The sequence below is a fragment of the Mobula hypostoma genome, chromosome 29 (genome assembly GCF_963921235.1).
Source record: "Mobula hypostoma chromosome 29, sMobHyp1.1, whole genome shotgun sequence".
In the NCBI taxonomy this organism is placed as follows: Eukaryota; Metazoa; Chordata; class Chondrichthyes; order Myliobatiformes; family Myliobatidae; genus Mobula; species Mobula hypostoma.
In genome coordinates, this window is record NC_086125.1 from 6,869,268 (window position 1) to 7,085,426 (window position 216,159).

General features: G+C 41.7%; 2 protein-coding genes across 2 annotated transcripts; both read left to right on the top strand.

Moving 5' to 3' along the window:
- Window positions 1-26,431: 26,431 nt before the first annotated feature.
- cdc37 (cell division cycle 37 homolog (S. cerevisiae)) lies at window positions 26,432-48,615 on the top strand. The gene is made up of 8 exons (XM_063035690.1): window positions 26,432-26,554; window positions 33,411-33,692; window positions 35,508-35,616; window positions 38,531-38,646; window positions 40,371-40,493; window positions 40,705-40,887; window positions 45,819-45,890; window positions 47,384-48,615. Exons 1-8 carry the CDS (start codon window positions 26,453-26,455, stop codon window positions 47,528-47,530), a joined length of 1,134 nt encoding a protein of 377 aa, XP_062891760.1. The 5' UTR covers window positions 26,432-26,452; the 3' UTR covers window positions 47,531-48,615.
- An 11,013-nt stretch (window positions 48,616-59,628) lies between these two features.
- On the top strand, window positions 59,629-206,963 carry tyk2 (tyrosine kinase 2). Its single transcript, XM_063035857.1, has 24 exons — window positions 59,629-59,886; window positions 134,864-135,067; window positions 135,984-136,107; window positions 138,685-138,826; window positions 140,125-140,288; window positions 141,476-141,857; window positions 144,012-144,194; window positions 151,152-151,309; window positions 153,083-153,206; window positions 158,397-158,601; window positions 159,393-159,511; window positions 164,515-164,694; window positions 167,930-168,017; window positions 169,394-169,521; window positions 172,310-172,445; window positions 175,689-175,840; window positions 184,038-184,188; window positions 185,472-185,566; window positions 186,445-186,637; window positions 189,892-190,010; window positions 190,897-191,069; window positions 196,768-196,885; window positions 198,736-198,846; window positions 200,913-206,963. The coding sequence occupies exons 2-24, from the start codon at window positions 134,887-134,889 to the stop codon at window positions 201,045-201,047; spliced, it is 3,561 nt and encodes a 1,186-aa protein (XP_062891927.1). The 5' UTR covers window positions 59,629-59,886; window positions 134,864-134,886; the 3' UTR covers window positions 201,048-206,963.
- Window positions 206,964-216,159: the final 9,196 nt, after the last annotated feature.

Sequence of the window (216,159 nt, forward strand, 5' to 3'; positions counted from 1 at the left end):
AGATAAATAAAACAACAGATTTCATGATTTTAAATCCCTCTTAATTTTCAGTCCTTGCATGGTCATGCCTCTGCCTCTCTTTATAACCCTCGGAGATCTGTATTCCTTTAATTATGGTCTCCTGATCGCTCCACCATAAATGTCGATAAATGCTGCAGGCCCAACACGGCTCAGCGCAAAAGTATTGAGTGTTTAGATTACAGAGTGACTGTGGGGCAAGGGAACACCAGCCACTAAAAGTTGCAGTGAAATAAAAATGAAGCACGCAAACTTATTTCTACAGGAACAGAAATGAAAAATGGGGAAGTTCTGCTCAACCTGTTCTGAACTTAGGTTACACTGCAGCCTTCCTATTTTCTCTTCTCATCACCAGAGTACACAAAGGGTGCAAAGAAGATTAATAAGGATAATTCCGTAAATGCTTGGGTATAAATGTCAGGTAAGATTGAACAGACAGCATGTCTTTTCTCATGGGAAAGATAGTTGACGGGTGAGCTAATAGAAGTCTTTAAAATGATGAAGCGCTTTGCAGAGACACTGTTTCCACTCATAAGGAAGAGCATAACCAGAGGCTAGCAAATACAGTCACCAAGAACCAGCACAGGGAATCCGGAACAGACTCCCTCACCCGAAGACTGGTGAAAAAATGTGGATCATGTTCATACACAGACTGTATATATTAAGGGACGTCTGGATAAGCCTGTGAAGGAGAAGGGAATAGCTAATTGACCCATCTTAGATTAGAAAAGGTGGTTCAAAGGTTCATTTATTGTCAAAGTTTACATGTACAACTCTGATATTTGTCTACTCCAGACAACCATTAAATACAGAAAGACCATGGGTGTTGATGAAAGACATCAACTCCCCCCCCCACCCCAGCACGAAAAAGAAACAAAACTCACAGACCCTAAAATCCCCCCTCCGCACAGCAAAAAAACAGTGACAATAACAATCCCCAACCCCCTCACTCGCAGAATAAAACAGTGACAATAACAATCCCTGATCCCCTCACTCAGGGTGGGATGGTTACAGTGGAGTATAGAGTGGTTGGGCCAATTAGCCTTTGCTATATGTGACGGGGTCCCGAATTACCCTTATGAACTGTGCTTTTGAAAAGAGAGAGAGAGAGGTGCCCAACACAAACACCTTGTTAAAAAGAGAGAGAGAGAAAAAGAGAGAGAGGCAAAGACTGCTCACAGCATGTTTAGACTTTCTACAAGGACGCCGCCTGCTTGGAAATTCTTACAGAGAGAGAAGGGAGGAGCTCTTTGAGAGACAGTTGGTATTCAGCACGGGGAGATAAACAGAAGTTCAGATGATAGACCTGGAGGCACATGGTTTTGGACACTGAATAAGCTTTGTTGTGCCCACAGAAAAAGTGGGTTTTGGAGGATCGATCAGTGGCTCTTGCAGTGTGAGAAGGGATTGACCAGTGGGGAGTTATTGGTGTGTTCAACCCTCACCTGAGTTGATAAATCCACCAAAGAAGAAAGGTCCCCTTTGTTGTGGTCACAGTCGGTGACTTCTAAAGGATTTCGGAGGACAACGGGAAGATTGACGGCGTCAGCACACCTGAAGACTCAAATCTCTCCCTCTCTCTCTCTCTCCATCACTACTTAACTCAATACCACCAACGGAACTGAACTTTACTCATCATTGTAAGACTACCTATTTACCCCTAGACTTGAAGAAGCTTGAATTTCATATATTTCCACACTTACTTATATATAATCCTTGCTAACCTGTTTTATATATCTGCATTTGTATTACTGTATTGCGTAGTTACTAATAAATTCCATTAGTTAATAGCAATACTGGGCTCCAAAGTGTTTTCCATCTCTGCTGGTTCTTTAACCAGACACGGGGTACGTGACATATATATCAGAATTACTGGCCAGTGATGTAGTGGCATCCACACTGAACTTTGAAGTGAATGGTCTCAGGTTCGAATCCGGCCGGCTCCTTGCATGCTTTCCATCCGAGCTGGGTTGAGCGTCAAGCTAGCAATTCAGTCTTGCAAAAAAAAACCAGACAAATGCTAAAGAAATGGCAAAGGTTGCTGCCTGATGCGCCACGTGGCGCAGAGAGGAACAACACTGTATTAGGACCAGAATAAGAATCGGGTTTAATATCATCTGCATATGTCATGAAATTTGTTGACTTTGCAGCTGCAGTACAATACAATAAATGACAACAGAGAGAGAAAAATTTGAATTACAGTAAATATATATATGTCTATTAAACAGTTAAATTAAATAAGTAGAGCAAAAATAGAAATAAAAAAGCAGTGAGGTAGCGTTCAAGGGTTCAATGTCCATTCAGAAATCGGATGGCAGAGGGGAAGAAGCTGTTTCTGAATAGCTGAGTGTGTGCCTTCAGGCTTCTGCACCTCCTTCCTGATATTAGCAATGAGACAAGGGCATGTCCTGGGTGATGTGGGTCCTTAATGATGGACGCTGCCTCCTTGAGGCATCGCTCCTTGAAGATGTTCTGGATACTCCAGAGGCTAGTGCTCATGCTCATTCCCTGTCATCTTATATAATGAATGCAGCCCCAATGCCAAGAGTGGACATGGGAACACCAGGGGTACAAGTTCTTGGTTCCACAGTCCTGACTTTAAAATATTTAGTCATTCCTTTGTTGAATACACCCAAATCAGAAATTCGGCCTTTGGGCTGGCCCTCCCAGGAATGCCGTGGGAGGAACATTTTTACTCCAAGCACTGGAACCGGCCATTCAGGTCACAATGCTGTGCCAAACCAGCTAAAAAGCAAATCAAAAACGTCCAAACACTAATCCCTCCATCTTCCTTACATCCATGTGCCTGTCCACCTACTCCTTCTTGAGACACAGGCAATCTCCAGGTTACATAAGGATGTGACTCCTGAAAACTGTCTGTAACCCGATTACTCTGTAAGTCAGCGACGTCCTTTTTCTGTAGCTACCCATATTGTACCACTCTATAATAACACTTGCTGTAAGTCTTTCATTCCATTAAATAATTAACCCAACACAACCCAAATTTAAACTTATGGAATAAATACCAATAAAGGGCCTTGGCTTGAAACATCAACTGTTTATTCCTCTCCACATATTCTGCCTGACCTGCTGAGTTCCTCCATCACTTGAATGGATAACTTGGGATTTACATAATCTGCAGAATATCTGGTGTTCTAAGAAAAAATACTGTGTCCATCATGAGTGAATACCATGAAAGCTTTTAATATTTTTGTTAAGAATGTATGGAAGAATTTGCATAAGTCATGTCATTTGTAACCAGGGAATCCCTGTATTCCACAAATTTTCACTGGGATACAGGCCATTTGGCCAACTTATCCATGTCAACCATGGTGCTAGCAAAGCTAGTCCTATTTACTTTGAACTTTATACATGGATAGGAAAAGGTAAGGTCATGGGTCAAAAGCTTAGGATCCATGTGTCTTTCTGTTTTCCTATCCATGTTTAAAGTTGAAAGTAAATTTCTTATTAAAGTATATATATCTTACCTCGGATTCATTTTCTTGCAGGCATTTATAGGGAAAAAATACAACAGAACTTTAAGAAAAACTCTACATAAACAAAGACTGACAAATAACCAATGTGCTAAAGAAGACGAACTGTGCAAATAAATAATAATATTGAGAAGATGACTTGTAAAGCATCCTTGAAAGTGTGTCCATCAGTTCAGAGCTGTGGTGAGTGAAATCATCCATTTCCGTTCAGGAGCCTGATGGTTGTAAGGTAATAAGTATTCCTGAACCTGGTGGTGTGGGACACAAGGTTCCCACGCCTCCTGCCTGATGGCAACAGTGTGAAAAGGACAAGTCTGATGTTCTAAAGGACAGAGTTGGTCTCAGGATCAGATCAGATATTTGGATTGATTGAATGGAAGGCAGGACAAGAAAGGAGACGGAAGTTGTTCTTGCTGGAGGAAGTTTGAGTGGAGCATAATTGCCAGCATGGATTAGTTGGATATATGGCCTGCCTCTGGGCTGCCTTTCCTATGCAACATTACTTAAGGAAACCCAATGGTAAATTCTACATCTTCTGCACCAAGGAAGTAAGAACATGTGACACAGAAGTCAAAGTGGCTTTGGTTACTGATCAACACACACAAAATGCTGGAGGAATGCCAGGCAGCATCTAAGGAAAAGAATACAGTCGACTTTTCGGGCCGAGACCCTTCATCGGACAGGAAAAAAAAGATGAGGAGTGACAGTAAGAAAGTGGAGGGAAGGGAGGAAGAACCACAAGGTGGTAGGTGAAATCAGGAGGAGGGGAGGGGTGAAGTAAAGAGCTGGGAAGTTGATTTTGGTGAAAGCGACACAGGGTTGGAGAAGGGAGAATCCGATAGGAGAGGACAGAAGGCCATGGAAGAAAAAAAAAAGGGGAGGTGCACCAGAGGAAGGTGATAAGGTGAGAGAGGGAAATGGGAATAGGGAATGATGAAGGAGGGGGGCATTCCTGGAAGTTCGAGAAATCAAAGTTCATGCCATCAGGCTGGAGGCTACCCAGATGGTATGTAAAGTGTTCATCCTCCAACCTGAGTGTGGCCTCATCGCAACAGTAAAGGAGGCCATGGACTGACATGTTGGAATGGGAATGGATAGTGGAATTAAAATGGGTGGCCATGGGAGATCCCGCTTTTTCTGAAGGACAGAGCGAAGTGGTCTCCCAATCTGCTTCAGGTCTCACCGATATACAGGCCACACTGGGAGCACCAGATACAGTAGATAAAACCAACAGACTCACAGGTGAAGTGTCACTTCACGAGGAAGGACTTTTTTGGGGTCCTGAATGATAGTGAGGGAGGAGGTACAGGGGCAGGTGTAGCACTTGTTCCACTTGCAAGGGTAAGTGTCAGGAGGGAGATCAGTGTGGAGGGATGAACAGACAAGTGAGTCACGTAGGGAGCAATCACCGCATAAAGCAGAAAGCTGGGGAGAGGGAAAGATGTACTTGGTGGTGGGATCCCGTTGGAGAAGGCAGAGGTTATGGAGAATTATGTGTTGGACATGGAGACCAGTGGGGTGGTAGGTGAAGACAAGAGGAACCCGATCCCTGGTGGGGTGGTGGGAGGATGGGGTGAGGGCAGACGTGAACAAAATGGAAGAGGTGTGGTTGAGGGCAGCATTGACAGTGGAGGAAGGGAAGCCCCTTTCTCTGAAGAAGGAGAACCTCTCCTTAGTTCTCTTATGAAACATCTCATCCTGAAAGCAGATGCAGCAGAGACTGAGGAATTGAGAGAAGGGGATGGCATTTTTACAAGTAACAGGGTGGGAAGAGGTATAGTCCAGGTAGCTGTGAGAGTCAGTGGGTTTGTAATAGACACCAGTAGATAAGCTGTCTCCAAAGATAGAGACAGTGATATTGAGAAAGAAAAGGGAGGTGTCAGTAATGGACCAAGTAAATTTTGAGAGCAGGGTGGAAGTTGGAGGCAAAGGATGAAGTCAACAAGCTCCTCATGGGTGCAGGAAGCAGCCCCAATGCAATTGTCGATATAGTGTAGGAGAAGTTAGGGAGTGATACCAGTGTAGGTTTGGAATACAGACTGTTCTACATAGTGGACAAACAAGCAGGCATAGCTGGGACCGATGTGAGTGCACATTGAAGGAAATGGGAGGAGCCGAAGGAGAAATTATTAAGAGTGAGGACAAGTTCTGCCAGACGGAGGAGAATGGTGGTGGAGGGGAACTGGTTAGGTCTGGTGTCCAGAAAGAAACGGAGAACTTCGAGGCCTTCCTGGTGGAGAATGGAGGTGAATACGGACTGGACTTCCATCGTGAAAGTAAGATGATCGGGGCCAGGGAACTTGAAATCATTGAAAAGATCAAGTGTCCTGGCCTGCTGAGTTCCTCCAGCATTTTGTGTGTGTTGCTTGGATTTCCAGCATCTGCAGATTTCCTCTTGTTTGTGATTGGTTACTGATCAGTTTCCTTGCACGCGTGTTTGTTGTGTAACAGGTGAAGATGGGATTAAGTTTCCTCATGTGCTGACAGATTTACCAGATGACTATCAGGAACGAGCTGGCAGAAGGTGTGATAGAGGCAGGCACAATAACAACACTTAAAAGGGACATAGATGAATATCTGGAGAGGGAAGGAGAACAGAAATTCAGATCTAATGTAGGCAAATAAACCAACAGTTGGCACGGACAAGTTTAGTCAAGGGGTCCACTTGTATTTTTATTTATGTAGAGATATAGCAGGGTAACAGGCCCTTCTGGCCCTTTGAGCCCATGCTGCCCAATGACTAATTAACCTACTGGCCCATAGGTTTCTGGACTGTGGGAGGAAAGTGGAACACCTAGAGGAAACCCACGTGGTCACGGGGAGAATGTACAATCTACAGTGGCAGCAAGTGAACCCAGGTGGCTAGTACTTTAATAGTATTACGCTAGCCACTACACTACCTTGTCGCCCCATTACTGGACTGTTTTGCTGTAAATAACCTGTGATGTACAAACAGCATCTGTCATCTGGGAACCCCACCACCCAGGTCATGTTCCCTTCTCACTCCTGCCATCAGGAAGGTGGTACGGAAGCCTCAGGGCTCACACCACCAGCTTCAGAAACAGTTATTACTCCTTAAGCATCGGGCTCTTGAACCAAAGGCTCTCTTCACTCAACTTCACTTGCCTTATTACTGAACTGTTCCCCCAACCTGTGGACTCACTTTCAAGGACTCTTCATCTCATGTTCTCAATATTTTTTGCTTATTATTTATTATTTTTTTCTCTTTTGTATTTGCACAATTTGTTGTCTTTTGCACATTTTTTTTGTCCACCCTGTTGAGTGCAGTCTTTCATTGATTCTATAATGGTTCTTGGATTTACTGAGAATACCTGCAAGAAAACGGATCTCAGGAATATACATGGTGACAGATATGTACTTAGGTAATGAACTTACTTTGAACTTAAGAACCATTAGCTATCCTTCAGTACCTTTGTAAGTGTGTGAGAGAATGTTTAGAAATGGCCTCTTAAGTTTTGGTTAATGAAACTATGACATTTGTAGTCCATGACTTAATCTGAATACCAAAAGTGTATTTTGCTCCCTCCCAATCCAGATAATTCGTGGATTGCTTCAAGTGATCTAGCAAGCCATATGATTGTGTACGATGAAGCAAATAGATCTGCCCTAGTATTAGATTTCTAGGCAACAAGAATGTAAACAGCAGAAAAAAATGTATTTTACAATATATTGAAATGACTGAGAGTAATAAACCAGAAAAGATGAGAGTTAACATTTCAGGTATCAGAAGGGAAAGAGTGATACTACATCATAAAGCACCGAGTAATACCTTGGGGAACAAATTAGATATAGTAGCGCACATTGCATTCTAACGCATAATAGAATTTGAAACCTTGCGTCGGGAGACTCTGTTAATACATTCTTGACAGAAAGATTTACAGATAACTGCAGTTTTGAACTTATCATTCCGCACAGCGTGATATATTTGCAAATATTTTTTGTGTTCAGCCTGAAGGAAACTGCTGCTATGTGAGAGAATAGTTGGCCTGAGAGAAGTTTACACAGACACACAAAGCCGCTGAGCTCTCCAAAGCCAGGTCAGAACTGTTGAATGGGTAATCCTTTGCTGCACAGTCTCCATGCTTGCCCTTCTGTTTTTTGCTTCACCATTAATGCTTATGTGTGGCAAACAAGGGAAGTGCAGCCAAGTTAGCCCAAGTGTTAGAAGTACTGTGGACATGAGGATACAAGGACGTTTCAGTGAATTCAATCACAAACAAGAAAAAAATCTGCAAATGCTTGAAATCCAAGCAACACACACAAAATGCTGGGGGATCTCGGAAAAGAGTATTGTCAACGTTTCAGGCCGAAACCTTTCAGCTGTACTTAGTGTATTTTCAGCATGGTTCAAGAGCAACATCACATTTACCATTAATCCTGATGTGCTGAATTTAAACCAGTGAGTCACTAACTTCACTAGGCAGAAAGACAAGATCAAAGTTGGCTAGGAGATGTTCTCTAAATCAACTGACCCATGAAGTCAAGTACGCTAGAATTTTATCACAGTTGACCAGAAAAACGTCCCACATCGGTATGGAAGTGATGCAGATGAAACTGATAAAAGTATACATGGCAGGATTAAAGCATTCAAATTACATTTATTATCGATGTATGCAGTATACCACACTGATATTCATCTTCTCCACAGTCAGCCATGAAACAAAGAAATTTTTTTTTAGATTATGAAGAAACATAGTCCTCTTTTATTGTCATTTAGTAATGCATGCATTAAGAAATGATACAAACATTTCCTCCAGTGTGATATCACAAAACACAGGACAGACCAAGACTGAAAAAACTGACAAAACCACATAATTATAACATATAGTTACAACAGTGCAACAACTTGATGAAGAAGTCCATGAGCACAGTAAAGTTCAAAGTCTCTCAAATGTCCCACATCTCACGCAGACGGGAGAAGGAAGAAAAACTCTCCCTGCTACGCTGACCACAATCCGACTCTGAGTCATCCGAAAACTTCGAGCTCTGATCAGCTCTCCGACACCGAGTACTAAGCGCCATCTCCGTCCAAACGATTCTACCTCCTTCTCGGTCACCGAAAGCAGGCAAGGCCGGGGATTTTGAGGCCTACTCTCTGAAAGATTCCCGACCACACAGTAACGACAGCAGCGAACGAGCGTTTCAGAAATTTCTCCAGATGTTCCTCTATGCTTTCACATCCATTCTCCATCAAATCAGAATTGTCCACGGCTCCTATTTAACAGATATGATATCATTTTTCACCGGAGGGCTGCAGACGTGCAGGCACGCCCCCATCTTCTCCCCCCCCCCCGCCTGTTCAAAGATAAACAACAAAATCCTCCTGGAGCAAATAATAAATTGCGCAAATGGCAACAAGAACATCACCCCCCCCATGCGCAAAAATCATGAATTGTGCTAACAGCAACAAGAATGAACAAGTGAAAACACAGAAAATTATACACAAAATCGAAAGAGTCCATATTCAGTTCAGTTCAGTGTTCATTATCTGCAGGCTGCCCAAAATAGCAAAGGAAAAGGAGCCACCACAAACTGCAAACCCAGAACTTTGGTACCATCCTCCAACAGTACTGCATCGAGGACGAGAGAGACCATTTAAATGCAGCGACCTTCCTTCAGGAGCAGTGAGTGAGAGGGGGAGAGAGAGAGAGAGACCATCACATGCATACACTTTCCTCTGGCAGTAACGAGCGAGAGGCTGTTAGACGGCACTGAACACTCACTTGACTCGATGTTTCATCTTCCTTGAAGCCTTAACCAGCAAGATCGGCGTGAAATGGAGTCAATCATCCTCTCTAAGCTTATTGGCCTTGAGGCCACTAGCCTCCTGGAACTACCTCAGAGGCAGCAAAGCACTAGATCATTCAATTGGCCCAAAAACACAATATTAAGCTGTAGATCACAGGCTCCAGCAGTGCCAGAACCACATTTAAAAGAAAAATAAGACATAAAAGAAGTTAAGGAAGTTCCGTGGGCCATCTGGGGAATGTCATCCGGGGTAGTGTTGTCTGCTGGCACCACTTTGATGCCAGCTTATGCAACTCATAAATGCACAGGATGTTCTTGACAGAATAGGAGGCAAACACCATCAAGTTCTAAACAAGGGATTACAGTTTGCTGAGTAGCCACAGTGGTGCATCTAGTAAAGCTACTATTTCATCAGGCCCGAGACCGAACCTCGATCCGGACCCCAGTGCAGTTTGTGTGGAGTTTTGCATATTCTCCTGAAGGCCATGTGGGCTCCCTCCAGGGGCTCCTTCCAAAGTGCTGCAAAATGGTAGATTACTGCCCTCTGTGTGTAGGTCAGTGGTAAAAAGTGAGGAGGGGTTAACATGGAACATGGAGAGAATAAGAAAAGAGAGGATGTTAGATTAAATGAGTTTTAATGGTTGGTATGAACTTGGGCTGAGAGCTCATTTTCATGCTTGTTGGATCTCCATTTAATCTTAGGGTTCTTCTGAGTGTTAAAAAGGGTGAGCAGTCCTAATTCTAAGATTTCAGTTTAATTTAGAGTACCAACAAACATACAACTACTATGCAAGCTAAATAAAGAGCTGAAAAATGATGTTGAGAAGGGAATTCATACTAAGGGGTGCAAAACAAAAGAATAAAAGATGGTGCTGTTGAAAAATCTATCACTCTTTTGGATGAATCTTTGGACACTACCTTACTTTTTTATAAATATACAGTATTTCTGTTTTTGCACTTTTTAAAATCTATTCAATATACATAATTGATTTACTTGTTTATTTATTATTTTTTAAAATTTTATTATTTTTTCTCTCTCTCTGGTAGATTATTTATTGCATTGAACTGCTGAATGAATCAGTTAAAAGGCTACATAATTGAAACAATTACATCATGTGAGTAATGTGCTAATACTTAGCCAATGAAAAACGAGTAAAGGAGATAAACCGTTTGTTTAGCTGCTACAGTAAACTGCTTTTGCCAGTGAGAAAAAAACATGTTTGTTTAAAAGTACATATCTTTTAAAAAGGCATTATTGAAAAAACTGTGGTTTCCAACACACTTTATCTCTGTGACTCCATGAAAGGAAACAGTCTTCAGTCTGTCGTATACTGTAATTGATTTGCTTATCTATATTAATTAATTAATTTTCTTTTTCTTCTATATTATGTATTGCATTGAACTGCTGCTGCCAAGTTAACAAATTTCATAACACATGCCAGTGCTAAAAAACCTGATTCTGATTCTGACAAAGGCCTATTCCAGTGTCTCTGATGGAGAAACATAAAGCCAAGTTGGAGGTAGAGACTAAAACAGGAAAAATAATCCAGTAAAGTATGTTAAACGTGATGAGGAGACCTGATACTCAGCCTGAATGCTGCAAAGAGAAATTTCAACAAAAGCCTAGATACTACACTTGAAGACCATAGCCAAATGACGTTGTTGTCTGTGTGTGGGGTGGAGGGATTTGAAGAGCCACAGGTGGAGCCTAATGCACAAAATGAGGGCAAGGCAACTGAAGGCGAATGAACAAAAGTTGAAACTCAATCAGAAGGAAGTCTCCTTTGTGGGTCACATGATCTCCAGAGATAACGCAGAGCCAGATCCAGCAAAAGTCAAGGCTGATTCGGAACAGGTGCCCTCTGTGCTCAAAAATGTTTCAGGAGCACTCTGCTTTCTGAGATTCATTAACAATCTGAACTCCTGCGAGATAGGAGAATGTACTTTGTTACCGTAGATCATTTTTCAGTCTATTAGGAGACAGGTGCCTCAGAAGACACTTACTCTTGGATGACTATCCACTGATTCAAAGCATTGTTGACATCCCTGCGCTGCAGGACACGGGGCATGGGCCCCCGTGCACTGCAAATGGTTCAAATTGTTCAACTTAATATCAGAAAATGTAGACAGTATAAAACCTGGAATTCTTACTTTTCACAGAGACATCCACAAAAGAAGAAACCCCAAAGGATGGATGATAGTGACTTCAGAACCCCAAAGCCCCCCGACGGGCACAACCAGCAGCAGACGCATCCGTCCGTCCCCCAACTTGCACCAGCAGAAGCACCTCCCACCACGTAAACAATAGCAAAAGCCCCCAAAGAGACCTTGATCTACAGTCCATAATCCAGCACCTCAGTATCTCAGACAGGCCCTCTCTCACCAGCACGGGAAAGAGAGATTGCTCCTGTAACAACAAGAGCAGGAGGCCAACAGCTCGCTGTTCTGATGTTACAACCTTCCGCGTTGCTTCTCCAAGCCTCATCCAAACAGGATCTCATCCTCCATTAAAAGAGAGATAGAGAGAGAGAACGAGAGAGAGAGAGAGAGAGAGAGAGAGAAAGAGTAGATCCCAGTCAGTTCAGATTGGCAGAAACGTCTCCTCCACAATCTCCATCAGCACAGGAGCACTGCAGGGATGTGTGTACTTAACCCCCTGCTCTACTCCCTTACTACCTGTGACTGTGTGGCTAAGTACAGCTCCAACACCATATATAAGTTTGCTGATGACACTACTGTTGTGGGCTGTATCAAAGGGGGTGATGAACCAACATACAGGAGGGAGATTGAAAACTTGTCTGAGTGGTGTAATAACAACAACCTCTCACTTAATGTCAATCAGACCAAGGAACTGATTGTAGACTTTATGACAGGGAAACCAGAGGTCCATGCACCAGTAATCGTCGGAGGATGGGAGGTGGAGAGTGTCAGTACATTTAAGTTCCTGTGTGTCACTATCTCAGCGGACCTGTCCAGGATCCATCATATAAATATTATTGCGAAGAAAGCACGGCCTCTACTTCCTCAGGAGATTGTGGAGGCTCGGCCTGTTATCAAAAACCTTGGCAAAGTGTGTGGTGGAAAGTGTGCCGACTGGCTACATTAGGCCTGGTACGGGAACACCAGTGCCTTTGAGCAGAAAATCCCACAAAAGGCAGTGGATTCGGCCCAGTACATCACGGGTAAAACCCTCCTAACCATTGAGCACATCTGCATGAAACATTGCCATAGAAAAGCAGTATCCATCATCAAACTCCTCACCACCCTGACCATGCTCTTTTCTCACTGCTGCCGTACGTAGAAAGTACAAGTGCCTCAGAACTCACACCAACAGGTTCAAGAGTAGTTAATATCCCTCAACCATCAGACTCTTGAACAAAAGGGAGATCTACACTCATTTAAGGATTCTGTTATATTGTTATTTCATTCTCATTATTTATTGCTATTTATTTATATCTGCACTTCCATAGTTTGTTTACAGTTTACGGTTACTGTTCTATAGATTTGCTAAGTACGCCCGCAGACAAAGAATCTCAGGGTTGTTTATGGTGACGTGTAGGTCTCTGATAATACTCTGATACTCTGATAATAAATAAGTGTACTCTGATAATAAATTTTACTTTGAACTTTAATATATGTAGTTGTCAAAAATCTATTCATCACAGATTAAAATGAATGATTGAATTGGTGTCCTATCGTTTAAACCTATTGGTGACCTAAAGTTTAAACTTTCAGATATTGTCCTCTCTTTCTAGACTTCCCAATTAGTACCAATAATTCCTCATTTTTAGCTCTATCTGTTTCCAGACTTCTTGTAGACTACTATCAGATCATCGCTTAGCTTTAAAAATTGCAGGGAATATTAATTTATTCTATCTCTGCATTTAACTCAAGTATTTTGTGAACTGTATCCCAATCACCACCCAATGAGCTGTCACAGGATGCCAATGGTATGAATGTTCAGTACACTTAAAAAGAATGAATATAAAGATTCTCTGAAATTTTGAGCTAAAGCACGGAAATAAACCCTTTTACTGAAGCAAATCTCTCCGTACCTGGGCAGAGGGATAAATAGCTTAATCGGAGTGTTGTTAATTTGGTGAGTCTATTCAGCATGATATTTCCTTCTCTCCTGCATTCTAACTAGAATGCGCACCTCGATGTATATCTCCAAAAGCAATGACTCGGTCATTCATCTCCTTGCAATTGTGGAATTTGCTGAAACATTCAGCAAACAATTGGCTTCAGTACCTATTTTTAGAGCACTGCAATTACCTTAGATTTACAAAATGGTGCTTGCGTTTGTGGATCAAGTTCAAGTGAGCATTAATAATGTTACAATATCCTTGGGCATCATCAAAACAAGCAGGCCGTGTTGATAATCACAGTGCAATCTAGATCTGAGGGCACTCATGTTGGTCCCACCCCCATTCACACCAGCTAAACTAAAGCAACTTTTAGATTACCAGCTGATTGATTTATACTAGCTGTTGTTACATATCTCTAAGTCCTTGGTGCTTTCTGAAGTCCCTTCAAGTTACTAAACTCTATAAAGAATAGCGTTGAAGGTGTTAAAGAAGCTTGTCCAGACTAAAAGGCTTCCACATAAACAATATACAGAAAACGTTGGAGGAACTCAGTAGATCAGGCGGCATCTATGGAGAGGAATAAATGGTCAACGTTGCGGGCCTGAACCCTTTTTCAGGACTGGCAGGACTGAGGGGTCCAGGCCTGCAACGTTGACTGTTTATTCCTCTCCACTGAACGCACAGCTGCACCTCTGCTTCCTTAGGAGTCTGCAGAGACTCCACATGACACCAAAACTTCGACAAATTTCTATAGATGTGTCGTGGAGAGTGTATTGACTGGCTGTATCATGCCCTGGTATGGAAACACCAATGCCTTTGAACAGAAAATCCTACAAAAGGCAGTGGATTCAGCCCAGTACATCGGGGTAAAGCCCTCCCAACCATTGAGCACATTCACATGGAATGCTGTCGTAGGAAAGCAGCATCCATCATCAGGGATCCTCAACACCCAGGTTATGCTCCTTTCTCGCTGCTGCCATCATGTAGAAGGTACAAGAGCCTCAGGACTTGCACCACCAGGTTCAAGAACAGTTACTACCCTGCAACCCCTCAACCATCAGGCTCTTAAACAAAGAGGTTAACTACATTCATTTGCCCATCGCTTGAGATGCTTCTACAACCAATGATCTCACTTTGAGGACTCTTTATCTCATGTTCTCATTATTGCCATTTATTTATATTCTATTTGTACAGTTTGTTGTTTTCTGCACTCTGGTTGATCTTCCATTGATCCTGATACTGTGGTTACTATTCTATAGATTTGCTGAGAATGCCTAGGAAAAAGGAATCTTAGGGTTATACGTGATGACATATATGTACTGTGATAATAAATTTGCTTTGTACTTTGAGTTCCTCCACCATTTTTGCACATTACTGTGGATTTCCAGCATCTGCAGAATCTCATGTGGTGTTTGTTTCCACGTGAACATTTGCTTTGTGGCATCCCCCTTGAACTTTAGTGTGAATTTAGATTATGAAGACACGTAGTCCTCTTTTATTGTCATTTAGTAATGCATGCATTAAGAAATGATACAATATTTCCTCTGGTGTGATATCACAAAACACAGGACAGACCAAGACTGAAAAAACTAACAAAACTAACAAAACTACATAATTATAACATATAGTTACAACAGTGCAACAATACCATAACTTGATGAAGTCCATGAGCACAGTAAAAAGCTCAAAGTCTCTCAAATGTTCCACATCTCACGCAGACGGGAGAAGGAAGAAAAACTCTCCCTGCCATGCCCGACCACAATCCGTCTCTGAGTCATCCGAAAACTTTGAGCCTCCGATCAGCTCTCCGACACCGAGTACTGAGCACCATCTCTATCCAAACGATTCGACCTCAATCTCAGTCGCCAACAGCAGGCAAAGACGGGGATTTTGAGGCCTTCCCTCTGGAAGATTCCCGATTGCACAGTAACAACAGCAGTGAACTGGCGTTTCAGAAATTTCTCCAAATGTTCCTCTGTGCTTTCACGTCTGTCTCCATCAAATCAGAATTGTCCATGGCCCCTATTTAATGGATACGATATCATTTTTCACCGGAGGGCTGCGCACACGCGGTGCACTGCTCTCTCTCCTCCCGGGAAGGAAGCAAGGAACAGGTCAGTACTGAGCAGGTAGGAAGAAGGAAATGTCAGTATTCACCCTGGATGTTCATGGACTAATTCTCAGACATGAATTTCAGTGAGGCTCTTGCATCTGACGACAGCATCTCAATCAAGACAATTCTTATGAAATCTGCCAAAGCTACAATTTCAGAGCAGGGTTAGTGGTACGTTAAGAAACCAGAGCAATGGACTTTACATCTGTCTGCTTCCAGATTGGAGCTGCAGATATTTTCAGCATCTTGCAGCTTGCTGCCCTCTGTTGCATGAAGAGGGTTACTCCATTCAAAAAGAGCTGACTGCTTTTCATTCCAGATACCATCAGACTGTCTGAAATGAAGCTTTGCAGGGAATGCTGGTTCCCCTGGAATCTGAAGCCAACACCTCCATGTATGTGACTTCATGATAGCCATATCTCATCCACACCCTATGAGCTTTGGGTAGGACACTTGCAGGCCATGCCTAGGTCCCTGAGAAGTCTTTGGGATGAAAGGGGAAGGGAAAAATGGTCAATTGACTTCTCAGTTTGAGGATGTTTGTCTGGACTGGAAAGAAAGAGGGGAGATTGCTGTATAAAATGGTGGAGGGAAGAGGTGGAGCAGGAGCTGACAGGTGATCCAGGTGTGGGAGCTAATAGGCAGAAGAGAGAGGGAGGAAGAGTGGAGATGATGTTGGGAAAGAAGCTAGGAAGTGACATGAGGAACGGACAAACAGCTGAAGATATAGATGGATCTTTTCCCCCATTTTTCTTTTCTCTCTCTTCTTGATCCAACTCCCTACCAACAACCTATGTCTTTTTCCTCACACTTACCCTATGTTTCCCCTTCTGACCTCCCTCCCCTTAATCTATTCTCCACCATTTTCAGCCCTTTGTCACTTCTATCTGTCATCTCCCACCTTCTTACACGATTCACAATCTCCACCTCCCTCATTTGCCTATCACTTGCCTGCTCTGGCTCCCCTCCTTCCCTCCACCTTTTTATTTTAGCAATTGCCCCTCTTTCCATCCAGCCCAGATGAAGAGTCTCAACCTGAAATGTCAACTCGTCATTTCCTCCCACAGATGTTGCCGCTGAGTTCCTCCAACACTTTGCATGTTGCTCCAGATTCCAGTATCTCAGGTTTCCTGAGAAGTCACAATATTTTCCTTCTGACTCAGTCAATGTGACATTTGATTTAACTTGTCAAACCAATGGGTAGCTTATGGTTGACAAAGGGTGCCTGCCAAGGCACGGGCTCTTGAAAAGCAGGACCTCCAGAGCAGTAATCTTTGAATTGCTGCCTGTGCCACTCACCACTGAGAGTAAGGGTAGGATGACTCGGCAGATGAGCACAAGGCTGAGGAATTGGTACAGGGATTAGGGTTTCAGATTTCTGGATCATAGGCATCTCCTCATTGAAGGTATGATCCGTACAAAAAGCACAGATTAAACCTGAACTCGAGGTGGACCAATGTCCTTGCAGGCAAGTTTGCTTGAACTGTTGGGGAGGGTTTAAACTAATTTGGCAATTGATGGTAACCAGATTGACAGTGCTTTGGAATGAGCAGTTGGTATACAAGTAGATGCAGTGTGTAGTCAAACTGTGAGGAAGAACAGGGCAAAATTGCAGTTAGTGGGATGAGTTGAAGTCTAACATTAGAGCAAAATTGTAAAGGGTGATGACTGTTAGGTGACCTTGTAGCACAGTTAGAGATGGGCCGATATGGCGTTGTGAAAGAACATAGTCGGGGGTTTAACATCCAAAAGGATATCAAAAGGACAGGCAGGGAGGCAGAGAGGGTGGGGTAGCTCTGTTGGTAAAAAATGAAATCAAATCCTTGGAAGAGGTGACATAAGATCGGAAGATGTAGAAACCTTGCGAGTAGAAATAAGAAACTGTAAGGGTAAAAAGACCCTGGCTACATCCGAACAGTAGCCAGGATGAGGGGTACATATGACAATGGAAGTTAGGAAGGGTATATAACAAAGGCAATGTTATGACAGTCTTAGCAGATTTCAATATGCAGGTAGATTGGGAAAATCAGGTTGGTGCTGGATCCCATGAGATAAAATTTACCTACGAAATGCTTTTTAAGACAGCTTGTGGTTGAACCCATGATGGGAAAGGCAATTGGTCGGTATTGCATTATGTACCAGATTTAATAAGGGAGCTTAAGATAAAGGAGCCCTGAGGAGCCAGTGATAGTATAGTCATACTTTATTGATCCCGGGGGAAATTGGTTTTCATTATATGATAAAATTTACCCTGCATTTTGTGAGGGAGAAGATCAAGTCAGATGTATCAGTATTACAGTGGAATAAAGGGAATTGCAAAGGTATGAGAATGGAGCTGGACAAGGTTGATCAGAAGGGGACATGGCAGGGCAGTTTCTGGAAGAAATTCAGAAGGTGCGGGATAGATACACCCCAAAGATGAAGAAGTATTCTAAAGGGAGGGTGATGTAACCATGACTGACAAAGACACCATAAAAGCAAAAGAGAGAGCAAATTATACAGCAAAAATTAGTGGGAAGGTAGAGGATTGGGAAGCTTTTAAAAAACAGAAGGCAACTAAGAAGCCATAGGGATGAAATCTTTAGGTAAGCTAGGATACCAAAAGTTTTTTCAGATATATAAAAAGTAAAAGAGAGGGGAGAGAGGATATTGGAGCACTGGAGAGGTAGTTACGGGGGTCAAAGAAATGGTATACAATAGGTATTTTGTGTCAGTCTCCACTGTGGAAGACACCAGCAGTATACCAGAAATTCGAGAATATCGGGGGGCAGAAATGAGTGCAGTTGCTATCAGTAAGGAGATGATGCTTGGGAAGGTGAAAGGTGTGAAGGGTAAATGAGACACTTGGAGCAGATGGACTACACCACAGGGTTCTGGAAGAGGTAGCTGAAGAGATTGTGGAAGGATTAATAATGATCTTTCAAGAATAACTAGAATCTGGAATGGTCTGGAGGACTGGAAAATTGTAAATGTTACTCTACTCCTAAAGAAAGGACAGAGACAGAGAAAGGAAATTTATAGGCCAGTTAATCTGATTTCAGTGGCTGGGAAGATGAAGTCCATTATTAAGAATGAGGTTTTAGGGTACTTGGAGGCACAGGATAAAATAGGACATAGTCAGCATGGTTTTCTAAAGGAAAAGTCTTATATGACTAATCTATTGGAATTCTTTGAGGAGATAACAAGCAGGATTGACAAAAGAGAGTCAGTGGATATTGTTAACTTGGATTTTCAGGCCTTTGACAAGATGCCACACATGAGGCTTATTAACAGGATTAGGAATCCATAGCATTACAGGAAAGATACTAGCATTGATAGAAGATGGGCTGAAGGGATAGCTGCTGTTGACTAGTGGTGTTCCACAGGGGTTGGTGCTGAGACTACTTCTTTTCACATTATGTGTCAATGATTTGGATGATGGCATTGATGGCTTTGTGGCCATGTTTGTGGACGATACAAAGATAGGTGGAGAGGTCGGTAGTGTTGAAGAAGCAGGGCGTCTGCAGAAGGACTGAGATAGATTGGGAGAATGGGCAAAGAAATGGCAGATGGAATATAGTGTAGGGAAGTTTTTGCTCATGCACTTCTGTAAATGGAATAATTGTGTAGATTATTTTCAAATTGTGGAGAAAATTCAATAATCAGAGATGCAAAGGGACTTGGAAGTCCTCACGTAGGATTCTGTAATGGCTAACTTGCAGGTTGGGTTGGTGGTTAGGAAGGCAAATGCAATGTTAGCATTCATTTCAAGAGGAAATTTAAAAGCAAGGATGTAATGCTGAGGCTTTATAAGGCATTGGTCAGACCACACTTGGTGTATTGGGACCAGTTTTGGGCCCCTTATCTAAAAGAAGTTCTAGCATTGGCAAGAATCCAGAAGAGTTTCTTGAGAAGAATTCCAGGAATGAAAGCGTTAATGTATGACGACTCTGGGCCTGTACTTCCGGAGTGTAGAAGAACGAAGGGGGATCTCATTGAAACCTATTAAATCTTGGAAGCCTTGATAGAGTGGATCTGGAGAGGATGTTTCACCACCCTCTGACTAAAAAAATCCCCCCCATCTCTTTCTAAAAGGATATCCTTCTACTCTGAAGCTATCCTACACTCTCCCACTATTGGAAATACCCTCTCCTACTTGTAGGGGTATGGAGGGCTATGGTCCCAGTGCAGGTTGATGGGAGGAGACAGTTTAAATGGTTTGGCACTGACTCAATGGGCTGAAGGGCCTGTTTCTGTGATGTACTTTTCTATGATTCTGTGACTCTGATAAAGAAACAGCATGTTCCTTGGAAAATGGGAATAAATCACTTCTAGATTATATAAGTGTGAAGTGGTGAGATAATGTTAGTTATATAGAATTTCAGTTGAACATCATCCAGTAAAATGTGAAATGCAAAAGATTAGCTTTATTTGTCACATGTATATTAAAATATAGTGAAATGCATTGTTGTATCAACTCAGTGAGGATTCCTCTGAGCAGTTTGCAGCTGTCGTGCTTCCAGTGCTAACGTTGCATGCCCACAACTCACTAACACTGACCGTACGTCTATGGAACGTGGTAGGAAACCGGACTACATGGTGGAAACCCACGCAGTCAGGTGAAGAATATAGACTCCTTACAGACAGCAGCGGTGGAATCGAATCCCAATCTTACAGCTCGCACTGGAAGGTGCTGTGCTAACCGCTATGCCATCACGTATTTATAGTGTATTACAGGTGTATTAGGAACTAGAGAAAATGCAAAGAAAAAGCAATTTTACTGGAACCGAGAGGTTATAACAATCAAGAGATATTTAGACTTGGGCTCTTACATCTATAAAAGGAAAAGATGATCAGTGACCCCTTTGAGGGCAGTAAGATTATACTAGTAGATGAAAAAGGGTGAGGAAGCTTAAAAAATGGAGCACAAATTTTCTCTTTGGCTATTGGAACCAAGCGGGCTTTTTCCCTGCTGTGATCATACTACCGTGCTCTTTGATCCTTGTTTCCGTTTTCTACGATGCACTAAATTAGCCCCAGCTATCTGGTAGATGTGAACATTACACCATGAGACCTTAAGACATAGGAGCAGAATTAAGCAATCTGGCCCATCAAGTCTGCTCTGCCATTCAATCACGGCTGATCCTTTTTTTTTAATCTCCTCAACCCCAGTTCCGGCCTTCTCCACGTAACCTTTGATGTCATGTCTAATCAAGAACCTATCAATCTCTTGCCTTAAATTCACCCAACGACCTGGCCTCCACAGCTGCATGTGGCAACAAATTCCACAAATTCACCACCCTTTGGCTAAAGAAATTTCTCTGCATCTCTGTTTTGAAAGGGCACCCCTCTATCTTGAGGCTGTGCCCTCTTGTCCTAGACACCCCTACCATGGGAAACATCCTTTCCACATCTACTCCGTCTAGGCCTTTCAACATATGAAAGGTTTCAATGAGATCACCCCTCATCCTTCTGAATTCCAGCGAGTACAGACCCAGAGCCATCAAACGTTCCTCATATGATAAATCTTTCATTCCTGGAATCATCCTTGTGAACCTCCTCTGGACTCTCTCCAATGCCAGCACGTTTTCTAAGATGAGGGGCCCAAAACTGTTCACAATACTCAAGGTGAGGCCTCACCAGTGCCTTATAAAGCCTCAGCATCACATCTTGTATTCTGGACTTCTTGAAATGAATGCTAACATAGCATTTGCCCTCCTCACCACCGACTCAACCTGCAAGTTAACCTTCAGGGTGTTCTGCACAAGGACTCCCAAATCCCTCTGCATCTCAGATTCCTGGATTTTCTCCCCTTTAGAAAACAGTCCGCACATTTATTCCTACTACCAAAGTGCATGACCATGCATTTTCCAATATTATATTTAATTTGCCACTTTCTGGGTCGGCTGGTGGCGCAGTGAGATCAGCGCCAGGCTTGAGAACGGAGGTTCCCGAGTTCAATCCAGTGACAGACCGCCCCCGTGCACGCTCTCCATCCGCGTCGGGTTGATGTCGAGCTCGCAACTCGGCCTCGTAAAATAATACAGTGAAATGTCTGTGGGAGGAGTGGTGCCCCACACAGCCTTTCGAACTGCGCCTTGTAAGGCATGAGAATGCCCGACGCTGGCCTCTCAGGTCTGAGTCGACATCATCATCATCATCCCACCTTCTTGCCCATTCTCCTAATCTGTCTAAGTCCTTCCGCATCCTACCTGTTTCCTCAACACTACCGGTCCCTCCACTAATCTTCGTATCATCTCCAAACTTGGCAACAAAGCCATCTATTCCATCATCTAAATCATTTATATAAAGCATAAAAAGAAGCAGTCCCAACACCGACCCTTGTGGAACACAACTAGTCACTGGCAGCCAACCAGAAAAGGATGCTTTTATTCCCACTCGCTGCCTCCTACTAATCAGCCAATGCTCTAACCATGTTAGTAACTTTCCTGTAATACCATCGGCTCTTAACTTGGTAAGCAGCCGCATGTGTGGCACCTTGTCAAAGGCCTTCTGAAAGTCCAAATATACAACATCCACTGCATCCCTTTTATCTATCCTACTTGTAATCTCCTCAAAGAATTCCAACAGGTTCATCAGGCAGGATTTTCCTGTAAGGAAACCAAGCTGACTTTATACTATCTTGTCCTGTGTCACCAAGTACTCCATCACCTCATCCTTAACAATTGACTCTAACAACTTCCCAACCACTGAGGTCAAACTAACTGGTTTATAATTTCCATCCTGTTGTTTTCCTCCTTTCTTAAACAGTGCAGTAACGTTTGCAATTTTCCAGTCCTCTAGCAACATGCCAGAGTCCAATGATTTTTGAAAGATCATTTTTAATGCCACCACAATCTCTAACGCTACCTCTTTCAGAACCCTAGGGTGCAGTTCCTCTGGTCCAGGTGACTTATGTACCCTTAGTTCTTTCAGCTTTTTGAGCACCTTCCCTCTTGTAAAAGTAACTGCACCCATTTCTCTTCCTTCACACACTACAACATCAGGCATATGGCTAGTGTCTTCCACAGTGAAGACTTACGCAAAATACTCATTTAGTTCATCAGCCATCTCCTTGTCCCCCGTTATTACTTCTCCTGCCTCATTTTTTAGCGGTCCTATATCTACTCTCATTTCTCTTTTATTTTTAACATATCCGAAAAAACTTTTACTATCCACTTTGATATTATTTGCTAGCTTGCTTTCATATTTCATCTTTTCCCTTCTAATAATTTTTTTAGTTGCTCTCTAGGTTTTTAAAAACTTCCCAAACCTCTATCTTCCCACTAATTTTTGCTTTGTTGTATGCCCTTTCTTTTGCTTTTACAATTGCTTTGACTTCGTTTGCCAGCCACAGTTGTACTATTTTACCATTTCCTCATTTTTCCCAGAAACGCACACCATTGCTGCTCTGCTGACATCCCTGCCAGCCCCTCCTTCCAATTTACTTTGGCCAACTCCTCTCTCATACCACTGGAATTTCCTTTACTCCACTGAAATAATGCTACATCAGACTTTACTTTCTCCCTATCAAATTTCAAGTTGAACTCAATCATATTGTGATCACTGGTTCCTGAGGGTCCTTTTACCTTAAGCTCCCTAATCGCCTCTGGTTCACTACATAACACCCAATCCAGTATAGCTGATCCCCTAGTAGGCTCAATGACAAACTGCTCTAAAAAGCTCTCTTAGGCATTCAACAAACTCACTCTCTTGAGATCCATTACCAACCTGATTTTCCCAATAGACCTGCATGTTAAAATCTCCCATGAACTACCATAACATTGCTCTTTTGACTCACCTTTTCTATTTCCTGCTGTAACCTGTGGTCCACCTCCCAGTCACTGCTCAGAGGCCCATAGATAACTGCCATCAATGTCCTTTTACCCTTGTAGTTTCTTAATTCAATCCACAAGGATTCAATATCTTCTGATCCTATGTCACTTCTTTCTATTGATTTGATGCCATTCTTTACGAGTAGAGCCACACCACCCCCTCTCCCTACCTTCCTATCCCTCCGATATAACGTGTAACCTTGGACATCCAGCTTCCAACTACAACCATCCTTCAGCCACGATTCAGTGATGGCCACAACATCATATACCTGCCAATCTGTCATATTGCAATGAGATCATCCACCTTATTTCTTACACTACGTGCATTTAGATACAACACTTTGAATATCGCATTTGCTATCCTTTCCGATTCTGCATCCCTAATGATTTGATACTCAGCCTGCTGGTTGCAAATAAGTCCCATCACCTGACTGCCCTTCCTGACAATCGAACTGCATGCTGTCTTTACGTTTTTACCATCCGTCCTTTCCTGAGTCCCTTCACTCCAGTTTCCTCCGGATTAGTGTCCTATCTCAGTGTTATAACTTTCCTGGTCTGCTGAAAAGTTTACCTTCATACTTATGAGTTGAGCCCTCAATTTAAACAGGACCATGCGTCAGTTGTTTTTCTTTCTGGCATCCAAGCAACTCATTCTTGCGGAGCATTCAAAGAAATAAATCATTTGCAGCTCTCATACCTTTCCCAACCTTAATATATGCAACAGGGTGTTGGAAACCACTTTTTAAAAATAATATTTTTTATAAGATTTGAATTTTTTTGACAAACTCAAGTATTTTTCACACTCACTGGCAGAAAGCAGTATAGCAGCTAAACAAAAAGTTTATCTTCAAAGTTGCTGGTGAATGCAGCCGAGACCCTTCGTCAGGACTGACTGAAAGAAGAGCTAGTAAGAGGGTTGAAAGTGGGAGGGGGAGGGGGAGATCTGAAATGATAGAAGACAGGAGGGGGAGGGATGGAGCCAAGAGCTGGACAGGTGATTGGCAAAAGGGATATGAGAGGATCATGGGACAGGAGGCCCAGGGAGAAAGGGGGCGGAGGGGGGGAACCCAGAGGATGGGCAAGGGGTATAGTGAGAGGAACAAAGGGAGAGAAAGGAGAGAGAGAGAAAGAATGAATGTGTGTATATAAATAAATAAATGTCCAGCTCTTGGCTCCATCCCTCCCCCTCCTGTCTTCTTCTATCATTTTGCATCTCCCCCTCCCCCTCCCACTTTCAAATCTCTTACTAGCTCTTCTTTCAGTTAGTCCTGACGAAGGGTCTCAGCCTGAAACGTCGACTGTACCTCTTCCTAGAGATGCTACCTGGCCTGCTGCGTTCACCAGCAACTTTTATGTGTGTTGCATGAATTTCCAGCATCTGCAGAATTCCTCCTGTTTACATTTTTTAAAAGTTTATCTTTCTCACTTTTCACTGGTTAAGTATTAGCACATTATCCACGTGATGTAATTGTTTTAATTATGTTGGCTGTAACTAATTTATCACTCCCGAAGGAATGTTCTTTATCTTATCTATAAAATGTGATCGATTCTTCAGAAGCACCATCTTTATTCTTTTTTCTACTCACTGCTTAGCATCCATTACCCCCTTAGCACCATTTCTCAGCTGTTTATTTAGTTTACTTCATATTTGTTTGCACTCTAAAATAAACTGAAATCCTAGAAGTAAATCCACTCACGATTTTTGAATCCCGGAAGAACCCTAAGGATTAGAAATTAGCCAAGAGATCCAACAAGGGTATCACAGCAACAAAGAACTTTTGAAGTGCAGTAATTGTTTTAATGCGAGAACTACAGTAATCAGCATAGTAAAATTTCTCTCAGAAAGAATATAATGATCAGACCTCTTATTGACATAGATTGAGGGGTAACTGTAAACTCAACAAGTTATGCTGATCTGCAGTCTTCTTGCTGCTGTCTGGCCCACAGACCCTCTCACGCACAACTCTGTAACCCAACCCGTGGCTCAAAATTGCACACTGGAAGGCATCATCAAACTTCATTAGTGTATTATTTAATGTTTATATATTTTGATGCTTTGTCATTCATGCTATTCCAAAACTTCACTTTTATTTTCTGGATGCATGGATTGAACAACGTTTTCTCACAGTTGGCTTCAAGAAGTTGATGCTGTAGCTTTGTGTGTGCTGCAAAGGGGGAATGTGGGGCCCACTCAATGCATTTGAAACTTCATTGAATAACAGGAAGTACAGGACTTAGTTGAGGGTGTGTGGGGTGGCAGTGGTCAAGTCCAGTGTCATGATGCTTAATTCTGGTGACTTTTAGGTTAGTGGTTCCATGTCACCATAATGGTAGCTTTAAACAGGGAGGAATATTGTTACATTTGTTTGTGAATGTCTTTCTGACATGGCTGTTCTGTAAAATAACTATTTCCATGGAAATATTTTCTGGAGACAAGGTGGTGTTTATAGCTCATTCAACCTTTTTTCCACCTCATTCCTGCTTAAGGGATAAAGTCTTACAGGACTACTGTTGGTAAGTAGAAATGAGATGATAAAATATTGGGTCTATTAAAAGTGTAACTTGATAGGTTTTTGATCAGTAAGGATGTCAAAAGTTAAGGAGAGAAGGCAGGCGATTTGGGTTGAAAGGTCAAATAAATCAGTCATGAAGAAATGGTGGAGCAGACACGATGGGCCGAACCCACCGGATTCTGCTCCTGTAAACATTGCATAGAAACAGGCCTCCGGCCCACCACTAAAACAAAACAAAAAAATTTTTGAAACAAGTTGTGAAAGCGACCGTGAAATTGCTGTAGGATTTCTTAACCAACATTATCAAACTCACAGCATTAGCATTTGGCCTTTCAGCAAATGAAATGTGAAGTTTACATTAAAGGAACTCGAAAATAATGCCAACCAGAAACAAAGCGGTATCTCTTTAAAACATTTGATAAAGAAAAAGAGAAGTTGGGTAGAAATAAGAAATCCCACACATTCCCTGCAAAAGGCTTTGACATTAACCGGCGCCTTTACCTCACCGACATCGAGCGGCCGCGCCACCGGATGTGGAAGTGACGCGTGGTGGGCGGGAGGCTGGTGGCCCAGGGAGTTTTCTAGAAGCGGCCGGAGGGATTGAGTGGCCTGAGAAGTTAGGTTTCAGCCTCTGGTCGTGACGATGGTGGATTATAGCGTGTGGGACCACATCGAGGTGTCCGATGATGAGGACGATACTCACCCCAACATCGATACGGCGAGTCTTTTCCGATGGAGGCACCAGGTACAGGTCCCCGGCCCGGCTCACCACAGGCCACAGTCTCCCTGGGAAAGGTCCGGATTCCGGACCTACCTCGGGGTCCTCCCTTGCACCATGTGTGGCTGGGTGGACAGGGGGTTGGGGTGTGACCAAGCCTTTCCCGCTGTGTACCTCCCCACCATTCCCAAAATACATATAGTGCATGAGTCTGCCAAAGGTATGAAAGAGTTTTGATCTCTCCACTTCTCGGGCTGATTTAGCTCCTGTTACAATGGAAATGTGCTATGTAAACATGTCATGGTGTTATTATAGCCTGGCACCGGCGATGGCCCCACGGATTCTTAACGCATAGGAGTTCATAAGGCACATCAGGTCAAGGTCAACGTCAAGTTTATAATCATATACACAAGTACATGTGTGCACAGATGCAATGAAAAATTTGCAGCAGCATCATGTGTCTGTGTGGAGGCACTAAGCCACCATTCTCCTCCCCCCCCCCCCCACCTTTCCTGGAACCATACTAGATACTTGGCAAATGTTTTTCAAGCCCCTGATTAACTACATCCTTTCAGGCAGTGTGCTCTGGATGGCAGTCTGTGTTGTGAAGCCTTTTATATCTAGCAGTGTTAATTAAAAAAGGATTCCACTTGTAATTTGATTATACAAAATTGTAGTTGGTTTAAATCTGGAACGCCACCAGCATACTCTGGTCTTAGGTATCATACCAGAAATATTTAACAGGGGATCTGTGGACCCTGAGATTCCAATTAGAAAATTAGGTTTATATTCCCTAAGACTTGCAAAAATTAAGTGATGAAATAATTTTGATTTTTCTAGCCTTTAGGATTGCCAGAGGAACAACATCTTGGCATATTGGGTATAAGAAACTAGGAGAAGGGGTTGGCCATCTAGCATATTGAGCCTGCCCCACCATTCAATAAGATACTGGGTGATCTGGCCGTGGACTCAGCTAAACCTGGTTGCCTTTCCCTCATGATACATAATTCTTCGGCTGTGCAATAATCTGTCTAATCTCTACTGCTTCCCTAGGCAGAGAATTCCATGAATTCACTACTCTCTAGGAAAAGCAGTTTCTCATCATCTCTCTCTTAAATCTATTTCCCGGAGCCTTGAGGCTCTGTCTCCTAGTTCTAGTGTCACCTACCAGTGGAAACAGCATTCCTCCCTCTATCTGAACTATTCTTATCTTGGAATATTTGCTGTAATCCGAAACATCTTTTGAGAATGAAATTGGGAATACATTGGGAGCAGAGTGGTTGGAATTTATTTTTCCAAAGGGGAGTTTAAAAGGCACAGGAAGAGCTGACCATGATGCTAAATTAAACTAAACCTAAAGCCTGCACATAATCTGTATCACTCTGTTCCCTGCATGTTCCTTGTAAACACCACAGTTGTGTCTGCGTCCACCACAGTTCCAGGCACCCAGTACTGTTGCGGTTTTAATTTTTAAAAATACTAACTCCTCTCACCTTAAAGCTATGTCTTCTATTGTTTGACGTTTTTATACATTGCGTAATTTTTTACATTTCTATCTGCTCCGGAGGAAAGAACCCAGGTTTGTCCAGTCGATCCTCGTAACTTATACTTTCTAATCGAGGCAGCATCCTGGTGAAGCTTGTTGTCAAGTTGGAAAACAGCTCAGTGCCCTGACCAAATAGACAAGCATGTCAAAAGCCTTCTGTATTATTAAGACCACAAGATATGGGAGCAGAGTTAGGCCATTTGGCCCATCAAGTCTTCTGTGCCATTTCGATCTGATTTTCCTTTTGGCCCCCATCTCCTGTCTTCTCCCTGTATCCCTTCATGCCCCGACAAATCAAGGATCTATCAACCTCTGTCTTAAGTATATATAATGACTTGGCCTCTACAGCTGTTTGTGGCAGAGAATTCTACAAATTCACCACTCTCTGGCCCTCTTTGCCCCTCATCTCCATCCTAAAGAGATGCCCTTCTATTCTGTTTTATATTCTAGTCCTCTTGAAGTGAATGACAACATTGCATTTGCCTTCCTCACCACAGATTCAACCTGCAAATGAAGGAATCCGGCACAGGGACTCTCAAGTCCCTTTGTGCCTCAGTTTTTGTTTTGTATTTTCTATCCATTTAGAAAATAGTCAATCCTTTCATTTCTTCCACCAAAGTGCATGACCAGACACCCTATTCCATCTGTCACTTCTTTGCCCATTCTCCGTGGCCCCTCCACCTATCTTCATATCATCTGCAAACTTTGCGACAAAGCCATCAATTCCATCATCCAATCATTGACATATAAACATAAAAAGAATTGGTCCCAACACCAACCTCTGTGGAACACCACTAGTTAATGGCAGCCAACTGGAAAAAGCTCCCTTTATTCCCATTCTTTGTCTCCTGCTTTTTTTTAAAGCTATGCTAGAAGCTTTCCTGTAATAGCATGGGCTCATAGCTTGTTAAGCAGCCTCATGTAGGGCACCTTGTCAAAGGCCTTCTGAAAATCTTAGAATGTCAACAAATACTCCTTTGCTTATCCTGCTTGTTATTTCTTCAAAGAATTCCAACAGATTTGTCAGGCAAGATTTTCCCTTGAAACCATGCTGATTATGGCCTATTTTGTCATGTCCTTCCAAGTACCCTGAGACCTCATCCTTAATTATCGACTCCCAACATCTTCCCAACCACTGAGGTCAGACTGACTGGCCTATAGTTTCCTTTCTTCTGCCTCTCTCCCTTCTTGAAGAGTAGAGTGACATTTGTACAAACTAACGTAACTTTTCAGTCTTCCGGATTCATTCCAGAATCTAGTAATTCTTGAAAGATCAATACTAATGCCTCCACGGTCTCTTCAGCCACCCCTTTCAGGACCCTGCTATCCGAAGGTAGAGCGCTCCTATGAAACGGTTTGTAAGCCATGTTTATTATTATGGGAAAAACCTTTGAGCGTTCCCAGACCCAAAAAATAACCTACAGAATCATGCCAAATAACACACAAAACCTAAGATAACAGTAACATATAGTAAAAGTAGGAATGATATGATAAATACACAGCCTATATAAAGTAGAAATACTTTTCTGCAGCACTGTCTAGCGCAGTGAAAATCTCATGGAAGCGCTCTTGGCAGAAACACTCTCTCCAGTAACCTTTAAGCTATGAAGCTGCCAAATCATACCAAATAACACATAGAAATACACAGCCTATATAAAGTAGAAATAACGTATGTACAGTGTAGTTTCACTTACCGGAATCAGGAAGACTCCAATAAATTGCAGTTTCATCACAGTTAAACACTTGCTTATACGAATAACCACCGGATGCAATTGGCAATTGCCTCTGACCTGGGCCGACATTTACGTGCCGGGCGGCACCTAATTAATTAGCTTATTTATTCCAGCTTTTTTCTTAAAGATGTGCTGGGTGCATTCCAACTACCGCTGCACCGCTACATTCTTCGTGGCAATGTATTGGTCTGTGGCCTGGAGGTTGGGGACCACTGCTTAAACTATCAAGCTGCCCTCGCCTCAGAAACCGATCAAACCACCCATGACTACATTTAAATTCCACTTTCACAACACTTTCATCATCATCATCCAGTGCTTTCTGTTTCAGCTTATTAAAAAGACTGACTGATTTCTCCTTAAGTATAAGAAAACTTGACGGAACACCACGCTTTGTACACCCATCAATCCACTCAAGCAATAGATTTTCCATTTTATCCATTACTGGATGTCGACTAAGAGAGAGCACTTTGCTACGAGCAGAGCCAACAGTAACAGCAGCTTTCAAAATTCTTTCTCTCTGCGTATAAATAGTGCAAATGGTAGATGCAGGCAAGTTCATCGTGTAGACAATGTCCTTACTTCGTTCACCACGATCAAAACGCTTAATTATGTCTAGTTTTATGCTAAGTGTAACACCTTTCCGCTACCTTAGAACTCATCTTGCTAACGGATGCACAAAATAAATTGAGATAAAGCACGTGTTTAAGCAATGGCGGCTAGAATGCAGTTCTGGGCGCGGAGCTTGGCTGTTTGGGCAGGCGCTGCCTTTTTTTGTAACAGTGAAAGCACCTTCTGTTAGCGAGAACAGGTAATTAATGTAGGTCTTTCGTAACAGCGAGGTGTCGTAAGGCAAACGTTCGGAAAACGGGGGCCACCTGTACCATCTGGTCCGGGTGGCTTAGCTACCTTCAGACCTTTCAATTTTTCAAGAACCTTCTCTCTAGTTAAGGTAATTTTACACACTTCATGAACCCTGACACTTGGAACTTCCATCATACTGCTGGTGTCTTCCACAGTGAAGGCTGATGCAAAATACTTATTCAGTTCGTCCGCCATTCATTGTCTCCAGCATTGTTTTCCAACGGTCCATTATCCACTCTCACCTCTTACGTATTTTATGTATCTCTCATTTTATGTATCTGAAGGAACTTTTGGTATCCTCTTTAATATTATTGGCTAGCTTAATTTAATGTTCCATCTTTAACTAAATGATTCTTTTTGTTGCCTTCTGTTGGTTTTTAAAAGCTTCCCAATCCTCTAACTTCCCACTAATTCTTGATCTATTATATGCCCTCACTTCAGCTTTTATGTTGGCTCTGACTTCTCTTGTTAGCCATGGTTGTGTCATCTTGCCTTTAGAATACTTCTTCCTCTTTACAGTGTATATGTCCTGCGCCTTCCGAATTACTTCCAGAAATTCCAGCATTACTGCTCTGCTATCATCCCTGCCATTGTTCTTTTCCAACCAATTCTGTCCAACTCCTCTCTCATGCCTCTGTAATTTCCTTTACTCTGCTGTAAATACATCTGACTTTAGCTTCTTCTTCTCAAATTTCTGGATGAATTCAATCATATTATGATCACTTTCTCATAAGGGTTCTTTTACCTTAAGCTCTTCAATCAATTCTGGTTCATTGCACAACACCCAATCCAGAATAGCTGATCAATGAGCCACTCTGAAAAGCCATCTCATAGGCACTCTAGAAATTCCCCCTCTTGGGGCCCAGCGCCAACTTGGTTTTCCCAATCTAGCTACATATCGAAATCCCCCATGACTATTGTAACATAGCCCTTTTGGCATGCATTTTCTATATCACATTGTAATTCATAGGCCACATCCTTACTACTGTTTGAGGGTCTGTATACAATTCTCATTGGCGTCTTTTTACCCTTGAAGTTCCTTAGCTCTATCCAAAATGATTCAACACCTTCTTACCCCATGTCACCTCTTTCTAATGACTTGATCTGATTTTTTTTTTTACGAACAGAGGAATGCCACCCACTCTGCCTTCCTGCCTGTCTTTTCATTACAATGTGTATCCTTGGATATTAAGCTCCCAGCTGTAATCTTCTCTCACCCTATCTACTTAGGTTGCCATGAACTGTGTACTTTCTCCTAATATTTAACTTCATGCTTGCAGTACCTCATACTTGCCTGGATAAAATTCCATCTGCCATGTTCAATGTCCATTTCTTATAATAAAGTTTCACAATTTTTTTTGCTATCCACGCGCTCTAATTTTATCATCCATAAACTTACTAATCAGTCTACATTTTCTCCCATCACTTATCACAGGCAAGGATTGATCTAGCACTAAGGAACACCACTGGTCACAGACCTCCAGTCAGAATAGCACCACAACATCACTGCCCTCAGTCTTCACTTGCCAGAACATATGTCACTGATCCTCTGCATCTTAGCTTCTGGTTAAGCCTGTCATAGAGCACCTTGTCAAATGCTTTACTGAAGTCCATGTAGGCATCATCCACATTCCTACCCTCATCACTCACAAAAAAAGACTCTTTCAAGTTTACAAGTCATGACTTTCAGCACATAGAGACATTTTGATTGTAAGCACAAGCAATTCTGCAGATACTGGAAATCTTGAGCAACGCACACAAGATACTGGAGGAAATTGCCAAGTTAGGCAACATCTGTGGAGGAGTTCCTTCATCTGGACGTCTCAGGCCAAAACCACTCCATAGGCACTGCCTGACTTCGTGTTCCACTAGCATTTTATGTGTGTTGCTCAAGGCATGTTGACTATCTCTAATAAGCCTGTGCTTTATTAAATGCTCTCCAAGTACTGTGGAGTACTTGTTCAGTAGCTAGTAAAAGTATCTTATTTCCTGGAAGTGCATACAAGTGTGATGAATATTAGTCTTCAGATGACATGCATGGATTGGAAATGGAACTAGGAATATTTTGCACTCTTTGCCCAAGTTCTCCATCTTGGGCATGAAGATTGTGAAGGAGAATGGTTGCTTTATACAGATTTTTGGAGAAAAACGTTAGGCATTATTTAGGTAGTTAGAATGCACTCTACGTGGTGCACAAACAAGTGAATGAATTGCATAATGGCCTCTTGGCATTGGTTTGTTAAGATAGCTAACTATCTTGAAATATTATATTGAACTTTATCCATCCGAACAAATAGAGGTACCCTTCATTTTCTACCTGATAATACATTACTGCACTGAAGTATTACCTCAGTTCTGGACTTCCAATCCTTCAGTTCCAATTCATGGTAAATATAAATGTCATTCTTCCCCCATGCAGATTCAGAATCAATTTCTGAAAGCTGTCTTAATGCTGAGAAGCCTTTGAGGACCTTGACACTGGAAATACATGACCAGCAATAATTTTCTCACTTACCTTCCAGTAGGTGTACAATTAGCTGGTGATGCCCTGTGGTCAACGTGTAGCAATTGTACCCAAACACCCTGTGCTTCCCTGAGAAAAATAACTGACATACTGTGCCAAAATTGGATGATTTAGTTTCTAAATCAACTAGTTTGTTTCTTGGTTTTTTTTCGACACCTTCACAGCAATGTTCACGGTTATCAGCTCAAAGAGCAGGTGTTTGCCACCTTTGTGTTTCAGGCTCGGATCGAGCGGATGGAAGAGGCACAGAAAGAGCGTGAGGAGTATGAGAAGGGGAGCGGTGATGTTAAGCGTAAGCTCAGTGAATGTCAAAAGAAGCTCAAAGAATTGGCATTGGCAGAAACGGACGATGCAAAGATAGAGATTGAAAAATTACAGGATGAGCTAAAACAGCTGAAAAAAGAGGAGAAGGAATGGGATAAGAAAGGAGCATTGCTGAAGAAGAAGGAAAAGTCTATGCCATGGAATGTGGACACACTAAGCAAAGAAGGATTCAGTAAGGTTAGTGTGGTGTTACTGAAGTAGTATTCTATATTTTCCACTGTTAGGCTGCTGAATGCCTGACTGCAAACAAGAACTTTGTGGAGAAATACAAACAAATCAAGCACTTTAAGTGCAACTTTTACCATAATCAACATCAAGATGCCCATTATGCTGCTGCCATTTAGGGCAGAAATGAATTTTCTCCATCTCTAGCCAAGCTCTCTGTTATACCCCAGGTGTGGTTCATGGCCCGCAGTTGCACACAGGTACAGGAGGATTCTTCATTGCTATTTCCTTAATACTTTTTTTTGCCAGTCAGGGTTGTTAGCCCTGAGCTGAACCCCCAAACCTGCAGGACCAGTGGACCACTCTTAGTCTGGCCTTTTGCCCTTTGGCCTGTTTGGCATATGTGACCCTATCAAGAGCTAAAGCACGATGGCAAGGTTGTGGTCCTCCTGGTCCACTGTTAAGGTAAGTGAGTGCCAGAGACCTTTGCATAAATACAAAACAGATCAAGCACTTTAAATGGTAAGTGCAGTTTTTTCAGTAAGCTGTTTTTTTTATTAGCTTCCGAAATGCTAATTGTTTAATTGTTTCATTGGCAGTGGAAAGTTTGTGCTATATCAGACACTGCCCTTCCTGGTTGTTGCCAATCCCAAAATAGCCAGGGAAATACAAGACTTGGATTTATATTTCAAACAATTAAAAACTTTTTGCACACATAGAAGTGGAATTCTGTGTGTGCTGATAATCTTAAGCTGGAAAAATAAAATAGTATTCAGACCATGCAACATCTTTGGAGATGGAAACGCTCTATCCTGATTTGTTTTCATTACTTACGAATATTAGTTACAATTATAATGGAGTAGATACAGAAGCTCCTTAAAGTCTAACCCTGAACATCAGCAATGCAGCGAGAGGACTTGTTTTAATGATTGCGGGTGAGTATTAGTCAGGAGAGATTGTAATTCTACTTTATGTTCACTCACTCATTTGGTCCAGCAACAACTGTATTTTAAAATTAACATTTCCTGGTGTGAATTCATTCATGTTGTCCTCACTCCTATTCTGTGCAGTGTTCTCCAGACTTCCTATCTCTATTTCTCCACTCTGGGCTTTTGTTCATCCATTTTCCTTGCTCCACCTTGACCATATTAGACCTTAAATCCAATCTCATTTTATGTTTTGTCTTTTAAAATACTCTGTAATATTTTCTCTCACCAAGTGTTTATCTTAATGGCCCCTGGTCAACAGTGTTTTTATTGTCAGGTATGTTTAGACGTTTTTTTACTGATTATTGTAAGTCACTCTATTAGGGACAATATAAACTCCAGTGGCTACTCTCATTATCTAGTTCAGTTTTGACATTTTTGGACAAGTGAGTCATTTGGTATTTAAACCAATTTTTTAATTTTATTTTGGTATTGAAATAAATAAGGCCCTCCATTATAACATTAGCAAACAAGTTATTGGTGATAAACTTGATGTAGTATATAAAGCCTGTCTAAAATAAAATTTTGAAAGAGTCAAGCACAGTTATTTTTCACGCAAACACAAGGAAATCTGCAGATGCTGGAAATTCAAGCAACACACATCAAAGTTGCTGGTGAACGAAGCAGGCCAGGCAGCATCTCTAGGAAGAGGTACAGTAGACGTTTCGGGCTGGGACCCTTCATCAGGACAGTTATTTTTCAGTTGCTTTTGTTAAGTCTTGGAAATATTTCAGGGACAGTTTTTTTTTTCTCCTCCCCTCCCCCGACCTTGAACTGCCAATTAACATCCACAGCTGACTTGATCATTTTGTAAATGCTGGAATATTCTGCTTTTGCTCAGAGTGTTTTTAATGTGAAACCGGAATCGACCCAGGTTGAAACAGAGGAAGATAAAGAAAAGAAACACAAGACCTTTGTGGAAAAGTACGAGAAACAGATCAAACACTTTGGTAAGCGGCAAAACTTAAGTTTTCTGGTTATGCTACAAGCTTTCAAAATGCTAATTTCATGATTATTACACGAGTATTTCATAGGATTGGATTTATTTATTTATTGAGATACAGTGCGGAGTAGGCCCTTCTGGCCCTTCGAAACACTCTGCCCAGCAAGCCCCCAATTTAATCATAGGAAAATATTATGATGACCAATTAACCCACCAACTGGTAGGTCTTTGGACAGTGGAAGGAAATCAGAGCACCTGGAGGAAACCCACCAGTCACAGGGAGAACGTACAAACTCCTTACAGGCAGCGGTGGGTATTGAACCCGGGTCACCTGTACTGTGAAGCGTTGTGCTAACCATTACACCACCGTGCCACCCACAGATGTCACCTGTCCTGGAAAGCAAATGTGTTTGTGCATCTGAGGTTCTACCCCAAAATCTTTTCTTGCTGGAGAAGTTGACTATTCTCTCAGAGTTTGCTTCTATAAAAGTTGACACTGACCTTGTACAAACCAGATCAAGCTAGAAATAAGAGGATGTTTCATTTTATCTTCTATTTTCTGTGCTGACTGTTTACCAGTTTTAAGTTCAGACAGATTTATGTTACTGCTTTATTTTTGTACTTGACTCAGTTCACCAGTTTTGAAATTCAATGCAGTCACAATTACTGGACAGCATGACTAATACTTCACACTGCAGTTTCCAAAAGGAAAGTCAGCCATTTCGTTTTTTGTTTCTCTTTATTTACTTCTGACCTTTGAGTTCAAATCCATTTTTTGCCTTGCATTCACTGGTGTATATTTTGCCATTCAGTTTTATTATGTATGCATAGAATCTGTTGCAAAATTATAACACTGAATACCGGAAGTCTTGATGACAACACTGCAACAATTTTAACTTGTGTCTGTTCGGTGTGCGTGAAAATTTGAGATTTAAATAAAATGGTAAAAATAGTCTACAAGTCATGCAACATCTGTGGAAGTAGAAACAATCTTGCAAACTTTGTTTCCTTTACTTAAAAATATGAGTTACAATACTGTCTAAAAGTGTTGGGCACTAAAAATTTTTTATATAGAGTTTGTTTCAGATATTTACTTTTTGTCTTCTACATTAGTGTGTCTGTAGAAAAGAGCAAATTTTAGAGTTCTAAACATTCATTTTCCAAAAAATTAAATGTCAAAGAATTTTTTGCACTTCATTAAAGAAAGTAACACATTAAGTAATAGACCACTTTCAAATAAAGACTTGATTAGCTTGTAGGTGCTATATTTAACTCAGTGCAGGATTAATGAAAACTAACAAACACGTATTAATGATCAATGACGTAATGAGCTGAATGAACTAAACTAATTAACTGAAGCAGAAGTGGGTGTAGAAGTAATCAAACCGGCTGAAAGACAACCAAACTAAAAAGTGAGAGTGTGGCAGCTTAACCTTCAAAACATTAATTCTCACGCCCTGGCAAGAGTGAGCACAGCAACGAGACACCGAACGGTCATCGTACGTCAGCATGGTCTTCCAAGCCATTCTGAAGAAGCACAAAGGACGCAGTGGTCGGCCGTAGAAACTAAGTGCAACAGATGAGAGAGACATCAAACTGATGCCTCTTCTAAGTTGGAAGAAATCCAGCGCGGATATCAGCTCTGAACTCACAGAAACCACTGGAATCCAAGCACATCCCTCTACAGTCGGGAGAAGTCTTGTCAGAAGTGGTCTTCTTGGAAGAAATGTTACCAAAAAGCCATTCCTCTGAACTGGAAACAAAGCCAAGATTCACACCTTCAGACAAAAACACAAGGACTGGGGTGCTGAACAATAGCAGCAAGTGCTCTGGACTGAATAGTCAAAATTTGAAATTTTTGGCTTGTTTGTCCTTGGAAGACCTGGAGAGCACTACGTAGATGAGTACCTGCAGCCAACAGTGAAGTACGATGAAGGTTCCCTGCAGGTTTGGGGCTGCATTAATTCTTGTCGGAATTAATAGAACCCTCAATACTGAAAAGTACAAGCAGATTCTCATCCATCGCACAATACCATCAGGGAGGTGTCTGATCGGTCCCAACTTAACTCTGCAGCAGGATAATGACCCCAAACACATGGCCAAGGTCAGAACTATCTTCAATGAAAAGAAGAACAAAGAATTCTGCATCAGATGTTATGGCCTCCACAGAGCCCTGATCTCAACATCATCTAGGCTGAATGGAATTACCAAGAGAGAGAGAAGCAAGCAAGATAACTAACGTCTGCAGAAGAACTGGGGCAAGTTCTCCCAGATGCTTAAAACAACCTAGCAGCTGATTTTCTTATAAAACTGCACAATAGTGTACCTAAGAAAATTGCAGTTTTAAAGGCAAAGGGTAGTCACACCAAATATTGATTTGATTTAGTTTTTTTACTGTTTATTGCTCTTTATGGTAAATTTTTGATATTTAGAAACTTTTCATTATTTTTGAAAGCATCTCTGCTTTACATACGCAAACACGAGGAAATCTGCAGATGCTGGAATTTCAAGCAACACACATCAAAGTTGCTGGTGAACGCAGCAGGCCAGGCAGCATCTCTAGGAAGAGGTACAGTCGATGTTTCGGGCCGAGACCCTTCGTCAGGACTAACCGAAAGAAGAGATAGGGATCTCTTCTTTCAGTTAGTCCTGACGAAGGTTCTCGGCCCAAAACGTCGAGTGTACCTCTTCCTAGAGATGCTGCCTGCTCCGCTTAACATACATGTTTTACATGTGCCTAAGACATCTGCAACGTACTATGGATCTATCTAAAATGGAATGTCTTTTAACTAATTGGCACACAACCTGTTGTAACAAGTTATTGATTGAATGCATGCAAGTTCGTCAAATTAATGCAGGGGATAAAGGTTGTTCAGTTTCGGAGAGAGAGACAAATAACCTTGTTGCCTATCTGTACACAGGCATGCTTAACCGCTGGGACGACAGTCAGAAATACCTGTCCGACAATCCCCACCTCGTATGTGAAGAGACAGCCAATTATCTGGTCATCTGGTGCATAGATTTAGAAGTCGAAGAGGTAAAGTGGGTCATTAGAACACGAGTATTTTGAGTAGGAGTAGGCTCTTAAATCCTGTTCTACAATTCATCAAGATCATAGCTGGTCTTTACTTTGGCCACCTTTTCCTGCACTTTTCCTTATTCCTTTGTTGTCCAGACTGTTTCCAAGACATGATGCATTTGCCAAATAATTGCCATCAAAGCAAGTCAATACCTTTTGAGTATTCACTAAAGACCAGACAGGGAAAGGCCATGGGGCTTACTTTGACTGCAGGTCTGTGACTAGTGGTGTTCTGCATAGATCCATTTTGGTACTTCTGATGTTTATGAGATATATAAATGACCTGAATGAAAAACGTATATGGGTAAACCCTCACCCTAACCCTAACCCTAACCCTAACCCTCACCCTCACCCTAACCCTCACCCTCACCCTAACCCTCACCCTCACCCTCACCCTCACCCTCACCCTCACCCTCACCCTCACCCTCACCCTCACCCTCACCCTCACCCTCACCCTCACCCTCACCCTCACCCTCACCCTCACCCTCACCCTCACCCTAACCCTAACCCTATTCCAATTCCAATTCCAATTTAAGAGTCAGGAAGCTATATTGCAGCTTTATAGCTTTATAAAATGCTAGTTGTGCAGCACCTTGAGTATTGCATTCGGTTCTGGTCGCTCCATTATAGGAAGGAAGTGTAGGTTTTGCTTTACTAGGATGCTGCCTAGATTAAAGGGCATGTGCTACAGTGAGAGATTGGACGTCTCGAATTGTTTTCTCTGTAGTGGCAAGGGCTGAAGGAGGGTCTGATAGAGGTTTATAAGATTATGAGTGGCAATATCTTTTTCTCACGGTTGAAATGCCTTAATACCAAAGGGCATGCATTTAAGGTGGCGGGGGGTTTAAATTCAGAGGGGATGTGTGAGGCAAATTTTATATGCAGAGTGATGGCTGTCTGGATTGTGTAGAAGCATATATGATAGAGGTGTTTAAGTAGCTCTTTGATATGTGCATAAATGTACAGGAATTGGAAGGATATAGGTATTGTCCAGGCAGAAGGGATTAGTTTAGTTGGGCAATTAATTGCTCAGGTAATTAGTTTGGCTTAACATTGTGAACTGAAGGGCCTGCTGTTCCTCTGCTGTACTGTTCTGTGTTCTAAATTAAATAATCTGACATTCATCTTGGGTCTCCTAAGCTTCAATGAGGATCTTCCTGCTGCATTTAGGGGTGCAGAGAGGTGCAGAGATTTGATTACGTTCTTATTATCCAGACTGATGAATTGTTGTGACCCATTATAGACTGAGACAGCTTTGTACAGTTATTGATAACTTGCTGCCTAAAAATCTTGCAGTCAGTTATGCCTACTGTGTGTGGTTTAGGGATATATAATTGTGAAAGAGCCACTTTATATTATCAATCACTGTACAGTTTACCAGAGAAGATTTTTATCCTGTTTGCATCTGTGGTTTATGAATTTTAGTTTCGGCATTGTTGTTCCATACATTTGTGTGGGTTTCACATCATATGGGATTACTATTCATGAAGTGCTCTGACATTGAATCGAGATTGGGTGATGTTTGGGAGAACTGAAAAATTGAGAATGAAGTGAGTGTCCTAATGAAGTGGAAGTAAATTTATGGAATAGAATTTTGTTGTGTCAGTACAGTTAATCTTCAGAGCATCTGTTAAAAGTAAATAATGTATTAAAGTTATTTTTTTGATGGATTCCCTCTCCAGAAACATGCACTAATGGGACAGGTAGCCCACCAAACCATAGTAATGCAGTTTATCCTGGAGCTTGCCAAGAGCCTTAAGGTGGATCCAAGAGCCTGTTTTCGACAGTTCTTCACCAAAATCAAGGTATGGGAAAAGTTGGTAGTCATTTGAGTTTTAATCAGTTTGTTTTAGACCACCTCCCTGTGAAATCATACTCTCCCTTGTGACCTAACATTCTTTTAACTGTACCAGATATCATTTTTCTTGTGACCATGGATAAGTTTTGTGTATTTCATGAGAACTAAGACTAAGTATTGAATCTGGGACTTCGGGGTGTTTACAACTCTCTTTCCAGACAGCAGATAAACAGTACGTGGAGGCATTTAACGATGAACTTGAAGCCTTTAAGGAGCGGGTCAAAGGTCGTGCCCAAGCAAGGATAGAAAAGGCAATGAAGGAATATGAAGAGGAAGAACGCCAGAAGCGTATGGGACCTGGTGGGCTTGACCCTGTGGATGTGTATGAAAGTCTTCCACTGGTGAGTATATCATTATTAAATGGTACCATTGGTCTGGGGAAGAGTATTTAATGTATTCCCTCATAGTCCATTCAGCTGGAGAGTTCTACTCTTACCTTTCACCAGTAGAGGTGCTCCCATTCTGCACTGTATCTCAATAAAACAAAATAAAGACTTATCATTGGTTTTCAGTACAACACATACACAAAATGCTGGAGGAACTCGGCAGGTCTGGCTTCATCTGTAAAGAGAAATAAACAGACGGCATTCCGGGCTGACACCATCAGGATGTGACTTATCTCAGGCTCTCGCTGATTCTCCTCATTTTCTTAAACTTGAGGGAAATCAGGAGGAAAAAGTCAGGGTCTGAGATGAATTTAGCAGTGTCCAGCAGGGTTTTGTATGTGGAAAGTTGCTTTTAACAAACTTTTTAGAATTCTTTGAAGAGGCAAATAAAGGTATGACTTTAGCAAGACCTTCAACAAGGTCTTAAAAGTAGTTCATAGTAAATTTATCTTCAAGGTACACATCTCGCAGTTGTACATGGTGACGTTTATTTTCTTACAGGCATTCACAGTAAATACAAAAAAACCCACAATGGAATCAGTGTAAAATTGCACACAAAGACAGACAAACAACCGAAAGACAAGATACTGCAAATACTAAAAATTAAAAATGTAATAGTAAAATAATATATAAAATATAATAATATTAATAAATAACTAAGTAATAAATATTGTGATCATGAGATGAAGAGACTTTGAAATTGAGTCCATAGGTTGGGAATCAGTTCAGTTTTGGGGTGAGTAAAGTTATCCCCTCTGGTTCAAGCCCCTTATGGTTGAGAGGTAATAACTGTTCTTGAACCAGTTGGTGTGGAACCCTAAGGTTCCTGGACTTCCTTCCTTATAGCAGCCGTGAGAAGAGATTATACCTGGATGGTGGGGGACTTTGATGGATAAAGCTTTCCTGAGTTTGTAGGTGTGCTCAATTGTGAGTACGGCTTTACCTGTAGTGAACTGGGCTGTATCTACTACTTTTTGTAAGCTTTTCCAGCCAAGGGTATTAGTGTGCTTCAATCAGTCAGGATACTCTCCTTTGTGTATCTATATAAATTTGTTCGAGTTTAGACGACGCCAAATCTTCGCAAATTTCAAATAAAGTGGAAATGCTGCTTGACAGAACAGATGATGGAGAGGGTGAATTGAAATGAATTGATTTTATTATTTATATCCTTCATATACATGAGTAAAAATCTTCATGTTACATCTCCATCTAAATGTGCACTGTGCTGTGCCTTCTTTGCGTGCTGGACCCAGGACAGCTCCTCTGATAACGCCAAGGAATTTGAAGTTTCTAACTCTCTTCACCTCTGGTTCCCTGATAACCTCCCGTTTCCTGCTTCTGTAGTGAATAATCAGCTCTTTAGTCTTGCCGATATTGAGTAAGAGGTGGTTGTTGTGGCACCGTTCAGCCAGATTTTCTATCTCCCTCCTATTTGCTGATTTATCATCACCTTTGATTCTGCGAGCAGAGGTCAAATTTAAATATGTCATTGAATGGAGCTGTTCTTAGCCTTACAGTCATAAATATAAAATGAGTAGAGCGGGGTGGGGGGGGGGCGGTGGTGCTAAGCACGCAGTCTTGTGTTGTACCTATGTTACAGGTAATTGGGAAGGAGATGTTGCCAATCTGAACTGACAAGTCTGCAAGTGAGGAAATTGAGGATCCAGTCACACAATGGGATATTGAGGCCTAGGTCTTGGAACTTATTGATCATTTTTGAGGGGATGATAGCATTGAATGCTGAGCTGTAGTCAATGAAGAGCATCTTGTATGCTAGTTGAGTAACAATGCTGGCTGGTATGGAGCTGGTTAAGTGCATTCATAATTGGTTCTGAGGTAGGAAACAGAGTAGTGGTTGAAAGTTGTTTCTTGGAATGGAGGCAGGTAACTGATGGTGTGCCACAGGGATTGGGGCCCTTGTTATACATTATTTATGTAACTGATTTGAATGCGAATACACAAGGCTTGATTAGTAAATTCTGTGGATGACATGAAAGTAGTGTTGATAGTAGAGAAGGTTATTGCAGATTAACAAGGAATTTTAATCAGTTAGGGAAGTGTGCTGAGGAATGGCAAATGGATTTCAATGGAAATAAGTATGAGGTGATGTATTTGGAAAGTCGGAACAGCATAGGACTTGTACTTTGAATGGTAGGCCATTAGCTAATGTGATGGGACGTAGGGACGTAAGGACCTAGGAGCAGAAGTGCGTAATTTGTTGAGAGTGGTGTCACAAATATGGTTTTAAAAAAAAAAGCTGGCCTTCATTAGTCAGAGCACTGACTATAGCAGTTGGGGGATTATGATGCAGTTGTCTAAGTTGTTTATTGGGTTGTATTTGGAGTTCTATGTACAGTTTCCATTACCCTGGTATAGGAAAGACATGGTTAAACTGGAAAAAAATGCAGAAAAGATTTGCGAGGACATTGCCGGGATAAAAGGGTCTAAGTTGTAGGGAGAGGTTGTCCAGGCTAGGTCTTTATTCCCTGAAACGCAAGAGAGTGAGGGGTGGCCTTAGAGAAGTGTTGAAAATTATGAAAGGCACAGATAAGGTGGATGTTATCAGTCTTCTCCCAGAGTAGGGAAGTACAAAACTAGCAGGGATAGGTTTAGGGTGAGAGAAGAAAGATTTAATTAGGATCTCAGAGGGAAAAATATAGCATGCAGAGGATAGTGAGTATATGAAATGAGCTACCAGAGGACGTGATTTAGGCCAATACAGTAGCATAATTTAAGAAACGTTTGGATAAGTACGTGAACGGGCAGGGCTTAGAAGGATATGTGCTGAATGCAGGAAATTAGTACCAGCTGTATGAACACAATGATGAACACATGGACGTGTTGGGCCAAAGGGCCTGTATACATGTTGTATTTTTCTCCGACTATAATGCAAGGAGTCACTAAGTAGTTTCAATTTACTTTTCACAACTTCCAAAGACAATATTCAGATAGTGTCTGCTGTTGATGAACCTGGCTGAGATTTGATCTCTGAGTCCCTGACTCAGGGACCTTGACTTCTATAGTTGGTCTCTGGTGTCACTGCTATTGACTATCTTGTAGGGTGTCCTTTTAAACATTCTGTGCATACCTTGTAGTTACAGCCCAGTTGTTTTTTGCTGTTTGTATAGCTATGATTCCAATCTTTATGTTTTTTTTTACAAATGTTTATTTAACCCCCTTCAAATTTCTGCAAATCTACAGTTATCACATTATCAGTTTGTGATTTTTGAAATTTATCATACTGCCCCTTTTACAAGATGTCATTTCTTTAAAAGTCCACATTTGCTTGTTGTTCACTGTATAGTCCAGAGGAATAGTTCACAGTGGATGGAGAGCTTTCACAGCTACGTTCCCACATTTGTTGCTAACCACCTGTGTATGTAACTTTCACTGTGCAGCTTTGTTCTCGGTTCCAGCATCTCTTGCTCGCCGGCAGGGTCCTCCCAGAGCCTGGTGGGATACTTAATATCTCTCTCTGGCTGCTACATCAGAGTCATTTATTATCAGTGACTTATTGATGTGAAATTTATTTTGTGGCAGTATAGAGACATTAAAAATTACCATAAGTTGCTAAATAAATGGTACAAAAAAGGAATAATGAGGTAGTGATCATGGGCCATTCAGAGGTCTGGTGGAGGTGAAGAAGCTGTTCCTAAACCGTTGTGTGGATCGTGAGGCTCCTGTACCTCCTCCCTGACCGTGGTAATATGAAGACGGTATGTCTCGATGGTAAGGATCATTGGATATGGATGATGCCTTCTTGAGCTACTGCCTCTTGAAGATGGCCTCGATGGTGGAGACATAGTACCTGTGATTTGAGCTGGCTGAATCTACAACCTCTTGCCATCCTGTATGTTGGAGGCTGCAATCAGGCTGTGATGCAACCTGTCAGAACATTCTCCTCCATACATTTGTAGAAATTTGCTAGGGTTTATATATATATATATATATATACACACACACACACAATTTGTTCATTTTTCACATATTAAATGTTTGACTGTCTTTGTGGTGTTGGGGGAGGTTATGAATTCTACTGTGTTTCTTTGTTTTCTGATTGCTTGCAAGAAGGTGAATCTCAAGGTTGCATATGGTGTATGTACTTCGATAATAAATTCGCTTTGAACTGTTTTTGACATACCAAAGTTCCTTAAACTCCTCAGAGTCGAACTGTTGGCATGCTGTTTTCATGATCATATCCATGTATTGGTCCCAGGATAGATCCTGAAGATGTTGATGCCTAGGAGCCTGAAGCTGCTCACCTTTTTCACCACTGACCCCATTCTCCAATTTTCAAACTTGTCTTAGGACCAAATTGATTTTGGACTTTTGGAAAACATATCAAAATAGACTCTGTTGAAACCCCAGATGGCAGGGATACTTGGGCAGCATCCGTTAGGAGAAATGTTACTTCATCATCAATGCTGCTGAGTATTTCTATAATTTCTATTAAATATTCTGTAGATGATAGACTTTTAACAAATTTGGTTAAACTAAATGAGACTAGAATTAGAGATCATAGGTTAAGAGTGAAATGTTTAAGGAGACTGAGGGGTATGTTTTTACTTGGTGGTGAGAGTGTGGAGGAACTGCTAGCAGAAGTGATGGATGCAGTTTTGATTTCAATATTTAAGAGAAATTTGGATAAGCACATGGGTGGGAGGGCTATGGTCCAGGTGCAAGTCGAAGGGGACTAGGCAGAGTAACAGTTCAGCACAGACTCTGCTGCAGTACTCAATGACTGTATGACTCTGTAATCCTTGGAACAGGCAACATTTGCTCGTCCAAGTTTATGCCATCCACAATGAATTTGAGATATTTGTTTCTTCTTGTAAAGCTTTTAAAAGTTTGCAACATGCTTAAATCTTTGCTGCCTGTTTTTGCAGGAGATGAAGAATTGTTTCGATGCAAAAGATATTCAACTGTTACAGGATGTTATCAGCAAAATGGATCCAACAGTGAGTAATTCTATGGCTAAAAATATTGAGCACTTCTGCATCAACATCATGCTTAATCGTGTCCTGATGGTATCACTTCTGTATTCCTACACTTCCTGATCTTGACCCTAGAAGGCATTATAGATTAGATTATGAGGACACGCAGTCCTCTTTTATTGTCAGTTAGTAATGCATGCATTAAGAAATGATACAATTTGTTCCTCCAGAATGATATCACAGAAACACAAGACAAAGAAAGACTAAAAAAAACTGACAAAAACCACATAATTATAACATATAATTACAACAGTGCAAAGCAATGTTGTAATTTGATGAAGAACAGACCATGGGCACGGTAAAAAAAAAGTCTCAAAGTCTCTCGAAAGTCCTGTCATCTCACACAGACGGTTGAAGGGAGAAACTCTTCCTGCCATGAGTTTTCAGCGCCGCAAACTTGCCGATGCAGCATCCTGGAAGCACCCAACCATAGTCCGACTCTGGGTCCGTCTAAAACTTCGAGCCTCTGACCAGTCCTCCGACACCGAGCGCCATCTCTGCCAAATGCTTCTACCCTGGCCCCGGCCCCGGCAACAGGCAATAGGCAAAGCCGAGGATTTGGGGCCTTCCCCTCCGGAGATTCTCAATCACACAGTAGCAGCGGCAACGAAGCGGGCATTTCAGAAGTTTCTCCAGGTGTTCCTCCGTGCTTCTCACTTCCATCTCCATCAAATCAGGATTGTGCATGGCCCCCATTTAACAAATACAATATCAATACGGAGCGGCCGCACGCGCTGCGTTGCGCCGCCATCTTCTCCTCCCCTCCCCTCCTCATGTATGTGATTTTATACATGAAAGGATTTGAGGGAGTGGACACCAATATTATGTGGAAGTTCTGTCAGTTTGTTAACTCTTGTCTGGGTAATCCTGAAAGCAGTGTTGAGCAATTTAGTGGTGTGCTGTTCTGAAGAGGGAGTGTGAGGGAAGATTCCTAATGATTGGGGGTGGGGGAGTAGAATAGAATTATCAAGCTAAATGAAGACAACTGAGCAGTTTAAAAAGTAATGAAAATTTAACTTTGGTTTGAAATGCCTGAATTCCAATTGGTAATCCAAAAGAATAACAACACCGCACTCTCAGTAGATTATCTGTTTCAGTGATATGGATGCACTGGAGCAGGGTTTAGACCACAGTCTTGTGGACTTGTGGCAGGAGTGCTATGAGATGACTTAAAAGATCGCTTAAGACTGGTGCTGCCATGCATCTGTAATCCCAGCGTCTACTTGGTTTCCGGTGATCCCAGCTAGGCATTGGGTATATCTGTGTGTTGCATTTTGGTTATGTTTAGTTGATTAAATTTGATTACCTTCTGGCCCACTGTATGTTCTGAAAAAACAGGAAAAATCTGGCCAACTCTGAGATGCTGAAGGGTTTCCTGAAACCATGTAGCAGTGTTTGTCTTCTGGAGATGGTTGTTTAATTGTATTAAAGATGAATTCACCCTGTGCATCCTCTAGGAAGCTAAGTACCACATGCAGCGCTGCATTGACTCGGGACTCTGGATTCCAAATGCAAAGGCTGCTGAGGAGGAAGGAGAGAAGAAAACAGGGGAAGATGATCCTGTACATGAAGAAGTTAAAAAGGAATCCACTGAAGAAAAATAAAGCTATTTTTGTTTGTGTAATTGCTAGCTTTAAATGCTGTGCCTAGAAACAGACTGCATCCTGGTTAGGGTTGACATAAACTTGAATATATTGGTCTATTCAATGAAAACTGAAAGTCTGACACAAACCAAATGCTTTTCTGTATTTTAATAAATACACAAGTTTTTGACAGCTTACAGACTGCTTCACTATTTGCAGTAACTCACTGGATCCACTGGTAACTACAAAAGAAACAGGTGTCTGAGTGAGAGACTGCTTTCCAATTACTTCATGACCATTGCATATGGCATTGAAACACACAGACAAGGGAAGTACCTGTTTCTGCTCCTAAACTGTGCTGAGTTATCAAATGAGGGTTTGCGTGGTTGCCGTGAAGGTTCGGCTCACTGGAGAGAGAACAGTTACTGCCTATGAAACTATACCTCACATAAGTATAATGTTGAGGGGGAAATAATAGAATTTAAATTCTGCAAGTGGGCTTTCTAGCTAATGTCTCTTAATTGAGGTAATACTTGGAAAGAAATAGAAAATCCTGAAGGTTATTGATACAAAATTTGATGGGAATGAAATAACAAAATTTTTGTGGTCCAAAAAACAATGTGGAATCCATGCTCACAAACTTAAATATAGTTTGTCTCGTGATCTGGGTACATTGTCAGGAGTTGGGACAGAGAAACAGAATTATCAATACTTCATAGGCTCTAGGATTTTGAGTGCTAGTACACCAACATTTCATTTTTCTGGTTAGATGAGGGATTTACATGACACGGTTTTGATAAGTGCTTTTATCTTGGTATTAAAACATCATAGTATTGTCTGTACTAGATTTGACTACTTTTATGTTCTGTACATATATTTTAATGAAACTGCACACTGATCGCATTCTGGCTCAGAATAACTGTTCATTGAGGGCCAATGTTGCTGTTGATACTGCTTGTTACTGTGGCCTGTTTGATCTGAAGCAGTTGCTGTTTTCAGTAAGGTAGTTATTGTGTCCATTTATTTCCTGTTACTGGCCATCATGTATGCAAATAAAGATGCAGTATATTGCCTCTTGAGTGGCCTGCTCACTAAACTTTTGTAGTTTATTTCTCCTAAATGTTATTAATGTAAATGAAACAGGAATGCTTTTAAGGCAGCGGTCCCCAACTTCCAGGCCACGAAGCATGCAGCGGGGCAGCGGTAGCTGGAATGCACCCAGCACATCTTTAAGAAGAAAGCCGAAATAAACAAGCTAATTGGCACATAATTAATTAGCTTGTTCATTTCGGCTTTTTTCTTAAAGATGTGCTGGGTGCGTTCCAGCTACCGCTGCACCCCTGCATGCTTCGCGGCCCGGAGGTTGAGGACCGCTACTTTAAGGAATTCTGCAGATGCTGGAAATTCAAGCAATACACATCGAAGTTGCTGGTGAACGCAGCAGGCCAGGCAGCATCTCTAGAAAGAGGTACAGTCGACGTTTTGGGCCAAAACCCTTCGTCAGGACTAAGTGAAGGAAGAGCTAGTAAGAGATTTGAAAGGGGGAGGGGGAGATGAGATGACAGGAGGAGGAGGGATGGAGCCAAGAGCTGGACAGGTGATTGGCAAAAGGGATATGAGAGGATCATGGGACAGGAGGCCCAGGGAGAAAGAAAGGGGGCGGAGGGGGGGAACCCAGAGGATGGGCAAGGGGTATAGTCAGAGGGAGAAAAAGGAGAGAGAGAAAGAATGTGTGTATATAAATAAATAACGGATGGGGTACGAAGGGGGCGGGGTGCGGCATTAACGGAAGTTAGAGAAGTCAATGTTCATGCCATCAGGTTGGAGGCTACCCAGACAGAATATAAGGTGTTGTTCCTCCAACCTGAGTGTGGCTTCATCTTTGGGGTGATATACTGCATCTGGTGCTCCTGATGTGGCCTTCTATATATTGGCGAGACCCGATGCAGACTGGGAGATTGTTTTGCTGAATACCTACGTTCTGTCCACCAGAGAAAGCAGGATCTCCCGGTGACCACACATTTTAATTCCCATCCCATTCCCATTCTGATATGTCTATCCACGGCCTCCTCTACTGTAAAGATGAAGCCACACTCAGGTTCGAAGAACAACACCTTATATTCCGTCTGGGTAGCCTCCAACCTGATGGCATGAACATTGACTTCTCTAACTTCCGCTAATGCCCCACCTCCCCCTTGTACCCCATCCGTTATTTATTTTTATACACACATTCTTTCTCTCACTCTCCTTTTTCTCCCTCTGTCCCTCTGACTATACCCCTTGCCCATCCTCTGGGCTTTCCCCCCCCCTTTTCCTTCTCCCTGGGCCTCCTGTCCCATTATCCTCTCATATCCCTTTTGCCAATCACCTGTCCAGCTCTTGGCTCCATCCCTCCCCCTCCTGTCTTCTATCATTTTGGATCTCCCCCTCTCCCTCCCACTTTCAAATCTCTTACTAGCTCTTCCTTCAGTTAGTCCTGACGGAGGGTCTCGGCCCGAAACGTCGACTGTACCTCTTCCTAGAGATGCTGCCTGGCCTGCTGTGTTCACCAGCAACTTTGATGTGTGTTGCTTTAAGGAATTCTTTGTTTTTAAGAATCGCTGGTTTCATCAGTAAGCCTGGCACAAGGTGTATTTAGCATTCCAAAGTGTATAGTCTCCACATTTCCAAACAAACTTCTAGAGAGCTTAGTTTATTTCTGACTTTGATCAGTTAATTTTTGATGCCTTCTATGAAATGCAATGGTAGGTCTTGCTGGAGGGAATGTGTTAATATTGAATGTTTTGTATTGATTCAAACTGGAGAAACCTCATTGTCTATATACTCACTTTTGCTTCCTCTTTTCCATCCCACTATAATCTATTGTACCAAGCATTATCATCTATTTTGGTCTCTCTCTTAATTCAGTCATTTCCATTTCAGCATTCTATTTTGCTGAATCATTGTGCACATGTCATTAATTAAATGACTAGTCTTTGAATTGCACTTTCCATTCACAACAGTGATTTTTGAAACTAACAGTTTCAGTATTGTGTTGTCCTACACACTTATTTTTCCCTATTCTGGAGTCTAGAATATTATCAATGCTATCATAGCCTTTTCCCATCGATAACATTGATCTCTTGTCTCTGAACATACTGCTAACTATAACGTCATACTATATAATACAAAATAAAGAAAGGGCCCGCCTTGTATATAAATAATAATCTACATCGTGCACTTAATTGTTGGAGCTCATTGCCGTCTAATCAATCCAGTTTACTCACAATACTGAAATGGTTTTGTACTGAAGAACCTGTCCCAAGGAACATCTAAGGGGGAAAAAAACAGAATTTACTTCAATGTTGTGTTGTAAATAACAAACTAAAAGTTATCTGCACTTCCTTCATGAGATCTTACATGAGGATTTTACAACATCAGTATCTATCCTTCCATATGGGTTCTGTGTATGTTTCACTGTGTTCTTCGATGTTCGTTGATAGTTTCCATTCCCCTTCTTCGATCCCATGCGCTCTAGGGAAAAAATTGCCCCCTGCCCCCAATCTTCTTGCACTCTCGAAGGAAAAAATGATAGCAAGACAAATCCGATTAGCTAATTTAACAGGCCTAACTTAATCAAATGTATTATTGTTTTAAACAGCAAAACATATGAAAATACCCAATTGTATAATGTAATTGAAGGAACATTGCATTTTGAGAAAATTGGCAGAAAATAAAATACCCACAGCATAACCCTATTAATAAAACAAAGCATGATCTTAAACCAGGATATTACATTCTCTCCTTCCCCACAAAAAATAAGTATGTCCTCGTGACTTTGTAAACCTTTGACACTTACCAAACTCATTATCAATAACAACATTTATACTCTGTTCACACTTGTGTTTTGACAGTATTCAATCATGCGGCTTTCACCATTCAAATTAATTAAGTAATTACAAGACCTTCCAATCCGATTGTAAATGGGTGTAACATATCTCACCATTGGGATTGACACAACACTCTGATATCCGGATGCATTGTATGCCGGCGTATCTGGAGGTTTCTTTGTGATCTTATCTCAGTTTCAGTTTCTTCTTCACTTCGTTGATTTTCAGCCACTATTTCATCAGTTCAAGTCATGTGACTTTTCATGTTTTCTTTGAGATGTCTCATCCCATCCATCATTCATTCCTCCTGCCTTCCAACTAAACTTGGCATAAATTTCAATTATATTGAAGTCTGGTTCCCTTTCACTATCTAATATCATATCTGGTTGTCCAGTGGTTGTGCTCCTCACTATACCCAGGTCTGGACTGGAAGATTGGGACATCCCTTCATGAACTCCTTTTGGGAAGTTTGCATAAGGTAAGTCATATCACATTCCAGTTTCCTCATCTTCTGAGTCCGCACAGTATTCAATGGATTTGTCTGGTCTTCCCAACGAAACCATACTATTGTCTGATTTATCTTCAGCGTATTTCCTTTCTCTGTTGCAGAGTTATTTTACTAGGTGTAGGTTCTCTGTCAGACTCTGGGTCAATATGTACTTCCTGCCCTGAGGTAAAAGCTGGATCCAATGGAAAATTTTTACAGGACCATTTCCATCTTTTGGTTTCAACCAAAAAACTGGCAAGTCTGGTATTTGACTCCACTCCATTAGGTGTAGAAATCCAGTAATCAGCCAACTAATGCTTCTCCTAAATTTGTTAGTTCTTAGTGGAGCTCTATCTCCAGGCATCAGTTAAGAAAATTTAATCTTTTGAACATTGCTTTTTTTTCCTGATTTTGTTTTCTTAATGAAACTGCTGCTAGTTCATAGTCATACTTTATTGATCCCGAGGGAAATTGATTTTCGTTACAATTACGAAGCTTTTTGCAGTTCTTTCTCCATATTGGACACAAACCCAAGGTAAGTTTTCTGTGGCAAATCCTCACAAGATGTTCCTAAACAAAGATCCACATGTAATCCGATCACAAACAAGAGAAAATTTGCAGATGCTGGAAATCCAAGCAACACACACAAAATACTGGAGGGACCCGGCAGGCCAGGCAGCATCTGTGGAAAAGAGTACAGCGGACACTTCAGGCTGAGACCCTTCAGCAGGACTGGAAAAAAAAAGATGAGTAGATTTAAAAGGTCACGGGGGAGAGAGGGAGAAACACAAGGTGATAGGTGCAACTGGGAGGGGAGGAACAAAGTAAAGAGTTGGGAAGTTGTACAGTCGACATCTCAAGTGTGAAATCTTGCACTGAACGGCCACTGCTGCTAAGTTAACAACTTTCACAACACATGCCGGTGATAATAAACCCGATTCTGATTCTGATCACCCATGCCTGATCCTCCTGTGTCAACAAAGAAAGTTAGTATCAAACTTATAACCAGGGGCACCATAGTAGCATAGTGCGACACTACAACTGCTTGTTCTCTTGTTAATGGCGTGTCACCCCTTAATGATCTCACTTAGTGTTCCTGTAGTCCATTTTTTTGCTGTCAGGGATGATGATATGATCCAATGCCCAGTGGTTCACAATGTTTATTAATCAGTGCTTTGGATGAGAGCATCAGGTGTAATATATTTGAGTGTGCTGCTGATGCAAAGCTAGGTGGCAGTGTGGATTGTCCGGAGGACACAGACAAGCTTCTGAGGATATAGATAGACTAAATTAATGTGAGAGGAAATGGGAGACAGAATATATTGTGGAAAATTCTGAAGGGGTCCACTTTGTAGCCAATGTGGAAAAGGTGAATATTTTGGTAAATGGTGAGAGATTGAAAGCTGTGTATGTGTTCAGAGGGACCTTGTATACTTGTGCATAAATTGCTGAAAATAAACATGTACGTACAACAATTAGAAAAGCAATTGTTATGTTGCAGGAAAATTTGAATACCAGAATTGAAGACTGGAACATAGGAAGGTGTCATTGTGGGCAAAATGAGTCATTGCAGGCTCTCAGACCAAGACTTTTCAGCTCCTTGTTCCCTCAAAATGGCCTTCACTGAGGGGTAATTTGCAGTAGACGGCTATAAGAATTTGACAGCCAGTGGCCGTTAAGTGATGGGTGAAAATGAGAATACCTGGAGAGAGCCACATCGTCATAGACTGGATGTGCAAAGTCCATGCACATAGTACTGGATATCAGCACTGAACTGGATTTGCTGGAGCTGTGTGATATCTGCAGCACTAGCTTGCCGCCAAGATGTCTAAAGGAAGGATTATCTTGTACGAAAGGGAATGTGATGAAGGTTCACCAGTTTAAAGTAAAATTTATTATCAGAGTACAAACAGATCACCACATACAACCCTGAGGTTTTTTTTTCCTCTCTGCGGGTATACTTAGGAAATCTACAGAACAGTAACTGTGAACAGAATCAATGGGCAACTAACTGTGCAAATGCAAATATAAAATAATAAGGAGTGTGAAATAACATGAAATGAAAGAGCATGAAATAGCAAGGTAAAGAGTCCTTAAAGTGAGCCGATCTGTTGTGGGAACACCAGCAGTAGAATGAGTGTAGTTATCCCCTTTTGTTCAAGAGCCTGATGGTTGCGGGGTAGTAACTGTTCTTGAGCCTGATGGTGCGAGTCCTGAGGCTCTTGTACCTTCTACCTGATGGTGGTTGAAAGGAAAAGGCATAGCCTGGGTGGTGAGGACGTATGATCCCTCTGCTGAGGATTTGCCCTCTAAGGACAGGTCAGGTGGACTGAGTCTTTACTTCAGAGTTTAGGAGAATGAAGGGCAATCTTTTGGAATATATAAAATTGTTACGAGACATGATACAGTAAAGCTTTCCTCAATGTTTTCCCTCGTTTGGGTCTCTAGAACCAGAAGTTTGTCACAAATGAAGAAATTTCTTTGCACAGAGCAGAATGAATATTTGGTATTCTTTACGAGAGAGGGCCATGAATATTTACTTGCTGAAATCAGTATATTCAGAGTTCAGTCAATGAATATTGTGGAATATTGCAAATGAGACTAAATAAATTCTCTTTCCTTTGTTCTCTATTCTTATTAGGATTCTAGAATGCACAGAAGGAATCACAGAGGATTTTGTGCATGCATTTACAAGAGATGGACACAAGTGGCAAGGTCAGAATGTATATCCATTCCAAATAGCTCTTGGAAAAGTGTTCCAGAACCACTGTAGTCCATGTAATGGAAGGGCTTCCACAAGGTGGTTGCATAGGAAGTTCCAGGCATCTATAAGATCGTATGATTTAGGAGAATTAGGCCATTTGGCCCATCGAGTCTGCTCCTCCGTTTCATCATGGCTGATCCATTTTTCCTTTCAGTCCCAACCTCCTGCCTTATCCCTGTATCCATTCATGCCCCAACTAATCCAGAATCTATCAACTTCTGCCTTAAATAGACCCAATGACTTGGCCTACACAGGCACCTGAGGCAATGAATTCCATAGATACACCACTCTCTGGGTAAAGAAAGTTCTCCTTATCTCCATTCTAAAAGGATGTCCCTCTATTCTGAGGCTGTGTCCTCTGGTTTTAGACTCCCCCACCAGAGGAAACATCCTCTCCACATCCACTCCATCGAGACCTTTCAACACATGATAATGAGGTCACCCCTCATTTTTCAAATTGAATTGACTTTCTTTCTTATATCCTTCACATACAAGAGGAGTAAAAATCTTTATGTTACGTCTCCATCTAAATGTGAAGAGCAACAATGTTATATTTCTCTAACTGGGGTGGTGTTTGACTTATTGTGGGGATTGTGGTGATATTCCTCTGTGCTGGCTGGTCTTTTCCTTCTAGATGATAGAAGTTGATAGTTTTAAGAAGTTTTATTCTGGAGCCTTAGGGAGTTGCTGCAATATACACTGTACTCACTACTACACTCCTCATGTGGAGAATGAATAAAATGGTGCTTTGCCCTAGAGATTGTTGAGTTACGTGAAATTTGTAGTCCTCCTGTCAAGTGGAGAGTATTCTACCACGTTCCCTGATCATGCCGTTACTAAAAGGAGTCAGCAAGTTCGTAATTCTGCAGTTTTTCACTTTTTTTTAGCTGCATGCTGAAATTCTTGTCAGTGATCATAAGAAACTCCTCAGGTTCAAAGTTGAAAGTACATTTATTAAAGTATGTATACATTATACAACTTGAGATTCATCAGGCAGCCACGAAACAAAGAAGCCCAAAAGAACCTATTTTAAAAAAAGACCTTCGAACTTTATACTTTAATTGTCGCCAAACAATTGATACTAGTGCGTACAATTATCACAGCGATATTTAATTCTGCTCTTCGTGCTCCCTGGAGTACAAATCGATAGTAAATATTAAAAATTTAAATTTAATTGAACACTCAATGTGCAGAGAAAAAAAAAGCAAACAAATCATGCAAACAATATCCATGAGCAGATAGCTTCCTGAACTGAAGTTCACAAAGAGAGTCCCATAGTGCAGCACAGCTTAGCACGGAGCTGAGTGGTGGAGCAGTGAGCTGGGCCAGCCGGTCCCTCGCCTCGGGCTCTCGATCTGCAGATCGTAACGTTATGTTTACTTATTTGAAAGAGAAGTTTATAACATTAGGGTGGTCATCACTATGCACTCAATTGTTTCAGGCTAATCAAAATAATTATTTTTATTATATCTTTCAAATGTAGCAATATTTTTTTTCACAAAAACAGTCTGCTCTGGTTTGGTCAAATATAATGCTGTCTTTTGTTCCAGATTCCACAAGGTTACTGTGTAATTGACCATAAATTTAAAAGTTTTATGCAGTAATGTGGGTATCAAATTCCCTCATCTGATCATTAATTCCCATGAATCCATTTGAATATTATCTACCTTGCGTCTCTTTGCTTGCAATATCTTTGCACACAATATAATCAGATCAAGGGCATCATTGAAAGTCACAACGCATTGGCTCTGAGGCTGGTTGCAGTGGAACTTCCCAGTATAAGGAATCTCTGTTATTGGTCTGTCTAGTTCTCAGTTGTATAACCCTGAATGCTGCAGTTGTATACTTTTGCTTGACCAATGCAAAGTGACATGCTTTGGGGAAATAAAAAACACATCATTTTTCTTCAACACTTGTGGCTATGTTGTTGCCCATAGCTATTCAGGAAAACATGATCCTACAGAATCCAGACAGCTAATTATTTTATTGTGTCCATTTTACCAGGGACATCAAATATGCCATCCAGAGATTGTGTTCCAGTAAAAGTCACTGTTTCCTCCAAATCTGAATTGTGAGTCCTTGATTTCTGTTGGACTATTAGTGGGTGTGCTTTCACCTGCCTTGGCCCTAATTCCATTCTAAACCTTCCTATCACTTTTATTTTTAAAGCATTTCTCTGTGATTCAGCTTTTGGTGATATGTCTTGGATATCTCTATCAAATTTTAATTGACAAGTGTTCCTATGAAACATCTTGGGGATGTGTTAGCAGACTCAAAGATTGTTTATCTATCTATCTATCTAATTAATTAATTAATTAATTATTGAGATACAGCGCAGAATAGGCCCTTCCGGCCCTTTGAGCCACGCCACCTAGTAATTCCCAAATTTTTTTTTTAGGCATCCGTTAGTCTCTTGAGACCATGGATTTGCGCCTTGGAAGGTTTCCAGGGTGCAGGCCTGGGCAAGGTTGTATGGAAGACTGGCAGTTGCCCATGCTGTAAGTCTCCCCTCTCCATGCCACTGATGTTGTCTAAGGGAAGGGCACTAGGACCCATACAGCTTGGCACTGGTGTCGTTGCAGAGCAATGTGTGGTTAAGTGCATTGCTCAAGGACACAAACACACTGCCTCAGCCAAGGCTCGAACTAGTGACCTTCAGATCACTAGACAAACACCTTAACCATTTGGCCACGCACCAACACAATTCCCAAATTTAATGCTAGCTTAATCATGAGGTAATTTACAATGATCAATTAACCTACCAACTGGTAGGTCTTTGGACCATGGGAGGAAACTGGAGCACCCAGAGGAAACCCACAGAAGAACGTAAAAACTCTTTACAGGCTGCGGGTGGAATAGAGCCCGGGTCACCTGTACTGCAGAGCATTGTGCTGCCCCTTATTGTTGGATTGTAATTGATGTTGAAGTCTTTCCTGATTATTTTAAAAACCTTCCAGTTAAGATTATCTCAGGTAAATGGCACCCGAAGAGGAGCTGAGAGAAAGACGTAACTTAATGTTCAACTTGGCACACCAATCAATGGGATCAGAAGTTTCTTGATGTAAAGTTGGTACTTGTATCAGTATTAAGTGGAGATTGGTTTGTCGCATGATGAACAGTGTGGAAATCTATCTGTAACTCTGAAGTCCCTTTGAATTTGTAACTTTTGTAAAATGTAATGTGACAGAAAAGTCGACTGTATTCTTTTCCACAGATGCTTCCTGACCTGCTGAGTTCCTCCAGCATTTTGTGTGCGTTGCTTGGATTTCCAGCATCTGCAGATTTTCTCTTGTCTATGAAATCCCAAGCCGCTTTACTGGTTTGCATGGGAAAGCTTGCACGCCTGTGTGTTTTATGGGAGGATGTTGTTTTTCATGATCAGCGATTTGTTTTATGGCCAGAGTCGACAACAGAGAGAAACAGGATTGGGCTTCTCAAGATCAAATGTCAGAATGAGATAATGGAGGGATGTAATGGAGTATCCTAATTGCTGTTCTCTTGTGAAAGAAGTATAAAAGTGCTTTGGTTGAAACATAAGATCGGAGCTATTCTTCCAGACGTAACTAGGCTGGAAGTATACCTCCCCTTGCAAGTAAAATAATAGATGCATTAATAGTGTGATCCGCTCTGAATTTGCTGTAGTTTGTTTCTGTATGTTAGAAGACCTAGCTGAATGGCACACAGCAACAGATTGTGTGATTCAATCATTCAGCACTTGCAAGAGAGAAGTTGAAGGCCAGTAATTTCTGTCTGGGGTCTTGGGTGTTTGGGAACAAGCTATGGCATGGATCCCTGGCAGAATTTTGAGTCAAAGGGGCTGTGTCCTTATGATTCCAGCACATGGTTTGGGTCTTCACCCTTGTTCTGATATGCACAACTAAGGCACAAGAAGATGACAATCTTCTCATGTTATATGTGAAAATGCAACAGACGTCATCAACACCTTGCACAGTAAGTCAAGCTCAAGATTTCGAGGTTTTTTGAGTATCCTGGGAAAATGGACAATAATGGAATGAGCTGGCTTGACCTCAAGCTTGAACCAACCTGAAAAACCCGAAATTATCTCGGACTATGTTTCTTTTTCTCTTGTTGATTATTTTGCTGTGTAAGTTATGTGTAATTTATGTCAATTTAAGTTTATATTTGCTTACGTTAGAGTGAAGGAGAATAAGAGGAGGCTTGATAGAGGTGTACAAGATGATAAGAGGCATAGATAGATTGGATAGCCAGAGATTTTTTCCCAGGGTAGAGATGGGTAAAACAAGGGGCATAATTTTAAGGTGATTATAAAGAATTGGGGGGGGAGGGGAGGAAGGATAACAGGGATGGTGGCACAGGCAGATATATTAGGAATATTTAAGAGATTCTAAGGCATATGCATGATTGAAAAAAATGTTGGGCTATGTAGGAGGGAAGGGTTAAATTGATCTTCAAATAGGTTTTAAAAAAAAAAGTTGGCACAACGTTGTGGGTTGAAAGACCTGCACTGTACTGTACTATTCTATAAACATGAGAAAGTCTGCAGATGCTAGAAATCCAAAGCAACACACACAAAATGCTGGAGGAGCTTGGCAGGCCAGGCAGCATCTATGGAAAAGAGCAAACAGTCGAGTTCCTCCAGCATTTTGTATGTACTAGTCTATGTCTGTAAAATACTGTGGTGATGCGAAAAGTAAATGTTTATGGCGTTTATACCCTGTGTGATATGCCTATGGTAATCATTTGAACATGGTAGAACGCTATACAACTTTTACCACTTTCTAATCGTGCTCATTCTTGTAAAAATGCATATAATTCATGCTTGTCTTGTGAATGTTGTGTTTCTAATTCCATGTGCCTGTGGTACTGTCGTAGGTAAGTTCTTCCATTTGCATCTGTACAAATGACAATAAACTCGATTTGGATCCGGGAGTGTCTTGACGACTACAACTCCCGGCATGCCATGGGCGCGAGGTTTCGCCCTGGATATGTCTGTCGTCAGTTCCGGGAGGCGGGCGGTGCGAAATGCCAGTGAAGGGAGTTTTGTGAGAGGAACAGCGGTGCTGGAGGCAGAGGAAGAGGCGCGACACGGCTGAGCTAGACATTCGTGCTTGGCTCCAGCGATGGTATAGGATGGTCGTTGAGGTTGTCGGAGGGAGTTGTCGACGTTAGGTCCGTCAAGAATCAGGATTACCAGGGCCCGGTCGCGGAAAGGCCCCGGGCACCTCGCCACCGGCTCCAGCACCAGCGGCCGAAGTTGTGGAACCCGGGAGTGAAGGTACAGCTGTGGCGGTCCTTCGTCCTGACAGCTTGCCCCGGCACTAGTGCTGAGCAGCAAAGCCCAGAATATGTAAAGGGAGCGCAGAAATCGGTCAGACGCTGTTGTGAGGAATCGTGAGTTTACAGAAATCAGGCGGATAGTAGAAAGTGATGATGTCACGATGAGGCTATGGGCAGATAATGGGCTGGAGCAGTGAGTCATATTTAGATAATAAATGCACGTGAATGTTGTAAATGTCTGAAGACAAATGTGTAGAGAAATTGAAATTAAAACGATCTTTCTGTCGAAAGGGAGATAAGAGGGTCTCGCTAATCAGAGGAAACAAAATGTAAACAAATACGTGAGATAGAGATTAGAAAATGCATCAGATAGCGCGGATGGAGTACGGGGGGGTGGGGAAGAAGGGGACGGATAGTGCAATACTGTTGTAACTGTTTGACAGCATGAATCATATAGAAACACGGCTAATCCTCACCAATTACCGTCTTATTTAGTGATTACGTTTGTAGAATAGGTAATAGTATGTTGGAAAATTCAGAATCAGGTTTAATATTACCAGCATATGTTGCGAAATTAGTTAACTTTGCAGAAGCAGTACAATGCATTATATGATAGAGAGAAAAAAGAAAATGTGTAAAAATGAAAGAAAAATGCAGTGGGTAAAATTCAAGGTACAAAATGATATGTCAGTTGTGGAGTACATACCTATGTTAAGACTGTATAGCTTATATTGAGCAAATTGCCATCAATTTATATACTTATGTAGGGGGTAACAGAAAACGATATTTTGAATTTAGTCAGCTAAGAGTGAATTAATCTCTGGAAGCAAGTAAAAAATTTTGCTGCAGAATGTGTTCAGTTTTTATGTTGAAGATCTTTTCTCTTAAGTATTAACAAAACTTCCATTTACATAGCACCATTGATTTCTCAAGATTCCCTTGGAAGCATTGGGAATATTGTCAAATGACGTTTGATCCTGAGTCACAACTTTGGAGATTAAAACTAGGGAGAGCGTGGAAGAAATTGCAAAATAAAGTCAATAAAATTAAAATCAAGATGTTGCTTAACTGAGTATTAGTATGCATCTTTAATTACTAGGGAAGAGGTAAATGGGACTTGGTGCTTCTTAGGAATTGGGCAGCAGAGTTTTGGATGACGTCAGGTTTATTGAGTATAGGTTGAGGGATACCAGTGACCAGTGCGTTGGAATAGTCTAAAGGTAACAAAGGCATAGATAACACTATGAAGAAGCAAGTGAGCTGAGATAGTTGGATGGTTGAGCATTTGTGGAGATGGAATGCATGCGACTGACATGAGGTTCTGGTGGGAGACCAGGTTTATGAATAATTTGATTCACTCTCGGATAGCTGCCAGGAGTGAGGTTAAATTGAGAGCTTTTGAACAGAGTTATTTCAGGAAGGTGGAATTGAGCAGAAGGTCCTACCATTGCTTTGTTGGCAAAAATTTAGCTCCTCTGGTACTGGATGTTGCATTTGTAGTTCCAAGATGGTAAAGGGACCAAAATAGATTGTGGTGAGCCAGATCTGAGTAAAAAGTTGTAATTCTGTCTTTGTTGATTGATTACATTGCAACTACAAAAATCCAACTTGCTACTTCACTGATAGTTATGTGTTGTCTAATCATGTGGTGGCGGGGGGGGGGGAAGTAGGAGTGAACTGCAATTTATATGATTTACAAAATTTCTCTTGTTTTTCCTATTTTTTTAATATGTATAGATTAGAGAGTAGAAGTTACTGAATTTGTTTAGAGCTGTTGACAATGTGATTGTCAACATATTGAGCATTAGATAGCTGAACATTGGGTTAAATATCTGTTCAGTTCCAAACAGCATGTCTTAATGCCGATCCTCGAATAATTGCTTTTGTCACTTTTGTAATATGTACAGACGGTAAGATGGCATCAGGGACATGTTATGGTTTAGGATTTATTTGAGTCAACTATATTTGTAATGTGTCTTTTGTCTGTAATTGTACAGCTGTTAGAAAAATGCATATCAACTTGTACTGTCTAATACTTGTTGAGGAAAAGCAATTTTGTAGAAAAGCACTTAAAAGTTTCAATAATTTCTCTTTAGAAATGGAGAAAATTATTGTAATATATTGTTATGTAAGCAGCAGAAGAGGTAGATGTGGGCACCAGTTACAAAATAATTGCATGTCATCCTTTCTTTGCCTGGTGAAGAACCCAAGGCTGTTAGTTTATAACAGCTTTCTTTATTGATGTAGATTAGAACGTAGTCCAAAAGCACCAATCAATTTGAATTGACAATATTTTGCCATTGTGATGTCTGGGTTAATTCTGAAACCCAAATGCCTCACTTCTATTGTACTTGTCCTGCACCGTTTGATACCATCTTTCTTAACCCCACACTATGCCTTCACCTGCAGTAATATCACCAGAGGAGACACAGTTCCTGAAACTGGTACACGTTGATCATCCTGAATCTTGAGGCTTGCCGCATTAATTGATTTGAGTACAGACCAGAGCTAATGCAAGCTGCTGAACTGAGTTCAAGCAACAATTAGGAAGGGACAATATATGTTGTCTTTGCTTGTAGTATTTGCATCTTTTTAATAAAAATGAAATTTACCCTGCTTCCCATTTTGGAGCAGAGCCGTTATTCCAAACAAAACTGGTAAGATGGTGATGATGCAAATTTTCTATCGAATTCTACAGCATGGAAACAGGACCTGTGGGTCATTAAGTCCATGACAGCTATCAAACAAACAGATGCACCAATCCAATTTTTTTATTTTCACATTCTAGTTATTAAAACTGATAACTTTCAAATATATTTTTTTAACTTTTCTGATCGGAGTTATACAATAAGGAAAAAAGCTCTTTGGTCCAGCTCTTCCATGCTGATCAAAATGTCTGAGTTACTCCATTCAGCTGTGTTTGGCCCATAATGCCTTTAAATCCATGTACCTGTTTAGTTGGATAGACAGATTGTAATTGTAACCACCTCTAAAGCTTCAGCTGGCAGTTTGTTCCATATGTCCACCACCCTCTGTGAAAAAATTTACACCTCGTGTCCCTTTCAAACTTTTCGCCTTTTACCTTAATTTGTGTCTTCGTGTGTCAGATTCCCTTGCGCTAGGGGAAAAAAAGACTGATCATCCACCTGTCTACTCTTCATGAGTTTTCTTTTCTCTGCAAGGTCACCCTTCAGCTTCTGATGTTCTGGGGAAGAATGCCCCAGCCTTTATTTATAATTCAAGCCTTCCAGTTCTGGTAGCATTTTCATGATCCTTTCTAGCTTAATGACGTCTTCCTAAACTGGTCAGACTGTATGCTAGACTGCAAGTGTGGTCATCAGTGACTTGTACAGTTGCAGTGTGATGTCGCAACTCCTGTACTCATGCCTGACCAATAAAAGCAAGGATGCCGGATGCCAAATGCCACTTTCACTACCCTGTCAACCAGTGTTGCTACTTTCAGAGAAATATATACCTGTCTCTATTCTGCAACACTCTCCACAGCCGCATCTTACTTGGCGTCCTTCTCTGGTTTAACTTGCCAAAATGCAACGTGTGCCACTTTCGATCTGAGTTGTGTTATCCTAGTTACATAACAGATGAGCGGGTTAATTATGCATGAAGTTTTAGATTCTTTTTCATAGCAGAAAGTTGACATGCAGCATGAGGAAGGTTTGTGGCCGAATGTTTTTTTTTGTAATATAATTTTTATTGAATTTTCAAAAAGAATACATGAAAAAATAGAATCTACCCTCCCCCCTCCCCTTAACCCTCCCCCCCCTATATATAGTCCTGCCTAAAAAGAAAGAAAAAGGAAAAAAAAAGAACCGCCTGGGTATTGGAAGGTTTCCACATGCTCCATGGGATTCAAAATAAATTTGGTATAATTATTCGTTACTTTCCCCAAGTGACCAAAGTCTTTATTGGAGCACTTAAATATGCCATCCTATCTTTTGTAAATAAGGGCGCCAAATATTCAAAAATGTTACCTATTTATCTCTTAAATTATAAGTAATTTTTTCGAGTGGAATAGAACTAGCCATTTCATTATTCCAACGATCCATACTTAAATACGAATCAGATTTCCAAGTAACTGCTATAGTCTTCTTAGCTACTGCCAATGCAATTTTTATAAATTCTTTCTGATATTTATTCAATTTAAGTTTCGGTTTTATCCCTTCAATATCACCTAATAAAAATAATATAGGGTTATGTGGAAGTTGAGTTGCAGTAATTTGTTCCAATAAGATTCTTAAATTTATCCAAAAGGGTTGAATTTTAAAACAAGACCAAGTAGAATGTAAAAAAGTACCAATTTCTTGATTACACCGAAAACATTTATCAGATAAATTTGAATTTAATCTATTTATTTTTTGCGGTGTAATATATAATTGGTGTAAAAATTATATTGTACTAATCTAAGTCAAACATTTATTGTATTTGTCATACTGTCAAAACAAAGTCTTGACCAATTTGTTTCATCAATAATAATATTCAGATCTGTTTCCCATTTTTGCTTTGACTTATGGGTTCCTTGTTTAATTGTCTGTTCTTGAATCAAATTATACATACAAGAAATAAATTTTTTAATTTTCCCTTTTTGAATTAAAATTTCAATTTCATTAGGTTTTGGCAAAAACATTGTTTGACCCAGCTTACCTTTTAAGTAAGCCCTTAATTGAAAGTAAGAAAAGAAAGTATTATTAGATATTTTATATTTATCCTTTAATTGTTCAAATGACATCAATATACCTCGTTCAAAACAATCTCCTATAAATTTAATCCCTTTTTGGTACCAATTATATAAAAGTTGATTATCCATTGTAAAAGGAATAAGTCTGTTTTGGAACAAAGGTCTCCTTGCTAATAAAGATTTCTGTGTTTCATTATCAACATTTATCTTATTCCATAGATCAATCAAATGTGTTAATATAGGAGATTCTTTCTTTTCCCGTATCGATTTAGATTCCCATTTATATATAAAATCTTCAGGTCTATTTTCTCCTATCTTGTGGCCAAATGTTGATTTATTTAGTTTCGTCAAGCTCGAAACCATTTGCTCGACTCCTCCGCTAATTTTTCCAGATTTGTCTCAACGATATAATTCATTTGAGCCAAGAGGTTGTGGATTTAATTAATACGACATTCAACTATTACTTAACTGCAATCCTGAGGAACTGCAGTGCTTTAGAGGTGCTATATGTCAGATGTTTAAGCAAGATACTATTTTGCTGTTTGGATAGGTGTAAAGAAGCAGGAGAGTTTACTTGGTGTCCACCAGGTACTTGGGCGTCTTGCTCATTATTTCTTGGACACATATTGATTGATTATTGTGTTTTCATGCAAACATTGCCTGCACTTCAAAGTTGGTTAGTTTTTCATGAGCTTTGGAAATTTCTAACTTTGTTTTTCTGCATCTTGCAGCATCTGTGGTTGGCAGAGAATTTGGGTTATCCTCTATTGCTACCCTGAAGGGAATATGTGATGTTGGAGGCTCTACAAGGTCCTCTCTGCCTCGGGATAGACACAATTATAGACCTTGCACAGATAAGCTCGAAAACAAAGGCTGAGAGGAATATCAAGCCATGTCCCGTATGCTGAGTCTTCTGTGTCACCCCCAAAATGCATCTAATCTTGTTACCAAAGTTGTGCCAGTAAGATTTTTCTTAGTTAAATCTTTTGATTTATATAAGAAGACAGTAAGGAGACAGCATTTGGTAACTAAATCAATGTGGCAGCAAGTGAATTACAGTGGTGCCAGAAAGTTTGTGAACCCTGTAGAATTTTCTCTACTCTTGCACAAGTATAACCTAAAATGTGATCAGATTTTCACACAAGTCCTGTAAGTAGATAAAGAGAACCCAATTAAATAAATAACACAAAAAGCATTATACTTGTTAATTTATTTATTGAGAAAAATATATGTATTTATTGGAAAAGTATGTGAACCTCTGGGGGTAATGCCTTCTACAAAAGCTATTTAGAGTCAGGTGTTCCAATCAATGAGATGAGATTGGAGGTGCAGGTTGTAGAGATGCCCTGCCCTAAAAAAAAAGAGGCACACAAAGTCAGGTTACTGACAGAGCCTGCTCTTCTCAAAAAAGATCTGTTTATGTGCACCATGCCTCGATCAAAACAACTTTCAGAGGACTTTAGAAGAAGAATTGTTGAGATGCATGAAGCTAGAAAAGGCTACAAAATCATTTTTAAAGACCTGAGTGTCCAACAGTCCACTGTAAGAGAAATTGTCTACAAATAGAGGAAACTTAGTACTGTTGCTACTCTCCCTGGGAGTGGGCATCCTGCAGAGATCACACCCAGAGCACAAAGTGCAATGCTGAAGGAGATGAAAAAGAACCCAAGGGTAACAGCAAAAGGCCTGCAGAAATCTCTAGAATTTGCTAAAGTCTCTGTTCATGTGTCCACTGTCAGAAGAAATGCTGCTGATCAAGAAAGGTGTTCATGGAAGGACACCATGGAGGAAACTACTGTTTCCAAAAAAGCATTGCTGCACATCTCAAGTTTGCAGAAGACCACTTGGATGTTCTGCAATGCTTCTGGGACAATGTTCTGTGGACAGATGAGATAAAAGTTGAACTTTTTGGCAGAAATGCACATTGCTATGTTTGGAGGGAAAAGTGCACTGCACAGCAACACCAAAACTTCATCCCAACTGTGAAGCATGGTGGAAGGAGTATCATGGTTTGGGCAACACACATCAAAGTTGTTGGTGAACGCAGCAGGCCAGGCAGCATCTCTAGGAAGAGGTACAGTCGACGTTTCGGACCGAGACCCTTCGTCAGGACTAACTGAAGGAAGAGTTAGTAAGAGATTTGAAAGTGGGAGGGGGAGGGGGAGATCCAAAATGATAGGAAAGACAGGAGGGGGAGGGATGGAGCCAAGAGCTGGACAGGTGATTGGCAAAGGGAATATGAGAGGATCATGGGACAGGAGGCCCGGGGAGAAAGACGGGGTGGGGGGACCCAGAGGATGGGTAAGGGGTATAGTCAGAGGGACAGAGGGAGAAAAAGGAGAGAGAGAGAAAGAATGTGTGTATAAAAATAAATAACGGATGGGGTACGAGGGGGGGTGGGGCATTAGCGGAAGTTAGAGAAGTCAATGTTCATGCCATCAGGTTGGAGGCTACCCAGACGGAATATAAGGTGTTGTTCCTCCAACCTGAGTGTGGCTTCATCTTTACAGTAGAGGAGGCCGTGGATAGACATGTCAGAATGGGATGTGGAATTAAAATGTGTGGCCACTGGGAGATCCTGCTTTCTCTGGTGGACAGAGCGTAGGTGTTTAGCAAAGCGGTCTCCCAGTCTGCGTCGGGTCTCACCAATATATAGAAACATCATGGTTTGGGGCTGCTTTTCTGTCTCAGGGCATCAACAGCTTGCAATCATTGAGGGAACAATGAATTTGAAATTGTATCAAGACGTTTTACAGGAGAATGCCAGGGTAACAGTACATTACCTGAAGATTAATAGAAGTTGGATAATGCAACAAGGCAATGATCTGAAAGACAAGAGTAAGTCAGCAACATCATGGTTTAAAAAGAAGAAAATACCTGTTTTGGAATGGCTGAGTCAAAGTCCTGACCTTAATCCCATAGAAATGTTGTGGAAGGACCTGAAGCAAGCAGTTCATGCAAGGAAGCCCACCACCATCCCAGACTTGAATCAGTTTCCTAAAGAGGAATGACCTAAAATTCCTCCAGGCCGATGTGTAGGACTGATCAACAGTTTCCGGAAACATTTGATTGAAGTTATTGTAATATTGGATCATTTTTCTCAATAAATAAATAAGTATAATGCTTTTTGGGTCAGTTATTTATTTGGATTCTCTTTATTTGGTTTTCAGATGCATGAAGATCTGATCACATTTTAGGTCATATTCATGCAGAAATAGAGAAAATTCTACAGGGTTCACAAGCTTTCTAGCATCACTGTATGTTTAAATTCCACTAGTCTAAGGTGACCCAGATTTTGTTTGAATCAGTTATCTTTGATCTTCTTTAGCTAAACTCTCCGTAGCTCATTTGCTTTCTCATTTATTTCAGAGTTGTACAGATGGTTTATTGTCTGTGCAGCTTGATGACTTGCAAAGCAATAACAAGTGCGTCGATTGTGACTCACTCTCCACTGTACCTAGCAATTAAATTATTCCCCTCTTGCAGTTGTTCTGTTCATTGCTAACCTGATTCATGCCTTTGTCTTTTCCTCTGGCTGTCAATAAGTCTGCACAGTTCTGGTAAATATACATTTCTACTTTTTCCTTATTCAGATGGTATATGACTACTGCCAGCTACTGCTTGAGAGATTAACTTTGTAAGTCCCATCTCCATTCTATCTGCCAAAAGCAGAACTTCCCGGTGGCCAAACATTTTAATTCCAATTCCCATTCCTGTTCCGATATGTCAGTCTATGGCTGCTTTTTGTGCCACGATGAGGTCACCCTCAGGGTGGAGGAACAGCAACTTGTATTCTGTTTGGTTAACCTCCATCCTAATGGCATGTACATCAATTTCCCCTTTTGGTGAAAAAAAAATTACCTGTCCCTCCCTCTTTGGTATTTCCCACTCTGGCGTCGTGCCTCTTTCCACCTACCTGTCACCTCCCCCTGGTGCTGTGCCTGTCCTCCTTTCCTTTCTCCCATGGTCCACTCTCCTCTCCTATCAGATTCATTCTTCTCCAGCCCTTTACCTTTCCTACTCACTTGGTTTCACCTATCACCTTATGGCTAATTTCCTCCCCCTTCCCCACCCCCACCACCTTTTTATTCTGCCTTCTTCCCCCTTTCTTTCCAGGCTTGAAGAAGGATCTTGGTTCAAGGACATTTATTATCAAAGAACGTATAAATTATACAACCTTGAGATTTGCTTGCCACAAAGCAAGAGACCCAAAATAACCCAATTAAATAAAAAAAAAGAATAAAAATAAAAGACCAACACTTGATGTGCAAGAGGAAGAAAAAAATACAGATCATACAAATAATTAAAGTGAACAACAACATTCTGAACCAAAATTGAGTCTTCAGATCCACAGCCCGGAGTAGGACCAGAGCCTCACTTATCAGTTGATTATATTAGTGGACATGGAGCACACAGCCAGGGCAGTATTCATAGACTCAGCATCATAGAGAGAGGAGTGACCATCATGGAGAAGGAGAGAAATTGGTTCTTGCCTTCAATCTGGTCTGGTGTTTAAATTGTCTAAACAGCGAATCATACCTCACACTAGGAACCTGGGCCTAGACCATGCCGTCCAGCGACTCGCTCCGGGTCCAGATTTCGCCACCCAGCCCGAAGCTGCTCTCAAGCTCTTCAAGTCACCTTGGCTCCCAGAGTAATCTAACCTTGCACTTGGGCTATTTGTATGGGTACTGAAGCACTCTGCCCAGGCCCTGACTTCTCTCAGCACCCAGAGCAATCTAACTTCACACCAGGACCAGTTGTGTGGGTATCAGAACTCCATCTGCAACAAGCAATCTCAGCTCATCCCTCAAACTTGCTTGCCCCTTCACTGTTTGTGGCGATAATTTAGCACAAATTGCTCCAGAAAAGATATTTTTTAGTGATGTTTTTAGTCAGATTTCTTATCTTGTTAACTACCAGAAAGCTTGCAAGTGTTCAGTAGCACCTTCGTAACCACAAGTTGGCCTGAAACATCAATTTGTTAATTTCAGTGGATGTTGCCTGACCTGTTGAGTTCCTCCAGCATTTTGTGTGTATTGCTTTGTAAGTCCCATGTTGCCAATGAAAAGTTGGCATGATGTTGGAGTATTCTTTGCTGCTGTCTTTGGCTCAATATTAGTTTTCCCTCTGTAGTACTTCTCCCCTTAGCAGTGAAGTAACTGATCTTTTGGGTGCTTGGAAATTTCATGGAGACATTCAAAACACAGCTTGATTTTAGCTGCAAATCAAAAACACAGGAGATTCTCCAGATGAGGAAAATCCAGAGCAACATGCATAAAACTGCTAGAGGAACTCAGATCAGGCAGCATCTGTGGAAATGAATAAACATTTGATGTTTTGGGCTGAGACCCTTCACCAGGATTGGAAAGTAAGGGGAAGACGTCAGAATAAAATGGTGGGGGGAGGGGAAGGAGGGGGCAGTAGGTGGATTTAATAGGCAGGTGAGAAAAAGTAAGAGGTTGGAGCGGGGAATATAAGAAGAGGAAAGGAGGAGGGAAAAAATTACTAGAAGCAGACATCGATGTTCACACCATCAGGTTGGGGTACCCAGGAGGAATATGAGGTGTTTCTCCTCCAGCTTGAGGGCGGACTCATCGTGATAAAAGAGGAGGCCATGGACTGATGTGTCAGAATGGGAATGGGGATAGGAATTAGAATGGTTGGCCACTGGAAAATTCTGCTTTGGGTGGATGGAACGGATGTGCTTGACAAAACGGTCCCCTAATTTACGTCGGGTCTCACCAGTGTAGAGGAGGCCACTTTGGGAGCACTGGATACAATAGATGATCCCCAACTGCTGGTCAGCTGTGAAGATGAGATTGAGATAGAGAGTTGGCAGTATTATGTTTAAATTAAATTTATTATCAAAGTACATTTATGTCACCATGTGCAATCTTGAAATTTTGAGATTTGTTTTCTTGCAGGCATTCAGTATTTAAGCTGGTTAACCTGTTCCCATTCTCTAATTTCTAAATGTTTTGTAATTTGTTGTCAAATGGGCAGCCAGTCTCTTTGTACTCCATTTTGTCACAGCTGTTCTTGCTTCCTTTATTTTCTCAAGTGTTCTGAGCTTTCTTCCAAATTACAAATGTGGAATTCACCCCATCTGCTGTGATAAACTAACACAATTTTCAACCCTCTGATAAATACTCCTTGAACCTCTAAAACTCTGGCCAGCTTTCACCCAACCACTTTCTTCTACCACCATAACCCACTCCATGATTCTATCTTCAACAGGCAGAAATCCCCAAGCTTGTTATGGTTTAATCACAGGTTTCTCTTTCATTTTGATCGAGTTGTGCTTGACCTTCAAATCTTAACCTTTCAGTAAAAATCCCCCACTCATGTACTGGACTCTACTCTTGCTATGCTTGTCTTTTCTGCTTCCAGCAATTCCTGTGGAGTACCTGGAAGGAAGTGGCTTGGCAGGCTGTCAGGAATCTCTGGAGGCTGTCATCCCTTCACTGATGTCTGCAATTGGAGATGTTAGTTGTGCTACAGGAGAATTTGCTTGCTGACGGGAAGAGGTGAACGGCATCTGCGCACTGAAATCCATTTTGTATGGAAAAGCTATTAAGATGAGGAGGAATAAATAAAGAAACTGTGTTGATGAGCTGGCTGAGGGTAGAACTGGAAGAGATTAAGGATATTGGACTTGAAACAACCCCTGCTACGTCATACCAGTGAATAACTGGAAAACAAAAATAATGGAAAGATAGTGCAAGGAAGACCTCGGGCAATTTAAGTGATTGTTTTCCAGCTGAACTTACTATCTATTTGCATTGGTGTTTTTTTTTCTCTCTGTTGACACTGCAGTGCTCTTTATTTCACCGTGTTCTTGTTTGTGGTTATGTCATGCATACTCAGAGATCACTGAATCCCTCTGTAATTAACCAGCTATGGGTGCGTGTAAATGATCTGTGTGGCTTCCTGTTGAGAAACTGGGCCACTGGTCATAGCTCAGTTCCTAATCATAGAGCTATACAGCAGAGATACAAGCCCTTCAGCCCAACGAATCCAGTGCCCACCCAGCTAGCTCCAATCTTCTGCATTCCGCCCAGATCCCATTAAACCCTGTTCTTGCATGTACCCATTCAAAGGTTTCAAAGTACATTACGACATTTAATATCAGAGTATGTTTAAAGGTTCTTTTTACAATCAAAGTATGTATGCTGAATACAAATCTGAAACTTCTTGTCTCCAGATAGCTATAGACTACAGAAAACCATATAAGTAATTGAAAGAAAAACATCAATCACCCCCCCCACATGTAAAGAAAAAGAAACAAAAACAGCAAACTCCAACCACCCCTAACCCTTCCCTCACACAAAAACTTACAGATCGCCCAAACCCCCAGCCCACCAATCCACAACAAAAAAGAATGGGCAAGGACACAAAAAGAACATAGAACTGAAAGAGTCCAATATGAACTGCAGTTTGTTTGAACTACAGTCCAAGCCATAAACTTCAGAATTTCGGTAATATCTTCAAGAGCATCGACACCCAGCAGCCCCCCGGCAGCGACTTGAACCAGCGACCCCTCAGTCCCTCCGAGTGCAGTGACTTGTACCAGCTGCTCGAAGTATACAGTACAAAACCTAAAATTCATCCTTTCCACAGACATCCACTAAACAAAGAGACTGTATAGAATGAAAGGAACAACAAAGTCTCCCCCCTCCCTTTGCACAAACAGCAGTAAAAGCATCGACCCCCCCCCTTCATTTGCTGCTGAATGATACTATTGTACCTGCCTCAATTCACTTGGGGTATCGTGAGCAGTTTTGGGCACTTCATCTAAGAAGGGATGTGCTGACATTGGAGAGAGGCCAGAGTGGGTTCATGAGAATGACCCTGAGAATAAAAGGGTTAACATATGAAGAACATTTAATGGCTCTGGCCATTATCCTTCTAAACTCATTGTAGTGAGGAGTAAAAATCTTTGTTACGTCTCCATCTAAATATGCCATGTGCAATCATAGTAATTTATAATAAATAGACAGTCAATGTAATATAGAGTACACTCAAATCAGCGTGAGTTCATCAGTCTGATGGCCTGGTGGAAGAAGCTGACCTGGAACCTGTTGGTCCTGGCTTTTATGCTGCGGTACCACTTGTCAGGTCACTGGTCTGAGTGCTACTGGTACCATGTAACCCAATACTACCTGTCGCATGGTCGGGTGGTCGGCAGCTAAACCGGCTCCCCCACCAGGCTTGCCTGGTGAGCAGGGTGGCTAGACACCCTGCAGGACGAAAAAGAAGACCTGTCAAAGGGCGGATGAACCCCCTTATAGGGTCAACAGCCATCTAGCAAACACGAGCTGTGAAGCGAGGAAAGGGCATCCCTTGCATCGAAGCTTGGTCTGGCCATTCACTGCAACAGAACTTCCCCCAGCCATCTTGGACCCCACCATATGGGGGGGGGGGGAGAGGGAGAGGGAGATAATAATTATTATTCCCGGATGGTAGCAACTGGAATAGATTGTGCTTGGGATTACTTGGGTCCCCAATGACCCTATGGGCCCTTTTTATATACCTGTCCTTGTAAATGTCCTGAATCATGGGAAGTTCACAACTACAGATGTGCTGGGCTGTCCGCACCACTCTCTGCAGAGTCCTGCAATTAAGGGAGGTACAGTTCTCATACCAGTTAGGATGCTCTCAATTGTGCCCAGTAGCAAGTCCTTAGGATTTGGGGGCCCATACCAAACTTCCTGAACCGTCTGAGGTGAAAGAGGCTCTTATGCCTTTTTCACAATACAGCTGGTGTGTACAGACCACGTGAGGTCCTCGGTGATTTGGATGCCGAGGAACTTGAAGCTGTTTACCCTCTCAACCCCACATCCATTGATGTCAATAGGGGTTAGCCCGTCTCCATTCCTCCTGTAATCCACAACTAGCTCCTTTGTTATTGCGACATTGAGGGAGAGATTGTTTTCTTGACACCATTGTGTCAGAGAGATGACTTCTCCCCTGTAGGCCACCTCATTATTGTTTGAGATAAGGCCAATGTAGTGTTGGCAAATTTAATTAGCAGTTTGGAGCTGTGTGTTGCGATACAGTCATGGGTATACAGGGAGTAAAGGAGGGGACTCAGTACGTAGCCCTGAGGAGCTCCTGTATTGAGAGTCAGAGGGTTGGAGATGAGGGAACCCACTCTTACAACCTGCTGGCAATCTGACAGGAAGCCCAGGATCCAGCTGCACAAGTCAGAGTCAAGGCCGAGGTCTCTGAGCTTCTTGTTGAGTCTGGATGGAACTATGGTGTTGAATGCTGAACTGTAGTCCAAGAACAGCATTCTCACATAAGACCATAAGATATAGGAGCAGAAGCAGGCCATTCGGCCCATCGAGTCTGCTCCGCCATTCAATCATGGGCTGATCCAATTCTTCCAGTCATCCCTACTCCCCTGCCTTCACCCCATACCCTTTGATGCCCTGGCTAATTAAGAACCTATCTATCTCTGCCTTAAATACACCCAGTGACTAGGCCTCCACAGTCGCTTGTGGCAACAAATTCCACAGATTTACCAACCTCTGACTAAAGTAATTTCTCTGCATCTCCGTTCTAAATGGACGTCCTTCAATCCTGAAGTCGTGCCCTCTTGTCCTAGAATCCCCTACCATGGGAAATAACTTTGCCGTATCTAATTTGTTCAAGCCTTTTAACATTCGGAATGTTTCTATGAGATCCCCCCCCATTCTCCTGAACTCCAAGGAATACAGCCCAAGAGCTGCCAGACGTTCCTCATATGGTAACCCTTTCATTCCTACGTAAGCTCCTTCTTCTCCAGATGCGTAAGGATACGGTATGTAGAGTAGTGGCTATTGCGTCATCTGTCAATCGGTTGTGTCAGTAGGCAAATTGTAGGGGGTCCAGTTTGGGTGGTAGCAAGCTTCAGATGTAATCTTTGGCTAGCCTCTCAACCCATTTGCTTATTATTGAGGTGAGTGCAACAGGACACCAGTCGTTCAGGCATGTTACCTATCCAACTTTGAAAGGCCTAGATAGAGTGGATGTGGAGAGGATGTTCCCTATTCTGGGAGGGTCTGGGATCAGAGGGCACAGCCTTAGAATACATGGATGTCCCTTTAAAACAGATGAGGAATTTCTTTTGCGAGAGGGTGGTGAATCTATGGAGTTTATTGCCATGGATGGTTGTGGAGGTCAGTCGTTGGGTATATTTAAAATGGAGAATCTTAGGTTCCTGATTAATCAGGAAGAAGGCCCATGGAATAGGATTGAGAATAGTAAATCAGCTGTGATAGAATGGCAGAGCAGACCCAATGTCCCGAATAGTCTAATTCTGCTCCTATGTCTAATGGTCTGTTTCTAAAACAATATTATCAGAAAATTAATATGCAGTGGTCACAACTGTGAGCCCTCTTGAGATTTTGCTCAGCATTTTACATTACACAGTGTAGCCACCCTCTTTCAGCATGCTGTCAATTTTTTAATATTACCCTGACTGCCTGGCCAAGTGCATTTTCTGCAAAACGCCAAAGCCCTTGATTTATTATGACATCCTCAGGAGTAACTTTGAATTCTTCTGCTTTGAAAGCAAATACAGTAGCAATTTTACATTTAGCAGTCAGCGGTTTAGTCAGCCACATATTGCTGGGTAGAGATTGATGATGATATGATGGCCCAAATATTGTAAGAACTCCCTGTAGTTGGAGCAGTGTTGCTTAATCTGAATAGTTTGATGGGGCCTGCTTTTAATAATGTACCTAATGGTGATGTTCTGCAGGTAAAATGAATGCACTACCTTGCAAATTGAAAATGTTGCTTAAACTTTGGCAGAACTTCAGCATATTGTCAGAATCAAGATTGGGTTTAATATTACCGGCATATGTCATGAAACCTGTTGTCTTTGTGGCAGCAGTACAATGCAATAGATAATAGAAAAAATGTGGATTACAGTAAGTATATATAAATGGTTAAATGAGTAAAAAAGTAGTGAGATACTGTTCGTGGGTTCAATGTCCATTCAGAAATCAGATGGCAGAGGGGGGAAAAAATAACTGTTCCTGAATCGTTGAGTGTGTGCCTTCAGGCTTCTGTACCTCCTTCCTGATGGTGGCATGACCTGGGTGACGGGCGTCCTCAATGTTGGACGCCGCATTTTGTTTTTTGAGGCATCACTCCGAAGGTGTCGTGAATACTACAGAGGCTAGTGCCCACCATGGAGCTGACTAAGTTTACAATTCTCTGCAACTTGCTGTGATCCTGTGCAGGGGCTGCCACCCCCTCCCCTGCTCTATACCAGTTGATGATGCAGCCATTTAGAATGCTCTCCATGGTAAGACTGTAGATATTTAAGTGTGTTTTAGGTGATACCAAATCTTCTCAAACTCAATCAATGTTTCAATTTAATATCAGAGAATGTATACAGTATACAATCTGAAATTCTTACTCTTCACAGACATCCATGAAACAAAAAAAAAACCCAAGGAGTAAATGATAAAAAAAACATTAGAACCCCAAAGTTCTCCCACTCCACCTCCCATGCACAAGCAGCAGCAAAAGCATCAACTCTCCCCCTTCTCTCCCCTCCCCATTTGCTCCAGCAAAAGTATCAACACCTCCACAGTCACCATGCAGCAATAGCAAAGACCTTGGAGACCTTGATCTAGAGCCCTTCAGAAACTACTGTACATCCCAACACTTCACTATCTGAGACCGGCTCCCTTTCTCACTAGTAAGGCGGAGAGGGGGAGAGAGAGAGAAAGAGAGAAAAAAAACTGAGACCGGCTCCCTTTCTCACTAGTGGGGGGGGGGAGGGGGGGGAGAGAGAGAGAGAGAGAGAGATCACTCCTGCAACAGCAAAAGGGGCGAGCAACCGCTTGCTGTTTTGATGTTACAACCTGCCGGCGTCAGAGTTCCCCGACACAAGGATCAGACAGACTTTCACTCACCATTGAGAGTGAGAGAGAGAGAGGGAGGGAGAGAGAGAGAGAGATAGATAGATAGATATCACTCAAGTGCAGGGGCCTTCTTTCAACAGCCTAATGAAATGTAGCTGCGTCAATACGTTGGGTCCAGGTTAGATCCTCCCAGATCTAACTTGCAGAAGGCTAACATACCCAAGCAAGTTTCCAAGCTTCTTAATGCATCTCAACAGACATGGACGAGTTCCAGGACAGAAATAAGCCATGAAGCCCTGTATATTGTCCTTGAAAATGTGTTCTTTAACATGGTTTGTTGGCTTTTTCATGTTTGAAAAGCATCTGCCATGGGTGCCTTTAGGACAACACAATTCTGGTTTCCTGTGAAGACGATATAGAAACATTCCAAAGTAAATGTTGATGGCACTTTTATGAAAGTAGAATTGAGGTTATGACGATCAAGAAAAGGCATGCGCACCATTACCATTAATTTCCATTTGTATATTGTATTTAATGTAGGAAAAATATCATGAATTGTTTCATTGATTAAATTACAGAACCGGTCATCGAAAGGTCTGGTCTAAAAATTAAGAGAAGTGAGTTTAAGTACTACCAAAGCAGCTGAGCAATTAAATCCAGATAAATAATTATACTATTACACACAGTAAACTAAAAACTTAGTTGTAACAAGAACAACGAACAAGAACAGTAAAACTAGCAGATTGTCCTTAAAACCTCTCTGATTCTTACACATGCTCTGTGGGTGAGAAAATGTTCCCTTTTCTCTGCTCCAGATTCCTGGTGCAGTTGAAATGACCCTGCCAGCTGCACAGTTGCCTCTAAATCACCGCGTTGAAGTATATTCCATATTGTAGTAATTCAGGAAGTTGGCTCAGTGCCTTAGCCACAGCATTTATTGATGGGAATGTGAAAATTCCCGTAAATGAGTTTTTTAAAAGAAGTGTAATTAAAAGCACTAAAAGTACATACAAATTACACTGGGATAGATGACCAAAATCTTAGTGTAGCGAGTTTGAGGGAAGCGTTACCGAAGAAAGGTAAGGCAGTGGAGAGATTATGGAACAATTAAACAGATGGTAATCTTTTGCTAGAGTGAAGAAGGTTAAGAACTTGTGGAGCTCTTGGAAAACTATGAAGGGAATAGGTAATGCTGACATGGGAAATGTGTGAGTGAATCCAACACATGAGACTATAAATTATAAGAAATTTGCTAATACATTTGCAGAGAATTCAGGAACAACTTATTTACACAGAGGGCTGAAAGAGTGGAATCTGCTGCTGAGAAATGTTAAACCAAATCGTCCTTGCAAAACCCATTGGGCATCATTGAGAGGCCCACTGATCTGTGCTGTCTACACTCATGGTGATGTGGGTAATCACAGCTCTAAATGGCATATATAAATTTGCCAGTGACACGCCTGTTGTTGGCAGAATCTCAGTTAGCGATGAGTAGGTGTACTGGAGCAAAATAAATATGCTGGTCGAGTAGTGCCACAATAGCAACCTTGCACTCAATGTCAGTAAGGCCAAGCCATTGATAGTGGACTTTCAGGAAGAGGAAGTTAGGAGGCCTCATTAAAGGGTGAACGTTTTCAAGTTCCTGGCTGTCAACGTCTCAAAGGATCTATCCTGGGCCCACCATATTGATTCATGCCAGTGGCTGTACTTCATTGGGAGTTTGAAAAGGTTCATACGTCACCGAAGACTCTAGTAATTTCTACAGATGTACCATGGAGAGCATTTTGTCTGCTGAACTCCCTACCATCACTCAGGTCTCAACACATGAATCGCTTGTGGCATTGAACTGTTTACTTTTTAGTTTGTATTGTATATGCACCTTATTGTTCATTTATTTGTGGTAATATTACTTTGTATTATGTGCATGAGTTTTATGTACTGTGCACCTTCGTCCGGAGGAATATTGTCTCATTTAGCAGTACGCATGTGTATGGATGAATGATAATAAACTTGAACTGGTTGCATCCCTGGCTGGTCTGGACTCATCAATATATGAGATTATAAGAGGCTTCATTGTAGATTCAGATTGTTGACTCAGCCTGCTCCGTCATGGGCATACCCCCCCACCCCCCCAAGGGTATCTTTGAAAGGCAGTGCCCCAAGAAGGTGGTGTCTATCACTAAGGGCCCTCAACATTTGTGACATGTCCTCTTCTCGTTACTACCATCAGGGAGGAGGTACAGGATCCTGAACATCTACACTGAACATTTTAGGAGCATTATCTCTGCCATCCAGTTTTTGAACAATCCATGAACACTACTTCACTATTCCTCTTTTGCACTATTTATTGATTTATTGATTGATAGTAACTTGTAGTAAGTACTTTGCTATACTTGCGCGATATGGCTGCTACAAACAACATATTTCATGATCAATGTCAGTGACAATAAATTTGATTCTTATTTGGATTATTGGGCCTTGATAATCTATATACAGTGATAAGGATGCCTGCTCCAGGACACTCTTATCAAAGTTGCTTCAGGTCAACCATAGCACAAGTTAAAAGTGGAAAATTACCCAGGTTAAACTGTCTGCAAAAAAAAATCAAAATGAAGTTAATCAGGCTGAAAACTGCTGCATCAGCTATTCTCAATAACAAAATGATGTAAGGTGTTGACAGTTATCAAGTCGTACTTGCCTGCCAGTGACTGATCATTGATTTCAGTTTGGATTTCAACAGGACTACTTGGCCTCAGCTCTTATAAATCTTGGTCCAACATAGATAGACAAGTGAGGTGAGGGGTGACTATAGTTGGCATTGAAAAGTAAATGGGAATTAAGGCAAATTTTCTCTACTGCCAGCATTTGTGCGTGGACTATGAAGTGATAAGAACGGGTCAGAATGCTGGTGCATGACAGAATGATCTTGCCATGTTGTTGCCATTCCACACCATGAACCTCTGTATTTTCTGGCCAAGAAAGATCTCCAACCACACCTTACTTCTTCAGTGTCACCAAGAGGATATGGTCACAATCATCATAAAGGAACATTGGAGATGGATTGGGCACGTAATGAAAAGAGAACCCAGCTCCATCATCAGGACAGCACCTCGTTGGAGCCCTGAAGTGCAGGGGAAATGTAGACCAAAGACAACTTGGTGCCGTACCACAGAGGCAGAAATGAGGACCCTGAACCACACCTAGGGTACGATAGAGAAGATGGAAGACCTTCATTGCTGCCCTAAATGCCAGTGGCATAACAGGCAGTAACTAGTGAAGTGATAAGTAAAATTTTTATTAGACTTGCCAGGAAGTGGCCATCTTCAGCAATTCTAAGATGACATTTAAGTGCACGACTATTGTTTGATGTTGGAGGATGCATCACCATAGACTAGAAATTAAACAAAATCAGAAATTCTATGGCTATAAGCATGACTTAGGAATTTGCTATTCTGTACCTAGTTTTTAAAAATCTGATTCCAAAGTTGTTCCATTATCTTGAAGGCATGAGTCAGGAGTATGATGCTCTGTTTGTCTAGCTGAGAGCAGTTTTAACATCAGCCAAGAAATTCTACATCTTCTAGTACATTGCTTTCCAATCACTGTGCAGAATAAATGCAGCAACTCACAAAGTATCTTGAACAACTCTTCCGGCTTTTGCTTTCTCCCATCTAGAAGAGTAAAGGACAGCAGATGCGTGGAAATGCAATTCCCCCCTACAATTAATGACTTTTCTCTCTTGGAAATACTTTGTTGTTCCTTTATCATGACTGTATCAAAGTGAAAAGTTATATTTTCATCAACATAGAAAATAGAGCAGTATAGCACAGGAACAGGACCTTTGGCCTGCAGTGTTGTGCCAAACCAATTAAATCAGTAATTAAATGGCCAACTAAACTAATCCCTTTTGCTTACGTAATGTCCATATCCTTCCATTTCCTTACACTTATGTACCTCTCTATAAATGTCTCTTAAAGGTTTGTAATGTCGCTTCAAGGTTTGTAAGGTCTATACCACCACCCCAGGCAGCACATTCCAGGCACCCACCACTCTCTGTTTTAAAAAAAATTGCCCTTCACATCTTTAAATTTAACACCCTCACCTTAAATGCATGCCCTGTGGTATTAGGTATCTCAACCCTGGGAAAAAGATACTCCCTATCTACTCTTTCTATGCCCCTCATTTACTTGTAAACTTCTATCAGATCTCCCATCAGCCTCTGCTGCTCCAGAGATACCCCAAGTTGGTCCAACCTTTCATTATAGCACATGCACTCTAATCCAGGTTTTCAGTGCTTCTAGAAGGCAGCTCATCACCTTCTCAAGTCGTGCAGAAGATGTAAGGCTTGCCAGAAGCACCACGTACATTGCATAACTGTATAAAATGATGTAACAATAGAAAGATAGAAATCTATAGCACATTACAGGCCCTTCGTCCCACAATGTTGTGCCGACCATGTAACCTACTCTAGAAACTGCCTAGAGTTTCCCTACTGCATAGCCCTCTATTTTTCTAACCTCCATGTACCTATCTAAGAGTCTCTTAAAACAACCTATTGTATCTGCCTCTACCACCATTGCTGGCAGTGCATTCCATGCACCCAGTATTCTCTGTGTGAAAAACTTACCTCTGACATCCCCTCTGTACCTACTTCCAAGCACCTTAAAGTTATGCTGTCTTGTGTTAGCCATTTCAGCCCTGGGAAAAAGCCTCTGACTATCCACATGATCAATGCCTGTCATCATCTTATACACCTTTAACAGATCACCTTTCATCCTCTATCATTCCAAGGAGAAAAAGCCAAGTTCACTCAACATATTCTCATAATGCATGCTCTCCAATCCAGGCAACACCCTTGTAAATTTCCTCTGCACTCTCTGTATAGTATCCACATCCTCCCTGTAATGTGACCAGATTTGAACACAGTATTCTAAGTGGGGTCTTGTATAGCTGTAATATTACCTCACAGCTCTTAAACTCAATCCCATGATTGATGAAGGCCAATACACGTATGCCTTCTTAACAACACTGTCAACCTGCATGGCAGCTTTGAGTGTCCTGTGGACATGGACGCCAAGATCTCGCTGATCCTCCACACTGCCAAGAGTCTTACCATTAATATTGTGCTCTGTCTTCAAATTTGACCTACCAAAATGAACCACTTCACACTTATCTAGCTTGAACTCCATCTGCCACTTCTCAGCCCAGTTCTGCATCCTATCAATGTCACACTGTAACATCTGACAACCCTCCAGACTATCCACAACCCCCTCAACTTCTGTGTCATCAGCAAACTTACTAACCCACCCTTCTACTTCCTCTTCCAGGTCATTTATAAAAATCACAAAGAGGAGGGGTCCCAGAGCTGATCCCCGCGGAACTCCACTGATTACTGTCCTCCATGCAGAATACTAATCATCTACAACCACCCTTTGCCTTCTGTGGGTAAGCCAATTCTGGAGCTACAAAGCAAGGTGCCATTGGATCCCATGCCTCCTTACTTTCTGATTGATACTTGTATGGGGAACCTTATCAAGTGCCTTACTGAAATCCATATACACTACATCCACTGCTCTACCGTCATCAATGTGTTTAGTTACATCTTCAAATAATTCATCAGGTTCGTAAGGCATGACCTGCCCTTGACAAAGCCATGCTGACCATCCTTAATCAGATTATGTCTCTCCAAATGCTCATAAATCCTGCCTCTCAGGATCTTCTCCAACAACTTGCCCACCACTGAAGTCAGACTCACTGTTCTACAATTTCCTGGGTTATCTCTACTCCCTTTCTAGAACAAGGGAACAATGTTTGCGACCTTCCAATCCTCTGGAACCTCTCCTGTCCTTATTGATGATGCAAAGAGGCTTAGCAGTCTCCTCGCTTGCTTCCCACAGTAGCCTGGGGTATATCTCATCCAGTCCTGGTGACTTACTGTTCGCCAAGGCCTTCTCCTGGCACCTTCTAGCTCTCCTAATTTCATTCTTGAACTCCTTCTTAGCGCCCTTGTAATTTAGGTTATGAAGACAGCAGTCCTCTTTTATTGTCATTTAGTAATGCATGCATTAAGAAATGATACAATATTTCCTCCGGTGTGATATCACAAAACACAGGACAGACCAAGACTGAAAAAACTAACAAAACCACATAATTATAACATATAGTTACAACAGTGCAACAATACCATAACTTGATGAAGAAGTCCATGAGCACAGTAAAAAAGTTCAAAGTCTCTCAAGTGTCCCACATCTCACACTGACGGGAGAAGGAAGAAAAACTCTCCCTGCCATGCCCGACCACAATCCATCTCTGAGTCATCCGAAAACTTCGAGCCTCCGAATCAGCTCTCCGACACCGAGTACTGAGCGCCATCTCTATCCGAACGATTCGACCTCAATCTCAGTCGCCAACAGCAGGCAAAGCCGGGGATTTTGAGGCCTTCCCTCCGGAAGATTCCGGACCGCGCAGTAACGACAGCAGCGAATGAGCGTTTCAGAAATTTTTCCAGGTGTTCCTCTGTGCTTTCACGTCTGTCTCCATCAATTCAGAATTGTCCACGGCCCCCATTTAACGGATACAATATCATTTTTCACCGGAGGGCTGCGCACGTGCGGTGCGCTGCTCTCTCTCCTCCCGCCAATTTTCTAGAAGTCTAACAGTACCTAGTTTCTTGAACTTTCCATAAGTTTTTCTTTTCTTCTTAACTAGATTTTCTACATCCTTTGTACACCATGATTCTTTTACCCTCCCATCCTCTCTGTGCCTCAGTGGAACATACCTATGCAGAACGCCATGCAAATGCTCCCTGAACATTTGCCGCATTTCTGCCGTGCATTTCCCGAGAACATCTGCTCCCAGTTTATGTTCCCAAGTTCCTGCCTAATAGCATTATATTTCCCCCATTCCAATTAAATATTTTCCCAAATTGTCTGCTCCTATCCCTCTCCAGCACCATGGTAAAGGAGATAAAGATACAGTTGTGATCACTATCAATCACAGTGAGAAGAGTATAATAAAAATGCTCAAGTGGTTAGTTGGCATTGTACTACTTAAAAGCCTGCAGGTTGTGGCTAAGGGGTCAATAATTTTGATATTCTTGCCAGAAATTGAGTAGAAAACAATAATGATTGTATTGAAAGGAGGATGGTTTGTGCTTGGACATTAGACAAGTGAAAAGAGTGTAAACTGGATAAACTGTCAGGAACTTGGAATCTAGCAGTTAGAGGATGTCCTAAATTCTTTGAAAATGTCTTGTTTACCAATAGACAGGAAGCCTCAGCAATATGCTTTAGGTTTTATGACGTGTTTCCATTTTGCACAACACTTGTGTTGTGGCTTTCAGAACTGATAATTCGACGATATATTTTGGATTAGTCATATGATTTTGTTGGTTGGAGTCTATTTGAATGCAGTAAATAAAATAATTCCCCAGTAGATCAGTTTCAAGAGGAGGTATGCAGATGAATAGGAGCCTCTTCCGATACCAGACCATAGTATTCCATCGAGACACATTGCAGTCCTAAGACCTTGATGTTGAAGTCAACAATTTTCAGATAATCAGCCTTTCGTATTTGTTTCAGAACTGACCAGATCTGATGCTGGTATATCCACCTGAAATATTAACTTCAGATTTTTTTTTCTCTACATAAATGACCTTGCTGTGTTCTATGTCTCTTATTCTCTCTGCAACCCTCCCCGTCTCAGCAACTAATCCTGATGAATGCCTACAGCCTTTTGTCCTTTTATTTTAGTAATTCTGGGGTTAGAGACATGCTTATGGTTGGTAGTGACCCAAATATATGGGTGTTGGGTAATACGTACTAATTCTGAATGTATAATAAGTTTGAATGGCTGGTTAGCAGTCACTTTGAAGGTTCCATTATCATTCATATTCTAGTCTCATCTGATTTTTGTTATTTGGGTTCTAAATTTAACTATTTAATGAAGGATGCGATAATGACCTAATTCAAAAGCTCAATTGAAGGATTTTTTTTATAGGTCTGTTTTGAGGGAACTGTAATGGTAAGAGAAATGTTAGACCACAAAGAGCACAAGGTATAAGAGCAGAATTAGGCCAATTGGCCCATTGAGTCTACTCTGCCATTTAATTATGGCTGATGTGTTTCCCCCTCAGCCACAGACTTCTGCCTTCTCCCTTTATCCCTTCATGCCCTGACTAATCAAGAATCTGTCAACCTCTGCCTTAAATATATGTAAGGGCTTGGCCTCCACAGCTGCCTGTGACAACATATTCCACAGCTTGACCACTCTCTGGCTAAAGAAATTCCTCTTCATCTCTGTTCTAAAAGGACGCCCCCTCCCATTCTGAGGTTGTGTCCTCTGGTCTTAGACTCCCCCACCAAAGGAAGCATCCTCTCCACATCTACTCTATTGAGGCCCTCAACATTTGATAAGTTTCAATGAAGCCATTCTTCTGAATTCCAGTGAGTAAAGGTCCAGAGCCATCACTATTCATCATATTGGCAAGCTTTTCAATCCCAGGATCATTTTTGTGAACCTTGCACTGTTTCTCTCTGTAACTCACTGGGGACAATTTACATGAATCATAGATTCAGTCTGGAGCACAGAAATTCTTCAGATGACTAAATCCATCCTAACTCTTAAGCACCCATTTACACTATTTTATACTAATCCCACTTTATTTCTCTCTCAATCTCAAATGCCATCAGAGCAATAGAAGATCAGTGTTGCTAGGCTTCCAGAGAAACATCGTGGACAGGCTGCACTGTGGAACGTCTCTAGCATTAAGCATATCTTTTAGCTTATAGGTTTAAACTTCCTAATTAGTATGAGACCAGTGGTGATAGCTGAGGTTAATGTGGATTCCTAACAGAATTAGAAAGGAGGATTGATGTTTGGGAGTAAGAAAATGGGAGAGGTATTAAAGAAATGTTTTGTATGTCTTCACGAAATAAGATATTAAAAAAAACCTCTTAGAAATGGAGATTGACAGATCAAGAGTGTTGTGAAAGAAAGTAATAATGCGGGGGGGGGGAAGGATTGGAGAAATTTAATTGACTGAAACCTGATAAATCATCAGGACCTAATAATCTGCATTCCAGTGTTATGAAAGAAGTGTTTGTGGAGACTGCAGATTCATTAGTTGCTGCTTTTCAAAATTCATCAAATTTTGGAATGATTGCGAAAGGTTGGAAAGTGATAAATGAAATGTGCTATTTTAGGTGAGGAAAGAAAAGATTTTTAGTGTAGGCTGGTTATGAAAGGAGTGGTCATGGGGAACCTGACTTTAATAATATAATTGAGCAGAGTTAGTTTGGATTTATTTTAGGAAAATCATGTTTGATTAAGTTTATTTTTTGAAATTTTATGTCAGCAGTATTGATGGCTGTGAACCAGTTGATGTGATGGTGGGGAGAACGAATTTGCCTCATTGTTTAAATACGAAGGGTTGAGTGGCCTTGTTCTTAATTCACATATTCATATGTGGATTTGTCAGATCACTTTTGTCGTACCACAGAATTAAAACACTTTCAACTTGGGAGCCTTACTGGTATGGATTATTGGTTCATGGACAGAACACAACAGGTTCAAATGGGTCATTTTTTGGTGTGGGAGCCTGTGGGATGCCAGGGGTTGGTGCTGGGCACCTGCTTTACACCATCTGTATCAGTGAATTGGATAAGGGAACCAGTGTAATGCATTCAGGACTTTGGGGGTGGGGGTATGAACTAGCTACGGGATATGGGTGAGGACATTGTGGTTGGAATAAGATATTCCATTTTGGTCAGAAAAAAAAATGGAAGAGCTGGATCTTTAGCTAAATGATGGAACATTGGAAAGTATTACTGTTTCGAGGGGCCTAGTTGTCTGTTAAAAGTAATTGAAAATGCAAGCATTGATCTTTACAAACGATTTGTAAGGTGTAAAATATGTTGCAAGATGATATGAGTGCAAGAGTAAAGCTGGCTTAGTGCGAGTATGTAATTGTTCTGACTAGACTGCACCTGGAATATTGTGAAATACTCTTGTGATAGAGGGAGTGCCTCAAAGGTTTACCAACAGGGCGAAAAACATCAGAGTGTCATTGTAAGAGGAAATATTAAGGAAATGGGGCTTTTTACAAACTAGCATTTGGAAGAATGAAAGATGACCTTATTGAGGCATAAAGTTTTTACTGTGCTTGACAAAGAAGGCTTGATCCTTAGAATGAGTGCCTAGAATCACAAGGTTAAGGTCTCCTAATAAAGGATAGGCCATATAGAAATGGGATGAAGAAGAGAACTTTTTGCTTATCCAGATGAATGTGAAAGAATTGAAATTTTCTACCTGAGGGGCTTGTGGAGGCTCAGTCACTCAGCCAAGAGAAAGATTGATAGAACTTTGTAATAAGAGAGTCAACAGATGCAGGGTGAGTACGTGAAAGTGATCCTGAGTGAAAAGGTCACTCATGATCAGTCAAAGGTGGATATGCACATGGTGCTTATGATTAAGTCTTTCTCCTTGTGTATTGGTTTGGGTTCTGTTGTTTTGCTTTACAGCTGTCATGGTATTCTGACCACCTGCAGTCTCCTTAGAACAAATTCCTTCAAAAAATATTCCTTCTCCATTGATTCCATTGGAAAAGTTGGCACTTTTCAATTCCATCAGACAATTTACTCAATTTCCTAGCATTTATTATCCCACTACTGGTGGTCAGATGGTGGAGGAATAATTGGCCTTGCTGTGGATGTGCTGGCTCTCTGGGAAAAATTACCACTTTAATTCTGTTTTCCACTCCACTTGCTCCATAACTCACTACATTTTTCCTTTAAGTTTAATTTTAGTTGCAATTATATCTGCTTTGTCATATTTCAGATGATGCATTTCAGATCAATAGTTCTGTAAAAACGCTCCCTTCCCTTTGTCTTTCTTGTCAACTGTCAGGTCTTAGTTGTGATTAATCTCACTAGTCTGCAAGAATCCCGCAATTTTTTTCTTAGAAGCATTAACTTGTGATAACATTGTTAAGTTGTTCATCTGCAGAGAAATTAATCAATTGGAGCAAACTACTTTAGAGGTTTTGCTCTGCATTGTTAGACATGAAGGTTAGCCTGGTGAAAACGCTGAAAAATCTGGGAAATATTCTTGCACCCTGGGCACACTTTTCTTGTAACAGCCACAATGAAACAAAATCAGCCTTGTTTGACTCTTGAGTGTGAAGAGCTGAATATGACCAGGCAGTCTTTTGGCATTATTATTGTGTGTGGAAGCTGGGTAATGGATTAATGGAGCTAGTGTCCATTATTTACCCTGCAGTGAGTTTCTGGGTGGAATGTACTTTCACTTTGCAGTAGATGTGTTGGTGAAGTTTTGACTAAGCAAATGTGGTATATCATCCATCCTCACAAAGCATGCTGTGTAGAAAGAGAGTAAAAAGAGGAAAAGCAAAATATACAGATCTATGAATATACAGATCTTAAAAAGAATGCTTGGGTTGTAGACACTCTGTCAGTACATAAGTCGGTGATTGGAAACATTTATCATTCACCTGGTCCTTTTTGGTGAAACGTGTATGTTACTTCTATTTCTAATTTCAGGTTTATAGAAATGGTTAAAATCAACAAATGAAGTAAGGGATATCTTTAGAGTTTTCTTCAGAGGTTAGATTAAAACAAAATTACTGTACCCATCTCATACCTTTCAATACTCCTGACCCAGCTTTGTGACAGGTTCAAACATGGGCCTGTAACATCTTTGCAAACCATAATCGTCTGACATTGTGCTGTGTTGTAAGATTTGATCTGGAGAGCTTGGTGCCTACCCTGAGCCTGAAGCTACCCAAGTGTGTGTGTTGGATTTGGGGTCAGATGGTAACATGTAGAACAGGAATAAGACACTTCGCCCGTTGAGCCTGCTCTATTATTCAGTAATGTGAATTTATCTCAAAGTAATCTGAACTCAATATTCTGTCATACTCCCAGACTAACTCATGGACATCTAAGAATTAGGTGACCTCTTATTTTAAACTGTGATTCTTAGTATCTCAAGGATGTATGCCTAGCCCTCTGCTCTACTCTGTCTACACTCATGACTGTGTAGCTAGGCACAACTCGTACTCCGTCCATAAATTTACTGATGAGACAATTGCTGGCAGAATCTCAGATGGTGATGAGGAAGCACACAGGATTGAGATAGTTGAGTGGTGTTGCAACAACAACTTGGCACTCACTGTCAGTAAGACCAAGGAACTGATTGTGGATTCACGAAGGGGAACCCATACCAGTCGTCATTGAAGGGTCAGCAGTAGAAAATATGAGCAGCTTCAAGTACATGGGTCTCAAAGTCTCTGAAGATCTATCCTGTATGCCATCCAGACAGATCACTGCATGCATAAATACACCCAAGTTGTAGTAAAGAACAACAGAATACAGTTTTGCAGCTACAAGAACATTGCAGTGCAGGTGGGCAAATAAAATGGAAGGGCCATGATGCGGTAGTTTGAGAGATGAAGAGTATGAGAAGCCAAAGATTCAAAGTACATTTATTATCAATGTATGTAATATACAAGCCTGAAATTCATCTTTCCCACAGACAGCACAAAACAACGAAGAACCACGGAACTGACCCGTTCAAAGGAAAACATCAAATCCCTCCCATACACAAAAAAAATCGCACAAACAGCAACAGAAAAACAAGTGAAAAACACAGAATATATAAACACAAAATTAAAATACATATTTCAGTACGGTTCAGCTTGGTACTCATTATCTGCAGGAGTTCACTATCTATTTAGCAGTCTTGCAACAGTGGAATAGCTCTCCTTAAGCCTGGGGGTATGTGTTCTCAAGCTTTTTTTAAATCTTGAAGTGGGGTGAAGAGGGAGTTATTTGGTTAGGAGTGTGTCTTGAATATGTTGCCTATTTTCCTAAGGCAAGTAATAACGTGGACACCCACAACTTCTACGGTAGATGATTCCAAAGATTCACAGCCCTTTGTATGGTGATTTCTCATCTCATTGTGGGCACGTGGCCAAGTGGTTGAGGCATTCGACTAGCGAAATGAAGGTCGTGAGTTCGAACACCAGCCAAGGCAGTGTGTCTGTCCTTGAGCAAGGCACTTAATCACACAGTGCTCTGCGGCGACACTGGTGCCAAGCTGTATGGGTACAAATGCCCTTCCCTTGGACAACATCGGTGTCATGGAGAGGGGAGACTTGCAGCATGGGCAACTGCCGGTCTTCCATACAACCTTACCCAGGCCTGCGCCCTGGAGAGTGAAGACTTTCGAGGCGCAGATCCATGGTCTCGCAAGACTAACGGATGCCTTTACTTTACTTACTTACTACATCTCATTGCTGACACCTGATTTGTACCAATAAAAATGGACCTGATTGAGAAGTCTTGTTTATCCTATTCTTCATCTAAAAGTCAGTTGTTTGTATTTGTTTTCAAGATTGAAAAATTGCTTCACGATTTGAGATTGTAGTGTAGTCAGGAACTACACCTGCCTTTTTCCCCAATGCTAAAAAAATGGTTGAAGTTTTTACCTAAGTATAGTTTGACACTTGCAGGATGAGCCTAACAATAGTCGCATTAGTTAGTCTTGCGAGACCATGGATCTGCGCCTGGAAAGTTCCAGGGCGCAGGCCTGGGCAAGGTTGTATGGAAGACTGGCAGATGCCCATGCAACAAGTCTCCCCTCTCCACAACACCATTGTTGTCCAAGGGAGGGGCAAGGGCCAATGCAGCTTAGCACCAGTGTCGTCGCAGGAGTTACCAGAACGAGGTTGAAGGCAACATCGGACTGCCTTAGGACTCCAGCTCTGGATTTGTCCTCAGGATTTACAAACTTTGTACTCCCGAAGCCTTTCCCATGAGTGGGTGTGGCCGCAAGGCAGCAGAGGCTTGAAATCAGAGTTTTCCCTCTCTTAGATAGACTGCCTTCCCAGGCTGACGAACTCCTTCTACCTGAAGCACTGGTCTTAAGGCACCAGGACCCGCCTTCGCCCCTTCTCCTGTCAGTAGAAACAGTTCCGCCGGGCTTAAAGGCTAAGCCACACGAGAAGGCCAGGAGTTGGACTTGGTTGTCAGAGGCTATTTGAGGGGCATGCCGTGAGGAGCACTTTTAGGCAGTGGGAGGCCTGTGACTAGTGGTGTGCCATTAGGGATCAGTGCTGGGTCCATTGTTATTTGTCATCTATATCAATGATCTGGATGATAATGTGGTAAATTGGATCAGCAAATTTGCTGATGATACAAAGATTGGAGGTGTAGTAGACAGTGAGGAAGGTTTTCAGAGCCTGCTGAGGGACTTGGACCAGCTGGAAAAATGGGCTGAGAAATGGCAGATGGAGTTTAATACTGACAAGTGTGAGGTATTGCATGTTGGAAGGACAAACCAACGTAGAACATACAGGGTTAATGGTAAGGCACTGAGGAGTGCAGTGGAACAGAGGGATCTGGGAATACAGATACAAAATTCCCTAAAAGTGTCGTCACAGGTAGATAGGGTCGTAAAGAGAGCTTTTGGTAAATTGGCCTTTATTAATCGAAGTATTGAGTATAAGAGTTGGAATGTTATGATGAGGTTGTATAAGGCATTGGTGAGGCCGAATCTGGAGTATTGTGTTCAGTTTTGGTCACCAAATTACAGGAAGGATATAAATAAGGTTGAAAGAGTGCAGAGAAGGTTTACAAGGATGTTGCCGGGACTTGAGAAACTCAGTTACAGAGAAGGGTTGAATAGGTTAGGAGTTTATTCCCTGGAGCGTAGAAGAATGAGGGGAGATTTGATAGAGGTATATAAAATTATGATGGGTATAGATAGAGTGAATGCAAGCAGGCTTTTTCCACTGAGGCAAGGGGAGAAAAAAACCAGAGGACATGGGTTAAGGGTGAGGGGGGAAAAGTTTAAAGGGAACATTAGGGGGGGCTTCTTCACACAGAGAGTGGTGGGAGTATGGAATGAGCTGCCAGACGAGGTGGTAAATGCGGGTTCTTTTTTAACATTTAAGAATAAATTGGACAGATACATGGATGGGAGGTGTATGGAGGGATATGGTCTGTGTGCAGGTCAGTGGGACTAGGCAGAAAATGGTTCGGCACAGCCAAGAAGGGCCAAAGGGCCTGTTTCTGTGCTGTAGTTTCTATGGTTCTATGGGAGCTTGACCCCACTACCACTCCTCGGCTTGACAGCCTTGGAACCGAACAAGGTAAGTTTTTATTGCCTCTCTCCCCCCACCACCACAGTGTTACGTGGAAGTGAGTTGGCATTGAACTTGGAGACTGTCTATTTGGGGCATGTATTGTTTTTGGAACAGAAGAAAGATATAAAGCTGCTGCGGGCCCTTTTCGCGGCAAGTAAGAAATCAGTCACTAGAAAGTGGCTAAATCCAACATCACCTATATTAGAAGACTGGCATGAAATTATTTTGGAAAGATGACTGGGAATTCAAAAAGAAAACTTTTATCAAATTTGGAATAAATAGATTGAATTTATAACCCAATGCGAGCAGACTGACTCTCCTAATGGTTCATACTGCTTTCCTCATCAACGTAGTAATAGTGTTAACGTAAGCTCCCTTGGTTCAAATGTTTAATGTTCTATTTCTGGAAAACATGGAATTAACACAAGTAAAGAAAAAGATTTGGGAAAAAATGATAAAATGAAGTAAATAAATACACAGGGATTGGAGAAGTGTGTCTGTGGGTAGGAGCAAATATGAACATGTTAGGATGCAAGCACCTACGATGGAAGTTACATAAGGTTACACGCAATATTTTGGACGAGAAAGAAATGGACCACAAGAGATACATGGAAATTATTATTCAACCACTATTATTACTATTTTTTTAACAACTATTATTTTAATAGTGTGGAATTACAATTGCACATAAATATCTATTTAAGTGCCTAATTATATATTTTTTATTCCCACTGTTACCTACTTTGTTATGCCCCTTTTTGTTATTATTATTTTTTCTTATTTTAATTATTTTTCTTTTAATATCATCTCAGTGTGTACTTGTGAATATATAAATATATATATAGATCTATACATATAAAACCTTTTCCCTTTTTTATATATGTAAAAAAGTTTGCGTAATACTTGCGAATACCTTATCCAAATAAAAATTTTAAAAAAGGATAGTAACTGTAAACAGGATCAAGGAAAGAGCAAGAGCATAGAAGACAACAAATTGTGCAAATGCAAATATAAAAAAATAACAACAAGAGCATGAGATACAAGGTAAAGTGAGATTGTTGGTTGTGGACAAATCTCAATAGGTAAGTGTAGTTACCCTTTTGTTGAAGAGTTTGGTGGTTGAGTGGTAGTAACTGTTCTTGAACCTGGTGGTGCAAGTTCTGTGGCTCTTGTACCTTCTACCTGATGGCAGCAGTGAGAAAAGAGCACGGCCTGGGTGGTAAGAATCTCTGATGATGGGTGATGAAACTACACAGAGGTAAGTATCCATATCTCAGGATCTGGATGTGTCTCAGATTTCTTGTCCTACACTTTGGCCTCAATAACAACTACATTGTCTGCTTGTAAACACCTCAAAGAATTCAAAAACAAACACCGGAATCTACAGCTTTTTAAAATGAAGATTGTGGCTTTGTTTAGGGATGGGAAACACTGACCATCTTTTCAACATAAAGGTATCAGTTACATGCTCTTTATTTAATAGCTGTCACCCATATTGTATTTCAACTTTCCACTTTCGAAAGACAAGTTTCATTTTGGTGTCAAAGTATGCATGTACAATACAACTTTGATATTTGTCTTCCCCTTTGAGGGTGAGTTAACATCATTTATGGGTGTGTTGAATCACTGCAATGTTTTAGCTCTAGTTAAATTGAACTTCCCACCCCTAATCATGAATTGAAAGGAGTCATCTTTTTGAAACTTTTTAGGTTGCTGTGCATCTTCTTAAGCCGTTGGATATAAAGTACTCCGTTTTGTGTTTCTTTCAGCATATACCAAAGCCTTTGCAACCATTATGATACTTTGAAGTATAGCTCCTGTTGTATCTTAAGGAACATAGCAGCTGGTTTGTCTCCGTTCCTGCCAGCAAGTGATGTGCTGTGGTTCTCATCACATGTTTTAATAATGTTGACAGTTGCATATGTATTGGCTAAGGCACTGTCGGTAACTCCCTTGCTCTGCCATGAAATCTTGTAGTCAATGTTCAAAGTGCATTTATTAATCAACGTACAGTGGCATGCAAAAGTTTGGGCACCCCGGTCAAAATTTCTGTTACTGTGAATAGCTAAGTGAGTAAAAGATGACCTGATTTCCAAAAGGCATAAAGTTAAAGATGACACGTTTCTTTAATATTTTAAGCAAGATTACTTTTTTTATTTCCATCTTTTATAGTTTCAAAATAACAAGAAAGGAAAAGGGCCTGAAGCAAAAGTTTGGGCACCCTGCATGTCAGTACTTAGTAAGATCTTTGCTCATTGCGACCAAAATTCAGCGTCAGAAGTTTGCAATGGGACATCTAAACAAGCCTGATGCATTTTGGAAACAAGTCCTGTGGACTGATGAAGTTAAAATAGAACTTTTTATCCGCAATGAGCAAAGGTATGTTTAGAGAAAAAAAGGGTGCAGGATTTCATGAAAAGAACACCTCTCCAACTGTTAAGCATGGGGGTGGATCGATCATGTTTTGGGCTTGTGTTGCAGCCAGTGGCACGGGGAATATTTCACTGGTAGAGGGAAGAATGAATTCAATTAAATACCAGCACATTCTGGAAGCAAACATCACACCGTCTGTAAAAAAGCTGAAGATGAAAAGAAGATGGTTGCTACAACAGGATAATGATCCAAAACACACCTCAAAATCCACAATGGACTACCTCAAGAGGCGCAAGCTGAAGGTTTTGCCATGGCCCTCACAGTCCCCTGACCTAAACATCATCGAAAATCTGTGGATAGACCTCAAAAGAGCAGTGCATGCAAGACAGCCCAAGAATCTCACAGAACCAGAAGCCTTTTGCAAGGAAGTATGGGCGAAAATCCCCCAAACAATAGTTGAAAGAAATAGTTGAATAGCTGGCTACAAAAAGCGTTTACAAGCTGTGATACTTGCCAAAGGGGGTGTTACTAGGTACTGACCATGCAGGGTGCCCAAACTTTTGCTTCGGGCCCCTTTTCTTTTTTTGTTATTTTTAAACTGTAAAAGATGGAAATAAAGAAGTTTTCTTGCTTAAAATATTAAAGAAATGTGTCATCTTTAACTTTATGCCTTTTGGAAATCAGGTCATCTTTTACTCGCTTAGCTATCCACAGTAACAGAAATTTTGACCAGGGGTGTCCAAACTTTTGCATGCCACTGTATGTATATATTATACAACCCTGAGATTTGTCTCCTTACAAGCAACCACAAAGCAAAGAAAACCAAAAGAATCCATTTTTAAAAAAAACCATCAAACACCCAATTTGCAGAGGAAACAACCTGACCGTTTCAACCTGGCCTGGTGCTTAAATCATCGTCCAAACATCGGGTTCAGTTACTTCGATACACTCTGGAGCCTGTCCCAGCCCTTTCAATTTGGCCAGGCACTTAAATTGATCGAACCTCTGGTCTTCCTTGCTCTTGGCGACAGGCCTGCTGCCTTGCCTCACCTCATTTCTACTGCATCAATTTGCCTACAGGTCCAACAGGAAGTTACAGGCTGCTGTTTGCGATGATCGTTTACCAGAAAAAGAGTGATTAAAGTATAAAGCTGTCTGTTTCATTGACTACCAGCCAGAAGTTGCTGAGATTCACCAGCACCACCTTAAACCACAAGCTGACTGGCAGACCTCCTCTTAGTCTGCAAAGAAGAAAGTTATTAAAATACAGTGCCTTGAAAAAGTATTCAGCCTCCAACCTTTTGCTCATTAAATGAGGGATATTGGTCAATTTAACTGATTTTTAAAAATTTATATATATATATGTATATATGTGTGTGTGTGTGTATAGTGTAAAATTAAATAAATAGTGTGAAGGATAGGAAATTTAAAAAAAAGTAGTGTGGTAGTGTTCATAGGTTCAATGTCCATTCAGAAATTGGATAGCAGAGGGGAAGAAGCTGTTCCTGAATCGCTGAGTGTGTGCTTTCAGGCTTCTGTATCTCCTTAATGATGGACTCTGCCTTTCTGAGGCACTGCTGCTTGAAGATGTCCAGCAGGCTATCCACGATGGAGCTGACTTAATTTGACAACTCTCTGTAGTTTACTTTGATCCTGTACAGTAGCCTCTTCTCCCCCCACCTCGACTATACCAGATGGTGAAATTGCTCACTCTTTCCACTCCTGATCCCTCTGAGGACCGTTGTGTGTTCCCTCATCTTACTCTTTCTGAAGTCCACTATCAATTTTTGGGTCTTATTGACATTTACTGCAAGGTTGTTGCTGTGACACCAGTCAACGAGCTGGTCTATCTCGCTCCTGTATACTCCCTCGTCACCATCTGAAATTCTGCCATCAATGGATGTATTGTCAGCAAATTTATAGATGCTATTTGAACTGTACCTTGCCATACAGTCATGTTGTAGAGAGAGCAGCACAGTGGGCTAAGCACACATCCCTGAGATGTGCCAGTGCTGATTGTCAGTGAGGTGAAGGTATTACTTCCAATCTGCACCAATTGTGGTCTTCCAGTTAGGAAATCGAAGGTCCAATTGCGAGAGAGGTACAGAGGCCCAGATTCTGAAGCTTTTTATTCAGAAATGTAGGAATGATGGTGTTAAATGCTGAGCTGTAGTCAATGAATAGCATCCTGACATGGATATTTGTGTTGTCCAGGTGATCCAAGGCAGTATGGAGAGCCAGTGTGATCGTGTAGACCTATTGTGGTGATAGGCAAATTGCAGTGGGTCCAGGTCCTTGCTGAAGCAGGAGTTGATTCTAGCCGTAACCAACCTCTCAAAGCATTTCATCACTGTAGGTGTGAGTGCTATTGGATGATAGTTGTTAAGGCAGCTCGCACTGCTCTGATATAATTGTTGCCCTTTTGAAGCAGGTGGGAATTTCCGACTATCGCAATGAGAGATTGAATCACGTGCTGCTTTCTTTCCCCCACAATGGAGCCCAAAAAACAAAAAATTGTAAAGCGTCATAAACTAAAAATTCAGAAACTGAAATGTCAGTAGTTCAAAAGTATTCATCCTCCTCTGCTAAGTACTTAGTTGAACCACCTCTCACAGCTATTACATCCAGAAGTCTTTATTGATAAGTCTCTATTTGTACAATGTGATGGAGCAAGATTTGCCCATTTCTCCATGCAAAATTGCTCAAGTTGTGCTAGATTAAGTTGGGGATGGGCGATGGACAGCAAACTTGAGGTCTTACCAGAGATGTTTGATCAGGTTCTGATCAGGACTCTGGGCCACTCAAGGGCATCAATTTTCTTCATTTGAAGTCACTCTATGGTTACACTGGCAGTGGGCTTTGGGTCGTGGTCCTGCTGAAAGACAAACTTCCTCCCCAGTTTAAGCTTTCTAGCAGAGGCTAGCAGATTTTTATTCAGGATTTCTCTGTATTTAACAGCATTTATCTTCCCAACAATCCTGACCAGAATTTGAGTCTCTGCTGCTGAAAAGCACCCCCGTAGTATGATGCTATCTCCACCGTACCTTGCCCTAGGGTTGGTGTTGCCTGGCAGATGCATAGTATCAGATTAAGTATTAATTTTCCTCAAGTTTCAAGAGGCAGCTTGACCTAGACGGAGTGGCTATGGGTTCATATTTTTCAAGATGGACTGCACTGAGCTCTGAGGTATGTTCAGAGCTTTTGAGATAGTCTTGTATCCTTCCCCAGATTTGTACTCCTCTTATCATTTGCCTGCCTTGCCTTGAATGCTGTTTTGTCCTCCTTGGTCTGTTGAAAATCTACTGTCCTGCTGGACCTTACAAAGAGAGGGGTTATTTATTCAGGTGATCCTTCAATTTTCTACATCAACAAATTGGAAGAGTTGGTAGGGTTATATACAGTATTGCACCTGAGGAAAGTTAGCATAGTAATTAGAAAGGGAATGGATACTACTTCAGACTCATAATTTTGGCTTTTAATTTTTAGTAAATTGACAGGTTCCGGAATTGTTCATAAGTATGAGAAGGTCTGTAGGTGCTGGAAATCCAGTGGTGGGTAACACACACACTCTCGCTGTCTCTCACACTCTGCTGGAGGAACTCAGCAAGTCAAGCAGCATCTATGGAAATGAATAAAAGTCGACGTTTCGGGCCGAGACCCTTCTGATTTTGATTTGTCGTGATGCACAATGTAGATTAGCTCAAAATTCCTACTTCAATATATTCAATTTAGAATGAGACAGTAAAATTCAGTAAAATGTGAAAATACTTGTAAGGCTGAATACTTTTCAAGGTGCTGTATATATTAGAATTCATTTGTTCTGTGATGTTGGCCAAGAGAGGATTCTTGGTCAGGAACAGAGGAGCATGTTCCCTCTTATTATTGCCCTTCACATCATGAATTTATGCCTTTCTCATACAGCCAACTTCTTACGATACAGGTTTTCTTCTGTACCAATTTCTTAGTTATTTATCTGTCTGTCTATCTTATTGTGATACAGCACAGAATAGGCTCTTCGAGCCATGCCACCCTGCAATTTAATCTGATCCTAATTATAATGACCAATTAACCTACCAACTACTACATCTTTGGACTGTGGGAGGAAAGCAGAGCACCTGGAGTAAACCCGTGTGGTCATGGGGAGAACTTACAAACTTTACAGGCAGTGTGGGTCTGAACCCATGTCGTTTGTACTGTAATGAGTTGTACTAACCGCTATGCTACCATGCAGCATGTTATACAGCCCGTAGTTGAAAGAGAACAGTATTCTGCAATTGAATTGGAAAGTTGTCAGCTGGAACTGTGCAATTTCACCAATGTCCTTGGCTTCATATACCATGTTAAAGAAATCCTGATGCTATCACTTGTGTAATTTTTGTTGACAACACAAATAATTGGAGAGAGGTGAGCAGTTTGTGAGCCTGCTCTCTAGCTTAGCCATTGGATCTATCTTTTGCATAGCAGACCTGAGATTGAGAAGCTGGTTGAGTAACTAGTGATGGTGGTGTTGCACAAGACAGCTCTATAGTGTGTTGATGCCAGTATTTGTTACGCCACCATGGTTCATATTTCATTTGTTACCAGTTCCTAGCTGTCATGTATTTCAATTGTTTGAGTTTAAAAATATCTGTCAGACTTTTTACATTGTATGTAGAGATTTCTTCCATCATTATCTGATTCCCGATGCTCTGGCTCAGAATGATCCCGAGTAAAGTCCCACAACTTGAGCAAGTTATGCTCTTGCATGGTTGTCAGTGTATTTGACTTGCCAGCATTCTGCCTTTTCAAGCCAATATTAGAGGAGCTTGAGGTTTTACAACAGGAAGAGCCTGGTCACTTGACCTTTTAATTCTTTCCATTAAGTTTTGTGAAGTATTTTGTAATCTTGAAACACTCGAAGCCAGTTGCCTTGCACTAAAATAGGGAGCATTTTTGGGGAGGTACTTACCCTGCATTGATGGGAGTAAATTGGGTCAGTCTACCCCATGAAGTGTCCTGTCGACAAACTTAGTGGTTAATACTTAGAACTGAAGCCAAGCAAGTTATCAACCTCCTTGGGTAAGCAGAAATTGAGAAGGACAAAAATTAGAAAGAAGGAAAAGAGAAAAGAGTGCTTATTACATTGGGGTTGTTGCTTGAATTGTGAAAATGATAAATACCTCTGACTTATAAACTGCTTCTTCAGGTCAGATGAAACATGCACTTGTCATCCAACAAATTTCCATGGTGATTCCCGCTGCTGCCTGCAAGGTGTTTGTAAGTTCTCCCTGTGACCACGTGGGTTTCCTCTGGGTGCTCTGGTTTCCTTCCACAGTTCAAAGACGTACCATTATGTAAGTTAATTAGTCATTGAAAATTGTCCTATGATTAGGCTGTGGTTAAAGCAAGGGTTGCTGGGTAGCACGGCTCAAAGGGCTGGAAGGCCGGATTCCATGCTGTATCTCAATAAATAATAAATAACCAGTGTCAAGTGGATATCTCAGTTCGCATTTAACACTGGAGAAGGGATCAGTGGTTGCTGTTGAGGTAGTCATGTTGTTTCGTTTCTTTGTCCAGGGACATTATTCTGCTGCCGGTTCTGTGGAAGCATTGGTGTACCTGGCCCAAATTTTGCAAACACCCTCAATACTGCTTTGCATTTAAATTATATTGAGGTGTAGTAGGGATGTTCCTGAATTGTTGGGTAGTGAGTAAGTGGGTACCTAAGTCAATTTGCTTTCATACTCTGTCTCATACCTTCGTAGTTCTCGACTTGCAGTGAGCCACTGTGACTTTGTGACACATCAAAGTGAGCACAAGTCGCAAGTACGAGCCAAGAATTTCCCAGCATGTGTGCGTTAGTACCGTTTGGTCGCTGCTGGAGAGCATTTGTATGTGAGAGAACAAAACTGTTTCAAAAGGTTTGTCATACCATATTATGTGTATGAAAATGGGTCTGGGACACTGTAATTTCATTTTTATGTTTTTCTCTGAGTTGCAATCCATTTTTTTGCTGACTGTAAATTCACAATTAACAACATCAAACCAATGTTGCAGATGAACTTGTACTAAAAGACAATCTTCAGAGAGCTATGACAGCAATGTAAATAAAATTGATCACAAATAGGCCCCAACCCAGACTAAAGTTTGTGGTGGTGCTGTTTTGTGTTCCTGTTTTGACTTCCATAATATTGTTTGAAAACCTTTTTTTGTGTTATGTAATGAAGTTATGTAATAGTTGTGCAATATTGGTGTTTACTTTTGAGTGTTTCTTCTGTGAAGAAAGATAAACCCAGAGACCTCTCCAACTTTGCTCAGTAAGTTCTCCGTTGTAAACATGCATATTTATTTTGGCTGAGAAGATGACCATCAGTTGAAGAGCAATCCCATTGGTCCTATTCTCTTTACTCAACAAGTTGCATTAAAAATGAAAGTGACAAATAAACAGGAAAATGGAATGTTTGAGTGTTGGGGCTATGCAGATGAGAAATTGAGATGGTTGTCAGTTGAGTGATTTTTCCGATGGCACAAGACATAAGATGACCCAGTTTCAACTCTGTCTTGCTTGACCATCTATTATAAAATGGAGGGGCTCCAGTCTTGATCCCTGAGGAAACCCCACCAGCTAGCTACATCTCATCCACCACTCTCTGTTACTTTCTCTCACCAAGACAACCTTCCTTGACTTTCTGCTTTCTGGATCAATCTGCTGTTGATGATGTACTGATCACAAATCAAATTATGTTAATTTTGTGGCCTACTTCAAGTCTTGAACTGCTAAGGAGTGAAGCATGAAGATCAACACCCTCTGACTTTCAGTACTGTTACCATCACTGAAACCCCCACTATCAATATTCTGGAGGTTACCATTGACCAGCTGGATTAACCATATGCGCAATGTGGCTACAAGATCTGATCAAAGACTAAGAAACCTGCGGCGAGTAACTCACCTCATAGCCCATCCACCATCTAGAAGTCACAGGTCAGGAATGAGGTAGAATATTTTCCACATTGCATCTTCAACATCAGTCAAGCAGGTGACACCATACAGGACATAACAGGCTGCTTGATAAGCACCATTCACTCAATCCACCACCATAACTCCTCACTGAAGCTCCAGTCCTGAAAAGAATAGGAGGTAGTCACAAAAATATATCTGAAAGTAAAACCTATCAGAAGTTAATTTTATTGGCCGTTAGGGAGAAATGCAAGGAGGTAATTCACTACATCAAATATGCCACCATGTTGATATGTGTTAGCTCCTCAAAATATCATTGGACAAATTGTTACTTTCATAAATCCATGCTGGCTGTAACTAAGCTGTGCCTCTCTAAATGCTGAATTGTGCTAGCTCTAGAACATTTTCTAACAATTTTCCCACTGATTGCATCAGGTTGACTGAACTGTAGGTACATGATGTATCTCTTCATCCATATTTATGATGCAAAGCATGTGTTTGTGCTTCAAGAATGAATCTTTTAAAATATACATATTGTGCATAATCTTTTGTCCTGTTGCTGTTACGAGTATATAGTGGAGTATGCTGATTAGGAATGTGACGAGGTAACTTAAGGAAACAAAACACTACAGAGTTAGAACGTATTGCCAGTAGATGATTTAGGTGTTAATTACTGTCATTACCAATTCAGTTCGAGCTGAAAATTGATGCCTTACCAAAAATTGCTAATAACTGACCACTTCTGTCCTCCCACATTGAACCAAAAGTAATTCAGGTCCTTTCTAATAATAAGCTTTAAATTACCTTGCATAAATCAGTCATATTTGTACATTATAATTGCACTCTGGATTGTTAATGTACTTTATCCAAGATGAGATGTGGAGTTTTTGTTTCCCTGATTGTAAATGTGATATTAGAAAAAGCATGTAGGTGTCAGGGGAAGCAAATTTGAGAGAAGATAACTCTCAGTGCCATGGTAAGCTATGAGGAATACAGGCAAATTTGGGAGCACTGACTCATTGAAGCAAGGCACTAGGGAAAGGAAGAGATGTTATTTAATGTAGTGCTTTTGACACTGTGACTTCATGCCTGCATGGGGTCATGGATGCATGTATGAGAGGATGAAAGATCTTTCTATCTACAGTTAGAGGTATCCTCTGTGAAGGATTCTGAGTAGACCCAAACTTAGTGCGCATAGGTCCAGAATGTGGACATACCACAAGTCAGCACGGTTACAGTGGCTGTGGGAAACAGAAGGATGTTATATGATCTGGAAAGGGATGTTGGTCCCAGGTTGGAAGTGAAAGATGTATGAAATGATGTGGTAGAGAGGAAGGAACTTGATTCTGGATTTAACATGTTACACCTACCCTTGGTTGTGACTTGATGGTGCCCTTAAATGGGAAAAGTTTTATTGTATTGTAGGTTCACTCCTTGATCCAGTAATGTGATAAACTGCTTGATATGGCAAGCTAACAGGCTATTTTTAAAAAAGACTGTATCGCTAATGCAAGAAAAAGGGGGCAGGTTTTAAGGTTGCTGTGCTTTACAGTGTCTCTAGGAGCAGTTACTTAAGGTCTTCAGGATGTTTGTGGTTTCAGCTTAAAGTCCTCACAAATGGGGGAAGGTATCTGCAAGCTATGAAAAGTATGTGTATGTTTCAACTTCCTCTTGTTAAGTACTTCTAAACACAAAGAGAATTAACTCCTTGTGTTTCTCCCTAACTGCCAATAATTAGTGTGGTTAGCACAATGCTTTACAGTATTGGCGACTCTGTTCAATTTCCACCACTGCTTGTAAGGAGTTTGTATGTTCTCCCTGTGACCACGTGGGTTTCCTCCAGGTGCTTCAGTTTCCTTCCACAGTCCAAAGACTGGTAGGTTAATTACTCATTGTAAGTTGTCCCGTGATTAGGCTTGGATTAAATCGGGTGATTGCTGGGTGGTGCAGCTCAAAGGGCCAGAAGGGCCTATTCTGCGCTGTATCACAATAAATAAATAAAAAGTAAATGCAAGTTATTTATGATAAAATTTTATCTGAAAGAAATACCCGCGTATTACTTCCCTTTTTTAGGACTGGAGCTTCCGTGAGGAGTTGTGGTGGATTGAGTGATTGGCTCTGGTTGGAGTGCTTATCAAGCAGGCTGTTGTGTCCTGTATGGTGTTGACTTGCTTAACTGCTGAAGCTGCACTTATCCAGGCCTATGGAAAGTAGTCCATCTCACTCCTGACCTGTGACTTGTGGGTAGGGGACAGACTTTGGGAGCTGAGTTACTCACCACAGGGTCATTGGGCTTTGACCTGCTCATGTGTGTGTGCGTGCGTGTGTGGTTAGTCCAGTTCACTTGCTGTGTCAATGGTAACCCCCAGGATATTGATAGTGGGGGATTCTGTGATGGTAATAACATTGAATGTCTATGGGGGGGTGTTGCCGGCTAGATTTCTTCATGCTGGATGTCAACATTTTCTTTACTTGTCCAGATCTGGATATTGTTTAAGGTCTTGCTTCAGATTCATTTATTTAGCATGTACATTGAAACATACAGTGAAATGCCTTGTTTGTGTTAACAATGAATACAACCCAAGAATGTGCTGGAGAAGCCCATGAGTTGTCACCACACATTCTTGTGCCAAATTAGCATGTCCACAGTATTGAGCAGAACAACACAAGCAACAATAGCAAAACAAGCCCCTTTCCTCACTCCCACACACCCACTCGCTCACACATACAGGCAGGCTTCCAACCCTAGGAGAGGCTTCCTCCAGGCCTCCAACCTCGACTGGACTCTTGGACTTGCAGACTTTAGGTCTATGACTTCGCCAATCAATTTGTGGACTTGTAGGTCCAGGGCTTCTGTCATCGGGTTTCAACTTCTGAAATTTCAAACTTCTGTACTTGACATTTGGGCTTTTATCTTCATCATTGACCCCAGGACTCATTGATGACGGAATCCTGAACTCCAGATTTCAAACTCATGACTTGACAGTCTAGGAAATCACGGGCCCTTGTGCCTCCTGTTTGCATGGACCTCCGATTCCAAGGACCCACTGAACTGCTGAAGTGGCAGGGTGGTTCACCAACCCTTGTCCTTGCTGGTCTTCTTCCACAACGCATGTTGACCCAACATCCGTCCATAGGGACCATGGCTTATGACCGTGGAATGCACTTTAACATGGACTCCAGCCTGACTTCTCACGCTTCCATATCTTTGCCCCTAAACCCTGACCTGACTCCTTGATCCTGCTCTGTCCCTAAAGCCATCCCAATGAACTTAAAAGAGGATATCATTGAAGCCATGCCCTCAGTGGACATCACAACTCTGCATTTGGATTTGCTTCATTTAGATGTGGACTACACCATTACCTGAGAAATTGTGAATGGTGCTGAACATTGTGCAACCATCAATGACCATTCCTTTCTTCTGAAGAAAGGCACCAATGAAGCAACTGAAGGTGACTGGGCATAGGACACTCTGAAGCACCTACTGCAGAGATGTCACCTGGCTAAGACGATTGTCTTCCAACCACCACACCAATCTTGCTTTGTGATTCCAATCAGAGAGGTTTTCCCATTGGCACCAGTTTAACCAGGGCTCGATGCCATGTTTGATGTCGAGAACAATTACTCACTCTTCACTTTTGGAGTTCAGCTCTTTTGTTCATGTTTGGATTAATGCTATAATGAGGTCAGAAGCTGGGTGATGGAACCCACTCTAAGCTTCCATCAGCAAGTGTTCACTCAGAAATCTGATGGCTCAGGGAAGGAAGCTGTACCTGAATTGTTAAGTGTGTGCCTTCAGCCTCCTGTACCATCTCCCTGATGGTCGCACTGAGAACAGGGCATGTCCTGAGTGATGGGGGTCTTTAATAATGGACATCGCTCCTTGAAGATGTCCTGGAGGGCTAGTGCCCATGATGGAGCTGGCCTAGTTCACTACTTTCAGTCGTTTCTTTCATTTCTGTGCAGTAGCCCCTCCCATCATACCAGACAGTGATGCAACCAGTCAGAATCAGTCCACGCTACAACTGTAGAAATTTACGAGTGTCTTTGCTAACGTACCCTTTCTGAAGTCCACACATAATTATTTGGTTTTGCTGACATTGAGTGCAAGGTGGTTGTTGTGACACCACTCACCCAGCTGATCCATCTTGCCCCTCTACGTCTTCTCACCATCATCTGAAATTCTGCCAAGAATAGTTATATCATCAGCAAATTTATAGATGGTGTTTGAGCTGTGCCTAGCTACACAGTCATGGGTGTAGAGAGAGTAGAGCAGTGGGAAAAGCACACATCCCTGAGTGTGACAGTGTAGATTATCAGTGAAGTGGAAGTGATATTTTCAAACCATACAGACTGTGGTCTTCCAGTTAGGAAGGTGAAGATCCAGTTGCAGAAGGAAGCACAGAAGCCAGAGTCCTCGAGTTTTTTCAATCGGACTTGCGGGAATAATTGTGTTAAACACTGAGCTATAGTCAATAAACAGTAGCCTGACATAAGTATTAGTATGTCCAGGTGATCAAAGGTACACTGGGGAGATGGGTTGTATGAAGGGAATATCTGTGGTTAGGTGAAGCCAGGGTTACTGTGGGACAAATGATGTTTGATGGGTGAATGGCTGCAGTTGAAGAGAAATAATAGTCTCAGGACATATGCAGCAGGTCAGGCTGTAGTAATAAAAAGAGAAATATCTGAACCAATGTCACAGATGAATGATTTATGGCTGCTAGTTTGGATAAATTCAGAGAAAGGGAATTACTGGAAGTCTTAGAATTCAATATCAATTGAATTGGATGTGCCCAGACAGAACAAGATGCTGTTCCTTGAGCTTTGTTTAAGCCTCGTTGTATCAGTGGAGAGGGCCACAGGATAGGTTATTGTGTGAGTGAGATGGAGAACTTGTATCAGATAAACTAACTTATGCTTGCCCCCAAGGACTGAATGCAGTATTCCTCAAAGCAGTCAACCAATCTCCATGTTTGCGACATGGTTTCTTGTGCATTTTCTTCATTGTAGAGGGGACCTTGTTATGAGCACAATGCAGTACACTAGATGGGAAGATGTACAAATTACTGCTTCAATTGGAAGAACTGTTTGGGCCTCTGGATGGTGTGAAAGGGCTGGTGTTACACATCATCTTCTCTGTAATGCATACTGCCAGGGTAGTGTAGTGATTAGTGCAACGCCATTGCAGCTTGGGGCATCGGAGTTCAGATTTTAATTCCCATGTCATCTGTAAGGAGTCTATACATCTGCTGTGTGGAATGTGTGGTTTTTCTTCCTCAAACTGAGAAGACATTGAGTTTGAAGCAAGGAAAGTGTTTGGTGAAGATACTTTAGCAGCTTTAATTGACCATTTGTTTTGGGTTTTAATAGGTGTAAAGAATAATATTCCATATCATGTTGTATTTATTCTAGAGAACAATATGCCCTTGTGTTTGCTAAGTTTTATTCCTTGTTTCAATGTCAATGGAAGGATAAATAGAAACTTGTGTTTTTGATATTTTTCACATTTTCATTTGATATTGAGATGCTTAGCAGTAAATAATATTTACACACAGTTACTATGGTGATTTAAGAAGAGGTAGCTAATCTGTGTTCATGAGATTCTGCAGATGCTGGAAATCCAGAGCAACACACAACATGATGGAGGAACTTAGCAGGTCAGGCAGCATCTTTGGGGGTGGGGGTTGGGAACAGAATAAGCAGTCGGCGTTTCGTGCCAAGACCCTTCATCAGGACTCGTCTGTGCTCAGTAAGCAGGAGTTAACAGGCTTATATATTTGACTGTCAATGTCATGGGAGACCTCAGCTACTCTCATTAAAATTGTCATTGAATCTTTTAACAGTTCAGTATCCCTCAGCACTCCAGTGGAATATCTGCTTATCGACTTTGTATTTGGTTTACTGATGGAGACTTGACCAGTAAACCTTCCCAGATTTCCACTGCTTTCTGGTTATGTTAGGACACTTTTCTTCATCTGAGTGTACCTAAAGTTAGAAAAGAAAATTGAGCAGTGTTTCTGTTGCTGAAATGGGATCAGAAAATGCTCGAACCACTCAGCAGGTCAGGAGTAGAGAGTTAATATTTTGTATTGCAGCCCTTTTGTGAGACTGGTAATTGGTTTGTTAATATCATGTGCTAAGGTTCAGTGGAAAATCTTGGTTTTGTATTGCATCCATAGAGGTCATTTGACCACATCAGTACATTGAGGTAGTACAAGGGAAAGACAATAGAGCGCAGAATGTAGTATTACTGTTATAGGGGAAGTGCAGTGCAGTCAGGCAAGGCGACCATTTTATCATTGTTGGTTCAAGGAGTGATCCTAGAATACAATGAAACATTCTCCATTTAGGGGGACCATCAAGCCATGACCAAGGTTAGGTGTAACATATTAAATCTTACATTTCCAACCTGGGACCAACATCCCTCTCCAGATCTTATAACACCCTTCTGTTTCATAAGCATACTGATTTCTGATTTATCTACATTCTGGACGAGGTTGATTATAAGGTTGAAGATTTGATCCTATTGTACAAGAGGCCCTTTCAGTAGTCTTGTAACTGCAGTGCAGAAGCTATACTTGAGCCTGATGTATGTGTTTTCAGGCGTTTGTCTCTTCTGCCCAATGGGAGAGAGAAAAAAGAAAATATCTTTAGTGAGAGTACTCTTTGATAATGCTGGCTGCTTTTCTGAGACAGAGTCCATGGAAGGAATCTGGATTTCGTGATGTGCTGAGCTGTGTCCACAACTCTATGTAGTTTCTGTGGTCTTGGGCAGATTAGTTGCCATACCAAGCTGTGTTGCATCTGGGTAGGATGTTCTCAATAGTGCATTTATGGGGTCAATGGGGACATGATGAATTTCCTTAGCCTCCTGAAGAAGAAGAGAGGTTAGTTGCTTTCTTGGCCATGTGTCTACGTAGTTGGACCAGGAGAAGCAATTGGGGATGTTTACAACTGGGAACATGACACTTCTAATCCACTCAACCTTAGCATTGTTGATGTAAGCAGTGTGCAGCACCCTGCCTCTTGAAGTCAATGACCAGCTCTTGTGTTTTGCTGACATTTAAGAAAAGTTTGTCATGACACTAAGCAAACAGGTTCTGTTTTCGTCCCTCTGCAAATTAATTTCCTGTTGCTGATTGTGAGCAGAAATTTTGCCCGAATTCACACTGATAAATTATCCATCAATATTCATTATACTTTATATTCATTAAAGAAGTTAGAAAGGTATAAATACTTCATGCCTTTAGAATTTAAGATCATCAAGACATCAGGTCCATACACCGTTTATCTGTTAGATGTAAGACAGATGAAATGTTATCAAAACCCTACATTAAGTCATGCATGGTTTTGAATCAAAGTGTCAATGTTTCCCTACCCCCTTGCACTGCCCCTGCCCCAGATGCTGCCCAACCCATTGACTTCCTCCAGTAGGTTGTTTGTGGCTCTGGATTCTAGCATCTGCAATCTCTTATTTCTTCATTTACAGATCTATGCTGTTTGCAAATTTTCATTGCTCAAAATTGTTGAACCCTGAGTTTGAGTAAAGCACTACACTAACAGAAGCAAAAGTGCAGAACTAAGACTTTGAGAAAATATTTTTTCTTTGTGTTGGCCATCACAAACTAGATGGCGCTGCTTGGTGACGCTGCAAGGAATGTTTGAAGCAGGTCTTTCACTCTGTGATTTTATACCAAAGGCTGTGAGGTTAATTACTGCTGTCGTGTTTTTAATCGAGGCCTTAATGGGAAGTCAAAAGCAACACATGCAAAATGCTGGAGGAACTCAGCGAGTCAGCTGGCACCTATGGAAAAGAGTAAACTGTCAATGTTTTGGGCCGAGACCTTCATCAGGACTGGGAGTCTGTTGCTCTGAATTTCCAGCATCCACAGATTTCCTTTTGTCCATCGATCATTTACCTGCCACAGTCTTTAAACGCCATCCCCACTCACCTCCCCTACTGGGCGCTACCCGCATGGCCTCTTACACCCTTCCTCAGTCCCGCATCACCTTTATTTTTTTTTTATTTTAAGATGCAGTACAGAAACAAGCTTTTCTTGCCCATCGAGCCTGTGCTGTCTAATTATACTCATGATTAATTAACCCACTAACCCATACAACTTCGGAATTTGGGAGGAAACCGGAGCACACAGGGAAAACCACACGGTCACTGGGAGAACACACAAACTCCTTACAGACTTTGCTCCCCTTCTCCTGTTTCTGCTAGCCATATTGTCTTTTCACTTTCCCATCTGATGCACAGTTTCAACCCAAAACATCAACTATTCCTTTCTTCTCACAGTTGCTTTTTGACCTGCTGAGTTCCTCCAATGCATTGTTTGCTACTGCAGATTCCAGCCTTCTGTCTCTTGTGTCTGTAATCAAAGATATTCCCATTATTTTACACATACCTCTAACTTTCAGTCTTATTGAAAACTAACTTGTATTTTTCTCTTCCCTGTTTCTATCAGAGTCTTAGAGCTGAAACGTGATCTCTTCCTCATTCCTCAAATGCTGCGTGATCTAAGTATATCTAGCATTTCTTGGTTTTTTTAGGTTCTTGCATGAAAAATGCTGCTCAGAAACGCTCTTGCATTCTGTATCCTTTTAGCTGCAGAACTGCAGTTAATTTTGATTAAAACTCTTGACTGTATCAGAACTTGAAGAAACTCTGGAATAGTCTTCTGTAATCCATCTTCCATTATCAATGAACGATTTTGGAATGTGACCCTTGCACCTCGTAAATACAGGAAAATCTTAAGGTTCCTCTTGGTCTGTAGTACCAGTGACCGACAAGTAACACCTCAGTGTACGTAACCAATGGCCTGGCCTTTACGCAATGCGCAATGTAAAATTATACAGCGCAGCATCCTTGCTTCAGCAATGTGTGGTACCCATCTGCTTCAAGCATGCTTCAATTGTACCTGTGCCCAAGAAGAGCTTGGTGACCTGCCTCAATGACTTATTGCCCAGTTGCACTTACATCCACAGCGATGAAGAGTTTTGACAAGCTGGTGATGAAACATATCTGATAGATCGTGAGCGATGACTTTGGATCCACTCCAATTTGCTACCAGAGCAACAGATCCACAGCAGATTGTATCTCATTGGTTTTTCACTCAACCCAAGAACATCTGGACAGCAAAGATGCATGCACCTGGATTCTCTTTATTGATTACAGTTCAGCATTTAATACCATCATCCCCTCAAAACTAATAATTAGGCTCTAAGACCTTGGCCTCAATACTTACTTGTGCAGCTGGATCTTGGATTTCCTCACTTGCAGACCCCAGTCAGTTCAGATTGGCAACAAAATCTCTTCCATGATCTCCATCAGCACAGGTGCTCCACAGGGTTGTGTGCTTAGCTCCCTGCTTTATTCACTTTACACCAATGACTGTGTGGCTAAGCACAGCTCCAATGCCTTATTCAAGTTTGCTGATGACACCTTTGTTGTGGGCCGAATCAAAGGTGGTGATAAATCAGCATTTGGGAGGGAGATTGGCTGAGTGGTGTTATAACAACAACTTCTCACTCAATGTCAGCAATATCTCACTCAATGTCAGAAAGACCAAGGAACTGATTATAGACTCCAGGAGAGGGAAACCAGAGGTCCACGAACCAGTCACCAACAGAGGTAGAGAGGGTAAGCAACTTTAAATTCCTGGATGTTACTATTTCAGAGGACCTGTCTTAGACCCAGCACTTCAATTGCAAAGAAAGCACAGCAATGCCTTTACTTCATTAGGAGTCTGCAGAGATTTGGCATGACATCTAAAACTTAGACGAACTTCTGTAAATGTGTGGTGTAGAGTGTATTGACTGGCTGAATCACAGCCTGGTATGGAAATACCATTGCCTTTGAATGGAAGATCCTACAAGAGGTAGTGGATTCAGCCCAGTACATCATGGGTAAAGCCCTCCCAACCATTGAGCACATCTACATGAAACGCTGTTGTAGGAAAGCAGCATTCATCGTCAGAGATCCTTACCAGCCAGGCCATGCTCTTTTCTCACTTCATCAGGTAAAAGGTACAAGAGCCTCAGGACTCTCATCACCAGATTCAGGAACAATTACTACACCTCAACCGTCGGGCTCTTGAACAAAGGGGTTAACTATTCTCATTTGCCCATCCATTGAGATGTTCCCACAACCAATGATCTCACTTTAAGGACTCTTTACCTTGTTATTTCATACTTCTTATTTATTGCAATTTACTTATATTTGCATTTGCACAGTTTGTTGTCTTCTGCACTCTAGTTGATCTTTCATTGATCCTGTTATAGCTACTAATCTATAGATTTGCCAACCTTTTTTATGCCATGGACCAATACCATTAAGTAAGGGACCCCAGGTTGGGAACCTCTGTTTTAAGAGCTCTTTGTGTTAATAGTTTGCTGTTCTACACCCCACTAAATTGGTATTTGCACAGATTCTGTTCACTGTGGGTGGTTTCTTTGAAGGTTAGATCAGCGTAAAGAATTCAAAGACCAAACCCAGATAGCTCTGTATTCGTCATCTCACCCACAGAGGTTGCCTACAAACGGCTCTGACAGTTCTGCATGCGCTGATGACGTTGCTGATCTTTCCATTTCAAAGGTTTTGTGGGTATCCCCACTCCTCTAGTTTGAGTTCTGACTTCAGTATTGCAATAAATGCTATGAAGTAGTCGAATATGTGTCAGATGAACAGGGTGCCGGCATAAAAAAAGGAGAAAAGGCATTTATAATTGACAGTTTGAGACACAGAAGTGTTAGTAATGTTCCAAGCATTGCCCCAGTGGATGTTGTGCCGAGGATCAGTGGAGCAGGTTGATCAGTATTGAATCTTTGGCTGACTGATGCAATACTCAGTAACTGTTTTTTCTGGTGAGAAGATCCTGAAGGTAGGTAAGCTTATTTTCTTGAATTGAAATGGAGAGTAATGTTGCAACCTGACGGCTGCATTGACCTATTAGATCGAGAGAGGAAAAAAACTTACAGAGTCACACAGCATTCCAGAATTTTTGAGGCAGGAAGATATGCAGAATCATGGCATAGGGGTTAGTGTAAAACTTTGCAACTCCAGTTGCTCAGGTTCAATTCCTGCCACTGTTTGTACGTTCCTTCTGTGACCACATAGGTTTCCTCCAGGTACTCTGGTTTCCTCCCATCTTCCAAAGACGCAAGAGATAGTAAATTAATTGGTCATATGGGTATAATCGGGCGGTGTGTGCTCATTGGGCTAGAAGGGCCTGATAATATGCAGTGCCTCTGAATAAAAACATACATTGGCTCAACTAATAGGGGAACTAAGGGTGACAGAAATTTAATTTTAAGAAAGTCTTAAAAGTTCACATCTTCAGTGACGCATTTTGATTCTGGTGTTGTCTGTGTGGAGTTGGTGTGATTTCCCTGTGATGGCATAGCATCCTCAAGGTGCTCCAGTTTCCTCCCAAATACCAAAGAAGTGCTTGAAGATCAGTTAATTGACATCTTTTAAATTGCCCCAAGTGTGGAGGTGAGTGTTAAAATCCGAGGGGAGTTTTGGGAATGTGGACAGAATACGTGCAAATAGTTGGGATGAGCGGCCTTTGTTCTGTGCTTGTTATGGGTTTCTCTGAAACTTGCAAGTGTTGAGGGAGAGAATCCAAAGAGAAGCACTGAGTTAGTGGGAGCTGTGGACACCAGTGGTGGGGCTGATGGGAAGGAGATTTAGGACAACATATAAAATAGAAGCAGCAGCAGGTCTTTGGGCCCCTTACATCTGCTGTACCATTCACTACAATCGCAGATCAACTTTTTCATCAGTAGCATTTTCTTGTACTAATTTAATATGCCTTGATTCACTTTACATCTGAAATCTTGCGATCCCTCTTTTGAATATGTTGGCAGTTGAGGCTTTGTAACCTTGGGCAGAGAATAATGGAGATTGATTGCCTTCTGGATGAAGACATTTCTTCTCCCAGTCCTGTATGACTAGCCCCTAATTTTGAGACTCTGACTGTTCAGGCTTTCATTTTGACTTTTATTCTGATTGCACTGCAGACTTTAATTCTGGTGGTGCTGCTGTCATTAAATTTGAAATTCATTTGGTCCACATGAGGGGAGCAGCCATTTGATTTTGGTGGAGTGTTTCAGACAGACTGAAGCATACTTACACAATCCTGTGTTGTCTTTCAAAATCATTGTGTATTTACTGTCACTCACCTGTATGTGTGTGTACTGCCCAAATAAAGCACCAGGGAGTTTGGATGCTATATCGTGACTCCCATGTTCATTTGAGTGGAGTTTGGCTTATAGCTGAATTGTGTGCTTCAGGTCAGGCAGCATTTATGGAAAGGAATAAAGAGTCAACATTTCGGCTGAGACCCTTCATCAGAATTCTTATCTTGCTCCTTTTTAACCAATTTTAAACAGTAATGGTGGATTCTCACAAAGTGTCAATATCAACAGACTGTCCCAGAATAACCTGCCTTCAGAGGTAGATATGGCAAGTGTTATATTTCTTCTATTTAAACGTACCGTGGGTTAACAGTAAAGAATCATATTTTGGAAGAATTAGAGAACTTTTATTTACAGTAATAAACAAATATGTCTTAACCCCGCCACGTGCTGAAACATTCTGGCAAACCCCGTGCATGCTCAGTGCTCTCCAATCGGGTACTGGCTCATCATTGCACATGATATCACCACATCTTCCTTAAAAAGAAAAAATAAATAACAACATTAACCAATAAGCAAATCAACTAACGGAAACTCTGAAGTTGACACTTCGCTATCTCAGCCATGCCTCTTCTTGTGCTTCTTCTTTTTCTTCTTCTTTTCTGCTTTAAGCTTTACCTTTATGTATCTCAACTAAACCTTTTGGTATACTCTCACATGCCTCCTGGTTAGAATCTGGAATTTCAGGTAAGCAGTTCACGCTATCCTCCTTAGCAATCTGCTTCCCTGCTTCTGTTTGGACTGTATCTTTCCTAATTCCTTCCACTTCCATTTGTAATGAAATACGAATCTTCTTTTCTTTTCTTCATCTAATTCATTCATTAACTCTGTAGTCTCTTCTTTTATGCTGAGACTTCATTACAGTTTCCCCCGCCATCCGAAGGTAGAGCGTTCCTGTGAAATGGTTCGTAAGCCGGAATGTCGTAAAGCGAAGAAGCAATTACCATTAACTTATATGGGAAAAATTTGTGAGCGTTCGCAGACCCAAAAATAACCTACCAAATCATGCCAAATAACACATAAAACCTAAAATAACAGTAACATATAGTAAAAGCAGGAATGATATGATAAATACACAGCCTACATAAAGTAGAAATATTTCTCTACAATCATTGCCACACTGTTCTCCGTGGCGAAAATCTCACGCAAGCGCTCTCGGCAGAAACACTCTCTCCAGTAACCTCTAAGCTATGAAGCTGCCAAATCATACCAAATAACACATAAAAATACACAGCCTATATAAAGTAGAAATAATGTATGTACAGTGTAGTATCACTTACCGGAATTGGGACAGCGCTGAGCACACTGATGATGGTGTGTTAGGCTGAGTTGTCGGAGGTTGGGGTGGTGCAGTGGCCCCCACCCTCCAGGCTGCCAACCGATACCGATCTGTGAAGCATGCAGGGGTACAGCGGCAGCCGGGACGCACCCAGCACATCTTTAAGAAAAAAGCCAAAATAAACAAGCTAATTAATTAGGTGCCGCCTGGCATGTAATTAATTAGCTTGTTTATCTCAGCTTTTTTCTTAAAGATGTGCTAGGTGCGTCCCGGCTAACTGCTGCATTCTTCGCGGATCAGTGTCTGTCCGCGGCCTGGTGGTTGGGGTGGTGGGACACTGGGGTGTCATCTCGTCATCTGTTTCCATCAGGGCAGGCAGGTCATCTTCTTCTATGTCTGCCTGCCTCGATATTGAAGGTCGAGGTTTGTCGTCTGCTGTGGCTGATGTGGAAGGCTTGAAAAATGACAGTATGCTTGACTGCTTAGCCTCGTGCATTTTTCTATCATACAGTTCTTTGTAAGCACTCAAACCATCCTGCAAATATGCTCTAAACCGACGTACCCTTTCAAAATTAAAGTCGTACTCTTCTGCAATAATTGCAGCGAAAATCTCACGCAGTTGCTTCACGTTCAGTTCCTAGATGACTTCGCTTTCAGTCCGTTCGCTACTGCAATTAGTTTGGATTGTTATCCTTTCCTCCTCCAATTGCATCAGCTCTTCATCTATCAGTTCTTGGTCATGGGATGCCAAAACCTCTTCAACATCATCTTCGTCAGCTTCTACAAGCCAAACTCACTTTGTCCTTACTTCGTTCACCACGATCGAAATGCTTAATTATGTCTAGTTTTACGCTAAGTGTAACACCCTGAGGAGCTCTTTTAGGCTTTTCCAATACCTGAGAACTCATCTTGCAAACGGATGTTCACAGGCACCTGGTTAAGCAATGCCGGCGAGAATGCAGTTCCGAATCTGGGGGAGAGCGTCTGCTTGGGGCGCGCGCTGCTTTTTTTTCGTGCACTGCCTTTTTTCGTAACAATGAAAACACCTTCTGTTAGCGAAAACAGGTAACTAATGTAGGTCTTTCATAACAGCGAGGTGTCGTAAAGCGAACGTTCGAAAAGCGGGGGATTTCTGTATTTCAATAAAACTTCTCAATTCCATTACTTGTGCTTTCACTTCTTCCTTATACTGTGCCCACTGAGTGTTCTTGCTCAAGACAGTGATAAGACTGACTCTCATATTCTGTGTGTCTCTTTCATTATCGCTTGCATTGAAGCAAACTCTTCCTGCCACTGCTTTTTCATATCATCAATTGCCTCCTGTTTGGTTGTCCCAGACACTGTTGCTACTGCTTTTATATTCTCCATGCCAGCATTTTCATAAAGCGCATCTATTTAAAATTCCTCACGTTCATATTCAATCACTGCACTTACTTGTTTCATTTTAGTTTCCTTCTTTCTACTTCTACAACAGCGTGAAAAATGATTAATCTTACCGCAGCTGTAGCAAATTTTGCCATATGCGAAACACAGATTTGGACAGTGTTCCCGTGCACAGCGATCACATGACTTTTTTTTCCAAATGCCGTCTTGCTCTCCATCGGTTTTGTCGATGTATTATTATATTTCTTGATAGATCCGCGCTTTTTTACAGTGTTTACATTACAGTTTTCAACAAAAGCTCTTCAGCCTGCAACATTACAATCTCAGAAGCTTTGCAGAGTGTGAAAGCTTTTTCAAAATTTAAATCTTGCCCGCGCAAAAGCCTTTCTCTCAGTGCATTATCTTGAATGCCACAAACTCCTCTATCTTTAATAAGAGAGTCTGTGAGCAATCCAAACTTCCGTGTTCTACTACGCTTTCTTAACTCAGTCACATACTGATCAATTGTTTCAGCAGCTCCCTGCGCACATGTGAAGAATTTTATTGTTCATACGTTAAATTACACTTCGGTATACAAAATATTTCAAATCTGTCCGTTATCGACTTTAAATGGAAATTATCTCCATCTTCAAAGACAAAATTATTGTATACCCCTACTGCGTCAGTCCTGATTCTATGGAGCAGAAGCACAGCTTTGGTTTGTTCCGATTTGTCTTCATAATCGATTGCCGATATGTACAGATCAAACTGTTGCTTGAAGATCCTCCAATTCTCCGCTACATTCCCAGTCAGCTGAAGTTTTGGGGGGTAGTAAACCTTCCATAATACCGTTTGCAGTTTGAACTTTTTTCCTCTTCTTTTTTCGATTATCTTTGATTCTTGATTCTCCTGTATTATTCTTCCAGAAGCACTTCTGACACCATGTTATATTTCTTCTATTTAAACATACTGTGGGTTAATAGTAAAGAATCATATTCTGGAAGAATTAGAGAACTTTTATTTACAGTAATAAACAAATATGTCTTAACCCCGCCACGTGCTGAAACATTCTGGCAAACCCTGCGCATGCTCAGTGCTCTCCAATTGGGTACTGGCACATCATTGCACGTGGTATCACCACAGCAAGCACTGGACTTGGACAGAGAAAAGAATTAGCTAAATATAGTTTCCCTAGCCAGCACCTAATTTCTAGGCAAAACTACAGGGCACATCCAGGGTGTGGTGGAAAATCTCTGAAGACTCACGGAAGTGAAAGATATCTGGGCAGCCATCAAGAAGTATGTGGAAAAAATAACTGTGAGATCAGATAACAGTGAATGGAGGGAGTGTTAGCACAGTGTTGTGTAGAGCATGTGGTTCCCAATGACCCAGCGCTGTGTGAAATGCAGTGAAGGACCCTAAGGTGCAGATGTATATCAGCAGCGAAGGCTGCACTTGGGACTTGATTCCACCACATTCCTCATATATGGTTGGCAGGTGAGTGGAGTGTCAAGGAGAATCGTGGACTTTATGCTGATGTGCACAGCGTCTTCCAACTCAAATCCTGAGGTTCTGTGCATTCTCACGCCAGAAGTAATGGCAATCATCAACATGAGGCTATTGGTTCCAATCTCTACAGATGAAGACTCACCTTTGATTTCTTACTCCTGCTATGCTTCTCACATAGAAACACAGTGCACCTACCCCAACTGGAAACTTCACAGAAAGGGACCTCCATAAACAGCAATGGCGTCAAGTGCAGAATTTAGTTGATTAATTCTGGAGGTGAAGGAAGCAAAAATATCTGCAGACACTGCAATAGATGGATATACTTTATTAATCCCGAGGGAAATTTCGTTTCGTTACAGCCGCACCAACCAAGAATAGAGCGTAAATATAGCAATACAAAAACCACAAACAATCAAACAACAGAATGCAAACTATGCCAGGTGGAAAATAAGTCCAGGACCAGTCTATTGGCTCAGGGTGTCTGACCCTCCACAGGAGGAGCTGCACGTTCGATGGCCACAGGCAGGAACGACCTCCCGTGCCACCCAGTGTTGTATCACGGTGGAATGTGGCCGAAGTCCAACAGTAAAAAGTTCAATATCCGGTCTTTTTTTTTGCCACAAATGGCAAGAGTCATGCTCTTAACATTTGAAGAAAGTGATGTTGTGTTTCTGAAGCAGCAGAGTAGCCCAAAATGACTGGTCCATGGTGTTAGTAACATGCTCCTTTCTAAGAAAGGATGGGAGAGTTTGCGAAGTGGAGCTCAAGGTGAAAAGGAAGGGTCCAAGCAAGATGATCTTCAGGCCTGTGTATGAGATTTTGCTGCTCAACCAACAGGCTCTTGAACCAGAGGGGATAACTTCACTTGTCCCATCACTGCAGTGTTCCCACTCAACTGGACTCACTTTCAAGGACTCATCTCATGCTTTCTTTATTTATTGCTTATTTATTTATTAATTACTGTTATTACTTGCACAGTTTGGCTTTTTTTTTGCACATTAGTTGTTGTCTGTCCTTTTGGGTGTGGTCTTTGATTCTGCTGTGTGTTTTGTAATTACTGTTGCCCGCAAAGAAAATGAATCTCAGGATTGTATATAGTAACATGTATGTAGTGTGATAATAAATTTACTTTAAACTTTGAACTGCTTACACAAGGAGAGCAGTCACTGAGCCCTGGTCTGGATGACCCTGCCAGGAGCAGAAATATTCCGCTGTTTACCCTGAAAATATTTAATTTGTTTTTTGAGATTACTCTTTCTTCTGACCTTAAGAATATAGGCCCAGTCTGTTTCATCTCTCCTCAGGACAATTTCAGGAACATATCTGTGAACCTTTGTTGTTCACCCACCATTGGAACTGCATGCATCCTTGTATAAGGAGACCAGATCTGTGTACTATTGAAGATGCACCTTAAGATCTTTTTATTTTTGTACTCAAATCCTCTAGCAATGAAGATCAACATATAAGTTGTTTTACCAATTGCTTGCTGTATCTACACAGTAAGTTTGGAACCTGCATTTAAGGGGATCAACGCATTTCAGTTACACTCAAGTAAAACTCTTCGGTTGTTTTTCAGCAAGAATAGATGACTGAGTATTTTTCCGCATGATATTTCAGCTGCTTGTTACAACCTTGATAGCACTAACATATTTTCATTTCCATAGTTTATGATGATTCTCAATTTATTATTTTCTTCATGCCCTGTTGCCACTTCCTTAATAATAAACTTGAGCAATTTCCCTCCCACTGATGTCAGGTTGAATAATCTGTATTTTCCTGTTTTTTTTCTTTTCTGACTTAAATACAGTAAACCCTCAGTTGTGTGACATTTTGTTCTATGCTCTATGCTCTCCAATACTTGGGCCAAAATCAAGGCAATGCCTTATGAGCCCTCTAGATGCTATCAGTTCACCTAGGCATCCCCTGCTGCTACGCATCTGTTTTTACTGCTGCTGAGTAAAGCCTATTGCCAACACATTGGTGAGTACTGGAGTCTGGCATCTGTTTTTTTTGCAACTTTTGGTATGCTGTGCAAGTGTACTTAAGTCTTCACTAAGCAGTTCTCTACTTGCCCCATAGGTATTGAATGACTTAAGTTTTTACTGCAGTGGGGCTGCATAGGCTACCGTCTGTCTGAAGCTGTTTTAGAATCAGTTCAAAGATATCTATTCACAACTTACCAATTTTCAGTCTTTATTACCTCATCTTTCAAAATGTTGCAATGCAGTTCACCAAGTCCTGTGGGTTTATCAGTATTATTAATTTCATTTCATACATTTATTTATCTATTTATTTATTTATTTTTATTTGCATAGTTGGTCTTTTGTACATTGGCAATTTGTTAGTCTTTGTAGTTTTTCATTGATTCTACTGTTTTTTTTCTTCTACTGTGAATGACTGCAAGAAAATGAATCTCAAGGTAGTGTATGGTGACATGTATATACTCAAATAATAAATTTATTTTGAATTTTATTAGTTTCTCCAAAGTGTACCCTAGATGTGCTGATTTTTACTGTGTGCAAGAGATTTTTTAAAATATCTCTTTCTGTGGAGATGGGTAAGAAAAGCAGGAAATAAGACCATTTGGAAGATTTGATGTGTTTTCAGGAATGTGGAGCAAAACTAGAACTCTGCTGTCAGTGGTTCTTGGTTTGAGTAACATGATACTGAATAGTGAAAAGCCTAGAATCAGTCTGCTAAATAAATGTACTACCTACCCACTTTTGCGTACCTGATTTTATGAAGAGATTCAATAAAGGTGTGTTTAGTATCTGTTATAAATGTCCTATTCCCCCCCTTTTTACAATTAATCTTGTGTGTGTTATATTTTATCAATAGGATTTTGTTACCTTTTGTCGCTACTGCACTATTTTTTATGCTCGTACTTTGCTTATCATTGATGTGCGCACCAGGTATTGTTTATCCACAGTGAAGTGGAGTGATTTCCTTATCTCCTTCAGTCTTCCTTTTTCTCTGTGGAATTCTTGTGGATGTCACAGAACTATTTAGCTTCCCCAACATATGTCTCTAAGGTCAGAAAAGTATTCAGAATTACTAAGTGACACTGGAATTGGCACACAGTGACAATTAGTTAATTATATAAGGAAAAGAGAAAGTTAAGTTTATTAGAGGTCTAAAGATTTTTGAAAGTTGAGTGATTTTGAAAGAATACATAATGAAAAGTTGTATTTTGGTTGGGAAGGTAGTACCAAGAGGTATTGACTAGTATTTAAAGAACAGAGAAGGCTATCACAATTATTCTTTATCCGCTTAGTGGCCACTTTATTTGGCACAGGAGTGGAACCCAGTGTGGTTTTCTACTGCTGTAGCCCATCCACTTTAAGGTTTGATGTGTTGTGCATCCACAGACGTATTTCAGACACCACAGTTATAATGTGTGGTTAATTTAGTTACTGTTGCCTTCCTGTCAGCTTGAACCAGTCTGACCATTCTCTGACTTACCTCATTGACAAGACATTTTCACTCACAGAACTGCTGCTCATTGCATGTTTTTTTTTTCTTTTTTGCACCATTCACTGGGAACTCCAGAGACTGCTGTGCATGAAAATCCCAGGAGATCAGCAATTTCTGAGATGCTCTACACCTGTCTTAACCAACAATCATTCCACAGTCAAAGTCACTTTGATCATATTTCTTCCCCATTCTGATGTTTGGTTTGAACAACAACTGAAACTCTTGACATTGTCTCTGTGCTTTTATGCATTCAATTGTGGCCACATGATTGGCTGTTTAGATATTTACAATAACAGGCAGGTGTACCTAATAAAATGGGCACTGAGTATATTCCAAGCGTTTTTAGAAGATGAAATACTTCAGTAATACGGATTGCTCTGAAGCCTGAGAGCATTGCATTCTTTTAAAGGAAATTGGATTAGTTTTTGAGGAGGAACAGTTAAAGAAAGCAACACTGGAGGAGTGTAACAAAGTAGGATTTGAGCACGATTTACTTGGTAATGTTAACGAAGTGAGCTGAAATATTCCAGATTGCAAAAAAAATGTACTTTGTAGTTTTGCTAGTGTGTCAGACAATGGAAATAGTGATTCCATTATAAGAGAAGTGCATTGTAATAGTTAGACTTGATACTTGAACTGAAACCCAGCAGAACATTCATTTCAGCATTGTACAATCAATAGAAAGGTGTGTGGGAGAGAATCTCACATGTCAATATTTGATTCAGAAATTATACTTATTAATTTTTTGTTTCCTTTGTGCCAGGTAGAGCAGGCCCTTCAGCCTATATTAACAAGTCACTTCTGCTGATGCATCTGTATCCCTTCCCTCCATTTTCTGTACATTCTTATGCCTATCTAAGAGCTTCTTAAACACTTCTATCATATTTGCCTCTACCACCACCCTTAGCAGCACATTCCAGGCATTCACCACTTTGTTTTAAAATAAAACTTACCCCGCATATCTCCTTTGAGCATTATCCCCTCATTTTAAATGTATTCCCACTAGTGTTATACCTTTCAACCCTTGGAAAAAGAAACTGGATGTCTACTCTATCTGTACTCTCATAATCTTATAATCTGACTGTTCTCAAACCAGAATCCAGATGAATTGGGAGATCCACACCCTACTGATGTGTAAGACTGCAGCATTCTAATCAGATGACCCTGACCTCTACAAGAAATTGAGATATGGCTTCCATAAAGCTTTCAGAAATGCTAATTGACAGGACCATACAAAACCAAGTCCCAGACCAACTGACAGGTGGCAGGACTTGCACCCTTTAGTGGGTTACAAAGCGAAGTCAGCATTGCCGACAACAACATATCTCTTCCTGATGAGCTTAATGCATCTTCCCATTACATTTTCTACAAATCCAATATTTACTTTGAATGTTAAATTTAAATTATTTTCTGATAAGATGTTGCATTTATTTCACAACTGAGGAAGTACTTCTGCAGGTTAGTTACATGTTTATCAAAGGATATCAGCCTGTTTATTTGCAGCAAGCTGCTTTAAATCAGAAATATTAACAGTGTAGCTTCTTTGTGACATTGGTTCAGGGATAAATATTTGTTCCAGAACATTGAGCATAACACCCTTTGCAGTATTTCAGTGAGTTTTTTACGTCTCATCTTATTTTTTCCCCCCGGATGAACCTTGGTTTAACATGTCTTCAGAAAACCTGACCCAGTAGTACACTGAAATGTCGAATATTATTTGAGCACCAGTCTGTGCAGTGGTGATTTAAATTCTTGATGTAAGGGGGCACAGATAGAATCTCAAAAATAGGTAGAACCAAGGAGGAGGAGAGATGCTTTTAGTTTTAAAAAAAAGTGGTGGAGAAATAATGGCATTTATGTAGATCAATTCCCATGGGCCTGATAACCTAAGATAGGGAATGGGAAGCATTAGTTGCCATCTTCCAAAATTCTGTTCTGGAACAATTGCAGGGTGGGCTATCTATTTTAAAAAATGCAAAGGAGAGCGAAACCAGTGAGTTGCATACTGTTTCACCTACCAACAGTAGTAGGGAAATTGTTTGTCTATTATAAAGGAATATGGTAAATATCAACAAGTTTAGAAGGTTTAGTGTGGGTTAATGAAAAGGAAGTCATGTTCTGAAAGCCACTGGAGTGTTTTTGGAGGTAGAATAGGAGGACCAGTGGATGTGGTCCATTTGGTTTTTTGGAAGACCTTTAAGTTCCTGTGAGGTTGGAGCTAATAGACTTGAATGTGTTGATAATTGGCTGACATTCAGAAAACAGCAGGAGCGAATAGGATTTCATTCCGGGTGGCAGATGGTGAGGAGTAGGGCGTTGCAGTGTTCGAGACTCCTGTTCTTAATGTACTTCGATGATATTTCTGACTCTAAGCAGCTCCCACTAAATGCTGGAGGAACTCAGCAGGTTAGGTAACATCCATAGAAATGAATAAACAGTCGATGTTTCGGGCTGAGGCCCTTCTTCAGGGCTGAGAAGGAAGGGGGAAGATCCCAGAAGAACAAAGTGGGAGGAGGGGCAGGAGGATAGCTGGAAGGTGTTAGGTGAAGCCAGATGGGTGGGAAAGGTCAAGGGCTGCAGAGGAAGGAATCTGATAGGAAAGGAGAGTGGACAGTAAGAGAAAGCGAAGGATGGGAGGGGGTCGTATGGGGAGGTGATGGGCAGGGGAGAAGAGGTAAAAGGCCAGAGTGGGGAATAGAGGAAGAAGAGAGGTGGAGGGATTTTTTTAAAACTGGAAGCAAAAGTAGATGCCAGCAATACGAAACCAGTTGGAGTTGTGCAGAGAGCACAAAGCGGCATCAAGCTGACCTGAACAAATTGAGTGGACAAATCAATAACACTAGATACCGTATGAGCCACTATACTGTAAATTGAAGTTATCTTCTTTGAAGGAAACACAAAGGCAGAGTATCATTTAAATATAATTGATTGGCTAAGGTCAATGGGTTTTCTGGTCAATCAGTCACTGGTATAGTGATCAAGCGGTGCCAGCAAGCAATTTAGAAAGTAATTGGTCCGTTGGCCTGCAGTACAAGAGGTTGAGTATAGGACAGGTGCTGTCTTGGTACAAGTATTGGACCTTGTTAGATGACAGCTGGAATATTGTGAGGAAGTTTTTGGTCTTATTATATAGTGGAGAGGGATATTCCGTGCTTCAACTGACTGGTCTCTGGGATGGATCGATGATTGTATAGGGTAAGATTAGATCAAGCTGGCCAGTATCCATTGAACTCCAGTGAATATCTCATTCAATTATTCAAAATTCTGATGGGGTTAGGTGGACAAGATGGAGGGGGGAACTGGGGTTTGGACGGTCTTGATGAAGGGTCTCGGCCTGAAACGTCTCTTCATTCCTCTCCATAGATGCTGCCTGGCCAGCATTTTGTATGTGTTGTTCAGGATTTCCAGCATCTGCAGAATCACTTGTGTTTTTAACTTACAGCCTTGGATCTTGTTTAGTTTCTCTAACTAAACCATACACTTGGCACTTGTATCTACCATGTCAATCATTCTCAGAATTTGCTGCATTTCAATTGGATCACTGGTTATTCTTCCAATAATCATTTGATTATTTTCTGGAAACAAAAAATATCTAATTACTGCCACACAAAATTAAGAAACTTTAAAAGTTGAGGATTTAAAAAGACTTATGGAAATCTAATCGGTTTTCAACTTGCACTGGGATAAGTTCACCTTTATCTTAATAATTAATATTTGTGGTTTTAAAAAGGATTGCAAAAGGAGCTACACACCCATATATTAATAGAAGTCATGAACATTTATAGATGGTTAACTTGGACAGTTCTTTAAAAAAAATATTGAAGTCAAAGTTATCAGATTAGACTGACTGGCAGTTGACCCAAAGTGTTTTAGTACAGAAGTAGAAAAAATTGGAGAACAAGACCATGAAAACAGCAGCAGGATTCTGCTGTAAATATTCTGAACATCTTTCAGCTAAAGCATATTGCAATACAGACATTATTTAAAAGGATGCACCTACAGCAAACTGAAGATTTGAAAATTGCAGAATACAGGGCTGTCACAGAGCAAAATATTTTAAACTATTGCAGTGAAGCATACTAGTATGTACTTTTCTCTTGTTTCTGATCTTATTTACCAAAGTACCTTCAAATTTTCTGTGAACACGGCATAGAAGATATTCTGGTCACAGGGTCACTTGTCCTCCAAGTAACTTGCTCAAATTTTCTCTATCGCACTTAAGAATAAATGCACGATGTAGCTGTAAACACAGGAAACAGATCTGTAATCTGAGTTAATGACACCAAGAAGAATAACATCTGTAACCACTGAGCTACATTTCAAATCACAATATTTTTGCTGGTGGTAATTCTGAGTTATGATGTTAGAAAGATGTTAATGTACCTTAAAAGTGCTGTTTGAAGGTACTTTGCAGAGATATAGATGAAAACAGACATTAAACAGTGAGGGAAAGGATAGGCAGAATGTCTAAAAAGCTTGGTAAGGTTAGTGTTTTAAAGAAGATGAAGTTTATGGAAGGAATTTTGGAACTGTTGAAGTCATGCTGTGATACAAAAGGAACTCTAATGAACTAGAGCCAGAATATAATTACATTCAAAGCATGGTACGAGGTAGAATTTACCATGCCAATTGGTCTGTGTTAATGCTCAGTTTGTCTCTCTTCACATTTCATTCTATTCCTTTCACCCTTATCTCTAAAACTAGTTTGTATTTTTCATGTGTTAGTGGATCCTGACAAAGACACAGTACCTCTGCATTTGCAGTTATAAAAACATCCAAATATCTTTGGTTGGTGGTACTTGATGTGATGTGTGAATGACACTTGGCGAGTCACAGGATATGGCATGGAGCCATATCTTCATACATGTCTGATCTTGATCATTTTCTTTTGCAAGCTCATTGGAGCATATCTCCAGTTTGGTGGTATAGTAGTATACTCAGCATTATTAGAATCAGTATCAGCTTTAATATCGCCAGCACGTCATGAAATTTGTTAACTTTGTGGCAGCAGTACCATGCAGTACATGGTAATATAGAAAAAAATCAATTATATTTCATGTATGTTTGTGTATGTATATATGCAGTGGCATACAAAAGTTTGGGCACCCCAGTCAAAATTTCTGTTACTGTGAATAGTTAAGTGAGTAGAAGATGAATTGATCTCCAAAAGTCATAAAGATGAAACATTCTTTTCAACATTTTGAGCAAGATTGCTGCATTATTTTTGTTTGTACAATTTTAGAGTGGAAAAAAAAGGAAAGGAGCACCATGCAAAAGTTTGGGCACCCCAAGAGATTTGAGCTCTCAGGTAACTTTTACCAAGGTCTCAGACCTTAAATAACTTGTTAGGGCAATGGCTTGTTCACAATCATAATTAGGAAAGGCCAGGTGATGAAAATTTCAAAGTTTTATAAATACCCTGACTCCTCAAACCTTGTCCCAACAATCAGCAGCCATGGGCTCCTCTACGCAGCTGTGTGGTCCTCTGAAAATTAAAGTAAATGATGCCCACAAAGCAGGAGAAGGCTATAAGAAGATAGCAAAGCGTTTTCAGGTAGCCGTTTCCTCAGTTCTTAATGTAATTAAGAAATGGCAGTTCACAGGAACGGTGGAGGTCAAGTTGAGGTCTGGAAGACCAAGAAAACTTTCCGAGAGAACTGCTCATAGGATTGCTAGAAAGGCAAACCAAAACCCCTGTTTACTGCAAAATACCTTCAGGAAGATTTAGCAGACTCTGGAGTGGTGGTGCTCTGTTCTACTGTGCAGTGATACCTGCACAAATATGACCTTCATGGAAGAGTCATCAGAAGAAAACCTTTCCTGCATCCTCACCACAAAATTCAACATCAGAAGTTTGCAAAGGAACATCTAAACAAGCCTGATGCATTTTGGAAAGAAAAGAATGCAGGATTACAGGAAAGCTAAGATTTTTATCTGAATTTAAGAAAAGAAATTGGCGAGGATATTGGCATTCAACGCTTTTAGGATAACATTTAAAACAGAGTTCAACAGAGTGCAAGAAAATATTTCACTGAAAAGAAAATATCAATGGATGAATAAAGAATTAAGGGTGGAAAAAGTGGTATAAATTAATACATAAAGTGCAAAGGGACAGGATAATGGAAGAGCAGCTAAATTGACAAGGAGTATAACAGAATAGTACAATATTCAATAAAAATGTTGGAATTAAAATTGGGCTAGTAAGAAATATTGAGGACAATATGACATGTAACAATAGGGAGTGCAGCTGCCTGAGGCTGTAGCAGTGATTAAAGTGGAGGCTCACTAGACCTGGTTGTCGCCTGTTTACAGCCACCAGGAGAGGGGCGTCAAAGCCAGCGCGCTCCACTGGGAGCAGTGTGGTGAGGCGTCCAGGCTGGAGTAGGTGCTTTCCCTCCTCAGTGTTCGCTCAGCAGAAGACCAGCTGTATTATGGCCATCTGCAGACTTTGGTGACATTGGATGACTTGAGTTTGGATTCTTTTATTGTGTATTAATTATGTGCTATGTGTACTTTTATATTGTGTGTAACTGTTGGTAATTTTTTTTTTTGCAACTTGGCGCCAGAGTGTCACTGTCTTGTTTGGCTGGATTCATGAGTATTTATGTATGGTTGAATGACAAATAAGCTTGAAATGAATTGAGTACTTTGCTTCAATATTTACTAAGGAGATGGCACATGTGAACATTGCAAAATGAAATGGGTATGAGAGAAAGTGCTCTGAGGGAAACTCGGTTCTCTTCTCGCTAAACTACATTTATGCACTTCATAATAACCTTAGAAAGGAATGAAGGCTGTGGACATTTAAGGTACTATGCCAGAGGATTTGCATATGGCTATGTCAGTCTCCTTATAACTGATCAGACAGCTTAAGTTAGTTGGGGGGTGGGGGAACAAATAATGGAATTGCTGCTAAAAGAACGTAAAAAATTGTGAAATTAAGAGTATAATGATGGCATGCATAGATTTTATACTTTTGAGAGATGATCAATATTGTATTACAAAGAACAAGTACATGTCGGGTAGAAGAAGAGTGGGATATGCAGGATCGGTAAGGACACATGGAGGAGGGTGTCCCCGTTATGGGAGGCTCCTGGAGAAGGGTGACCCTTGTATAGAGAAGATGCTAACACAAGGAGGTCAAAAGTCCTGAGCGTTGGGCCTATTTCCAGAGGGCTCTCATGCTCAAGGTTGAAAGAAGCGGCTGAAGGTTGTAGACAGGTCCATGATGGGCAGAAGGCTCTCCACCATCGAGCACATCTTCAAAAGGTAGAGTCTCGAGAAGACAGCATCCATCGCTAAGGACCCTCACCATCTGGAACATGTCCTCTTCTCATTACTACCATCAGGAAGGAGGTACAGGACCCAGAACACCTACACTCAGCATTTTAAGAGCAGCTTCTTCCCCTCCACCATCAGGTTTCTGAATTGTCTATGAACACTACTTTCCCACACCTCTTCTCTGTTTACTTTTTAACTTGTAGTGATTTTTATATCTTGCACTACTGTGGCCACAGAACAACAAATATCACAATATATAGCAGTGATCATAAACCTGATTCTACTTTTGATTTCCAGGAGATAGCAGCTCATATGCATACTCCATATAGAATCATAGAGTCGTTTTCTGAACCTTTTCTGTACAGGTATCTTTGCAAATCTCTTAAACATTGTACCTTCCTCTGGGGGAGTCTAGGACCAGAGGACTCAGCCTCAGAATAGAGGAACATCCATTTAGGGCTTTGATAGTGAAGAGCCAGAGGGTGGTGAATGTGTGGAATTTATTTGCCACAGGTGTCAAAGGTTACGGGAAGAAGGCAGGAGAATGGGGTTGAGAAGGATGATAAGTCAGCCATAATGAAATGGCAGAGTGTACTCGATGAGCTGAATGGCCTAATTCTACTCCTATGTCTTATGGTTTTATGATCTCTATAGCTGCATCTGACATAGTCATAGTCATACTTTATTGATCCCGAGGGAAATTGGTTTTCGTACCACCCTCTGTGTTGAAGCAATTCCTCAAAGGAAGTCATTGTGGACTTCAGGAGGTGCAGACGAACCATTCCTCTCTGCGAATACATGCCTCCTCCATAGAGAGAGTTAAGTGCACCTAGTTCCTGGGAGTTCACATCACGGATGACTTTACCTGGTCCCTTAATATCACCTCTGTGAACAAGAAGACACAGCAATACCTCCACTTCCTCAGAAGATTGAGGCGAGCAAGGTTCCCCACTCCCATATTAAATGTATTTTACAGGAGCACCATTGAGATTCTCCTGACAAGTTGCATCTCCAACTGGAATGGGAGCAGTTGAGCACTGGACCAGAGGTCCTGACAAAGGACCATGGGAACAGCTGAAAGGATTATGGGGGTTTCCCTATCATCCATCGGGGACATTTATCAGGAGCACTGCATACACAGGACCCTTAGAGGTATTAAGGATCCCACCCATCCATCCAGCACCCTCTTTGACTTTCTACCATCAGGCTGGAGACTACGATGCATAAAAGAAAGAATGGTCAAGATGAGAAACAGTTTCTTCCCTCAGGCCATTAGGCTTCTGAACTCCCTGCTGCATCATATTTGAAGTGTCACTGGTTAATCTGTCCCGTACATTACAATATTTAATATTAATGCACTTTATTTTGTTATTTGTGTAATTCATCTGTAAATTTTATCCTTAAGTTATCATGTGTCATGTGTACTGTGCTTTACACCCAGGTTTGGAGAAATGTCTCCAAATATTTCTATATACATAATATGGTTATATACGTCTTACACATGTATATGGTTAAATGACAATTGACTTGACTTGCTCCTCAGGCCCCCTTTAAATCTTTCCCTTTTCCCCTTATCTTCAAAGTATACCCTCTAGGTTTAGACTCCCTTCCACTGGCGGGGGACAGGGGTGGGTGGGAACTGTGATCATCCACCTTATGTACACCCCTGTGGTTTTATATACCTCATGTTACCCCTCAGCCTCGTGTGCCCCTGGGGAAAAGCCCCACTCTTTCTTCATAACTGAAGTTATGGTAATGTCCTTGTGAATCTTTTCTGCATTTTTTCCAGCTTAATTCCATCCAAACTGTTGGTGGACAACAGCTTGTACAGTTGCAACATGACGTTCCAAGTCCTGTATTCATTGCGCTGATGAAGAAGAAGAAAGCCCTTAACTCCGAGTGGAGTCATCGGGACGCCGTCATGACGGCATTTTCTTAGCGGCTTTCTTATTTTTAGGAGGCCAAGTTGCTAGCTCGACACTCAACCAAGCACGAATGGAAAGTGAGCAAGGGAGCCGGCTGGATTCGAACTCGGGAGCCTTCGCTCCAAAGTCCGGCGCTGATGCCACTATGCCACCAGCCGGCACAATGCACTGATGGATGAAGACAAATGTGCCAAATGCTTTCCTCACCACAGTCTACCTGTGTCAGAACTATTATCTGTTCCCCCTAGGTTTCCTTGTTTTACAGCACTCTCCAGTGTCCTGCCATTTACTGTGCAAGTCCTACTATGGTTTAATTTAGTAAAATGTTTTGCACTTAAAACATAGAACATTTTGGCATAGTAAGGCCCTGTGTCCCACAATGTTGTGCTGACCTTTTAACTTACTCTATCAATCCAACTCTTTGCTCCTGCATGTCCTTCTATTTTTCTATTATCCATGTATCTCTCTGAGTTTCTTTTTTTTTGTACTTTATTTTTTTATTGAAGTTCATCATCAAACATTTCCATAAGATGTATTTTAGATTACATATATATCATATAGTCATATCTGTCACAAATCTCCACATAGTATTTATCTGAGTTATACACTTATAGAAAGGAGAGGAAAGAAAGAACAATCAAAAGAAGAAAACTATGTACAAAGTAGGGAGTGATTTTTTTTCCTCTAAATGCCCCCAATGTATCTGCCTCCACCATCACAGATACATTAGGGACATTTAAGAAATTCTTAGGCACATGGATTCCAAGCACCCATCACTCTGTATAAAGAAGTTACCTCTGATATCCCCCCCTCCTGTTATTTCCTCCAGCCATGTTAAAATTATGCTCTCTTGTATTAGTCATCTCTGCCCTGGGAAAAACTTGTGATCTTAGATAACATATGAGGAAATTGATCTTTGTTGACAGCAACAGCTGCTGTTTCTCTGGTTTTGCATTTAATACCCAAAATCCTTTTTGAGGTCCACCACCACAAGTTTTACTTCTGTGAAGTCGCTGCTGAGAATGTGACCTTTGCTTGCAGTGAATATTAAGTGTACCATAATACTTGAGGCTTAAAGCAAATCTGTTGAAGCATGATAGAACATAGACTATGGAACAGAACAGCAGAGGAGCAGACCCTTTGGCTCCCAGTGTTGTGAACCAGCTAAAAAGCAAATCAAAATTACCCAAACACTAATCCCTCCTACCTATACAATATGCATAATCCTTCCATATTCCTTACATCCACGTGCCTATCTGAACGTCTCTTAAAAGTCTCTAATGCATTTGCTTCTACCACCATACCAGACAGTGCATTCCCGACAATCCACTGCTTTCTGAGTGAAAAAAAAACCTACCCCTCAGATTCCCCTTGAACCTTCCCCTTCTCACCTTCAGTGCATGCCCTCTGGTATTAGACATTTTGGCCCTAGGAAACAGATACTCCTTGTCTATTCTGTCTGTGCCTCTGAAAATCTTATAAACCTCCATCAGATCTCCCTCAAGTGATCTGCGGTAATTGAGCTGGGCAAGATGGGAGTTGCGAGATTGGTTTGTGCTGAGGTTGGAGTGAGCTGCCTCACCACCGACTGAGGTTTGGTAAAAGAGTTCAAGCAGGACTTGAACCAGAATCAGAATTGGGTTTCATGTCACCAACATATGTTGTGAAATTTGTTAACTTTGCAGCAGCAGTAAATGCAGTACATAATAGAGGAAAAAACTGAATTACAACATGAATATATTTTATTAAATAGTTAAATTAAGTAAGTAGTGCAGAAAAATAGAAAAATAAAAAAGTAGTGAGTTAGTATTGAGGTAGAAGATTAAGTGTGATATTGTGAAAGAACAGAATAAACTCAGATTGAGACAGTGAGAATGATTAAAATTTTGGACACGTGGGTGGGGGTGGGGGACATGGGTTTTGGAAGGAAAAGCAACCTTGATGGGGAATGTACTGAACTGAAGTTGTGAAGGAGTTGAATGGCTGAGTGCAGATGAATCCTAAATATTGTGTGTTTGTGACTGCCAGTTCTAAATTTCTGCCCTCCAAAATTGTCATACAGCATATGATCTATGGAACTCAATGTTCCTAAAGGTATTAAAGATGGTTAGTCAGTCACACCTTTCAGCTAGAGTGTTGGCTAGAGATGGGGAAAATTGAATTCAAGCCCTGATGAACAGCAGAGCGACAAAAATGAGTGGATTACCCTGCAGGCTGCTGTTGTAAACTTTACACACTAAGTGACCCACTTCTGTGCTGTAATAACTATTGTTTACACTCAAATAAAATGAATTTTAAATTAATCTTTGCAGCACTACCAAACTATTTTAATGAGAAGTCTGCTCCTTACTTTAATTTGCCTCTGTCTCATTCTATGGTCTTACTCAGGTCTTCATCCCTCTGATAAATGTATACCTCAAACTTTGGCAACTGGTACTTAGTTTTAATAATTCTGTTACACGTGGCTGTGTGGTGAAGCCCAAGTTCTAGAACTCCCTGTCTCAGCGTCCTGTATTACACCTGTCTTAGGCTAACTTGGTTGGTCAACTACTGTATGTTGCCCATTATCAGATTGTAGCTGATGATAGCTGCTTGGACTCTTATTACAGATGCTGGATTAAGAACTGTTCTTGTTCCCCCATTTCTGCTGTTATATCTTGATTCATCCTGCCTATTTGACCTTGTCTACTGTTTATAGAATGTCACACTAGTATTTCAGTATGTGATTATCTTTGAGGAGCAGATTATGAAGAGGGATTTCCAAGGAGTGGGGATCAAGCTGGGACGGGAAGGGGCATTGTCTCAAGATTGTGTAATCAGGAGAGATGGTGGTGCGTGACGTGACGAGTCTTTGAGATTATTTATTTATTTTATTTATTGAGATACAGCGCAGAATAGGCCCTTTGACCACACTGCCCAGTAATCCCCCGATTTAATCTTGGCCTAAGCCTAATCACGGGACAATTTACAATGACCAATTAGCCTACCAAAACTTGCAGGCAGCAGTAAGAATTCAACCTGGGTTGCCCGCACTATGAAGTGTTGTACTAATCATTATGCTACCGTGCTGCCCCAGGGATTTATGCAATCCTCTCAGCTGTATGCCAACTGTACAATACCAGCCATTGGCAATAACTTGGCACAGAGGCCCTAAAAAATATTAGCAAATGCTGAGCAGATTGTGCTTCTTTAGGGTGGATAATGTAAAGAAACACCTCATCTATTCATGTGTACAAGCACAGCTTTGCAAAGTTAAATCATTGCTGGCACCTCCAACGAGAAAAGTAAGACTTGGATAATAAGGGGCTCATGTGTGGAATGCTGTGGTGTGATATGGATGTGCATGATATAAGTTAGATAATACACATTGTGCAAAGTGGTTGTGAGGGCCACTAGCTGTGGTTCAGAAACCTCTAACTCCATTTTCATTAAATAAACATTCCTTCCCCCTCCCCACATTGGAGAAAGTAAGTATGTGTTGATATAAAACTACAAATTTTTAGCACATCACATCATACTTTGCACTGTTAATAATTCCAAACAGTAATAGTCATAGTCATACTTTATTGATCTCGGGGGAAATTGGTTTTCGTTACAGTTGCACCATAAATAATAAATAGTAATAGAACCGTAAATAGTTAAATAATAAGATGTAAATTATGCCAGTAAGTTATGAAATAAATCCGGGACCAGCCTATTGGCTCAGGGTGTCTGACCCTCCAAGGGAGGAGTTGTAAAGTTTGATAGCTGCTGGCAGGAATGACTTCGTATGACGCTCTTGTGCTGCATCTCGGTGGAATGAGTCTCTGGCTGAATGTACTCCTGTGCCCACCCAATACATTATGTAGTGGATCGGAGACATTGACCAAGATGCATGCAACTTAGACAGCATCCTCTTTTCAGACACCACCGTCAGAGAGTCCAGTTCCATCCCCACAACATCACTGGCCTTACGAATAATCACAGTATCTTAATTTATATGCTGGAAATACCCATAAATAGTTGAATGTTATGGCCATGAGTGGTGTTTGAGAAGCAAGTGTTGTATCCGATTTGAAAACATACCTAATTCAATTGTATCTTTGGAATTTTTGCTTTATTCTAAAAGGGAGAATGTACACTTGGTTTAACATCCTGTAATATCTTTGACTGCAGCATTGCATTAGTGCTGGATTGGCAAATTTGATCATGGGACTTTTGTCTCTGGAGGCTTGGTAGTTCTGTGGTAGCTTCCCTCTGCAGAAGCTTTCATTTTACATCATGTGCTTGTAATGGTTTCATGTCTGGAAATGCATCATTCCAGAGTAGCTGAATCACTGTTCAACAAGAGTACATTCACTTAAATGCATCCAAATCTGTGTCTGTGGCAACAAATTATAAAGAAAAAAATAATATATGCATGAAATAAATGAAGTGTTTTATTGCTAATGATTGAGATTTAAATAAAATGCCCAATTCTTTGATGAATATGTAGCTTGTGAAAGGTGTAGACTATACAGTCACATGGCTCCCTATCTACATGATCAGCAACAGCAGTTTTATTTGTTCCAGTGACTGTGCCTGTCGAATAAGTGCAGCCCAGTTTATCAAGATGACTCTTGAGTTTTTATGTTAATACACGAGTTAATAAAGTTAAGTGATCTGGATCGTATTCAAAAAGCCTTGCACCCCCCCAGCCTTCAGGGCATTCAATGGCTTGTTTGGCACTACCCCTCCTGCTGTTGTCGATGCAAGGGTTATTACGATGAAATGTCAATCTGCATGATCTGCTGAAGTTCCTGAGTAAGTCAGAGCCAAAGCAACATATTTACTCACTGGACCAAAGCAAGTACTTGAACCCGGCAATATTTTTACTTCTAACCATGATAACTGTATGTTTGTTTTTCTCTCCCTCTGCCGCAGACTGTTGATGTCAAACAGAGAACATGGCGTTGTGCCCCTGCACCATGACTCACAAGGAATCTGAGCTTGATGGATGTCACTCCTCAGCAGAGCCAGGACTGAAAGTGCATCTGTACTGGTCGAATGAAGGCACGAAAGACCTTGTGTTCAGTGATGGAGAAATGTTTGCAGAGGATGTGTGCATTGCCGCAGCACAGAAATGCTGTAAGAAAGTCTTCACTTTGGACTCAATGTAGCTGACATGTCAGTTAATCTCATTTTCATTTTGAGAGTTATTTTCCCTGGAGGCATGGAGTTAAATGCATTCTTGTATGTTATGGGTTGGGGAGATTGGAGATGTGAACTATGGATCTTTGTTGGCTAATTTTGGCTGAAGGTGGAGAAATGGTTGCAGTCTTTGGTGTTGGATGGCTTGGACCATGGAATTTGGGTCCCCAAGTACATGTAGTGAGGGTGCTCCTAGCGTTGAATTAGCTGAGACTATTATGTCTTACCTGATTTGGATTGTTATTTTATTTCTAATTACTAGATCTCACTGCTTACTTCTGGTTTCGCAGCTGTTGTTAGTGCTCATTATCATGTTGTTAAGCAATTAGCTTTCATCATCAGGTCAGTTTGTAGATTTCATTTAGTAGTTAGAAGTCGAGGGAATTTCGGCCAATATTTGAATCTGCATTTCGTAAGAAAGCCGAGAAGTACTGTCTTTTTACATCTGCTCTTTGTGTTCTATAACGTGTTGGTGAATAACAAAGCTGTCTTCAAACTACAAATACACTGGGACTGAAGTTTGCCTGGCTGTCTAGCTTAAGAAAATGGGGAAATTCTTGAGCAACGGCAGAATAGAGACGATGGAGTGATGCAGCAGTGCACCCCAGTCAGCACTTTGCAGCTTAACTACCCAGCCTTAACCTACACATTGGTGGCTTGATGGGAGGTGGTGGGGGGGTGGGGGGAGATCACAGGTCACCTCATTCCATCATGGCTGGCCACCTGCACGTAGATCTTTGGAAGCTGTCACAAGAGGCACACAGTCTCAAACCTCCACTGCTGGCTGTGTTAACTCCAAAGACATGAATTGAAGGCATGGTTTAATATTATGGTGTATTTTCTCTCTTTCAAGCCATTTCCCCACTGTGCCATAGTTTATACGCATTATGTGACCTAAAAGAAAATCTTTGGTATCCTCCAAATCACGTCTTCAAGATCAACAAGGACCTGTGTCTGACCCTACATTATCGCATGAGGTATGTGGATTGTGTTCAAATTTCTCACTACTCTCTTAATTGCTTTCTTTTTGCTATTTTTATATAACGTTTACAGTTGATTGCCAAATAGATATTATGGCAGCAATATAATTGGGGTTTGTTGAATGTGCGTAGCTTTGTTTAATATAGTTGAGTTCAATATCACTGCTTCCTGCTCACTTGTCTCTTGTTCTTATAGGCCTACCAGTGGTTTTGTTTTCCAAACCTTCACTGTTTAGATTTAAATTCCTTAATGTCTTTTTATCTCATCGTTGCTGTCTCAAGACCTAACAAATTTCACATCACATGCCAGTGATATTAAACCTGATTCTGATTCTGATCTTGACTTATTCTTCCTCCCCTCACCGCCCTGTGTCCCTCTTCCCTTACCCACTCAACTGCATTGTTCCTATTAAGCTGTTCGTCCCTCCTCCCTAGATTTTGGGAAACGCCTTCAAAGGTTCAAACTTTAAAGTGTATTTATTATCAAAGGGTGTATACATTATACAACCCTGAGATTCATCTCCTAACAGGCAGCCACAAAACAAAGAAACCCAAAATGACCCATTTTAAAAAAGACTGTCAAACATCCAATGTGCAGAGAGGGAAAAAAGCCATGCAAACAATAAACGCAAGCAAATCGTGTTCTGAATTGAAGCCCACAGAGTCCTTAGTTCAGTGCAGAGCAGAGCAGTGAGCTGAACAGCCCCGTCCTTCGCCTTGGGCCCCAACACCCTGTCCTTTATAATCATGCCGGAGCCTAAATCGAAACATCAGGATCACCCGCTTTGATATGCTCTGGGGCCTGGATCCTGCTGCCTTGATTTGGCCTGTACCTGACCTTTCCAATTCGGCCAGAGCTGAAATTGATTGAACCTCTGATCTTCCTCGTTCTCGGTGATGGGCCTGCCGCCTTGTGTCACCTTAGTTCTGCCACATCAAATTGCCTCCAAGTCCAAAGAGAAGTTATAGGCTATTGCTTGCATTGATTGTTTGCCAGAAAAAAAGATTGACTAGCAAAGTATTTAGTTGTTTTCCTTATGTTTTGAAAAGACTGCAGCAAATTAACCATAGCTTCACTCACTTCTGCTGCCAGAGTTCCCTCTTTGTATCCCTTCTAAGCAAGCTTGGGATGTTTCTCTATGATAATGACAATAACAGACTATAAATTACAAACCCCATTTCCAGAAAAGTTGGGATATTTTCCAAAATGCAATAAAAACAAAAATCTGTGATATGTTAATTCACGTGAACCTTTATTTAACTGACAAAAGTACAAAGAAAAGATTTTCATTAGTTTTACTGACCAACTTAATTGTATTTTGTAAATATACACAAATTTAGAATTTGATGGCTGCAACACACTCAACAAAAGTTGGGACAGAGTTAAAATAAGATTGAAAAGTGCACAGAAAAGTCATGCTACTGTGCCAATTATAGCCACCTGGGCTTGGGAGTACTTCGGAAAACCATTGTCACTCAACACAGTCCATTGCTGCATCCAGAAATGTAACTTGAAACTGTATTACACAAGGAAGAAGCCATACATCAACTCTATGCAGAAACGCCGGCGAGTTCTCTGGGCCCGAGCTCATCTCAGGTGGACCAAAAGACTGTGGAACCGTGTGCTGTGGTCAGATGAGTCCACGTTTCAGTTAGTTTTCGGAAAAAACGGGCGTCGAGTTCTCCGAGCCAAAGATGAAAACGACCATCCAGATTGTTATCAGCAAAAGGTGCAAAAGCCAGCATCTGTGATGGTATGGGGGTGCATCAGTGCCCACGGCATGGGTGAGTTGCATGTATGCAAAGGTACCATTGACTCTGAGGCGTATATTAGGATTTTAGAGAGACATATGTTGCCATCAAGGCGACGTCTCTTCCTGGGACGTCCATGCTTATTTCAGCAGGACAATGCCAGACCACATTCTGCACAGGCTACAACAGCGTGGCTTTGTAGACAGAGAGTGCATGTGCTTGACTGGCCTGCTGCCAGTCCAGATCTATCTCCTATTGAAAATGTATGGCGCATCATGAAGAGGAGAATCAGACAACGGAGACCACGGACTGTTGAGCAGCTGAAGTCTTATATCAAGCAAGAATGGACAAAATTCCCAATTGCAAATCTACTACAATTAGTATCCTCAGTTCCAAAACGATTAAAAAGTGTTATTAAAAGGAAAGGTGATGTAACACAATGGTAAACATGCCTCTGTCCCAACTTTTGTTGAGTGTGTTGCAGCCATCAAATTCTAAATTTGTGTATACAATTAAGTTGGTCAGTAAAACTATTGAAAATTTTTTCTTTGTACTTTTGTCAGTTAAATAAAGGTTCACGTGAATTAACATATCACAGATTTTTGTTTTTATTGCATTTTGGAAAATATCCCAATTTTTCCGAAAACGGGGTTTGTATAATCCAAGGACATGCAGTATTTGGTCAGCCTTTCTAGCTTTAGTTAGTTCAGGTTGTTCTTGTTTCCGGAATGCAAATTGATTATAAAGTGAATGATTGGTTCGGAACTACTTCTGACATTACATGGACAGCATCATCTAATAAAAAATGTTTTCTTTCTGCAGGTTTTATTTCAAGAATTGGCATTGCCTGACTGAAAAAGAATCTTGGGTACAACGATGGACTCCAAAGAAGGGTGATCCTGTCAAACTCGACCAAGCCAGCCCTCTGTTTGATCACATGTCACTGAATTATATCTTTGCACAGGTGATTTGAGCCTTTATAATGTATTTTTTCCACATATAATTTCTGCATTGCACAATAGAGGGCTTGGTACCAGAGGAAATAAAGACAGACAGTTGTGGAGAAGAATGCAGACAAAATACACAGTATGCCTGGTAGCTCGAAGGACCATGATGGCAAATGAGACACACCCAAAGTGCCGGAGAAGGGTCTTGGCTCAAAACATTGACTGTTTACTCTTTTCTATAGATGTTGCTGACCTGCTGAGTTCCTCCAGCATTTTGTGTGTGTTGTTTTGGATCTCCAGCATTTGCAGATGTCCTCGTGTTAGGAAATGAGACAGCTATTTGGTCCATTGCGTCTAGAGTGGTTCTTTACAGATCATTCCAAAAAGCCAGATTTGCTGATCACTTAGTTCCACTGGCAGCCCTTCAATAACTCAACTAAGTGGTTGTCACAACTGTAACAGTAGTCTTGTTAACCCTCCAGTTAACTGTTACAGTTTGGTTAATGTACCCTATGAGTAGTGATGTTTAATGCTGTGACTCCATTTTACTTTTTTGTGAACCATGGATTTCCTCATCCAATTAACGTGAATTACTTATTCCTTAACCATGCTGTTTAAACCCTCAAATCCCAAGTTGGTGTTGGTTTCACTTTCATATTATTGATAGATTCTCCATCTCCATCTGCAACCATGTGGACTTTGTGTCCTCTGCCCTTAGTGAACAGTGCCATAATGTATGCAGTGTGCAGACATAATGTGGCACTTAAGAGCAAGTTTCTTTAGAATTTTTGACATGAAGCATCAGAGCAAATCTGCCGCTGTTCTCACTGAGTGCTCTTTATAGGGAAATTTAAAATTGGAAGGGTTATTGGAGGCATTGAGGCTGAGGAACCCTGGAAACATTTTGTTACTATCCCTAGTTCACTGTAGTAAAAGAACAAGAAACTCTTGTCTTTGAACGTTCCTCTTCCTATCCTATCCACAACTGTGTAACATCCACGCACTTTATGCTTTTGGTGGATTGGGGAAAAAAAAGTTATTCTTGCTGAAGTTCAAGGAGACTTTTTTTTGACCGAAGTTACCCTTCAACTAATGCCACCAAAACAATTTAACTAGACATTCATCCGCATGCTGTGTATGGAGTCTTGCTGTATGCTACCTGTTTTTAAGAAACACTCTGTATTTATCGGCCACTCACTGACTGTATGTGAAGGTGGTGTTTTAATATGCATTTCTTCATCATCAGTTTCTCCCTGAGTTTTCCCTGCCATTTCTTCCAGTGGAGTCTGACTAGTGCCACTTCCATGTGTTTCAGAGTAAATATGATTTCATAAATGGCATTGCTCCACTCCGAGAACTGCAGAAAGAGCAGGATGTACACATCTTCCAAAATGAGAGTCTGGGAATGGCTGTTCTTCACCTTTCATACATCGCAGTCCAAAGTGGCCGATCGCTGGGGGATGTGTCTAAAGAAGTGAGGTGTGTGAGCAAGCATGCAAGAAAGTATCTCAAACTTCATTGCTTTAGTGACAAAGTGTATTTATATAATTACGCACCCAGAACAGACTAAATGGATTATTTGAGTTTTATTAATAATATTGCTGCCAATAAGACACGTGAGGGCACTGGATAAAGTGGTGGTGAGTTTTCAATGTTCGAGAGGCAGTTCTGTGTGTGGAAGAAGAAGAGGGAAAGAGAGCAACTGGGATACACATTCTCAGCCAAGGGATTCAAGCAAGCAGCGAATGCTTGTCGTACAGACCTAGAAGGAAGTGGATAAAGAGAGAGAAAAACAAATAAAATAAGAATCAGACAGAGCATTCCGTATAAGGTGAATAAACAGCTCAGAGTGGTTGTCCATGAAGAACTACAAGTACAATTCATTTTTTGATTCTAGGGATCTAAGGATCAAGAGAAGATTAATAGGATTAGGGCTACACTCCCTGGAATTTAGAAGAATGAGAAATGGTATTATTAAAGCATATAAGATTTTGAAAGAGCTTGACAGCCTATTGCAGTGAGAATATTTACATTGGCAGAAACAACTGAAAATAGGTTAAGAGCCCTCTGAAACAGATGTAGATAAGGACGTCCTTATCTTGTGGGCTGAAGGGCATCAATTTTATTTTATTTTGATATGTTGACTCTAAGAATATTTAAGACTCAGAAGTGCTTAAGGAGGCTGTGGGATTTGTCAGGAGATTTTGTTGAAGTCAAAGATCAGATTACCAGTGATTTTAAGTGGCAGAACAGACTCGAGGCAATGTTGGGTCAGACTTATACTTGCATCTGTGGCCTGACCTAACATTACCTCTGTTTTTCTTCCCTCAGACTGGGCTTGATCTGCCAAGTATTTCCAGTATTTTCTATTTTCAGTTTAGATTTTAGATTTACAGGAAATAGAGTCTCCCCCCCACCCCACCCCTGAAGTGGTCAAATTACCTATTGCTGTTCTGTTTTTTTTTGTGTAATTCTGTTTCCATTGTCTGCCTGGGCAGAGATGGAAGTAAAATTGAAGAAACCTAATATGCACCGAGGCTTCAGGGGAAACCGGTTGCATTAGTACGTATGCCACCCAAAAGGGAATTGGGTTCATCCGCTTGTTCTGTCATGAAGCTTTTTTGAGATGTTGTTCTTGATCAGTTTCCTCTGTGCTTTTCCATCAGTTTTAAGGAGTGCATCCCAAAGGCGTTTCGTTCAAAAATCGAGAAGAGCAATCCCTTGACTAGGATCCGCCTAAAACGTGGTTTTCGAAAATTTGTGAGGGGCTTCCAGCTGCCTGTTGCTGGTTGTGGGAAGATGATCCAGCATGATATTATATTCAAATATATCTCCACTTTGGAGAACCTGTGCACCAACTTTGGAGGCGAGATCTTCCAGGCTCTGTACTTGGAGGTGCTGCCAGAAAGCAGTAGGACTCCTTACATAAATGGCCGGTATTATGTGAAGACCACAGAGGACGTTTTCTACCCTGCACAGGTTACCCAGGAGTATGAAGTGCTGGTGACAGGGACAGAGGGCATACAGTGGAGAATGTTGAAGAAGGAGGTGAGCGCTAAGCTTTCGGGTGGTGCAGGAATTCTTTCAGATTGCAGAGTTGTATATTAATGTGGGGTTGTGCTTAAACTGCAGATCACTAGAGCATCGCTAAGCCTTCACTGTTTCTAATTTGCTTCCTTGCAGCTGTGATTATTTTCCTTATTTTCAAAGATGTTTTGGTCCTTGCACAAACCATCCAACCAGCTGAATGTAGGGACTCTGCCTGATGTTCCTTGTCAGTAGGTCTGTTGCTTATTAACCCTGAAAATGCTGGAGTCTTGGGAATTTTCTGAAATGGACTCTACAGGTTTACCTATAAATTCTGGAATACTTCCGCAGATCCATTAAAAATATGGCACACATCCAAGGTTCTGCGACCTTTAACACACATAAAAGTTGCTGGTGAACGCAGCAGGCCAGGCAGCATCTCTAGGAAGAGGTGCAGTCGACGTTTCAGGCCGAGACCCTTCATCAGGACTAACTGAAGGAAGAGTGAGTAAGGGATTTGAAAGTGGGAGGGGGAGATCCAAAATGATAGGAGAAGACAGGAGGGGGAGGGATGGAGCCAAGAGCTGAACAGGTGATAGGCAAAAGGGATACGAGAGGATCATGGGACAGGAGGTCCGGGAAGAAAGACAAGTGGGGGGGGGGGAATCCCAGAGGATGGGCAAGGGGTATATTCAGAGGGACAGAGGGAGAAAAAGGAGAGTGAGAGAAAGAATGTGTGTATAAAAATAAGTAACAGATGGGGTACGAGGGGGAGGTGGGGCATTAGCGGAAGTTAGAGAAGTCGATGTTCATGCCATCAGGTTGGAGGCTACCCAGACGGAATATAAGGTGTTGTTCCTCCTACCTGAGTGTGGCTTCATCTTTACAGTAGAGGAGGCCGTGGATAGACATGTCAGAATGGGAATGGGATGTGGAATTAAAATGTGTGGCCACTGGGAGATCCTGCTTTCTCTGGCGGACAAAGCGTAGATGTTCAGCAAAGCGGTCTCCCAGTCTGCGTCAGGTCTCGCCAATATATAAAAGGCCACATCAGGAGCACCGGACACAGTATATCACCCCAGCCGACTCACAGGTGAAGTGTTGCCTCACCTGGAAGGGTGCTACCTTTACTTTACTTTGGATCCCCTGTAAATACAAACATACACATGGCATTCCCTTGCAGGTACTGATATACTCCTGGAGATTCCTTGCAAATATTGATATGCTCCTGGAGATCCCTTGCAAGTAATAACCTGGTCCTGAAATTGCCCTGCAAGCCTGGACATGTTCCCTAAGATCCCTTGCAAGCCCTGACGTGCTCCCCAGGACCCCTTGCGAGCCCTGTTCTGCTGTTCACCACCTGCTTTTCACAGTGCTATTGTTATTATTGCTGTAAACATTAAATATAAAAGATGCGACTTCTCAATAAGTAAAAGAATTCAGAAATAAAGTGTGTTTTGGATCCAGCTTCAGATGGATGGAAATATGAGTTTTGTGCACCTACTATACCTGTGTCTCACGGGGTCTTGGGTTTTAGCAGAGAAAATTCAAAAGCTGCAAGTAGCATGGTGGCATGGTGATAATGACTTTTCATTGTGCCTCCGCCCCAACCAGCTGTACATTAAGCAAATGTATTTCCTTAAAGCCATTGGTTAAGCAGTCGGTGCAGTAATATGGTGACTCATGTCTTCCTTGTGCATGGTAAGCCTCCACAAATAATATTCTGATATGTGATGTATTTATTTGTTTCACTGAGGTTGCTTTAGGGATAAACATTGGTTCGCACCCAGGAGAGCTTCGCATTCTTCAAAGTGGTGTCATGGAGTCTTTTGTGTTTGCCAGGGAATGGTTTAATCCAATAACTAACAATTCTCAACTGTGCAACACTACCTTAATATTGGCTTGGGTTATATACTCCTTAATCCTGAATCAGGGTTGAAAGACAGAATGTTCTGCGTCATAAGTAAACCCTGAAAGTCATGTAAACTAATGGCTTTAAACTGCTTGCAAACTTGAATCTACAAACATTTGTACACTGCTTTTTAATTTCTGGCTTTAGATCAGGAACACTCTCTATTTGGTGAATTATTTTTCATTTGTAGCTAAGTATCCCACAAGATGCAAGTTGTTTGAATGCAGATATATCTGATCTTGTTCTGCCTTTTTTCAATACAGCCTCTAGCTGTCAAAAAAACTGGATGGAAAGGAAAAGCTGGAGACCACAGTAATAACAAAGTCAATGAAGCAATGGAATTCACTGAGAAGCCGTGGTCATATTTCTGTGATTTTAAGGAGATTACGCATATTGCCATTTCTGACTGTAGGGTCAGTGTTCATCGACAGGATAACAAATGTCTGGTGAGTGTTATTGTTCTAGTTTCCTCTTTCCCATCTTCCTCATTGCAAGGGTATATTTTCACATTTGTCCCCCATTTTGCTGCTTATTGTGAGAGTGGCCAATGGATGCATTCAAGATTCAGATTTAATTATCACAAGCACATCGAAACATACAGTGAAATGCATCATTTGCATTAACAACCAACATGCTTGAGGTTGTGAACACAAAATAATCTGCAGATGCTGTAAGAGATCAAAGCAACACTTTCAGTATGCTGGACGAACTCAGCAGGTCGGGCAGTATCAGTCAGAAATGATGAGTCGACGTTTCGGGCTGGAACCCTTCGTCAGGACTGAAAAATGAAAGATGGAGAAGGATTTGAAGAATGCTTGTAGCGTCAGTTGATAGACCAGTAATTTGAAGGACAAAGGGGTGGAGGAGGGGAAGCATTGACGTCATAGCCCTGAAAACAATGGGTGGTAGAAGAAGAAGGCAGAACCATGAGGGAGCTGGGGGAGGGGGCAGAGTGACATAGGGATAGAGGAAGGGAGGGGGAGGGAATTACCGGAAGTTGGAGAATTCTGTGTTCATACCAAGGGGCTGAGACTACCAAGACGGTATTGAGGTTGTGCTTGCTGGGTGCAGCCTGCAAGTGTTGCCACACACTCCAGTGCCAACAAAGCATGCCCACAATGCTCATCAGAACGACACAGAATACAACAAGCATCAAAACAACAACAGCAAAACAAGCTCCGTTCCTCCCTCCCCCCTCACCCACCCACATACATACACAGTCCTCAAACACCAGAACAGCCACCAGCATCCAGTGGACTTGGGTGTGCACTCACAGCAACTGGGCGTTTAACCTCCTTAGTAAACTCACAGAGATTTTCAGTCTTGGGGCTTCCGATCAATGAACCTCGATTTCTGATTGGCCTTCAGGCCTCGGCACAATCCCAGGAACCACCGATCGCCAAACACTAGGCCTCAAGCTCTGGTCTCATTGATTCGTACACCAGAGTCATTGCACCTCATTCCTCCTGCCCGCATAGAACTCCAACTCCAGAACCCACTGACTCTCTAGGGAGGGTGGGCAGTGCGGGCATCAGCTCTTGTCCACATTCGTCTGCTGGCCTGAGAACCAACATCCGACCACAAATGTTCCCACATCCGCATCACTGGCCTTTGAACACGGAGAGCAGAGATTTACACTTTGGTCTGAACTCTAATTCCCCCGCTTTCCTGTCCCTATGCCCTAACCTGACTCCTAACTGCCCAAAGCCATCCCAATGAATCTTTGTTAAAACAAAAACAGCTAAATCTGAGCTGCAACCTCTATGGAAACCACAGCTCAGAGCCCTCTTGAGATTTGAAATAGGAGTGTTGATGGATCCACAGAGGCTTGGCATTGCTCAGTTGCTGTCAGGTTTGAGATTCACAAGTAAAGCTGATGTTCACATTTCTGCCTGTCCCTAGACTCCCTAATTAGAAACATGCTCCACTACTTTGCCAATAAGTGGGAGTAGGAACTGTGGTGTTATTGGCAAAATATTGAACTTGGGATTGTCAATGTGCTGTGTTAATTAACCTTTCTCGGCAAGCAAAGGCAATATTGAGATCAAGAGACTGAATCTTAAGCATGTAGGATCTGTAAGTGTTTGGGTACTTAAACAAGATCTAATTTTTTTAGAGGGGCTTAATACAGTCAAAAAGTTGGAATTGTTTATATAATTTGCCTCTATTCTGCATGAATTTATTTCCCGTAAAGCTGGAGAAATGCTGATTGCTTTGGGAGAAAGTATTGAAAGCTAGTCATTTGGGAAGACTCCATGAGCTCCACGGGGTTCCAGGCAACTGTGCCTTTTGAGTCATTGCATCTGGTGTCTGAAAACAGTGCAAAAAGAATTTCCAAAATAAAAAACAAAAAATACTGGGGAAAACTTAGCAGATCAAGTAGGATGTGTGGAAAGAGAAATGGTCAAAGACCTTTCATCAGAATTGCAGATATCCAGCATTTACAGTTCTTAAATTTTCAAAATGAATTTCCATTTGGGACCGTAAATGAAGAGGAGTGACTGTGTTGAATCCACCTATATAAGCTCTAAAGAGTCAGGCATGACACAAGTAAAGCTGATGTTCAACGAAATTGGACCAAGTTTGTAGATCTAAGTAACGAACAAGATAAAGATTCCTGTATTGAGTCTGTGGGGGTTCAGGGCGAGGGTGCAAGTGTTGAGCATACATGAATGAATGAATTTATTTAAATCTTATATCCATCCCTCAACGTGAGGGAATAAAAATCTTAGCGTTGAGACTCCGTTGCAATGTACAGTCATGTGACATGGCAAATGAGGTTTAAGAAGTCAAGTTGGTGAGGGGAGGGGTGTTGTGTAAAATAGTGAAGAAAAAATGAGAATAAGGCAAGAAAATTCCAGTAAATGGTTGCTCATGTCATGAAAATGAGAATCTATCTGGCCTTTTGAGTAATGTGCCCGGGCACCTTTCTCTAACCATGCTAAGCAATTAGGCAGAGAGGTACACCCAATCAAGCTAATTTCCCAGTTTCGGATCAAGAGAGAAATTAGGATGGGCATAGAGGCCTGAAAGACAAAAATAATTTGCAAAGTTGTTGCTCATTTTGTGTGGAAAGGATGTGCACTGTTTATTTTCGCTCATGTGGTTTGCTCTCTTTGAGATTTCAGAGCTTGAATATATAAGACCTTGGTCAGACCCCACTTGGAGTACTGTGTTCAGTTCTGGTCACCTCATTACAGGAAGGATGTGGATACTGTAGAGAGAGCGCAGGGACTAGAGGGTGTACCTTATGAGAATAGGTTGAGTGTACTTGGCTTTTTCTCCTTGGAGTGATGGAGTATGAGAGGTGACCTGATAGAGGTGTATAAGATGATGAGAGGCATTGATCATGTGGAAAGCCAGAGGCTTTTTCCCAGGGCTGAAATGGCGAACACGAGAGCGCACGGTTTTAAGGTGCTTGGAAATAAGTACTGAGGGGATGTCAGGGGTAAGTTTTTCACACAAAGAGTGGTAGGTGCATGGAATGGGCTGCTGGTGGCGGCGGTGGAAGCGGATACAATAGGGTCTTTTAAGAGCCTCTTAGATAGGTACATGGAATTTAGAGAAATAGAGGGCAATGTGCTAGGGAAATTCTAGGCTGTCTCTAGAATAGGTTACATGGTTGTCACAACAATGTGTGCCAAAGAGCCTGTAACGTGCTGTAAATTTCTATGTTCTATGGAAACCCTGATCAATGTTGTCTATTTTTCTCTTTAGGTTCGAAAGAATTAAATTTATTCCAAGGTAAAAGTTGGTTTGAAATTATCTGAATCTGAATGCAGACCCAGAATGAGAGTTTTGCCTCCACATAAAGTGTGCCAGTTGCTTTACCATCACTCTTTCTAAAGTTGGAGCAGTTGTACTGTGATTGAATATGTTGCAGGCCAGTACTTGCAGAGCAACTTAAAGGAATGCAGGAGGGAAAGTCAACTCTTAAGATATACAGAATATAAACTCGCCGACTTTGAACTCATTCCTTTTAACTCTTTTATCCACTGAGCTCTCAGAATCGTTTGAGATTCCCTCTTGCTGTTCCCTGTAGCGCTGGTCAGCTGAACTGTCAGTCACCTTTGTGGACTTTTCATTAAATATCTACCCAACTTCCACTTTCTCTGTATCTTGTTTTAATGGTTTGAAATGTTATTTCTTTCTCTCTTCACAGATGCTGCTTGCCTTGCTGAGAGCTTCTGGCATTTTCTTTTTTCATTTCAGATTTCCAGCACCAGCAGCTTTCTTATTTTCTTGTGGAGTAAAATCTTACCTGTGTCGGAGTTTGTCTTGAGAGGGAAAAGAATGAAGAAGTGGAGTGATAGTTGGTTCCCTTCTATTCTTGGCTTCTTTTATTACTTTTGACTTCTGCCTTCACCTACCTTTTGCCTTAAAATTTTTAAGTACCTTACCTCAGCCTTTCTCCAGAACTCTGCTAATACAGCTTAGTTCTTTAAATGTGTCCCAAAGGGCATGGCAGGCACCTTTCTGGTGGACGGTGAGATCTACCAGAGCATGGGGAAGTAGTTTTATCCTGTGGTACACCTTGTCCTACCAGCTACTGTTAGTGTCCACTGTCCAGTCGGTGTGCAAGTGGCAGCTGTCACCAGACAGCTTGAGTTCCTTTGCTCAGGTGTAAACCTCAGATGTCTTGGCTTCTGTAGACACAGGAAAAGAGGTGACTGTGGAGCAGCCCCACCCTGAAAAAGAGCAGACAGGTAGAGAGAGGTGGGTTGTGGGCTGGGAGGTGTGGAGGGAAAGTTGAAGAGAGAATAGAAGCCCAGAGGAGAAGAGAGAGGGTGAGTGGTGCAAGTGCAGAAAGAAAGGAAGGAATTAGCAAAGGAGATAACTTGGGGTGAACTGTGGTTAGTGGAACTGGAAGTTGTGAGGGACATAGTTTGGGAAAAGGATGCGGGTCTGAGGAGGCGGTCGTAGGCAAAGCTATGTGCATCTGTCTGTGCAGAGCTTGGCGAGTTGATAGGACCATTCTACATACTGGTGTAGATCCTGTTTTTAATTGGGTTGTGCTGTGTCCTGTTCAGTTATTTGTCCAGGTCAAGATGATCTGTGTAACATTACTGGTATGTGTATAACATTTAATATCAATTTTGGGTTGGGTATTGTGTGGAAAATAATTAGGTCAGGTTTGGGTGTGGCTTTAAACTTCTACCAGAGCAAAGCAAAGAAACTGAGGGAGTGCAGTGTGTGTCATCAGAGTGCATCTGCGTGCAGGATGTGTTCAACATTGCCCGAAGAGTTTTCTCGATCTATTTGTTTTTGTACAATTTTATTTTCGTCATGTTGTGTTTGCCAATCCTTTTCCTGATGATAAAACATGTAATTCCAGCAGAAATTCTCAAGAAATGAATACAAAATGCAACCATTTCTAAACTGTAGAAAGCAGCTGAAATTTCTAATAATTGATCACATTATCAGTCTAATTACTGATAATTAAAATGTTGAATGGTTTAGAGATGTCAATAAACATATTCAAGTACCAGGATCAGGACTGGGAATCACCGTCACGGTCAAACATGACAAATGCATTGGGTCTTTAAGGTGGTGAACTATTGTTCTTTTTAAAAACCTGAGATAGAGTCTCAGCCTGAAAAGTCAACTATTTATTCACCCTCGTAGGTGCTTAGGTGCTGCCTGGTTTGCTGAGTTTTTTAGCATTTCGTGTGTCTCTCCCCCTCCCTCTCCCCCTCCCTCTCCCCCTCCCTCTCCCCCTCCCTCTCCCCCTCCCTCTCCCCCTCCCTCTCCCCCTCCCCCTCCCCCTCCCCCTCTCCCTCCCCCTCTCCCCCTCTCCCCCTCTCCCCCTCTCCCCCACTCCCCCACTCCCTCACTCCCTCACTCCCTCACTCCCTCACTCTCTCACTCTCAAGATTTCCAGCATCTGTAGAATCTCTGGTGTTTATGAGGCACCACTGTCTAAGACCAGGCCTTGGATTTCATATTTCTTTGTGGCTGTGTCAAACATTGGTAACTTTTACTTGTGAAATGTTTTGCAATCTTGGATGGTTTTGAACGTGTTATTTAAAAATAATTATATATCAATGCAGCATGTTGTGATGTGGCATTTCCAACATTTAAATGTGACTGATGCACTTCATGTTCCCACTAATTATGCACTTAAAGAGATATGTTGGGTGTAATGAAAATAATCTTTAAATTCTTTGTATTCTTATTCAGCTCAGGGCATTTGCAAACAAAGGAGACACTGCACGTGTTAAACCACAAGAAAGCACTTTTCGGAAATATCACAAATGCAATATAGAGAGAAAAGCAAATGTCTACAGTAAGAGCATTGTAGGAATCAATAAAAAAACTTAGTATCCACTAAACAAGCTGATCTCTGCAATGTCATAGGGGAGCCACAGATCTGACAATCTTCCAAGCAGCCTGTTTTCCTCTCTTCCCCTTCCCCCTCTCTCCCTCCTTCCTTGTTCCTACCTTCTTAGCGCTAGCACCGGCCCTGATGAGCTTAAGACAAAAAACTCTTCCATCTGAACCAAGAAAGTGCCCCTTTTTATACCCTTCAAAACCTCTTACACTAGTATTTTTCCTTTCCTTGGTAGTATTAGCTGCTCCACCCGGTTTCCAGCACAGACAGACATCTTTTTCACTGTTTTCCACTATTATGGTTGCAGACTTTCATGACTGTCTCAAAACAATCCCACTCTAAGCTAACACCATTTTGTCTTACAGACTTCCATTTTATTTTAGCACATAACAAAGAGAAATAATGTATGAGATCATGAAAAGGCAACGTAACTTCACTGGACATGTGAGTAGGAAAGAGGAGTTAGAATGCACAGTAATTATGGGAAAAATTGAAAGGAAGAAAGCAAAAGGAAGTCTAAGACAAATGATGATGGAGACAGCAGCCGAAGAACTGGAAATGAATACCAATGAATTGATCCACTTGACCCGAAACTGGAGTGTGTGGGCCATGGCAGTCAAAGCTCAAACTGGGCATAGCACCTGATGATGATGATGATGATCAAGGATAAATCACATTTAACTTTTTCCTTACATTGGGCTATATTCAGTTACAATGTCATAGGTATCTTTAACAAAATGTAGATTTAACTCTTACCAGTGCGGATGTGTTCCCAGGCACACCTTGTTAAAGCAGGGTACTGGAAATCTGTACAAATTGACTCACTGCTTGGGTTCCTGAGTCCCAACTTCCAAAAGTTATCAACCATACAAAGATAAACATTGCTTTCAGCAAATTTGTTAAATATTACAGAGTACTACAGAAATTTGGAGAATTTCTATAAACTGGCATTGAGCAACGTTAATTTGTTCTTTTGATCTGCAGTTTGAAAACCTGGACTGAGGCCTTTGCTCTGTGGACTCTGCTACACATTAATTAGCAAAACTAATTCCTTCCCTCTTGGTATTTGCAGGATCTGGTACTGACCTCGCATAAAATTGCACTTTCCTTTGCGTCACTGATTGATGGTTACTCTCGCCTGACGACTGATTCACACCACTACCTGTGTCATGAGGTGGCTGCTCCACGGGTTGTCCTGAGCATCACCAGTGGTATCCATGGACCAATGCAGTAGGTGTCAGTGTAACAGATTACTTTATATTTTGTGACTGACTATATAACATTTTGCAGGTATGAGTGGTTTGCTAGAATTTTTCTCCTTTAGGGCATCCTATGACAATCGCTGCTTTATGCTGTTCTTGTTGACATTCTCAGGAAATGTATGCAATTGATGGATATAGACAAAGCCTTGTTGTGGTGAGGCCTTACACAGGTGTGGCAGTTTTCACATCGGGAATAACAGTCTATTATTTGTAGTGTTTGCTCTGTAATCCAGAAACCTGAAACAGGAGACAGGAGCACAAGTTTGAATCCCTCTGTAGCATGTGGAGAATTTATAATCTGGAAAGAGAACCTGTCCTAATGTTCATGAAAAGATTAGATTTTTTGCAGAAGCCCACCTTCTTTGTGTCTGTCCTTGGGAGAGGGAAATTTGTTATTTTTAATTCTGCCTGAACTACATGTTGCTCGAGATGCATAACAGTTGTCCCAGAAATGCCCCATGAAATTGCTGAGCAAATTCCTTACCACATGGGCAGTAAGGGATGGGCTGTAAATGCTGACCATCCCAGCAACAATCCATGTTTTGTTAATGAGTTAAAACAGTGGTCCCCAACCTCCAGGCCACGGACCGAAACATTGTGGCGAGGAATGCAGCGGTGCAGCGGTAGCCAGAACGCACCCAGCACATCTTTAAGAAAAAAGCCGAAATAAACAAGCTAATTAATTAGGTGCCGCCCGGCACGTAAATGTCGGCCCAGATCAGAGGCAACGCAATCAACAATCGCCTCTGATCTGGGCTGCCATTTACATGCCGGGCGGCACCTAATTAATTAGCCTGTTTATTTTGGCTTTTTTCTTAAAGATGTGCTGGGTGCATCCCGGCTGCTGCTGCACCGCTGCATTCTTCGCGGTAATGCATCGGTCCGTGGCCCGGAGGTTGGGGACCACTGAGTTAAAAACAAGATTGTATTAAGTCAGTTTGACCCCGGATTGGGGAACCGCTTTGTCAAGCAGCTTCAATTTGTTGGCAGCAAAAAGCAAGATCTCCTGGTGGATACCCATTTCATTTTGACTTCCCATTCCCATTCTGACGTGTCTATCAATGGCCTCTCCTACCAGGTTGGAGGGGCAACATCTCATGTTCCACCTGGGTAGTGTCAAATCTGATGGCATGAATATTAGTTTCTCTAACTTCCATCAGTTTCTCACCCTCCCTCCTCTCCCATCTTCCATTCTGGTTACCCTCTCATCCCTTCTCTTCACTTGCCCATCACCCTGCCTTGAGTTCTCCTTCTCCTTCCCTTTCTTCTATGGCCCACTGTCTTCTCCATTTAGATTCCGTCTTCAGCTCTCTATCCCTTTCATCTATCCCTCCTAGCTTCTTACTTCATCCCTCTATCCCCAGCCAACTACCTTTCTCCTCATCTGGTTTCACAAATCACCTGCCTTCTTGTACTCCTCTCTGTTTTCCCGCCTTATGACTTCTGTCACATTTTTTCTTTCCTGATGAAGGGTCTTGGGCCAAAATGTTGACTGTTTATTACCCTCCATTGATGCTGCCTGACTTGCTGAGTTCCTCCAACATTTTTGTATGTGTGTGTGTAAATAAATCTGAGTGGATTCCAACCTCCCATTGACCAACACCAGGAGACCCTTTATCCGCAGGGGGAGCCAGATTTCAGCCGTCGGACCTCTTGTAGTTCTTTTTCTGTCGTGTCTGAGAAGTAAGGATCAAAAGTGGTGAGAGGGTAGACCTTCACTCTTTTCCTTGCCACCCCATAGACCACATTACGTCAACAACAAGCTCCGAAGAGAGGAGAACAAGGAGGGGCTTTATGTTCTGCGATGGAGCGCTTTAGACTTCAACAAGATCATCATGACAGTTGTGAGTAAAGAGACACCTGAGGTAAGCATCTTGTTTGTCCCTCTTGTGCACCAATTGAAGTTCATTGGGTGGGTGGGTGCGGCAGTGTGATCTTGTGCAGTGTTACAGTTAAGGGGCTTTATCCCTGTGCTGTTTGCAGGTATACATACACACACATTGAATGTGTTAATGGCAGAAAAGCTGAGGAAGACAAGGCCTGTGTGGGGTTGGGGATGTTTTCTGGCCTCTTTTCAGGCCAGCTGGGAAAAGCTTTGGTCTGAGGGCATCTCTAGCAAGGCTAGCATTTCTTATGAGCAAATGGTGGTGTTCCTGAGAGCAAAGTAGCCCAGGGATTATTTTCATACAACTTGAACATGAGTTAGTGAAAGATGGACATCTTTGAACTGTAACAGGCCAGAGATGGGGGTCCCTTCTCCTGATTTGCTGTCTCATAGAGCAGTCCAATGGGCCCAGCACACATAAGAAATTGGAGCTGGAGTAGGAGGAAGTTCCTCCCTATCTGATTCATTGAGTTGCTCCACCGTGCGTTAAGGTAATGGCTGAGCTGGCTGTGGATGACTTCCACCTACCTGCCTTTCCCCATAATTGAATCTGTATAATTCTTCCCCAAAAAGTGGATCCGTATCTTAAATATATTTAATGAGGTGGTCTCTGCTGCTTCCCTGGGCAGACCAGTACCTTGTACAGTTGTAGCATAAACTTCCTGGTCAAAAATTCAATTCCTCTCACAATGAAGGCTAGCATCCTATTTGCACCCTCAAACCAGCCTCCCATGGTTCATACACAAGCACACCCACATTTCTCTATACAATAGCGTGCTGCAATCTTTCACCATTTAAATAATAATCTAATCTTTCAAATTGCAAAGTAGATGACTTTGCATTTACTGAACATGCTGCCAATACACTTAACCTATCGATATCTGTCTGCAGAGTCTCCTCATCCTTCTGCACAGTTTGTACAACATGTGTAACCAGAAAATAGGAAGTAAACATGCCTTCGTCATTATTCATTTAGCTCTCTGTACCTTTTTCAGAATCAGGTTTAATATCACTGGCATGTGTCGTGAAATTTGTTAACTTTGTGGCAGCTGTGCAATGCAATACATAATATTATGAAAAAATACTGTGAATTACAGTAAATAGTTCAATAGTTCCCATTAATATCAGAGAATGTCTACAATATACAACCTGAAATTCTTGCTCTGCAGACATCCTTGAAACAAAAGAAAACCCCCAAAGGATGTACAACAGAAAAAAAACATAAGAGCCCCAGAGCCCTTCAATAGTTGAATAGACACGGGCAACTCTTGAATGCATAATCACATTATTCATGGGTAGAGCTGCAGAGGTTTAGCTGCAAAATGTAGGTCCACCCAAATTACTTGATCTTATCTGCATTTAGAGATATATAGTATATGTAAATTATTGTAAATACAGTTCCTGAGTTCAAGGGTAGTAAGAGATGGGCAGTAAAATTTCATGATTTCGTGTTTGTGAATCACATGCTCCTTTTTTCACAGTACAGCCCCCAAAAAAAGAAAACTATAAAGCATTAAAAACTTAAAAACTGAAATGTCAGCATTTCAAAAGTATTCATCCCCCTTTGCTCAATACTTAGTCGAACCACCTCTCGCAGTTATTACAGCCAGTAGTCCTTTTGAATAAATCTCTTTTGGCTTTGCACAACATAATGAAGCAAGATTTGGCCATGTGTGCCAGGTTAGTTGGGGAGCGGCAGTGGACGGCATTCTTGAGGTCTTGCCAGATACTCAATCAGGTTAAAGTCAAAACTCTGGTGGGGTCATCAATTTTCTTCATTTGAAGCTACTCATGGTTGCTCTGACAGTGTGCTTTGGGCCATTGCTCCGCTGGAAAAATTAACTTCCTCCCCAGCTTAAGCTTTCTGGCAGAGGCTAGCAGGTTTTTATCCAGGATCTCTCTGTATTTAACAGCGCTCATCTTCCCATCAATCCAGACCAGATTTCCAGTCCCTTCTGCTGAAAAGCATCCCCATATTATGATGCTGCCTCCACTATACTTTACAGTAGGGATGGTATTACCTGTGGCAGATGTGGAGTATTTGATTTATGCCCCGTAGTGTTGAGGCCAAAAAGTTCCACTTTAGTCTCTTCTGACCACGAGATCTTCTTCGTCTTTATGGTATCTTCTAAGTGACGCTTTGCAAAGTTTTTACGGGCAAGGATATGATTTTTTTTACCCAGGGCTGCTGCTTTACCGTTTTTGTGCAAGGCCTTAGAGATTGTGGAGCATGAACTTCATCTTCACTTACAGCCACTGACATCTGCAACTCACGCAAAGTGACTTCTGGTGTTACAGTAGTCTCTCTTACAAGTGCTATTCTTCTCTGGTAACTAAGTTTAAAGGGGCGGCCTGACCTAGGCAGTGTGGCTGTGGTTTTTATTTTTTCTTTTTCATAATGGACTGCACTGAGCTCCAAGGTATGTTCAGTACCTTCGAGATGGTCAATTTTTAGTAAATCGTTTATAGGTTTTGGAATTTTTCAAGTCAAGTCACTTTTTATTGTCATTTCGACCATAACTGCTGGTACAGTACACAGTAAAAACGAGACAATGTTTTTCAGGACCATGGTGCTACATGAAACAACACAAAAACTACACTGACCTATGTAAAACAACACAAAAACTACACTAGACTACAGACCTACCCGGGACTGCATAAAGTACACAGAACAGCGCAGGCATTACAATAAATAATAAACAAGACAATAGGCACAGCGGAAGGCAGTGGGTTGGTAGTCCGATGGCTTGAGGGAAAAACTGTTACATAAATAAACAGCTGTACTCCTGCGGAGTATTTTGTTGGAGTCGGATGTAGTCCAGTTTAATGTCCGTTGGAGAGCAGAATGGACGGGAAAGCTGGCCGGCTAGGGCTTGCGTTTTTCTTTTGATTTGACATGCATTATATTTTAAGTTTAGAAAATAAGGCAATAAAATGTGAAAATAGTTGTGGGGACTGAATACTATTTCAAGGCACTGTATATCAGTGATAATAAACCAGATTTTGATTCTAATGCAGGCCATCCCAGCAATTTTAATATCTTGTTAATTAATTAAACATAAACTTGTGTTACTTAATACATTTTTTGACCCCTGAAAGGATACACTCATCTCAGTGCTTTCTGCTATGGGTGGCCAGATGGAAACCATGTGCAGGATTTTAACCTTCCATTAGGCAGGAGTGGTATCTTCTAATTCAGCGAACATGAGAAAATATGAGTATCAGCCAGTGATCAGGCCAGGAGATTTCTTATCTGCCTGGAGAGTCAAGAATGAAGTAGTTTAATTTTCTACCAAGTTAGCTATGGCAAGCAACACGTTAATTAGTAATAGTAGAAGGTTGGACCAGCCAAGAATAAGTAATGACCTTGTTTCTAAAGGTCTATGTCAGCTGTCATCTATTAAGTGCAGTTTGTTTTTAACCAAATAATGGAAGAATTGCATTGAAAGATTTGCCTCTAATGTATTAAAATAGTTAATAAATGTCACATGGTGTTTTCTTTTTCTCCTATTCTCATAAGGGATTAATTGTTTTTTTCTCCATATTTGGCCTTTTTTAAGTATTTCTCTTGGGGAGAGGCTGTGGAAATGGGAAGCCCCATTACATGCCTTCTATGTAATCTTGGACATGAAATTGCATCTTAAAGGAAGTGTTGGGTAGGCATCAACATGAATCATCCTTGTGATGGTGCCTTTGCTTGTATTGTTGATGATTCATTGTAACACCTGGTCTCTTACTTAATTTCTTCAATTTCTCATTTGTACAGTATGTCAAGGTCTTGCTGCATGTTTTTTTTTAAAGTAGATCGGAATGTTCCATATAGAGAGATGGTTCCCTTGGAAACTTAGAATGTGGAGAACTATGATTGAGTGCAAATAGCGAGGTAGTTTTTGCCACCCCCTCTTTTTTATATCATAAATTGTCTAAGTCTTCATATTTCTCCAGTGTATCCTATCTCGAGGGGCCCAGTCCATACTGTGCTAGTCAATCAATAAACAAAGAAACAAGCCCATAAGTAGATCAATAGAAAGAAGAGCATCATCCTCGACCTCGAGGGGTAGCCACAATGGCTATAGCTGAATCTGCTCACATAATGAGTCTGCAAGGAGTAGAGTAGAGGGCTGAGGATATATCCTGTGAAGACCCAGTATTTAGAATACTCTTGACTCTGCTGCTGCTGCCTATGTATCTTTAATGATGCAGTCTGTTTGTCAAGATTCAGTTACAGAGGGAGGGGATGACTCCTTGGGTCTGGAGCCTGGTGATGAGCTTGCTTGGAATTGTAGTATTGAAGGCAGAGCTGTAGCCAATACACAAGAGTCTGAAGTAGGCATCTGTACTGCCCAGATGCTCCAGCAATGAGTGGAGGAACCAGTGAGATGGCATCTGCTGTAGACCCACTTCAGCAGTGGGCAAATTACAAACGGACATAATGTAGGGATCATCTGTACACGTTGAACTCTATGGTATCTTGAAAATAGATGCAAGGCATGCACTGGTTGTTCTGTGAGAAACTGACCAGGTACTCAGTTTGCCAGGAAACGCGTAATAAGAGTTCAACAGAAATCAGAAACAACTTGGTCTGTTTCAGCACGGTAATTTTTTTTGGTGGTCTTGGATGCTGAATTATTCCTCAAATGCAGTCGCTGTTGATGAGTAGGAACTGCAACTGCAGCTCATTCTGCTCAGCATTGATGTGGTGGCTAACTGGTTGTTTTGCTTCTTGGCTGTGTGGGTCGGAGAACCATCAGCAATGATGCCACTTGATTTTTAATGTCCGCATGTGCAGAAAGCAACTTTGCATCTCAACTGCAAGTCTGCCTCGATAGCATCACATCCCCAGCATTGCAGTGTACTCTTTTGATTCCTTTTTAGTGCAAATTATATTACCGGGCTCAAGCTCCAACTTGTGACTGTGCTCAAAGGAGCTCGCTCTTCATGATGTTTGTCTCTTTAAAATATTTAGCCTCATGAACAGATCATTTTCTAGTATGTAAACCACATTCCTCCGACTTGCAGGTGGTCTTCAACTGTGCAGAGAATGGTTTGAGTGAAGGGAACAAGTCTAGAGATGTGTAATTACAGTTTCCTTTATAAAAGCAAAAGGATTTGTTTTTCTAGTCTGATTCCCTGTTTCATTATTGGTGATAATCCTTTGTTTCTCTTTCAGTATGAATTATTTCGCAGTTCTGGAGGAATTCAAGGCATTAAGCAATTTCAGATTTTGAGGAAGGCATCAGATGCATTTGTGCTCCAGGGTTGGGAGCGATCATTTCCTAGTGTTAAAGAGCTTCTTGAGAACCTGAAAGGCTGTGTGCTGAAATCGGGGAATGAGAACTACGTGGTCAATAAGTGTTGCCCACCTCTCCCTCATGGTAGATAATTTGAAAATGTCTTGTTTGCTCAGTTCCCTTAATGGTCTCACTCCCTGCTGTTTTCAACCCTTGTTTTCTGTACTCCTCTGCCTACCAACCTTCCATACCTCTTTGCAATTTGTTGTGGTATCCAATTCATTGTTTTCTTACAGACATGATACTCTGAGACTCCACTATATACTGTCCTAGATCTGTTAACCTGGACTTGGTATCAATTTGACCACACTTTTAATTTTGTGTGACTCATCAACTTGTGTCTATTGAGGGTACTCCAATGCTCTTTCGTATGAAATTCAGAATAATTTGTGAACAGCCTGTAGCCAAATAAAGATGTGTGGGGGTGGGGGTGAGGGGGTGGTAGTTGTTTGAAACTGCCAAAAAACAGACTGGAAGTCAATAAACTGCAGGCACAGAAAATTGGAAATAATAGTGGAAACGTTCAACAGATTATTTGGAGAAAGAGAACCATTTAAAGTTTTAAGTCAAACTGGGGAAAGAAAGAGAAGTTAGTCACAGAGAGTGTGGAAAAAGGGTAAATAGAACAAAGGAAATACCTCAGCTGGGTGAGGTTGCCCTGATGATGAACTGCGGACCTAGTCACATAGTTTATACGTTAATGAGGGAAGAACACAAAGGAACATGTAAAGGCTGTGAAATGCTGGTCAGAGCTACAGTTCCAGGCATGGATATTGGAGAGAAAAACTGAGCAAATCATAAGATGCAATATTTTCTATTAAATGTTTTATTTTTTGTGTATTTGTTGACCAGCTCTGCTCTGTTTTGACTTTCAGAATTCTCCAACTTGCTGATCATAAGAAACAGCAAAGATGCTGATATTCGACCACTCACGGCCCAGCTAAATTTGAGCCAGCTTAGCTTTCACCAGATACGGAAGGAGGAAATAGTTCAGGTGCGTGCATTCACCCTACAAGAGGAAGTAATGTGTGATTAATCCCCTAGTCGTTTACATTTAGAATCGAAACAAGGCACTGAGAAAGGCAGAAATGGTGGAGGTCCTGAGGCAGTTTCCTCAGGCTGGATAATCTAGAGTTTTGGTGATTCCTGACAGGATAAGTGGTTTACCATTCAGGAATCATTCAGTAGTTCATCCTGTAGGAAGTACTCTTCGGAATTCATTATCTGAGGGGTTTCTTCCTTCTCCTGATGATCTTGGCCTTTCCTCTGCCAGGAATTGGTTTGGTTAAGAGTTATACCACTAGGTTAAGAACAGTTGCTACCCCTCAATCACCAGGCCCTTGCATAAAAGGGAATGACTACACTTACTTACCCCATCATTAGATGTTCCCACAACTAATGATCTCACTTTAAGAACCCTTTATCTCATTATCTCATGTTCTTGTTATTTATTGCTATTTATTTATATTTGCATTTGCAGTTTGTTGTCCCCTGCACTCTGTCTGATCTTTCATTAATCCTGTTATAGTCACTACTCTATAGATTTGCTCAGTATGCCCACAGGAAAATGAATCTCAAGGTCGTATATGGTGACGTGTACATACTTTGATGATAACATTTACTTTGAACTTTTCAAAGGTGATATGGTCTATTCTTCCTTCTTTTGATGATCTTGGCCTTCCCTTGGCTAGGAATTGGTCTGGTGAAAAGTTGCTTTGTGCAGGTTCCTACTGTTCTCTCCTCCCCCTTAATATTTAATAAATCAGAACTTTGTTGGACAAATGAGTGTCCTAAAGATGTGTTGAGCATCAAGTCTGTCAAGTTGCAGCTGGATGTACTCAACATTCACTAAAGGGAAATAAAAGCAAGATACTATGGATGAGATCAGCCATTCAGCACACTACATTCTAACCAAACACACTGTCCATTACTCTTTGCTGACTGCTCTCTGCTACAACGTCTTGTTCTTCACTCAAAAGATTTTTCATACGTCTTGGCACTCAGTTTCTGAGATCCCTTTGAATACAGGCTTTTGTTCCCTCCAGTTTTCTAGATTTGAATTAATGGTATTGTGATGGGTGCATTTGAATCGTACATCTCTGTATATGGAGCTGAGACATTGACTTTTTATTCCTCATCATAGATGCTGCCTGACCTGCAGAGTTCCTCCAGCATTTTCTCTGTGTTACTCAAGAAGCAGTAGCTACTGATTTGCTATATGAAAGGAAAATGAAAAGCAGAATGCTAAGTATGGCATTTCAGTCAGAGACAAATTGCAGTGCAGGTAGACAAAATGCAAGGTAGATTGTGAGAGTTCTTTTTTATCAAGACTTTATTGAGTCTTTAAACAGCAGAATCATAGCTGTTTTCAAGCCTGGTCTATGAGTTGTCAAGTTCTATACAGGGGTAGAATCGAGAATCACTGGGGCAGGAGGGATTTTCTACTGTGTTGGCTGCTCTCCCGAGGCAGTGAGAAGTGTAGAATAGAAGAGGAGGCTGGATTTGTGATAGACTGGGTCTGCACATACAACTCTGCAATTTGCTTGTGATTGTGATTAGTTCAAATGCTCTACCAGAGGTCAAAATGCTCTACCAGAGGTCCAATTGGCCTCCAGTACTACATGTTCCTATGATTAGCTGTTCCTAACTTTGGATCCTTCTATTATGCATTCTTTCCATATCCCTGTACAATATATTCTTAATTTTCAAGACATCTTTAGATCGTTTCTAAATCTTTCCCAATAGCTCCAATCTATAACTATCTGTGTAAATATTTTTATCATCGCAAGTGCTGCACAGTTCTCTTTCTAAAACTGTCATCAGAACTTTATGTGTGTTGCATGACCATGGCCCAGTGCACGTTTCCCATAACATCACTAGTTTGAAACTCTGCATCACTTGAAATGAAACTCGGTGCTTTAGAGGTTCAGTTTTTTGCGAAATAGCTTTTAGTGACGCATTGATCCATACTCCATCCACTGCTACCAACCTTATAGTTCCCACACCCTGCACTTCCTGTTTCTACCTCCTACCCATGATCCACAAACCTGCCTGATCAGGTAGACCCATTGTCTCAGCTTGCTCCTGCCCCACTGAACTCATTTCTGCATACCTCAACACTGTTTTCTCCCCCCTTGTTCAATCCCTTCCCACCTATGTTCGTGACACTTCTCACGCTCTGAGTTTTTACAATGATTTTAAGTTCCCTGGCCCCCACCGCTTTATTTTCACCATGAATGTCCAGTCCCTATATACCTCCATCCCCCACCAAGAAGGTCTCAAAGCTGTCCGCTTCTTTTTGGATTCCAGACTTAACCAGTTCCCCTCTACCACCACTTTCCTCCATCTAGCGGAATTAGTCCTTACTCTTAATAATTTCTCCTTTGACTCCTCCCACTTCCTCCAAACTAAAGGTGCAGCCATGGGCACCCGTATGGGTCTCAGCTGTGCCTGCCTTTTTGTTGGCTTTGTGGAACAATCCGTGTTCCAAGCCTATACTGGTATCTGTCAACACACATCAAAGTTGCTGGTGAACACAGCAGGCCAGGCAGCATCTCTAGGAAGAGGTACAGTTGATATTTCAGGCTGAGACCCTTCGTCAGGACTGGTATCTGTCCCCCACTTTTCCTTTGCTACATCGACGACTGCATTGGCGATGCTTCCTGCACGCATGCAAAGCTCGTTGACTTCATTAACTTTGCCTCCAACTTCCTCCCTCCCCTTTCTTGATCTTTCTGTCTCTATCTCTGGAGACAGCTTATTTACTGATGTCTCCTATAAGCCTACGGACTCTCACAGCTACCTGGACTATTCCTCTTCCCACCCTGCCTCTTGCAAAAATGCTACCCCCTTCTCACAATTTCTCCGTCTCCACCGCATCTGCTCTCAGGATGAGGCTTTTCATTCCAGGACGAAGGAGATGTCCTCCTTTTTTAAAGAAAGGGGCTTCCCTTCCACCATCAACTCTGCTCTCAAACGCATCTCTCCCATTTCACGCACATCTGCTCTCACCCCATCTTCCCGCCACCCCACTAGGAATAGGGTTCCCCTTGTCCTCACCTACCACCCCACCAGCCTCCGGATCCAACATATAATTCTCCATAACTTCTGCCACCTCCAGCGGGACCCCACCACTAAGCACATCTTTCCCTCCCCCCCCCCTTTCTGCTTTCCACAGGGATCGCTCCCTACACGACTTCCCTTGTCCATTTGCTCCCCCCCGCATCCCTTCCCACCGATCTCCCTCCCGGCACCTATCCTTGTAAGCAGAACAAGTGCTGCACGTGCCCTTACACTTCCTCCCTCACCACCATTCAAGGCCCCAGACAGTCCTTCCAGGTGAGGCGATACTTCACCTGTGAGTCAACTGGGGTGATATACTGCGTCCGGTGCTCCCAATGCGGCCTTCTATATATTGGCGAGACCCGACGCAGGCTGGGAGACCACTTCGCTGAATACCTACGCTCTGTCTGCCAGAGAAAGCAGGATCTCCCAGTGGCCACACATTTTAATTCCACGTCCCACTCCCATTCTGATGTGTCTATCCACGGCCTTCTCTACTGCCAAGATGAAGCCACACTCAGGTTGGAGGAACAACACCTTATATTCCGTCTGGGTAGCCTCCAACCTGATGGCATGAACGTTGACTTCTCTAACTTCTGTTAATGCCCCACCTCCCCTTGGTACCCCGCCCCTCATTTATTTGTTATTATTTTTTCTCTTTTCCCTTTTTTTTCTCTCTTTTTTTCTCCCTCTGCCCCTCTCACTATAGCTCCTTGCCCGTCCTCTGGCCCCCCCCCCTTCTTTCTCCCTAGGTCTCCCGTCCCATGATCCTCTCATATCCCTTTGGCCTATCACCTGTCCAGCTCTTGGCTCCATCCCTCCCCCTCCTGTCTTCTCCTATCATTTCGGATCTCCCCCTCCCCCTCTCACTTTCAAATCTCTTACTATCTCTTCCTTCAGTTAGTCCTGACGAAGGGTCTCGGCCCAAAACGTCAACTGTACCTCTTCCTATAGATGCTGCCTGGCCTGCTGTGTTCACCAGCATTTTTTATGTGTGTTCATTGATCCATATCCCTGTTATTTCACATTTCCTGCACTTGCAGTGTTTTGATTTTATATGAAACACTGGGGTTTATTTTTGAAGGAGAGGGTTGAAAAGCAGATGATGTTTTAAAGTTATTCTGAACTTTGATAATGCTATAATTTAAAGCTGGAAGGCTGGAAGATAACGGGAAAAATGTACTTGGGAAGTATTAAAATCAGAAATGGAAGAAGTTAATGTTAACTGGAAGATAATGAGTGCAACACACACAAAATGCTTTAGGAACTCAGCAGGCCAGACAGCATCTTTGGATAAAAAGTACAGTTGTAGTTTTGGGCCGAGATGGTCTTGGTCTGAAATGTCAACTGTACTCCTTCTATAGATGCCCCTTGGTCTGCTGATTAACCCCAGGGAATTTTTTTATATGAATCGCTTGGAATTCAGGATAAAATATCAAACTTACATGTGTAGTGTGATCAGGTGAGTAGACCAACACACCAGAATAAAGGGCTTTATGGAGCAAAGAGAATTTAAAATTACTATGAAAATTCTCCCCCATCATCCAGACCAAGCTCTCTTCTCACTGCTGTCATCAGGAAGGAGGTACAGGAGCCTTAGGTCCCACATCACCAGGTTCAGGAACAGTTAACCAACCATCAGGCTCATGAATCAGTGTAGTTAACTTCACTCACCCCGACTCTGAATGGATCTACAGCCTATGGAATCATGTTTGAAATCTCATTATTTATTTACACACTTTTACAAGGTTTTGTCTTCTATTGTACATTATTTTTGTCAGTCTTGGTGTGTAGTCTTTCATTGAATCTGTTGTATTTCTTTATTTTGCTGTGAATGAATGTAAGAAAATGAATCTCAAACTGTTAACGTTTGGTGACATCTACGTGTTTTGATAATTTAACTTTGAACAATAAGTGTTTAATTTTGGTTTTCAGGAGCACCACTTGGGACGAGGCACCAGAATGAATATCTATGCTGGTAGGTTTTGTATCCGATGTGAAGAGGAGGAAGATGAGGAAGATATGAATTCTTCCAGTGGAGTGAGGCACAGTGAAGCAAGGGATATCCGTGTGGTGCTGAAAGTGCTTGACCCCAGTCACAGGGACATTGCACTGGTGAGAAAAGTGGGAAGGAGTAGGTGACACTTAAGCTGAATCAGTAATCTGCTAAACAATGTTGCATGTAATTCAAAGGAGAAAGCTTGTTTTTATATCTAGTGACTGAAGACTTGAATGTCTCAAATGGCTACATATTTTGAGGTATAATCGCTGTTGTACTATTAATTTGTGGAAGTCATTTTATGGATATTAACATCTAACAATGTAAGATGATCACCTGGGGTTCACAATCTAGATACCCTGCTTGGGCCCAGTAATAATTGTATTCTCTCTCCCCAGTTAATATTATTTCTCAGTCCCTTTCCACAGCTCCTGTCCCTGTATTGCATTTTGTCATAATCAGTCCATACTTCACAATCTCAGACTCAACCCCTTTGTCTTTTTGAATCGAGTCCACCTTCCTTTGAAATCCAGTCTTTGATGGCATTCTCACTTCCCTCGTCAAGTCCATTTACCTCGGTGAAGAACTTGAATTGTTTGAGGTTGTTTCTAGCCCCAGCACAGCACTGCAATAGTACAATAAACATCAGAATTGAATTTGATTACAGGACAAATAATGGTGAAAACAGTCTTCTCTTTGTTACATGCTTTTTATGAAAACCTTCTACGCATTTGACTTCTCCAACACTCCTTGTATTGCTGAACCTGTTAGTCATGTTCTTGAACGTAGTACAATATTCATGTTCCTCCTTACTTCTGTTCTCTGTCAAATGATCTGAAAAATACTGTTTTAATTAAATGTTAAACAATAAGGCACTGATTTTCCTGTTACAAAACAATTGAATTCTCTCTCTTTTTCTCTATTTATATTGATTTTCTTTCTCTCACTTTCTTTTTCTGTTTCCTATTTGAATTTAGTATTAATATTTTGATTTTTATAGTTGAGTTTTATTACATTAATTGCTGCATTTAACACCAAAATATTAATTTTCCTCCATGTTAATTATACACATTAACTGTATTTGATTGGCAATGCTAATTTGCATTCATTGAATCATAGCTGGAGAATCATTGTGATGATTTATTTTGTTATAGTTCAGAGTTTCCAAGGATCAGTCTTTGACTCCCATCTCACTTGGAGGCAACCCCTCTGGTTTTCATTTCAAGAGTCATCAGTTTCCACTTGTGTTAATGATTTTTCAATGGTTCAGTGATCCAATTTAATTTTTATTTTTAATTCAATTTATTTCAATTTACTTAATTCAATTTATTTTATTTTAATTTTTTTTTCTTTAATTGGGTTCCTTCAGGTTTCTTGATTTGTGGCTACCTGTGAGCAAGCAAATCTCAAGGTTGTATAATATATACATTTTTTGTATCTTAATATCAGAGAATGTATACAGTATACAGCCTGAAACAGAAGAGAAACACCAAAGAATGAATGACAGAAAAACGTTAGAACTCCAAAGCCCCTCCCCCACCACGCACAAACATCAACTTTCCCCCCCAACTTACTCCAGTAAAAGGTCAACCCCCCACCCACCCACCATGCAAGCAATAGCAAAACTCCCAAGAGACCTTGATCTAGTGTCCAATAAAAACTGCAGTCCATCCCAACTCTTCAACATCTGAAACAAGCTGACCCTCTCACTAGTGAGTGAGGGAGAGAGAGAGATGTAATTCCTGCAACAAGAGGGACCAGCAGCTCACTGTTTTGATATTGCTGTCTGCTGCGTCGCTTGTCCAAGTTCCCCAACTCAGAGAGGGGGAGAGAGAGAGAGAGTGGGGGAGAGATCGCTCAAGTGCAGGGGGTTTCTTTCAACAGCAGCATACACTGCCTTTGCTCTACATTAAACAGCTCTCTGGACTATTCCACTCTTTAATTTTCTCATTCTGCTTAATCAATCAACGTCCTTTGTTTACTGAGTCAGGACATGCAACATCTAAATTGTTTGTCAGTGTGGCTGCCACACAACCCTCGCAACAGTAAGTTCCCTGCATGTGGGCTGTTGGAAAATCAGAAGTGAGAGAAGGGCATGTAAGAAAGATGAAGTTATTATTAAATATGTGGGGGAATGTGATTAGCTGTGAGAGATGTCATAGACTTGATGGGTCTCATGGCTTCCATCTGTGACATGAGAAATAAAAGAACAAAACTGAGAAAGACTGAAGTCATTGTCTTTGAGTCCCATCATACTCTTATTCCCTTGGCCAATATTTTTGTAATTGTGTTATCCTGAGCCAAATTGTTTGTAACCTTGGTGTTACTGTAGGTTCTCAACCACACACCTGCTCCATCACCATCACCAAAGCTACCTGTTTCTATCTCCTGTAATAGTGCCTTGTTTCTCCCCAGCTCCTTTCAACTGCAACTCATCCATTTCTTAATATTCTCTAGGCTTCGTTCCAATGTTCTTCCTAACCAGTCTCCTATCTACTTTCCAAACTTTAGTTGCCCATATTTTAAACTCACTCCCAGTATCAATGTACTTGTGAGAGAGTCTTGTATAAACAACACCATAGGACAGCATTCTACTGGAAACTGTTCAAACAACTGAATGAAGGTTGGGAGCCAGGACCATCCATCTCCCTCAGAAATTAATATTGCTGCTGCTGCAATCCCTCTGTCTCCTGGTCACCCAAAGATAAGCAGCATTGAAGCAGTCACTTCAGAGCCAAGAATGTGAAAGTAAAGTTGATAGCCCAAGAGCAATTGGGATGATTTGTCTTCCTGTTGGTTTTTAAGAGTACTGAGTAATTAGGATAGTATGTGGATATCTTCTCAGACAAGGAATTGAAATACTTATATCCAAAATTCCATGGATGAGGTTGAACCTCCATTTTTATAATACAAAATAAACTACCCCAGGAAGCTTTAATAAGCAACCTTGCCACAGATATGTACAAGGTAAATAAGTCATTACTGTGCCATCAGCATATTTAACAAATAAAACTGTGGGACCAGAAGACTGGAAAGAATTTGCATTCTAAAAGGCAAACATTAGTTTTCAGGTGTGGAAAAAAAAATTAATCTGATTTTTAATTTGAGTCAGATCCATGGCTCGATGATTAAATAGGCTGTAGGCTGGAAGAGATAAAAGTTTTATAACTGAAAAAAACCATTCGATATTGGAGGAAGAAAGTTTGGATGTTATGAAGCTGAATGGCCACTTTATACACTTTATGGGGCTTTGATCGTGTGCAGTGGTTTTTGTTCCAACAACCTTGGCCTTTTGACACAAGGTTTTTGGGATGCATTGATTGACTTAGTTTTTATTTGTTCTTTTTGCAGGCATTCTTCGAGCTTGCTAGTCTGATGAGTCAAATTTCTCACGCTCATTTGGCCTTTGTTCACGGAGTCTGTGTGCGAGGCTCAGAAAGTAATTTGCATCTTTTTCTTATTCTGTATATTTCTTTGTTTGGATTTGTTTATGAAGTAGAACAGTATCCTAATTAATTATGATGATAGAATTCCTGTCGTCTTTGCACACCCACCTTTTCGTTACTTCCACATTCTTTGCTTCATTAAACCTCTCCCAAATACTCGGAACAGATTTCAAGCCCAGTAGGAAACAGAAGCCTCTCCTAAAAGATGGATAGGTCTCGAGGGGATGTCAGGGGTAAGTTTTTCACAGAGTGTTGGGTGCGTGGAATGCACTGCCGGCAGCGCTGGTGGAAGCGGATGCAATAGGGTCTTTTAAGAGCCACTTAGATAGGTACATGGAGCTTAGAAAAATAGAGGGCTATACGCTTGGGAAATTCTAGGCAGGTTTTAGAGTAAGTTACATTATCGGCACAACATTGTGGGCTGAAGGGCCTGTAATGGGCTGTAGATTTCTATGTTCTATGTACTTGTGTGTGCCTTTTATTTGTCACGTAAAAGTTAAACCCAAATCTCTCCCATTGTGCATTCTGAACTGTCCGGGTGATGTATGTATGCTGATCTCTGAAACAAAAACAGGAAGCACTTAACAGGTCAGGCAACATCTGTGGAAAGCAAAACAGAGTTAATGCTGCAGGATGAAGACTCCTCTTCCACACTGTTAACAGAAACATTCTTCTTGAGCTGACTTATTGTTTGTCCCAATGAATTACCTGGACTTCAAGTGATTTTCTACCTGGTTGAACACAGGGTCAAGGTAAATACAAAGACCACAGAGGTCATTGGTACTGTTGAGCGTCACCTCAAGCAGTGCCTTTCTAATCGCACACTCCATCTTCTCCCAGAGGCTGTGTGACATCATTGCCTGTTGCAATTTATTCTAATTAAAATCTGTTTACCTGCACCCTGTGTGCTGTGGGGAAGTGGAGAAGGGAGGAGGCTCATTTTACCTGCACTCTCATTGCACAATTGATTTAGTCACCCGGATTAAATAGAAGAGAAAGCTGTGAGCCGGAGGGAATTTCTGCATGAATAGATGAAATGATAGAGGCAGATTAATCTGGTGGGGGAGAAGAGGGAAGATTGAGGATGGGGTAAAAGGATGTAAGATGATGGTTAAAGGTTGGGGAAAGCAAGAATATAAGTATTATGTCTTATACATGGTGTGGCTAGTACCTTCTCTTTGGTTCTTTATCCCTGTTTCTCACCCTCCTCCCCACCCCATCTCAGTCTGTTTACTTCCTTCCCCCCTCCACTGTTTCCCTCTGTTTGCTGTCTAGCTATCCGCTACTTCTTGCCTCGTCCCTCCATCTCACTCTCCCAGTCTGCCTCAATGTCTTGGTGTGGGGTGATAACCATTGTCCTCTGTTGCAGATATAATTGTGGAAGAATATGTGGAATTCGGACCACTGGATGTCATTTTGCGAAAAGAGAAAGGGAAAATGAGCCCAGGATGGAGTCTGACTGTCATTCAGCAGCTTGCCAGTGCGCTGAGTTATCTGGTATGCATCAGTATTTAATTAACTCCCCGGAGAAGTTCTCTCAGTAGATTTGAATGTATTTTGTTTTGTGGCATGGCACGTCTATTTACAGCACTAGTGATGGCCGATTGGGTTTCAATCCTCTTGCTGTTTGTAAGGAGTTTGTACGCTCTCCTTGTGACCACATGGGTTTTATTTAGGCTGGAGTTTCCTCCCACATTTGAATGATGTACAGTTAGGGTTAATAAGTTGTTGACATGCTATGTTGGCAATGGGAGATGTGACAGCACTGCTGGGTTGCTCCCACCATAGTTATGTTAGTCATTCATTCACTTTCAAGGTACAAGGTACATTTATTGTCAGAGTATGTATGCAGTATTCAACTGAGGTCCGTCTTCTCCAGATAGCCACGAAACAAAGAAAGCCATGGAAGCCATTCAAAGAAAGGCATACCCCCACCAACCACACGTGAAAACAAAAACAAATTGCACAAACGGCAACTGGAACATCAAACCCCTCCACCAGGTGCAAAAAAACACCATGCAAAGAGTATCACCCCCCCATGCGCAAAAAAACAAATCTTGCAAATAGCAACAAGAACATCAAAACTCTGCTCACAAAAACAAACAAATCGCGCCAACAGCAACCCCCATGCAAAAAAACAAACAAATCATGCAAACAGCAACAAAAACAACAAACCCCAAATCCCCATGCAAAAAAAACAAACAAATCACGCAAGCAGCAACAAGAACATCGAAACTCAACTTACCCCCTCCGAGTGCAAAAACAAAGAAATAGCACAAATGGCAACAAGAAAGGATGGGCAATACACAGAATATAAAAATTTAAAACTGAAAGATTTTCTAAGTAAACTACAGTACAATCCATAAATCCATAAATCACAGATCCAGAATCTCAGTACCATCCTCCAATGTACTTGCAACAAATAAAGCTAATCTTTGTTTGCGCTTTCTTTAACTAATCATTGCAACTTAATTTTTTTTTTAAATGGTGGAAGTTTGAATAATTCTGTCCTTATTGATGAAAACAACCTTTGGCGCCTATCTCTGGTCACTAAAATTTTCTTTCAACTGCCACAGTCTCAAAATAGTGAAAGGAAGGAAAATGCAGAATTTTGATCCAGTGATTATGTAAGAATAGTGACATTTACACAAAGTTCTGATTTTAAAAATCAGCAGCAAACAGTAGACCTGCACAGAGCTTCATTGACAATGTTACAATAACTCATTACTGCTTCTCGAGTGTTCAGTGAAACATTCATGTTTCTGGGTGGTGTGTTAAATTCCCATGTAAATATACTCTGTAGATTGCTTGGTTGCTTCCCCCCAATATCTCAATGCAGAAGTGCAAAAGATACTGCAGAACATAACAAACAGAACCGTACAACACAGGAACAGGCCTTTTGCCCCACAATGTCTATGTTAGCCATCAATTTAAACTAATCCCACTTGGTCCATATCCCTCCATCCCTAACCTGTTCATGTACCTGCCTGTTAAATATTTCTATCATATCTGTTTCCACCACCTCCTCTGGCAGCACATTTGAGGCACCTACCACTTCCCATGTATTTAAAGGAAAAACCTCAGAAATATCCAATAAAGTTTTCCTCTCTCACTTTAAATCTCTGCCCTCTAGTGTTTTACATCTCCACCCTGGGATAAAGACTCTGGCGGTCTGCCTGTCTGGAATTGCTGTATTTTTATCAGTTCATAATCAACCTCCACGGACCTAGAGAAAATGATCCAAGTTTGTCCAACTTCTCCTTATAACTGTCTAATCCAGGAGACATCTGGTAAACTTTTTCTGCACCTTCTCCAAAGTTTCCAAATCCTTCCTGTAATGCCACAACCAGAACTGCACACAGTACTGCAAATGTGGCTTAGCCTTAGTTTCATACAGCTGTAAGTCTTTTACAGGTATGTAGAAGACTTCCTGACTTTTACACTCAATTCCCTAAATGATAAAGGCAAATTTAGAGTATGTCATCTACTTGTATTATCTCTTTAGGGAAATTATGACTTGTACCCCAATACCCTCTGTCCATCAGTGTTCTTCAGGGTCCTACCGTTTGTTGTATACTGTCCTCTGGCATTTGACCTCCCAAAGTGTGACACCTTGCACTAGTCCAGAGTAAACTCATCTGCCATTTCTCTGCACGTTTTCATCTAGTCTAAATCCTGCTGTATCTTTGACAACCTTCTTCACTATCCATAATTCTGCCATTTTTTTGTGCCATTTGCAAACTTGATAATCAGTCCACCTACATTGTTACCCAAATCATTTACATATCACAAACAAGAAAAGTCCCAGCTCTGATCCCTGCAGAATACCATGGGTCACAGGCCTCCAGCCAGCAAAACAACTCTTCACCCTTACCCTGTCTTCCATGATAAAGCCATGATCTAGGAAGTCTCCATGGATTCCATGGGGCTTAATTTTCTGGATCAGTCCTGGTAAACGGAATTAATATTTTTGATTCTGTGGCATTTAGCTTCCGGGATTAGTCTCCATTCCCAGGTTTGAGATGGAAAAAGATTTCAAATGAAACTGCTTTTGAGTAGACAATGGGAGAGTGCAAGGTCAGGCTTCAGGATCAGATTGTTCTGCTGCCTCTATCAGTATTCAGTTTCCTGTGTTTATGCATGAAGTGACACATCAGCATCAAGGCCAGGATGGCAGAAAGTTTTTTTTCTATTTTCTCATAAAATGCTGTTGTTGTTCTGAGGCAGTAGTCTGCGTGCCAAACCCCTAACCAGTGATATTTCTTATGTCTTTTAAAACCTTCAGGAGGACAAAAACATGGTGCACGGTAATATTTGCTGCAAGAATGTCCTTGTTGCAAGGAAAGGGCTGGAGGAGGGCAGTAGCCCCTTTATCAAAGTCAGCGATCCAGGCATCAGCATCACGGTGCTTTCTCGAGGAGGTCAGTCTATGGTCTACACTTAGCATGGTGGTCATTGATCTCTCATCAATTTAATATCAGAGACTGTATACAGTATTCAACCTGAGGTACCCGCGAAACAAGAAACCCTAAAGAGTGAATGATAGAAACATCAGAACCCCAAAGCCACCCCTCCCTCCTTCCTTCGCACAAGCAACAGCAGGAGCATATATCCTCCCACTCCCCCCACTTGTGCCAGCAGACGCACCCACACACACTCCTCCATGCAAGCAATAGCGAAAGCCCCCAAAGAGACCTTGATCTAGAGTCCATCAAAACTACAGTCCATAACCCAGCACTTCGCTATCTCAGACAGGCTCTTCCTCACCAGCAAGGGGGAGAGAGATTTCTTCTGCAACAATGAGAGCGGAGTCTAGCGGCTCGCTGTTCTGATGTCACATGTTTATCTGCAATTAGAAATGGAAAATACCCACATCCCATGAATGAGAAAATGTCTGGCGTATCTCTTTGTATTATACTCTGAGATTTCCCAGCTGAAGTGTTGGCTTTGGCCCATAACTGATGTATAGTATTCCTGATCACCACTGGCCTTGAAACAGGGGATTGCAGTCAGATGAATATGAACAAATGCCATCTGTAATTACTGTGAATGTTATGGCTTGCGGTGACTATGCCTTCTCCCTACTTTCTATAACCTAGACCTTTCCACCCACCTCCACTACTGCTGAGTCCTGTACAGGAAACATAATAACTTGGCACAGAGAAGCTTGCTATTTCCTTTCAGCCTCATGTTTGAGCAATGTCCTTCTAAAATCTCCCATCCACTGCTACCAACCTTATAGTTCCCACACCCCGCACTTCCCGTTTCTACCTCCTACCCAAGATCCACAAACCTGCCTGTCCTGGCCGACCTATTGTCTCAGCTTCCTCCTGCCCCACCGAACTCGTTTCTGCATACCTCGACACGGTTTTATCCTCCCTTGTTCAATCCCTTCCTACCTATGTTCGTCACACTTCTCACGCTCTTAAACTTTTCGATGATTTTAAGTTCCCTGGCCCCCACCGCTTTATTTTCACCATGGATGTCCAGTCCCTATATACTTCCATCCCCCATCAGGAATGTCTCAAAGCTCTACGCTTCTTTTTGGATTCCAGACCTAATCAGTTCCCCTCTACCACCACTCTGCTCCGTCTAGCGGAATTAGTCCTTACTCTTAATAATTTCTCCTTTGGCTCCTCCCACTTCCTCCAAACTAAAGGTGTAGCTATGGGCACCCGTATGGGTCCTAGCTATGCCTGCCTTTTTGTTGGGTTTGTGGAACAATCTATGTTCCTTGCCTATTCTGGTATCTGTCCCCCACTTTTCCTTCGCTACATCAACGACTGCATTGGCGCTGCTTCCTGCACGCATGCAGATCTCGTTGACTTTATTAACTTTGCCTTCAACTTTCACCCTGCCCTCAAGTTTACCTGGTCCATTTCCGACACCTCCCTCCCCTTTCTAGATCTTTCTGTCTCTGTCTCTGGAGACAGCTTACCCACTGATGTCTACTATAAGCCTACTGACTCTCACAGCTATCTGGACTATTCCTCTTCTCACCCTGTCTCTTGCAAAAATGCCATCCCCTTCTCGCAATTCCTCCGTCTCTGCCGCATCTGCTCTAAGGATGAGGCTTTTCATTCTAGGACGAGGGAGATGTCCTCCTTTTCTAAAGAAAGGGGCTTCCCTTCCTCCACTATCAACTCTGCTCTTAAACGCATCTCCCCCATTTCATGTACATCTGCTCTCACTCCATCCTCCCGCCACCACACTAGGAATAGGGTTCCTCTGGTCCTCACCTACCACCCCACCAGCCTCCGGATTCAACATATTATTCTCCGTAACTTCTGCCACCTCCAATGGGATCCCACCACTAAGCACATCTTTACCTCCCACCCCCCCCCCGCTTTCCGCAGGGATCGCTCCCTACGCGACTCCCTTGTCCATTCGTCCCCCCCACCCCTCCCCACTGATCTCCCTCCTGGCACTTATCCGTGTAAGCGGAACAAGTGCTACACATGCCCTTACACTTCCTCCTTACCACCATTCAGGGCCCCAGACAGTCCTTCCAGGTGAGGTGACACTTCACCTGTGAGTTGGCTGGGGTGATATACTGCGTCCGGTGCTCCCGATGTGGCCTTTTATATATTGGCGAGACCCGACGCAGACTGGGAGACCGCTTTGCTGAACACCTACGCTCTGTCCGCCAGAGAAAGCAGGATCTCCCAGTGGCCACACATTTTAATTCCACATCCCATTCCCATTCTGATATGTCTATCCACGGCCTCCTCTACTGTAAAGATGAAGCCACACTCAGGTTGGAGGAACAACACCTTATATTCCGTCTGGGTAGCCTCCAACCTGATGGCATGAACATTGACTTCTCTAACTTCCACTAATGCCCCACCTCCCCCTTGTACCCCATCTGTTATTTATTTTTATATACACATTCTTTCTCTCACTCTCCTTTTTCTCCCTCTGTCCCTCTGAATATACCCCTTGCCCAACCTCTGGGTCCCCCCCCCTTGTCTTTCTTCCCGGACCTCCTGTCCCATGATCCTCTCGTATCCCTTTTGCCAATCACCTGTCCAGCTCTTGGCTCCATCCCTCCCCCTCCTGTCTTCTCCTATCATTTTGGATCTCCCCCTCCCCCTCCCACTTTCAAATCTCTTACTCTTCCTTCAGTTAGTCCTGACGAAGGGTCTCGGCCTGAAACGTCGACTGTACCTCTTCCTAGAGATGCTGCCTGGCCTGCTGCGTTCACCAGCGACTTTGATGTGTGTTGCTTGAATTTCCAGCATCTGCAGAATTCCTGTTGTTTGTCCTTTTAAAATCTGACTATTTTCAAATCCCTTCCATTTAAATCCTTGCTCTCTCTGCCTTTTTGTGCCACTTTGGAGGCAGACTTTAACATTAGTTAATCAATCCCCTTGACCCTGATATCTTTCTCTGTGGTTTGGTGTCAAGTTTTATTTGATCACTCCATTGTGAGCGTGTTAGAACGTTTTGTTGCACTGAAGGAATTTTATACTGTAAGTGTTAAGTATGCAAGTGGTGTAGCCAGGTAGATGGGAAGCTCACAAACACAGTGAGGGTACCACTGCTTGCTCGCTTCCATTTCCATGCACTCCCCTTGCCTATTCTTTATATTGTTTGGATTAAGCAACAAAGGATTCTTAGTGTTTGGAGAAATCCATAATTTGTGCTCATCCTTGATTTTCTAGAGCGGGTGGAGCGAATACCTTGGATTGCCCCAGAATGTGTCCAGAACGTTAACAAGTTAAGCCTGGGTGCCGACAAATGGAGCTTTGGAACAACAGTGCTGGAGATCTGTTGCAGTGGGGAGGTTCCGCTGAAGGAACGAACTCTGTCAGAGGTAAACTGCAATATTAATGTGGGATGGGGCATGGAGGGTAGTGATAGGGCTGACCTGCAAAAGATTATAAGATTACCTTTATGTACGCAGACGCATACAGTGAGATGTGTGACTTGCGTCAACAACTAACAAGTCCAGGTGTGCTGGGGGAAAGCCATATGTGTCACCATGCTTCCAATGCAATATAACATGCTCACAGCTTACTAACCATAACCTCTGTCGTTTACTTGGAATTGGAAGGAAACTGGAGTTCTCAGAGGAAACTCGTGAGGTTACAGGATGAGCATACAAATTTCTTACAGCAGTGAGCATTGCATCCTGAACTTGTGATCGCTGGTGCTGTAAAGAGTTACACTAACCGCTAAGCTATCATGCCAGCTTGATATTGATTAAAATTGACTGGAAGCAAAAATTGAGTAATAACTCATCAAAACAGCACAATTAGAGCTGATCTTAACCTGTTCTGTGCCCAAACTAGGGGACCAATAACACTGGGTATGAAGGGGTAGGCATTCGGAGTAGGGAACAAGAGTTGGGTGTTAATGCTGAATGAGAAGACAGTTTTTCATTTCACTTAGTTGCTTTCTTTTATGTGCTCAGGGCACAGTAATGTAAATAGAAGCTGAAGTGACGGAGTCAGATGTAGCTGGGCCCTTTTGAATTTGGACAATTCAAACTGGATGGCATGTTGGCTGCACGCACGCACGTACGTTTGGGCACCCCGGTCAAAATTTCTGTTACCGTGAATAGTTAAGTGAGTAGAAGATGAACTGATCTCCAAAAGTCATAAAGTTAAAGACAAAATATTCTTTTTCAACATTTTAAGCAAGATTAGTGTATTATTTTTGTTTTGTACAATTTTTTAGAGTGAAAAAAAGGAAAGGAGCACCATGCAAAAGTTTGGACACCCCAAGAGATTTGAGCTCTCAGATAACTTTTACCAAGGTCTCAGACTTTAAATAGCTTGTTCACAATCATCATTAGGAAAGGCCAGGTGATGAAAATTTCAAAGCTTTATAAATACCCTCACTCCTGAAACCTTGTCCCAACAATCAGCAGCCATGGGCTCCTCTAAGCAGCTGCCTAGCACTCTGAAAATTAAAATAAATGATGCCCACAAAGCAGGAGAAGGCTATAAGAAGATAGCAAACCATTTTCAGGTACCCGTTTCTTCAGTTCGTAATGTAATTAAGAAATGGCAGTTAACAGGAACGGTGGAGGTCAAGTTGAGGTCTGGAAGACCAAGAAAACTTTCCGAGAGAACTGATCATAAGATTGCTAGAAAGGCAAATCAAAACTCCTTTTTAACTGCAAAAGACCTTCAGGAAGATTTAGCAGACTCTGGAGTGGTGGGGCATTGTTCTACTGTGCAGCAACACATGCATAAATCTGACCTTCATGGAAGAGTCATCAGAAGAAAACCTTTCCTGCGTCCTCACCACAAAATTCAGCGTCAGAAGTTTACAAAGGAGCATCTAAACAAGCCTGATGCATTTTGGAAACAAGTCCTGTGGACTGATGAAGTTAAAATAGAACTTTTTGGCCACAATGAGCAAAGGTATGTTTGGAGAAAAAAGGGTGCAGAATTTCATAAAAAGAACCCCTCTCCAACTGTTAAGCATGGGGGTGGATCGATCATGTTTTGGGCTTGTGTTGCAGCCAGTGGCACGGGGAACATTTCACTGGTAGAGGGAAGAATGAATTCAATTAAATACCAGCAAATTCTGAAAACAAACATCACACCGTCTGTAAAAAAAAAGCTGAAGATGAAAAGAGGGTGACTTCTACAACAGGATAATGATCCTAAACACCCCCCTCAAAATCCACAATGGACTACCTCAAGAGGCGCAAGCTGAAGGTTTTGCCATGGCCCTCATGGTCCCCCGACCTAAACATCATCGAGAATCTGTGGATAGACCTCAAAAGAGCAGTGCATGCAAGACGGCCCAAGAATCTTACAGAACTAGAAGCCTTTTGCAAGGAAGAATGGGCGAAAATCCCCCAAACAAGAATTGAAAGACTCTTAGCTGGCTACAGAAAGCATTTACAAGCTGTGATACTTGCCAAAGGGGGTGTTACTAAGTACTGACCATGCAAGGTGCACAAACTTTTGCTTTGGGCCCTTTTCCTTTTTTGTTATTTTGAAACTGTAAAAGATGGAAATAAAAAAAATAATCTTGCTTAAAATATTAAAGAAACGTGTCATCTTTAACTTCATGCCTTTTGGAAATCAGGTCTTCTTTTACTCGCTTAGCTATTCACAGTAACAGAAAGTTTGACTGGGGTGCCCAAACTTTTGCATGCCACTGTGTCTGTGTAACCCAAAGATGTGGATTTAATACTTTTGGGGAAAAGAATGAGAGGGAAAATTCTTCACCTCATTTGTCATGCCACCAGGAAGGGTGGTGGAAGCAGATTCCATAGAAATTTCTGGAAGGCAATTACAAGTGAAGAGTATTCTCTCTCCCCACCCTCCCGCCCCACTGAGTTATAAGGAAAAGTTTGTAAGGGCAAAGCTGGACATCTGCATCAGACGACAGGCACAGGGCTCATGGGCTGATGGTCTTCAGTGTGAGAAAGTCACCACTTTCTGGTGAGGTGGAGAGAATGAACTGGGGAGCATTTGAGGAATGCTGCCAAGATTAGAAAGCCAGCATTAGTCAATCAATACCAAGGCTGAGTGTTTGAGTGCTATACATTGTAGGAGGGAGGGGAAACAAGAAGAACTGATAGATTTAATTTCTGGCCTTGTCTACAAAGGTGAGCTGCCTGTGGTCCCAGTTGTGAACAAATTGAATGTCACCATTCTACACTAATTACTTTCATAATTCATCATATCATGGCTGACTTGCAAGCTAACTGTGTCCACCTTCCTTGGTCTGTATGTCTAACTCAAACTTGTTAGACCTGGTGTAGAGTTTTGAGTTTTCCCACACTTCTAGTCTTGAAAACATTCTGGGGAGAGATTTTTCAGGTTAAACTAGTTTCCCCAAAACGTGAAGTTCTTAGTTCCATCAAGAACTCTGTTGACCAAGGTGGAATCTTATTAGTTCCTGGTTAAATATCTTTGAGGTCAGTTTGTTTAGCAAGATGCAGCTGGCATGTTTGAGTTCAAACTTTATTTTCTCCTGTTTTGTTTGAGTTCCCTGTTGGTCTGCTACATACCACTGTCTGGTTTGGAGGGCTGCCTGACAACCTTGTCCCAGCCATTAACGGTGGATTTCCCAACCCAGACCATGTGAACCTTGAGGACTAGGGTTGATTGGGTTTAGGATTGAGGAATATTGTGCTTAAAAACCTTTGCCTCTCTTCTGTAATTCAACAGGTAAAGTCAGAACAGAGCTAGTTATGTTAGAGAATGTTCACTTTGTTGTTGTCTGTGATTGCACACTGATTTTTAAAAACAGAAGGAATGTCTGTGATAACATTCAGACTTTAAAGTAATCACTATCTTATCAAGATACTGACTACCTTAAAATCAACAGTTAGTGACAAAATTATAAAATAAATTTAAGTAGAAGGATACAACTACATTCCTTGGGAGAAAATACCTGATATTATTAAATTCAGTATTAATTCCCATGGCTGTAACCTAGTAGGACAAGAAATGAATATTCTTTCCTAGAGTTTGCCTTAGACATCAGTGGAGCATTAAGAGGATGAAGACGCAGGTTACATTGAGAATGGGATAAGGAATTAAAGTGACAAGAAACAGGAAGCTCAAGTCCACCCTTGTGGACTGGAAACAGGTATCTTTAAGAATGTCTGATACTTTATCATTGGGCTGTCAATTGTGTCTGGTCTTTTTCTTCTCTCACTTCCTCCTTCCCATCCAGAACAAGGATAGGGTTCCCCTTCCACCTTATTGGGCTTCACATCCAACAGATCTTTCTTACTTCCTGTCCCTCCATTGGATTTTGACTACCAGATATATCTTCTGCTCCTCAGAGCATTCTAGATCTCATTACAAGTCTCAGATTATCTTTTCTATTGCCATTGAATAATCTCCTTATTTTCCCATGCAACCACCGAAGATGCAATACTTGGCCCTTTTCTCTCTTTCCATCATTCAGGGACCCGAACAGTTCTTTCAGGGAAAACAGCCATTCTCTTGCACTTCCTCCAGTTTGGTGTTTTGCGCTTTTTGCTAAGATTTGTCTCTCCACAATGGAGAACCCAACTAAAGAATGATTTGAAGAACACATCTGTTCAGGCTGATAGAGCGGCCCGAGCTCCAGTTCAACAGTTAGGTTAATTCTCCATCTCATTCTCACTCTGATTTCTGTCTTCAGCTTCCTCCACTGCTCCAAAAAGACCCAATGTAAACTGGAAGAACATTATTTCATCTGATTTAAAACACATTGATGAAGGAAGAGCAGTAGATGTAGTGTATATGGATTTCGGCAAGGCATTTAATAAGATACCCCATGCAAGGCTTATTGAGAAAGTAAGGAGGCATGGGATCCAAGGGGACATTGCTTTGTGGATCCAGAACTGGCTTACCCACAGAAGGCAAAGAATGGTTGTAGACGGGACATATTCTGCATGAAGGTCGGTGACCAGTGGTGTGCCTCAGGGATTTGTTCTGGGACCCTTACTCTTGGTGGTTTTTATAAATGACCTGGATGAGGAAGGGGAGGGATGGGTTAATAAGTTTGCTGATGACGCAATGGTTGGGGGTGTTGTGGATAGTGTGGAGGGCTGTCAGATGTTACAGCATGACATTGATAGGATGCAAAACTGGGCTGAGAAGTGGCAGATGGAGTTCAATCCAGATAAGTGTAAGGTGGTTCATTTTGGTAGGTCAAATATGATGACAGAATATAGTATTAATGGTAAGACTCTTGGCTGTGGAGGATTAGAAGGATCTTAGGGTCCGAGTCCATAGAACGCTCAAAGCAGCTGCGCAGGTTGACTCTGTGGTTGAGAAGGCATACGGTGCATTGGCCTTCATTAATCGTCAGTTTGAGTTTAAGAGCCAAGAGGTAATGTTTCAGCTATATAGGACCCTGGTCAGACCCCACTTGGAGTACTGTGCTCAGTTCTGGTCGCCTCACTACGGGAAGGATGTGGAAACCATAGGAAGTGTGCAGAGGAGATTTGCAAGGATGTTGCTTGGATTGGGGAGCATGCCTTATGAAAACATTTTGAGTGAACTCGGCCTTTTCTCCTTGGAGTGCCAGAGGATGAGAGGTGACCTGGTAGAGGTGTATAAGATGATGAGAGGCATTGATCGTGTGGATAGTCAGAGGCTTTTTCTCAGGGCTGAAATGGTTGCCACAAGACGACACAGGTTTAAGGTGCTGGGAAGTAGGTACAGAGGTGATGCCAGGGGTAAGTTTTTTACTCAGAGAGTGGTGAGTGCTTGGAATGGGCTGCCGGCAACAGTGGTGGAGGCGGATATGATAGGGTCTTTTAAAGAGACTTTTCGATAGGTACATGGAGCTTAGAAAAATAGAGGGCTATGGGTAAGCCTAGTAATTTCTAAGGTAGGGACATGTTCGGCACAACTTTGTGGGCCGAAAGGCCTGTATTGTGCCGTAAGTTTTCTATATTTCTATGAAGTACATGACCTTGCTTCTTCTCTCTCCACATGTACATTGTTACATCACTGTTTCAAATTATTTTATTTTCCTCTCCTGTCTCCAAGTGACAAATTGGAAAGTTATTCAGAATCACAATCAGGTTTAATGAAGAAGAAAGCCCTTAACTCTGAGTGGAGTCATCGGAACGCCGTCATGACGGCATTTTTTAAGCAGGCTTTCTTAATTTTACGAGGCTGAGTTGCTAGCTCGACGCTCAACCCAGCACGGATGGAAAGCGTGCAAGGGAGCCGGCTGGATTCGAACTCAGGAGCCTTCGCTCCGAAGTCCGGTGCTGGTACCACTACGCCACCAGCTGGCAAATCAGGTTTAATATCACCGGCATATGTCATGAAATTTGTTAATTTTGTTGCAACAGTACAATGGAATACATGATAATATAGAAAAACACTGAATTACAGTAAGTATATCCAGTTGCAAGAAAAAGCTTTGAACTCTGCAATTACCTGGTTTTCTGCATTAATTAGTCACAAAATGTGTTCTGAACTTCATCTATATCACAATAATAAACAGACACAATCTGCCTAAACTAAATTGTATTTACATATCTTCATTGAACACATTGTTTAATCATTCACAATACAGGCTGGAAAAAGTAGGTGAACCTCCTTTTAGCAGCAATAACCTCCACCAAATGTTTCCTGTGATCAGACTTGTACAACGCAAGAAGGAATTTTAGACCAGTCCTCCATACAAAACCATTTCAGTTCATCAATATTTCCGGGATACCTTGCATGAACAGCCCTTTTCAGGTCATGTCACAGGCTTAAGTGGCTTAAGGTCTGAACTCTGACTTGGCCATTCCAAAACAATAATTTTCATCTTTTTAAATCATTTTGTTGTTGAAGTACTCTTGTGTTTTAGATCATTGTCTCGTTGCATCATCCAGTTTCTCTTAAGCTTCAAGTGATGGACCGCTACCCTGACATTCTCCTGTAAAATGTCCTGATAACAATTTTTCATTAATTGTTCCCTCAACAGTTGCAAGCTGTCCAGGCCCTGAGACAGCAAAGCAGCCCCAAACCATGATGTTCCTTCCACCATGCTTCACAGTTAGGGATGAAATTTCGGTGTTGGTGGGCAGTGCCCTTTTTCCTCTGAGCATAGCAGTGTCCATTTCTGTCAAAAAGTTCAAATTTTGTCTCATCCGTCCACAGAACATTATCCCAGAAGCGCTGTAGAACATCCAGGTGGTCTTTTGCAAACTTGAGACGTGCAGCGATGCTTTTTTGGAGACCAGTGGTTTCCTCCATGGTGTCCTTCCATGAGCACCTTTGTTGTTCAATGTGTACCTTGTAGTGGACACAAGAATAGAGACTTTAGCAAGTTTTAGAGATTTCTGCAGATCTTCCGGTGTTACCCTCGAGTTCTTTTTCACCTGCTTCAGCATTGCATATTGGGCTGTTGGTGTGATCTTTGCAGGACACCCACTCCCAAGGAGAGTAGCAACAGTTTTCTACATTTGTAGACAATTTCTCTTACTGTGGACTGATGAACACTCAGGTCTTTAGAAATGCTTTTGTAGCCTTTTCCAGCTTTATGCACCTCTACAATTACTCTTCTAAAAGTTGTTTTGATCGTGGTGTGGTGCACATAAACAGATCTTTCTTGAGAAGAGCAGGCTGTGTCAGTAATCTGACTTTGTGTGTTTTTTTAATACAGCAGGGCACCTCTACAACCCACACCTCCAATCTCATCTCATTGATTAGAATACCTGACTCCAAGTAGTTTTTATAGAAGGCATTACCCCAGGGGTTCACATACTTTTTTGAACCTAGACTGTGATCGTTTAAATGGTGCACTCAGTATTGATGAAAAGTACAATTGTTTATGTGTTATTAGTTTAGGCAGATTGTGATTGTCTATTATTGTGACTTAGATGGAGATCAGAACATATTTTATAAGTAATTAATACAGAAAACCAGGTAATAGCAAAAGGTTCACAAACCTTTTCTTGCAACTGTATATAAAATTACCTTATAAGGATCGGCTGATTTTATGCAGGAGTGCCTGAACATAAGTGATACTTGGCAAGAGAAACTCTTCTAGGTATCAGTAGGAATTATTTAAAAAAAACAAAAGGACAGTAACAGTGTCAGTGTAGCTATGAGGTGTGTGTAAGCATAAAGTGGCAGTGCATGGGGGGTATGAAGTGTGCTGAGGGGCTGTGGAGAGCGGTGTCTGATGTGGATGTAGTGGTGGTGGGGGTTAATGGGTGGAGGTGTTGATCAGCCTGATGGCTTGGGGGGAGTAACTGTTTTAGAGTCTAGTGGTCATGCCATGAATGCTGCGCAGCCCCTTCCATGATGGAAGTGGGACAAACAATCTATGAGCTAAGCGGGTGGGATCCTTCATTATATTGTTGTCCTTTTTCGGGTACTTGCTTTAGTATTCAGTAGAAAAAGACCTGAATTTGTGACAGGGCTGCATCCCTTCAGTTCTGCCTGGGAGCATCAGTGTACATTTTAGTTTTCGAGTCTGGCATGGAGTTTGAAGTCGCAGCTTTCTGCGCCAGCGATGACTGTGGGGCGCACTGAGCTGCTGCGAACATTGTGTCAGATTGTGTGTAATGTCTTTTTTCAATCCTATTACAGAAAGAGAGGTTTTATGAGATGAAAGGAAATCTTCCAGAACCATCCTGTAAAGAACTTGCAGACCTGAACAGCCTGTGCCACAGCTATGAGCCAAACCAGCGGCCATCATTCAGGACAATACTGCGGGAGCTCACACTGTTGCAACAACAAAGTACGTACTCTCTCCGACTCCTGCTTCCTCTGTGAGCCTTTGTTAGTGGTAGATGAGAAGTGGGCAGTGCCTGATCACAAAGTAAGGGATCAGCTCATTCCAGCAGTATGAGGGTTCGGCTGCTCAGTGATCACCGCCTTTTCCTGCATTTGTTCATGAGAGGATGTAAACTTCATCAGTTCTCCAGTTCCTCCTCCAAAACCAGCCAGGCACAGAAAATACAGGATTTATTCCAAGAACTTCTTCACTATGAAGTCCTTTGAAGGGGACTTTTTGGAATTTGTAAAGAAAAAACAAAATGCTGCCATTGTAAAGGACCACAGTGTTGTCATTAGTTAGATATTAGTTACTTGAATGAACAGTGACTCCTTAAAGTTGGGATTAAAAAAGATTAGGAATCAAGAGTGGCTCCTGTTTGGTTGACACACTTTTTGGGAGTTAACTATGTGATAGTTGATACTTGATGCTTATTAGAGGTGTACAAGATGATAAGAGATGTGGATAGAGTGGAAAGGCAGTGACTTTTTCCCAGGGCAGAAGTGGCTAATACAAGAGGCATAATTTTAAGGTGATTGGAGGAAAGTATAAGGGGATATCTGAGGTAGTTTGTTTTTAGCATGGAGTGGTAAGTATGTGGAAGGTATTGCTGGAGATGGTGGTAGAAGCTGATACAAAGTCAAAGTAAATTTTATTATCAAAGTACATACATGTCACCACATTCAACCCTGAGATTCTTCTTCTGCTAGTATACTTAGCAAATCTATAGAACAGTAAATAAACAGGATCAATGGACAACACACTATGCAAATACATGTATAAAAATAGTAATAAATAATGAGCATGAAATAACAAGATAAAAAATGAGAATACAATAGAGACATTTTAGAGACTCATATAGGCACAAGGATGTAAGAAATAAGGTTTATGTGAGAGTGAAGGGTTAGATTGATCTTGGAGTAGGTTTAAAGGTCAAAACAACAGTGGGCTGAAGGGCCTGTACTGTGCCGTACAGTTCTATCTGTGTTCTGTACCCATTTCCTGGACAATGTATAGTGAACTGTGGACTGCAGTAAAGATTTGGGGGAATGAATTCGAAAGGAGTCTATCAAGCTCTGTACTACTTCTACTCATACTGGGCAACTTCAAATCTTGGGATTTTGTGTATTGAAGAGGGAGGAGAGTGTGAAGTGTTGGAAAGGTGAACTGAGGTATGTTTTACTCCTGGACCACCCACAGCCTTGCTGCTGTCAAGTTCTAACCTTCTGTGACCTGTTTTGTCCTAGATCCAGATATTTCATGCGAAAACTCTGTGCCTACAGTCTCCGACCCCACTGTCTTCCAGAAACGCTACTTGAAGAAAGTCCGAGATCTTGGAGAGGTGAGGTTCTTTGCACCTTTATCCTCACTGTTGGATTGCCTGCGGATGCCTATTAAACTCCTGTGCCAAGGTTCAACTATTGAGTATTTGTGTGATTAGGTCCATTATGCAATATCTACTCACTGAACAGAGTGGTTCTGGAATCAGTCCCCTTGTTTCAGTGCAATGTCTGTGCAGACTCTGCTTATATGTGAAGTTTGCATTTGTTGAAAGGGGAATACCGATGCAGGAAATGGGGTCATACCCAGTGATAGCATTTAGTGTAGTGTTGATGAGAGTGAATTCAGAAATCTCTTGGATCCTCCTCTCAATAAGGTGACTTGGTTTCATCTTTGTCCTGAGGATCATATTTTTGTTCCGTACTGATGCCCCTCAGGGTGAGGACTTCATAAGGAGACAGTTGGAGTGGAGTCTGTTCAAAACAGCAGCGATAAGTTTGGAATGATGATGATCACCGCCCCCCCCCCCGCCCCGTGCTCTAAATTGATGCTGAACAGCTGAGAACTGGTTACCCCCCATTATCTGAGCAGACAATGCAGAACCTTTTGTAAATGTCCTGTCTCAATATGGTCAAAGTTGTGGTTATGTTAAGGGAACTTCTGTTGGCTTCAGCCTCTGAGCTTGAGTGGTTACAGATTTGTACCCCTGATCATCAGTAAGGGCTGCTGCAGTGTTACTCTTTGAGCATCCCTGGGTTTGTGAGTGTTGGTGACCTCGACTGACAACCCACTCCTCCTTTAAACTAATACCTTGACAGTAGGCCTTTCAGCTCTCAGGAAGAATGGGCAGTTCCAACAGTAGAAAGTGACTGGTGCTGGGGAGTGATGGTGCAGAGAATGACAAGGAAACATCGTGATATAAATTATTGACCATTTCAGGGCCATTTTGGCAAGGTGGGTCTGTACATCTATGACCCATTTAATGATGGCACAGGGGAAGTGGTGGCGGTGAAATCACTGAAGTCAGATTGTGGCGAAGAACTCCGTACGAGCTGGACCCGAGAGATCGAGATTCTGAAAACACTCTACCATGATAACATTGTCAAGTACAAAGGAAGCAGCAGTGAACAAGGTAACATAAGAAGCATTGATAGATGTTTGCCATCAGCTTTGCTTTTATCGCCGGTTCCACTGGTGTGTAACCTTATTGCCTACAGAGCAGGGAACATCTAGGTTAAGAAATAACTGTGCTGTGCTATGGCATGAGTGAGGACTCTCGTAGTTCCTCTGGGAGCCAGGTAAAAGTGGAGGGAACTTGTGCAGTACCTGCCATTGCTTATTAAGTCCCACAGTGTCTGACAGTGAAATAAGATATATAGATGGTCAGGTATAGATGGTACAGCTAAACAGCCCTCAGTAGGATCCCCTGTGCAACAAATGAAATGACTGCAGCACACACAAAAAGGCAGCATCTATGGAAAAATTAATGTTTCAGGCCGACAGCCTTCTTCAGGTCTGAGAGGGAACGGGGGAGATGCAAGAATAAAAGAAGTGGGGGGGAAGGGAAAGATGTTAGCTGGAAGGTGATTGGTGAAGTCGGGTGGGTGGGAACGGTCAAGGGCTGGAGAAGAAAGAAACTGATAGAAGAGAGTTGACAATAGGAGAAAGGGAAGGAGGAGGGGACCCAGGGAAAGTGATAGGCAGGTGAGAAGAGGTAAAAGGTCAGAATGGGGAATCGAGGAAGGAGGTGGGGGAGGGAAATTTTGTTCATTGGAAGGAGAAATTGATATTCATTCCATCAGGCTAGGGGGTCCCCAGCCGGAATGTTAAGGTGTTGCTCCTGAGACTGGTCTCATCTTGGCGAATGAAGTGACTGGCTCTTTTTGCTTTGGGTGATACTGAGCATTTAACAAGGATGTTCTACTGCTCATTGAGGGGCAGGCTTGGAGACTCATCAAGTAGGACAGTATGGAAACAGGTTCTTAGGCCCAACTCGTCCAAATGTTCATCTAAGCTAGTCGTATTTGGCGAATATCCCTTTCCTGCTCATGTGTCTTTTAAATGTTGTTATTGTATGTATCTCAACCACTTCCTGTGGCAGCTGATTCCATAGAGGATGGCGAATCTCTGGAATTCTCTAACCCAAAGGGTTATGGAGGCTAGGCCATTGGAGATATTTAAAGAGGAGGTTGGGGGCTGTGGGGAACTGGAATACAAATGATGAAGCCTGGGATGGATCAGATGTGATCATATTGGGGGAGCGTACTTGAGGGCTGGGTGGTCCATTCCTGCTTCTACTTTCTGATCTTGTGAGAAGGAGAGGAATAACTAAGTCAGAAGGTGAGGCAGAGGTGACCTTAAATAAAGATGTAGAAGAGTAATTGGAAATAAAACAAGCTTGACAAATTACCGTGGTTAGAAAAGAGTCTTTTCCTGGTTGGCATGATGTCATGAGTAATGCATCACAGAAGCTGGATTCACAGCATTTTATAGTTAATAAGGTCCAATTTTTCTTTAAACTTGTCCATTCTATGATACTATTAAACTGCATTATGCGTGTTAACATCCCTCTTTGAAGCGTGCATGCTCCAGAAGCAATCTCACTAATGGTTTCTAAAGCAAAGTATTGAAGACGATGTGCGGAGATGATAAAGGAATATGAATATACTCAGTGAGTGCAAAGACATGACGATTTGTCAAGAAAAATAAAGAAGAAGCAGTATTATTTAAATGGTGCTCTCTGCAATACAGAGAAATTTAGGTGCTCTAATTCATGTCTCACAAAAATGTAGTGCGTTGGTACAGCAATTGGGAAAATAATGATATTGTGTTGTTCTGTTAGGGAATTGAATCCAAAAGTGAAGAGGTTATGCTTCAGTTATATGTGGCATTAGTGAGACCACTTCTGGAGTACTGTTTAAAGAAGGAGGTTAATTCATTGGAAACGGTTCTGCATGGGCAGGTTCCTGCAATGGGTGGGTTGTTCTCTGAAGAAAAATTGAACGGGCTGGGCTGTTATTTCCTGGTGCTTAGAAAAATGAGAGGGAATTTGATTTAGCAGTGTCCTTACAAGTCTTGACATGCTGGATTTGGAGAGATTTTTGCCTCTTCTAAGGAGGACCTGAAGCAAAAAGGGCAGAGATGTTAATTTTTCACCAAGAGTTATGAATCTTTGTGGTTTTCCTGAAGAGGTGGTGCAAGCAGAATTTGAGTTTTTGAGGGCAGAGATAGATCATTCTTTGATAAGGTGTTGAAAAGTAGTTTTGGGTACAGAGAGGAGCTTGCAGTTGGATGAGCTTATAAAACAGTTTGAGTGGCTTCTTTCTGCTTATTTACAAGTCTATAAAAGTTAGAAACTGACATTAATAAGAATTGAATTTCCAGAGGAAGGCAGTTACTGTGAACAGGGTGAAGGACCTTGGCTATGGGATATGTACAGACTGGAGAACAAATCACTGCAAGAAGATGGGGCAAAATTAGAAGTGATTTTTTTTTTAAGCTACAGTTGCTGGAAACTTCAATAAAATTGTCTTGACAGTCTCTGCCATGACAGATTTTTCTTAAGGTTGTTGAAAAAGCTAATAACCACACTTCAGAAAGAAATTTCAAGATCCACAAAAAGGCAGCTGAGAAAGAAGTGCATCTGCCTCCTCTCTGATGTACAGTACTATGCAAAAGTCTTAGGTACATATAAACATCTACCTAGGGTGCCTAAGACTTTTGAACAATACTGTATTTGTGAATGTAGTGCAGAGAGCAAGTTCGTAAATCTGGCAGGAGCAAAGGATGTCAGGAATGATGAGGGACAGGTGGCAGAGGAGTACCAGGGGTAGGGAGTTGCATGGGTGCAGACACATCCAACCCTGATGTGTATGTGTGTGTGTGTACATATTTATTTTACACACACATACCTAAGACTTTTGCACAGTACTATAAGCACTTACTAACCACTGGGATGAGACCTGATATTTCTTGACACAAGCTGAAATGCAGCTGGTGATCTCAGACAAAATGGAACTCAACAGGAGATGGTTAGAGTTTGTGAGGATAAAAGTGTCTTCATATGGTCCCAGAACAGTAATCGATATTGAATGAGTTCCTTCTCCATGTATTGACAGGTGAGGGCTCAAGCCTTTCTGAGCAGTGTGCAGTGTTTCATGATATTTGTGTTTGCTGTCACTATTCCATAAGAAAATCAATTAGCCCTGGGAAACGGCTGCTTTCATCACAGCCAAAGAATTGATTAATGGAGATGGTCTTGTTCTCCACTTACCTGTAACAATGCATTCTTACAGTCAAGGTATTTGTACTGTTGTCAGAATCTCAGCAAGAGTGAGTGCACAACTGTCAGCCTTTAACAGATATCTGGCCTGCTTATTTTCTTAGGAGGGCAGATTGTACAGCTGATCATGGAATACCTGCCACTGGGCAGTCTGCGGGACTACCTCCCGAAGCACAGCGTGGGACTTGGGCAGCTCCTATTGTTTGCACAGCAGATTTGTCAGGTAAAACAATACTTATTTGTGTGTTTTCTTTGCACTGTTACAGATCTGTCCAGACCATAGATGGCAATCAAGTTAACAAGCATCTTTAATAAATTTCTTCTCACTACAATCAGGTTCTTGAAACGACCTGAAAAACACGAACACTATCTCAAAGTATATTTCTTTTTCTCTCAACTTGCACTAATGTTGTTATATTTATTTGTGTTTATTTTCTTGCATTAGCTTATGTTAAGTCTATATTAAGTTATCACAAACAAGAGAAGATCTGCAGATGCTGGAAATCAAAGTAATACACACAAAGTGCTGGACCCTTCTCAGCCTGAAATGCCAACTGTTTACTCTTTTTCATAGATGCTGCCTGATCCGCTGAGCTCCTCCAGCATTTTGTGTGTATTACTATATTAAGTTGCGCTTGTAATGTACTGTGCTGCTGCTGAGGAAGGTAACTTTCATGGCATTTGAGTCCTGAGTATATATGCCTAGAACAATAAGCTGAAGCTTGGTCTTCATTTTCGTAGTTTCGGCAAATAATTCCACAGAACTTTTGGTGGGTAACCCCAGCTGATATATTTTCTGAATCATTCTTGGACAGTGGCTGATTTTGGTAAAGCCAGCATTTCTTGCCAATCGACAAGTGCCATTAGGTCAGGGATGAGCTACAGCTCATGGTGAAGGTGTTTCTGTAGTGCAGTTGGGTTGATGATGAAGGAACGTCAGTATAATCTGTTGTGGTAAGCTTTTCTGTGCTTCCAGCCAGCAGCAGCCATAAGCATATTGTGATACTAAAAGTGTAAGGACAGTAGGTACTTGAAGAGAGATTGCTTCATGAAGCAGAGTGTTTTTTATAGGTTGACCCATGACTCCTGCTCTTTGTGCTACCATTCAGGGCATGTCCTACCTACAGTCCCAGCGTTATGTGCACCGTGACCTGGCTGCAAGAAACGTACTGGTGGAAAACGAGAACGTGGTAAAGATTGGGGACTTTGGGCTGGCAAAAGCAATCCCTGAGCACCAGGACTACTACCGAGTCAAGGACGATGGAGACAGCCCTGTGTTTTGGTAAGCTCTTGCACAGCAACAAGGGTACTTTGGAAAGGTCTGGTTGTTTCTACAAAGTATGTAGAATATATTACCAAGGAATGTTCAAATAACTGTCAAGGTTTTAAGAAAAAGTTAAAGACACGAGTGAGAAGGGAAGAAAGAATGCTAGTGAGCCAAGGAGGCTTGTAAGCATATGTAGGCATGTTTCTGGTGTAAGTTTCCATAATTGTCAATCGTTCACTGACCAGCCTAAGACATCGGATGGCCACATGGAGCAGGTAATCAATGGACCTTCTTTCATTTCTCTCTGCCATTGAGGTCACCTACAGTGAGGTATACAGTAGAACTGAACACTCAAAGCCATTGCAGCAAGATTGGTGTGCTTTAATGTTAAGTTTTGAACTATGTTTGTTCTAAATCGGGTTGAGTGAGAGTTGGAGTGTGGCTTTCTCTGGTTTCCAGTCATGCTGTTAGATCTTCAGCTGCTGGCTCTTGGAGAGTGCAATACCCTTGCACTGGAACTGTGGAGGGGTGTCGGGGAGTAAGGAGTGGTGTGGTGGGAAATCCTCTGACAGGTGACCTGGATCCTTCGGGTGTACCGCATGACGGGGTTGCAGCAAGCCTTCCAATTTGCCAAATATCCAAACGTTCCTTTCTGAAATTCTTCAAATTCATTTCCAACCGTGCCATTCCCCTTCATCCTGCATTACCATTTAGTTATTTTAACTCTCCAGCTCTTCCCCCTCACTGTTACCTGTTTGTTCTTCTTCTCTGCGTTAGTTATTTAACTCTCCAGCTCTTCCCCCTCACTGTTACCTGTTCGTTGTTCTTCTCTGCGGTTAGTCTATGAATTGTCTCAAACACTGTTAATCTATTTATTCATCAGTCTGGAGTAGTAACTCTATTTCTCCCTCTTGATCTTCTGAATTTTGTCTTTATATTTGGTCCCCAGCATTGAGATTGTTTTGGTTCAGCTTTATCTGTAAGTGTGATGATGTGGCTGGAGATATGTTCTTCTGTCTCTTCGAGGCTCAATCAGCCGATCCGTATTTAAAGACAGCTGAGGTCCGGAGCTCACCGCAAAGGGGGCACTGAGTGCTGATGCTCAAAGGAGCGTGGTCTCTACAACAGGTTCTCATCAACCATTAGCATTGGCTGAACAGGCTAGACTTTCTGCCCAAGACTCAAGAGGCTGGGGCATAACCTACAGAAGATTCTAAAATCATGAGGGGCTTATGTAAGGTGACTGCTCAGTCTTTTTTCCAGATTCAGGGAGTCTAAAACTAGAGGCCATAGGTTTAAGGTGAGAGGGGAGAGATTTAACAGGGTAACATTTCCACACCGAGCTTGATCTGCCAGAGGAATCTGTAGAGGCAGGTACAATTACAACATCTAGAAGACACTTAAACAGGAGCATGGTTAGAAAGGGTTTGGGGTCAAACACAGGTAAATGGGACCAGTTCAGGTAGGTAACTTGGTCAGCATGGAGGAGTGTGTCTGTGCTGTAACAGTTATTGTGCAGGGGTCATTACTATACAATAGCTGTGCTGTGGAGCGAGGGGCTATTCAATACTTGAGACTGTTGTTGGCAGCTATGTGATTGGAACGAGCATCACAGGCAGCCTGATCTATTCCTTCATAATTCTGCTGCTGGCTTTCAGTTACTGTTTATCATGGTAATTCTCTCTCCCATTCAATGGGATCATAAGCATGAAATAGGTACAGGAGTTGGCCATCCAGCCCATGCTGCCTGCTCCACCATTTGTCAAGAACGTGACTGTTTTCTGCTTCAGACATTTTCCAGCACAATTCCTCAGCTGTCGACTTCCTTAATGTCCAGATTTGTGTTTTGAATGAATATTATGACTGAGTCTCTTAAACCCACAAAAGTAAAAAAAAATTCCAAAGGTTCGTTACCCTCTGAGTCATCGTCATAGGAAAGTACAGCATGAAAACAGGCCAACAGGCCCTTTGGCCTGTCTAGTCCAGGCCGAACCATTTCAACTGCCTACTTCCATCAACCTGCACCTGGACCATGGCCCTCCATATCCCTACCATCCATGTGCCTATCCAAACTTCTCTTAAACATTGAAATCGAGCTCGCATGCACCACTTGTGCTGGCACACTCTCACACCCCTCTGAGTGACGGAGTTTCCCTTAAACTTCTCACCTTTCAGAATCAGAACTGGCTTTAATATTACTGGCATATGTTGTGAAATTTGTTGTTTTGCAGCGGCAATATGTTGCAATACTTAATAAAACTATAAATTACAATAAGCAGTATATATTAAAAATTAAATTAGTGCAAAAAGAGAGGGGAAAAATAATGAGGTCGTGTTCATGGACTCATTGTCCATTCAGAAATGTTATGGCAGAGGGGAAGAAGCTGTTCCTGAAACATTGTGTGTGTGTGTGTCTTTAGGCTCCTGCACCTCCTTGATGGTATTAATGATAAAAGGGCATATCTTGGGTGATGGGGGTCCTTAATGATGGAGGCCGCCGTTTTGAGGCACCACCTTTTTACAGTGTCCTTGATGCTAGGGAGGTAGTGCCCATGAGAGAGCTGGCTGAGATTACAACTTCCTGCAGCATTTTCCGATCCTGCGCAGTGTCCCCTCCATACCAGATGGCAATGCAACAAGTTAGAATGCTTTCTATTGTACATCTGTAGAAATTTATGAGTGACATACCAAGTCTTCTCAAACTGCTAATGAAATATAGCCACTGTCATGCCTTCTTTGTAATTGCGTCTATATGTTGGCCCCAGGATATATCTTCAGAGATGTTGCTACCCATGAACTTGAAACTGCTCACCCTTCCCACTTCTGATCCCTCAATGAGGATTGGTGTGTGTTCCCTTGACTTCCCCTTCCTGGTCCACTACTAATACTTACTGAAGTTGAGTGCAAGGTGGTTGTTGTGGCCCCACTCAACCACCTGATTTACCTCATTCCTGTCTGCCTCTTCATCACCATCTGAAACTCTGCCAACAGCAGCTGTGTCGTCAGTATATTTATAGATGGCATTTGAGCTGTGACTAGCCACAAATTCGTGGGTGTAGAGAGTAGAGCAGTGAGTTAAGCATGCATCCTTGAGTTGCGCTCGTGTTGACTGTCAGTGGGAGGAAATGTTATTTCCAGTCCACACAGAATGTGGTCACCTGCTGAGGAAGTCAAGGATCCAGTTGTAGAAGGAGTTACAGGGGCCGAGGTTGTGGAGCTTGTTAATTAGAAATGGGGGTATGATTGTGTTGAATACTGAGTTGCAATCAATAAACAGCAGCCTGGTAAAAGTAGGTGTTACTTTTGTCCAGGTGATCCAAGTCCATGAGCCAGTGAGATTACATTCACTGTGGAGTTATTGTGGTGATAGGCAAATTGAAGTGGGTTCAGGTCCTCGTTTAGGCAGGAGTTGATTCTAGCCATGACCAACCTCTCAAAGCATTTCATGACAGTCAGTATGAGTGTCACTGGGTGAAGGTTATTGAGGCAGTTCACCCCGCTCTTCTTGGGCACTGGTGTGATTGATGCCCTCTTGAAGCAGGTAGGAACCTTCGACTGCAGCAGTAAGAAATTGAACGCTCCCACCAGTTGGTTGGCTCAAGTTTTGAGAGCCCTACCTGGTATATCATCAGGGCCTGACGTCTTGCGACATTTTGGAAGATGTTCTAATGTCAGCCTTTGAGACAGATTAGAGTCATCAGATGCCGCATGGAAGTTTTATTCTTCCCTTCAAAGCATGCATAAAAGGTATTGAGCTCATCTGGGAGTGAAGCTTTGTTAAGTTTCACTTTGTAGGAAGTAATGGCCTGCAAACCCAGCCAGAGCTGACTTGCATCCAATTCAGCCTCTAACTTCAATCGGAATTGTTTTTTCACTCTTAAAATAGCCTTCCATAGGCTGTACCTGGACGACTTGTGTAGTTGTGGATCACTGGTCTTGAATGCCATAGATCTAGCCCTCAGCAGACTACGTATCTCTATGGCTTTTGATTTGGGTATATCTGATATGTTCACGAAGGCACACACTCATCCACACAGGTGTTAATGAAATCTGTGACAACTGTGACGTATCCAGTCAGGTTTGAAGATGAATCCCTGAATATTGTCCAGTCTGTTGACTCAGAAGTCCTGTAAGTGTTCCTTTGCCTCCCTTGACCATACCTTCTTCGTCCTCACCACTGGTGCTGTAGTCTTCCGTTTCTGCCTATACGCTGGGAGTAGAAGTACAGCTAGGTGATTGGACTTTCCAAAGTGTGGGCATAGGATGGCATGGTAGGTGTTCTTGATGGTGGTATAACAGTGCTGAAATGTGTTGACTCCTCTGCTTCCACAGGTGATATGTTGGTGGTAGTTGCTCAGAGACCTCTTCAAGCTGGCCTGGTTGAAATCACCCACAATGATAGGAAAGGTATCAGGGTACACTCTTTCATGTCTGCTAATTACAGTGCTAATCTCCTCAAGTCCCTGCATGACATTAGCCTGAGGTGGAATGTACACCACTATCAGGATGATGGCAGAAAACTCCCTCGGCAGACAGGCAGAACGACATTTGACCGCTAGATGTTGCAGGTCGGGTGAATAGAACTGAGAGAAAGCTGCCACATCTGTGCACCACGATGAGATAACCATAAAGTATACGCCACCTCTTCTTCTTTTAAAGGACTGAGTTGTCCTGAATTTGCAGAGAGTAGTAAAGCCATCGAGCTGTACGGCTGCATCCGAAATGATGACGGACAGCCATGTTTCTGTGAGGGAAAGTACATAGCAGTCCCCGATGTCCTTAAGAAATTCCTTACTTAAATCCTAGGCAGTGTATCACTTATTCATCCACTGTGTCCCATATCCCAGGCTCCTAGGCCAAGGAAAACATCTTCCCTTTATCTGTTCCAAATTGATTTTGTATATCTTGCTGAAATCTCCTGAATTCTAGAGAACCCTGGGGAGGTCTACTTGATCTTTGATGGTGCAGCAATCTGTCCACAATTGGAACTAGTCAAGTAAATCAGCTCCTGAGCTGAGGGCAATTGTTCAAGGTACATATATTACCAAAGTATGTACACTTCAATACAACCTTGAGGTTCGTCTCCTAACAGGCAGCCATAAAACAAAGAAACCCAAAAGAACTCATTTAAAAGAAGGCCATCAAACCCATAAATGTGCAGAGAAAAAAAACCAAATAAACACAAGCAAATGGCGTTCTGAGTTAAAGTCCACAAAGAAAGTCCGTCCACAGACCCTAAGATCAGCACAGAGTGGAGCAGCGAGCTCAACCGGCCCGTCTCTTGCCTCGGACCCCCCAAACTGACCTTTTCAATCTGGCCTGGTAGCCTGGTAGTTAGTGTAATGCCAGCGACCCGGGTTCAATTCCGCCACTGCCTGCGAGGAGTTTGTACGTTCTTCCTGTGACCGTGTGGGTTTCCTCCGGGTGCCCTGGTTCCCTTCCACATTCCAAAGCCGTACAGGTTAGTGTTAGCAGGTTGTAGACATGCTATGTTGACATTGGAATTGATGCAACACTTGCAGGCTGCCCTGATGGTCAGCTAATATTAAATCTTAATCTTAAAGTCTAGAATGTACTGAATCTGAATACCCGTCAAGTGCTTTGTGATGGAGGTATGTTTATTTTGGTCTTCTGGCTACCTCTATGAAATGGACTGTCTTCATGACAGAGTACTGGAGTTGGGCCTTACTTACATTCTTCTGTTTTGTCCTAGGTATGCCGTTGATTGTCTGAAAGAAGGAAAATTCAATTTTGCCTCCGATGTTTGGTCATTTGGAGTCACATTGTATGAGCTGCTGACGTACTGTGAGGCTCGACTGAGCCCGCCTGCGGTAGGTCTCCTACAAAACTTCAAACTCAATTTCCTGCACGTCTTTGTGAAGACAACTCTGAGCTTTACATTTTCTGTGTCACCTTTGCTTCTGTCCGACACACAAACTTGATTATCAGTATTTTGTGATGGAATGAACTAAATATGGGACAAATTCTATCAACCTGTGTGTGAATTGGATTCAATGCCTTTAGAGCCACTGATAGTTGGATCCATTTTCTGTTCTATTCTTGCTAATTGAAGGTGAAGTGAAGCCAGTCTGCAGAAATATGTCTGTGGTCCTGGTCAACCTATCCACCGGGTGACTCTGATAGAGACTAGCTTTGAGGCCGTTCTTCGGGTTGTAATGTTAATCCTCCACAGCCTGTCCATACCTCCTGAAACCAGGTACTTGGCCAATCCATCACTAGTTAGAATGGGCTGTGAGCTTGTTTGATGTACTATTTGCAGCTGGTTATTCTTTAGCCTTCACAAGGTGCTGTTCTTGGGAAAGAATGAAAATACCCGGTAAATGAAAATGCTGCAAAGACATACCTGTTTGCAAGTCTTGATTTTGCATGATTTTTGCCCTCATTGCTTATCAATAGAATTTGAATTTCCTTCAGAATTAGGTTTAATATCACTGGCATATGTCGTGAAACTTGTTACCTTTGCAGCAGCAGTACGTGACAATAGAGGGAAAAAACTGAGTTTACATTTCTATTTTTTCACTACCTATTTAATATAACTACCAAATACAGAGGGGAAGAAGCGGCTCCTGAATCATTGAAGGTGTGCCTACAGTCTTTGTACCTCCATCCTGATGGCAGCAATGAGAAGAGGGCATGTCCCGGGTGATGGATACTGCCTTTTTGAGGCATCATTCCTTCAAGATGTCCTGGATACCACCAAGGCTGGTGCCCCCGATGGAGCTGACTAAGTTTACAACTCTCTGCCGCTTACTGCCCCCCCCCCCAGCATACCAGATAGTGATGCAGCCAGTCAGAACGGTACACCTTGTAGATATTTGTGAATGTTTAGCGTGACGTACCAAATCTCCTCAAGCTCCTAATGAAATACAGGCAAACTCCTCATGATTTGTAAGTTTAACCCACAAATGCTCACTGTACTCAATATTGGTGGAGTGGTAGCTAGGGGCTCCTTGCTCCCATGCCTGATGTGGATGTGGAGTGATATTGTAGGTTTTGAGTGGCTAGGGAACTGAGTGAGAAGTAATATAGGTCACTGGATGTTGGTATAGAGGAGGATTAATGTCTGGAAGGGTGAAAGGGTGATTGTGCTCCCTTCTGCCACAGTCCTGCAGCAGTCCTGCCTGGTCTCTAACTTTCCACCTGGGGCACTGAGTAAGTTCTCCATAAATTAGAATTCTTCAGCCAATACTATACAGCATCACATATTCCACTTTTCCCTCAGTGGGTTATTCAAGTGGTTGTTGAAAATTTTAGTAAAAGATTTGACAGTGTTTCAAATATATTCTTCAAATATTCAGGTGTATGTGATACATTGTTAAGTAATACCTGAAACGCCCGGTGCCTCTTTATTACAAGTCAGTTGGTTGCTGATAGCAGAAAGCATTAGTTGAGCCACTCCATTCTTAGTGAATGCGGGCAGAGAACTTCAGTGGAAATCAGGTATTTTTTGCCCTTTCAGGTAGCTGTTCCTGAGGTTGCTTTCAACTCCTTTACCAAGGTGGCATTCTGGTATAAGTGTGTGGAAGTTCTGGTACAAGTTCATCTTTTCCCCATCAAATACCAATAATGTTGGAATTGGGGGAGTCATTGATAATTGAATCCATAGTTTAAACATGGCATTAAAGTGTGAAGACTTAAGTTATTTTCAACATTTTTACAGAAATTTATTGAGATGATTGGAGTGACGCATGGACAGATGACAGTGGTCCGACTAATTGAATTGTTGGAAAGGGGCAGACGCTTGCCTTGTCCAAAGTCCTGTCCATGGGAGGTAAGAACATAAATCTTTGACTTCAAGCTGAATGTTTTCATTTCAGACACACAGCCTCTCCTGTGGGACAATCTCTTCTGAATTTAATTACTTAAATTATGATTGCAAGCATTTATGGGAGACTGATGTGAGCATCTGTGTTTTTCCTGTTTAATCCTGAGTCCAGCTCTCATTTTAGCAAATATTCACAGCCAGTATCTTTCCCACGTTATGATACCCTGCAAACACGAGGAAATCTGCAGATGCTGGAATTTCAAGCAACACACATAAAAGTTGTTAGTGAACGCAGCAGGCCAGGCAGCATCTCTAGGAAGAGGTACAGTTGACGTTTCGGGCTGAGACCCTTCGTCAGGAAGTTCTTTCAGTTAGTCCTGACGAAGGGTCTCGGCCCGAAACGTCGACTGTACCTCTTCCTAGAGATGCTGCCTGGCCTGCTGCGTGCACCAGCAACTTTTATGTGTGTTGCTTATGATGCCCTGAACTGGTTTCATTATCTTAGGTTTAGATTGACCAGGGCTTTGGATACTTTGATTCCAGTACTTATCCCTGTTCTCCAGTACCAACATTCAATTAGATATTTTCTTTGTTTTCCATGACGTTTTAATATTTATACATCAAATTAAACTTTTTTTTTGGATCACTACTGCCAGATTTTCCCCCACTTTACAAAATATCCTTTTTTAGGCCAAAGTATATGACCTCACATTTTCCTGCATTGAAATCTACTTGCTGCTGATTTGCCCTTTCATTTCATCACTGAGATGTTTCTATCTACATTGCTTGTAATCTTCCCTCTAACTTTTCTTACAGCTGTGCAGAACAACTATTGCACTGAGCAGGAGGTTTTTACGTAGCTTGAAAACTGCGCAGCACTTTAAATGTTTTGTAATGTGCCTACTATGAATATTTTGAATGAAAACTGTAAAATCAGATATTTTGATTTCATTGGTTAATGGAGGGGCGTAATGGAATACAATACAACACAGAAAATCTTTCGTGTTCTGTAAACTTTTTCTAGCTGTGCCCAATTCCAGCTACATGGTTAGAAAGGCTATGAGCATGAGGGCATTTCTGTGCGTCATGAACAAATTTGCATGCAAGATTTCCTGGCCCATCACCTAAGCCATTTATAAACATGGTGAATGCTTATGGTCTGAAATATAGATTCTTGTGAGATACTACCGTCATATCCTGACAAAATTATCCTGTATCCCTACTCTTCTGTTGGCCATTTTCCCAGTCATGCTAATAAATTCACTTCAGTGACTGACTTCATAAGTTCAAAGATTAATGTAAATTTATTATTGAAGTATGTATATATTACCATATACTACCCTGATTCATTTTCTTTTGGGTGTTCCCAGAAGATCAAAGAAATACAATAGAATCAATGAAAAGCTACACACAAAGACTGGTAACCGAAGTGCAGAAGAAGACAAACTCTGCAATAAATATATAAATAAACAAATAAATAAATGGAGGAAATAATATTGAAAACATGAGTTGTAGAGTCCTTGAGGTTAGTGAGGCCTGATGGTTGAGGGGTAATAGCTGTTCCTGAACCTGTTCATCAAATTCATGAGCAATATTTATCAGTGCCTTCTGGAAGAGCATATACATCTGTAATGTTACTTTCTTTTTATCACACTTGTCTGACAAAACTTGCACTTTATAAATCCATTCTAGCTATCTCTAATCAAAATGCAGCTGGTTTTATCATTTGGTTTTGATAATTTCCAAACAAAAGATGTTGGATTGACTGATGTGTCATTTCCTTGTTTTTCCCCACCCCTCCTTCATCTTTCTAAAAGAGCAGTGTGACTTGTACAATTTTTCAACTTTAAGAAGCTGCTCCTGAATCTGGAGAGCATACCTACTTCCTTCAGAACAGTAGAATGGAGGATTGTTTGAGACTTTGGTTTCTATTTGGACATTATTCTCTTTATTATTTTGCTTCATTTTCTTGCATGTCTGGCTTGTTCCTCACTTCGTCTTCTCTGAGCCTGCCATTTTCTCATTTTGACAGTTCCAAAGTGAACCAAGTTTTCTTTTTCTCCCCCCTCCAGGTCTATCAGCTGATGAACAAGTGTTGGGATTCTGACCCAGCTCAGCGACCCAAGTTTCAAGAGTTGTTCCCAATATTTCAGAAGCTGTACGAACGATACAAGAAGATCGAAAGTTCAAGCATTCTCCAGAAGTGATAAACACCAGAAGCTTCCAACCAAACATCATCTTCCTTTATTACACTCTCTGCCACCCTCCCAATTTCCTCCCCATCTCTGCCGAATAGAGTCATCAATCATTGCATCAGCGCCAAAAGCAGTAGCCATTTTGTGAACAGCAAGCTCCCAAAGGTAGCATTGTAATTGTTTTTGGTGTTTGGTCCTGGCTACACGTTGGCCTGTATTTCACAGAGTATGCTGGAACTCTTCAAACAATGCCAAAACAGGGAGGCAAGGCCTTTGCATTGTATCTCAGTCGGAAGGTATGAATAGCACTGGTCACTTCTTTAACTGTACATGATTGCTGTTCAGTGAAGATTTTGGAGAATTGTAGCCAAGAAATGCCATTTGAAGAAAAGACTTCTGCTGAACTTCAAAGTTTTGTTTTAACTCCTTCAGAAATTCGGAAAGGGAGTTTGAACTTGACGTGATATCATGATAATCAAGTGTGCAACTGCACATATACTACACTTTGTTAACTTTTGCGAAGTTCAACTGTCGAGGATAATCGAGCATTGGGAAATGCAATTTGATTTTTCCCATGAATAATGTCTGTGAGAATCTTTATAAAGCTTAAAAGATGCAGTTTAGTGTCTGCTGTGTCACACTGCAAAACTGATATAGCATTGTTTATTTCTGAACTGTGATAAGAGTTTACTGATGCATCTGACCCTGTTACTTTTTAATACTGTCAATATTTGTGTTCTGTGTACTTTGTTTTTTTTGTTATGAAATATAATGGAAACAAATTAACTTTTGGGATATACTGTCAAAGTTTATCATGTTGAGAAAGAATAATGTCTGCCACCTTCTCGAATGTGGCTCTCACCTAGCAGTGTTGCATGCCTCTGCATTATTCCTGCCAAATAATGTTACCTAGCATCATGTTAAAGGAGGGTATACCTCACTTGTTCCCTGCCATCATTGTGATATAGCTGACATTATTGAATGCTGAATATCAAAATTTAAAGTAAGTTTATTATCAAAGTACATATATGTCACCATATACAACCCTAAGATTCATTTTCTTGTGGGCATACTCAATAAGTAAAATAAACATCATAGTCAATGAAAGACCACATCAAAAGTGCAGACAACTAGTGTGCAAAAGACAACAAACTGTGCAAATACAAGAAGAAAGAAATAACAGATAAGCAATAAGTATCGAGAATGTGGGATGAAGTGTCACTGAAAGTGAGTCCATAGGTTGTGGGAACGGGTCAGTGATGGGGTCAGTGGTTCCAGAGGTTGATGGTTGAGGGATAGTAACTGTTCCTGAACTGATGGTGGGAGTTCTGAGGCTCCTGTGCCGCCTTTTTGATGGCAGCAGTGAGAAGAGAGCATGGCCTGGGTGGTGGGGGTCCCTTATGATGGGTGCTGCTTTCCTGTGACAGTGCTCCATGTAGACGCGCTCAGTAGTGGGGAGGGCTTTACCCGAGATGGACTGGGCCATATCAACTACTTTTTGTAGGAGTTTCCATTCAAGGGCTTTGGTGTTTCCATACCAGACTGTGATGTAGCCAAGCAATGTACTCCCCACCGCACATCTCCAGAAGTCTGCAAGGTTTTAAATATGCTGAATCGCTGCAAACTTCTAAGGAAGTAGAGGTGCTGCCGTGCCTTGTTCATAATTGTACTCGTATGCTGGGCTCGGGACAGGTCCTCTGAAATGAGAACACCAAAGAACTTAAAATTGCTGGCCCTCTCCACCCCTGATCCCCTGATGAGGACTGGTTTATGGACCTCCAGTTTCCTCCGCCAGAAATCCATCATCAGTTCCTTTGTCTTGCTGGCGGTAAGAGGTTGTTGTTACAGCACCATTCAGCCAGATTTTCATGAGTAGAGTAGACGGAACTTCATGCGTATAGAAACCAGGCAGGTAGGTGGACCGTGATCTCTCTTAACTGGAAACATGCCAGTCCTGTGAATAGAAACAATGACTCAGGTGTCCCTGTAACCTCGGGAGGAATGAGTAGGCAGTACGACCAGCACCACCTCCAGGTTTCTAGTATTGTCTTGCAGTTTTTACAGAATATACAACTGTTCCACAACTACTGTTCTCTTGGTATTGAGGACTTTTTATCTCGCAGTGCAACAAAATGATGGAAAGATACTTCACAAGTCATGTTAATATCGAACTGGTAGTTACACTTGCTCAATTGTGTAGTTGGCGTGATACCTACCGATGTTTGAGAGTACCCACTCATTAGTGATATTTGCAGCAAAAGCCACTGAAATTTGTTGTGGCAGAGTTAAAAGACATTTCAAATGATCATGGGAGGAGAGTTCCTCCAAATGAGCACAGCCTTTGCTTGATTCACCTTTGGGAATTCTCCCAAGTTTGATTTGCCTTCTGTGTCAAGTTGTTGCCCGTGGCTGGTGCTGCACAGTTGGCCTGCAGCTGAGGGAATCACATCAATACCTGGAGCAGCACGGTAGTGTGGTGTTTAACACAACGCTTCAGTGTGCCAACTACTTGGGTTCAATTCCCTGCCGCTGCCTGTACATGCTGTCCTGTGACTGCATGGGTTTCCTCCCGCAGTCTAAAGAAGTACCAGTTATCAGGTTAATTGGTCATTGTAATCTGTCTCATGACTAGGTCAGGGTTAAGTTGGGGGTTGCCAGGCGAAGGCCCAGAAGGGTATACTCTGCATTGTATCTCATTAGGGCTAGGAACATCTTCAGGAGAACGGAGCCAAGAATGGGGTTGTCACTGTAATTACTTCAAAGATGTTTCTTCGTTGAGCCTCAAACATTGTCTAATAGTTCCAGTTTTTTTTAAATCCTGAGACGAGAGATTTTTTTGTACCACTGTGTGATTTCTTATCAGTCTCTGCACTGCAGCTTAAGCAAAAGTGATTCTTGGACAGCCTCTTAAATTAAGGCTGAATGGCTCTCCAGGCCCCTTAAGAGCCAGTTGGAATTATAAGCTTCCATAGACCAGGAGTCCAGGAGGTCGACAATATACGTTGACAATAAGTCAGGTGAGGGATGGAAGTAAGATGGACATCGTTTTTTCCACGGCCCTTCTCCTCCTAAATGCAGCGGAGGATCAGTTTACACATGCTGCAATTTGCACGAGAAGTCAGCCCCAGACTGCATGCTGAATCAATTTTGTTTTGTTCATGACATGTCTGCAATAATGGGATTCAAAAAAAAAGCTGGAATTGTAGAACAGATATCTTGTGTCTCTCTTCAACATGGACAATGGGGTAGGAGCGCAGCTTCTGATAATATTGTGTATTATCATGGTCTTTCAGCAGTGACTAATTTGTAAGGACAAAGAACTGAACCCTGTATTTTAAAACACACCAAGAGGTTTTGAGAATAACTTGCATTTGTATAGCAACTCCTATATGATAGAGTAAGCAAAGGTGTTTAATGGGCATACTGTAAAGCAAGTCACTTACTGAAATATTGAACAGATTCTTGACTCAAACATTAGATCTAGAAAAAGAAACAGGAATATAAATGGTTTGAAAATCACCACAGAACAAATCAAAAAAACTCTTGTTATAACATGAAGTTTATGGGATTTTTAAAACACTGTCTGCACTATTTGATTTGGAGGTTGTCAATGATGGGAATAATGTATAGCGTACTATACACGAACATGTGGTCAATTTACTGTTTAAAAATGTTTTTTTAAAGTAAACATTGGGCCCAACCTAAACTAATTTAGAACATGGTATGTGGCAGGCTTTAAATGGAATCTGGCACAACTGAAGCTAATGAATAGTTCTACCTTTGTTTCTCTCAAGGGCTCTAATGGTAGTTATGATTCTTGGAATGTGTTTGATATTATCATTATTCATGTGTTTATACCAGTTAGCATGTTGGGTGATTTCAATGGACATCTAATAACTTAATCATTTTTATTGTCTTCACTCGTGTCAGCTTGTTACATTTTTGCTCACACCATTTATTTATGAATGTTACGCAAGTAAGTTGCATTGAAATTTATTCAATGAATTGCATTAAAGCAGCTGAAATATTCCCTTTTTTTTTACCATTTTGGATAGCCAGCCTCTGAGTATGAGTATTGGTTGGAGATAAACTTCATGTTTGGCCCTCTTTGTGAAACAAGGGAGGCTGTGCATTATGCACAAATCCTGGAGGAACTCAGCACACTAGGCGGCATCTATGTAAACGAGTACAGTCCATGTTTCAGGCCTAGACCCTTCAGCAGGACTGCTAAGTGTAGAAGGGTCTTGGCCCGAAAGGTTGACTGTACTCTTTTCCATAGATGCTACCTGGCCTGCTGAGTTCCTCCAGCATTTTGTGTGTGTTGCTTGGATTTTCAGTATCTGCAGATTCTCTCTTCTTTGAGGCCGTGTATTATAATCATTGTGGTGGTGACTGGCAAGGCTGGTATTTCCTGCCTATCCCAACTGTCCATGGCAATGTGGTTCACCACATTTTGCAACCATCTATCCATGTAGTCCAGTTATCACAGAAGGATGGTCAAGAATTTGACCCATTGGTGTGTAAAGTATGGCCAGTTCAGAATGGTGGGTGCCTTGGAAATGGTGGCATCACGTCGCTGCCTCTGTCTTTCTCCGTTCCACGACAGGTACGTTCCTACTCTGCATCTGCTGGTGTTTTGTTGGCTTCACTTCAGACTGTGATTTCATGAGAAAAGAATGTGATGTGAGCACCTCTCACCATGCTCTTGTTATAGCTTTTACTGATATGTAAATCTCTTGGCTCTCAGAGCTTTAAACTCCACCTTGTACTTTTAGGAAGCAAAAATTTCACCTAAAGGTTAAAAAAACAACTAACCTTAGATGTAGGAGTAGATGGAGTTTGCACATGTCCTGCCAAGCGATGAGCAAGTGACTGTGTCAAAATTGGATATCACAGCTGGGTTATTTTGCTGTGCTGCAGATGAAATTATTTTGACAAAGATTAAGAAAACTTTAAGAATAGATCTGGATTATCTGGGAATTATTCCTTTTCCATTTTTAAGTTGTGCATATACCAATTCATATCATATCATGCAATGTTTTTATTTTATTCTGAGAACTGCATTGTGTTGCAACATTGCAATTATTCCTTCAGAAGGCAATAAACTGTTCATTTTCACTTGATTTTGCTTGTTATTACCTCCTGACCTCAGCACTACAGGTGCTAAATAGGTGTGAAATAAACCAAACTGATTGAATCTTGGCCAAAACTTATGTAACCTCCAACATTAGATTATTCTTGGCCAGGACAGTTCTGTGCAAATATCAGAACTCGGGGAAATCGGTTACAAGACTGCCAGCTAAAGAACCCGTGGAGAAACAGTGGCTTTGAAAATTGTTTTCTTGGGATCAGTATCATCAGCACTGCCTTACATTATTGCCCTTCCAAAACCAGGGTTCTGCTTCCTTTCCAAACACTTCGTTCGTACACTGATCCTGAAGCTAGACTTGCAGATGAACTGTGGTCAACGGAGTGAGGACTTGCTGACGGACTGCCCTTAGTTCCCCAACAGGTACAGGGATAGGAGTCTACCATCAGCACAGTGACATTGTCCTACTATTTGTACAGTGGAAGATTCCAGAAAACACCATTAATACATAACTAAGCACTGAGCTGAACTGCAGTATTAGCGGTTTCTTAGTGTCACTTCACCGCCACAACTCGCCTTTCCTTCCAGGATGCCTGGCCACCATCCACTCCTCTCCAAAAGAGAGCTTTTGGCACATTGGCTTTCATAAATCAGAGTACTAAGTATTGGGAGTTGGGGATGTTATGCTGAAGTTGTATATGACATTGGTGAGGCCAAATTTGGAGTACTGTGTGTAGTTCTGGTCACCTATCTACAGGAAAAATATCAGTAAGATTGAAAGAGTACAGAGAAAATTTACAAGGATGTTAGTCGGAACTTGAGTACAGGGAAAGTTTGAATTGTTTAGGACTTTTCCCCCTAGAGCATAGGAGAATGAAGGGAGATGTGACAGAGGTATATAAACTATGAGGTATCTTAGAAAAGGTAAATGCAAGCAGGCTTTTTTCCACTGAGGTTTGGTGAGACTAGAACTAAAGGCTATAGGTTAACAGTGAAAGGGGAAATGTTTAGGGGAAACCTAAGGGGGAATTTATTTACTCAGAGTAGTGAGAGTGTTCTTCACCAGCAGAAGTGGTAGATCACTTGGCTGTTTTCCTGTCTGCATACAGGCAGAGTCTTAAAAACCAAGGCTCCGCAGATTAGGACAACTAAGAGGTGGTCCCGGGAGACAGGGAAACAATTAAATGATTGTTTTGAGTTAGTGAACTGAGCTATGTTCAAGCACTCATCTAGAGATCTCAATGAATACACCAGGGTTATAATGGACTTTATTAAAACATCTGTAGATGAGTGTGTCCCCACTAAATCATTCACAGTATTCTGTGATCAGAAGTCCTAGATGAACCATGAGATCTGAAATTTGAGGGCAGATCACAGGAATTCAAGCCTGGAGACACAGAATGCTGAAAGAGCTGCAGGTGTGATCTCCAGAAAGCCATCTCATGGGCAAAATGGAGATTCCGGACCAAACTGGAATCAACGAGGGATGCTCGATAGCTGTGGCAGGGTTTTAATGCTACGCCTTAAAACAAAGTTAAATTGGTCAACATACGGGGGATAGCAGGGCTTCACTTCCAGATGGGCTCCATGCCTTCTATGCTTGCATTGACCATCAGAACATGGAGGAACCACTGCAAACCCCCGTATTTCCTGATGATCTGAAGCTGACATGCGGGCTACCTTCAGGAGGGTGAATCCAAGGAAAGCATCTGGCCCGGATAGGATACCTGGTCACATAGTAAAGACCTGTGCTAACCAACTGGCAGGTGTGTTCACTGATATCTTTAACCTCTCACTTTGTCAGTGTGTGGTACCCACCTGCTTCAAGCAGGGTTCAATTATACCAGTGCTCAAAAAGAGCGTGATAACCTGGCTCAATGACTGTCACCCAGTCGCACTTGCATTCACAGTGATAAGTGTCCTGTGTTGTGACTTGGATCCGCTCCAGTTTGCCAATCACACCAACAGGTCCACATCATTTCATCATCCACAGTGATAAAGTGTCCTGAGTGGCTCCAGTTTGCCAATCACAGCAACAGGTCCACAGCAGATGCTATCTCATTGGCTCTTCTCACAACCCTGGAACATCTGGACAGCAAACATCAGGATGCTCTTTATCGATTTTAGCTTTGCATTTAATACCATCATCCCCTCAAAACTAATCAATAAGCTCCAAGACTGTGGCCTCAATCTCCTTGTGCAATTGGATCCTGGATTAACTCACTTGTAGACGCCAGTCAGTTTGGATTGGTAGCATCTCCTCCACAATCTCCATCAGCACAGAGTGCTTTGCACCCTGCTGTACTCGCTTTACATCAATGACTCTGTGGTCAAGCACAGCTCCAATACCACATTCAAGTTTGCTGATGACACCACTGTTGTGGGCTGTATCAATGGTGGTGATGAATCAGCATACAGGAGGGAGAATGAAAATTTAGCTGAGTGGTGTCATAACAACAACCTCTTATTCAACGTCAGTAAGACCAAGGAAATGATTGTAGACTTCAGAAGAAGGAAAGAAGAGGTCCATAAGTCAGTCTTCATCGGAGAATTGGGGTGGAAAAGGTTGGCAACTTTAAATTCCTGGATGTTACTATTTCAGAGGCCCTGTCCTGGACGCAGAATGGAAAAGCAGTTGTGAAGAAAGAACACGGCGCCTCTACTTCCTTCGGAGTCTGTGGAGATTTGGCATGGCATACTGTATAAAACTTTGACTAACTTCTATAGATGTGTAGTGGTGAGTGTATTGACTGTCTGCATCATGGCTTGGTATGGAAACACCAATGCCTTTGAATGGAAAATCCCAAAAGGTAGTGGATTCAGCCCAGTACAACCAGGGTGAAGCCCTCTCAGCTATTGCCCATGTCTACATGAAATACTGTCATAGGAAAGCAGCAGCATCATCAGAGATCCACCAGCCCAGGCCATGCTCTTTTCTCACTGCTGCCATCAGGTAGAAGCCATTAGAGCCTCAAGACTCACATCACCATCCGTTATTTATTTATTTATATACACACATTCTTTCTCTCTCTCTCCTTTTTCTCCCTCTGTCCCTCTGACTATACCCCTTGCCCATCCTCTGGGTTCCCCCCCTCCCCCTTTTCTTCCTCCCTGGGCCTCCTGTCCCATGATCCTCTCATATCCCTTTTGCCAATCACCTGTCCAGCTCTTGGCTCCATCCCTCCCCCTCCTGTCTTCTCCTATCATTTTGGATCTCCCCCTCCCCCTCCCACTTTCAAATCTCTTACTAGCTCTTCCTTCAGTTAGTCCTGAGGAAGGGTCTCAGCCCGAAACGTCGACTGTACCTCTTCCTAGAGATGCTGCCTGGCCTGCTGAGTTCACCAGCAACTTTGATGTGTGTTGCTCACATCACCAGGTCCTGGCTCTTGAACAAGAGGAGATAACTACACTCTTAACAATCCATTGGGATGTTATCACACTAATGATCTCACCTTAAAGACTCTTTATCTTGTGTTTTTCCATGTTCCTCGCTATTTATATTTGATTTGCACAGTTTGTTGTCTTTTGCGCTCTGCTTAATCTTTCATGGATCCTGCTACAGTTACTAGTCTATAGATTTGCTGAGTATGCCGGCAGGAAAATGAATCTCAAGTTGTATGTGGTGACACTGAATTGAATTGACTTTATTACTTACATCTTTCATATACATGAGGAATAAAAATCTTTACGTTATGCCTCCGTCTATGTCTGCAACGTGAAATTTATAGCAATTTATAATAAATAGTATGTATGACAATATAACATAGAAATATAGTCGTGTCAGCATGAATTAACCAGTCTGATGGCCTGGTGGAAGAAGCTGTCCCGGAGCCTGTTGGTCCTGGCTTTTATGCTGCGGTACCGTTTCCTGGATGGTAGCAGCTGGAATAGATTGTGGTTGGGGTGACTCGGGTCCCCAATGATCCTTTGGGCCATTTTTACATACATGTCTTTGTAAATGTCCTCAATAGTGGGAAGTTCACATCTACAGATGCGCTGGGCTGTCCACACCACTCTCTGCAGAGTCCTGCAATTGAGGGAAGTACAGTTCCCATACCAGGCAGTGATGCAGCCAGTCAGGATGCTCTCAATTGTGCCCCTGTAGGAAGTTCTTAGGATTCAGAGGCCCATACCAAACTTCCTCAACCGTCTGAGGTGAAAGAGGTGCTGTTGTGCCTTTTTCACCTCACAACCAGTATGTACAGACCATGTGAGATCCTCAGTGTTGTTTATGCCAAGAAACTTAAAGCTATTCACCCTCTCAAACCCAGACCCATTAATGTTAGTAGGGGTTAGCCTGTCTCCATTCCTCCCGTAGTCCACAATCAGCTCCTTTGTTTTTGCAACATTGAGGGAGTGGTTGTTTTCTTGACACCACTGTGTCAGGGTGATGACTTTTTCTCTGTGGGCTGCCTCATTATTATTTGAGATTAGGCCAATTGGTGTAGTGTCGTCAGCAAATTTAATTAGCAGATTGGAGCTGTGGGTGGCAACACAGTCATGGGTATACAGAGAGTAAAGGAGGGGGCTTAGTACACAATCCTGAGGGGCACCTGTGTTGAGGGTCAGAGGGGCAGAGGTGAGTGAGCCCACTCTTACTACCTGCCAGCAATCTGGCAAGAAATCCAGGATCCAGCTGCACAAGGCAGGGTGAAGGCCGAGGTCTCTGAGCTTCTTGTCAAGCCTAGAGGGAATTATGGTGTTGAATGCTGAACTGTAGTCCAAGAACAGCATTCCCACATAAGCATCCTTCTCCAGATGTGTAAGGATGGTGTGAAGAACTGTGGCTATTGTATCATCTGTCTGTTGGTTGTGTCGGCACTCTTGATAATAAAATTTACTTTGAACTTAGGGTGCAGGTTTGATTGTAACATTTGAGAAGTTTGGAAAAGTACATGGATGGGAGGGGTAGAGAGGGCGATGGTCCTGGTACGGGTTGATAGGACTAGGTAGAATAACAGCTCAGCACAGACTAGATGGGCTGAGGGACTGTGTTTCTGTGCTGTAGTGCCCTAGGACTCCTCGCCAGGGTCTCTGATCTCTCACTTGGTCAATTGCCGGGTCTGCCCACAACTTCACTCATTTCCAGAGTCTTGGGCACTGCTGTCTCAGCACTCAATGGAAGCCTGGCTTGTTCCTGGAGCAGGTGGTAAACTAGTGACATTTCTGGACCAGAGTAATAAACTATAGTTCCTCAAGTGGGATGTATAGGTGGGGAGGGGAGATATGGTTGAGGGGGTAATGAAAACAATTATTAAAGTAAAGCACCCCCGCAGACCTAATTGAAAATTTTAATCATGCTTTAAATAATGAATTGTGTATTCAGCATTTAAATTTTCACTCTCGTTTGCGACTTTGTCTACATCAGTTGCTGCTGGTTTCTGAAGTTCATCCTGCTGTTTGGATAGAGCCTTGTGGATGATCATAGGATCTGTTAGTGTTTGTCCAACATACTAAAACATGTCACCTCAGTGGAACTTGAATCCATGATCTTCTCATTCAGACAAGGCTCTTGCCCACTGTCTGTTATCCTCTTGCCATGCCCCATCCGCCATTGTCTTTGGCACTGTCAACATCACAGGCAACATGAAGAGTTCAATATGAGGCAAGGGTCTTAAGTTCGGCAATGTACCCATGGTCTTTTGACTCTGTTTTGTCAGTAATTCAGAATCAGGTTTATTATCACTGTCTTATATGATGTGAAACTGGTTGCTTTGCAGCAGCGGTATGGTGCAAAGATAGAAAATTAAAATAAATTATAAAACATGCAAGAAAGGAATAGCAAGGGCTGTTGTTGACGGACTATTCAGAAATGTAATCGCAAAGGGGAAGAAGCTTTTCCTAATCATAGAGTGTGAGTCTTGGGCTTCTATCTCTCCCCTTCGGTGGTGGTAATGAGAAGAAGCAATTACTTGGTGCCAAGTCACGATGATGGATGTTGCCTCCCTGAGGCACCACCACTTTAAGATGTCCTCAATCGTGAAGAGAGTGGTGCCCACTGTGGAACTGACTGAGCCTATAATCCTCTGCAGCCCCTTGCAATCGTTTGCATAGGAGGCTCCATTCAAAGCTACGGTGCTCTTCACCGCACATCTGTGGAAATTTACAAGGGTATTTGTTGGCGTACCAAATCATCTCAAACTCTGAGCGAGGTAACGTGCCTTTGTCATGCTTGCATCAATCTGTTGGGCTCAGGATAGATCCTCTGAAATGTTATTGCTCAAGGGAAGCTGCTCGACTTTACACCACTGACCCCTCAATGAGGACTTGTGCGTGGTCTTCCTGACCTCCTCTTCCTCAACTCTTCAATCAGTTCCTTGGTCTCGCTGACTTGAATTGAACTGAATGATCTTTATTTTCATTATACACAGGTACAATGAAACTCTGTTTGGCTTCCTCTCAGGCAATTAAATAAAGCGGTAGATAAAAACAAGACAGTAATAGAAAAACAGTATTAAATAGATCAGTAGCAGAAAATAAGTTGCAGCAGCACCAAATTATCACAGCAATGCACAAAGTGCCATTAGTGCAAGTATTTGAGTCCTTGTGTATGCATGTGTGTGCTCACAGTTTCAGTCACTGTTCTGTGGGAGGCCACAGCTCTGGGATAGAAGCTGTTCCTCAGTCTATTTGTTCTGGCTTTTAGTGCAAGGTTATTGTTACACCACTCAATCAGCCAGTTTATCTCTTATAAGCCTCCTCATTGCCATCTGAGATGCTACCAACACCAGTTGTGTCACCGCTGAATTTATAGATGGTGCTTGAGCTGTGCCTGGCTGCGTGGTCATGTGTAGAGAAAGAGGAGTAGTAGGCTAAGCACGCATCCCTGAGGTGCACCTGTACTGAAAATCAGCAAAGAGACATTACTCACGATCCTCCTCCGACTGTAGTTTCCCAACGAGGAGATTGAGTATCCAGCTGCGGAGAGACCCAGTTTCAAAGCTTGGTTATTAGTACTGCCAGAATAATGGTGTTGAAGGTCAAGCATTTTGTGCACCATAAATTATTTAATTTTAGGATTTGCATGTTTGTTCAGGACCGTCATCCCTTTAATATGAGCTTACAGCACGCACTTTTGTAATGAATATCATGATTCTGACCAACTTGAAGGTAATTTGATCAGCAGGGGTAAGACATTGGTACACTGCACAGTAAGTTTGAGACTGAAGCTTAGTTGGATATGTGATACGTAGCACTTAACTACAATCATTCCTCCTCTACTTTTAGATTGTGCTTCAAACTTCACACTAAATTTCTAAGCCGAGTAGACATACCATACTCAGCCTGCAGATTCATTTTCTTGCACATATCCAAAGGAAAACAAAGAAATAGAATAGAATCCACGACAAACCAGACTGACGAACACCCAATGTGCAAGAGAAGATGAAGCATTTAAATAGTGAAATTAGTAAACAAATAATACATAGAATGTGAGCTGTGAATTCGCTGGTCGGCTTCATAACCATCGTCCACCCACCCAAAGCTGAACCTCCACTTGACTCACAAGCAGGAGTCGACGGCGTCATAATCTCATTGGAAATTTAGTTCGAGAACACATGTTAGAGCTTCATACTGGCTTTAAAAATGGTCCTGACCATATCATCAGATCATCTCTTAAAATGAACTTTCATGTTCTATAATAAAATCTATCATGTTTCTTGGATTTACTGTGAATATCCATTGGAAAATGAACCTCAGAGTTAACCATATAACAATTACAGCATGGAAACAGGCCATCTCGGCCCTTCTAGTCCGTGCCGAACTCTTACTCTCACCTAGTCCCACTGACCTGTACTCAGCCCATAACCCTCCACTCCTTTCCTGTCCATATAGCTGTCCAATTTAACTTTAAACAACATCATACCTGCCTCAACCACTTCTGCTGGAAGCTCGTTCCACACAACTACCACTCTCTGAGTAAAGAAGTTCCCCCTCATGTTACCCCTAAACTTTTACCCTTTAACTCTCAACTCATGTCCTCTTGTTTGAATCTCCCCCACTCTCAGTGGAAAAAGCCTATCCACGTCAACTCTATCTATCCCCCTCATAATTTAAAATGCCTCTATTAAGTCCCCCCTTCGACCTTCTACACTCCAAAGAATAAAGAACCAATTTGTTCAACCTTTCTCTGTAACTTTAGATTAGATTAGATTATGAGGACACTCAGTCCTCGTTTATTGTCATTTAGAAATGCATGCATTAAAAATGATACAACGTTCCTCCAGAATGATATCACAAGAAAACACAGGACAAACCAAGACTAAACTGGCAAAACCACATAATTATAACATATAGTTACAACAGTGCAAAGCAATACCATCATTTGATAAAGAGCAGACCACGGGCACGGTAAAAAGAAAAGTCTCAAAGTCCCGATAGACTCATCATCTCACGCAGGCGGCAGAAGGGAGAAACTCTCCCTGCCATGAACCTCCAAGTGCCGCCAATTTGCTGATGCAGCACCATTGGAAGCACCCAACCGCAGCGGACTCTGAGCCCGTCCGAAAACTTCAAGCCTCCGACCAGCCCCTCTGACACAGCCTCTCCGAACACCATCCCGGCCACCAAGCAACAAGCAAAGCCGAGGACTCGGGGCCTTCTCCTCTGGAGATTCTGGACCACACAGCAGCAACGAAACAGGCACTTCAGAAGTTTCACCAGATGTTCCTCCATGCTCTCACGTCCGTCTCCATCAAATCAGGATTGTGCACTGCACCCTACTTGACAAATAACAGACATCACCACCGGAGTGGCCGCTGCGAGCTGCGTCACGCCGCCATCTTCTTCTCCTGCCTCCATTTTGTCTTAGGTGCTGAAACCCAGGTAACATTCTAGTAAATCTTCTCTGTACTCTCCCTATTTTGTTGACATCTTTCCTATAATTCGGTGACCAGAACTGTACACAATACTCCAAATTTGGCCTCACCATTGCCTTGTACAATTTTAACATTACATCCCAACCCCTATACTCAATGCTCTGATTTATAAAGGCCAGCATACCAAAAGCTTTCTTCACCACCCTATCCACATGAGATTCCACCTTCAGGGAATTATGCGCCATTATTCCCAGATCCCTCTGTTCTATTGCATTCTTCAATGCCCTACCATTTACCATGTATGCCCTATTTTGATTATTCCTACCAAAATGTAGCACCTCACATCTTTCAGCATTAAACTCCATCTGCCATCTTTCAGCCCACTCTTCTAACTGGCCTAAATCTCTCTGCAAGCTTTGAAAACTTACTTCATTATCCACAACGCCACCTATCTTAGTATCATCTGCATACTTACTAATCCAATTCACCACCCCATCATCCAGATCATTAATATATATGACAAACAACAATGGACCCAGTACAGATCCCCGAGGCACACCACTAGACACCGTCCTCCAATCTGACACACAGTTATCCACCACCACTCTCTGGCGTCTCCCATCCAGCCACTGCTGAATCCATTTTACTACTTCAATATTAATACCTAATGATTCGCTTGTCACAGGCCTTACTGAAGTCCGTATAGACAACATCCACTTTACCCTCGTCAACTTTCCTAGTAACCTCTTCAAAACATTCAGTAAGATTTGTCAAACATGACCTTCCACACACAAATCCATGTTGACTGTTCCTGATCAGACCCTGTCTATCCTGATAATTATATATACCATCTCTAAGAATACTTTCCATTAATTTACCCACCACTGATGTCAAACTTACAGGCTGATAATTGCTAGGTTTACTCTTAGAACCCTTTTTAAACAATGGAAAACATGAGCAATACGCCAATCATCCGGCACCATCCCCGTTTCTAATGACATTTGAAATATTTCTGTCAGAGCCCTTGCTATTTCTACACTAATTTCCCTCAAGGTCCTAGGGAATATCCTGTCAGGACCCGGAGACTTATCCACTTTTATATTCCTTAAAAGCGCCTGTAGTTCCTCTTCTTTAATCATCATAACTTCCCCACCTGTATCCCTTACCTAACACAATTCAATATCCTTCTCCTTAGGGAATACCGAAGAAAAGAAATTGT

Coding starts and splice junctions, on each gene's coding strand:
- tyk2 (XM_063035857.1), top strand. CDS start 134,887: ATGGCGTTGTGCCCCTGCACCATGACTCACAAGGAATCTGAGCTTGAT. Junction 140,289..141,475: donor GATGTGTCTAAAGAAGTGAG/GTGTGTGAGCAA, acceptor CTTTTCCATCAG/TTTTAAGGAGTGCATCCCAA. Junction 191,070..196,767: donor GGAGACAGCCCTGTGTTTTG/GTAAGCTCTTGC, acceptor GTTTTGTCCTAG/GTATGCCGTTGATTGTCTGA.
- cdc37 (XM_063035690.1), top strand. CDS start 26,453: ATGGTGGATTATAGCGTGTGGGACCACATCGAGGTGTCCGATGATGAG. Junction 33,693..35,507: donor GCAAAGAAGGATTCAGTAAG/GTTAGTGTGGTG, acceptor GCTTTTGCTCAG/AGTGTTTTTAATGTGAAACC. Junction 35,617..38,530: donor GAAACAGATCAAACACTTTG/GTAAGCGGCAAA, acceptor ATCTGTACACAG/GCATGCTTAACCGCTGGGAC.